At 51.2% G+C, this 218609-nt stretch overlaps 4 protein-coding genes, 2 long non-coding RNA genes and 2 other non-coding genes across 10 annotated transcripts; 6 read left to right on the top strand and 2 right to left on the bottom strand.

Annotated features, from left to right (window-relative positions):
• Positions 1-7432: 7432 nt before the first annotated feature.
• Positions 7433-101899, bottom strand: RAB7A (RAB7A, member RAS oncogene family). Of its 3 annotated transcripts, XM_060023160.1 has the most exons (7): positions 66727-66949; positions 46285-46389; positions 23501-23561; positions 20702-20828; positions 13060-13278; positions 11454-11582; positions 7433-8819 (listed from the first exon to the last, which is right to left on the bottom strand). In XM_060023160.1, the coding sequence occupies exons 3-7, from the start codon at positions 23551-23553 to the stop codon at positions 8724-8726; spliced, it is 624 nt and encodes a 207-aa protein (XP_059879143.1). In that variant the 5' UTR covers positions 23554-23561; positions 46285-46389; positions 66727-66949; the 3' UTR covers positions 7433-8723. The 3 variants fall into 3 exon arrangements, with proteins under 3 accessions (XP_059879143.1, XP_059879144.1, XP_059879142.1); XM_060023161.1 differs by lacking the exons at positions 46285-46389; positions 66727-66949 and adding an exon at positions 101780-101899; XM_060023159.1 differs by lacking the exon at positions 46285-46389 and having other exon boundaries at positions 66727-66947.
• On the top strand, positions 42205-42277 carry TRNAG-CCC (transfer RNA glycine (anticodon CCC)). Its single transcript has one exon. It is a non-coding gene; the product is annotated as a tRNA-Gly (tRNA).
• Positions 52120-52226, top strand: LOC132433033 (U6 spliceosomal RNA). The gene has a single exon (XR_009521073.1). It is a non-coding gene; the product is annotated as a U6 spliceosomal RNA (small nuclear RNA).
• Positions 101900-102090: 191 nt separating the features above from the next.
• LOC132432565 (uncharacterized) lies at positions 102091-105214 on the top strand. The gene is made up of 3 exons (XR_009520939.1): positions 102091-102323; positions 102422-102511; positions 104150-105214. It is a non-coding gene; the product is annotated as an uncharacterized lncRNA (long non-coding RNA).
• A 275-nt stretch (positions 105215-105489) lies between these two features.
• RPN1 (ribophorin I) lies at positions 105490-122995 on the top strand. Its single transcript, XM_060023157.1, has 10 exons — positions 105490-105820; positions 108672-108736; positions 110218-110524; positions 113953-114162; positions 115189-115381; positions 116479-116578; positions 117367-117505; positions 117746-117865; positions 121072-121317; positions 122429-122995. Exons 1-10 carry the CDS (start codon positions 105524-105526, stop codon positions 122609-122611), a joined length of 1860 nt encoding a protein of 619 aa, XP_059879140.1. The 5' UTR covers positions 105490-105523; the 3' UTR covers positions 122612-122995.
• A 66028-nt stretch (positions 122996-189023) lies between these two features.
• GATA2 (GATA binding protein 2) lies at positions 189024-196074 on the top strand. The gene is made up of 6 exons (XM_060021520.1): positions 189024-189198; positions 189862-190138; positions 190555-191196; positions 192802-192947; positions 194756-194881; positions 195312-196074. Exons 2-6 carry the CDS (start codon positions 189910-189912, stop codon positions 195609-195611), a joined length of 1443 nt encoding a protein of 480 aa, XP_059877503.1. The 5' UTR covers positions 189024-189198; positions 189862-189909; the 3' UTR covers positions 195612-196074.
• On the bottom strand, positions 196058-201640 carry LOC132431752 (uncharacterized). The gene is made up of 4 exons (XR_009520792.1): positions 201530-201640; positions 200563-200693; positions 199698-199848; positions 196058-196189 (listed from the first exon to the last, which is right to left on the bottom strand). It is a non-coding gene; the product is annotated as an uncharacterized lncRNA (long non-coding RNA).
• An 11455-nt stretch (positions 201641-213095) lies between these two features.
• DNAJB8 (DnaJ heat shock protein family (Hsp40) member B8) lies at positions 213096-213788 on the top strand. Its single transcript, XM_060021521.1, has one exon. It carries the CDS (start codon positions 213096-213098, stop codon positions 213786-213788), a length of 693 nt encoding a protein of 230 aa, XP_059877504.1.
• The last annotated feature ends 4821 nt before the right edge of the window (positions 213789-218609 follow it).

The raw sequence follows: 218609 nt of genomic DNA on the forward strand, positions 1-218609 counted from the left end.
AGCCGTCTTTCGAGTTGTGTTTTCACTTCCTTCAGATAAATACTGAGCAGTGGAATTGCTGGATGGGTTGATAGTTCTATTTTTTTAATTTACTTGTTTGTTTTACTTTTTCACAAACCCCTGTGTCGAGGGCCGATTTTCAGTAGATCGCGGCGAGGGAGCCGCTCTGCTGCGTTCGAGGCCCGACCCAGAAGCAGCTCGTCTACAGACTGTTCAGCTCCAGGTTCCCCACAAACGTGCGGTGCATGATTCTGTTATTAATTTTTGAGGAACCTGCATACTCTCTTCCACTCCCACCAACAGTGCACAAGGGTTCCCTTTTCTCCACATCATCAGCAACACGTGTTATTTCTTGTCTTTGATAAATAGTCATTCTGACAGGTGTGAGGTGGTATCTCATCGTGGTCTTGCCTCGTTTCCCCGATGTAGTGACGTTGAGCATCTTTTCAGGTACCCGTTGGCCATCTGTGTGTGTCCTCTGGAAAAATGTCTCTTCAGATCCTTTGCCTGTTTTTATTTTTATTTTTTGCGGTACGCGGGCCTCTCACTCTTGTGGCCTCTCCCGTTGCAGAGCACAGGCTCCAGACGCACAGGCTCAGTGGCCATGGCTCATAGGCCCAGCCGCACCGCGGCATGTGGGATCGTCCCGGACCGGGGCACGAACCCGTGTCCCCTGCATCGGCAGGCGGACTCTCAACCACTGCGCCACCAGGGAAGCCCCTTTGACCATTTTAAAATTGGATTGTTTGTTCTTTTGCTTTTGAATTGTATGAGTTTTTAAATATATTTTGGATATTAAGCGCTTATCAGCTGTATGATTTGCAAATATTTTATCCCATTCAGTAGGCTGTCTTTTCATTGTGTTCATGGCTTCCTTTGCAGAAACTTTCTAGTTGAATTTTTTCAAATGCTTTTTCTGCATCAGTTGAGATCATGTTTTTTTGTCTTCATCCTGTAAATGTCGTGTATCGATAGACTTGAGTATGTTGAATCATCCTTGAATTCTAGGCATAAATTCCACTTGGACATAGCGTATAATCCTTTTCATATGCTTCAGCAGTTTCCGTTTTTACAGCGAGAATAGCCAGAGAATCAGTGACCTGCCAGGATTCTCATGATCCCCAGGGTAACCTGAGTTGATCTCAGAGTTGGAGGATCCTATCCCAGCGCCAGAAATGGGGGATGGCAGGCAGTTTCCCTGTCCTTCCACAACCCCTGGACAAGACAGCCCCCAAACAGTCCTTTCCAGGCGTGGAGGGCTGACTGGAGAGAGAACCAGGGTCTTTTTTTTTTTTTTTTTTTGATGTGGACCATTTTTTAAAAGTCTTTGTTGAATCTGGTACAATACTGCTTCTGTTTCATGTTTTGGTTTTGTGGCTGTGTGGCATGTGGGATCTTAGCTCCCCCAACCAGGGATCGAACCTACACCCCCTGCATTGGAAGAGGAAGTCTTAACCACTGGACTGCCAGGGAAGGCCCCAGCGTGCTTCTCTGAACTAACAGCCATGCTGGCTTCTCCAAGGAGAAGCAACAGATACAGATACACGTGCAGACCCCAGTTCAGCCAGTTGGCTTTCCTCCTCTAAAGCGAGGGGTTTATTACAGCCCTTACCCTTCCTCCCCTCTGGCCTAAAGTAGGGACTCAAGGTTCACCCATGAGCTAGACTAGACCCTAAGTGGTAATGTACTTCCAGCGCTGGCTCCTTTCCCTGGAGCTCCGGCAAAATGGCGAGTGCCCAGCGACAGGGGCGGTTCTAGCCCTGCAGTGCCAACTGAGGCAGGACTCCCGCCAGCGAGCTCGCTTCTCCCCAGACGTCAGGAAACTCGGGAGACTGAGCCCGCCTGGTGGAGCAGCGCCTCCATCGCCTCGTTTTGTCACACACCAGGGCTCCGGCAGCACCAGGTGGCAGTCACACGCTTCTTGGCCAGCACGTGCAAGTGACACGCACAGGGAGAAGGCAAGTGTGCAACGCGGTGGGTCCTCCAGGGCATGAGGGATCTTCCCAGACCAGGGCTCGAACCCATGTCCCCTGCATTGGCAGGCGGATTCTTAACCACTGAGCCACCAGTGAAGTCCCATCAGAGAATGTTTTGTGTATGATCTCTCCTAGGAGTTTTATGGTGTCATGTCTTAAGTCTTTAAGCCATCTTGAGTTTATTTTTGTGTGTAGTGTGAGGGAGTGGTCTAACTTAATTGATTTACATGCAGCTGTCCAACTTTCCCAACTCCACTTGCTGAAGAGACTGTCGTTTTTCCATTGTATATTCTTGTCTCCTTTGTCAGAGATTAATTGAGCATAGGTGTGTGGGTTTATTTCTGGCCTCTCTTTTCTGTTCCATTGATCTGTATGTCTGTTTTTGTACCCATAAAACTTTTTTTTTTTTTTTTTTTTTGCGGTACGCGGGCCTCTCACTGTTGTGGCCTCTCCCGTTGGGGAGCACAGGCTCTGGACGCACAGGCTCAGCGGCCATGGCTCACGGGCCCAGCTGCTCCGCGGCATGTGGGATCTTCCCCGCCGGGGCACGAACCCGTGTCCCCTGCATCGGCAGGTGGACTCTCAACCACTGCGCCACCAGGGAAGCCCCACAACACTGTTTTGATTACTGTAGCTCTCTAGTATTGTTTGAAGTATAGGAGAGTTATGCCTCCTGCTTTGTTTTTTCCCTCAGGATTGGTTTGGCAATTCCGGGTCTTCTATGGTTTCATATAAAGTTTTGGATTATTTATTCTATTTCTGTGAAAAGTATCTTGGGAATTTTGAGAGGGATGGCGTTCGATCTGTAGATTACTTTCGGTAGTATCGCCATCTTAGCAATATTCTTCCAATCTAAGCGCATGGGATATCTTTCCATTTCTTTGAATCCTTTTTAATTTCCTTTATTAATGTTTCATAGTTCTCAGGGTGTAAGCCTTTCACCTCCTTGGTCAGGTTTATTCCTAGGATTTTGGTTCTATTTTAGAAGTTACTTGTTTTTTCCATTCCCTTTCTGATATTTCATTGTTAGTGTAAAGAAATGCAACCGATTTTTTTGTCTTGTTTTGTTTGGCCTCACCTCGTGGCATGCATAACTTCCCCAATCAAGGATGGAACCCATGGCCCCTGCAGTCGAAGGGTTGAGTCTTAACCACTGGACCACCAGGAAGGTCCTTGCAACTGATTTTGGAATATTAATCTTGTATCCTGCTACTTTGCTGAATTCATTTACTAGATCTAGTAATTTTTGTGTGGAGTTTTCAGGGTTTTCTATATATAGTATCATAGCATCTGTATATAATGAGCTTTACCTCTTCCCTTCCAGTTTGCATCACCTTTCTTTTCCTTGTCTGACTGCTGTGGCTAGGACTTCCAAGACTATGTTGAATTGAAGTGGTGAGAGTGAGCATCCTTGTCTTGTTTCAGATTTTAGCGGGAAGGCTTTCAGGTTTTCACATTATATTGGCTGTGGGTTTGTCATAAATGGCTTTTATGATGTTGAGATGTGTTCCCTCTATTCTAATTTGGTAAGAGGTTTTATCATGAATGGATGCTGAATTTTGGTTTTGCTTTTTCTGCATCTATTGGGATGATCATTTGGTTTTTGAGTTTTCTTTTGTTAATGTGGTATGTATCACATTGATTTTGCAGACGTTGAGAACCCTCCTTGTGAACTTGGGTTAAGTCCCACTTGGATTCAGACTTGGGATTGTGGTGTACGATGGTTTTTTATGTGTTATTGGATTCGGCTTGCTAATGTTTTGTTTGGAATTTTTGCACCTGTATTCAAAGACCTGGCCCGTAATGTTCTTTTTTATGGCTGAGTAGTACTCCAGTGTATTTAGGTACCACGCCTTCTTTATCTATTTATCTGTCGACGGACATTTAGGTTGTTTCCATGTCTTGGCTATTGTAAACAGTGCTGCAGTGAACACTGGGGTGCGTGTGTCTTTTTGAATTAGAGTTTTCTCTGGACATACACCCATGAGTGGGACTGCCAGCTCATATGGTAGTTCGATTTTTAGTTTTCTGAGGAACCTCCATACTGTTCTTCATAGTGGCTGCACCAACTTACATTCCCACGAACAGTGCAGGAGGGTCCCCTTTTCTCTGCACCCTCTCCAGCATTTGTTACCTGTAGACTTTTGTGTGTGTGTGTGTGTTTTTTGCGGTACGCGGGCCTCTCACCGCTGTGGCCTGTCCCGCCGCGGAGCACAGGCTCCGGACGCACAGGCTCAGCAGCCATGGCTCACGGGCCCAGCTGCTCTGTGGCATGCGGGATCCTCACGGACCGGGGCACGAACTCGTGTCCCCCGCATTGGCAGGCAGACTCTCAACCACTGCGCCACCAGGGAGGGAAGCCCTAGACTTTTTTTTTTTTTTTAAGAACAGCTCTTTTTTTTTTTTTTTTGCCCCCACACATGCAGGATCTTAGTTCCCCGACCAGGGATTGAACCCCCGTTCCCCTTGCAGTTGAAGCATGCCGTCCTAACCACTGGACCACCAGGGAATTCCTGTGGACTTCTTAATGATGGCCATTCTGACTGGTATGAGTAGTTTTAATTTGCATTTCTCTAATAATTAGTGATATTGAGCATCTTTTCATGTGCTTGCAGGCCATCTGTATGTCTTCTTTGGAGAAATGTCTATTAAGGTCTCTGCCCATTTTTCTACTCGGTTTTTTTTGTTGTTGAGTTGTACAGGGCCACTTTCAAATGTGAGGTCAAGTTCTTGCTTATGTGAAATTCAAGGAGGATTGAGGCCAGGTGATTTTCAGTGCACAGGTTCAAGGTGAAGTTCAGGATCAAGCTGAAGAGCGAGGCGCAGAACACTGGACCGAGGTCAGGTTCCAGGTTAGTTTGAAGCTTACCCAAGGCTGCTTCACGGGGATTACGGTCAGGAGCATCCCGGTGTGAAGGACAAGACTGGAGTGGAGAAGTTCAAGGTTAAAGTCAGTTTCTCAGTGTGAGACACTGGCAGCATGATCTGGACCAGGAGTGAGGGTCAGTTTCAGGGTCAACTTCAAGATGATCAAATTCAAGGACCAGTTCAGCACTGACTTTGGTTAACGTGCAGCATCAGGAGGGTCATTCCAAGGTTGTAACGTAAGTGTGACACAGGGTCAAGTTCAGGACAAGGTAAAAATCAGGGCAATTCACAAGGAACACATATCCATAGGGTGAGAGACTGGATCAGGGTCAGGCTCAGGGTCAGTTTCAAGGTAAACATCTGGTGTGAGGTGAAGCAGGAAGTCACCTAAAATTAGGACATCATGTGGTCAGGTCATTCGGAAGGCAAAGATGCGGCAACACCAGTGTGAGGTCCAGGAAGATCTTTAGGGTCGTGACAAGGCAAGAGGTTCAACCTGAGTGTATCTGGCTGAGAAGCAGGGTCTGGGTCAGGATTAATGAAACAAGGTGAATATACTCAGCAGTATACTTTCACCCCAACAGCAAGCTCTTGCTGAGAGCCTGAGCCAATTAGGATGAGTGTAATTAGTGTAATGGGGAGAATCCGTATTACTGTAAGCAGCTTAGTCTCAACCACTGCAGGTCAGCATAAACCGTGATGGACCTACGTTCAGCTCTAACTAGTGCTACTAGACATGTGCAGACAAGCTCGGCCTCAGGCATTCTTCTCAAAGATAAAACCGTATTGCTGGTTAGTGTTATCTAACATGAACGGAAGCAATGCAACACACCTTCATCTAAAGGCACTTTCTTACTGCGAGGTAGGAGGAATTAGGACCAATCTGAAGAGAGGTTTTGATAAGAACTCCCATCAGTGCAACGACGTCAGTCCCAGACTCCTTACAGCTTGTTGGAGTGAAGTGAACGCAAGCGCAGCGATGCACAGTCACAGGGTGACTGGGTTTGCATCAAGCTGAGGAGTACTACTGAGATGAATTTGTATCCGTGCAACAAATCATTCCCATTCTTCTCAAAAGTAACTTCCTCTTGTTAGAACAAACTGAGATGAATGTAGACACAGCAGCACACATTCGTCTCCATTCACATTCTTCCCGGGAGGCACAGCAAATTCAAACGAACTCAACTGCGTTACTGGAAAGAATTTGCGTTAGTGCAAACACTCCAAATCCCATTCTCCTCAAAAGCAAACCTTACTGCTCGCTGGAGCTAACCTGCTTCTCTCAAAAGCACGTGCTGATGCTGACTCTTAGTAGGAGTGTGGGAAAAGATGCTGTATTAGTGCAGAGTTCAGTCTCAGCCTTACTTCTTACTGTGGAGAAACCCAATCTAGGTAAGTGTAGCTGTGCGTACAGAGTTTAGGTAGATAAGGTGAGACCAAGGTCGGCCAGCCATTGACGGGACGTGGTGTGGACTAGTCTCAGGCTGGAGAGGAAGGCTGTCATGGGAGGTAGGGTTCAGTGTTAACTTCAAAGTCTGAATATGACAGGGTCAGGAGGAGGGTCAGATTCAAGGTCATTTCAAGGGGGACCATGTTTAGGATGATTGTCAGTGACAAGACGAAGCTGAGCACAGAGTCAAGGTCGGTTAAAAGTCAAATTTCGAATCAGCTAGCTACGGCTGGGATCAGGGCCACAAGGTTATGTTCGGGCTCATTTCAAAAATAAAGCAGGTCAGTGTAAGGATGGTCACCAGTTTTAGGGCATGGCTGAGGTCAGAGGTCAAAGTCCATTTCCACGTCATGTTCAGGGTTAGGGCGAGAGGGACCCGCTCTGTCTGAGAACGGCAGCCTGGTCCACACAGCACGGCCCAGCACGAGGCCGCCAGCTGGGAAGGACTCTGCTCCTCTTGAGGCCAAACAGCATACCCCCAAGCCCAGCCCAGGGTGCGGGGCCGCAGCAGGGGTAAGCCCCGCTGGCCGCGGCGGCGCTGTGGCTGTGAGCTCCTGAGGACGCTACTTTAACACGTGAAGTCCGGGCCAAGAGCAGCGGGGGAAAGACACGACTGAGGGGCTTGAGAAGTGGACCCAAGTAGAATCCAAAGGCTACGTCTGCAAAACCTACACTGTCCTGCTGCGGGAAACACGACTAGTTCGTACAGTTGGCTCTGGGCGGCATCTACTCAGTCCCGGCTGTTGCTTATCTATGTTGGAACATGGGGCTGGTGCTGCCAGGTCTTCCTGTCCTGATCCAGAACTATGTGACGGTCGACCATCACAGCATTAAAAACAAGGCAGCACGAAGACCGAGTGACACTCCCAGGCTGTGCGTGGTGGTCCATGGGTCCCCAGCAGCTCGTGGTTGCTCCTCTAAAGGGACAATGCTCTCTCCATGCAGGGTCCCCCCCCAATACTGTGATTAAAAATGCAAAAGACAAAAGCCAGGGGCAGGTATGCAGGGCTGGAGAGGAGAAGGCCTTTCTGCCTCAGAGTCCTGCGGGCCCAGAAAAAGCAACGGCAGTGATTAGCTAACAGGGTCTCTCCTGAGCCCGAGTCTGGAAGAGGGAAAAAAGACAGGGCGAAGACAGATGGTCTTTGTTCTTGTTACATTTTATTGGCATCACGTTCATCTCTTTACAGAAGAACTTGGCCCACACCCTAGAATGCAGGCCTCTGGAGAGAGGGAGGTGCTCTGAGAAGCAAGCTACAATGCAGGGCAGGTCCTGGGGCACAGCTGCCTGGCTCCACACCCAGGACACGGGGAAGGCATGGCGGGTTGTACTGGGAAGAAGGAGAGAAGGTCTGCTCACCTAAGGATGCCACAGCCCCGAAAGGAGCACCTTCCAGAACAAAGGTAAAGCCCCTAGGACAGGTCTGGTAGGATTTTCCTTTTCCTTTCTCTCTTGTACGTGGATGCTGATCTAATAAGGGAGTTTCAAAGTGTGGAGCAGAGAAGAAAAAGAAAAATGAGAGTTTTATATTTCTGAAACAGCCGTTTCTCCATTGCACACACCATGGTATTATGCAAATCAACCTCTTGGAAAAATTTAGATACAGAAGGGAACTAGACAGTTTTCCCCCTGGAGAGATGAAAAGCTTTTTGGCTCCTAAGTCTTTGATTAAAAGGTGTACATGATTCTCGTGTCTACTGTACAGAATACTGCCTCCAGCTGGATTTCTGAAATCTGAGTGGCTAAACACTCTGCGATCCAGACAGGCTTCACCCTCCATCTCTACGCCTGCATCTCAGGACTTAAACACGTAATCCAAGAATTTCTTACACTAATTTATACATTTTTAATTGGTTGCATATATTAACATGTACTATAAGATTCTTTTCTAAGAAGCATTACATAATAAATGGATACTGTAAAAAGATCTGATTAGTTAAAAGTAACAAGCATTAACAGATACATACAAAACTCAGCCTGATCAGACTGGGTGTGAGCCTGTAATGAAGCGCAGGGCACCCGCCTTCCCAAGTGGTAGCCTTCACGGGGGTGGGGGGGTAAAAAGACCACAAGACAAGTTAAAAAAACCAGAACTAATTAGACACAGGTTGACTGTAAACAGTTCTCTCTCTCCAGTGGACAAAAAGAAGTCGTCTCCGAGGCCGACTCCAAACCGGAACGATTTCTACAGCCGGCCCGTCCTGCTGCCATCTGAGGGCTGACGCAGGGACCCCGATGGAGCCGGCACAGGCCTGGGCTGTGGAGTGAGTCTGTGTCGGGTGTGTGTGTGCAGGGGAGACTGTGTCTGGGGGTTCTTTTGGCAGCTGGATGTGAGAGATGACTGACTGTGGAGAGGAGAGGGGCTCGTGGTGGAAGGCCTACTTGTGTTCTTGGTGCGCGAAGGGCTCTGTGCTCTGCTCGCTCTGCCGCTTCAGCAGCTACAGCTTTCTGCCGAGGCCTTGGCCCGGTCGTTCTTGTCCAGTTTGATGGGCTCGGGGAATTCATTGTACAGCTCCACCTCCGTTTCCTGGGCAGGGAGAGAGAGACAGGCTGGTTAGTCCAGGCTCGGGGAGACTCCCGAGCTCAGCCCGGGCAGATGGGGGCATGGGCACGGAGCAGGCCCAGCAGTGCAGTGAGGGCCCTGGCAGAAGGTGCTCGAAGCCAAGTGAGCGGAAGATGGGGCAAGGTGACACTGAGTAGGCAGGCAGGACATGGCCAACGCGCCCTCCGTGTGACGTCAGCCTGGGGGCCGCCGCCTGCTCCGAGGCTTCTACCAACGTCTGACAAGAAGGTAGACGCTCCCGTGGCCTGGATTTGGCCGCTCTGAGCCAGCATGTCCTCAAGGTTCCTGGGCGCTCTTCCTGGGCGCTCCTCCGGCCCCCTACCTGCTCTCATCTTTCTGGACTCAGGGTCTAGCTTCCTTTTTGTATCTCCAGATCTGCACACGCAGAGCCCAGCCGAGGACGGATCCCTTTGTCTGGTGGGGATACAGACTGGGGTCAGTTCAGCGGGCCTTGCGCTGATGAGCATGTCTCCAGGGAGGAGCAGCCTTCTACTTCCTGATGTAGAGAAGTAATTTGTCACTTAAACACTGAGCACCTGTGCAGCAGGAACTGTTCAAGGATTCGGGAAAGCAGGGACTGGTTCTATCCATCAGAAGTTCTCTAGGAAAAATCATTCCATTCACAATTGCTATAAAAGTAACAACCTCTAGGACTACATATTTTAAAAAAAGCTCTGCTGAACACAGCAGTGTGCGTGTGCCGTGTTGTTGGGTATATTCAAAAGTTGCCAGCCGCCACCACGCCGTGATTCCAGGACACTTCTGTCATCCCCAAAAGAAAGTGTGCGCCATGGGCGGCCACCCCGGACCCTATCTGATGCCCTCAGCCCTTCCCACACACTTAGCTACTTCCTGTCGTAACAGAGTCCTCACCGGAGATCGGATCTGCTGGCACCCTGATTATGGGCTTCTGCCTCCAGAGCTGAGAGAAAATAAAAGTCTATTGCTTTAGCCACCCAGTCTGTGGTATTTGTTAAGGCACCCAGAGAGACTAATACAACGGCTGTAATGCATTTCCAATCAGAATCTCAATAAGGTCTTATTTGGAGGGAGGGTGAAGAAAGAAAAAATGAACCAAAAAGATAAAATTAGTGAGGGGAGGCCTGCCTGATCAGGGGTCAGACGCAGAGGCAGTGAAATCAAGATGGTCCAGGCAAGGAGCAGGGAGACGGCCAGGACAGACCCCAACGTATGTGAATACTGCATACTCAACTAAAAAATTCTCTATGGCCAAAGGAATTGAAAAAATCCACTGCAGTAACAGGTGAAGTGAGGTTCAATTCAAAAGCGCTCCTGAGCACTGCGGGGTCCCGCGGGAGGGCTGCCTACGGGCTCTGCCGTGGGGAGTGTCAGCGGAGCTCCAGGGGGAGGCCCACAGCGCGCTGGCAGGAACTGAAGGATTACTACTGTCCCTGGGAAGCCAGGTGGCGCTTGCCCGCAAAAATACACACACCTTGCAGTCTAACAATCTCACTCCCAAGATGCCAGCTCGCCACTGTAATGAGGCTCTAGGGACAGCAATATTCAGAGAGGAAAACTCCAACAGTGATGCCAGCCAACAGGGAACTGGTGAAAAACGACTCCTGTACAGCCCGCAGGCCAGGTGCCCCGACTGCTGAGAAGCACGCCTTCTGTAAACCCGCTCCCACCCTGCCCTCTGCAGCTGCCACGGGCCCTTTGCCTCCGACCGCACCCCTCACCTGCCCACTACAGACAACTGACAATGCTGGGACCTGCCTCAACGCACTGGCCCCAACACAGCTGCTGAGTCACAAAGTCTTCAACTGGCCCTTGCCAACAAGAAGCCACTGTTATTTCGGGGGAACAACTGAATAAATAAAGAAAAAATGTAGGAAAACTTTATCCAAGGAACACAATTCCTAGAGCCCGCAATCTCTTACAGCTCAGATATGATTAAAAAAACCAAACAGGACTTCCCTGGGGGTGCAGTGGTTGGGAATCCGCCTGCCAATGCAGCAGACACGGGTTCGAGCCTAGTCCGGGAAGATCCCACACACCGCGGTGCAGCTAAGTCCGTGTGCCACAACTACTGAGCCTGCACTCTAGAGCCCGCACTCCGCAACAGAAGCTACTGCAGTGAGGAGCTCACGCACCAGGGCAAAGAGTGGCCCCCACTTGCTGCAGTTAGACAGGGCCCGAGCGCAGCAGCAGAGACCCAACACAACCGTACATACATACATAAATAATTATACATTTAATTTGTTTAAAAAAACTGGATCCAATGATGGGTTTCAAATTCCCGTTTATCCCCTCCTCAAACAGAAATGGACCAGTCTGACCAGGGCCATCTAGTGGCCTGGCCACCTGACAGCTGCAGAAGGAAAGAACAATGCAGCTGGTCAGACCAGGGAGACCTCGGCTGAGGTCTTTGCTGCCCCGCACGGTTGAGGTTATTCACAAGTGAGCGGAATTTCTGGAAGCCTTAGCAGACTGTGCCATTACCTTCCTGGATAAACACAGGGGTTTCTGGCTACATGGAAAAGAGTCAGCGAGGAAAGGTTAAGGACAAGGCAGCCAGGCCGGGGCTGGCTCAGCGGCCCATCACCAGAGGTAGCCAGACCACCACTGGACACCCACCTGCTTCAGCGCGTTCCGGGCAATCGTCTGGAAGGCCTGCTCCACGTTGATGGCCTCCTTGGCACTGGTCTCGAAGTAGGGAATGTTGTTTTTGCTGTAGCACCAGGCCTGTGCCCGCTTTGTGGCCACCTGGAAGAAGAGGCAGGGCATGTGTGTGCAGGGAACAGCGGGAATCCCACCAGGGAAGGACTGGCCCCCCCGCCGCCCCGGTCACCCCTACACACAGTAGAGCCAGGAGCCAAAGCACCCCGCCTACCACCCACACCTTCGGACCCTCAGCCGCACTAAGATTAGAAGCAGCTTCTGAAGGGAGTAAGACGCCAGCCCAGGAAGAAGTAACCGTCCCTCCTGGGACCTCAGAGGCAGCCCTCAGCACAGGACAGGCCTGGCAGCTTGGTCTTCAGCTCTGCAGCCCCTTCTGTGACTGCTCACGGCACCTCACCTGACCACACACCTAGGCGCCAGAGCCCCGAGGCCCTCACCCTGCCTCGCATGTCCTGACCTCTCCCCACCCTAGCCCATTTTCAGGCATGAGAAGGACCAGGCCACTCAGGAAAGGGAGAAAGAGAGATGAGTGGTCAGAAATACACCTAGCTACACTTAAGAGCCTACGTTCCCCAGACAAGTGCTATTTGAAAGGAACCTAGAGCAATTTTGCTCAAAGCCCAAAGCATCTCCTGTACACACGAGGATCAAGGGAGGCCCCTGAGGCGCTGAGAGAGCACTTGAGAAGGTCACACTCGAATCCCCTCCTTCCCAGCACAGAAAGGGAACGGGAACGAGGCTCAGAGGCAAAGGTAATAATGACCCTAAGTCACAGCTGCAGGGGCAGCATGGGGATGTGAACTGGCCTCCTGGGCCCTGGTCCCCAAAGGCAGCTGGCCAGGAGGTAGTGCACCCCCAGAGTCGGTCTGGCCTCAGCACAGAACCCTCCAAATTCACGCAGTACCCCAGAAGCAGGGGGCTCTCACAGGAGAGGAAAATGCTAGAAAGCTCCTCCTGGGCACCACAGCCCCAGACACACCGTCATCTGGCATCTGAGTGTCCTCGTCAGATGAACACAGCATCAGACTCAGGAAGCATCCCCGATCTAAGAGTGCATGAGCCAGACGAAGTGCAAGTCTGCCTTTGCGTCCCAAAGACCAAATATCACCCGGCCTCAAGGGAAATCCCGTCACCGGGGCCGAGAGAGCTGCCGGTGCAGGCAGCCCCACTCGGCGGGCTTCCTGCTTTGTTGCCGTAATTCCCAAGGGAATACCAACCTCTGCAGAGTTCCGCTGCCCGTCTGTCCACGGGGAGGCCAGGATGGTAGGTCTTTACAGGTTAGGGAGCAAGGCCCCATTCCAAGGGCTGGGCAGGTGGCTAGTTAGTTGTCTCCCGCATCCACCCCCGCATGGGGCACACACAGCCAGAGACATGGGGTGTAGATCCCTGCGGCATATAGTTTCTTACCAGTCAAATCTAAAAACAGCACCTGTCATCCAAAACTTAGCTGCCCCTTTACAAGAAGGCCCTTCCTGTGACTCGGTAGCCCTTACCCAAGCGAGGGCAGGTTCTCAGGTTCTCAAGCCCCGTAGTGATGACCCCCGGCATCGCTGGCACTTACTTGTCTGTTTTCGAGGTCGATCTTGTTTCCCAGAACAACGAAGGGGAAGTTCTCAGGATCCCGGGGACTGGCCTGGATGAGGAATTCGTCTCTCCAGCTGTCGAGGGTTTTGAACGTGTTGGGGGCAGTCACGTCAAACACCAGGACGCAGCAGTCTGCGCCTCTGTAGAAGGCCACACCCAGAGACTGGAACCTCTCCTGTCCGGCCGTGTCCCAGATCTGCGAGAGACAAAACGGTCGCTCCTTGGGGCGGAGTGCCAGGAGTGGGGTGTGTGGAGGACGCCAGGGGCCCCCCAGAGACAATCACTTCAGGACTCATCAGGAACAGAATTCAGCACCCGAGTGTCCAGAGCACACCGACAGACAGCAGTGTAAGTGGACGTGTCCCATGCGTCTGGAGGGCGCTAGAGAAACGTTAGTCTTGATCGAGGTGGTGGCCACGCGGGTAGGATTTATGGAACCCTGAATGTAACGTGAGGTTTCTGTGCCCTGGGGGCTCCCGGGGCGATGGAGGCTGGGGAGGCGGTCGTTCATCGGGCTGTACATTCAGTTTTACTTTTGGCCGTGCCGCGCGGCTTGCGGGATCTCAGTTCCTCAACCAGGGACTGAACGCGGGCCACGGCAGTGTGAAAGCACTGAGTCCTAACCACGGCACCACCAGGGAACTCCCAAACGGTACATTTACATGGATGCATTTTACTGTATATATAAAGTTGACCTAAAAAAACCCCAGTATGTTTTAGTTATATTATACCTTAATTAAGAGACAAAGGAAACAAAAGTACCAGAAAAGGGGGAGGGGTGGGAAGGAGACAGGGGGAGAGGAATAAAGGGACAAGCAATGTGAGAATACACCAAGGAAGACAGATCGAAGTCGCTTCTCATCAATGGACCACCAGGCGCTCAGCTCAAAGAACTTCCCACCATTCACTGCCACACCAGGTCCAAGAGCAAGGATGCAGTTCCTCAACGCCCCAGATCCCAACAGGGCCCCCGGTTTGCCTGGAGAGGACTAGTGTTCCCCAGAATGGCCGCACACCCGCGGCGAGCCACGGTGCCGGGCTCCAAAGCGGTTCGCAGTTACTTCCAGCTGACAGGAGTCTTCACCTCTTGGCTCCACTGTCTGCAGGAAACCACTTAGCTTCAGAGCAACATGAGAATCTGGAAAATCCTCATAACCCCCAAAAATTTCAACCTTATGTCCAAACCACCAGCCAGTGAACCGAAGGCCTGCGACTTAGACCAACACGGAGTGTGGACTGAGCCACGACAGTTTCATCTCCAGAAGCGGCTTCTGCAGAAGCAGGGCTGAGCTCCTCCCCGAAGCTCCTCCCAGGCAGCCCACAGCACTCGGGGACACGCCAACTCCAGCGCTGCCACAGACAGCTTCCAGTTCAGGTAGGAAGAGCCTCACTGCACAGGAAGCGCACAGGATGCTTGCGCAGTGAGTGAATACACAGAAGGATGACGCAGCAGAACAGGGCAGTATCATGGGATTTGCATTTCTTTAATACTACCCAACTCATGATGTTCTAAACCCCACAGAACCGCCGAGAATGTTCTCCAAAAGGAGCCCTGAAACGTAACATGCAAATGCTGAAGGCTGGTTTTCCCTTGGGGACGGGCTCAAACAACATCATGGCAGACAGGAGCAGGGCCAGGACTTAAATACTGTCTGGAAATATCTACAGCTGGAAACGGCAGCATTAGAACCCCTTAAAGAAGTTCCCATAAAGCAGTGCAACTACACAGGCTAAACTCTGGCTCACAGACGGGCCAAGGACAGTGCACGCGGAAGGGGGCTGTTGTGGTCGCCCATCAGTGCGGGGCAAAGAGTGCCCACCCCAGCCCAGAGGTTACCCTCCAGGGAAGGCAGCTCTGCAGGGCCCACGCAGCCCTCTCTTCCGACGTATGGGGCCCTCCACAACCAGCACACAGACTCCGGGTCACAGCTCTGGCCACAAGGGGCCCGACCACGGCAGCCTACCCCTGCCCACCCCCCACCCCCCGGGAACCTCGAGCCCACGCGTGCTCCAAGCACTCTGGGAAGAACCTTCCTGAAAAGGACACGTCCTAGTGGCCACGGGGGTTCAGCGTGCCTGCAGGCGTGGAGTCAGGAGGCTGTGGTAATGTCCACGCGGGGCCTAGCAGTGCTCACACTACGTGGAAGGAAGCAGCCACTGGGAACCAGAAGAAGTGATGGTAAGGCTGAAGGGCAATGAAAGAAACAAAGCCGAAGACTGTGGCTGCTCTCAGTGGGCAGGGAAGGGCACCACCCCGCCCCACGTGAGCAGCAGAGCACACGTGCGGACAAACGGTCTCTGTGGACAGCGCGGCAGCAGCCGGACCCTGTGAGGGTCACCTCTGTGCTCTCCTGCTGTCCGACGTCCTACCCTGAATGCGTGTCCCTGAGTGGAGAAAAGAGCCTTTTCCCATAAAAGAAGACCAAGGTGGAGGGAGAATCGAGAACTCTGTCACAGCAGGTAAAAACTGACAACTACTTCTATAAAGAGAAACACAGGAAAAAAAAAATTATAAACAAATATAGGCTTGGACAACAACAACAAAATTCCCATTAGAGAAGTAACATTGTCACTATGTAAATATCTGGATAAGTAAAGCAAAAGCCAAAAAATGCCCCGAAACTCTTGGTGTCCTCCCACCCAGAGGTCTTCACGAGCACACATCTTTCTCTAGGTGCCCGCGTTGCAGGGTCACTCACGCAGCTGGAATCTCAGTGCACAGGCCACTCCTCTCCGCCCCACAAAACACACAGCACCCTCCCCGGCGAGAGCGCACATCCTTACTCTGGCCAACACTCAGCAAACCACTTCACTCATTTTAAAAAAATATTGCTTAAAAAAATATATTGCTGCCAATTTCCCATAAGTAACTCAGTAATTAATGAGCTTTAACACAGAGAGTCTTTCCTGTGTTTCAGATTGCTTCTTTAGGACAGGATCCCAAGAGCAGAATTACACAGGAACTTTATGACTCTTGGTGGAACCAAATGGGTATTTGGAACTCAGATACTGAGAAGGCAAAGTAAGGAATTAAAAAGAAAAGTTGAAAAACTGGGGGTTATTCTCAGCAAGTTTCCAAAATTAATTTAACTTAACACTTACAAAAGTACAGTCTTGTGGCTATGATCTTTCAAAATTTGTAATATTTTAACTGAAATACTTTATTTTCTACCTTCAAAATACACCCAATATATCTATCTACCCAGAACTCCAAGGTGACAACTATCAACACTGCTGTTTCTACATCAGTTCTTCAGGAAGAGAGTCAGCCCTTCCTCACAGCCTTCCTTCCATTCCCTTCCCCCCTTAGAAGTAAGCGGCCCGAGACCTGTGTCACACGGACAGTGTCCGTAACATAATTCCATATATCATGTGCAAGATCCTCTGCATCTTGTTTTTTCCTCCAGATGCTAACAGCTGTGCAGTATCCCGGTGCCTTAAACCACCACCGCTGACCCCCTGGGCCTCTACATTAGCCGTAGCTTTTCGTGACTGCACAGAGGCTGCAGTGAGCATTCTTCCTCACTTGTCGTCGGGCCCCCAGTTTCCTAGGCTCTGAACCCAGATGCAGACTGGCTGCTTGTCAGGGATGTGTGTGTGTGACGTTGGAGAGCCAACAAAAGTCTCCATTTGAAAGGCTGCACGGATATGTTCCCACCATCGGTTTGAGAATATTCTATCTACTTGTAGCCAAAACTCGATTTTGTCAGCCTTTTAAGTTTGCAATTCCCTGACGTCAGGCCACAGGACGTGGTTTCTCCTGAGAGTTGCCTGTTACCCACTAGGTCATTCTGCCGAATGGATACTATTAGGCATTATTAACAGTTTCTCCCAGTCTGTAGTTTGTTATTTAGAATCTTGTTATTCAGATGTTTACTGTGGTCTACTATCAATCTTTAACCTTTTATGATTTGTGCTTTCTCTATTTTAAATGCCTAAAGTTAAGAAAACCCAAAAGAACCTGTATTTTCATTTTACAGGTTTTCATTTCGTGCTTTTTCCATTCAGGTCTTGAACACTCTGGCTACTCCTCAGCAAATGGAAAGCCGCCGGCCCAGAGGCCTGTTTACAGTACGACTTGTCCTCTGACTTGTCCTTTCCCCATTCTGCAAAGCCTCCTCTGCCTACCCAGTGTCAGCTAGGTGTGCCTGTTTCTGTGCCCTCCGTCCCCTTGATCTGTGGATCTCTGTGACAATGTCATACTGTTTACATTACTATGGCTTCGTAAGTTACCTTTAGGTTTTTCACGCACACTTGACTCCATCTAATGTTTAATACCGATTGATTTCTAGCTTCTTCCTGAGCAACGTAAGAAGTTTTAAAAATGCACACGGTCACTCATCTTTCCCCACACATTAAGTTACACAGTTCCAATCCCGGTTTCCCTGTGCTGGTTTGAAGCTGCATACTCTTACTATTAGGGTCACAATTCTACAAACAGATGCATGCAATACAATTAAGTTTATCTTATCTCAGACCTTTCCACTTCCGCCTGAAGTGCGTCTCTTAGGATTTCTGCCCGAGCCTAAGGAGGCGCTCGCTTTCCTTCTTGGAGGCGGGCATTTCCAGGGCTCAGAACACCCTGCCGACAGCCCCGGCTCACATGCCACAGCCTGCCAGTCCCACTGGCAGCCTCACTGCTCCTCCAGGTCGTTCTGTTTCCTCTGGCTGCCTTCAAGTTTGTCTTAAAGGAATTTTTTCCATATGGTTCCTCTAGACTTCTGTGTTCCTCCTGAATCTGTGGATCTGGTGCCACATCAGTTCTGAGAAATCCTCAGCAAATAACTTTCACCTATTCGCTCGGCTGAGACTAATTAAAATTAAGTGCGAGCGACCTACTCACTGAATCCTGTTTTTACCTCTTTTCCCCATTTCCCACCATTTTTCTTCCTTTCAGCCCTCTTGTGGTGTATCCTATCTGTTGCTAAAAACACTCCCTGTATTTCCAAACTGTGGTTATTGCATTTCATTTTTAGAAGTTCTACTGACCTACACCACCTGCTTAGTTTCTTCTCCACAGATACACAAGATTGCCTGGTTTCTTTAAATACAAAGACCACTCTGAATGGCCAGGGGGGTTTCCACTGGTTCTTGCCTTGCTGTCTTAATCTGAATTATCTATTTTTGCAAGTGCTGAAGGCCCGTGAAAAACAGGGGAGGATTCCTCAAGATCCAACATGATGACGCCTTTGTCCGGAGACGACGGTTTTCATTTAATTCTAGTCTTTTAAACTGGCTGCAGGAGCATAAGGGCCAGCCTTTTGTTTCAACCTGAGGACCATGTTCTTTCCTCCCACCCTTTCCAGACTCTGCTTTGGTGCCCTGGGTTCTCCAGATGGGGTCGACTCCGGGAAACTCCAAGATCTGAGCTCGTGGGACCTGTGGGGCTCTATCAGAATGGCCCCTGAGCCAGGAGGGACAGAGTCTCGCTTCTCATCAGCCCACCCGGCTGTCAGAACCACAGCGTGGCTCTCCATCTGCTTCTCCTGCTACGCGACACGGGAAATCTTCAGGTGGCGTTTGACCCGGCACCCTGAAGACATCCCATTTCCCTTCTGCTTTCTGTTGCAGCCGAGAACTTATCTAACTGCTGTTCCTTTATCTGTAAGCTGTCTTCTCTCTCCAGTTGCTTTTAGGATTCTGATTTTTGGCACTCCAGTTCCGAGTTTACTCTTGAGGTAATTTGCTCAGCTTAATCTTGAAGTTTACTGTTTTCTTCAGCTATGTTTAATCTGAGGTTTAACTGCTCAGTTGATTTCAGTGACTGTTTTTTCACTTCTTGAAGTTCTAAGCTTCCCATATCCTCGTTTTTTATAGTGCCCCTTTTCATTTATGGTTTCCATTCCAAGAAATCTCTAGTCACTGTGAGCATTTTCTGCAGGCCATTATTCCCCCTTGAGCTCATCCTCTGTCCCTATAGGGTGGTCTTATCTTTGTATTTGCCAGGAGTGACAGAGGGTTAATGTCAGATCCTCCAGACTAAACTCTCTGTGCCTGGCAGAGCAGAAACTGAGAATCCACACACGGGCACAGTGGGACTGGGAGTCTGCAACCAGGAAGCAAGTAGCAAAGCCCCAGCCTGCACCGCACATGCCAGCTTTGCCACTTGCGTGGGCTGAGGTTTTGGGTCCTGTTTTCCCATCTTTCCAAGGTCCTAATGAGTGTGTGTCTATGTGTGCAGGGGGGTTCTGGGCCCGCATCTTGTGCAGTTCACGCCTCTTGTCCTTGATGACAGACAGAACTCAAGTCCCCGTTATAAATTCACAGATCACCATGGCAGGAGCCCCTGAGCTTATGATGAGCTTTCAGTTCTCTCTTCTTTCCTGTTATCTGGTAATTTCCTTTTCTCTCAAGCTTGGCCTATTCAAACTTTAGTTTTATACACACACACACTTACTATTAAAGTATAACTGATGTACAGTATTATATTAGTTTCAGGTGTACGGACACTGTGATTTTTTTTTTATTTTTGTAAGTTACAAAAGGACCACCACGATGTCTAGCTACCATCTGTCATCACACAGAGTTATTACGATCCTGCCGACGATACATTACCTCCCCAGGACTTATTTATTGTATGACTGGATGTTTGTACCGCTTAATCCCCTTGACCTATCTCGCCCACCTCCAGCTGTACACTGAGCACCTCTGTGTGTATGCTTGCGGTATGGGGGAGCCACATTAGCCCCATCCTGGAGGTCTGAGTTCCCCTGGGAGCATGTGACAGCTTGAGGTCAACACATGTAAAAACTATCTGCAACCTGTACCATCCAAACATTTCAGCGAGCCCGGTGCTCGCTAGGACCCCCATGTCTCAGTCTCCCCAGGACATCATTTAGCAGAGAAAGTAAGGAACAACTGGTGTGGAGGTGGGAGCTTCCAAAGACAACATCTGGGCTGAAAGTTGGCGACTTCAGGATGGGTGCAGCTGTGACCAAAGGGCCTAGCAAGCAGAGACACGTTCAACCACAGCTTTGTAAGAGCAGCACATGATTCGGAAGGACTGGCAGGAGATGAAAAAGTGAAGAATAGTTTGTAGCCAGAATGTGAAGGCTTTTAAAGAGCCATGTGAAGGAATCTGTTTTTATCCTAACTGTTGAAAGGGAAGCCCTTGAAATCAGATTAAGCTGATACGTGAAAAACCAGATTGGCTTAATAGAAACACAACTTTAAGGGCTACAGATAGGACAGATTATAAGAAGCCAGAAAAACAGGAAAACTAATTTAACAGCTGCTGTAAGAACCTAGGAGAGACACGACGATTTTTTTGGCCTGAAGAACTAGGCGAGGGTATTAGGAAAGAGACAAGTTACACATTTTGGAGACATAAGACAAGAACCTGTAGGTTACCAAATTTACAGCAAAAAGACAATGAAAACCAGGAAGTCCAGTTAAATTTGAACTCTGGAAAAAAATGAAAAATTTTTAGTACGTCTCACACAGTACTTGGGACATACTTGATGTCTTGCATTTTATATGGCAATCCTATCTATAAGCCAATTATCCAGGAATATAATAGTGAGATCTAAAGAACAGGGAGGGGAAGATGCCTGGGCATGAAAGACGGGTGAAGACGGAATGACCAAGGCTTGGCTGGCCAAGGTGAGGCGTGCGCTTACCTGCATCGTAACTAGTCTGTCATCCACCATCACCTCCTTTGTCAGGAAGTCTGCTCCTATTGTGGCTTTGTACTGATTACTGAATTTCTTGTTCACATACTGGTTCATGAGTGATGTCTTACCGACTCTGAAATTGGAGAAAAACCACAAGTGTAAGTCAACTAGGAAGGCACTGAAAACTGACTCTGACACCTGCAGCTCGGAAGGAACCTGCCCACCCCCATCAGAGGAGGAAAACTTCCCAGTTCACTCGCCTGACGACATGCTTTCTCCTGGGACAAAAACACAGGGTACAGACGCAGGCCAGATCTGGAAAAGCTGCTTCGAGGTTCTGGTGTAGTTGGTAGAGCCTAGTGTTATTTCTCTCCTTCTAAAAGAAGCCCCAGCAATAAGATCGCTCCACTAGTCCAAAAATATCTCTGCCGCCTTGGGTGTGTCTCCATTTAGTGGTTGCTGTTCAGTCCAAGCAAACAGCCAGAGGAAGCCACTGGCTCCGAGCAGACATTTACGCCAGTTAACCAATCTGCCGCTTCCAAGTTTAAAATCTGAAGCGGAAAAAAGCACCAGTATTCCACCAAACCAGAATCCACCTCAAAGTATGCTCCTCCAGAGGTATTTTCCAGTAAGAAAACTCAGCAAGAGACAACGTGTGATTTTTTTTTTGGTGATGAGGTAGTTAGGACAGGCCAAAGACAACGCAAGCCTTCCTCACAGCCAGTAATACCTTCCTTTTCACAAAGGAACACATGCATTTCACATGCAGAGGGGACCTGGAAATACAAACAGCCCAAGGCAGTGTTCACCTGGTCACGTGCACCAGAATTTCCAGGGGGAAAAGACAGGAAATGTGTAATCAGGCAAGTTTGGGTAACACAGGCTAAAAGCAGTACTTTCAATCCTGACAGCATACCAGAGGCACCAGGAGAATGTATGTGAGCGGAAGCGGGGACAGGGAGAGAGGAGGGGGGACAGATGAGTGCGCGTCTATTTAAGCACTGCCAACCAGGTCCTACCCACTGGTCTGGGCAAATGCTAATTGTTAAAAGGCTCCTCGGGTGATTAAAAAAGCCAGCCACGGTAGAAAAATCACTGCCTTTTGAAAAGAACTTTGGAAGAAGGACGTGCACCTGCAATTTATTATCATATTGTTTTTAAAAACATGTAGCCTCTGGTCTAAGTTTTCATGGGTCACTTCAGATGCCAAGTCTGAAAAGCTCCCCCCGTAACCCCCTGAATCTTCACAGTGATGAAAGAACTAGCTAGTTACGCAGTAGCGGCAGATCTAAGACCCGAACACAGTTCTCCAGTCCCAGGCTCTACTGACTCAGGCACAGCAGGAGGAGGATGCAGGCATACCCCACTTGAATGCGCTCTGTGCAAACTACGCTTCTCACAGACTGAAGGTCTGTGGCAGCCCTGTGTCAAGCTAGTCTATCAGTGCCATTTTTCCAATGGCATTTGCTCACTTCATGTCTGTGTCACATTTTGTTAGTTCTCGCAATAGTTCAAACTTCTTCATTAGTATATTTGTTATGACGATCAGTGATTTTGATGTTACTACTGCAAAAATATTACGACTCCCTGAAGGCTAAGATGATGGTTGGCATTTTCTAGCCATAAAAGCATTTAAATTGAGGTTTGTACACTGTTTTTAGACATAAGGCTATTGTACACTTAATTGTACAGTATAGTTCAAACATTAACTTTTAGATGCCCTGAGAAACCAAAAAGTTCACGTGACTCCCTTCACTTCGATATGCACTTCGTCGCAGCAGTCCAGAACCAAGCCCGCAGTGTCTCGGGGGTCTGCGTGTGCTGCACAGTGCACCCCAAACCTCCATCTCGTGGACACGGCGCCAACGGCAACAAGCCTACATAAACAGCGCTCCCTAGTCTAACCAGCTTGGGAAAGGGATTCCATGAATTTTTTAAAAATATATTTTCTTTCTTTGTTTTTGGCTGTGTTGGGTCTTCTTTGCTGCACGCAGGCTTTCTCTAGTTGCGGTGAGCAGAGGCTACTCTTCGTTGCAGCGCGCGGGCTTCTCATTGCAGTGGCTTCTCTTGCTGTGGAGCATGGGCTCTAGGCACATGGGCTTCAGTAGTTGTGGCTCGCGGGCTCTAGAACGCAGGCTCAGTAGTTGTGACACACGGGCTTAGTTGCTCCACGGCATGTGGGATCCTCCCAGACCAGGGATCGAACCCGTGGTCCCATACGTTGGCAAGCGGATTCTTTTTTTTTAAGTAAATTTGTTTGTTTGCTTGTTTATTTATGGCCACGTTGGGCCTTCACTGCTGCACGCAGGCTTTCTCTAGTTGTGGCAAGTGGGGGCTACTCTTCCTCATGGTGCACAGGCTTCTCATTGCAGTGGCTTCTCTTGTTGCGGAGCACAGGCTCTAGGCACGCAGGCTTCAGCAGTTGTGGCTCGTGGGCTTAGTTGCTCCGCGGCATGTGGGATCTTCCCGGAGCCACAGGGAGGGCTCGAACCCGTGTCCCCTACACTGGCAGGCGGGCTCTTAACCACTGCGCCACCAGGGAAGCCCCCATGAAACTATCATTAATTGAGTTCAAACAGCCACCCTTTTCCCTAAATCATGCCCCAAATTGGGGAACAAAGGACTACCTGACTAGGGGTCATTCCGATTTTTGCTGTGCTCCCAAGAGCACGGAAACGTAGGGCCCTAATGCCACGGCTATTAGAGACGGAAGCAGCAAATGTCAGCACAGAGGGCATGAGCTCCAAGCGGGTGAAATTTAAACCCAGGTCAGTGTGCTGGCTCAAATTTAGGAGGGACACTTACCCAGAATCTCCCAGGATGATAACCTTCAGTAGCACTTTCTTCCTCGAGGTCATCCTTCAAGCTGGAAGAGAGGAGAACGCACGTTAAGTAGGATGGGAACACCCAGGGGGACCACCTCCCTGGGCACAAAACTCCTCGGCAGCCCCAAGAGCACTGCGCCTGAGCTCTTCTGCAAGTGGCTCCCCGCCGTCCAGGGCCTTCGACGGAACACAGTATCAGTACTGGAACTCTGGACCCAAGAGCTCGGCCACATGGTGTGTCAGGGCCATCCCGCCCCTGGGAGGAGTCTGAAGGAATGATTCTCCCACTTGGATGCTGGATCAATGCTCCATTTACTCAACAGCTGGGTCCTGCTTCAGGCAGGTCTCTGCTCAAACATCACTCCTCGGAGGCAACCACTTGATCTGAAGGAAAGCGGAACATCCTCTCCCCGTTTGCCGTCTATCCTTTACTCTGCCTTATTTTTCCTTCAGAGTACTTACCACTACAGTTGACTCTTGAACATCTCAAGGGTTAGGGGCACTGACCCTCCACTCAGTTGGAAATCGCTTATAACTTAACAGTCGGCCCTCCGCATCCGCGGCGCCGCATCCGCGGTCCTGCAGCCACAGTATCAACCGAGCAGGGTCGCGTCATTCGTGCTGTTCGAGGATAAACTGTACTTGACATTTTAATGTATTATATTCATTTCTCTTCTCCCTTTCCTAATAATTTCTGTGAAAACAGTTTTATTCCCCACGGTTTTATTCTCCAGTGCCAAGTAGAGAATTATCAAATATCGGGTTAGTGCACAAATTAATATTTGACTTCGCAGCTCTTGAGACCACCTTTCCCCAGAAAGCCTTTCGGGTAGCCTTCCACAGCCTCGACCAGACAATACGATCTGTGCTCAACTCTCTGCCACCACGTGACCGCGTGGTCAATTTACTTATTGAGACCGACCTCCTGTCTTAATTGCCCCTCAGTCCTCAGGGCCTGAGCCAGTAACTTTCAGAAGATGAACAACTTTCAAGAAAGCAGGAGTCCTAAATTCTGGCCTCCGATGTCCGTGACTTAACTGAAACTACCAGAGGAGCACTCCTCAGGCAGCTGATCCCCAGGAGAGCTGCAACCGCCTCTAGAATCAGGAATTTATGATTGCACGTGAGCCTCAGAAATGACACCCATGCCTTCTGAGAACCTCTAGCCTTGGCCATTGTCCTCGGGAGACGCTGAAACAGCCACGGCAGGAGACTACCACTAACAGTCACGGGGCAATATCCGACTCCTACCTTCACTGGAGCTGGGGGAAATTAAGTGTTTATACTTAAGCAAAGTAGGTAAGGATGTGGGTTAAATAAAGCCTGTTATTTTTCCATAGTTTGGGAAGACAAGACAATCAAGACTGGGTCTGAAAAAAGCTACCTTTAGTTTCACCTTTATCCACCTGGCTTCCTGAAGGTGAGGATGACCGCACTGCCTACCTACGGTGACTTAAGCATGCAAATCCCGATCCCATGCTCCTCTGGCGTTGCCACTTTCCAGCTGTGTAACCCGGGGCAAGTCATTTAACCTGTTGGCATACATCCCATGGGTGATGTGAGGCCTGGATGAGAAAAATGCTCAGGACACTGACTAGGATATAGTAAGTGGTTAGTAAATGTTGGTGCTATGATTTTCATGTGTGCCAAATACCGAGATGAATAAACAGCAGAACAGAGTCCAGAAGGCAGCAAGAGAAGCAGTAAGTCGCAGGCCCAGGCGAGAGAAGCAGTAAGTCGCAGAGCCCAGGCGGTAACTCAGCTCCACGCCTCGGCTTCCAGATGCCTGGCTGTCAACTGTTCCCTTTCAGCTGGTGGCATCACAAGGAAACTGAAGGAAAGTATCAGAACGGAGCTAGTGCCCACAGGGCAGGATTAGGTGGCGAGCCCTACGCGCCTGAAAGTGGTGTCTTCCACAGCTTCAGAAATGGTGTGGGGACGAGAGTCAAAGCAGAGGCAGTTAGCAGGCACCACGACCTAGCCTGGGGCAAGCTGTCTCAGCCCAAAGCCTCGTGTCTGTGCAGTCTCTGGAGACACAGACATAGCTTCTGTCTATGAGGCGCCCACCAGTGCTAGCTGGGGGCGGCATAAGACAAGCCCGAGTTCTGCCTGTTTCCTGTAGTCATCCATCAGATCTAGGGTTGGTGTTGGTTTTTTCTCTCTGCAGTTAGAGGTACACACCCCCAATCACTCATGATCACCCACGAGACCCACAGCCCTACCTTCCTCCCTAGGGACTACCTTGACCAAAGTTTAACCTAAGAGTCTCACCCCAAGGTCTGGTACCATATTTTGGGCTAGAGATCAGATTATGACAGTTGGGACAAGTTTCAAATCCAAAGGGCAAATTAAGGAAAGGTATGAAAAGAAGGTGAGCTTTGCAAAGAAATTCTTAAAGAATGTTTAAGTCACTGATTTTGAGAATGGGAAAAGGATTTCCACGACCTGGTTTAGTAAGGCTCACGGTGCATCCAGTATTATTTCATAATATTAGAAGGAAGTAAGAAACACACTTCACCCATCCTGTTCCCACCCGACAGACCTCACGTTTGTGTCCTCTCAGGCTTCTGCTCACAGCGGTGGCAGGTGGGCCCATGCGGCCACCTTGACCCTCCTGGGCAGCAGAGCACGACGCCTGAGCGTCTTTCCTCACCTGCACACCCAGTCACAGAACCCCCAGAACACAGCGGAGGGCACAGCCAGGAAGTCCCAAGTCCCCATCAGAGCTCACCCAGCCCCACACACAACCCGGTATTCTGTCTCTCCCATGTTACTATTTAGCCTTGTTTTCCAGTACTTGCTTCCATGAGTCTCAGTGTCTAATATTTCTTTGAGTGAATTAAGCATTTAAAAAGCCATTCCTACCTTTTGTTTAATATATCAAAAATCTGGGAAAAACAACGCCATAAGAAACAGCTCTGAACTTCCATTTGCGGGGTCATTTTCCTGGGCCGCAGCAATGCCCCTGGGGAGGTCTCTTAGGCTCAAACTCACGTGACTATCACAGGCCACGCCGGCCCTGAGGAACACGGATCGCTGGCTGTCCTCGCGACAGCCCACACCGCAGACAGCTCAGGCATAGGGAGGCGGCCTGGACTCACCACCCTGACTCTGAGCCCTCATTCCTGGGGGGCTCCCCACGAGGGACACGTCCAGCGCGAGAGCCACTGTGCTCCAGTGGGCCTGGGGCCCATCAGGTACTCACAGCCACTCCCCATCTGTCAGATGCAATCACCAACCAGGAGACATTTTATCACAAACCGCGCTGCCTTTAGTGGGGTTCCCAGGGAAACAGCTAGAAAGTTAAACAAAGGGCAAATTCTCACTCACGGGAAAGGGTTTTGTCCACCTTAACCCACGGGTACTGTTTAGGAATGGGGTAACTGAGTCAAAAGTATAAACACTTCCATAACTTTTGCTAATTCACTTTCCTGAAGGATTTTCCAAATTTACACTGCAACCACTGTTGCAGTGATTAACAGCATATAGCATCTAAATGAGAAAAATGACAATTTTACTGAGACAAAGAAAATCTGAATAAATGAAGAGATACCTCCAATAGGAAGCCTTAATGTAAAGATACGAATTCTTCCCTATTTAAACAATTCCAAGGGGTTTTTTTTGGAATTTGATGAAGTAATTATAACTTTATTCATAAAAATAAATGCACAAGAGTCCCTCCCATTCCTCTCAAAAAAAGAATAATGACAGGGATTTGCCTAACAGTCTTGGAAAGTATGTTACAAAAATACAGTATGAACACCATGGGCTGGAATAAACGGAAGAGGGTCCAGAAAGGAACAATTTCGGCAGGTCCAGCGTTACAAAATTTAGCAGCAAAAGGATGAACAATTTACCAAGTGGTGAGAGCCAGAATTAACATCCTTAAACCTCATCTTCCACAACAGATTCCCACAGGAGTAAAGATGTAAGTGTAAGAATGGCTACGTATGAAGCTGAAAGGAATACATACAAGATTGGCAGGTTTTTCCTGGGTGGTGGGATTCCAAATGATTTCGTTTTCTTTATATTCATGTGAAGAGCGCATTTCTTTTAAACTCAAAAAGCTATTTCCATTTTGGAGGACAATGTTCACCTGTTGATTTTTCAGGTAAATTTTCTGCTTGCAAGAATATTCCTGTTCGCCATGAGGTGCACCTAAAGGCAGACTTTCCTCTTCGCCCGGTGCCTGTGAACAGTCGGGCTTTTGCAAACAGGGCGCCAGCCCGGAGGAAACCCCCGGCTGGCTTCACCAGGACGCTGACGGCTTCAAACTGGCAGAAGCTAAGAGCTATGTTTTTGTACTTAATGTTCTCCAGGACCAAGAATGGGGCACTTGTTTCTAGAAAAGAGCTAAGAAAAAAATAAAACCAAACGAAACCTTGAACACAACTTTTGCCACAAGAAGCAGTGGCTTTAGAACCTTCACTGGCAGTCTCTGCTTTCTGTTATCCATTTCCACCACCATCTTCATGAATTTTTGAAGACTGAAATTACTTTTAAAAATCCTACCAAGTTAGAAATTTCTAAGTGGAAAACCATTCTTCAACGCACAGACCACTTCCCTTTTACACTTTTACAGGAGAAAGGGAAGCAGGCAGAGAGAACAGAAGGAGCTATATGAGGTCCCTAACCCCTGTTGCCTGGAAATGAACATTTTAGATAGCATCCATTAATCCAGGAAGCTCTCTAAAAGCCTTTCTAGAATAAGATATATTCCGAACACACTTCCTTCCTTCTGCTATCAAACCAAACTTGATCAGTGTGCTCTGGGGTGCATTCTTCCTTGGAAGAACAAGCATTTTTTTAGAACACGAACTATTCCATACGCTGAATCGATTCTTTCCCTCGTACAGTGTTTCCCGTGTAATGAATCAAAAGCCAGAACTTCCCCCCATCAGCTGGAGCTGCCGCCTTCCTCACTGCTGAAGCACAGCAGCCAGCTGGCCATAAAGGCAGACAAAACAAGGAAGCCCCAAGCAGGTAAAAACATCAGGAAAATACCGTCCCCAGCTCTGGGCTAGGCAGGGTCAGTGAGGACAGAAAGGGACTGACGAAGAGGGGTCAGCGGAGGGCAACGAGGATAAAGGGCTGGAGAGGGGAAGAGAGGAAGCTGGGGGTCAGCAGGCCACCACAAAGTCTGAGTTCGTGGAGGTGGAACGACTTTGCCTGGTGATCAGAAACACGCTGACTATGCTCGAGTGGAGGTGAGGCTCTGTAGGGAGATGCAGGGCCAAGGAGGTGAGAGCAAAGTGTCTGCAAAGCCGTCAAGACAACAGTGTAAAACGCAGGGGATGAAACTGAACGAGGTGTCATCACGTCCAAGGTCACACAGCAATCAAGTGGCAGAGCTGGAGTTAACAGGTGTGTAAGCCCAGACCCAACACCTGACTGCCCTGCCACTCAGCAATACCAGCTTTCCCCTGGTTCTCCAGGAAGTAGGCATTTAAAAAAGCTCCCTCTGGGGACTGAGGCGCACACACAAGGTTTGGAAAACCAGTGACGTGAGGTCAAAAACTGCTGTTCTGGTTTGCATGTGTGTCTGATACAAAACTAACGATGGCACGAAATATCTGAACAAGTGCTAAAGGTTCAACAAAGCTGGGACAGTTAAACCAATTGATTTTCTATAGTCCATTAACATTTTTACTTGGTGTGTGTTTCCAAGCTGCCTGCCTTTAACAGCTACAGCCTAACCAGACAGTTGACTTTTCTGCCCCCATTAAAGTACTGAACTGTACAACATTCAGAAAAGTACAAAAGAATGAAGCAAAGACAAAGGCCAAACACAGTTCCATCTCTTAGAAGCAATCACTATTAGCATCAGGGTATATAAGTCTTGCCAGTTTTCCTTCGAACGGCTGAGATCATGCTGTTCATAACTTTGCATCCCATTTTGTTCTACATTAAATATCTTCCCACGTTATTAAGGCTGGTAATACATCAGCATATGGATAATCCCACTCCTTTGTTATTAATTGGTTGCTTTTAGTTATAATGAGATGAACCCATGTATACAATCTGATCAGACTCACAAATGAGTTATTACTCAGCTAAATAGTATAAGTATTTGAAAGGCCCTTGAAATACGCTGACAAATTAGTTTCCAGAATAACCGTTTCCACCCGTGCCAGCAATGAACTAGCATTTCAATTTCGCCACCCCCAGCTATCACTGGCACAAATCACTGTTAATCAGATAGACAGCCACAAATGAGGGTCAGCGGGTTCTATTTGTACTCCTTACATTAGGAGAGTCAAACATTGCCACCATGTACTTCTCAGTTGTCTGATGGTCTCTGCCTATTTTACCTACTAGAATGTGATTTACTGCACACATGGTCTAAATATAACATCGCGAAGGAAGCAACACTGGGACACAGACTTCGCAAGCTGTAGGCTTCTGAGCAGAAAAGAAGTACCATTCTAAACTTTACCCAGCATCCCACTGCCTCCGAGAGCCTGGGCTCTGTTCCTGACCATTAGAGAAACCCAGCCGTCTTCTCGCTCTCCAAACTGATGGACTTCAAGGCTCGAGAGAGGGAGGCAAGCGATGTCTGCTGATAAAGTTTTGAAGAAGGTTACGTGGAGAGACAGGGAAGGCATCTGAACTCACATAATATTACCGTGTTTGGTCGTCAAGCTGAACAGTAGCGTCTGTTGTAGGCAGACTCTTTTTTTTAACTTTCCAAACTAAGGAAGCAGACTAGGACCTAAAGAGTGGAAGGGCACAGCTCATGGAACAGCAAGAAGCAAATTCCAGCTAGTGAACTGCACCCCAGGCCTCCGTGAGGTCGTCTACTTAATCCTCAGGACAAGCCCATAGGGTTGAATTCCCAGTTAACAGATGAGGACACAGAAGCTCATAAGTGATCACTGCATTTCTAAAAATATCCAGACAGAAGATTGGAGCCCAGGACTGATTACAAAGGCCTTCATCTCAGCCACTACACTGGGTTGATCACCAAGATCGTAACGGCATTTCATGCTTCAAATAACCTACAGGGTGAGACCACGTGCACAGCCAAAGACGGGGTGAGATGGTAACTGAGGCTGAGTCACTGGTGGGAGGCAGGGAGGTTCATAACACCTGAGATTTCCTGTAGTAAAAACTGTAAATGCAATTCACACTTTTAATACACAGGAATATCTGGAAGAGGTATCAAGACTTTATACATTCGTTTTCATTGACAAAAGCATTTGACAAACTTTTCTGGCAGATGTATCCCAGATTAAGGCTTGGTAATCCTCTCTGGCCATCTGTGATCATCAGCCTCTGGCTGCGGGGCAAGCAGGAGTGTTACTTTTGCCACCGCAGACGCCTGAGGTTAGAAATGTCTAGCAAAAAATTATGTTAGGGTTTTGGTAAGAACAGGTAACTTTTTTTTTTAAGATTTATTATTTATTTATTTTATTCATTTTTGGCTGCACTGGGTCTTAGTGGTGGCACACAGGATCTTCTGCTGTGGCACGTGGGCTCTTCGTTGTGGTGTGTGGCCTTCTCTCTAGTTGTGTCATGCAGGTTTTCTCTTCTCTCGTTGTGGTGCGCGGGTTTTCTTTCTCTCGTTGTGGGGCGATGGTTTTCTCTTCTCTCGTGGTGCGCGGGTTTTCTCTTCTCTTGTGGTGCACGGGCTCTGTAGTTTGCAGCACGCGGGCTCTAGTTAGGCACAGGAGCTCAGTAGTTGTGGTGCGCAGGCTTAGCTGCCCCAGGGCATGTGGGATCTTATTTCCCTGACCAGGGATCGAATCTGTGTCCCCTGCATTGTAAGGCAGATTCTTTACCACTGGGCCACCAGGGAAGTCCCACAGGTAACTTCTTTTAATAACAGTTTGAGAGAGAAAAAGGTGACACAAATATGAATTTGGATTCCGATCCCAGAGGAGCTTAAGAAGGAAAGAGAAAAGTCAGAATGAGATCAGAATTTTCAGCCAATAATACCACCAAGACAACTTCATTCCAGTGGCTAAAAGGCACTGTGCAAGGGTTCTGAAGTATCAGGAAACAGCCATAAAATGTTTGTAAGGTGAATAAAAAATGTTTCTCGTGAAGAACCTAGGGGTAAGACAGGAATAAAGACACAGTCCTACTGGAGAATGGACTTGAGGCTATGGGGAGGGGGAAGGGTGAGCTGTGACAAAGCGAGAGAGAGGCATGGACATATATACACTACAAAACGTAAGGTAGATAGCTAGTGGGAAGCAGCCGCATAGCACAGGGAGATCAGCTCAGTGCTTTGTGACCGACCGCCTGGAGGGGTGGGATAGGGAGGGTGGGAGGGAGGAAGATACAAGAGGGAAGAGATATGGGAACATATGTACAGGTATAACTGATTCACTTTGTTATAAAGCAGAAACTAACACACCATTGTAAAGCAATTATACCCCAATAAAGATGTTAAAATAAATAAATAAAAATTTTAAAAAAAACGTCTCTCAACAGCACCTCCCAGCCAGGAGGTGGAACGAAGGAAGGAAGTCATGCTGGGTACAGAAGGGAGGTCTGCCTGACGGGCCTGGGGAACACAGGTCACGAATGCGTGAAGGAGGACTAGTTACCCAGAGGCCTGAGCTCAAACAGACCATTTTGATGTATGTAGTAAGCTCTCATCACCAACTGCTTCCCTTGCAAGCTCACTACTGACTGTCTCCAGGCTAATAAGCATTTTAACCGCTCATCTCACCTGGGGAAGCAGGAAGGTTGAGACAACTTAGTGTTGTTAAGGGTGGCCAGCATGTCCTTGGGGATGGGAGTTGAAGCGTGGCCACTTTAACGACCCAAGGGTTATTAGCAAATCTAGGAAATATTCTACTACAAGAAAGAGGAAAAAGGACGGGGTGTGACAGACTGGCTTGGGTTAAAAATGAAAATGGCTTCCAAGTTCTAAGCCCAGGGGAGAGGCAAAAGAAAGCATCACTGAGTAACGTTTTAAAAGCTACAGAACTAAAACTGAAGTCGTAACTTCAAACAGTAGCAAAAATGTCCCACCAACAAAGAAAGATGGAAACTGGAGATGTTTTGAAACTCCACGATCAGGTGGTACAGGGACCAAAAGCAGGTACAAGGAAGTGAAGGAGAGAAAAATGTAGGAGGCCAAAAGCCATTTCTGTGGAATCATCCAGTCATTTCCAGGGCACTCAGGACAGTGCTGGTGTTCTAGGAATGCAGACGTGATTAGACTGGAACACAGAACTTAGCAACTGGGCACGACAATCAGTGCCTCTGAATGTACAACAGGCATCTAGGCAGTTAGGCCTCCTTTCGACTTGTGACCGGCCTTTGCCTTGTTTGCACTATTCTCCTCTCCCCTGAGTCATCAGCCTGGCCTAGCACACCTTCTGTGCCCTTCCACTGTCCAGTTCCCAATTTCCCTTCATTCAACACAACTGTTTCAGAATAACCTTAAACCCTTAAATCTTGGTTATAAACTCCGAGGGCACCAGGTTTTGTCTGTGGTGAGCTGTTCCTCACTCCCTTAAGGTCAAATGCCACCTTCACTGAGAAGCTCCCTCTGACCTCCCCAGAGCCCAGGACCGACTCACGCCTCCCTACACTGTGTCCGCTACACTCTCCCGCACTGCCAGGGGAGGACGGGGCTCTACAGGGCCCTCTGGGTGGAAGAGGTCAACCTTCAGGGCATGGCTCTCTGACCATGTGGAAGGCTGCGGGCAGTGCAGGACACGACGACAGTCACCTGCAAGACCATCTTCACCTCTGCCGCCGTCCTCGAAAGGCTCTCCGCCCTGGACTGCGGTCCTCTAACCGAGCGCCGCTGCCATCCATGCAGGGGTGCCGTTTGTTGTGAGATACTGGGGTTATACAGCTTGAAATACGTGGCCTGCAGATAATGCATAACCTGTACGCTCCAAGTAAGACTTACTACTGTAATGATACTAGCAAATAGGCTGCTGGTCTGATGTTCCATTTAGAACCACCACCTCCACGTGGGAACTCAGCAGGAAGATGTTACTAGAAGCCTTCAAAAGGACAGTTTGAGGGCCCAAGGGGTAGGGATAGACACTCTTTCATTACGTAGCACATTAAGGAGGTGCCCAACTACTTTAAAAGACTACCGTGATCGAGACATATTAAATTAATTTTAAGGGTAATTACCTTAGCTGGGAGAGTCAGGGAAGGATTCCTCCAGGAAGATCTGACTGAATCTGGATCTGAAGGTGGAAAAGCACGCCAAAATTTCCCTGGCAGGAAAACCAGCGCATGCAGCATGCAAACGCCTTGTTGCAGGGAGAAACGAACACCTGGGGGTTGACGGCCAGACCACAGGGGACCTAGCAGGCCACGGCGGGGCCCTGAAACCAGAGCACTGAGAAGCCCACCGTTTGCGATTCTTACACAGTAGTGTTCATACTGTGAAGCATCAACCTGTCTGCCGCGGGGGGAGGGGCAAGTGTTCAGCAGCAGGAGAGCCTACAGCAGACGTGAAGAGGCTGCTGTAACCTCCAGGCAAGGGGACTGCACCAGAGCCACGGTGAGACTGAGGGGAACGGAGGTGCTCCCAGGGCCAAGAAAAGCGGGGCAGCACCAAGCAGTGAACTGGACTCAGAAGAGGCAGGGCACGAGGGGCGTGCCACGAAGCGCCCAGGTTCATATGCAATGCAACCAAAAGCATCCTCGGACAGGGAACCCTGAAAAAGAGCCAGGTGTTTTCTGGAAGGGAATTATGTTTGATTTAGACATGCTAAGTTTGAAGTGACCCTGACATAAAGAAGAGAAGGGGGCTTCCCTGGTGGCGCAGTGGTTGAGAGTCCGCCTGCTAATGCAGGGGACACGGGTTCATGCCCCGGTCGGGGAAGATCCCACATGCCGCGGAGCGGCTGGTCCCGTGAGCCATGGCCGCTGAGCCTGCGCGTCCGGAGCCTGTGCTCCGCAATGGGAGAGGCCACAACAGTGAGAGGCCCGCGTACCGCAAAAAAAAAAAAAAAAAAAAGTCTTCACTCAATTAAGCATATGGTTTGCTTGGTTAATGCTCAAAATATCTTTAAGTGGCAAATATATTAACTGAGTGGAGGACAGACATGGATCAAAATACAGATGTGATAAAGAATCTGAGTAATAGTTACCTTTCACTGTAGGAAAACCCCACTAAAAGCAGAGATACTGCCAGTATCTCTGACCAACCCAGAATGGAATATGCCCGAAGAGGGTGCCCACACAAGGGTCGTAAATGGCTGGGGGCAGTGCGCAGGACGTGTGGAATTTCCTGCCTTGCTGAATCAGTTTGTACTCTGCAAAGTTCAAGAGCCACTGCTTTAACTGACTCAAGGATCTGGTAAGGAACAGGTATGCTGAGATTCACATTCACCTACTTCCGTGTTATAGTTCACAGAGATTTCCAAGACTATGAAAAACATGAACTCAGTTGAATTTTATCATATTCCCCTCTCCTCCAATACTAGAGGGCCTGGGGTAATCTTGCAATCAAATCTATTTTTAAAAGATATGGTTGTACTTAGTTACATCTTAAGTTTCAGTGTTAACTGTGCTGGATTTATGACTTCAGTCTGCACCGCTGTGCGAACACGGGAACAGCAACACTCCCTGGATGAGAGTGCGAAGGACGATGCTGGTGGGCCTTGCCTCCTAGAGGCTGCTGCCTGGTGGCAAGAAGACAAACAATACGCAGGGCAGGACAAATATGGACTTCTAGACAAGACTGGTGTAGAAGAGAGAACCCAACCGGCAGAAACACCGAACATTTTCCAAAGCAAGGCTAAACAGCTGCACAGCGAGGCCTCAGAAGGAGCGTTCAGCGTGTCCAAACTGTCAGGACGCTGCAGTGTTGTCAACTCCTCATAAGCTTCAGAGACAGTCCCAGGAAGCCCAGGGGAAAGTGCTAGAGGACTGAGATGAGAAAGCAGGACCGTGGAGCGTCAGGCCTGGGGGGCCAAGACAGGCGGGACACAGGAGTACAACGTCACCAAGGTGGGAGGCCTGAGCTGCACACAAAGCCCAAGACAGCCACCTCGCTGCTCCAGGCAACCTTTCGGGGGAGCCGCCTCGTCTCATCTGGCAACACTGCTCCCAACAGGCCTCATCTCCCCGCAAATGCTCCGTCTCAGGTGCACCTGCCACTCCCCACGGGGCCCCGCACGTGAGGGCTTGGGGACAACTCCCACGGGGCCCCACACGGGCCTGGAGAGCACAGCCTTCCCTGGTGGAGACACGGGTCCAGGGGCTGCCCCCGCGAGCGCCTTCTGCTAGGTTCGGCCCACACGGATGATGCCAAGCTTCCGAGCACAAGGCTAGCACTTATTCACATGAAGACTTCAAGCCTCCTGCCCATCACTCAGCAGGAAAAGCCTGGCTGACCATTCTCACCAGGGCACATTCTCTGGATCCGCCACAGTATTAACTGTCGTCTGTGCTCTCGCTTAAAAGGTGGAGACATTACTTTCTTGTGTGCAGTGATCTGTGATCCTTCAGCAGTAAAGGTTTAAGGGAGTAGGCAAAAATCTAGACGGATTACACAAGACATAAAGAAATGCCTTGGCAGCTCCGTTTCCTCCCCAGGCCTGGATCATTTTCTTTTAAAAAATATTTTTTATGGCTACACCAGCTCTTAGTTTCAGAATGCTCAATCTTCGTTGTGGCATGCAGGATGTTGTTTGTTTGTTTTTTTTTTTTAGTTGCAGCATGCAGACTCTTACTTGCGGCATGCGGGCTTCTTAGCTGCGGCACACAGGATCTACCTCCACGACCAGGGATCGAACCTGGGCCCCCTGCACTGGAAACGCTGAGTCTTACCTCCTGGACCACCAGGCAAGTCCCAGGCCTGGATCATTTTCGCGGCTAGCCCCGCCCCTCACTAAGGTCTGCCTGGGCCAAGAGGGGACTCGGTGGCCACTCGCGCACAGCGCTGCTCCGTTAGAGGCCTCCGCAGCCTTCGGTGCTGCTCCTCAGCTCTAACCCAGGTAGATTATGTCCAACCATCAGGCAGGTGAAAGGAGGAGGCACACAGCAAGCGTCCCCACCCCTTGGGCACCAGCCTCTGCCACAGGGAGAACTGTCCTGGCATTTGCAATGTTTTTCCATTCAGCTCGGGCTCAAATGGCAGCCTCTCCCTAGAACTCAAAACGTACACACACAGAAAAGTAAGGTAACTTGTCCAAGGCCACACGGCTAGTCATCTTGGAGCCAGGATTTTTTTTTTATATTTATTTATCTATGTTAAATAACATAGTTGTGGCACGCAGGATCTTCGTTGCGGCATGAGGGATCTTTCGTTGTGGTGCACAGGCTCTAGAGCACAAGAGCTCAGCAGTTGCGGTGCATGGGCTTAGTTGCTCCGTGGCATGCGGGATCTCAGTTCCCCGACCAGGGATCAAACCCACGTCCCCTGCATTGGAAGGCGGATTCTTAACCACTGGACCACTAGGGAAAGTCCCTGGAGCCAGGATTTGAAATGAGGCAGTCCAGCTCCAGAGTTCTTCCAACAAGAATCACTGGCTTCTCCAACATTGAAATTTTCACGGGGTATTTAAGTGCAAGGCACCAGGCCAGGTTCTATTTTATAGTTCTGCTCTGACTGTCCCATTCCAGTTTGCTTAAGGAACCTGCGATCACAGACCCACTGAATGATAGTCAGAAGCGGGCGCTCCCAAACTCTCAGGGAGACAGATAAATGGTTGAACTGAACACCAGGGAGAGAAGGACGGCTAGAAACTGACCAAGCAAGGCAATTTAAAGGCCACCCCTCCACAGGGGAGGTGCAACGGCCATGCAAAGACTATGGGCTTTGGATCACAACCATGGGATGAAATCCCATCTCGCACATCCAGCTGTGTGAACTTAAATGTGCTTTCACGTGAAAAACGAGCATCCCCTACAAGTGAGATAATGCAGAGAAAGCTCTATCTGGCTCATTAAATCTACTCAATAAGTGGCTATTATGACATGAGGGCTTTTCTAACAGTGAATAAAAACGTGTACCTAGTCAACTAGCATTACTTCACTTTCCAAATCTCATCACTACAGCCTCTCATACTACCTGTTTGACTTTTGCTATATTTGCATGTTAACCCACATAAATGTGTCTGAGGTCCTAGTTATTCATCTAAGACAAATCGCACCTTCACTTACGTGCTTCCTAAAACCACACTGTACACCAGCACTGAGGCCCTGTGCCGTACAGCAGCAAACACTGCAGTGGAGTCATATCTGGCATGAGACCTGTCACTGGAGGAAGATCCATGGCCAATGCCATGGAAGAAAAAGCAGAACTGAGAAATGGGCACTGGGTCACTAAGCGACTTACAGTTTGAATTCCTGCCTCTGTTCTACTGTTGTGCATTCACTGTATAGGCATGTGCGCCCTAGGAGGGTGGCTCCCAAGATCCTGACCCACGTCGATCAGACGACCTCAGACTAAAACATCCCATGTCCTGCGATCCGTCCTCCATGCTTCAGACTTAAACATGTCCAATCATGTATCCCCATTTTTTTCAGTAACAGTGGTCACTAACCATGACCTAGGGGTAAGAACACATAGTTCAGTTCAAACACCTGCTGAGGGTCCAGTAGGTGTCAGTTACTGGGTTGGAGGCTGGGGTTTACCTACAGAAAACTACAAACACTTCTTATTTCAAAAGGAGGCCATCATAATTCTCTGTAAGCTGAACAAAGCATTCTGTTTTGTAGCTTTCAAGTGTTAAACTGGAAACTTCAGTGGCCACATTCAGCTGGCTATTTCACAACTCCCTGCTGGACAAGGGGTTCTGTGTGATTCTAAAAACAGTGAGGGGGCTTCCCTGGTGGCGCAGTGGTTAAGAATCCACCTGCCAATGCATGAGACACGGGTTCGAGCCCTGGTCCGGGAAGATCCCACATGCCGCAGAGCAACTGAGCCCGTGTGCCACAACTACTGAAGCCTGCATGCCTAGAGCCCGCGAGCCACAACTACTAAAGCCTGCGCCTAGAGCCCATGCTCCACAACAAGAGAAGCCACTGCAATGAGAAGCCCGTGCACTGCAATGAAGAGGAGCCCCTGCTCACCACAACTAGAGAAAGCCCATGCATAGCAATGAAGACCCAATGCAGCCAAAAGTAAATTAATTAATTTAAAAAAATACCATAAATTAGAAATTACCCAAATATCAGTTGGGAAACAGTTGTATATAAAGTACATCCATACTCATCAATGCATGGAATAATATGAAGTGCATGGGGTTTTTTTGAAGAAGTAGATGTATGTGTATGGATATGAAAAAATGTCCATGGGACTTCCCGGGTGGTGCAGTGGTTAGGAATCTGCCTGCCAATGCAGGGGACATGGGTCCGAGCCATGGTCCGGGAAGATCCCACATGCCACGGAGCAACTAAGCCTGTGCACCACAACTACTGAAGCCTGCGCGTCTAGGGCCTATGCTCTGCAACAAGAGAAGCCACTGTAAGGAGAAGCCCACGCACCGCAACGAAGAGTAGCCCCACTCACCGCAACTAGAGAAAGCCCCCACGCAGCAACGAAGACCCAACGCAGCCATAAATAAATAAATAGATAGGGAAAAAAAAACCAGTGAGGCCAAGGGTAGAACAAAGCCAAATCACCTTAAACTCAGCCATAATGGGTCCTTAGAAGTCATTTTATCCTGAGCTTTTATTAGCAGAGACACTTCTTCCGTGGCACCGACACCTTGCCCAGTTCCTGCCTGCACACTCACAGTGACCATGAAGTACCTCCTGTGCAGTGTTCCACTGTCAAAGGCTGCAGAGGGATTTAGAGACACTCAGACACTCCATCACCAGTGCCAACATCTTTTCTCAACTCCTGTCCACGCAACGTGGCTTCCAGATCACTCAACTTCCTGGTTGCTTACCCTGACTAGATCAGATTCACTGTACTTCTTAAAATGCCTGCCTCTTTGTAAAAGTACCGTCCATCACTAACACATGGTGATGCCATAAGGATGTGGAGAATTTTACAAACCTCTAAAAACTCACTCAGCTTTGATGTTCTTAATTGCACTCACAGGTACCACCAGCCTTAGCAGTCATTCTAACTGTTCAGGAAGCGTACTGCCATCGGGCTAAGCTTCTCGACAATGCCAACCCTTGCTTAGTCCAGGCCATGCATTCCCAGCAGGGATGTTATTAACAATGGTTTGTGGCCCTCTAGAAGCTGCAATATAAAAACAGATAGACACAGTACATGCATGGTATTAAAACTTTACTGGGGTAGGGGAGACAATTAGGGGAAAAAAATCTAAAAAGCCCTGCGGAGCAGAAGGGAGGTGCAATAATCAAAAATGGTTGACAGGGCTTCCCTGGTGGCGCAGTGGTTGAGGGTCTGTCTGCCGATGCAGGGGACGCGGGTTCGTGCCCCGGTCCGGGAAGATCCCACATGCCGCGGAGCGGCTGGGCCCGTGGGCCACGGCCGCTGGGCCTGCGCGTCCTGAGCCTGTGCTCTGCAACGGAGGAGGCCACAACGGTGAGAGGCCCGCGTACCGCAAAAAAAAAAAAAGAAGGTTGAGAAAGGCTGGTCTAGGCCTGTGCTGTCCTACACAGCAGTCACTAGCCATTTAAATGAAATCAAATACAGCTCCTCAGCCACACCAGCCACACTAGGTGCTCACAAGCCACACAGCTAGCACCCACCGCACTGGCCAGCACAGAGAACATTTCCATCATCACCGGAAGTTTTATGGTATGGTGTTGGTCTAAACAACCCTGGAGGATTTTACTAGCATTAGTAGACAGTCCTCAAACATCTCATATCTCGATTTATGGCCATTAATTACCGATTATCTAGCTCATCTTCTTTCACTCTTGAAAACACAGTAAAGATACTAGCTCCTCAAGAGCAAACTTTAGAAAGTATTAGTTAACATGCGAGTTTTTCGTTACAATATTACAGCAAGATATTGGCTGCATCATAACCACTTCAAAATATTTGGAGCCACTGGTCCTAGCAGCCTAGGAGTGTCCAAACACTACCCTAGGTCCTTTGTAACCCACTGAGACTGAGGTCCAGTTAACTGTTTGAAAGCAAACCATACTGTGAACCACACAAGGAGCATCAAGGACCAGACACAGGTCACGCTGACCAATCTGCCTGCGTAAGGTCAAAGTACGAAAACGTCAACCAAATCTTGAAATCCTCCTTTGATTAGGTGTGAAAGTCTTCTCCTGACAGTGTAGAGAGTTTCATTACATCCTCTTAGGAGCTGGATGCGATGGCAGAAGGTGGTCACACGTATTTTGTTCTCAAGAACCCTTGGAAGAACCATGGTGACTGAGGTGTCTCACACAGCTAGACCTACATTTCAAAACAATTTCTTCCTGGCCACTTCCTAATCAAGAAGCCAAAATAAAACACAAAAATCCAGTCAGGTAAGTGATAATCTGTCTCCACAGCTCCAAAACAAGTACAGCAAACATTGCAGAATGTAATACGCCTGGTCATGTTAGGCGCCAACAAGTTAACGCCACTGCTCACGGGTCCATGTTCTAGAATCTCAGGCAGGGAAGCCCAGGTCACGTGACACAACATGCCACCAAGACAGAGGGAAAGAAGTCAGAGAGGCAGGCTGAGCTCTATCAGATGAGAAGCAAATGTGTCCTTTACCCTCCTAAGAGAGGAAAGGTGGAAACCAATGGAAGACAGATTCAAGCAGAGTCCCCAGGAGGGCAAGGTGGAGAGCATCATTAAGCCAGCAGCCTTCCTCCCCAAGTCAACACAAGCTGTGGCCAAAGGCCAGGCTACAAATGTGAAGGTTGCATTAGTGCTGCCTCTCCTCCCCCGCGCTCCTGCTATTCTCCAGTCAACAGACCCCCAAAGAGGACTCCCCCTGCAGGGCAGCCCACCCTCCTCACGTTTAACCGAAGACATAAGGACTCTCAATGGCCGCTGGCTGTCCAGGGATGCAAGAGCCCTTTAGTTCCAAAGACTGGTTTGCTTCTTCCAAACGGTGAACTTCAATTTCAACTTCTGCACTGTCACAACACCCAAACCCCTCCACCTCTCCAAAGAATAAGATCAAAGGAATACAAAACCGTGGCTACACAGCATTCACCTCTCCGACACTGAAGCGCACAGGTGGAGTTACCCCCAGGGGAAATGCTAGTTACAGCAGCAAACTCTTGCCCAAAGTTTAAGGGTCTACAGGCTCGAAACCTTGGGTATTGCTTCCAAGTCAGATACTAGGAATATAGGAGTACCAGGAGTCCCATACCTTGTCACAAGGGTCATCATTCTCAGAACAGATACTTGAAGAAGAAAATGTTCCCAAATACATCAGCTTTAAAATAAAGACCATATTTCATATCATGTCATCAAAGTACATTAAATCTAGTATGTAACCACTGGGGCTTCAATTCACAAAGCCTCCCCAACAAAAACATTTTTAAAACAAGTGTTTAAAAATTTTTAATATGAAAGGAAAGAAGTAGAGAGAGTAGCATTATCAACTCATATGCTGTAAGGAAACTTGCAATTAAAAAGAGTATGGGGGGGCTCCCTGGTGGCGCAGTGGTTGAGAGTCCGCCTGCCGATGCAGGGGGCACTGGTTCGTGCCCCGGTCTGGGAGGATCCCACGTGCCTCGGAGCGGCTGGGCCCGTGAGCCATGGCCGCTGAGCCTGCGCGTCCGGAGCCTGTGCTCCGCAACGGAAGAGGCCACAACAGTGAGAGGCCCAAGTACTGGAGGAAAAAAAAAAAAAGAGTATAGGGGACTTCCCTGGTGGTCCAGTGGTTAAGACTCTGCGCTCCCAATGCAGGGGGCCCAGGTTCAATCCCTGGTCAGGGAACTAGATCCCGCATGCCGCAACTAAAGATCCTGCATGCTGCAACTAAGACCCAGCACAGCCAAAAAAAAAAAAAAGTATGGGATGCCTCCAATGGGAAATGATGCACTACTTAGACTCTGGGGTCTCACTGCCCTTACCAACTGTAGGTTGTAGTAATGATGGTAGAACAAATGGCTCTTGTCTACACAAATGAATTCTATCTGGACAAATTTCCACCATGGAAAAGACAGTTTTGTGTCCAACTGCAGGTTCCCTGCAACATTACCAACTTCCATGTATGTCTGTTCTTTGTTCATTTCATATTTAAATGACAGTCATGATCTTACATTTTCTTGAAAATTATCTTTGAACAGTACCCATCACCTAGGGGCTTCCATGGTGGTCCAGTGTTTAAGACTCCGTGCTTCCACTGCAGCGGGCGCAGGTTTGATCCCTGGTTGGGAAACTAATATCCTGCATTCCGCTCGCCCCCCCCCGCCCCCCCAAACCAAAAACAACAACCAAAAACCCAACAACTAGACTTAAACAGCCAACATTTCCAAAAAAGTTTTAAGCATTTTGGTTCATCTTCAGAGGCAAAAACGCAATACTCTGAAGAGAACACGAAGAGCGACAAGATTCCTACTGGTCTACAGCTGGTCACACAAGGCTGGTCAGCAGGCTATGGCTCCAGGGGCATTCCCAATTCCTTTCCCCCAGAGGGGCTCAGATCTGCTCCTCACTCACATGCAAGAGGAACTTGGGGGATGAGAGACCAACCAAGGGCTTGGGACCTGAAGGCTCTGGTTCAAATCTGGGCTCTGAAACTTACGAGCTGTGCAAGTTGAGGTAAGTAATTTCCTCTCCTTGGGCCTTCACTGAATTCCTAACTCTGTAAAAGGTGGGTGTGTTCCTGAGAAGATATGAGAATGAAGAGGCAGAGGAGCCAGAGACCAACATGTCTCTACTTCTCAAATTCCTGGAGCTACAACCGGGTCCTGGTGACATTAATCCAGTACAACGTTCTCCAACTCAGTGCGCTGTGGGGCTCCTTGTCCTGTGACAGCTCAATTACAGAACCTATTTTAGTCTCTACCCTTCTTCCTGAGATGAGCCCCATGACTGAGGGAATCTTCCACCAAATACAAAACTTAAAATTAAGATATATTCTTTCTTAACATTTAAAGATACAAGGAACAGCAGCAAGAGTCTAATCAAGAACTAAGCACCTGCTACAAACACACACAGCCCTCAGGGACACCAGTGAGCCCCAGCCAGTCCACCTGTGCTGAAGTACAACTCCAGAACACACATCCCAACGGGCATCAACCAATGAACACAGAACAAACTACACGTAAGCAAAATAATCTGGGCCCCCAGGATTAAAAAGTCAAAAACGGAGAAGAGAGGTGAAATCACGGGATGTCTCACCGTCACCACGCTGGGCGGGACGTGGATTCCCAGGTTCTCCTGGGAGGGTGCCAGGAACCCTCCACCCAGTCCACGGCAACCAGGAGCAGTGCAGTGATGGCCCTGACCACACACCAGGCTCCTGCCCACAGCTTCCCACTTCTCCAGATCCAGTCCCTTTCCAGCGCCCTCAACTCATCTACCTCGGACTCTGCCGTGACATGTTTTTAACTGGAATGACCTTCCTGCCCCTCCTCACCGTCACTGCTTCTCACACCTACTCACCTATCCTGCCTAACCCAACCCAAATAACACCGGAACACCTTCTAATGTGAAGAAATCTCTAGGTTCTCAGCTGGCCCCTCTACCTATACAGACACAAACGCAAAAACGTCACATGAACTCTGATGTGCTCCACTGAAAAAAGGCACTCAAACAGTGGCAGCCTCAATACACAAGAAACGTGTGCCCAACTGCATTACTCCAGAGGACAGGATCCGGACCAGTGGTTTAACAAATGAGTTTTGAATCAGGGAAACGGAATAACCACCAGTTGCTGAATAAAGCAGGATATACCAAGAAGCACTGGGAAAACACTGTCATGGTAAGCAGAAGACAGGACACTCATCAGGAGAGCAAGTGTAAGACTGAACTAAATGTACCATATGATTCCTTTCTGCAGTCATGACTTTATAATCAGCTACCAAAAATGTTACAAAGTGTAAATTCTGATGAAGATTATTTCATATAATAATTCCTCACTCTGAAAGCCCATGATTAGAGAAAAACAATTAGTGTATCCTGCCTTTTCAATAGGAATCGTAGGACTTCCCTGGCGGCACAGTGGTTAAGAATCCGCCTGCCAATGCAGGGGACACGGGTTTGGGCCCTGGTCCAGGAAGATCCCACATGCTGTGGAGCAACTAAGCCCGTGCGTCACAACTACTGAGCCTGCACTCTAGCGCCTGACAGCCACAAATACTGAGCTCACGCACCTAGAGCCCGTGCTCCACAACGAGAAGCCACCGCAACGAGAAGCCTGTGCACCACAATGAAGAGCAGCCCCCGATCGCCACCAACTAGAGACAGCCCACGCACGGCAACGAAGACCCAACGCAGACAAAAAAAAATAAATAAAATAAATAAATTTATGGGGGGAAAAAAAAGGAACTGTACAAGTGGAGAAAAATTTGCCAGTTGACAAGTGGGAAAAAATTTTTAACACATGAATGCCAGTAGAAGGAATACATGATAAAAAAATAAGGACCTACTGTATAGTACAGGGAACTATATTCAGTACCTTGTAATAACCTATAATGGAAAAGAATCTGAAATAGAATAGATATATATCTGTATCATTTTGCTGTACACGTGAAACTAATACAACATTGTAAATCAACTACTTTAATTTAAAAAAGAGAGTAGAAGGAATACAGAAGGAATGAATGAAATAGAATTTTAAAAAATCATTTTGGGGCTTCCGTGGTGGCGCAGTGGTTAAGAATCCGCCTGCCAATGCAGGGGACACGTGTTCGAGCCCCGGTCCGGGAAGATCCCACATGCCGCAGAGAGGCTGGGCCCGTGAACCACGGCCGCTGAGCCTGCGCTCCGCAACGGGAGAGGCCACAACAGTGAGAGGCCCGTGTACGGCAAAAAAAAAAAAAAGCCTGTTGGCTTGGCGACTGCAATGACCTTTTTGCCAGTCAGAGTACATCTGGCCATTCTCAAATCAGACTAGTTCCCTGAATTGTAAGAAGTACTTGTGAAGCAGAGGTATGGAAAAGATCAGCATAATGATGCTCTGGGGCCTGTCTCTAGGAAGAGTAACTCTATTAACGCCAGATGTACTAGTTAGGGTTCTCCAGAGAAACAGAACCATTAGGATGAAGGAACAGAGCCTAATGGTTCTGTTGACACCATATATAAGCCCACGTTTTACCAGTTACGTTTAAGTGATATTTAAAATCTGTTGTTAAAAATAAACTTCATTAAGTCAGAAAAAGATAAACAAATACCGTATGCTAACACATATATGTGGAAACTTAAAAAAAAAAAAAGGTTCTGAAGAACGTAAAGGCAGGACAGGAATAAAGACACAGACATAGAGAATGGATTTGAGGACACGGGGAGGGGGAAGGGTAAGCTGGGACGAAGTGAGAGAGTGGCACTGACATATATATACTACCAAATGTAAAATAGATAGCTAGTGGGAAGCAGCTGCATAGCACAGGGAGATCAGCTCGGTGCTTTGTGCCCACCTAGAGGGGTGGGATAGGGAGGGTAGGAGGGAGACACAAGAGGGAGGGGATGTGGGGATATATGTGTACGTACAGCTGATTCACTTTGTTATACAGCAGAAACTAACAACACTGTAAAGCAATTATACTCCAAGAGAGATGTTAAAAAAAAAGAAAAAGAATGTATACATAAATGTACCACTGTCACTTTGCTGTACAGCAGAAATTTACACAAAATTCAACTACAATAGAATTTTTTTGTTTGTAAAAAAAAACAAAATAAACTTCATATATATGAGATTTATGTTTATGTAACACTGTATGAGATTATATAATACATACATGAGATTTAGTACTTAGATTTAGTAAGGAAGTTCTCACGTGATTATGGAGGCCGAGATGTCCCACGATCTGCAGTTTGAAGGCCTGAGAACCAGGCGAGCTGGTGGTGTCAGATCCAGTCTGAGATGGAAGACAGGAGAAAACCTGCAGACAAAGTGAATTCTCTTCCTCAGCCTTTCTTTCTAGTTGGGCCTCCCAGGATTGGATGAGGGCAGTCTGCTTTGCTCAGTCCACACATTCAACTGTGAATCTCATCCAGAAACACGGCAAAGACACCCCCAGAATGATGCTTCAGGCAAATACCTGGGCATCCCTTGCCCGGTCAGGTTGACACACAAAATTAACCATCACACCAGGTAGATGTGAAAACCCGGCAGACTGCAGGGCTCAGGCAAAAGTCCAGCTCCTTAGGCTGAGGAGGAAGTGCTAAAGAACAGGATGTCAGAAGTTTCCAAACACTCTGCTTCCATTTCAAAGGTTACTATCCACAGGTTATTACTGAAGTATAGGTTTAAAGGGACTCAAACTGTGCTGGCAAGATTCTGGCAAAATAAAGATCCACATGCCTCAGAAGATCACCAATGCACAGCTTGCCTCGGATAACATTTAGGAATATCACTGCCAAACACTAACTCAAGGTGGAAACACACCAGTACCACGCTGCAAAGGCAAAGGGCCGAACAGTCTGTAACTAGGTCAGGTTTGCGTGCTCTCGCACAGGTCCACGCAGCACTGCTGAGCACACTGCAAGGTGGTGATGCGTGGTCGACTTAGGACAGCAGCTTTAGAATAGAGGTTCTCAGTTTCCCTACTGCTGTTTACCAACCTTGATGTAACTACAAAATCACATTTCAAGGTCAGAGATCTGTCAGTTAAGATGCTGTTTGGCTATTATTTGGGAGAAAGAACTTGTTTGAAGAGAAGATACTGATCTTAATTTCTGCGTGTGTTAAGAACATCACCCTGTGGTGCAACCATCACAACTACCTATTTCCAGAACTTTTTCATCAGGGCAAACAGAAACTCTATGCAGATTAAGCAATAACCCCATTTCCTGCTCCCCCTGCAGGGGAGAGGTAATCTCTGTTCTACCTTCTGTCTCTGAATTGGCCTTATCTAAATAGCTTTTGTAAGCAGGATCATACAATATTTCTCCTTTCCTGTAATGGCTTATCTCACTTGGCATGCTTTCATTTCAAGATTCGTCCACATTGCAGCCCACACCAGAACTTCATTCCTTTATATGGTGAATAATACACCGCTGTATCTAGATACCATATTTGACTTATCCATTTACCACTTGATGAGCACACAGGTACTCTCTACCTGTTGACTGTTGTGAATAATTCTGCTGTGAACAACAGTGTACGAGTATCTGTTTGAGATCCTGATTTCAAATCTTGTGGGTATATACACCTAAGTGCCAGGACATATAGTACTTTTGTTTAATCTTCTAAGGAAACACCACACTGCTTTCCACAACTCCAGCACCATATTACATTCCTACCAGCAATACACGAGGGTCCCCATTTCTCTACATCCTCACCAACACAAATTTTTTGCATTTTTAAAAACAAGAGCCATCATAATCCGTGTGAAGTAGTATATCACTGTTTTGAATTTCCTATGGACTAGTGATGCTGTGTATTTTTTGTGTGTGGATCAGCCATTTCTATATCTTCTTTGGAGAAATGTCTATTTGGGTCCTGAACCCATTTTTAATCAAACTGCTTGTTTGTTGTTGACTTGCAGGAGCTTTAAATATGTATTCTGAATATTAAGCCTCATCAGGTGTATGATTTATAAACATCTTCTCCCATTCTGTAGGCTGACTTTTTACTCTCCTAATGCTGTCCTTGGAAACACAAAAGTTTTTAATTGTGATAAAGTCTAATTTACCTTTTTTTTCTAGTGTTGCCTGTGCCTTTGGTATCATATCTACAAAATCACTGCTGAATCCATCTCTTGAAATACCCCCGATTTCAACTTTTTTTTTTTTTGGCTGCACCACGTGGCATGTGGGATCTTAGTTCCCCAACCAGGCATCAAACCCACGCCCCATGCAGTGGAAGTACGGAGTCTTAACACCACTGGACCACCACAGAAGTCCCTCAAAGTTTTAACTCTTTAGATTTAGGTCACAAGACGTGACACCATAAAACTCCTAAAAGAGAACATAGGCAAAACATTCTCTGATGTAAATCATACCAATGTTTTCTTAGGTCAGTGTCCCAAAGCAGCAGAAATAAACCCAAAAATAAACAGATGGGACCTAATCAAACTTACAAGCTTTTGTACAGCAAAGGAAACCATAAACAAAACGAAAAGACAACCTATGGACTGGGAGAAAATATTTGCAAACAATGCAACTGACAAAGGTTTAATTGCCAAAATATACAAACAGCTCACACTACTCAATAACAAAAAAACCACCCAATCAAAAAATGTACAAAAGACCTAAACAGACATTCCCCCCAAGAAATACAGGTGGCCAACGGGCACATAAAAAGAGGCTCAACATAGCTAATTATCAGAGAAATGCAAATCAAAATTACAAGGAGGGGGATTTCCCTGGTGGTCCAGTGGCTAAGAGTCTGCACTCTCAATGCAGGAGGCCTGGGTCTGATCCTGGTCAGGGAACTAGATCCTACATGCTGCAACTAAAGGATCCTGCATGCCGCAACTAAAGATCCCACATGCTGCAACTAAAGATCTCACGTGCCACAACTAACACCTGGTGCAGCCAAATTAAAAAATGAAATAAAATACAATGAGGTACCACCTCACACAGGTCAGAATGGCCATCATTAAAAAGTCTACAAGGGGGGGGGGCTTCCCTGGTGGCACAGTGGTTGAGAGTTCACCTGCCAATGCAGGGGACACGGGTTCGTGCCCCAGACTGGGAAGATCCCACAGGCGGTGGAGCAGCTGGGCCCGTGAGCCATGGCCGCTGAGCCTGCGCGTCCGGAGTTGTGCTCCGCAACGGGAGAGGCCACAACAGTGAGAGGCCCGCGTACCGCAAAAAAAAAGAAAAAAAAAAGAAAAAAGAAAAGTCTACAAGGGGAGGGAGCCTGTGCTCTAGAGCCTGTGAGCCACAACTACTGAGCCCATGCGCCACAACTACTGAAGCCCATATGCTCTAGGGCCCACGTGCCGCCAACTCCTGAGCCCGTGGTGCTGCAACTACTGAAGCCCGCGTGCTTACAGCCTGTGCTCTGCAACAAGAGAAGCCTGCACACACCTCAACGAAGACCCAGAGCAGCCAAAAAAAAAAAAAAAAAAAAAATGGCTACAAGGGACTCCCTGGTGATCCAGTAGTTAAGAATCCGCCTTCCAATGCAGGGGATGTAGGGTCAATCCCCAGTCGGGAAACTAAGATCCCATGTGCCGTGGGGCAACTAAGCCCACATGCCACAACTACTGAGCCTGAGCACTCTGGAGCACACATGCCACAACTAAGATCCTACATGCCACAACTAAGACCCGACGCATCCATGTAAGTTTTTTAAAGTGTACAAATAATAAATATTGCAGAGGGTGTGGAGAAAAGGGAACCCTCCTAAACTGTTGGTGGGAATGTAAATTGGTGCAACCATTATGGAAAACAGTATGGAGGTTCCTCAGAAAACTAAAAATAGAATTACCATATGATCCAGCAATCCCACTGCTGGGCACATAGCCAGACAGAACTTTAATTCAAAAAGATACATTCCCCTATGTTCATTGCAGCATTATTTACAATAGCCAAGATATGGAAACAACCTAAATGTCCATTGACAGATGAATGGATAAAGAAGATGTGGGGTGTGTGCATGTATATACATGTATATGTGTGTACACACACACACACACACACACACACACGCTCTGTAATATTACTCAGCCATAAAAAGGAAAGAAATAATGCCATTTGCAGCAACACAGATGGACCTAGAGATTACCATACTAAGCAAAGTCAGTCAGAAAGATAAATACCATATGATATCACTTACATGTGGAATCTAAAATACAACACAAATGAACATATCTATGAAACAGAAACAGACTCACACACATAGAGAACAGATGTGTGGTTGCCAGGGGGGAGAGGGGTGGGGTAGGGATGGATTGGGAGTTTGGGATCAGCAGATGCAAACTAGTATATATAGAATGGATAAACAAGGTCTTACTGTACAGCACAAGGAACTATATTCAATATTCTGTGATATGCCATAATGGAAAAGAATATGAAAAAGAATATGCATAACGAAGTCACTTTGCTGTATGGCAGAAATTAACACAACACGGTACATCAACTATACTTCAATAAAATTTTTTAAAAAAAGATTTAGGTCTGGGCTTCCCTGGTGGCACAGTGGTTAAGAATCCGCCTGCCAGTGCAGGGGACACGGGTTCAAGCCCTGGTCCAGGAAGATCCCACATGCCACGGAGCAACTAAGCCCGTGCTCCACAACTACTGAGCCTGCGCTCTAGAGCCCATGTGCCACAACTACTGGGCCTGTGCGCTACAACTACTGAAGCCCGCACACCTAGAGCCCGTGCTCCACAACAAGAGAAGCCACCGCAATGAGAAGCCTGCGCACTACAACAAAGAGTAGTCCCCACTCACCGCAACTAGAGAAAGTCCACGTGCAGCAACAAAGACCCAACACAGCCAAAAATTAATAAAATAAATTTTAAAAAGAAAAAAATATTTAGGTCTTTGATTGGTTTTATTTTTTTTATTTTTTTTGCAGTACGTGGGCCTCTCACTGTTGTAGCCTCTCCCATTGCGGAGCACAGGCTCCGGACGCGCAGGCTCAGCGGCCATGGCTCAGGGGCCTAGCCGCTCCGCGGCATGTGGGATCTTCCCGGACTGGGGCACAAACCCGTGTCCCCTGCATCAGCAGGCGGACTCTCAACCACTGCGCCATGAGGGAAGCCCGGTTTTAATTTTTTTATATGATGATAGGCCCGGGTCCAAATCATTCTGCAGGTAGATGTTTTCTCAGCACCATTATGATTTGTTGAAGGCACTGTGCTTTCACCGCTGAATGGACTTGGAATCTTTGTCAAAATTCAATCCACCATGAATGTGAAGATTAATTTCTGGGATTTCTATTCTGTTCCACTGGTTTACATGTGTATCCTTATCCTGGTACCACACTGTTTTGATTACTATAGTTTATTTATTTATTTAGCTGTGCTGGGTCTTAGTTGTGGCACGCAGGATCTCCGTTGCTGCGTGCAGGATCTTCGTTGTGGCATGCGGAGTCTTTTAGTTGAGGCATGAGGAACCTTTTAGTTGCAGCATGTGGAGTCTTTAGTTGAGGCGTGCAGGGTCTTTAGTTGTGGCATGTGGAATCTAGTTCCTTGACTAGGGATCGAACGTGGGCCCCCTGCATTGGGAGCGTGGAGTATTAGCCACTGGACCATCAGGGAAGTCCCCTGTAGTAAGTTTTAAAATCAGGAAGTGAGAGACCTCCAACTTTGAGCTTTCAAACTTGTTTGACTATTGAGGGTCCCATGATTTTCTACATGAATTTTAGGATAAGTTTTTCTATTTCTGCAAAAAACGTCACTGGGATTTTGATAAGGATTGCGTTGAATCTGTAGATGGTTTCCCAAGAATATTAATTTTTCTAATCCATGAATGTGAGATGTCTTTCCACTTATTTACATCTTTAACTCCTCTCAGCAATGTTTATAGTTTTTACTTTACAAGTCTTTCTCACCTACCGAGTTAAATTTATTTGTAGGTATTTTATTCTCTTTGATACTCCTGTACGTGGAATTGTTTCCTTCATTTCCTCTTTGGATTGTTCATTTTTAGTCTATAGAAATGCAGTTGATGGGAACTCCCCTGGTGGTGCAGTGGTTAAGAATCCTCCTGCCGTGCTCGCTTCGGCAGCACATATACTAAAATTGGAACAATACAGAGAAGATAAGCATGGCCCTTGAGCAAGGATGACACGCAAATTCGCAAAGCATTCCATGTTTTTATTAATAAGGCAATTATATTAAAATATCTCACTAAAAAAAAAAAAAAGAATCCGCCTGCCAATGCAGGGGACACAGGTTTGAGCCCTGGTCCGGGAAGATCCCACATGCCATGGAGCAACTAAGCCTGTGCGCCACAACTACTGAGCCTGCACTCTAGAGCCCACAAGCCACAACTACAGAAGCCCGCGCGCCCAGAGCCCGTGCTCTGCAACAAGAGAAGCCAGAGCAATGAGAAGCCCATGCACCGGGACGAAGAGTAGACCCTGCTCGCCATAACTAGAGAAAGCCTGCACACAGCAACGAAGACCCAATGCAGCCCAAAATTAATAAATTATAAAAGAAAAAAAAAGAAAAAGAAATGCAGCTGATTTTTGTGTGTTCACTTTGTATCCTGAAACTTTGTTGAACTAGTTTATTAGCTCTTAGCAGGTTTTAGTTTTTTAATTTTTTGGTATGAAATCTTTAAGGTACTCCACGTATAAGACCATGTATCTCTTTGCTTTCCAATTTGGATGTTTTATTTCTTTTTCTTGCCAAACTGCTCTGGCTCGAACTTCCAGTAGTGTTTGGAATAGAAGGGGTAAAAGTGGGCATCCTTGCCTCGTTCCTGATTTTAGAAGACAAAGTATTAGTCTTTCACCACTGAGTATAACGTTCACTGTGGGTTTTTCATACATGGCTTTTATTATGTTGAAATAATTTCCTTCTATTCCCAGTGTTTCGTTTTCATTGTGAAATGGTGTTGAATTTGTCAAAGGCCTTTTCTGCATCAACTGAGATGACATGGTTTTTTTCCCTTTCATTCTGTTAACGGGGTGTATTCATGATCGCTGTTTGGTTGTGGAACCATCCTAGCATTCCAGGAATAAATCCCACTTGGTCACGGTATATAATCCTTTTAATATGCTGCTGAATTTGATTTGCTGGTATTTTGTTAAGGGCTTTTGCATCACTGTTCATAAGAGATACTACTCTGTGGTTTTCTTTTTTTTGTAGTGTTTGTCTGGCTTTCATATCAGAGCAATGCTGGTCTCACAGAATGAGCTAAGAAATCTTCCCCCCTCTTCAATGTTCGGGAAGAATCTGAGAAGAACTGGTGCTGTCTTTAAATGTCTGTTAGAATTCACCAGTGGAGCCATTAGACCCAGGGCTTTTCCCTGTCAGGAGGTTTATGATAACGGATTCAGTCTCCCAGCTTGACCCAGGGCTTTTCCCTGTCAGAAGGTCTATGATAACGGACTCAATCTCCCAGCTTGACCCAGGGCTTTACCCTGTCAGAAGGTCTATGATAACGGACTCAATCTCCCAGCTTGACCCAGGGCTTTTCCCTGTCAGAAGGTCTATGATAACGGACTCAATCTCGCAGCTTGACCCAGGGCTTTTCCCTGTCAGGAGGTCTATGATAGCGGACTCAATCTCCTAGCTTGACCCAGCGGCACTGTCCCAGAAACAAAGAATGGAACAGAAGCATTCACAAAAGACACATGTAGATGGGAAATCAGTGTGTGTGATAAAAAAAAATTTCTAGTCAGTGAGGAAAAGATGACAATACAATGAAATACTAAGGCAACTATGCATTTGGAAAAAAAGAGTCTGACATCACATCATACAGAAGAATTCCAAACGTGCTAAGTACTAGGAAAAAAATAACCATTGTTTTTATTGTCCTAGGAAAGGAGAAGGCCTAAGTATAATATGAAACCCAGAAAACAAAACAAATTGACAGACATGACTACAGAAAAGTTTTTATACTACAAAAACACAGCATCAACCAAACCAAGCCAAAAGAAACAAGCCAGGAACACTGCGACATGAAAAAGCGTTGATATTCTTCCTATATAAAAAATATTCTTACTATATAAGAAATAGTCTTGATACATATATATGTTTTTTGGGGATTTTTTTGCGGTATGTGGGCCTCTCACTGTTGTGGCCTCTCTCGTTGCGGAGCACAGGCTCCGGACGCGCAGGCTCAGCGGCCACGGCTCACGGGCCCAGCCGTTCCGCGGCATGTGGGATCTTCCCGGACCGGGGCACGAACCCGTGTCCCCTATATCGGCAGGCGGACTCTCAACCACTGCGCCACCAGGGAAGCCCAGTATAATCGTTTTAATATGCTGCTGATAACAGTTTGCTCTGAGGAAAAAAGACGCATTACCTTCAAAGCAACAGCCGTCAGACTGACAGTTAACTTCTTCTTTTTTTTTTTTTTTTTTGGCAGTACGCGGGCCTCTCACTGTTGTGGCCTCTCCTGTTGCAGAGCACAGGCTCCGGATGCGCAGGCTCAGCGGCCACAGCTCACGGGCCCAGCCGCTCCGCGGCACGTGGGATCCTCCCAGACCGGGGCACGAACCCGTGTCCCCCGCATCGGCAGGCGGACTCTCAACCACTGCGCCACCAGGGAAGCCCCGCTATACAGTTTTTTAAAAACCCTCACCTGAGCTTTCAAGAACAAAAGCCAATTCACAAAAGAAAAATAAATGGCTAATCTTTTTTTTAAAGTTTAATCCACTTATCAAAGAAATGGAAATGTTAAACAATGAGGCACCATTTAAATTTTCCCCACTAGTTAAACTGGCAAACACTAAGAGAATTGACAATTGGCAACTATATAAATAGAATTCTCCAACTACAAATATTAAGTACACAACCTTCCTAGGGGTACTATAGTAATGAGTAGCAAATTTTACATAGGTATGACCACTATATCTCAGGGAAACTACCAGGTAAGTGGACAAAGATAAACAGTAAATGATTTTGTGACAGAGAAAAGGTAGAAGTCCCTGAAGTGTTCATTGAGAGGACCGTTAGCCTACGCCAGCAGCAGCAGCGCACAGCCACGAGCGACAGCAGGCACTGACACGGACGGGTGCTGAGTGAAGTCTTTAACAAGCAAGAGACACAGAGTGTGCACTGTATGACCCCCTTTAAACAGAAAAATGTAAGTCTGGAAGTACGGTCACCAACTATCGGAAGGATGACAGAGAACCATTGACTTTAAGACTTCTACACTGCTTCTGTAATTTAGAAACAAGTCATTCTAGGAAAAATCTAGCCACCTAGCAGTGAGGTCCCCCCTGCTCCTCTAAAGAAGTGAATGAGCAGGGCTCCACATAGGTGACAGCTTCTCCGGGGCTGAAAGGGTCCTTTACGTTTCCATGACGTCATCTTGCCAATTAGGATACTGCAAACGCCACTGCAGTATGAGCAAGAGCCAAAGAAAATTAAAATAGGCAGGATCCTGTGGGCACTTAGTCCCCCCTGATCCATGGGAGATACGGGCAAACCCCAGTGGATGCCTGAAACCACACACAGCACCCAACCCTGTTCACTGTGTTCTTCCTATACATACACACCTATGATAAAGTTTAACTTTCAGTCAGGCAAGCAAAGAGATTTACAGCAATAACTAATAACAAAACAGAACAATTATAACAATATACTGTAATAAAATATGAATGTGGTTTCTCTCAAAATATCTTCCTGTACTGTACTCACCCCACCTCTTCTTGTGACGTGAGAGGATAAAATGGCGTTGTGCCACTGCTGGCCTTCTGACTATACATCTAAAGGCGGACCATCGCTTGCAGCGATCCCAGATGGTGGGGCCATGGCAGTGTCAAGGCCTGGACGTCTGGAGCGGAGAATGTGGACAGTTGGGGATTCCAGGTGGGAAGGAGGGAGATTTCATCATGCTACTCAGAACAGCACGCAATTGAAAATTACGAATTGTTTACTTCTGGAATTCTCCATTTAATATTTTTGGACCACGGTTGACCGCAGGTAACCGAAACTGCAGAAAGCGAAACTGGGGATAAGGGGGGACCAGTGTACTCTCATTTTCCAGCAGTGGAAACTGAAGCTTAGCAACTCCATTGAGATCCATCCCATGGCCCTGCTTAAGGAAGCCTCTACAATCCTCCAGCTTCTGGTCCACCAATTTCAAACAAGGTGAGGAATTTTCAGCAGGGAGCACAACAGATGTGTGTGTGTATGTATCTATCAAAAGCCACTCGGGGAACGTATTTTTAGTTCTTTCTTTCATACGGTTACCTTTGGAGGGAAAACATAAATTAGTCTAGGATCTGGGAGTTCCCTGGTTGCCTCGTGGTTAGGATTCAGGGCTTTCACTGCCGTGGCCCAGGTTCAATCCCTGGTCCGGGAACTGAGATCCTGCAAGCTGCACAGTGCCCGCCCACCGCAAAAGGCTTATTGGTTTAAATAAATAAGTCTGGGTTTTACCCTAAGAACCTCTCCTAGAGCAGGTAGAACATCTATAACACGTGTTTAAGACACACATATACAGGTCCCAGGGATTCAGTGAAAGGTGGGAATATGATGGGAATAACTTAGGAAATGAAGCTGGTGGTGCCTGAGCAAGGCAGGACGCCAACAGACAGAACACAGAGATGAAGGGGAGTGGTAGGAACCGAACTGTAGGAAGCAGGGAACAAAGTGTGGTCAGGAAAAGGTTAAATACAGCAAGTCAGGGCAACACAGGGTCTGCATCAAAAGGACAAAGCCAGGAAGACCAGCTGGAGACAGTTTGTGTAGAAAAACATAGGGTTCTGCACCAGGGAAGGAATGGGACCTAAGGACCACTTCAAGACTATCCAGTAGCACTTCACAAGAAGGATGCGGTGGGGGGGAGCTGGGCGAGGGTACTGAAAATGTAGACGGCAAGGGAGGGCTCACACTCAAACGTTCCTTTCACGCCTACTTCGGGCAAATCGAATTGAGATTATCCCACTTATCATTTAAAAGAAATAAATTTCTTACGATAGGAAGCTGATTTGTGAGAGAAGATTTATGGGCAACTTGGCATTCTTTTTTGCATTTAAATTACTAGCTAATGGAACAAGAATCTACAAATGAGGCACCTTCCCCCAACAGCTATTACCCACGGAAGCCAGCCACTGTAAAGCTAGCACCATTTCTCCAATATTTCCAACTCTGTGCTTTCCAAGTCAAGCGCCTCTTGATCCCTTGTGCAGTGTGACTCACTCTAACCAGTGAGCTGTGAGCAGAAGTGACGTGTCATCTCTGGGCTGGAACACTTAATCACGGGAGCAAGACCCTCCAACAGTTCTCCTTTACTTTGCCAAGACAGCCAACAGCGTCCCACACTGTTGTGGCTGCTTCTTCAGCTGGAGTAAGGATGACACAGAGCCCCCGGAAAATCCATACTGGACACGCTGGCCTTTTTTTTTTTTTTTTTTTTTGCTGTACGCGGGCCTCTCACCTCTCACTGCCGTGGCCTCTCCCGTTGCGGAGCACAGGCTCCGGACGTGCAGGCTCAGCGGCCATGCCTCATGGGCCCAGTCGCTCCGTGGCATGTGGGATCTTCCCGAACCAGGGCACGAACCCGCGTCCCCTGTATCAGCAGACAGACTCTCAACCACTGCGCCACCAGGGAAGCCCCCACGCTGGCCATTTTGAGATTATTTGTTACTACAGAAAAACCCAGCCAATTCAGTCAGATGCTGCTGGAAAACTCACTACCTGGAAATTTACATTTCAAAAGAAACAGAATAGTCAAAGCATCCCTCTTTTCAAAAACACTTTAAAAGAGCACTTAAAAAAGATCACTAAAGTTTACAAAGGCTATTCTCTTCCGTAAGGTGCTATTCTGGGCTTCCCTGGTGGCGCAGGGGTTAAGAACCTGCCTGCCAATGCAGGGGACACGAGTTCGAGCCCTGGTCCGGGAAGATCCCACAGGCCGCGGAGCAACTAAGCCCGTGTGCCACTACTACTGAGCCTGCGCTCTAGAGCCCGTGAGCCACAACTACTGAAGCTCGTGCGCCTAGAGCCCGTGCTCCGCAGGAGAAGCCCCGGCAATGAGAAGCCCGCACACGGCGACGAAGAGTAGTCCCCGCTCACCGCAACTAGAGAAGGCCGGCGCACAGCACCAAAGACCCAACACAGCTAAAAATAAATTAATTTTAAAAAAAAAGTACTTATCTTTAAAAAAAAAAAAAAAAGAGGGCTTCCCTGGTGGCGCACTGGTTGAGAGTCCGCCTGCCGATACAGGGAACACGGGTTTGTGCCCTGGTCCGGGAGGATCCCACATACCGCGGAGCGGCTGGGCCCGTGAGCCATGGCCGCTGAGCCTGCACATCCGGAGCCTGTGCTCCAAAACGGGAGAGGCCACAACAGTGAGAGGTGAGAGGCCCGTGTACCGCAAAAAAAAAAAAGGAAAAGAAAAGAAAAAAGAAAATAAGAAGGTGCTATTCTTCTCAGCATTCTTGGGGTTAAAGACACATCTGCCTGGATCCACTAACCTGGAATATGGAGCGCTAGTCGGGATACTGAGCATGTTCTTTCAGGCTGCTCTTGCTTCTGAAAAAAGATTCTGACAAGGCAAATGCTGCTGCTTAGTTTGAACTTGGAAGTGAAGCATCAAACAAGGTAACCATTAAGCTCTACAAAAAGTAAAGAGATTATTTGTCTGTGTGTATATATATACTCTGTTCAAAGTATCAGATTCATGTGTGGGGAGGGGGAAAACTAAGCCCACCTTCTCAAAGAATCAAGTTCCTTGGAAAGCGATTCTTGTTACGAGGACTTTGCAGCCCCTGGATCAACAGATTCTTGACTATGATGCTCCCACTGTTCTAAATGCAGGTGCCAAACCAAGAGCTAAGAGTCTGTATTAACAGACCACGACGACAGTGCCTTTTTTTTTATTTGTTGGTAAGACAAAATGGAAAACGAGAGTTACACACAACTATTTTTCAATAGTTTGAACGTTTGATATGAACCCTAGATTATCTCAGGCATTTAGCCAATAAAACATTGCCCATAAACTGGTAAGAAGTGTCCACATGGGCTGACCGGCTCAAGAAGAAAACCAAGCTAACTGCTCTCTTTCTCCAGCCCATCCCCCCCAAACCAGCTCTTACTTTTAACCTGTGTTAAACGCATTTCTGAGCAAGTACCTCTCTGAAGGTTTAAGCATGCCACCTGTATTTCAGTCCTAGCCCCACTCATCCCTTAATGTGTGTTTCTTTAGGTAAACTATAAATCCATAACTGGGACAGCATCAGTCTTACCCAATAGGATTGTGACATCAAGTGAAAGGATTACGCCCTATCCTAGCACCACCCAGTGAAGTACCACTTTGTTAAACATAAATCCTTCAACATGGCACTGGAGTTCGTCCCCTCCCCACCCCCGTCTGGCCCCCATACATACTGCCATTCCCCAATTTGAGGTACCATAGTCCCTCCATCTGCCCTACGTTCCCCCACCTCCATTCGTTTGCTATGCCATTCCCTCCAACTACAATGGCTTTCCCGAGTCTCCCCTCCATATCAATTCATCCAAAATCTACTCAGCACCACCTAACCCAGTCACTGAACACTTCCAGCATTTTTGTGACTCTCACCTGTCTTGTTTTTACAATTATTCCTAAACCTCCAGTGTTTTTTATTTGATACTCCCCACAGCTGTCAGCAGTATTTTCTTACAGTAGACAATAAAACTGTGTCAAATGAACACAGAACACATAATTTATCATTCAGGAAGGCTATCCATATTAATCAGTGGCCCAGAAGCAAAACTTACATGCTACAGATAGTAAAGCAGTGTCCAAAGTGAGAACTGGAAAAATATTTTTAAGTTTACTGAGTAATATTTCAAGATCCATGCTAGAATAATGATTCATCCCTGCCCTCAAGGAGATTCGAGTGGGGGAAGGGCAAGGGCATGTACTATTATTCCAATCAAACCGAGGCCTACAGTGGATGCACAAAGCTCAAGATCACGCAGCCAGAAGGCGGCTGGTCAAACACCAACTAATACCTAAATGGTCAGTCAGAACATGCAGAACAGACCTAGTCCTAGCACGTGTATGAGGGAATCCAAGTGTCAGACGGAAAAAGAACTTCAGTGAAAGCACTCTCTACCATGGCTAGATTTATACCCTGCAGGTGACACTTTGAAGCCAATTCCATCCCCAGGAATCAGTCCAGATTATAAATGCAAAAACTAACCCATAAGGGCAACTAAGGGGGGCTAACTGCTCACTAGACTGAAGTCATTCTGCTTTTCTATCCCCAACGGGTTTAAAAAGCATTTACAAGAGGCAGTCTCAAGTTATGACACATATGGCTCCAGAAACAACCTCCCCACCCCCTCAAGGATTCCCCATGCTGGTACTGGAGGGAGATACGATGCTAGCACCACAAGGGCAAAATGAAAATAAGCGTCAGCAAAGATGTGGAATACCTGGAACTCTCACGTACCGCTGATGGGAGTGTAAAGCAGGATACAGCCTTGGAAAGCTGGCAGTGTCTACCGAAGTGCAGCACATACCGTTACGGACTGAATTTTGTCCCCCACCCCACCCCCCCAAGAATTTATGAAGTCCTACCCTCTGGTACCTCAAAATGTCAAAATATGACTGTATTTGGAGACGGAGCTCTCAAAGGGGTGATTAAAGTTAAACGAGGTCATGAGGGTGGGCCCTCATCAGACTGGTGTCCTTGTAAGAGGAGGTTAGGACACGGACCCCTATAGAGAAAAGACCATATGCGGTCACAAGGAGAAGATGCTCACCTACAAGCCAAGGAAAGAGGCCTCTGAAGAAACCAACCCGGCCAACACCTCGATCTCGGACTTCTAGGCTCCAGAATCATGAGAAGGTAAATTTCTGTTGTTTAAGCCACCCAGTCTGTGGTATTTGTTATAGCAGCCCTAGCAATATACAGATACACACGCTAAAACTTTCCACTCCTCAGCATTAACTTATGGAAATGTGTGCATACAGTCATCAAAAGACAAACCAAGAATATTCATACAGCATTTTTTTTTTTGGCCGCACCGCGTGGCATGTGAGACTTCCCTGACCAGGGGTTGAACCCGTGCCCCCTGCAGTGGAATCGTGGAATCTTAACCACTGAACCACCAGGGAAGTCCCGATACAGCATTATTTTTACCAGCCACAAACTACAAGCTACCCAAATGCCCATCAATAAGTTAATAAAAACACTACGGTGTATCATATAATCAAATACTACTGAGCAATGAAAATGGAGTTACCACTGCACCCAACAGAAAATCTCACAGGCAACAATGACTCAAAGAAAGGGATACAAAAGGATACACAGTGTATGATTTACACAAAGTCGAGTCAGACAAAATTAAACTACAGTGTTAAAAATCAGCAGGAGGAGGGACTTCCCTGGTGGTACAGTGGGTAAGACTCCAAGTTCCCGATGCAGGGATCCAGGGGTCGATCCCTGGTTGGGGAACTAGATCCTGCATGCATACCATGACTAAGAGCCCGCATGCCACAACTAAGACTGAGTGCAGCCTAAATAAATAAATGAATATTAAAAAAAAAGGTAAATGGAAAACTAGAACATTTTTTTAAAAAGCAGCAGGAGGGGATGACAATGACCTGAAGGAGGCACAAGGGGGCTTATTTCTGAGTTTATGAAAACTCTCGAAGTTGTTCATTTATCTGTACGCTTTTCATATGCCCTACTGCAAATTCACAGTTCACTAAAATGTAGAAATGACAAGTTGCAACAACTTACTGATCCATTGTCACCACGGCAAAAAAACCTCATTATGGTACTGAATGCATCAGGTTCTTCACCTGTTACCACTAAACATTTGAAAAATACAGCTAGTCTCCGGATCCCAGCTTCCCACCACTGAGTGTTTATCTAGAGGGGTCCCACAAGTCAAAGGATCCAAAGAATATCCAGGGCCCTCCAAAGTTAATCTCTCATACCATACTTTAAAAATTGAATCTCATTAAAGTATACATTCATAAGAATTAAATAACCAGTTAACACTCCAGTCTGCCTCAGAGTAGTGAATTGAATTTTTCTTCTTTTTACTTCTGAATTTTCCTACCTTTTTTTTTAAAAGAAATGACTTATTTAATAATCAGCAAAAGAGAAATGTCATTTTAAATAAAAAACAGTGGAAGAAAGATACGTTTTTATAAGGAGTCAAATGCTGAGTGCGTTACAGCAATCATGAATAATCAAAAAGCCAGGCTGGTGCATCAGAAAGAGCCTCAGCTGTGTTTCAGGAGACCCAGACTAGCATTAGAGTAGCCGGGCCACCTGAGCACCCAGGCTCAGCCACCCTCTTAAGCCTGCAGGGCTGCTGTGAACACCAGCTGAAATCCTATGTGAACTGTTAAGCACTAGGCAAACATTAAAAAACACTGAAAGACAAATACCATGTAGGAAAAGTTTCTACAAAACATGAATGTAGACTTCCCTGGTGGCGCAGTGGTTAAGAATCCGCCTGCCAATACAGGGGACACGGGTTCGAGCCCTGGTCCGGGAAGATCCCACATGCCGCGGAGCAACTAAGCCCATGCGCCACAACTACTGAAGTCTGAATGCTTAGAGCCCGTGCTCCGCAACAAGAGAAGCCACCGCAATGAGAAGCCCGTGCACGGCAACAAAGAGTAGCCCGAGCTCACCACAACTAGAGAAAGCCCGCACACAGCAATGAAGAACCAATGCAGCCTAAAATAAATAAATAATTCATTAAAAAAAAAAAAAGAACGTTCTTTAACAACCATCAACTGAACAGGACAGGCTGGAGGACTTTAACGTGGCTCTTAACCTGTGGGCTGCCCAAACGACCCAGATTTATTTCTGGGTCCCCTGGCCTGTAAGTACACAGAGAACTGTCGGTAGCCTGACTGAATAGCACATGTAAGAAGGCATTATTTTTCATAAAGTCTGTGCTGTTACAATCAGGTTTTTTAAAGGTTAATTCATAGTAGCTTTGTTGTGTACTCTCAAAACAACTCAAATGGTAATAAATTTTTAAAATTAAAACTGCATACCAAGATTGGAAACCAATGATGTAACTTTTTACTTCACAATGGAAATTTTAAAGTATTCCCTAGCTGAGCTGAGCTTAAGTCCAGGAAAGGCCGTAGTAAGAGCAAGCCCTCTGGCTGTGAGAGGGTGGGGAGACCAGAGAAGGCGCTTCCCTGCACCTGGGGACGGGCACGCACGCAAGGCCACTTGAGAGCCAAGCAAGGTCCCTGACTCCCTTGATGGGCTTCCTCAAACGTGCTCTGTGCGGACAGCAAGCAGTCCTAGACAACCAGGATATGGACAACAGAATCAGTGAGACTGATCTCCGCGGCAGTGACGACATCACCAAAACAGAGAGCCCCGGGCAAGGCCTGAGATCCCCTGCATTAAGCCCTGCATCTTCAGGGAGATGAACAAGGCCAATACTGCATGTCACCACTGGAACCAACTCCCAAGCTCTCTTCCTCCCCCATGGAGACATTCTGCAAGTAGCTATTCTTAAATTGTTTCTGAAATCACAGCCTGGAGTACTAAAATTGAAACTAGTCGGAGACAGTGCTAAAAAGCCTGTTCTGATTTCCCGCACCGCATCACTTTTACTTTTGATTCACAAATCACACTAACCACAGCCGCCATTAACAAGTTTTAAAATATAAGTGCAAACTATTTTTCTGTGTTTAATGCCATATGCGGGAAGGAAAAAGCAGAAAATACAAGGAACGTGCGAGAGCAAATAACTGAAGAGATCAACACATCGCAGCAAACTGCAGACAGAAGCACACAGCTCTAGCAGACGGCAGTCACAGACGCAGGTGTGATCACGCAGAGGAACAAATGCCGGGAATACAACCGCCACCTTACAGGGGAGACAGGAAGCAGCAGAAAGCCAGGAGCAGCGAAGTGGGGGGAGCTAACTTCCCCAGCTCCAGCCTCCTTCAGGCATGACATCAGTGCCAGGTGAACCACCGTCTGGGCCTCATGCAGGAGGACTCCTCCAGACTTCCCCGGAACACCCGGACTCTAACTCCCAGACCAATAGCCTGGTGAGTTCTCCTTAGCCATATGTGAATTACGTAGATGGAGAGCCAGACAACTCATGACAGTAATAATGGTAAATATCTACGTCAAATCTCAGAGAGAAATAGTGCATAAAAGGGCTCTCCCACGTGTGTGGTCTGGGTTTGCTACACGTTTGCATAGAAAGACTAACGCCAAACCGAAGGGCAAGGATGTTCTCAGGGCAGGTCCCTTTGGAAATTTATTATAAGCTAATCAAACAACCAAAACGTTCTGCTTCGCTTGGTGGTGGGGTCAGGAACTGGATTCAAAGCCACACTGTACTATAAAGCAATGCTCTTTGTTTATGGGGTTTGGGGCAGGGGTTAGGCCTGGTTGGCACCAAGAAATATTTTTGCTCCATGAGGTTGCTAACAATTACCTGAAAAAATGTCCAAATAAAGCTGTTTTAGAGTATCTTCTATATTCCACTCCCCCTTCTGTTTGGCTACTCCTGAAATTCTACCACAAATGCAAAACTCACGTCCCCTCTTAAAGAAGGGGAACCAGAGGACTTGTGGGACGTGGGGTGGCGGAGGGTTTTATCTAGGATGATACTGGTACTGAGACTGGGAGGTGGCACATGAAACTTTCACTGTCGGCTAAAGCAGCAGCCCCAGCCTGCCAAGTGCACCTCTGCTCAGACAGCCCCCGAAGCTGACATTCGCACTGTAAGATGACAGTGACACCAACCCCCTCTTCAGTGAACAACAAAAAATGCTGGAGAGCAAAAGGTAAAACAAGTTTAGAGATGAAAATTACCCTTCAAAAAACACGACCGATTTAGAAACTGTGATATTATCTTCTATGAACTCTCTTCAAAAGCAAACCAAATCAAATGCTGTTGTTAAAATGAACAAGGCTTTCAAGTTACCCAGAACACCGTGCTGCCTGGATTACTCTGAATGCACTTGCTGAGATGAAAAATAACTCCTTTTACAAAAAAATCTCAAATTCTACCGCCAAGCCATTCCACAAGAGAATTCCTGGCCGTGATCACTCACCATCTTTAAATTCCTTGAGGATAGGAACCAGGTCTATCTCCCTGAGTCAACAGGCAATGCCTGATACATGGTAGATACTCAAAACAGCTGATGAATGGATGAAACGCTACTCATCGTTACACTCCTCTAAATGCAAACAATACTTAAGGCTACCACACTTAATACCCACTTAAGTATATCAGGCTGGGTAACAAAGTTTAAAAACAAAAGAAAAGAAATCAGACTACAACAGGGCTTGGACAGGATCTTCAGGAGAAGTACTCACAACTCACTTTCCAGTTCTTAGACTCAAATCTGAACAAACTCTCCTAAGTCTGGAGAGAGAAGCACACCAAAAGAAGACTTTATCAATCCATGGATGAGAAGTCATGCGGGTAATCAGCTGCTTCAGTCACAAGGAAGAGACAAGAGCCTGTTCTTTTGGAATCCAAAGAGAAGATACAGTATTTTCAACAGGAAAGAACCACATGGCAGGACTGCCAGCCCAACTCATTTGACAGAAGACGTAGGTAACAAAAACTTTCAAACCTCAATTGAGTACTCTGCTATGATGCTAGAGCTCCCAGTTTACTGGCACTACACTACTTGAAAACAAAAAACTGTGTTAAAACTCACAACTGCAAATGGAATATGTTATGGTTTTAAGGCAGAACTAATGGCACCAGAAAAGGCTTCCAAAATGACATCACTAGAAAGAAAGGAGGCGGAGAGAGACAGATACCAGGTGGCAAAAGATACTTCACAAGCTTCAGGGGCATCAGAAAGCAGTACAATCCGGAGGCCGAGCACAGTGCTCTGGAGTCTGGGCGCCTGGACTCAAATCTCCGCTCCATAACTTATTACTTCTGCGACCTTGGGCAAATGACTTAACCTCTCCGATCTTCCATTTCCCTATCTATAAGTGGGCCCAGTAATGGTACTTGAGAAATCTATTCTGAGAATTAAATACAATAATCGGTGCAGAAATATCGCCACGCTGCCTAACATGCAGTAACCGCTCCAATGTTTGCTACTGTTATTTTCAATTTTCCCAGTTTTGCGAACCATTCCTTTCGGGGAAGCCCGAACTGAACGCCCTAAGCGGGCCCCGCCGCGGTCCGAACCAAACACAGCTCTGCACCCAGCCACCGTCTCTCCCCCAGCAAGTTTGGAAACTTCTTCCACGCCTCACCGTAACGTCTTTGTGATAAAAAGCTCCCAGTCGCGGGAGCCCGAGGCGCCCGAGGGAGCCCGGGACACGTGACCCGGGTCTCCGTGGACTCGCAGCGTCGGGGACCCTCATCCGCATCGGTAGGACCGGACGGCGGGCACGCGGCTCTGCCTGGCACCGGAGCAGGGTGGGCGGCGCCCCCGCCGCTGGACGGCCGGCCCCCGCCCTCGGCCGCCGCCCCAGTGCCGGGCCGCCCAGGCTAGGTCGCCCTGGCCGTCTCGGGCCGGACGCCCCGGGAAACAGGCGTGCGCGCCGCCAGCCGGGGTCACACCCGGCGACCTCTGACACCCCCGCGGACGCTCGGCCGGCCTGACGCCGGGCCCGAAGACACGGAGCTCCCCAAGAGGCCGGGCCGGGCCTGCCCAAGACGCGAACGGCGCGCACCGGCGACCTAGGGCTGGGAGGGGGATGGGGCCGGGCCGCCACTTACCGCGGCCGCTCCGCTAGGCTCCGGGCCGGGCGCGTCGCGAGGGCTCCGCCGAGGAGGAGACGAGGGGTCGACAGGAGCGAAGGAAAGTCCAAGCTCCGATTCCGGCGGGCTCCTCGGCCTGTCCAAGCTTCCAACGCCGCCGCCGCCGCCGCCGCCTCGGGCTTTATGGCCAAGACTCCGGCTCCGCTCCCACTTCCGCCACCGCCGCCGCCCCGAGCGGAAGTACCTGTCACGAGACGCTCGACGCCAGGGCTGCGGGGGAGGAGCCCCGCCTCTACCGTGCGTCAAGTTCAGCCGCCTCGGGCCTGGGCCTGGGTCACGTGGCCCAAACATGTCTGCCCCCAGTGGCTGCGGCCATCTTTGAGGCCCGGCCGGGAGCAGGGTGGCGCCATGCTGGACCCACCCACCGATGCCTCAGCCCCTGAACTTAGCACCAAAAGAGAAGCAAAGAAATTGAACCCACTAGAGCTCTGCGAAGGACGGGGCACCCTACCCAGCTCCAGCTCCACCTGCACACATTAGAATCTACTCAGAAGTTTGGCTCCATCTTCAAAAACATGCTCCTCTCATAGCCTTTTCTTACTGGTTCATGCAAACTTCATTCTTTTGGTTGCTGGGTACAAAAACTTTGGAATCATTCTTGATCCCCGTAGTGGGTTGAATAGTGACCCCCCCTACACATCCTGGAACCCGTGGGTGTGACCTGATTTGGAAAAAGGGTATTTGAAGGTGTAATTAAGGATCTGGAGAGAGATCATCCTCGATTACCATGGGGGGGCCCTAAATCCAATGACAAGTGTCCTTATAAGAGACACAGAGAAGAGAAGGCCACGTGGAGATGGAGTCAGCGGCTGGAGTGAGTAGCCACAACCCAAAGAATGCCAGCAGCAAGAGCGGGGAGAAACGGTGTTGAGTTTAGACTTTTGTATTTGAGAGAACGTATTTCTGTTTTTTTTGGTTTTTGCGTTTTTTTGCGGTACGCGGGCCTCTCACTGTTGTGGCCTCTCCCGTTGCGGAGCACAGGCTCCGGACGCGCAGGCTCCGGACGCGCAGGCTCCGGACGCGCAGGCTCGGCGGCCATGGCTCACGGGCCCAGCCGCTCCGCGGCATGTGGGATCTTCCCGGACCGGGGCACGAATCCGCGTCCCCTGCATCGGCAGGAGGACTCCCAACCACTGCACCACCAGGGAAGCCCATTTCTGTTGTTTTAACTACCAAACTTGTGATGATTTGTGACAGCAGTTCTAGGAAACTAACTCAACTCCCCTTCTCTCGGACCCCTCATCCACAAGCTTCAAAAGATATCCGGAATGTGACTCCCCCTTTTCTGAACCGCCATCATTTCTCACCTGGATTATGGCAACAACCTTGGTTTCCTGCTCCCACCTCATTCCCTATCCAGTCTTAACACAGTAGCCAGAGTAATTCTATAAAAATGTCAAACTATGTCATTCTCCTGCTCAAACTATTCCCATAGGTCAGAATAAAAACTAAAGGCTTTACAAACAAAAGGTCCTATCCTGGGAATTCTCTGGCAGTCCAGTGGTTAGGACTCTGCGCTTTCATTGCCAAGGGCCCATGTTGGATCCCTGGTTGGGGAATTAAGATCCTGCAAGCCGCCAAAAAAAAAAAAAAAAAAAAAGTCCTGACCCCTTAGATACTTCTCGGACCTCATCTCCTTCTAACATCCCCTCTGATCAGTCTGCTCAGACTACACTAGTTTAAGAAAAGAGAAGGCACACGTGTAACTAAAGCCTTTGCAGTTGTATTTCTTTCGATCCGGACAGTTCTTCCCTCAGATATCTGTATGGCCACTCCCTCACTTTCTTCATGTTTTGACTTAAATGTCATCTTCTCAGTGAGAATGGCCTTCCCTAAATAAAACTGAAGTTCCTCTTCCTATCACACTAGACATAAAACATCCACTTGCTATCTCCCTTCCTGCTTTCTTGTTTCTTCATATTGCTTTCTTGTTTGCTTACTGTCCCTCTCCCCCACTAGAATGGCAGTTCCGTAAGGGTAGGGATTTTGTCTGTTTCATTCATTGCCATATCCCTGATTAGAACAGTGCTGGGGCACAGTAGATGCTCAGTGAGTACCATTTATAGAGTATTCAGGGCAATGCAAGTTGGAAATGGACTCCGAAGCCAAGAATTATGGTAATTCCACCCCACTCTGCAGCCATTCAAAATGCTAGGCTTAAAGAAACAACTAGAGAACACAGAAAAAGGCAGAGCACAAAAATAAAGAGACCTGTGAACCCCCAGCTTTCTAAGAAGCAGACCAAGATGGCTATTCAAATGCAAACATGGCTATTTCTCATGAAAAAGAAAGGACTACTCCGAAGAAACCCATCAGCCAAGAAGGTGGAGTCGGGAGCTGCAGAGAATTATTCCCAAGGAGCAGGATTGGACCCTTATCAGAAAACTGACAACATGTGCCTAACTGGATTTCAAAATTGCTGTGACCCAGTCGTAGCTATGTCACTCCTGTTTTTCCCCTTTTGAAGAGAAGGGTCTGCTCCGGTTGTCATGTGCTTGTCAACTCTGTTTGTTGGCTCTGTGCTGTGGAGAGTAGAAAACATGCCCGTAGCTCACAGGTCTTCAGATCAAGAGAAACATATTCAAGAAACTGTTCTTGAGGAATCACAGGAACTTCATCTTCTGAGGAGCCTCATTTGCACCAGGACCTGATTTACACAAGATCCACTATGAGCCAGTGATGTACTGGGATGAGATTTTTAGGGCCTCTGGGAGGAGGTGAGCATATCTGGCACACAGGAGAACTAGACAAAATCTGTATCCTGAAGGTAGACCACGATAGATTTAAAAAAGTGGTAAATTCTTTGTTCCTCCTTCCTTTGAGTTGTGGAATCTACTTCCCTTCCTTTTGCATTTGGGTTGGCCTTACTTTTTTTTTCCTAATAAATTTATTTTTGGCTGCGTTGGGTCTTCGTTGCTTTGCGCAGGCTTTCTCTAGTTGTGGTGAGCGGGAGCTACTCTTCGTTGCGGTGTGCAGGCTTCTCATTGCGGTGGCTTCTCTTGTTGCGGAGCACGGGCTCTAGAGCGCAGGCTCAGTAGTTGTGGCTCACGGGCTTACTTGCTCCACAGCATGTGGGATCTTCCCGGACCAGGGCTCGAACCCATATCCCCTGCATTGGCAGGCGGATTCTTAACCACTGCACCACCAGGGAAGTCCCTATATTATCTTTAAGTTTTAACTATGGGACTGTATTAACTACCAAATATTTAAATTAGGGACTTCCCTGGTGGTCCAGTGGTTAAGACTCTGCGCTCCCAATGCAGGGAGCCCACATTCGATCGATCCCTGGTCAGGGGACTAGATCCCCGCACGCCGCAACTGAAGATCCTGCACACGGCAACGAAGATGCCGCGTGCCGCAACTAAGACCCGGTGCAGCCAAATAAATATATAAATTTTTTCTAATTAAAAAATATTTAGATTAAAAAAAGAAATCCACAGAGTGATAAATGGGATGCAGGCGATAAGATGGGCTTCTCGGACAGTGAGGGAAGTTGGAGGAGAGGTGACATTCGACACAGGTGGTGAGAAAGGCTCCCTAAGGAGGTGACATTTGAGCAGAGAGACCTGTTGACAAGATGGAGCGACCCTGCTGAGATTACCTGAGCAGAAGGTGTTACGGGACAAGGGAACAGCAGAGGCAATAGCTTTGTGCAGAGACAAGGTGTCCTGTTCAAGTGTGGTTGGGCAGAATGAGGAAGGGAGAGAGGGAAGAGAGGGGGTGGGGAGACGGGCAGAGCTGGCTCACGCAGAATCTCATGGGTGGTGGGAAGGCCTTTGACATGTGTGTGCGTGTGAGGAGAAGTCCGGGGAGGGTCTGAAGCAGAGCGTGTGCGTGTCTATGTGTGAGGTGTGTCTCCCTTCACAGGCTGCTTCACTGCGGCCCTTCCCCTGTTCCCACGGCAACCCATGGCCCGTCCAGGCCCGCCGCAGCCCCAGGATACTGCTTGCTTGATGTCTGCTGATTCATTCCCTCCTCGTCCAGCCTGGGGACCAGCACCTGCCCTGGCCTGCCTCAATGGCCCAGCACCCGCTGGGTACATGTCTGACCAATTCAACGCAGGGTCAAATGTTGAATTTTTCTGTGTGGTGCAGCTTTGCATGATTGATAAAGTTCTCTGAGATTTTCTATTCAAACACAGATGGTTTGGCTCAAGGGTTCCACCCCTGGCAGTTTTCACTAGCCCAGGAGTTAGGCTGGGTGGTCCTCCACCCTGAGCCCAGCACTCAGCCGGAGCCCTGTGCCTTTGAGGTACTCTTCTGAGCTCCCTGGGCCCCAGTGTCCTCGTTCTGAAATGGTGTTGATGAGCCCGCCTCTCTGGGTCACTGGGGACTCACACGTGAATGTGACTTCCAAGGTGCTCCATCACATGTGGGGGAGACCAGAGTTACATGTCGGTTTCTGGGTGGTGGCTTCAGGCACTTTTCTTTAAGATGTGATCACTCATCCATTCATTCAAAAGTAATTAGGGACTGCCACAACTACTGAGCCTGTGCTCTAGAGCCCGAGAGCCACAGCTACTGAAGCCCGCGTGCCTAGAGCCAGTGCTCTGCAACAAGAGAAGCCACCGCAATGAGAAGCCTGCGCACCACAATGAAGAGTAGCCCCCGCTCCCTGCAACTAGAGAAAACCCATGCGCAGCAACACAGCCAAAAATAAATATATATATTTTTAAAAATGTAATTAGGGACTTCCCTGGAGGTCCAGTGATTAGGACTCTGCACTTCCACTGCAGGGGGTGTGGGTTCGATCCCTGGTCACGGTACTAAAATCCCACATGCCGCACAGCACAGCTTCCAGGTTGACCACAGGGACACAGAGATGAACCAGCCCAAGTCCCTGAGCTCCAGGAGGTGCCAGTGGGCTGTGTGTGTGTGTGGAACGCCCACAAAAAGACAACCACACATCACCCTAGACCCTGCTCCTCCGACAACTAGCCACAGGCTGCTTTCCAGAGCCTTCCTGCCCACAAGGCTGCACTGCAGCCCTCTGCCCACGGTGACCCTTTCACGGACGGGCACTCGAGCAGCTCCAGAGCATCACAGTCTTTTTTGGGGGGTGGAGGGAGCAGACCTGTTGGGAGAAGGAAGACTTTTTTCCCAGGAGAAAGAGTCAGCCATGCCTAGACTTGCTGGGGGCTTCCTGTCACCTGGAGAGCAGAGCCCGCGTGCGGCAGAGCTAAAGTGGGGCGGCAGGGACGCGTCAGAGGGACACAACCAGGGACACTTCATCCAGAGATGCCCGAGTCCTCCCTGCCCCCCAGCCTCTGCCACGTGCTTACTGGGGAGCCCCAGCCGCTCTGGGGCTGGTCTCCATGGAGCCGAGCAGCTGCAGGGCCCAGGTCCTACCTGCCTGGAAGCTCAGAGGCCTCGGCTCCCCTAGTAACCGCAGCCCAGAAACGTAGGTCGTGGACATCCCCACCGGGAAACTGGCCAACAGGACGGACGCCGGAAGTGGGGAGCTGAGAGGAGAGTCTGCTGTCACCTTCCCACCTTCCCCAGTGGCTGTTCCTAACGGCCTTCCTGGGGACGGCGTGTGCGAATAAGTTTGTCAGAATTAGCAAATAAAAATACTGGTAGTAAAACATCGTTCGTGTTCATCGGAATTCCCACGTGGCGGCGTCCTGTGTCAACCTGGCGGCGGTCCTTGCTGAGCATCACGCCAGCATAACACTCACCTCGCACTTCCCTCCCGCTCCCCGCCTGGTTTGCCAGGTCCTGAACCCGGCATAAAGCAGCAGCACGTGAAGCCGGGCCTCAGGCTCTGTTTTCCGGGGAGCTGAGGTAAGACGAGGCAGTTCAAGTAGATGTTTGTCACTTGCATCCAAAAGAGCCCTGGTGACAACTCAGCCTCAGTTTCCTCTTCTGTGGCACGAGGATGACAACTTCCGCCCCACTCACGGCCCAGGATGGACGAGCACGTCAACGACCCTAGGAGGGGCGAGGTGGCCAGGCCAGAGGCAAGGGGTCAGTGCAGCCACTGCTGGAGAGCTGCCCCACTACCCCAAGTCAACGGGCTGGGAGGCAGGCGCTGCGCCCTCAGCAGCTGTGGCCCTCCCACGTTCTCTCCCATGGACCGCGTCTCTGCGGGTGCCCCTTCTCGGGGTCACTGCGCCTGACTCTTTCAGACTCTGTGCTTCAGATTAACAAGCACTGTGGGGACGGGGGGCGCCCGCCTCCACCCGTCGTTCTTCCTATGCTGTGCACTGAAGCCCTCCTGCGGCTCCATCCTGACAAGCTGTGGGTGTCTCGTCCTGCCTTCCCTGACCAACACGGGCCCCCCGTGTGCACCTTCCATCCCCCCGGAACGGCCTTCAAGGCCCTACATCATCTGGCCTTTGTATCTTTCATCTATTTATTCATTCAACAAACGTAGCTTGAGCACTTACTGCGTGGCGGGCACTGGAGAGACAGCAGAGAACAAAACAGACAAAAATCCCTGCCTTCATGTAACCTATATTCTAGTGGCAGACACAGAATTTCACCATGTAAATAAGCGAAATATATAGTATATTAGGCACTTCCCTGGTGGTCCAGTGGCTAAGACTCTGTGCTCCCAATGCAGGGGGCCCAAGTTCGATCCCTGGTCAGGGAACTAGATCCCACATGCATGGCACAACTAAGAGTTCGCATGCCACAACTAAGGAGCCCGCTGGCCGCAACTAAGAACCGGCTCAACCAAATAAAGAAATAAAATATTATGGTATATTACATGGTGATAAGTGTGGGGAACAGAAACAAAGCAGGGCAGTGGGTGGCGAGTGACCCCGGCCCCCGGCCTCCCTGTCTCCTGGCATCAGGCCGCTCCTGCCGCACCAGCTTCTTCCGGCTCCCAGATACACTGAGCTTGCCCCTGCCACTGCCCATCCAGCTCCCCTGGCCCAGACAGTCCCCCTGCCCCCGTTTCCAAGATCTTCTCCGGGTTGGATCCTTCTTACCACTGAACTCAAATGACACTACAGGGAGGCCCTCACGGGCCAATATAACCTTGTTACGTTGTTACATTGTCTCCAAAGCACCTCAATGAGCAAGGATCCCCTGTAATTATTCGTTTCCTTGTTTTATGGGGAAATTCTCCCTCCTCCTAGAATTCCCCCTTCCTGAGAGCAGGGACCTTGTCTACCTGGTTTGATGCTGTGATTTCAACGCCTGGAACAGTGCCTGGGACATGACAGATACTCAGCGAATATTCACTGAACGACTGACAAATTCATTGCTCTCCCATCCCCCTACTCCTCTCCTTTCACATAAAGAATTCCCCCCTTTCCTTTAAGGCTAGTTCATCAAGAATATATTAGTAGGGACTTCCCTGGTGGTGCAGTGGTTAAGCATCCGCCTGCCAACGCAGGGGACACGGGTTTGAGCCCCGGTCCGGGAAGATCCCACACGCCGTGGAGCAACTAAGCCCATGCACCACAACTACTGAGCCTGCGCTCTAGAGCCCACGAGCCACAACTGCTGAGCCTGCGTGTCACAACTACTGAAGTCCGCGCGCCTAGAGCCCGTGCTCCGCAACAAGAGAAGCCACTGCAATGAGAAGCCCTCGTACTGCAACAAAGAGTAGCCCTGGCTCTCTGCAACTAGAGAAAGCCCGCACGCAGCAATGAAGACCCAACGCAGCCAAAGATAAATAAATAAATAAGATTTTTTAAAAAAAGAATATATTGGTAAACACACCGTCACGGTACTGTGTTACAGAAGGCAACCCTACCTGCTATAACAAATAGGCCTCCAAATGAGTCAGATCTCAAACAAAACAGAAGCAGGTGGCTTTCCTCCACACACTGACGTGGGGACTGGGCTCATTCTCCCCTGTGGCCACACCATTCCCAAGGGGCTCGCCATCGTCTAGATAGAGCTAGTAGCAGGGGTAGAACTTCGTGGAGATGGTACATCTTCTTCTTGATGCCTGGGTGTGCAAGGGACACATGCCACCTCTGCTCGTGTTACTTTGGTAAGAGCTAGTCATGCTGCACACCTGGATGCATGAGGACCTACGGAACAGGGGCGCAGGTGAGGCAACAGCTGTGCACTCCAGAAGAGGGAGAGCAAACCTCGCTGGGGAGCTGTCTGCCTCTGCCACTGATACAGCGTGGTGATCGCTGGGTACAGGAAGTGAAGGAGCGAGGGCGGCCCAGGAGAAACACCTGAGGTAGCCTGGGAGACAGAGTAGTCAAGGAGGGCTTCCCAGAGCCGGAGGTGCTGCGGTGACTCATGAAGGATGATTAAGAACTTGCTGGGCCAAGAGGAAGGCGACTGCTTGGGAGGGACAGCTGGGTGCGAACGTTTAGAGAAAAGAGAGCACATGACATAACTCATTCCAGAAATTGCTGACGGCTTAGTGTTCCTGGAGAACAGAGTTCAAGGGAAGGAAGCAGGAGCAGTAAGGAAACTCACGCACAAAGACTGGGTCATGGTGGGTCGTGAATGCCTTTGATCCAGATGTCAACAGGGCCTTTTCCTGTTTTCCTCGTATTGACAGCCAAGATCCAAAATTGAGGGCAAAGAGCATGGAGGATCTGACACTTCGGATGACTAGGACATCGGCTGAGACGGGGGCGCACAGGCACAGAGAAGCGGCAGGACTGGCCCCGCCACGACGGCTCCCCTCCTCCCCTACCCACACAAGCAGCAGCAGCAGAATCGTGGGCAGAGGGGACAGAGGGAATTCTTGCAGTCACAGGGCTGCTGAGCCCAGAGTACTGGGCTCCCCTCCCCCGCCGTTGCCAAGGTGAGGTGTAAAGCTGGGGTGGGGGAAGCAGGACGGACTGGCATCTCATTCCCCAAGGGAACCTCTGCGTCGTGGGCAGCAGGTGTGTGGATCCTGTCCTCTGCCTTCCCGGCAGGGACAGGAGAGGGGCTCAAAGAGGAGGCTGCAGGGCGGCTGCCTGCAAACCTGCGTGGGTAAAGCCACTAGGCAGGCCTTTCCGAGTCAAGGGGTTGGTCCGAAGGGCAGCAGGCTTGAGCCTCTGTATCAGCAATCTACTACGACAAAACTAAACACTCCCGAACCTGAGGGCCATAAACTTGGGGTCATTTCTTATCTCATGATCCCTGTGGGCCAGGAGGTCAGACTGAAGGTCACGTGCATGACTTATCTCTACTCCGTGCTGTCTGGGGCCTCAGCTGAGAGCCGTGAAGGATGATCTGAAGGCCTGCCTGGGGCTCGCTCACACGCTGGCCGACCGGTGCTGACCAATAAGCTTATTTCCATAGGGCTGTTTGTGTCCACACAACACGGCAGCTGGCTTCCCCCTGAGAAAACGATCTGAAGAACTGAGGTAGACGCTGGAACGTCGGATAGGACCGAGCCTCTGAAGTCCTGTGTCATCACCTCCACAGAACTCAGCTGGTCACACAGGTCAGCTCCCATTCGGTGGGAGAGGGGACCACGGAAGGACATGAACCCCGGCGGGAAGAATCACGGGGGCCAACGTGGAGGCCGGAGACCACAGCTCCCTCCCTGGCTCCGCAGCCAGGAGGGCTGGCCAGGGACGGGGCACCTGAAGAGGATGAGCCAGAGGGGCAGGAAGAGTTCAAACCTGAGTCAGCCCTCCCTCATCACGGACCTGAGCTGTGGGACGGCCCCAAAGGGCTCTGCGGAAAACTCACACACGGCCTGTGCGGGATGCAGGCCCAACAGAGATGGCAGTGCTCACGGAGCAGCTGGGACCTGAAAGATCTGTTCACAAGATGGCCCATTCCCCACTGCTCTCCAGTGTCACCTTTGGCATAAATCGGATGACTGGGTATTTACGGGTCTATTTCTAGACTGTCCTGTTCCATGATCTGTTTACCCATCTTTATGCCAGTACCACACTAATCACTATACTTACATTATAGATCCTGATATCTGGCGGTGAGAGAGCCCTCCAACTTCCTTCCTCCTCTCCTGGATGGCCTTGGCTATTGTTGGCCTTTTGCATTTCCATGTAAACTTTAGAATCAACTTGTCAATTTCCACCCCAAAAAATTCTGCTAGAATATAGACTGGAATTGCATGGCATTTATACTCCACTTGGGGAGAATTTTACTGAGTTATACACTTACTTATTATTTGAATGCTTTTTCCTATGTATGTTACACTTCAAAATTTTTAATGTCATTAAGAAATCTGCTACCCAGAGCATATTTCATATTTATATTATAAGACATTGAGATTCTGCAACCAATTAACACTAATTTTTTTTTTTAATTTTACATTTTTTTCCCAGGGGGTCTGTGTTCCCTCAAATTCCATTGTTTGCAAACCATCTTCCCATGCCATCAACACTGCTATTTATGGAAAGGGAGTTGACTTAGAAATTTTTTTAACTTTTTTTAAGAAAAACTTTATATCACCATCATAAGGGGATAACGAGTCTCTCTTGATATATATAGAAGATAACTGGCAAAAGAAGCATAATGAAAATAAGCATTATTGAATTATAACTAGATATTGTCTGCTGAAGGAAGCCTGCTCTTCCTTTGTTCAAAATGTGCATTTGCAAGTGTCAGAGAAATGCAACATACGCACTGCTATCACACTTAGAATTTCTCCTTGAGGTATTCAGAAAGATTGGAAAATAACCGGAAAAGGAATAATTTTGTCACTTTTCTCTTTTGGAGCTAATTGTGGATCCACATGTAGGTGTAAGAAATAATGCAGAGAGACGGCTTGAGCACTTTACTGAATGTCCCCCAAGGGTGACATTTTTGCAAAGCTATAGCTCTTCAGCGGACGACACGGACATTGGTCGTACTCAGAGCTCCTCAGTCTTGTACTCCTTTCTGCACGTGTGTGTGTGCGCGCACGCCCATGCGCGTGCATGCTATGTGCTACGTAACTGAATCCCCTGCGTAGGTCTGTGTATCCACCACCAGACTGTTTTTTAATTTCGTCCTCACTCAGGAACCCGGGCCGATGGCGCCAGCCTCCACCACTGCAGACCAGCCGCTGCTGTGTTTGTTCCAGCGCGCAAACGTGGAAACTCCTGCTCTGCCTCTTCAAGGCCCCTGCCCGCATGTAAAACATGATGCCTCCATTCATGTTTCCTTAGACAAAGCCTGTCACCTGGTCACAACAACTTCCATGAGGCAGAGAAGCATGATCTTACTATGACCCTGAAAGGAGGATAATCTGAGTATTAATGAACAGCATTGAATATCTGGACAGTATTTGAATATTAATGACCACTATCACACCGTTTAGACATTCCTCTCCCACTGACTGCACTAGTGAGCAACTTAAAAGGCCAGGACCGTATTCCATTCTTGGAAGAAACAAGGCAAACAGAACACAAACTGTTACGTCAAGCTTTCAAAATAACCTAACGCAGGTATTCCCCACTTTTTGGAAGTTCGCTTTATGCCACTTCGCTTTCACGAAAGACCTACGTTACTACCTGTTTTCACTAACCAGAAGCTCTCTAAAGAGGATTTTCACTTTTACGATCAAAGGCGAAAAGCAGAAGTAGTGTTCATCGTGTGTTCTGCCGCAAGCTGTCACAGAGGCAGCGCACGCGCTCAGCAGCAGCAGGAGCGGCCCCGCCAAGCCCCTTCCCCCAGGAGCCACACTCAGCAGCTCAGCGTCAAGCCACAAGCTTTAAACTGTGTCTGCAAGCATCTTATCCAGATTTATTCTGTGCATCTGTGAGCAAGATGTGTCCTAAGGTAACTGCTCCTTCGCTTTACGCCATTTGGCTCATGAAAGGTTTCTTAGGAACGCTTTACTTTCGGATAGTGGGGGAAGGCTGTTATTAATAATGCTGAGAGTAACCTCATTTCCCTTCTCCGTGCTCTCTGGAGGTATCTCAAGTGTGGGACAGTTATCTGGATCATCTCTCTCTCTGCCCTTTCATTAAACCAGGCACCAGGATCCACCCATCTGGTGTCCTATTCCTCTCCTGGGTTCATCCTTTGTTCCATTCCAACGCCTGACCTTGCATCCCATACAGCACGCACCACGATTCCACCCTCCTACTGGGGCCTGGCCTCCACTCTGCCTCAGGGATCTTTCTTTACTTTCAATGTTTCCGCTGAATGGAACTCAATAATTAAACATCGTGATAACAATTAATTTGATACTCAAAACAGAGACTCCAAAGAACTAACTGTTTTGAGTTTTCTTTTCCAGGCTTTGTCCAGATGCAGATGGAATTTTTATGCAATAATATCAGTATACAGACTTTTTTTTTTTTTTGGCTGCACCGCATCTTCTGAGATTTTAGTTCCCCGACCAGGGATGGAACCCAGGCCGTTGGCAATGAGAGCACGGAGTTCTAACCACTGGACCGCCAGGAAATTCCCTATGGACCATTTTTATACTGCCTATTCTACCTAATGTTATACCAAAGGCACTTATGTCACCAAATGCTTCCTAAGCATCCTGAAATCAGCTATCCCTTTCACTTTCTCTCTGATTATGTAAACAACATATGTTCATTAATGAACATTTTAGAAAAATCAGGCATCTGTGAATAGGAAAATGAGGCACCAACAATCATTCCACCTAGAGACAACTGGTAAAACAATATGTGGTATACGTCATTTGTGTCTTTTGTCTATGTTTGATATAACACACTGCAGTAGTTACCTTCAGAAAATATCCAAATCACCTTAAAACTTAGCAGCTGAAAACGACAAGCCTTTATTATCTCATGGTTTCGAGGGTCGGGAATCCAGGGGTAACGTGGCTGCAGTTGACGTGCTGGCTGAAGTCACCTCGAGGCTTGACGGGGGAAGGACCCACCTGGATGCTGACTCTTGCGGCTGTTGGCAGGCGTAGGTCTGCAATGGCTTGTCTGAGACAGCAGTTCCTCCCCACCCGGGAGCTCCACAGAGCTGCTCGGGGCCTGGAGCCACTTCCCCAGAGCGAGGGATGCGTGTGAGAGGAAGGGTGATGGACAGGCTCCATCTTTTTAGAACTTTTTAGAATGTCAAAAGCAACATTCCACCACTTCTGCTGTGTTGTTTGCTATGAGTCCCTAAATCTGGCCCGCACCAAAGACCAAGGGAGACACAAGGGGATGAAAATCACTGGGGGTCATTTTAGAGGCTGCCTTCCTACCACTTAGATGAAACATTATTTTGTAACCTACTTGTTGTTTATTTGAGATATAGTTCATATTCCACAAACCTTACCATTTACCAATTTTAAAGTGTACAACTCAGTGGGTTTTAGTATATCCACAGGGTGTGGAAATAGCACCACTTACTCCAGGGCATTTTCACCCCGTAAAGAAACTCCATGCCATTCGTAGCCACTCCCCATTCCCTCCTTCCCAGCCCCGGAGGCCAGTGACCTACTGTCTGTCTCTATGGATTTGCCTATTCTGAACACTGCACATAAATGCATATATGCAGTATGTGGATATTACATATACGGATACACATGAGTTGCATATATATGCGATCTTGTGTTTTGGCTTCTGAGCACTAACGTTTTCAAGGTTCTTCCGTGTTGTAGTGTGTCGTCAGTGCTCATTCCTCTCTATGGCCAAGAAAGATTCCACTGTATGGAGAGACACGTTTTGTTTATCCATTCATCAGCTGATGGACATTTGTTCTCTTTTTTGGCTACTAGGAATCATGCTGCTATTAATACTCACGTACACATTTTTGTGAACCTATGTTTTCAACTCTCTTGGGTATAAACCTGGCTGGTCATACGGTAACTCTACGTATCACTTTTTGAGGAACTGCCAAAGTACTTTCCAATCATTTTACATTCCCACCGGCAGTGGGTGAGAGTTCTGATTTCCTGATATCCTGGACAACGCTTGTCATTGCCCATTTTTCTCTTCCTGTACTCATCCTAGTGGGTGTGAAGTGGTTTCTCATTGTGGATTCGATTTGCGTTTTCCTACTGACTAATGAAGTTTGTATATTTTCATGTGCTTGTTGAACTTTTGTATACCTTCTCTGGAGAAACGTCCATTCAAATCCTTTGTCCATTTTTCAATTGGGTTGTCTTCTTATTGTGTTTTTTATATATTCTGGGTAATACATCCTCAGCAGATATATGATTTGCAAATATTTTCTTCCATTCTGTGGATTTTTTCACTTTCTTGACAGTGTTCTTTGACACATGAAAGTTTTAAAATTTGAAGTCCCATTAATTTTTTTCCTTGGCTGCTTGCGGTTTAGATGTCATAGCTAAGAAACCATTGTGTGCTCTAAGGTCGTAAATATTTACATCTACGTTTTCTTGTTTTCTTGGCCACGAAGCTTGCAGGATCCCAGCCACCCGACCAGGGACTGAACCTGGGCCCTCAGCAGTGAAAGCGTGGAGTCCCAACCACTGGACTGCCAGGGAATTCCCACATTTTCTTCTAAAAGTTTTACAGTTTTAGCGGTTACATTTGGGCCTTTGATCAATTTGAATTAACTTCTGTATATGGTATCGTTAGGGATCCAACTTCATTCTCTTGCAGTGGTCCCAGTACCATTTGTTGAAAAGAATATTCTGATCCCATTAAATGAGCTTGTCACCCTAACTGGAATCAATTGCCTGTAGATGTATGGGTGTATTTCTGGACTCTCTGATCGGTTCCGTTAATCCACGTCTATCCTGATGCCAGTACCACGTTGTCTGGATTACTGTTACTATGCAGTCGTTCTGAAATTGGGGAGTGTGAGGTCCTCCAACTTTGTCCTTATTTTCCAAGGTTGTTTTGACTTTTCTGGGTCCCTTGCATTTCCAAGAGATTAGGATCAGCTTGTCAGTGTCTGCCAAAAAAAAAAAAAAAAAAAGGCAGTTAAGTTTTGATACAAACTGCATTGTATCTATACATCAGTTTGGAGTGGATTATCATCTTAATATTATGTCTTCCAATCTATGAATGCAAGGTGTGTTTCCATTTATTTAGATCTTTATTTCTTTCAACAATGTCTTGAACTTTTCAGTGTATAAATCTTGCATTTTTGTTAAACTTATTCCTAAGTATTTTATCCTTTTCGATCTATTACAAATGGAATTTTAATTTCATTTTCTTCATTGCTAGTGCACAGATATAGAACTTTTTTGTATATTTATCTTGTATCTAGTAACCTTGCTAAGCTTGTTTATTAGCACTGTGTGTTGTGTACTTATTCCTTAAGAGTTTCTATATGTAAGATCATGTCATCTTTCGTTCCAATCTGAATGCCTTTTATGTCATTTTCTTGCCTAAATGCCCTGGCAAGAACTTCCAGAACAATGCTGAAAGGAAGTAATGAAAGCAGACATCCTTGTCTTATTCCTAATCTCAGGGAAAACTTCTTATTCTTTCACCGTTAAATATGATGGTAGCCATGGATTTTTCTTAGATGCCCTTTATCCATTTGAGGAAGTTCTCTTCTGTTCTTATTTTGTTAAGTGGTTTTTAAAAATCATATAGAGTATTGGATTTTGTCAAATGCTTTTTCTACATCTACTGAGATGCTCATGTGTTTTTTTTTTCCATTTTGTTCAATTAATATGGTATATTACATTAATTGATTTTCATATGTTCAACCAGCTTTGCATCCTGAGATAAATCCCAGCTGGTCATGGTGTATCCTTTTTAGATGCTACTGGATTCAGTTTGCTAGTATTTTGTTCAGGACTTCTGTATCTACGATCACAAAACATACTGGCCGGTAGTTTTCTTCTCTTGTGATGTCTTTGTGTGGTTTTGGTGTCAGGGTAATTCTGACTTCAGAAAATGAGTTGGGAAGTGTTCTCATAATTTTTGGTAAAAACTGGACATTTTAAATAACTGAATGTACAGCTCTAGAAATATGATTTTCTCCGTCCCCAAGGTCTGTTGTCATTACTGCTTGTCGTAGTAGTTAAGTAACTACCCTGAGCTAATTCTATAGTGTCTGTATTCTTTGTCACATAAGGTCACTGAAGTTTCTATTCAGTTAATGGTCAGCTAATGATAGGACAGAGATTTCTTTAAATGCCTGGAACAAATAAATCTCCCATTCTTTGCCAAGGGGCTGTAAGTGTGGCTAGGACAGGCTTTCAGGGTGCAGACAGGCAGTTTACAACTCCACCTTAGACTTCATTTCCTGAGTGGGCAATGCTTCAAGGTCAACAAAGGTGAGAGCTTAGGGTTTTCTCAGTTCTTTTCTGAGCAAGTGCACATCCCTGGGCACACAGACCCACATGTGTGCACGACCATCCAGACTTCCTGGAATGCGTCAAAGCTTCCAAAGCCCTTATGGAACTCTATTCCCTAAACTTTAAAGTTTTTTTTTTTTCAGGTCTACTGTTTGACCCAACTCTTATCTGTTGCCTCTAACAATCACATAGTTAAAAAACTTGCCTGTAATTGTTCTTTTAAAAATGTCCTCTAGAGAGAAGACTTTTCACACTGAGTGAGCTCCAAGGTAGCCTTGCAACTGAGGGCTTCCAGGGAACCACCAGACTGATCAAATAATGGCATCCATTTTAGAACGTGTCTTTAATGAGTTCTAGCTCCACTCCTCTTCCTCTGGTAGCTGCCATGTGGCACCAGAAATGCAGGCTGTTATTTCTAAAGGCTACTGTGGACCTGGAGAACAGAGGATGACTCTAGGGCCAGTTAAAATGTCATAACACTCACTGCTCACCCTTTTTTTTTTTTTGAATTTTATTTATTTTTTCATACAGCAGGTTCTTATTAGTTACCCATTTTATACATATCAGTGTAAACATGTCAATCCCAATCTCCCAATTCATCCCACCACCACCTGCCCGCCACTTTCCCCCTGGGTGTCCATACGTTTGTTCTCTACATCTGTGCCTCTATTTCTGTCCTGCAAACCAGTTCATCTGTATCATTTTTCTAGGTTCCACATATAAGCGTTAATATATGATATTTCTTTTTCTCTTTCTGACTTACTTCACTCTGTATGACAGATCTAGATCCATCCAAGTCTCTAAAAATGACCCAATTTTGTTCTTTTTTATGGCTGCATATATGTACCACATCTTCTTTAACCATTCGTCTGTCGATGGGCATTTAGGTTGCTTCTGTGACCGGGCTATTTATTGTAAATAGTGCTGCAATGAACATTGGGGTGCATGTGTCTTTTTTTTTTAATTTCAGTATGTTGTATTTTTTTCTTAATTTTTATTTATTTTTGGCTGTGTTGAGTCTTCGTTTCTGTGCGAGGGCTTTCTCCAGTTGCGGCGAGCGGGGGCCACTCTTCATCACGGTGTGCGGGCCTCTCACTGTCGTGGCCTCTCGTTGCGGAGCACAAGCTCCAGACACGCAGGCTCAGTAGTTGTGGCGCACGGGCTTAGTTGCTCCACGGCATGTGGGATCTTCCCAGACCGGGGCTCGAACCCGTCCCCTGCATTGGCAGGCAGGTTCTCAACCACTGTGCCAACAGGGAAGCCCCATGTGTCTTTTTGAATTATGGTTTTCTCTGGGTATATGCCCAGTAGTGGGATTGCTGGGTCATATGGTAATTCTATTTTTAGTTTTTTAAGGAACCTACATACGGTTCTCCATAGTGGCTGTATCAATTTACATTGCCACCAACAGTGCAAGAGGGTTCCCTTTTCTCCACACCCTCTCCAGCATTTGTTGTTTGTAGATTTTCTGATGATGCCCATTCTAACTGGTGTGAGGTGATACACCTCATTGTAGTTTTGATTTGCATTTCTCTAATAATTAGTGATGTTGAGCAGCTTTTCATGTGCTTCTTGGCCATCTGTATGTCTTCTTTGGAGAAATGTCTACTCAGGTCTTCTGCCCATTTTTTGTTTCGGTTATTTTTTTTTTTAAGATTGAGCTGCATGAGCTGTTTATATATTTTGGAGATTAATCCTTTGTCCGTTGATTCGTTTGCAAATATTTTCTCCCATTCTGAGGGTTGTCTTTTCGTCTTGTTTGTAGTTTCCTTTGCTGTGCAAAAGCTTTTAAGTTTCATTAGGTCTCATTTTTGTTTTTATTTCCATTAATCTAGGAGGTGGATCAAAAAACATCTTGCTGTCATTTATGTCATAGAGTGTTTTTCCTGTTTTCCTCTAAGAGTTTTATGGTGTCCAGTCTTACATTTAGGTCTCTAAGCACTATGAGTTTATTTTTGTATATGGTGTTAGGGAGTGTTCTAATTTCATTCTTTTACATGTAGCTGTCCAGCTTTCCCAGCACCACTTATTGAAGAGACTGTCTTTTCTCCATTGTATACCCTTGCCTCCTTTGTCATAGATTAGTTGACCATAGGTGCGTGGGTTTATCTCTGAGCTTTCTATCCTGTTCCACTGATCTATATTTCTGTTTTTGAGGCAGGACCATATTGTCTTGATTACTGTAGCTTTGTAGTATAGTCGGAAGTCAGGGAGTCTGACTCTTCCAGCACCATTTTTTTCCCTCAAGACTGCTTTGGCTATTCGGGGTCTTTTGTGTCTCCATACAAATTTTAAGATTTTTTTTTCTAGTTCTGTAAAAAATGCCATTGGTAATTTGAAAGGCATTGCACTGAATCTGTAGTGTTCACCTTTATTCTTGAATAAGTGCTCTCCAGCTTGTTTCAAGAACTTGGCTAGTTTCCACACTTCTCAAAAAGTTGATTCTGACAATTTTTGCCAACCTTCTGGTTGACTTTATGGAGGAAGCAATTTTTGTAATCCTCACACTGCCATTTTCACTCACACCATCATTTTCACTCACAGCTGCTTGTGTTGAAACTTGAAACTAAACCTTGACATTTTTCAAATATGACTAATTATTCCAAAGTATGATCTTCTCATGACTGATTAGTATTCCATTCTATGAATATGTTATTGTTTATTTAACAGCCATCTCCTGACTGGTAGACATTAGGTGGTGGAAGGCTCCAGGGACATGCAGGAACCAGCTTGTGCTGACTCTGAAGAGCCACTTGTGTACATCTCTTCCCAATTCCCTCCTTCAGTAAAGTTCCATTGGTAGCTTGAAATCAGCCACGGTGGAAACGCTTACACCACAGAAACTGGCAAAATTACAAAATATTTTCCCCCACCCACAAATGACAGGCAGCTTTTAAGAATTTAACTGCATATCACTGGGTGCAGGTATCATAACACAGAGCCGTAATAGGACCATATGTTTTTTTTGTTTTGGCTGCGTGGCATGTGGGATCTTATGGCACTTACGGCATGTGGGATCAGTTCCCTGATCGGGGACTGAACTTGTGCCCTGCAGTGGAAGTGCAGAGTCTTAACCACTGGACCACTAAGGAAGCCTAGGACCATGTTTTATTAATTTGTGTATCCTTAAGACTCAGCAGGAGGCCTAGCACACAGTAGGTGATCAGGACTTTTTTGTTCTTTTTGTGTACACACTTCCTGACACAGGTGGATTCCCAGTTTGAACCTTATTTTATAATCTTCTTTGATTCAGCATAACTTCAAAGCATATTATACTTGACACATAATTGTCATTATTTTAATGCCTACAATTTTCCTTTGACTAAATGAATATTTCTTTAATCCCTCCCATGTCGATTTATTATTACTTCATTTCCAGTATTTCACAGTGATGAACATCTCCATGAAATGAGCTTTCTATATCTTGCTGAAACTCCTTTAAAGCTGGGAACAGGCTACCTTGCCAAAAGAACACCTGAGACAGAGTAAAAAACACATATGACCTCCTAGATGATTAATTGTTTTACACAGTAAATGTCTTTTCTGGGCCCAACTCCCTATTGCAGGGACTCAGGAAGAACACACCTGCACCACACATTCACAAACAGGTGCTACATTTAGGATTTTAATGCTGTGTACACTGTGTACAGATTAAGTCATATCTGCAAGACAGCGGTGCTCATCATATAACTGCATAGTTGCAAACCAGGAATAATCAGGATGTACTTTCAGCTGCTCAAATAGAACCAGAACACTTGTGTACTTGACAGGTTTCTTTCTCATCTATTAATAGCCCAGCTTTGCAGTATCAAGGAGCCAGGCTTCAAATATACATACTGTTGCTCAACTGTCCCTGGGGTGCCCAGGTCTGCATGGCCCAATGTGGCTGACTGCCTATTGGAAAAGGCCTCTTCCCTTTCAGGGGACCTGAAGTGCACAGAGCACTTGGTCCCACACCCCATAGCCCAGGCTTAATCATATGGCTCACATAGCTGCAAGGGAATCTGGGAAATGTAGCATTTGATCTGGCTGACCATATATCCAGCTAAAAATTGAGGGTCATGATAACATGAAAAGTAGAGAACTGATTTGGGGCAAAATCAGCATTCTCTCCTACAGTTTCCAATACCTTTTAAAAATGAATTAATACTTTTTACGTTCTACAGATTTATCTATTTAATTTTTTTCTGTACTTTTTTTTTTTTTTTTTGCAGTACGCGGGCCTCTCACTGTTGTGGCCTCTCCTGTTGCGGAGCACAGGCTCCGGACGCGCAGGCTCAGTGGCCATGGCTCACGGGCCCAGCCACTCCGCGGCATGTGGGATTTTCCTGGACCAGGGCACGAACCCGTGTCCCCCGCATCGGCAGGTGGACTCTCAACCACTGCGCCACCTGGGAAGCCCTTTTCTGTACTTATTTTAAAAATGCCCCAGTTATACTGCATCATCATTTTTATATTAAAAGCATTAGGTTGGTAAACTGAAACCTTTACACTGTACCAGAAAACGTACTACCCTGTTTCAGTCTTCTTCTTTTTATATGCCAGGAGCTAAAAGGAATTGGCCCAGACCTTGCTCAGCTGTTTTAACAAAGACAGGTGAGACCTAGTCTCTGCCTACCAGGTCTGGTGTGGGAGACAAACATGTAAATAAATCATTACAGAAGGAAAACACAAAATGCTATAGAAGCTGAGAACCAAACTTCTCCCAGGAGGAAAGAGAAAGCTGCTAAGAAGAGGAAGTCCAAATTCATCCAGAAGAAAACAAGAAAGAGCCTTCCTGACAATGGGAAAATCTTGAGCAAAGGCACTGAACGTTGGAGGCACCCCAGCAACTCAACTGAACACAGGGTGGATGGTGGCTAGAGATGATGCTGGGCCCAGGTCTTGGAGGGGAAGGCACATCACTTGTCCGACTGTGGTGGTATGTGAACTGGTTCTCATCATCCATTTCAACTTCCTTGTGTGCCTTCACAGGCTGAGGCCAGAAACCTGAAAACTACATTTCCCCGTCTTCCTTGCAGCTAGAATTCTGGATGAATTAGCTCCACCAGTTAAGTGCACTGACGCAGCTAGGAGTGAGGTCATGGCTATCTTTTCGCTTCTCCAGTTGCTACTGCTGGCTAGCACAGCCAGGGAAACACTGTGTTTCAGCAGCAATTCAGCTTTTTAAAAAAAATAAATTTATTTTATTCATTTTATTTTTAGCTGTGTTGGGTCTTTGTTGCTGCACGTGGGCTTCCTCTAGTTGTGGTGAGCGGGGGCTACTCTTTGTTGCAGTGCATGGGCTTCTCATTGCAGTGGCTTCTCATGTTGCAGAGCATGGGCTCTAGGCACGCAGGCTTCAGTAGTTGTGGCACACAGGCTCAGTAGTTGTGGCTGGCGGGCTCTAGAGCACAGGCTCAGTAGTTGTGGCGCATGGGCTTCGTTGCTCTGTGGCATGTGGGATCTTCCCAGACCAGGGCTCGAACCTGTGTCCCCTGCACTGGCAGGTGGGTTCTTAGCCACTGCACCACCAGGGAAGCCCAGCAATTCAGCTTTGTGTGAACTAAGAGACTGAGAGAGTTGCAGCCATGGCAGAGGCTCCCTTATATCTGGAACATAGCTCCAGTGATGCCCCCTTTTCCTGACTGTGGGAGAGGCTGCAGCTCCCCTGGTAGGCCAGTTCTGCTGTGTTGTTCTGGCTGCATTCTTGAAGGCCCACTCAGAGACATTCCTTGAGGCCCTCCAATGACTTTGTAAGCATCTAACGCCCTGGATTAAATCCCTTTCTGATTAAAATTGGTAGAATGGCTTGTTTCCTCTAACTGAACTCTGATCAATGCAGAGGCTTGCCGTTAAAACTGACTATTCGGGCTTCCCTAGTGGCGCAGTGGCTGAAAGTCTGCCTGCCAATGCAGGGGATACGGGTTCGTGCCCCGGTCCGGGAAGATCCCACATGCTGCGGAGCGGCTAGGCCCGTGAGCCATGGCCGCTGAGCCTGCGCGTCCAGAGCCTGTGCTCTGCAACGGGAGAGGCCACAACAGTGAGAGGCCCGCGTACCGCAAAACAAAAACAAAAACAAACAAACAAAAAAAACCTGACTATTCAACCACATTCCACCTAAAATGTGGCTCAAGTCCAGGCTCTGGCTTACATTCTGGACAGCCTATTGTTGTTATGCCCAAAAAGCAGCATGGACACCACCACCACCACCAAAAAGCTCCCCTGACCTGGCCTGCCTCAGTGGAGAACAGACCACTTCTGAGAGCAGCTGAGGGCAAGCACAGACACAGCCTTCGCTACAGGGATCCTGCTTCTGACAGATCTGTCCTCCTTCCACACCCAAAGGTAAGGGCTGTACAACCCTAGCCACTGCTCAGGCCAATTGAGTGTCTGCAACAACACAGGGAAGGAGTTAAAATACCTATCGTCACAGAGATTTGGGTTCTCCTTCACTTCCCTACAAACAAAGCCATGAAGTTAAATGGGAGACTCTGGGAAGAGGGTGGGGGAGGGGGACTGCTGGTGGTTCGTTAGCAGAGAGCAGGGCCATCACTCTGCATCCATTACCCGACTGTGGTACACACAGGAACGTTTTAAATTTTAATCATTGTCTACTTATTTTAAGGTAGAGTAGGAAAACATAACATGTGAAACAAACCCAATTTCATGAGCAGTATCTCTTCAGGACATGTTTAAAAGGCAAACCAACTGGGGGGATAATTAGGTAAGTAATAGTAAAACTGGCATGAAGATATGGCCAAAATCATGCAGGTGGCATGCCAGTTCTAAGATTTGGAAACCCCACTGCAAGATGACATTTGGTCCCTGTGACAACAGTAGGAGTTGCTTAATTTTTGCCCCCACTTTAGAATGGAGAGTGAGGATCAGAACACTGAAATGACCTGTCAGTGTCACATGGCTACTAGCGGTCAGTAACAAAGCTGGATTCATTCCTGGCTGGTATGGTCTTCACCCCACTCCCACCCCCACCTTATACAGACTCCGAAAGCCACCAGTAAGCATAACTTTGGAGAAGTGAAGAACTCTTCCAGTCCACTTCCTCCTGGCGGCTGTGGTCATCCACCACGTTCCCAGCTCCCCTCTGATGGGGCTGGTGTGCTGCAGGGACAGCTCAGGAAGTGTGGCCTGGACATCCGAGCAGGCTGCCTCCTCCAGGGTGCAGGCTGGAAGGAAGCAGCCGCCTTCAGGTTCAGGGCAGAGGGGAGGGGGGGCCCTTGCTGGGGCTCTCATGCTTCTTCTTGGCCTCCTCTCTGGGCTGCAGTCGATATCCCAGGAAAACAAACGAGAAAGTACAGCTGGCATGGTGTGGGGGGTTGGGATGCTGCCTGGGCACAGGCTGAGAGTCCCTTCTCAAAAGCCGATGACTCGTGTGGCCCAGGTCTCAGGGTCAGAGCTGTTCTAGCCAGCCCTCCCGAGGGGCCAGTGGCCATCGGTGTGCCTCCTGTGCCCGAGGCTCCAACGCTGTCCCAGGGCGCCAGCTGAGGGCCTCAGAAGCCAACCAGCAAGGAAGGCGAAGGTCTTCTGGGCACGGCTGCAGCTCACTGCTCTTCTGTAACCCAAACAACTTCCATTTCATCTGTTTTACATTCTAAAAACAGTTTGAGGGGGAATTCCCTGGTGGTCCAGTGGTTAGGACTCTGTGCTTCCACTGCAGGGGGCCCGGCTTCGATCCCTAGTGGGGGAACTAAGATCCCGCAAGCCGCATGCTGTGGCCCAGAAACAAACGACAACAGTTTGAGAACCGCTGCCTTAGCATCTCCTAGGCCTCAGGTTTGAAGAACTGTGCACAGGGCCCGCACTGCCTCTGAAGATATCCAGGGCAGAAATGGATGGGATAGAGGAGTGATGGCAAGTGATGACCGAGGGGCCTGGGGAACCAGATGAGCAGGAAGGACAGCGGGTTCCAGACGCTGGCCTTTACCAAACCCTCTTCTAAAGTGCTTCCTTGTCATTTCTGCCTAGCTTAAAAATACACGTTGGGAGAACGCCTGGGTAGCTCAGTCGGTAGAGCATCAGACTTTTTTTTTATTGGCCAGCCATGTGGCTTGTGCGATCTTAGTTCCCCCACCAGGGACTTAATCTGGGGCCATGGCGGTGAAAGCACCGAGTCCTAACCACTGGACCACCAGGGAACTCCCCTAGAGCATCAGACTTTTTTTTTTTGAATATTTATTTATTTGGATGCACTGGGTCTTAGTTGCAGCACGTGGGATCTTTGTTGCTACGTGTGGGATCTTCTTTTTTAGTTGTGGCATGTGAACTCTTAGTTTCAGTATGTGGGATCTAGTTCCCTGAAAAGGGATTGAACCCGGGCCCCCTGCGTCGGGAGCATGAAGTCTTAGCCACTGGACCACCAGGGAAGTCTCCTAGAGCATCAGACTTTTAATCTGAGGGCCCAGTGTTCAAGTCCCTGTCCAGGTGCAAAAAAATAAAATAAATAAAATTTTAAAAATAAATAACCAATTAAAAAAATAAAATTTATAAACAACCTAAATGCCCAATGACAGATGAATGAATAAAGATGTGGTCGGGACTTCCCTGGCAGTCCAGTGGTTAAGACTCTGCACTTCCACTGCAGGGGGCACGGGTTCAATCCCTGGTGGGGGAACTAAGATCTCACATGCCACGCAGCACAGCCAAATAAATAAATAAATGATGTGGTACATACAGACAATGGAATGCTACTCAGCCATCAAAAAGTACAGAATAATGCCATTTGTAGCAACATGGATGCAACTAGAGATTATCATACTAGATGAAGTAAGTCAGAAAGAGAAAGACTGGTGGACTGCCACTGTAACCAAATGATCTCACTTAACATTGGCAACATGGGCATAAAGCAACACCATGGACCTCTTGACAAGATGAACGGAGATGGACCCAACATCACATATAGTATTTCTGTCAAAAATGCAAAGCCTGGATGTAATAAGAAGGAAACATCAGGCAGACCCAAACTGAGGGACAGTCTACAAAATAACTGGCCTCTGCTCTTAAAAAACCTCAAGGTCGAAAAAGACAAAGAAAGGCTAAGAAACTGTTCCAGATCAAGAGACTTAAGGAACATGAAAACAAAATGCAATGCCTGGAATGGATCTTACACCAGGAAAACACCACCACCTCCACCACCATAAAGAGGACATTATTGGCCGCCTGCTGATGCAGGGGACGCGGGTTCGTGCCCCGGTCTGGGAGGATCCCACATGCCGCGGAGCAGCTGGGCCCGTGAGCCATGGCCGCTGAGCCTGCACATCTGGAGCCTGTGCTCCGCAACGGGAGAGGCCCCAACAGTGAGAGGCCTGCGTACCGCAAAAAAAAAAAAAAAAAAAAGAGAACATTATTGGGACAATGGAAGAACCTGAATACGGGCTGTAAATTAGATAACAGGACTGTATCAATGCTGAATTTCCAGATTTTGATAGTTGCACTCTGGTTTTCTACCAGAACGCCTCTGAATTTAGGAAATAAACCCTGAATTTAGAGGTTAAACACAAAGATGTTTTCAATTCACTCTCAAGTGGTTTAGAGAGAGAGAGAATGATAAAGGCAAAACATTTACCTAAATAATCCATGGTCAAGTCAGACAACAGATCGTGGAGGACAGGTGAAGGTTTCTCCCACACCCTTTGCTGCCACCTCCCAGACACAAGCACGATCCTTCACATATTTCTCTGGGCTCAGATAATCATCTATACACAGATGCATGGTTTGCTGGGGTTTAGTTTCTTTTTAAAAACAGGGTCATAGATTACATGTTACCCTACAATTTGATTTTTAAAATAGTTTTTAAGGTTTTTTTTTTAATCAAAGCAATATATGCATATGGTTAAACATTACTAGTACTGAAGGGCTTAAATAAAAGCCAACTGCTCCACCCCTTCCTGACCCCAAGGCTGCCCCTCAGAGCAGTCACTCTCAACTGTTTGTTTTGCTGGTGCTTACCCCTATAGCTCTAAATAACACGCTGATCCTATTTCTGGGTATATGAAAGGTACGCTGACTTCCTGCTTTGCGTGAGGATTTAATTCACTTACACCCTCCTCCACTGTTCCCAAGGGTTTTCATTACTGTCTGTAGCTCTTCTTTAATTTCCGCGCCGGCCGTACCTGAGCTCCAGCTCTCTACCTTTTCCTTCCCTCACCCTGCCACCTGTCTACTTCCGTTAACTATAACTTTACACTGCCAAGCTGATAATGTGTTATGTTGTTCTGTAACCATAATTGTCTTGCTTGCTGAGTTGACAGGTGGACTCTCTCAATAAATACTGCTCATATGATTAGCACGATAGAAATATTATTACCTGCACAACCAAGCAGTGTACTACGGTTACATCTCCTTTCTTGGGCAGCCTTTGATTTTCCTTGCATTCAACTTCTTTCACTTAACAGTATGTCAAAGTTCTTCCAATTTTTTAAATAACCATATGGTAATTTGAGTAGGTAGATTTAAATTTTAAAAATTAAGCTAAATTTTTATAGTGGTAAAATATACATAAAAAGGCCATCTTAACCATTTCTAAGTGCACAGGTCAGTGATATTAAGTACGTTCTCACTGTCGTGCGACCACTGCCACTATCCGTTGCGTAACTTCTTCATCATCCTGCACTGAAACTGTCCCCATTAAACACAAACTCCTCAATCCCCGCCCCCACCCCCAGCCCCCGGGGCCACTGCTCTACTTCCATCTCTAAGGCTACTCTATAGAGATCTCATAAAAAATGGCATCACACAATATTTGACTTTTGTCCTTTTGGCTTACTTCACTTAACGTAATTTCCTCAAAGTTCACCTATGCTGTAGGGTATGTCAGGATTTCCTTGCTTTTCACAGATGAATAATATTCAATTGTATGTATGGAGAGGCAGCATTTTGTTTTCTAGTCATTGTCCACTGAAGGATATTTGCGGTGTTTCCACCTTTTGGCTACTGTGAAGAATACTGCTGTGTGGGGCTTCCCTGGTGGAGCAGTGGTTAGAATCCTCCTGCCAATGCAGGGGACATGGGTTCGAGCCCTGGTCCGGGAAGATCCCACATGCCGCGGAGCAACTGAGCCCGTGCGCCACAACTACTGAGCCTGCGCTCTAGAGCCCACGAGCCACAACTACTGAAGCCCGTGCACCTAGAGCCTGTGCTCCACAACAAGAGAAACCACCACAATGAGAAGCCCGCGCACCACAATGAAGAGTAGCCCCCGCTCGCCGCCACTAGAGAAAGCCCGCGCGCAGCAACGAAGACCCAACACAACCAAAAAGAAAAATAAATTTATATTAAAAAAATATCGTTGTGAACATTGTTGTACAAATACCTCTTTGAGTACCTGCTTCCAGTTCTTTTGGGAATATGCCCAGAAATGGAATTGCGGGATCATATGGACATTCTATGTGTTGTTTTTTTTAAGGAACCTCCATACTGTTTTCCACAGCAGCCACACCATTTTACATTCCCACTAGAAGTGTATAAGGGTTCCAATTTCTGCTTTTTTGATGATTCCTAATGGGTGTGAAGCGTTATCTTATTGTGGTTTTGATTTCTATTCCTTAATGATCAGTGATGTTGAGCATCTTTTCATGTGTTTATTGGCCATTTGGATAACTCCTCTGGTGAAATATCTTTTCAAGTCCTTTGGGCATTCTATTTAAAATTCATTTTTTAAATTGTGGTCGAATTTTCATAACAAAATTAACTATTTTTCAGTGTACCAGTGGCATTAAATACATTCATATTTTTGTGCAACTCTTACCCAGTTTTGAATTGGGTTGTTTGGTACTGCTGAATTTTAGTAGTTCTTCATATTTTCTGGGTATTAATTCCTTACCACATATGTGATTTGCAAATATTTTTTCCCACTCTATACATTGCCTTTTTACTCTGTTGATTACATTCTTTGATGCACAAACATCTTAAATTTTGATGAAGTCCGATTTATTTTTTCTGTCATTGCCTGTGTCTTTGGTGTCACATCCACAGAATCACTGCCAAGCCCCATGTCATGAAGCTTTTGCCCTATAATTTGTTCTAAGAGTTTTACGGTTTTAGCTCTTACGTTTAGGTCTTTGATCCACAGTATGCAGAGTTCGTAGCTTGTTAAATCAAAGCGGTCTTTAAAATGTAAGTGCCATCCTGCCTGCTCACACATCTGCAGAGGTTTTCATCTCACTCAAATTAAGAATGATTACCTTATCCTAGCCTACGAGGCTCCACCTGACGTGATTTACACTCCTCTGATTTCACACGACTCTAGGTGCATGGCCACACCGTGCTGCCCCTTCCATGTGCCGAGCACATTACCACTGCAGGGCATCTGTGCTTGCTGGTCCCTCTTCCAGGAGATCCCTGATCGCACGACTCCTCCTCAGTGAGGTTGTTCCCGACCACCTTCATCTCTACCCCAACCCCGAGTTTGTTTTCTTATCAGCACGTATCACTGCTATCATTGTTCCTTGTGTTCCCCAGGAGACTATAAACTCTAGGAAGGCAAAGGTCAAGAACACACGGATGCTCAGAGTAAAGCTTTAAGTGGTGGTCAGTGGATGAGAGCTTTCTACATAAGATCCTTAAAATCAGGGTGCACCCCCTTTATCCCTCCCTCCTTCCACCGGCTGGAACCAAATGTGTGGCAACAAGTTTTAGACTATTTAGGTGATGGCAACTCCTTAGAGATGACCAAGCAACAAGACAGGTGGCACTTGGGTGCCTGGTGATTTTGGGAAATGGTGCTGTTGAGAAAGCTTGGACTTCTTTTTTCCTTTTGAGGAAGAGCACACTTCATTGGAAAGAGAGCACTGAATGTGACCAACAGATGAAGGCAGCTCGATAGGCATCCTGACCACCATGCTCGAGAAGACACACAGGGTGCTTTGCTGAAAAAGATCAGTGGGAACGTGGACTCCTCTGGGCAACCTCCCCAACCTTTTCCCTCCCAGGAGGACTCCCAGCCATTTCCTCGAAGGCAACCATGGTTCACTAGAGAGAGAGCCCTCAGGGGTGCCTTCTTGTTTATGTTATTTTATTTTTTTTAAGTTTTTTTTTTTAATGTGGACCATTTTTTAAAAAGCCTTTATTGAATTTGTGACAATTTTTGTTTTATGTTTTGGTTTTTTGGCCATGAGGCATGTGGGATCTTAGCTCCCCAACCAGGGATCGAACCTGCACCCCCTGCACTGCAAGGCGAAGTCTTAACCACTGGTCTGCCAGGGACGTCCCAGCCTTATCTATCTATCTATCTATCTATCTACCTACCTATCTATCTATCTATGTTTGGCCGAGTTGGGTCTTCGTTGCTGTGCACGGGCTTTCTCTAGTTGCAGTGAGCAAGGGCTACTCTTCATTGCAGTACGTGGGCTTCTCATTGTCGTGGCTTCTCTTGTTGCGGAGCACGGGCTCTAGGCACGCAGGCTTCAGTAGTTGTGGCATGTGGGCTCAGTAGTTGTGGCTCGTGGGCTCTAGAGTGCAGGCTCAGTAGTTGTGGCACACAGTCTTAGTTGCTCCGCAGCATGTGGGATCTTCCCAGGCCAGGGCTCAAACCCGTGTTCCTTGCATTGGCAGGCAGATTCTTAACCACTGTGCCACCAGGGAGGTCCCAAGGAAGCTTTATTGTGACAGACACCACTGCTCACATGTCCAGTCTCCCCTTGGTTCCTAGAATGTAAGCCTGATTTGTTCAGGGCAACAATGGGCCCAGCTAAAGAACTCTGTTTCTCAGCAGACCCTACAGCTAGAGGTGGCCAGGTGACAGGACTCCAGGCAACGAGGGGGAAGCTGCTGGGTGGGGCTTCCTGAGCAGCTCAGAACAAGAAAGCTGACTGAGCCGGGCAAACTTGCCGTCTTCCCTTTCCCTTCATCCTGCCTGCAGTCATCTTGTGACCCTGAGGTGACAAGCATGAGGATGAAAACCACAGGGTAAGGATGAGTGAGCAAAAGGACAAAAGTAGCTTCGGCCTCTGATGGCTTCATGGGTCGACAGTACTTCTCAGAACTTCTTGCTCCATGAGAAAAGGGAAATCTATGTTCAGCTAAGGCACTATGGGTTGGGTTTTCCATCAAAAGATAGGAGTCTGGGTCCTTGATGGTCCCATGGGGCAGCCACTCTAGCAGAAATCTAAACTTCTTTTACAAAAGAGAAAAATGAAGCCCTAATTTGTTCATCACTTGTAGCAGAGACAAGTAACATGCATTACTCTTGCGTCCTGGGTGAGAAAGGAGAGAATAGTCACGCTTTGGAGATGTTGAGTATGAGGTGCCGGTGGGATAGACAAACACAGAGAACCAGGAGAGAGCAGGAGGTGTGGGTCTGGAGCTTGGGGAAAAGAGCTGGGTTAGAAAAGGACAGGTCAGGGACTTCCCTGGTGGCGCAGTGGTTGAGAATCCGCCTGTCAATGCAGGCGACACAGGTTCGAGCCCTGGCTTGGGAAGATCCCACATGCCGCAGAGCAACTAAGTCCGTGCATCACAACTACTGAGCCCGCACTCTAGAGCCTGTGCTCCACAACAGGAGAAGCCACCGCAATGAGAAGCCTGCACACCTCCACGAAGAGTAGCCCCTGCTCGCCACAACTAGAGAAAGCCCAAGCACAGCAACGAAGACCCAACACAGCCAAAAGTAAATAAATAAATGATAAATAAACTTTAAAGAAAAAAGAAAAGACAGGTCATAAGACTTCAGGGTGGACACTTCAGAGTCCCTCACTGCTGGTCTTGGGTGGGGCACAAACACATCCTGACCATGTCTGAGGAACAGAGCAGGGGTCAGATTTGGACTACAAATAAGGAAGACTGTCACAGTCAGAGCTGTCCAAGAAAGGAACAGGCCCCCTAGTCAGGGAGCACTCTGCTCCTTGAGCAGTGCAAGCAGAGACTGGGTGCTGGAGAAGAGGGAGAGAGGTCCAGAGCAGCGGGAAGTGGAGTCCATGACTGTTAAGGATCTTTCAGGCCTTGAGCTGCTGACATTCCAAGCTGACATTCTAAGCATTGGGTCCTGAAGTGTGGTGTTATCAACCTTGGAAAAAGGACCCACCCAACAGTGAGACCAGAGGTCGCAGGGCCCCCATCCTTGCCCTGATGCTATGGTCTTTCACAGAAGCCAGGGGCCAGCTGCATGGCACTCAATTGCATGCAAGGTCTCAGACGTTTCTACTGACAAGTATTAGATAACTACTAGACCCCAGAGTTTTATTTAACTACGTACTAATGGTTTTTTCTCCATAGTTATTAAACTGATACACGCACAAAACAACAGTAACAGTGACAACAACAAAAAAACCTTGTAAATTCAAGAAAACACCAAGGGAGGGGGAAATATGTAATTCTACCACCCAGAGATAACCACGATTAAAAATTTTAACATAAAAATGTCATGTCTTTTTTGCGCACATAAAGTTTCCCTCAAAGTTGTGTTTTACTTTACATGCTATTGCGATGCCTTCGTTTTTTTCAACTTATTTTGATATAAACTTACAAAAAAGTTGCAAGGATAGTAAAAAGAACCCCTGTGAATCCCTGTGTACCCTTCACCCAGATATACTGCTTCCTTTTAATGGCCAGGTGAGCCCTTCATCCACGTGACTCTACTGTCCCCAAAACATCCCCTGAGATGAATACTTATCCACACCTCACACATGAATACATTAGGCCTTAGTCAGGGGCTTCGGATATTTCACTTCACAATCCTTAAAGGTCTTTGATTCCTATCTTTGTGCACCTATTCCTTAGGGTTTCGAGGCCATCTCTAAATAAGATTATCCACAAAATCCCCCAAACCCACTGGCAGGGCAGAAGGGAATCCACGATCATCACAGTACCTTACACCTGTGTCCCATCACCAGGCCACGTCATGGCCCATGATGCACAGTGACTAACTACATCTTTTAATCTTCTAATGACCTTGTAAACAGCTTAATAGTGCATTTTTTATGATTCAGAATTACTTCGTCAAGTGCAACTATATAAAACACACTCTACTCTCTATAATCCTATTAGATATTACTTCATGTTAAAATACGTACGCACCCGTGTTCATAGCAGCATTATTCACGACAGCCAAAAGGTGGACACAACCCAGGTGTCCACTGACAGATGAAGAAACAAAATGTGGTGTCAGGGTGGAAAAATTTTCTTTCCACCCTTCTAGGTTCTTTGGCTGGTCTAATGGTTAAGCTGACATCAGACAGATTAACAGGAGAAAAACAGATCTAATTTCATATGTATGGGAGTCCCATAAAAATGAGACCCAAAGGCAGTCAGGCAATTGAGACTTACCTGCATCCCTGAACTAGGAAAGGGATAGAAGCTGGGGCTGCAGAGGGGAGGAGGGCCATTCACAGCAGCTGAGAAGAGCGGACGCCTGCCCTGCCATGCAGGTTAAGTCTTTAACATAAATAAGTCATCTCTGCTAATTGCTTTCTTTAGGGGCTGGCCCCCTATTGCAATTCTTTTAGGCTGATAAAGAAGAGGTAAAAATTTTTCCTGAAACTGCTGGGTCTTGACAGCCTTTAGCTCAAAATAATTCACATGAACAAGGTGACACATTTGGGGTGGCATATTCTGCTCCCCTTCAGTGCTATACACACACAAGAGAATATTAATCTGCCTTTAAAGGGAAGGAAATCCTGACACACGCTACAGTGGGTGAACCTTGAGGACATTATGCTCAGTGAAATAAGCCACTCACAAAATATACTCTATGACTCCTCTTATATGAGGTCCCTGGAGCAGTCAACTTCACAGAGACAGAAAGTAGAATGGTGGCTGCCAGGGACCCAGGGGAGGGGAAAATGGAGAGGTATTGTTTAATGGGTACAGAGTTCCATCTTTTTGTAAAATGAAGACTTCCGGAGATTGCTTACACAACAGTGTGAACGTACTTAACGCCACTGAAATATTAACGCCACTTAAAAATATTAAGATGCTGAGTTCTACATTACCATTATTAAACTAAAAGAAAAATTTTACACATACGTGGTACGTGTTTCATATTAAATGAGCAATGAAATATGAGCAATGAGCCGCAGAAAGGGAGGCTGATGCCTCTGAAAGGCCCTGGAAGACGCTCCGAAGAGGTGCCTGTGAGCTGAACAGTGCAGGTGGCTGTGAGCAAGGAGGCATCTCCGCAAACGGCCTGCAGACCATATCCGCATTCTCCCACTGGAGACGGGAAGCCGGGGGCCCTGAAGCCGGCAGACCTGCTGGCCCCCACTTCTCCTTGCAGGCTTCCTGTGTTAACTGTCACCCTGTGGCCACCTGCTCCTTACCCTCCGGAGAAATTCTGCCTCTGAGTGCGGTATTAGTTCCTTAACCCTGAGGTTGAAATACTGCAGAACTAGAGACCACTACTGAACGCCTGCTGTGTGCCCTGCACAAGGTGCTTTACATACATTGTCTCTAATCATTTCCACGGCGACCCTATGAAAGAGGTTTTGTGATTCTCGTCTTACTCATGAGAAGATTGAAGTCTGCGAAGGTTAGGTAACTTACTCAACGATACACAATAAGGAGCTAAATTCTTTGCATTATATGGCCTCTAAGATGATAAAAATAAAAGTAAGATCCATAGGGCAACTAGCATATTTTTGAAGCCCCTATAAGGTCCCAGAGGCAAAAATGTATCAAGCAACTCAGGGTTGCCCCCAAATAGTAAATGCTCTTTCCTGAGCACTTAGCACAGCTTAGGAACTTGACTAACTCTATCTAGTTCCATCACCAGAGCTACGGCATTATGTGTATACCACAGGCCCGAGTGGTACGTGCAAGGGTGTCCACTTGTGGTCAGTTGCTTCAGGAAGGAGGACGTTGCTCTCATGTTCAAATATGTGATTCCCAAAACCAATACCACTTCTGAAATTGCTACTACTTTATTTTTTAAACATTAAGAAGACATTTCAGGATGATTTTAAGGCAGAAATTGCTTCAGTTCCTAAGTCAATGCTGCCATTGTGTTCCATGGTACTAACCCTAAAAACACAGAAGATATACCAGCAACTGAACCTACTGAAAATATGAGTGCTTGTAGCAAAAAGGCATTTATTCATTCATTCATTCAACAAACCGGTCTTGAGCGCCTTCTGTTTGCCCGGCTCCTCCTCCCCCCCCGCAAAAACAAAAGCAAAAAGAAAAAAATCTCGCTTTCAAGACTCAGGTCGTCTCATCGGTTCGAAACCTTTGCAGCAAGTATTGATACTACAGTACTGACCTCTAAAATTTTATCCTCACAAATTCAATCTCATGAATCTATTAACCACCGTGGCTCCAGCTGAAAAAACCTACTTTTTTTAAACGTTGCCTTCTCGCTTTATGATGTGATAACCTCATAAAAAGACCTGGTGTATTTAGATCACACACTCAAATATCCCCAAACTTATTTCCCCCGCCCCTGTCCCCGTCCTCCCATCTCTGCTGCCTTCCTCACCGCCCGTTTCGGCCCTTCGGCTGGGACTCTGCCTGTGCGAGCTCGTGGGCATCTCTATCCTCGTGGATCTTTTTAAAAAACACCCAAAACCCGCCAACAATGCACATCCTCACACGTTTTTCCGCGCTTTGCTTTTTTCACTTAGTGTTTGCTGGGGTTGGGTCCACATTACTGTAGGAACCGTCTTGTGGTTTCTAGCGACAGCAGGTCACTCCTCTGAGAGGACAGACTAACTCATGTCACCTGGTTAATCCTGGTTTCGTGGTCAAGACATGAAGGTCAGCCTTCGTGTCCACGCGAGGCAGCTGAGGGCACCGGCGCCCCTCCCTAAACGGCCGAGAGGGAACCCCTAACGTGGCCGCGGGGCACTGACGGCCCAAAGCCGAGCCCGGGAAGGGCCAGGAGCCCCAAAGGCCGCCCCACCGCGGCAGAGCACGAGCGTCCTGCGCCAGCGGCCGGACCACGGGCCACGCCGCACACTCGCCTCCACTTCCGGCCACGCAGAGTGGGGGCCGCCATCTCTCACTTTCGGCCACCTACCCGACGACAAAGACATCGGGAAACTCCGCGGGAGCCGTCTTTCGCGAGGAGCCTGCTACAATCCCCGCGTGTCCCAGAAACAGGCCAGCCTCTCAGCGTGCCGTACCGCCACACAGGAAGCCGCCATGTTGTACATCTTGTACGGCAAAGCCCTCCATTTCCGGGACCGGCCGCTGACTTGACCCGTGAGGCGCGAGCCAACAAAGGTGGCGTGAGCGCCCTCTGGCGGCGGCGCCGGAGTAGCGCCGCCAGCTTTGACCTGCGGGGAATTCTGCTTCCGGGTCTCCTGGGGGTGGGGCATTGACGTGAGCTCAGAGCTGGGTCGCGGGTGGGGTGGCACCCGAGCGTGCGCAACGGCGATGGCGCGGGGCTGCGGGCTGGGATCGCGTGGGTTGAGGGTCTGCGTGGTCTGTTACCTCGCCCCCTCCTGGGAGGCCCGTGCTGTTATTACCATGTACGGGTGAGAACACGCGCCCTCCTTGCCCACTCTGCTAAACCCCGGTGAAGATGACCTGGAGATCCGTCCCCCCTTTATTTTTGTAAAGTGGGTAACATTACTTAATCGGGGGGTTATTGCGAGGATTGAGTTTTCGGATGACAGTACCTGGTTCTTAACGTCCGTTTCTTCTCCATCGGTCGTAGTGATAACAACCCCGTGCGGATGGCCCCTGGGCTGCCCTGGGTCTGCACAGGTCTCCTGGAGGATCCTCCTGGGCAGGGAGCGTTGAAGTGGTAAAGGACAGTGGGGCAGCGTGGTGCATGGGGTGGGGACATTAATGACGGGAGCTGAGGAAGCTTCTGCAGAGGGCCTCCCGCGGAGCAGACGAGGCATGAACATACCTGCTTATTTGAACGAGGCCAGCGACACGTTAGAGTGTGTCCAGGGGGTCCGTGAAGCAGACGGCAGTGGTTATGGAGACGGCCCAGGGAAGCACCATCCCCAGGCCCACCCAGAAGTTGTCCCTTATCTGTGGCTGGTGATGGGTCCCCACGGGCTGGTGTTCTGGTAGACCTGGCTATCAGCTCTCTCAGCCCTCAGGGACCTGACTGGTTGGGCAGTGCCCCGGAGGCAGCCCTGGCTCTGTCCTGGCAGCCTGGCCTCCCTTGTAGGGCTCCTGCTTGTCCTCCTTCATAGACGTCTTTGGGATTCACACTTCCAAGATGCGTAGCACTTATATTCTATGTCATAAGTGCAAATACAGTGATTTGAGGACTTTTTAGATAACTACCTGCTCTACCTGCTTCAATCCACCAATCAGACCACCTCCCATTCCATCAGGGTAGCTTCCTGTTTGGATGCATTCCAGAGCTTCAGGAGACCTCTCTTTAAAGTGCAAAAATAACCTTTGTATCTGGTATCAGTTCCCACATAGGTGATGAGTTAGCACCTTAATGGCAGCACGTGTAGTTAAGGGCAAGTCTGAGAGTTTTCATCCTGATCGTCATCACACTCCTGGGCGAGAGCCCAGGACCCAGGGAAGATGCCGTTTCTGTCCTTGGGAAATAGACAAGATTTGTGAAGCCAGGTGCGCAAATGCACAGGTATTATTGCCTTGTCGTGGAAGAAATGAAGGAAGGAAACCGCATCGTATTTTTCTGTTGAACACTGAAATTGTCAAATATCGTCCTTAATGAGTGAAATTCATGCTGGACAACACAAACCAAAGCGAACAGGAACATCAGGCCTTTGCACTTGTATCTACATAATGTGTATAATTAATGATTTATGTAGTCTTTTTTTTTTTTTTTTTTTGGCTGTGCCCCTCAGCTTGTGGGATCCTAGTTTCCTAACCAGGGATCAAACCTGGGCCCCGCAGTGAAAGCACTGAGTCCTAACCACTGGACCGCCAGGGAATTCCCTATGCAGTTGTCTTTTAAATCAGAATTTAAAAGAAAGAAAGAAAGAAAGAAAAAAAAGCCTACAAACAAAAAGTACTTTATATTGTCTTTTATATTTACCGACGTAGTTACCTTGATTGGTACTCTCCCCCCCCCCCACCCCCGCCGTTTGGAATTGAGTTACTGTCTAGTGTCATTTCATTTTAGCCTGAAAGATTCCCTTTATTATTTCTTGGAATGCAGGTCTGCTAGCAACAAATTCTCTCAATTTTTGTTTATCTGGGAATCTTCATTTCTCTTTCATTTTTATTTTATTATTATAGTGTATTACTTTAATTGACTTTTGGATGTTACACCAAGCTCCTATTCTTGGGAAAGCCCACTTGATCATGGTATATAATTCTTTTTATATGTTGCTGGATTTGGTTTGCTAATATGTTGTTGAGAATATTTGCACATATATTCGTAAAAGACATTGGTCTGGGGGCTTCCCTGGTGGCACAGTGGTTAAGAATCCGCCTACCAATGCAGGGGACACGGGTTCGAGCCCTGGTCTGGGGAAGATCCCTGCATGCCGCAAAGCAACTAAGCCCGTGTGCCAGAACTACAGAGCCTGCGCTCTAGAGCCCGTGAGCCACAACTACTGAGCCCGCGTGCCACAACTACTGAAGCCCGTGTGCCTACAGCCCATGCTCAGCAACAAGAGAAGCCACCGCAATGAGAAGCCCGCGCACCACAACAAACAGTAGCCCCCGCTAGCCGCAACTAGAGAAAGCCCGCGTGCAGCAACGAAGACCCAACGCAGCCAAAAATAAATAAAATCAATTTATCGAAAAAAACAAAAAAACCCACATTGGTCTGTAGTTTATTTTCACTGGTGATGTCTTTGGTTTTGAAATCAGGGTAATGATGGCCTCGTGGAATGAGTTCCTTCCTCCTTTTTTTTTTTTTTTTGCGGTACGCAGGCCTCTCACTGTTGTGGCCTCTCCCGCTGCGGAGCACAGGCTCCAGACACACAGGCTCAGCGGCCATGGCTCACGGCACAAGCCGCTCCGCGGTATGTGGGATCTTCCCGGACCGGGGCACGAACCCGTGTCCCCTGCATCGGCAGGCGGACTCTCAACCACTGCGCCACCAGGGAAGCCCCCTCCTCTATTTTTGAGAAGAGCCTGTGCTTCCAGAGTGGGAGGCGTTGAAGAAGCAGACACGGAGAAGCTGGGGATCAGAGCGGGACCCTGGCCAGCTCTGCAGACCGCCCAGCGCACATGAATCAGTTCTGCAGTTTTCAGGTGTAGTTGCTGCCTTCAGATTCCAGCTTCTGGGAGAGCGAGTAGTCTGGCCTAGATTGGGTCTCGTTCCCCCAGACGGAACTAATGCAAGTTCCTCAAAAGGATTGTGGAGTTCTGTGGCCCAGACTGCTCACCGTCTACAAGACATCTTCCCTCTCATTCTTCCACATCAAAAGTATGTTCCCTGTTAAAAGGATGTCTTACTGCCTCTCTTTCGGATGGGTATGCAACTTAAAGCTCAATAAATGTTTCTTGAGGGAGTGAAAGGATGAATTAATAAAGAGAATGAAAATGGCTTCATGTTTAACGGAGAATTTGGGGGCAGTACTTTTTAAGCTAAAAAGTAACATACCGTTTACTCATCATCAGCACTTCTTGTGGACAGACGCAGTCTGTGCTCCTCCTTTATCTTTGTCAGTGTTACCTCTGTGGGAGAGCGGTGGGGAGACCAGGGCGCCTTCCAGGGACCTGAGACCGGCCAGTGCACGCAAGCAGGCGCCCGGCGGGCCGCCCGTTACCATGGAGACGGGGTCCTCGCCCCTGGGCGCCGCCATCTTGGGGCGCCAGCGGGCCCAATGGGCGGCTGCGCCGTGGCGGACACGGGGTACGCGCGCGGATGGGCCACCCGCGGCCTAGCTCAGTCACGGCCATGGAGGCGCCCGCAGCTCGCCTGCTGCCGCTGCTGCTGCTGATCTGGGCCTGGGCTCCGGCGCCGGGCCGCGCCTCCACGGAGGCGCCGCCGCTGATCAACGAGGACGTGAAGCGCACTGTGGACCTGAGCAGCCACTTGGCCAAGGTGACGGCCGAGGTGGTCCTGGCGCACGCGGGCGGTAGCTCCTCGCCCCGCGTCGCCTCCTTCCTACTGGCTCTGGAGCCCGAGCTGGAGGCGCGGCTGGCGTACCTCGGCGTGCAGGTGAGCTGGGCCCGGGGACACGGGCCGGCCGGGAGGACCGGCGCCCGTCCCCGCCCCGGACACGTCAGCCCCGGCCGGCGGCGCAGGCGGCTGGGCCCGTGGCCTGCGGGGGCGCCGCGCGGTGGTGCGGCCGGAGCGCGGATTCGCCAGGGAGCTGGGCTCCGTCCAGTGCGATCGCAAATGGAGCAGCTCCCCTGCTTCCAAGTTTGGAATCGTTTGAAACCGTTGTTAATATAACGCACTTCTTACGGTTGCGAACGGCGGCTTCAAAAAATTTCCTTTTCCTTAAAGTTAGTTTAAAAACTCGTGCAAGTAATACAGTACAGAAAGGGAAAGTCCAGTTCTCTCCCTCGCCCCGACCGGTTCTCATTCTTACAGTAACGCAGTAAATGCCTCCCAACTTTGCTTCTGTTCTTCCATGCATTTCAGTGGTCATTTTTATGCCTCTCAAGGAAGCAGTGTTGGCTTTGGGAATAGAGGGAATATACGTATACAGAGGTTTGCCTTCTATTACTGTTTTCCTTAAACAGCATCCATTAAGTGATTACCCAGTTATTGGTTTGGAGAATAGTCATTCAAGTGTCGTATTTCTTCTTAGCGTACCTGACTGCTGAATTTGGAGCTATAAAGTTACCTTTATGGAGATCATGCTTCCGAAATGACTCCTGTTCCCTTATCATGCTTTGTCCATGATGAAACACGCAGTTTTACTTAAAGGTTTGTGGAAGGATGGATTAAAACTTCATTTGAATGTTCTGAATGTTAAATCCCATTCTCTTATAAAAGCAAGTTGTCATTTAGTGAGGTTGCCACAGTATAACAAGACGACAGCAGAAGCTATCTGGCCATCATGCCGGAGAGCGCTTAACTGGTGTCCTAACTGAGAATTTACCTTGTGTCGGGTATTGTGGTAGGTATTTTAAGTACATTCTCATTTAACTCTCATAAGAGCCCTTCAAGGTGTACTGTTACTGCTGGTGAGGACTGCAGTCTGGGAGGTTAAGTTGTTTAACCTACATGATGTCTTAGAATAAAGAGTCAGGTTAGTTTCTTTCACGCTTTGTGTGTGTGTGTGTGTGTTCTTCAGTGTACGACATTGCCTCTTGTGGCCTAGATGGTGTGAGGTAGGGTTCTGTTGGGGTATAAAACCTGTAGTCCCATCACCAGGTTTATTCAGAACCATTTTTTGATTTGTGGTCCAAGAGCGAGATGAGTCAAAACGGGTGTATGTGCTCCCTTGTACCCCTATCCCAATGGGAAACGTAACTGGATGATAAACTTAACCAAGAGATGTGTATTTTCCAACAACTGACTGGGAGGCTTTGGTGAGGTTGCTAGAAACTGTTTCAGTGAATTATCTTCAACGCTACATGTAGAAGTTTAGGAACTGGTAGAGGAGGCGGGGATGATTATCGACTAGGAGCCAGTGGTTCCTTGTCTTTTTACTACCAAAGACTTATCTTACTATTTTTGCTTTCATTTGGATCCTATATTTGAAATATTTTGTTTCTCTAACCTTTTATTAGATTACACATTGAATCTAGTAAATATTTAGAAGTGATAATAAATATTTCTTAAGACAAATCAACATATAACTGAACAATGAGAGTTCCTGATAAGCACAAGTATACTAGAATGTTCCCACTGTGATAGGATTCTAGTAAAAGTAGTGAAATTTGTTGTTTTTATTAGGCTGTACACCTTTGTTGAGGATGATTGTATGATAACTTTTAGGCTTTTTGAAATATGACAAATAGCTTTCTCATTATAGCTTTGTATACCCGATTGGGAATCACTGGTCCAGTCTTAAAAGGTGGTCTTAAATTTTTTTTCTTTTGGTGGAGGTTGGGTTGGCAAAGAGATCAGTGCTGTGTGTGTAAGTTTTTCCCTTAGAATCTGTTCCACAGTCTCATTCAAGATGCCTGCTCTTTCTCAGAAAGACCCTGCAGCCTGCCGGAGTTGGCATCCTTTTCCTGGTTGCACAGCTGGTTGCAATGAAGGATAAGAATAAAAGAGTGTGCCACACAGTAGCCATTGCTTTTGCCGCTGTTAACTTCTTTTGCGCAACTAAAATCAGTTTTGGTTATGCATGAGACTTTTCTTCTACAACAGTAAATAGGGACTTCCCTGGTAGTGCAGTGGTTAAGAATCCACCTGCCAGTGCAGGGGACACGGGTTCAAGCCCTGGTCCAGGAATATCCCACATGTTGCAGAGCAACTAAGCTCGTGTGCCACAACTACTGAGCCTGCGCTCTACAGTCCTTGAGCCACAACTACTGAGCCCATGCACCGCAACTACTGAAGCCCGCACCGCACACTCTGGGGCCTGTGTGCCGCAGCAAGAGAAGCCACTGCAATGAGAAGCCCGCACGCTGCAACGAAGAGTAGCCCCTGCTCGCCACAACTAGAGAAAGCCCTTGCGCAGCAATGAAGAGCCAACGCAGCCAAAATAAAAAATGAAAAAATAAAAGTAATAAACAATACTGGGACTTTTTCTATGCATAGCCATATTGGAATGTAAATGAAGAAGAAAACGTCCAGAAAGAAACCTTTCTGGCCTTTCTATTTGGAAGTGTAAACTGTGTTTGGAAGCGTAATTTTAATTTGTATGTGTGTATTTGATCATTCAGGAAAATATGATTTTCTAGAGCATATCATACAGCTTATTCAGTGCAAAAGTAGGTCTTTTGACAGTGTTCTTGTATTTCACTTGAAAAATTGTTACTGAAACCAGCAAAGTTCTGGTGGTTTGAATGTTTTAATGTGGACTTCTGCGGCAGTTAGTTAATTGTTGACTCAAAATTCAGAGACTAAAAGACAAAAAAGAATAACTTCCTTTGTCCTTTTACAGGTGAAGGGAGAGGATGAGGAAGAGAACAATCTGGAAGTACGAGAAACCAAAATTAAGGGTAAAAGGTAAGGTAACGGTCAGCATATCTGTGTCTGTCTTGCCTTGTCTGGTTGTAGGTTATCACATCAGGGCTGGAATCATAACTAGGAGAGTCGCTTAGAATGGGCCCAGCATGTTAGAGGCTGTCTCAGTTAGTAGAGTGGGTGGTAGCAGGCGACAGGCTCCCTGCATTCTGGACCCGTTTATGATGTCTTTTCTGACTCCTCGTGCTGAAACTGGACTCCCCTGAGAGTGGCAGTGTGTTTCACAACAGGAAAGTAGTTACTTCCATGCCACATCAGGTCTCTAATCTATGGGGGTAGGGATCCCCAGCCAACAGATGGGAAACCGGTGGGTGGGACCTGCGGGCTGTTTGCCTCAGCAGACACCTTCCCATCGCTGCTTGGCTACCGTCCTGTTTCCAAGGGGTAGACAGCCTTACCACACCTCCTCGCCAGCCTTCACGGCGCTGAAAGTGATGCCTTTTATTTTATTTTATTATTATTTTTTTATTTTTAAAAAATTTTGGCTGCGTTGGGTCTTTGTTGCTGCGCGGGCTTTCTCTAGTTGCGGTAAGCGGGAGCTGCTCTTCGTTGTGGTGCGCGGGCTTCTCATTGCGGTGGCTTCCCTTGTTGCGGAGCGCAGGCTCTAGGGTGCACGGGCTTCAGTAGTTGTGGCACGCGGGCTCTAGAGCGCAGGCTGAGTAGTTGTGGCACACAGGCTTAGTTACTCCGCGGCATGTGGGATCTTCCCGGACCAGGGCTCGAACCCGTGTCTCTTGTGTTGGCAGGCGGACTCTCAACCACTGTGCCACCAGGGAAACCCAACAGTGATGCTTTTTCACAGGAGGTAGACTGAGCTCTTTGAACATGAAGCCTGGGTTTGAACTTGCCGCCTTCTCTGCTCTAACCTCAGTACCTAGCAGGGGGCCTGGCACTTGTTTTTTATTTTAAAACACTTTACTAAGGATAGTTTTCAAACACACGTTAAAAAGCAGGAAGGGACTTCCCTGGTGGCGCAGCAGTTAAGAATCCGCCTGCCAATGCAGGGGACACCAGGGTTCAAGCCCTGGTCCGGGAAGATACCACATGCTGTGGAGCAACTAAGCCCGTGCGCCACAACTACTGAGCCCGCAAGCCACAACTACTGAGCCCGTGCACCACAACTACTGAAGCCCGCGCGCCTAGAGCCCGTGCTCCGCAACAAGAGAAGCCACTGCAATGAGAAGCCTGCACACCGCAACGAAGAGTAGCCCCCGCTCGCTGCAACTAGAGAAAGCCCGCGTGCAGCAACAAAGACCCAACCCAGCCAAACATAAAATAAATAAAATAAATAAATAAACGCCAAATAAATAAATTTTTAAAAAGGCTTAAATTAATAGGTTGAAGGTGATCTCTTAGAAGTAACTGCTTTTATCTTGGTACAAAATTTTGCTGTGATTTTAAGCTGCTGTACTCTTTTCAGTTTCTTGGTCTCTCTTAATTGTTTCTCCTCATCCTTGCTGCAGCGGGAGATTCTTCACCGTCAAGCTCCCAGTCGCTCTTGATCCCGGGGCCAAGGTTTCAGTCATTGTGGAAGCCGTTTATACCCATGTGCTTCAGCCATATCCAACCCAGATCACCCAGTCGGAGAAACAGTTTGTGGTGTTTGAGGGGAACCATTATTTCTACTCTCCCTACCCGACCAAGACACAAACCATGCGTGTGAAACTCGCCTCCCGAAACGTGGAGAGCTACACCAAGTTGGGGAACCCCACGCGCTCCGAGGACCTCCTGGATTACGGACCTTTCCGCGATGTCCCTGCCTATAGTCAGGTGGGCCCTTGTGGAGTCCAGGCCACCCCTGTCTGCTTCAGGGACATATCTCCTGCGGGGGTGACTACGTGTTGAGGGGCTTGGGTGGGAATCCAAAGCACCATGTCAGATCATCCCCAGAGTTTTAACCTGCCGAGAAGTGACTCCATGGGGCTCACTGTCCTCATTCTGGGAGTTCAGATAGAGGCTGGGGCTTGAGGAGGGCTTTCTAAAGGAGGTGGGAGTTGGGGGAGCAGGAAACCAGGCATTCTGGGCAGAGGCGATGGAGGGACAAAGGCGCGGGGGTGGGAAAACCTGAGCTGTGCTGGCCCTGGTGGCTGGGGTTAGCTGCTGGTGGTGTTGCTGAGCCTAGGGCGTGAGCCTTAAAGGCAGAGGGAGTGATGAAGGCGTAAAAAAGATGTTGTTATTATGGGACGTTTCAAACACACGGAAGTATGGAGTATCGTAAACGGACAGCCATCTGTCGCTGAGATTCAGTGGTTGTCAGGCTATTGCTACAATGCTTCAGCCGTCCTTTCTCTATCTTTTCTTTGCTCTGTACTCTCAGGATAGAGTTTTTGAAGTACAAGTTTTCAAATCAAAGCATATAAACATTTAAAAATCTCTTGCTGTACTGCCAAATGCTTTTTCAGAAAATTTAGCCAGTGTATTACGGCACCAGCACTATGGAACTGCCAGTTTCCCCATAGCCGTGCCGGTATTGGCATTAAATGCTGTTAACTACAATTATAATAAAATAGCAAAACAAAATAACCTTATCTTGTCTACTTCTTGGACTTTTGGGAAAGAAAGATGTTTTTCTGGTTCTTTTGGCCTTTAACTTTTTCTTTTTCTTCCATTTTTAAGGAGATTAAATTGACATACAGCCCTGAGTAAGTTCAAGGTGTACAGCGTCGTGATTTGACTTATATCATGAAGTGATGATCGCAGGAGCTAGTGCACGTGCATCATCTCATACAGATACAAAATTAAAGAAATAGACACTGTTCAGGCCTCGGCTCCAGTTTTGGGTGCTTCATATATAAATTATATGGAACGAGGGGCCGTGAAATTAAAATAAAAAAAAATTAAGGAAATAGAAAAAAAATTTTTCCTGTGATAAGAACTCTTAGGATTTACTCTCTTAGCTTTCATATGGAATGTACAGCAGTGCTAATTATATTTATCACGTTGTATGTCACTTCCCTAGTGCTTATTTATGTTACAGCTGGAAGTTTGGACCTTTTGACCACCTTCCTCCAATTCTCCCTCCGTCCCGCCTCTGCCTCTCGGGGCCACAAATCTGATCTCTTTCTCTATGAGTTTGTTTGTTTGGTTTTTGGTTTTCGAAGTGTAATTGACCTACAACACTATGTTAGTTCCTGTTATACAATATATTGATTCAGTATTTCTGTACATTTCAAAACGATCGCCACCATAAGTGCAGTTAGGATATGTCACCATACAAAGATATTACGTAGTTATTGACTTCGCCACACTGTACATTTCATACTTGTCTCATTTATTTTGCAACTGGAAGGTTGTACCTCTTAATGTGCCTCACCTATTTCTCTCCCTCCCTGACCCCCCTCTCCCCTCTGGCAACCACCTGTTTGTTCTCTATATCTATAACTCTGTTTCTATTTTGTTCATTTGTTTTCTAGATTCCACATATAAGTGAAATCATACAGTATTTGTCTTTTTCTGATTTACTTCATTTAGCATAGTACCCTCTAGATCCATCCATGTTGTCACAAATGGCAAGATTCCATTCTTTTTTATGACTGAGTAGTGTTCCACTGTGTGTGTGTGTGTGTGTGTGTGTGTGTGTGTGTGTGTGTGTGTGTGTGTGTATCTCACATCTTCTTTATCCATTCATCTATTGATGGGCACTTAGGTTGCTTCTGTATCTTGGCTGTTGTAAATGATGCTGCTATGAACTTTGAGGTGCATATAACTTTTCTAATGAGTGTTTTTCATTTTGTTTGGATAAATACCCAGGAGTAGAATTGCTGGGTCATATGGTAGTTGTTTTTTTAATTTTTTAAGGAATCTCCATACTGTTTTCTGTTGTGGCTGCCCCAGTTTACATTCCCAGCAACAGTGCATGAGGTTTCCTTTTTCTCTACATCCTCACTAACACTTGTTATTTATTATCTTTTGATGATAGCCGTTCTGACAGACGTGAAGTGATAGTACCTCATTGTGGTTTTGATTTGCCTTTGCCTGATGATGCGTGATGTTGAGCATCTTCTCATTTGTCTGTTGGCTCTCTGAATATCTTCCTTGGAAAAATGTCTGTTCAGATCCTCTGCCCATTTGTAAATTGGGTCCTTTGTTTTTTGACGTCAGGTTGTAGGAGTTCTTTGTACAGTTTGGATGTTAATCCCCTATTGGCTGTATCATTTGCAAATATCTTCTTCCATTCAGTAGGCAACCTTTTCGTTTTGTTGGTAGTTTCCTTAGCTGTACAAAAGCTTTTTAATTTGATGTTTTTCTGGTCTTTTTGTAATTTTACTTTTAAAAAATTTTGTTATTCAGTTTATTTAAATTAAAAAGAAACAAAACAGTTCACCCATTTCTCCCACCCATGCCTCTGGCAACCACCAATCTGTATCTGTGACCAGAAAGATTTCTTAATACTAACTGCTGGGCCTCTGGGTTTTTTATTTGTAAAATTGGGGATAAGTAGTAATTACTTCGTTGTGATGTTTTGAGGATTAAATGAAATTATGTGCTTATTCAGAGCTCATAAAGAGTGCCTGATACATACATACATGTCAACTCCATAAACGTTATCTTAAAAAGTCTCTTCTGTGAACTTTTCTAGATGACTTTTCTTCAGGTTAGAACAATCCAGTAATGCTACGTGTCTCCCTCAGTTATGAGTTATTTGTTAGCTCACTGGTGAGAGGTTATGTCTTCTCTGTTAGAGCTTATATTTATTTCCTAGTTACAGTTTTTCTTTATTTACAGCTTAAGATTTTATTTTATTTTAAAACTGTAAAAATTGCTTTAAAAAATCAATTTAAAAAGCTCATTTGCAGAAATTTGGAAAATAAAAACTACAAGGAGAAAGTAGAAATAATCTGTAATTCTGTTTCCTATCTGTGTTGAGATTCTCATGTATCTCAGTTCAGGTTCTGTTCTCTTTTTCTCACATAGTCGCTATAAAATAATAAGTATAGACAATTTTGTTTGTAAAACAAATGATGTTTATGTTGGAACCTAAAACAGCTTTGTGTATTCTATCTTTCCAATTAATAATATATCGTGAATATTTCCATGTCATTACGCTAGAGACAGCACAATTTAACCATTCTGTTGCATACATTAGATGTGTCACAGTTTAACCGTCCTGGTACTGATTGTTTCCAATCAATTTGCTTTAAGCTAGTGTTGATTCCTCTGTCACCAAACTTTGAGCTGCTTGTTTCCTTCCTCTCCAGGACACTTTTAAAGTACATTCTGAGAACAACAGCCCTTTCCTGACCATCACCAGCATGACCCGAGTCATCGAGGTCTCCCACTGGGGTAACATTGCTGTGGAGGAAAACGTGGACCTGAAGCACACAGGGGCTGTGCTGAAGGGGCCTTTTTCGCGCTATGATTACCAGAGACAGCCAGATAGTGGAGTCTCCTCCATCCGTTCTTTTAAGGTATGGACTGTTGGACTTGGACATTGGGGAAAGTATGACTATCACATCTGTCCTTTCTTTTGCTTTTTGAAAGTAGCTAATTATGGACAGTCGTTGGGATTGACTGGTGTTCAGGTAGTTGAGTGACGGTGTTAGAACCAACAGAATGTTAAAAAAAAAAATTGCCTCCAGGAGTTCCCTGTCGGCCCAGTGGTTAGAACTTGGCATTTTCACTGCTGTGGCCCAGGTTCAATCCCTGGTTGGGGAACTAGCATCAAGGCCAAAAAAAAAAGCCCCCATTTATATAAGTAGGTCATGTTTTTTAAAGAAAATTTGAATAATGGAAAAAGGAAAAACAAACCCAGGCACTAGTTTTTCTGACACACTTTTATATATTTCCTTTTTCTTTTATAATGCTGTTTTTAAAAAACATTTGATCGTATTGCATATACTGTTTGCATATACAGTTTTGTATCTTTTTCTGTCTTATAAATGAAATCCTAGAAGCATTTTCACGTACTTAAGTATTACAGAAGCGCTCACTGTGCAAACAGAGGCATTACATTTTCCTCTCAATTATCAAAATTTGCTTACAGATTTGGAAATAAATAATTAAAAATAAGTAAAGATTTTAAAAAATTAGTTAAAAATATTAGGTGGAGAAACCCCTTTCATAAGTAAACCATAAACCACCTAGCGATTTCATGTGATTTCCTCCGTCTTTAGTTTGCTCGCCTGCAAAATAACTTAGATTATTTTTACCTTTGTATTAAGTCTTTAGCATCTGCAAAGGTATTTATGAGTCTGTTACTTACTGTTTAGAAGAGTTTGGCTATTTACTGACGTTGATTGAGAAGCAGATGAGGTATCTAGATATTCTGGAGCCTTTGGGGGGAAGTTAGACTTTGCTCAGGTTGTTCACAGTTTGGAGACTATTAAGCAGTGATGTGGTGAAGAGCTTGGTGCAGGAAGTCTCTTCTGGACTTAGGATCGCTTCCTCTGCGTCGGTTTCTGGAGTCTTCAGAAGGCATGCTCACTCTCTTGCAGACCATCCTTCCTGCTGCTGCACAGGATGTTTATTATCGGGATGAGATTGGCAATGTTTCCACGAGCCACCTTCTTATTTTGGATGACTCCGTAGAGATGGAAATCCGGCCTCGCTTTCCTCTTTTCGGCGGGTGGAAGACCCATTACATCGTCGGCTACAACCTCCCAAGCTATGAGTACCTCTATAATTTGGGTCAGTTTTCAATTGTTGGGGAGTTGAAAAGGGAAAGACTGTCTTTTTCTTTAATTTCCTGTGGGTTTGTTTTGTGTTGTGTCATATGTGTGTGTGTGTGTGTGTGTGTGTGTGTGTGTGTGTGTGTGTGTGTGTGTGATAATTGCCAGTCCTTTTAGATGGGGAGAGGGTATTCTCTTGTCATTCTTAGGAAGGCTGGGATATCAGCAACAACTTTTCATGGGTGAATAAAAATTACTGTTGTAAAAGTGATACCTGTGTATGGTAATCAATTCACATAGGACAGTAAAAAGCTGCTTCTTACCCCCAGTTCTAGCATAAGAAGGAACTGCTTAAATTCTTTAAATTTGAAATATTTAAAAAATAAAAAATTCAGAGAATAATAAACATTTTTACACAAGCACCCAGAACTATTGATCATAAACATTTTGTCATATTTCCAAGTCTTTCTTTTTAAAACCTTTTTAATGCAAAATAAAATCTAGTAAATCATACAAATGTAAAGTTCAGTAAATTATAAGAGGAGCACCTTGTAACCATCACTCAGGTCAAGAAAGTGAAATTGGCCAGCCACTCAGAAGGCCCTCATGTACCTCCTCTTTTCCCCACAACAGCGATCACCGTCCTGGCTTTTGGGAGACACTCTCTTGAATTTCTTCATCGTTCTATCACCCACTTGTATGTCTCTAGATACTCCAGTTCTGCGTTTTTCAAAAAAGTTGATTTGTCTTGTCAACCTCTAGTAATCCACAGTTTCCTCCTCCATCTGTTTTCCTCATGGTTTAGCTGTTGAAGAAGTTGACCTTATTTGTAGTGTAGCCCATGGTCTGGATTTTGCTGATTGCGGGCCAGAGTGCAGGGCAGCACATTGCTCTGTCTTCCGTATTTCTAGCCCATTAACAGCTGTCTCTGGAGCCTGATCAGACTCAGGTCGATCCTTTCAGCAAGACTCAGCTGATGTGTTCTTTCATTGAAGGCACACAGTCGGTGGTGGCTGGTGTCTCCTTTTGTGACGTTCAGGGCCTAGATTCTAGTACTTTACTTAGGAGAAAGACACGCACAAAACCAGTCACAGCTATGTCTGCTTGACCCTCCAGGAGACCAGTATGCATTGAAGATGAGGCTTGTGGACCACGTGTTTGATGAACAAGTGATAGACTCTCTGACTGTGAAAATCATCCTGCCAGAAGGGGCCAAGTGAGTCTGACCTCCCTTCCTGTCTCCCTTCCTGGTGGTGCCCTCTTGGCACCTCAGTGGGACGTTGGGTTCTAGGGCGCAGAGGAGGGGCTTCTGGTGGAGTTTAAACTGAGACATTTGACTCAGTGAGGGCACAAGATGCACTTATGAGCTATCCCAACACAGCCCTTTCTGTGACAGAGGCAGGATTCATAGCAGGCCAGAGTGATGGCCTGAGTCCGATGAGGTGACTGGCAAAAGGAAAGAACTGCAAAGTTGAGGCAGCTGGGTGGCCTTGGGCTGTGCTCCTAGGAAGGGGAGGGATAGTGGAGAGGGCTTTGTCTTGTCCTGGGCGTGTCACACCAGGTTCAGAAGGTGGGGGGGAGGGTGGTCTCAGATGGTATATCAGGTTCCATGGTTATAAACAGAGGGAGCTGTCTTTGGCCAGTTTAAGCAGAAAGGAAGGAATCTGGAAGGGTAAGGGATCTCATCAAATGTTGGCCTAAGGTGAAGAACCAGGCTTGGGAAAGGACAGAGCCACAGCGTCTCTAGGGTCTACTTGGCAGAAACCAGCTGACACTCATAGGGCCCCCTGCCCTTGGCATGGGCGACAAAACATTCTCATGCTCAGGGCTTTCTGACAGTGGGTCCGCGGTCTCAGGGGGTTGGGTGTTCCCTGTGATGGGAGGGGAGGAGAGTGGAGTAGAACTCGTGACCCTGGAAGACCCCTTGGGCCTTGGATCCTCACTGTGAACCTAGTTGGTCAGTGCAGTTTGTGTGAGGCTCAGTTTCCTCCCATTGGCATCTAGAAACATCCAAGTGGACAGTCCCTATGAGATCAGCCGAGCCCCTGATGAGCTGCACTACACCTACCTGGACACGTTTGGCCGCCCCGTGATCGTGGCCCACAAGAAAAACCTGGTGGAGCAGCACATTCAGGACATGGTGGTATGCGCTCCACAGCCCTGCCCCCCAGGCCTCCTCCCTGGACAGTGGCTGCAGGGTCAGGGACTTGCCATCCTCTCCTCCTTGCCCGGAGTGGTTTGGGCACAGCCGCCTCTGGGGGCGGGGGTGGGGCACATGGCGGGGGCAGCCCGGACAGTTGTAGGCCTGGCGAGGCCCCTTCGCCCCCAGGTTTCCGAGTCCGGGTGGACCCGTGTGTCAGCGTGTGTTCCTGGCTCCCCCCAGGTGCACTACACCTTCAACAAGGTGCTCATGCTGCAGGAGCCCCTGCTGGTGGTGGCTGCCTTCTACGTCCTGTTCTTCACCGTCATCGTCTACGTCAGGCTGGACTTCTCCATCACAAAGGTACCCAACTCGGCCGCCTGCAGTGCGTGCTTGACTCGCTTTCCCAGCGCCCGGCCGCGCGACATACACCTCTGCCTGCTCGTGGCCTCAGCTGACTGTTACCCTAGAGACCCCTCCTTTTGTTGCTGTGGTCACGGACATGCACTGTTGAAGGAGACAGGTTGCTGCTGGCGGCCAGTTCCGTGGGGAGAGGCGGTGGGCAGAGCGTGTGCCCAGAAAGGCTCGCGGGGAAGTGACTGGCAGAAGAGGTGGGGCGGGGCCTTTGCCTCAGGGAGCAGCTTGTGGGACAGCATGGCAGGCTTTTGCTGGGGCCTGTGGGTGGCAGTTGGTACGAATGAGCAAGGACGTTGGTCTGGCTGGTTCCGTAGACCAGCGAGGCTGCCCTGGGGTAGGGGTGCCACCAGGGCAGCTGCTCACCTTGTCACGCAGAAGGGCTGAGTCTAGGTTTTACTGTGACATATCCCCATTTCCTAAGCTATATTAATTTTAAAAATCCCGAGTTTTAAAATATTTCTGCATTTAGACATTTTACAAGAATAGTAAAACGAACTCTTGTGCACTCTTCACCTGGACGGAGTGGTTAACATTTGGCCTGTCGTATGTACTCTTCCTGAGCCGTTTAAGTTGCCCGCCTCCCTTGAATACTTAGGCGTGTGCACAGCCTGACCCCAAGGGCCCCGTTTCATAGAGCCAGAGCACGATGCTCGAAGTCCGGAATGTGACGTTGCTCTAATAACAACCAGCACCCAGTCCAGGCTCAAATTTTGCTGATCGCCCCAAGGGTAACTTCTATAGCCATTCTTTTTCATACTTCAGAATTCAGTTGATGATGCATTGCATTTAGTTGTCATATTTCCTTAGTCTGCTTTAATCTGGGACATTCCTCGGCCTTGTGTGTACGTTAGGTTTCTTATGTTTCTCCTTGAAAATGCAGATTATGCATTTTTGGCAAGAACATTATGAAGTGGTGCTGTGTCTGCAGTGCATCACGTCGGGAGGTACCTGATGTCATTTGGTCCGGGGTTGGTGATACTGACTCTCCTTGGTTGAGTTGGTGCCTTTCTTGGTTTATTCACTGTAACGTTACTATTTTTCTTTGCAATTAATACATAATCTGTTTGGGGCTATATAAATATCATATATATTCACCCATTAGTTACAGTATTTATTACTAATTCTTATCTGAATCTGATAGTTGTGGTGGCTGAAAAACTATGGTGCCTTTTACCTTACTAGGTGGTTTTCTACTATAAGGAAAAGCTTTTCTTGTTGGTTGGTTGGTTCATTATTCGTTTGGATTCATGTGTTATTTTACTGGATTACTGTCCACTGTGCCGTTCCTTTTGATGCTCAAGTGTCCCAGGTTTGACTGTCTTTCCGTCTACATCGTATTTTTGTGCACTTCCTTATTGTAGCGTGCAGCAGTACGTTTCCGGCATATCTTGTACTTTCTCCGAGGAGCTCCGGTTCCTTTCAGTGCAGAATGGTACCTGGAGACCATGATCTGGGAGCTGGTTGTGATCACTGCTCTTGGAGCATCTCTGCTCCTCAGCCCTTTCAGCAGACAGAGCCGGGAGATAAATACATGTGGTATTTGAAATATGAGTTATTCCAGTCTAACCCCGCAGGGTTCTTTGCCTGGATCCCAACATCAGTGTGTTTGTTTATTTGCTGAAGTCTATAAACAAAACAAAACAGTTCCACAGTTGCTGCACTCATACCACTACAAACACCAAACCTGCCAGTAGAGCGCCAGGTTTCTTGGCAGTTCTTTTTGTCTTTATTTTTTAAAATAAATTTATTTATTTATTTATTTTTGGCTGCATTGGTTCTTCGTTGCTGCGTCCAGGCTTTCTCTAGTTGCGGCGAGTGGGGGCTACTCTTCGTTGCGGTGCGTGGGCTTCTCGTTGCGGTGGTTTCTCTTGTTGTGGAGCACGGGCTCGAGGCTCCTGGGCTTCAGTAGTTGTGGCACACGGGATCAGTCGTTGTGGCTCGCAGGCTCTAGAGTGTGGGCTCAGTAGTTGTGGTGCACGGGCTTAGTTGCTCCGTGGCATGCGGGATCTTCCGGTATCGGGGATCGAACCCATGTCCCCTGCATTGGCAGGCGGATTCTCAACCACTGTGCCACTAGGGAAGCCCTCTTTTTGTCTTTAGATTGAGACCATAGTGTCAGAGTCTGTGATCCCAAGGTAGTTGCTCTGTTCTTCTTTCCCTGGTTACTCATTTGAAAGGTATTAGGTTCATTGATGCTTGAATTTTATTCTGGTTTCTTCCTCCATCATTGGTAATATTTAATGTTGGTTGTGATACCGTAAAACACTAACAAAGTTCTAAATTGAGAACTTGAAAATGGTGTGGTTTCCTCCACCCTGTCCCACCCTGCCTTGTAGGGAACAATTTCATCAGTCCCCTAGGTAGCCTTTCTGATTTGTTTATTTTGCAAAAATAGGCAGATATTTAATTCTTATTTTCTTCTTTTGTACACAAAAGGTAGCAACAGCATATCTATTTTTCACTGCTTTTTTCACTTAACTAACGTATCCTGAAAATCACTCGTATCAGTTCATAGAGAGCTTTCTTCCTTGTTATTTTTTTATAGCTGCAGAGGACTCTCTTGCATGGATAAGTCATAGTTTATTCAACTGATTTCCTGTGTATACATCTCTACTTTAAAGCTTTGATAATTTACTGAGGAAAAAAAAACTAATTGTGGGCCAAATCGACCTTCTGCAGGCCAGAGTCAGCCTTTGAGCATGCCCGGTTAGGGCTTCTGCAGTAGCCCACTGGTTAGGGATTCTGGAGAGTACATGGGGCTGCGTCTGAAGGGCCTTGGCTGGCTAAGGAGCTTGGGCTTCATCCTTTAGGTCCTGGAAACACGTCCTGGAAGTCTTCCCCGGCCTGAGATGGAATTTCTCCTCCCTCAGCACCTCATACCCCTCTCACGGTGCACCCTGGCATTCGTATCCCTTTTATACCAGTGTGTCTGTCCTGCTGGACTTGGATGTGAACGTCTGCTTCATCTTCCTGTCCCCTGTCCTGCCCATTGCTGAACCGTTCCAGGGTCAGTGTCGGCAAGAGTGTGATTCTCTGACTTTCCAAGATGGTGGCTTTTCTCGTTTGTGTGCTAGTGGTGGGTGCTCCTTGGGAGGAGAAGGTCGCAGTGGGCTCAGGGCTGGATGTCATCACACACGGTGTCTCTCCCCCAGGATCCGGCTGCAGAAGCCAGGATGAAGGTGGCCTGCATCACAGAGCAGGTCTTGACCCTGGTCAACAAGAGACTAGGTCTCTACCGTCACTTTGATGAGACAGTCAATAGGTACAAACAGTCCCGGGACGTGTCCACCCTCAACAGTGGCAAGAAGAGCCTGGAAACGGAGCACAAGGCCTTGGCCTCTGAGGTGGCGCTGCTGCAGTCCAGGCTGAAGACGGAGGGCTCCGACCTGTGCGACAGAGTAAGTGCCTGCCATCGCCGTGTCACCCGGCTCCTTCCTGCCTCGCCCAGCGTGGCCTTGCTCGCCGCTGGCCTGTGGGGTGGGTGCGCCCAGTTATGGCCGCGTCGCGTGGTGCCGACCCTTGGGGTGGAACGAGATTTGGGCTCTTGGTTGTGAGCTGGATTTGGAGGAAGTGCTGCTGGCCTCCACAGCACTGGTGTTGAGAGCAGCTGCTTCCTCTCCTGGAGGCCAGACTGGACAAGGCTCCAGATTGCTCGGGCTGCAGGGAGAAGCACCCAGACTTAGAATTGTGGGTTTGACTCCAGGCTCTGATTCAGACTTTCTGAACCTGAGCAGGTTACCTAACTTGTGTGCCTCAGTTTCCTCATCTCTAAAATGGGGGAGCTGTTAATCCTTACTGAGCTCACAGCGGTCATGTGAAATGAGCTAGTGCATGTGAAGCGCTGGGAACCCTGCCTAGGATGTGCTGCATGAGTTCTTGGTGCCTGTAAATGAGGCTGAAAGCCCCCGGGGTGCCCCTCTCCACACGCCCCCACCCACTCCTGCTCCGTCTCTGCACCCCTCTGTGAAACCACATATCCGTGTGCTTAAGTATTTATCGTGCGTCAGCTCCTGAGGGTGCGATGCCTCATCTGTCGTCACTGCTGTTTTCCAGTGTAGCGTCGTGCCTGGCTTCATGGCTCACAAGTGTTTGTTGAGTGTTGAATCAATGTGGCTATAAAAGGCCTCAGCCTGACACCCAGTTGGTGATAACAGGAGTCGCCCGCCCGCGGCCGTTGGCCCTCTGCCCGACCAAATCCCTGGCCAAGTTTGGCCGTGGGAGGGAAGAGAACGAACGTTCACTGAGTGCCTGCATGTGTCCAGCACTGTGCCGGGGGGTGTCGGTGTTTCCACACTTGGTCCGTACAGTCTCTCCGCATCTGGGGCCGGGGGTGGTGAAGGGACTGGCTCACAGGGGCCAGAGCTTGTGGGAACAGGCCTTACAGGGGGTGAAGCTGGCCTCTCCCTCCACAGCAGCCCTTCTGCCCTGGGCGGCGGGGGTGGGGGGGGGTGTCTGTGGGGCGGGGCCGCGGAGGACACTCGAGCCCTGCCCTGCTCTTGCCTCGGCCAGGTGAGCGAAATGCAGAAACTGGACGCGCAGGTCAAGGAGCTGGTACTGAAGTCGGCAGTGGAGGCCGAGCGGCTGGTGGCTGGCAAGCTCAAGAAAGACACGTACATCGAGAACGAGAAGCTCATCTCGGGAAAGCGACAGGAGCTGGTCACCAAGATCGACCACATCCTGGATGCCCTGTAGCCCTGCACTTCCAGAGGGCAGGGGGGGAGTGGTGAACATCAAGGCCAGCAAATGCTGGCTTCTGTATTTTGCAAAAGGCCTTCAAGGAAGAAAGAAGCCAGGCTCTGCCTCAGGCAATACAAGAAGTTTTTGTCCCTAAAATGTTCCTTTAAAAAAAAAACAAAAAAACTTAAATGTTTTTAAAAACAAAATATTTTTGTGTTTTGAACAAAGAAATTTTTGAGTTGGTTTTGTTTGTTCTGAAGCCTAGGATATTCTTTCCACCTGTAAGCCCCTTGTTTTATGCCCTTCTAATTCCTGATGTTTGGGTATTTTACAGGCGTGTGTGTATGTTTTTTAAAGCATGTGTGACCAAATGAAAATAAAGCTGGAACGGTGAACATCTGTTCTGTTCTGTTGAACGCCTCTCATAACTTATTTCTTAACTTTGGGGATAGTACTTTTATCAAGTGCTTTTTATCCATTAAATAATGGATTCGCTCCTGAGAGCAAGTCTGCATGGCAAGTACTGGTTACATTTTACATGTTAGAACACTGACGCCACAAAGGTAAAGTGGCCTAGGTAAGGTCCCAGAACAGAGTGGTGGGGTGTCACAGTGCTTGTGTCATGGGCTCTTCTGGGCACTAAGGAAACAATGAGCAGGGCAGAGATGGCTCTTGTGGAGAACAGTCACGTGATCAACACAGACTCATAGTCACAAACTGATAGAACCCTGTAAGGAAGAGGGACAGGGTCCTCTGATGGTAAATACAGAAGAGCACTGGATGGGGAAAGTTTCCCTGAGAAAGTGGCATAGCATGTGCCAAGGCCCTGGGGCTTGAGGACCTGAAGGGAGTCCAGAGAGTGGGGTACAAAGTGTATGACACAGGGCTGCAGAGCTGGAAGAGCCCAGACAAGACAGGGCTTTACAGGTCGGCCCAGGCTTTTGGCTTGACCCTAAAGTCAAGGGAAGACCGAGCCGTGTATGAGAGACACGCTTAGCTTTGATTTTGGCTGAGAACGAACTGAAGGCTATAAGTAGATGTGGGAGAAGGCCTGCCAGCCTGCTGTAACCCAGGCAGAAGATGAAGGCGTGGGCCAGGGTGGTGATGTAGGGACACGGATGGACTGGAGAGACTTATGTGGGGGAATCGGCTGCTGAGTGATCAACTCCCTCCACTCCACTCTCCTCCCCGCCTAGGGTGGACGCCTTAGCCTCACCTAGTGAAGTCCTGCTCGTTCTTCAGGAAACAGCTTAGGTACTGCCCCCGGGAAGCCTTCCACGCCCTCTGGGACCCATCCTGTCGTGCTCTCTTGTGGTACCCTGTAGCCGTCCTCCACATCTTCCAGCGCTGTCGGAACGCGCGTGATCACTGGACCAGCCCTGATGAGGCAGAGGTCTCGCCTGATACGCTCACCCTCGTGTTATCAGCTAGATGTTCAAATCAGCGTGTGATACCCAGCTGGTGCCTTCCATCTTGGTGGGGAGGGTGGCAGGATGGCTGTGCCATTCACCTAATGTGGGGAAGTCTGCACGAGGCCAGTTTTGAGGAAGACGATGATGAATTCTGTTTCAGACCTGGTGAGGGGGTGTGTGTGCCTGAGCCGCCCGGTGGGACCGTCCGTGGGAGCTGGATATTCGGCGTGGAGACGGCTGCGGAAACGGCGAGCTGGAGGCTGCGGGTCCACTGCCGGGGAAAGGTGTGGGGTGGTGGAGACCCAGGACTGAGTATTAGGGCCCCAGGGTGCCGCGGCCGCCTGGAGCACGACGCTGCGCGGGTGCGGCAAGGGAGCGCAGGACCGCGTGGACTCGGGCAGTGTGTGTCTCGGGTCTACCAAGAGGAGGCTGTGGGGTTTCGGAGCGGGTCGTTGAGGTGGTGACTGCAGAACTGCGTGGCTGGGCGGTGGGGACGGGCGCGGGACCGCGGGGAGGCTTCCCGGTGCAACTGACAGGTTGAGGATGGACGGGTTCAGGTGTGTTAACTGCCGTCGCGGAGTGTCCGGTGGGAGTGGGAGGCTGAAGAGGAAATGATGGAGGACAGTGTAAGGGCTTGAGGCGGGGGGCGGGGGGCGGGGAGGGTACGGAAGACGCTCGCTCCAGAGCGGGGCTGCACGACTCCAGGTCCCACCGGCACTGTGGTGTCGGGGAGCCTGGGAGACCGACGGGCGGTGTTCGGTTAGCCCTCGGGAGGGAACAGGTGACGGTACCTCGCGGCCGCTCCCTCGGCCTTAATGCTGGCTCCTCCGAAGAGCTTCTGGCCGCGCCGGGTCCTCGGGTTCCGCTCTCGAGGCCGCAGGCGGGGCTGCGCTCGGCCGCGGCCCCGGGCTGCAGGGCGGGCTCCCCTGGGGCGGGGGCCGCCTCGGCCGGCTGTTAGGCAGCTTCTCCTCCAGCCTCCCCGCCCGCCTAGTTCGGGTAAATCCCTCACTTCGGAGCAGGGAAGGGAAGAACCGCGGTTAGAAACCGAGGGTCGTGCCGGCGGGCGCCCTCTGCTGGGCCGGCGGGCCGCGCGCAAGCCGGGGAGCAAGCTGCGTGGCGCCCTCGCGACTCCCGGAAACCCGCCGACACTACACGGGCTGCGCCGGGTGCGCAGGCGCGGAGGGCCCGCCGCGGAGACGCGGCTAGGGGAGCCGCGCATGCGCAAGGCCGCACCCCTGGTGAAGCCGAGGGCTCTAGCGGTGGTGCCACCTAGGGGCGGGAGCCGGGAGTCGCTGCCCGGCCTGGACCAGACTTGCGCTGGGCCGGCAGGAGCCCGGGCCTCGTCCATCACCCCAGTGGGACCCGGGCTAGGCCTGCGCGCCCGCTGCCCCAGCTCCGCGCATCCCCAGCTCTGGGGCGCGGGCCCCCCTGTTCCTACCTGGTCCTGGATTCCCTAGTGGCCAGCGGGGCCTGGTTCCCCCTCCTAAGCCCCGGGGCGAGGGTGGACTGGCCTGGCCCGTGGTGCACGGCGAGGTGCCCCAGACACAGACACGTTCACTGGTCGAGGACCAGCCTCCTCCCTGGGCCCACAGTGGGGAGTGGGCGCTCCTGGGCCACGTGCGGTCTAGGCACCCAGGCCAGCCTGCTATCCAGCCCATCACCCGACCCCACCGTCCAGCCCATCACCCGACCCCGCCGTCCAGCCCATCATCCGACCCCGCTGTCCACCTCGTTTTCCAGCCCCGCTGTCCAGCCCCATCGTCCAGCCTGCCTCCTCCACGGATGGGCCTCGAGCTGCCCACGGCCGCGGGGGGTCAGAGGGAGGAAAAGGTGGCTGAAGAAGAGGGCCGTGTGTCAGTCTCCCTCTCCATTTGTCTTGGAGGCTGACATGGAGAAACCCCAGAGGGCCAAGTGCGCCCTCACAGTTTCACCACAAGTATCCTGGCCGGGCGTCTGGCGCCGAGCTGATAGTGCAGCCCGGCCGCAGCCCCGCCGGAAGCGCTGCCAGCGGTTGGGGCCGCGGCCCAGACAGGAAAGGCCCCCGCGCCCGGCCCGCGGCCTCACTACGCCGGCTGCTTCCCCGACGGCGGGGCCAGACCGGAGCCCAGTGGCCGGGGACCGGGACCCGGACCTGGGGACCCACCTGTCACCTGCCTGGAGGTGACACGGAGGGAAGATGGAGCCTGCAGCCTGGGCCTGACCTAAGCCAGTGGAAGGGCGTCCTCTCCCTCCCATGGCCGAGCCCTCCTGGTGCCCCCCACCCAGCTGTTTACATTCCCATCGTCCCTGCCGTCGCTGGTTCCATGGTCACTGTGACAGGCCCAGAACCAACTGCAGGGAAACAGAAGTGAACAGAAGGCCACGGTATTGGCCGTGGGGAAGAGCAGGCCGAATGGGACACAGTTAAGAGGAGTGGTCAGAGGGCCTGGAGGAGTTGCAGGTGGGGATGGTGGGGAGGGAGGAGCCCAGACTCCAGCCCCCTTTTTGCCTTTCCTTCAGGAGGTGAAATCCAGAAAGGTATGTTTTAAGATGAGAAAGACAGGAGCCCCTTTCAATGCTGGAGGGAAGGAAGGAGGTCATGGGGAGGGAAAGGTCGCAGATCCAGGAGAGAAGGCGCTGGTCAAGAGAAGGAGTCCCGGACAGCAGGACTGGACGGGATTGAGGGCTGAACGGGGATTTCAAGGGAGATCTCTGAGCAGTTGGCCGTGCCTCCCCCCAGCTCCGTGGAGGAAAGCGGCGGAGACCCCGCCCAGCTTTGCCTCCCAGGTGACCTTCCCGACTCCCCAGGTGGCTGGGAGGCCCCTACCTTACACCAACCGGCACTGCTCTCTGAGGTGCAGCGACTGCTTCCTGCCCCAGCCCAGGAGCTCGCTCTCTGCGGGGCCGAAGAGGCAGCATGTCGAGGCTGCAAATGATGCATTTCACAAATATCTTTACTCTGTCTCAGGCACAGTTTTAGACACTGGGGATACAGCAAGGAGGCAAAGTGCTGTGCGACTTTCAGGAGGACGAGAAACTAGAAAATAAATCACTGCGGGCAGTGCTATTGAGGAAATAAAATAGGGTGATGTGATCAGTGGGGTTAGCCTGCAGGCTTGGGGAGGCTCGCTGGGAGAAGGAAGCAGGCATGGAGAAGGCGGCGGCAGGGTTGACGCTAGGGCTCAGCGAGCTCCCCGAGTCCTGCTGCGTTCTGCAGGCGTCTGCTGTGCTCCACCCAGCCAGGCCCTGGTGGCGGCAGAACCTCCTGCCTCCAAGTCTTCTCTCGGGGTGCCCCCCGCTGCCTCTCCTTGGGCAAGCGCCTTCCCCTCCCCGGCCTGAAGTCTTCCCGCACAAGCCCCTGTCTGAGGGTCCTTCTGCCCTGACTCTGGGATGGATGCTGGCCCAGCCTCTGTTGAGGAGGGAGGAGACATGGGGCTTTGTTTGTTTTGCCAAATTGTGGGCAGCAGCGGGGCCAGTTGGAAGGGGGAGCCTCAGACCTGCCTGGGCTTGAGTCTTGGTTCTGCAAGTCACTTGGGTCCTTTGCACACACTTCCTGACTCAGGCTACAGACCACATAATACCTGCGTTACGAGGGTGAAAAGTGTGCAAGCAGGCGTCTTGACAGGGCAGTTGTGACTTATTTGTGTGTGTGTGTGTGTCGGGGGAGGGTGTCGGGGCCCTTTCCAGGCTTGTGACTTGCAGGTCCTGGCAGAGCTGGTCTCGAAGGCCCGTCCCAGGGTGGCCGTCCTTTGGTTCTAGGTGCGCAGCCCACCTGTTACTCAGGTCTCAGAGCCACCGCCTGTGGACCTGGCACAGACAGCAGCCCTGCCGCAGGGCTCTGATCTGACAGACGTGGACACAGGTACCCGGAGACATGGCCTTACCCAGGGCCCACGGTGCAGGCGCGCGTGCACCCTGGTGAGGTATGTGGCGTGTCTCCGCGCGTGTGTGTCCACTTGGCTCTAGAGCTCACTGTGTTTCTTGCTGGTCTCATTTGTGTCAGGTTTTTGGGTCGATTCACGTTGCCGTGTGTACATCTGGGATGTCCTGTCCCGGAGTATCTTGCTGTGTGTCCTCTGCCTCTTGACCACCCAGCCTGCAGTGATGTGCCGCCGCTCTGCAGGCTGGGTCCATCTTCCGTCTGCCCACAGGAGGCTGCAGGGGGACGGGGAGCTCACAGGCTCTGCCAGCATGGCCACGGTGTGCCCCCTTCTCAGCCGCGTCCCCCCTGCTCTGTGCAGTTTGTATCTGCTGAGTCCCTACAACAGACCTGGGGGGGGTGTAACTCATTTCCATTTCCGGTGAGAACAGGACCCCAGGGAGGAGAGGCGGATCTTCTGGGGTCACACGACCATCAGGCAGGTCAGGCGCCAGGCTGGCAGCAGGGACTTGCAAGATGACCGGTACGTGCTGCCGCCCGCCCAGCGCTGGGAGCTGCGCCTTGCCTGACCCAAGACGGGGGCGCTGCTGCCAAGTTCCTGGCTGCTCTGAGGTATCGGGGTCCCCAGAGAGCAGCCATGCCTGCTGTTGGGAAAGAGAGTCTGGTGGTGCAGCGCCCGAGTGACATGAAGAAACCCTGGGGCAGTGTGAGTCTCACACCTGGCAACACAGTATCTCTTTACAGTGACTTTTTATTTAGGCAAGTGAAACTGGCTTTCCACTAGGGTAGGGATGCAAACTTTCATTTGAAACCGAATTAGGCTAGAGACCCACCAGAGTAAGGAGGGTGCGATAGGCAGAGAGCTCCAGGCGGGCTGCTGGGGTGGATTGCTGGCTTTGCCACCACTTAGCTGCGTGACCAAGGACAAGGAGCTCAACTGCCCTGTGCCTCGATTTCCCCACCCGTAAAACGGGGTCATATTCATTCCTAACTCTGAGACTCATTGTCGCTATAAGGCTCACAGGAGTTGACAGGCTGGGCGGTGGCCAATAGTAAGTGCCGGGTGGGGCCTGTTGTTTATGGGAACGTTTAGACTGGGGGGTGGGAGCATCTGGCACCGCTGTGAAGGGGGAGTTGACTGCTGACCAAATACCCTCTAACTTAGCTGCCATTGCGGAGGGGAACTGAGTCCCTTTTGTCGTGTGGCACACTCCCCTGCACCCCGGGGACACAGGGGCAGCTGAGAGGCGGTCCTCTGGGAGCCTGGCCTCGGAGCCTTGGGTCTCAAACATAGGATGGGATACTCCCAGGATTGCTGTGGGTGCGACAGGGACCCTCTCCTTGACCAGATTCCAGTCGGGGTCCTCTGAACCCTCTTCTCACCTAGGCCCCGACTTTCGGGCTTCTGTGTCCCTCTCTGCACTGTCCCATTTTAGCAAGAATCCTGCTAGGTCAGTTTAGCTGGAATTCCCCCACCCTGGATATCTGATCGGTTCCTCACCCCTCACCTGGTGTCTGATCACCTGGCCCACCTTCAGCCAGAATCCTGTGAGGTTGGTTTAGCCAGAAACCCGGTCCCCCGGTGTTTCCTCTTGGTCATTTTCTATCCACTGCCCCCACCTGCTCCTTGGCGGTAAATTCCCTTTTCCTTGTTGTGTTCAGGGTTAGGCCCCATCACTCTCCCACTGCAAGACCCCATTGTAGGGCCCTGTTGATAACAGTCTTCCTTACTGTCTTTAACAAGGGCCTTGAATAATCTTTTCCTTGGTAGGGGTAATGGGAGACCATAGTTGTAGAGCATACAGTGGGCTCTCAATAAATGCTGGAGTCTCACTTCGCCCCCCAGGCCGGCCGCTGGACACCCGTCTGGCTTCCTGTCGTCCTTCCAGGGGTGTGTTCTGTGGCTCTGGACAGAGTTACTGCTCGGTGTTCAGGGCCTGGGTTTCCCCTTTGCAAAGTGGGGCAGCTGGACCCCGACCCCTGAGTGGTGAGCGAGGTTCAGGTAAGGGCTGGACTCGCCTCTCTTTGCTCCAAAGACCCTCCGAGGCTGGCGGGGACTGTGACCTCATTGCCTCCAGAGGGCGCCCCTGCCCAGGAAATCCACGCTTGTGCCCAGAGGAGGGCCGAGCAGCCCAGGGCACAGGGGCCACACGTTTTGTGCCGCCTGCGGGGGCTGTGCCCCGAGGAGCGCTGTTGGGGGCGCCGGATTCTACTTTGGAGGGTGAAGCAGCATGGTGCCTGCCGACGGGTGAGGCGGCGACCGCCGGGTCCTCTCGCACACTCACCAGCTGTGTGCAGCCCTCTCTGCCTTGGTTCCCCACCTGTCACCTAGGATTGTCACTGGAGCTGCCTCACAGGCCTCTGTGCAGATGGAACGAGCCGATGGTGGTGGAGCTCTTAGAGGGGTGGGCGCTGGGTACGTATCAGCAGTTATTACTGGGCGCCTGTTCCAGGCGAGGTCCTGCGGTGGGAACTCGGATCCTCATACCCCTGGGTCCTCACGGCTGCCCCACGGGTGGAGGGTCCTACCTGGCATCTAGAGGTTAGGGAAAGTCAGCTCAGGGTCCCGCCTGGTGAGTATGGGTCCCATTGGGATTCGGGCCCAGTGACCGGCTCCCAGTTGGGGGCTGGTCATGCCACATTGCTCAGGCCTTTGCAACAACCAATGCTGCCGACCCAGGCTCCCCTGAGAGCCCGGGACACGCCTGTGGGCAGAGTGCCCGAGGCGGCCTCCTGGACTCTGGGTGGCAGCTCTGGGCCAGGTCCTGTGGGGACCTGGGGACGTCCTCAGGCTGTGTTCCCTGCTCTGGAACTGCCCTGTGGTAGCTTGGAGGCTATGGCTCGGTGCTGGAATAGGTGGTCTGGGAGATGGCCTTCCTGGAGCCCAGCTAGAGCCCACAGCCCCTGACATGTGCCAGGCTCATTCCTCCCTCTGTGTCCATGCTTGATCTGTGCCCACCACGTTGACCCCTCTCATTCAAATCCTCCGTATCCGTCAAGATCCCACCGAAGCACCCCCCTCCATAAACTCCATGAACCTTATCTGGTGGCTGATAGCCACTGATTTCCTTGGCCTGCAAGGAAGCTTCCCTCCTTGTCTGCCTGGAAAAACTCCTATTCATTCTCTAAAACCCAGCGGCCAGCATTGCCCCTGGGAAGGCTTAATGCCACTCTCCTCCCCTCTTCTATATGGAGACAGTTACTGCCTCGCTGGGCTTTCTGTACATTTGAGTTACAGTGTCATAACAGTATCGCTGCGTTGGTTTGCATTCAGATTCATCAAAAAACGTATACTGTACTTTAAAAATTGTAAAAGTAATACCTGCTCGTGGTAAACATTTAAGCAGATCAGGAGTGTCGAAAGGAAAAGTGAAAGCTCCCACCTTCTTACCAGCCCCCAGGGGCCAACCTCCCTTCCAGGGGAAAACTTGGTTAGCAATTCCTTGTAAATTCCCCAGGAAACTCTGCACGTCTGCAAAAGAATGTGCGCGCTGTTTCACTGCTCTTTAATGATCTGTCTCTGTCCACCATTCCATGGCTACCTCCCGAGGCCTGGGATGGGGGCTGCCTTACGTGGGTGCCCAGGGCTGCTCAGAAGATGCTCAGAAGATGTTGCTAGGGCTGGTTTTGCGTCCTCATGACACCGATTGGCTGCGTGTAGCCTGGGATCTGGTGAATCACCTTGTTGCTGGACGCAGATGTGCTTTTCTTGCAGAATGTTATTATCACTATGGGAAGCTGAGTTCGTCATCCACATTTAAAAGTCAGGAGATATTCCCTAAAAGTTTGAGGTGGGGCCTGGGCTCAGAGCTTCCAAAACAAAGCTGGAAATATAACTTCAGAGTGGACTCAGAGATTTAAAGACGGAAACCCAGTTACCCACAGAGCAAACTAAACATACCAGTGGGCCTTCGGTTTGCCGTGTCTGATGGCTAGCACCATCTTTTCTTCTGAGAAAAGGTTTTATTCTCTTTTTTCCCTAAAGAGAGGGATACTCCTAATCTCAGAGGACAGGGAGACCCGTTGCATGAATGTGTTTTGCTTTACGGAAAACCCACTGGGCTGCCCTCAGGCTTCTGGTTTTCCGGAGAGGAGAGGAGGTGTCATCGGCCCGAACCCGTCGACCGCTGTGAAGGGGAGCCCTGACCATGGTGACCCCGGAGCCACTCCGGGCCTGCCCTGCTCCTGTCAAGTCCGGGCCTGGGGTCGCTGCCCAGCCGCTGAGGTAGAGGGCTGCTCTGCAGCACTGGCAGGGGGACCCAGCCAAGCAGACGCCCCCATCCCCTCCCCTTCCAGCACATTGGCCGAGGAGCTGGCAGGGCCTGGTGGAGCCCCGGTCGGCCTGAGGCCCCCGTGCTGGGCACGGAGGCTCAGGCGTCAACCCAGCTGTGGGAAGCTTCCAGGCCGAGGGGGTGTCTGCCGGCTCCCACCCCTCCCCATGCGCAGCGAGGGCCAGCTGGGCAGCGAACCGGGGCTGCCGTGCTGCTCACCCGGCCCCGCACCTTGGCCTCGTCCCACTCGGGGTGCCAGGGCTGCTGCTGCAGGCCGGGTAGCCAGGCCGAGGCTGAGGCGTGGTGCAGGCTGGGCCGCCCTCCTGCCTGCTCTGGCCGAGGCCCCGTCTGGCTTTCCTCTCCCGGCGTGCCCCCCACCTGCCCCTGCTCCCCTGTGGGGGCAGCGGGAGGCTGTTGGCAATTTGAGCATTAATCTCTCTGCCTGGGGCCTCCTGGTCAGGTGGTGCTTATCAGGGCTCTGCTCCTGTCAGATGGGCCTTCCGGAGCCCGTGGGCGAAGGGGGGGCGGCGGGAGCCCCTACTGCAGGGCCTGGAGGCTGCCTCGCCATCCTTGGCCTTCACATCCCCTCCCCCCCGCCGCGGGCCGCCTTCTTTACCACATCAGGATACAGAACATTGCATGAATTCCGGTCTCAATGGAATTATTTCAGAATTCTGGTCAACCGCAAACTCGGGGTATTTCACAAACTATCTATCACTGCTGTGTGGTGGGCAGAGCCTGGGCCCGGGGGCCGTAACGGATGCAGGGAGGCCCGGTCCACTGCCTGCAGGGGCGGCGAGTCCCTGCCCATCTTACTGTTCCCCCGCCCAGTGGCGCCCGAGGTCCTGCGGGCAGATGTCCCCCGTGTCTGCAGGGGGCTCAGGCCCAGGGCAGGGGCTCAGGAGAGGCAGCCGGGGCCAGGCCCTGGGATGGGAAGGGTGGACGGGGGAGAGGCGGTGGGGGAAGCAGCCAGGTTTGGGGTCCACTCTGCGATCCACCCCCTGCTGCAGTGGGACCCCGGCACGTGCTCTGTGAGTCTCCGTTGCCGCAGCTGGAAGTGGGTTTATGATGCTCACTCCTCAGTTCGATGGCTCCTCGGAGACAGTAAGACTCCAGCCCTCGTTGATTCCCTTAACACTTGTAGGACTGTTACGGGGACGCACCTGTAAAGCGCCTGCCTCGGAGTACTGCTCAGCGAGCTATAGTGACAGCTATAGTGCGAGTGATGATAGTAGCAGTAACGATACTCGCCATAGTGACAGGAGTCACCGTAGCAGTAATTCTGCTAAAGTCCCCCCCCCCCCCGCCCCGCCGACTTGAGGTCATGCTTACAACTTGGGGAAATGGAGAGACCCCGCTCTGGGGATGGAAATGCATGGTCTGTACATTCCCAGTTTCCCATTCCATGTCGTGCAGACGGGGCCCACAGATCAGCCCCGCACGCTTTCCTTCAAGCCCGGACGGTGCCTCAGCGCCCTCCTCTCAGTGCCCCGCCAGCACTGTCAACCCACCAGTCTGCGCCCTTGAGAAGAAGCTTCTTTGTTATTCTGGCCCCAACTGATGGGAGTGAAGAGTGGCTGGGCAAGGGGTCCCCATTCTGCTTCCTGCTCCCCCGAATCCTCCGATAGGTCTTGGCCCCTCTGCCAGTAGGGGGTCCTGAACAGGGCAGGGATTGGAGGGCCAGTCACATCTCCTCTGCAGGCTTCCCGCCAACCACGAGTGAAGAGGCCTGGTCTGGGTGGGATGCGATAGAGAGGCCCAGGCTTGGCTGGCACAGGACGTGCTCCCCACAGCGTCCAGGATTCGGGGCCATTTGCTCAGCAAGGCGCTCCCAGGCAGCACCGCCCAGACTGAGCTGGAGCACCGGGGGTGATGCAAAGGTCCAGTGCCAGGCCCAGGGCCAGCGCTTCCCTCCTGCGTGGGCCAGAGGGGAGGACAGGGCCTGCGGGGGCCACGTGGCCGCATGCCCAAGCTGTGGCAACGCAGTTGGCAAGGCCCGGCTTGGGGTCCCAGCCGGCCACGTCGGGGGCACTGGCAAGAGTGACAGAGGCAGCGTTTGAAGTCAGGAGGGTCCCAGCAGACCCAGGTCCCGTCCTTGTGGCAAGTCCCCAGGGCTCACTAGGCCGGGGCCCACCCCCTTTTCTATTTTCTTGTTGGGATGACCGCCCCACGCCCACTGCTGTCCTCTGAGTGCTTGCCTGGCTGGTCTGCACATCTTGGGCGCAGATCCATGGCTGTGGGTCTTCCCCCAAATAACAGAGTGTGTGCACCACACAGCCGGCAGCGTCTGACTCCTTCCCTCTGTTTTGGAGAAAATGGGAATGTCAGTTATATATATGTATTTTTTCCAAAACAAACAGCTTTTTCTTGAAGTATAGTTGTTTTACAATGTTGTATTAGTTTCAGGTATACAGCGAAGTGATTCAGTTATATATATTCTTCTTCAGATTCTTTTCCATTACAGGTTATCATAAGGTACTGAATATAGTTCCCTGTGCTATACAGTAGGTCCTTGTTGCTTATCTATTTTGTATATAGTGGTGTGTATCTGTTAATCCCAAACTCCTAACTTATCCCTTCCCTGCTTTCTCCTTTGGTAACTATAAGTTTGTTTTCTATGTCTGTGAGTCTGTTTCTGTTTTGCAAGTAAGTTCATTCGTATCATATTCTAGATTCCACATATAAGTGGTATCATATGGTATTTGTCTTTCTCTGTGTGACTTACTTCCCTTAGTATGACAACCTCTAGGTCCATGGACATTTAGGTTGCTTCCATGTCTTGGTTATTGTGAATAGTGCTGCTGTGAACATAGGTCATGAGGTTGGGGACAGGCTGAGGAAGAGGACGCTCTGAACGGGGTGGGGGCGCCGGTCGAAGGCAGGGCGTGGGGAGGTGAGGCGGTGGTGCAGGGAGTGGGGAGAGGGCAAAGGGCCCTGCAGGGGGCGACAGGGGGTGCAGGGCGGCCCTGTGGCACCGGGTCTTCCCTCCTGGGCGGTCACCTGGAGCTGGCGGCCAGTGCTTCGGGCGTTCCGTGGGAGAGTTGTGTTTGGGCCACCCTGGGGCCGGAGGATGCCCAGGCTGGCGCTGGGGAGTGACGGGGTTTGGGCAGAGCCGGTGGGTTGGGAACGATAGCATTGTTATAGCTCCCATTGTTATCACCGCTAATAGCAACTGAGAAGGACTTATTTAGCGCTGGTGCCTTCACCTTTATTAACGCATTGGCTGCTAGCAGCAACCTTACAAGGTAGGTACTGTTATTGTCCCCATCTGAAAATGAGGAAACCGAGCCAAAGAGATGTCAGAGACCTTCTGGAGACACTCGGCCCAGGAGCGGAGGAGCCGCCAGGGGCCTAGGCCGTCCAGCTCCGGAGTCCTGCCCTTGGGGACCGTGGGTAGCCTGGAGTCCTTAAGACACATCAGGTTCTAGGGTTGCATCGATTTAGTCTGAATTATCAAACTAACATACCACTGCAGAACGTTTTCAAAGTAACAGGAACAAAATGAATAAGCAAAATCTTTGCCCTCACAACTACGTGCCCTCCATGACCATTGGACGTGTTTTTGCCCAACGGACGTTTTCATGAATGTAACTTTCCCTCCCTCCCTCTCTCCTCTTTTTCTTTCTTTTTATGCCTTTCTGAGGCTAGATTTCCAGACATAGGTGAACAAGGCAAGGGGGATAAGTTAAAAAAGTTTTCCAAATGGTTCCCGGCAGCTCTCATGCGAAGCCCAGCCTTAAACAAGGGAATTCCCGTTTGTGGAGACTGCATGTGGGGTGTCACAGATCAGAAGCTTATCTTAGATCACTTTTCAGAAGTTGATGGGAAATGCCGAGGTCCCAGGCGTCATTATCGCTATGGTCATCTGCACTGTGTTATCTGAGGCCATTGCAGGAAGCGCGAGGGCCCAGTAGAGACCGACATGGCCAGACTCAGCCTTGCCTTGGGATTTCTCTTGAGACAGATGCACACCACGGAGGGCGAGTGTAGACCACACAGAGGGACAGTCCTAAGCACATGACTGGGGACGGGGGCTGGGGCCTGGACCTCTGCCGTGTCAGCTGTGCAGGTGGTGGGCTCCAGGAGCTGCCCTCTGGGCACACTGTACTGGACGGGGCCCTGGAATGAGCAGTGCACAACCTTGACAACCTGATGAGGCAGCTCTGGCCGAGCGGGTAATGCACGTGGTGAGCAGGAACAGGACGGTGTGTGCAGGTTGACTCCACGTGCATCTTCTTCGTGTCCGTAAAGTAACACCCATGGTACTTTCTATTTTCCAATTTTTGATGGAGCTGTGGTACCACGAACCATGTCTCCACCATAGGAAGAGCAACTGTGTAAAGGCCTTTAGAGACGAAAGCAGTATCTCAGCTTCAGTGTCAGGGTGCAACAGGGAGTGGTGGGGACTGTGGCATTGGTGAGCACAGGTACACATGGAGGGTGTGTGGGCCAGGAAGTGTTCTTTAGGGTTAGGAACTGCGGCCCCAGTGAGGCCTCTACTGTAAAGGGACGTGCTGGTGATGTTCTTAGGTGAACAGTTTTGTCTTTCTGGGTGTTTCCTCCTTAAAGGGAAGGGGCTCTAGGAAATGGTGGGAGGGACGCCCTCAAAGACTACAGAATCCTGCTCCATCAATCTGATTTTCCGAAAGGAAGGAAAATCTGTGAATATTCTTTTTTTTTTTTTTTTAAAACACAGGTTGTTGCACCCTGGACACCCTGTTAACAGCTTTCATTTAATCATTAATCTGTATCACTCTCAACGTCTTTCCATGGAGCTCTTTTCCATTCCCTTCCTTTTAAAATCCAAATATGTTTTAAAGGGTGACACATTCATGTGATCTAAGATCCAAAAGGTACAAAAGCCCCCTCCCCCCACTGTCCCCAGTTACAGTCCGTAGAGACAGCCAGCATCACTGGCCCCTGGTGAGTTCCAGAGACAGCTCTCCTAGCTAGGAACAAGCGTATGTGTCTATAGATACTCTTTTTATTTTTTTAATAAATTTGTTTGTTTATTTATTTTTGGCTGCATTGGGTCTTCATTGCTGTGCACGGGCTTTCTCTAGTTGCAGCAAGCAGGCACTACTCTTCCTTGCGGTGTACGGGCTTCTCTTGTTGCGGAGCACGGGCTCTAGGCACGTGGGCTTTGGTAGTTGTGGCACACGGGCTCAGTAGTTGTGGCTCATGGGCTCTAGAGCGCAGGCTCAGCAGTTGTGATGCACGGGCTTAGCTGCTCTGTAGCATGTGGGATCTTCCTGGAGCAGGGCTCGAACCCGTATCCCCTACATTGGCAGGTGGATTCTTAACCACAGCGCCACCAGGGAAGTCCCCTAGATCATCTCTTTAAATTGAGATGTAATTGACATGCAACATTATATTCATTTCAGGTGTGCAACATAATGATTCAATATATGTATATCTTACGAAATGATCGCTGCACTAAGGCTAGTTGACACCTATCCCCACACATAGTTACAGATTTTTTTTCTTGGGATCTTTCTTTAAGTTCTACTCTCATAGCAGCTTTCAAATATGCAGCCCAGTATTACTAACTATAGTCACCATGTTCTACATTATATTCCTAGGACTTATTTATCTTATAACTGGGAGTTTGTCCCTTTTGACCCCCTTCACCCATTTTGCCCACCCTCCCATCCCTTGCCTCTGGCAACCACCAATCTCTGTTGCTAGGAGTTCAGGTTTTCTGTTTGTTTGTTTGTTTGTTTTGAACATTTTACATATACGTGAGATCATACAGTCTTTGTCTTTCTCTGGCTTATCTCACTTATCATAACGCCCTCGAGGTCCATCCGTGTTGTTGCAAATGGCAGGGTTTCCTTCTTTTTTACGGCTGAAGAGTACTTCTGTCTCCCCGCTTCTTACACCAGGCTTCTGCACCTTGATTTTTTTCCCTGAACGATGTCTCTTGGAGACCCACCAGTAATGAGTTTTTCCCTCTCTTTTACAGCTGTGTCACGTTCCGTTGTGATGTAGGCATCGTCACTTGTTTGAGCCATCTCTTATTTGTGTCTGTGTAGGCGGACTCCTGTGTCTCTGGGTGCGTCCCAGAGAAGATCAGAGCCTTCAGTGGTGGGATGCTGGGCACAGGACAGGCACCGAGAAAGCACTGGGGGCGGGGCTCCGGGGGCTGCTGGGGGCACACGTCCCCACAGAGGTCAGGTGCCTGGAGGCCCAGGGGTCTCTGCCCAGTTGTCCGGGGGCGGGGGGGGGGGGGCAGGTATCAGCGTGCTTCCTGCCCGTGACATCTGCAGGTTGGTGACTCAGATGCTCTTCAGTGTTTATCTTACTTCCTTTTTGCGCTTCACTTTTTCCAGCTTCTCCTTCTTACATCCTCCCACCCGGTGATCAGGACCAAACCTGAGGCCCTGTGAGCACCTCCAGGGGCTAATGATTAGAAAAAGTCATCCTGAACCAGGACTGTCAGAATCGAGGTTCCTTATTGGGCTTATTTCTCGGGACCTGGGAGCTGAGGAAATTTGGCTAAGCTTTCCGATTTGCGATCTTATGATCAGGGCCTGGTGACGACTTCTGCGCTTCCTGGGGAGGTGGAGATAGAGCCACAGTTCTGCTTTGACAGTTGATGAATTTGTGTGAAATTGGCAACGGCTCAGGCCTGCGGAGGCCAGCTGGGCTCCAGCCTGGCGTTACGTTTACCTCTTTGATTATTTTTGGTGATACGGGTTTTGAGAAGGGAAATCAAATGCCAGTAGTTTCGTGGACATCCTTAAAGCGGCCTGTGTTGTCGAGTCAGGGAATATTTCTGTGAAGCTGGAGTGCTACCCTCCAGCTCAGGCCCCGGGAATGGTTTGAATTTGGATTCTGGTTTATGCCCAGCATGCGTGGCAGGGGTGAACATAGCAAAATCTGACCCTTGCGTTTGGTTATGGGCCCTTTTAGGGTCTGACCTTTGAAAGTACCAGGGATGGCCTCTCCACTCGGTCTCAGCTGACAAGGGCACCTCGACAAGGTTTCAGAGCAGCTCACTAGGGCCCCCTAGTGACAGCATAGGACCCTGGCTCCAGGGTCCTCCCGGCCTGGCAGAGGAAAGTCCGTGTGGATCTGTCTCCAGGACTCCAGCCTCCGGGACAGAAGCCTCAGGTGGACTCTGCTTCCCACCCGGCCTCCCTGCCCATCCCAAGCGTCCCCTCATCCCGCCCCCCCTTCCTTCCCCTTCCTCACACTTAGCTTTTCCTCCAGGCCCAACTCTCCCCCACAAGGGAGGAATCTCTGTGCCTCCCTGTGAGGACTAATCTTTCCTCACAGGCCCCTCCCCTCCCCTCAGGGACCACGGGGGCATGAGGAGGGCGGGGATCCCACTGATACTGCATGCGGGTGGGTCTCAAACGCAGACTTTCAACATTTTCCCTGAAAGAGGTCAAATACCAAGAGGGTGAGAAGACGGGCCACGGACTGAGGAAACCTTTGCAAAAGGTTTACATCTGGTAAAGGGCTGTTGTCCAACATACACAGAGGGCTCAGTAAGAGCCGTCTTCTTCTCACTAAGAAGGCAAACAAGCCAATTTAAAAACGGGCAAGAGGCCTGAACAGGCACCTCACCAAACAAGACCTGCGGATGGCAGGTAAGCACGTGGAAAGATGCTGCACCTGATGTGTCATCGGGGAAAGGCAAATTAAAGCAACAATGAGGCACCACTGCACACCTGTCAGGATGGTCCAGATCCAGAGCACTGACATCGCCAAGTGCTGGCGAGGACGTGGAGCAACAGGAACTCTCCTTCGTTGCTGGTGGGGAGGCAGGAGGGTGCAGCCACTCTGGAGAACGGTTTGCAGGTTCTCACAAAACTATACATACTCTTGCCACACTATCCAGCAACCATGCTCCCTGGTATTTACCCGAAGGAGTTGAAACTTTATGTCCACAAAAACCCTGCATGTGTATGTTTATAGCAGCTGTATTTATAATTATAGAGGCCACCAAGACGTCCTTCGGCAGGTGAATGAATATGTAAACTGTGGTCCATTTCACTACAACAGAGTGGACTGTTTGTTACAATCAGTGAACCTACACCTCTTTAGTGAAACAAGCCAATCAGAAAAGACTGCAGACTGTGTGATGTCAACTATACCTCATTCTGGAAAATGGAAAACTGTCGAGGCAGTGAAAAGATCAGGAGCCGCCAGCGGCTGCAGGGAGGGAAGGGTGAGCAGGTGGGGCCCAGAGGAGCTTAGGGCAGTGAAACTATTCCGTGTGATACTGTCATGGGGAATATGTGTCCTTATACATGTATCAAAACCCAGAGGATGTACGTCACCAAGAATGAACCTGCATGTACGCTGTGGACCCTGGGTGCTTATGATGTGTTAATGTGGGTTCATCAATTGTAACACATGTACCACGTTACAATTCTGTACTTTCCACTCAATTTTGCTATGCCTCTAAAACGGCTCAGAAAATAAAGCCGTTTAAAAATTAAAAACAAACAAAAACGAGGTTGAACACAATTGCAGAAACCCACTGACAGGGCTGAAAGAAGACGCTGTTCCTCACTCAGCGTTTCCACTGATTCGTGTTCCACAGTTGCACTCACTCCTTAGAGCGACTCCAGGTTAATATACACGTACTTCAGGACTTCCCTGGTGGCGCAGTGGTTAAGAATCCGCCTGCCAATGCAGGGGACACGGGTTCGAGCCCTGGTCAGGGAAGATCCCACGTGCCGCAGAGCAACGAAGCCCGTGCGCCACAACTACTGAGCCTGCGCTCTAGAGCCCGCGAGCCACAACTACTGAAGCCCATGTGCCTAGAGCCCGTGCTCCTCAACAAGAGAAGCCACTGCAATGAGAAGCCCGCACGCTGCAACGAAGACCCAACCCAGCCAAAAATAAATTAATTAAAAATTAAAAAAATATGTATATGTATACAAATATTTCTGTAAATCTTCTCATCACCCTGTGTGAGCATAATCACGGGGTGGCATATTTTAATTTTTTCCATAACAGCTGTAGTGAGGTGAAGGGGCCCTGCTCAATCCCTTTCACAGCCCAGTGTGTCCGGCCCTCGGGCCCTTCTTCCCCTGTCTCCCGTCGGCCAGCTTCCCCTGCCCCGGAAATGCCTGGCCGCCCGTGTTTGTCCTCTTGGGGGCAGCCACCGCTCAGGGAAGGGACGGCCCAGCCCCGGTGCAGCTGCTGGCGCCCTGGGCCCCATCTTCTACATCCAGGGACGGCCTGGTGGCCTTTGAAGGGACAGTGGCTTGGGGATGAGCCTCCCCCCAAAAGGAGAATTCGGTATGACTACACGGGCTCGTGTCTCTCGCGGCTCTCTGGGGGGTTGTCTGGTGGCTCCGGGCCTGGCCTCAGGGACACAGCATTAAGTCCCGACGGTCCCCTGTGTACAAGCAGCAAGTGTCCTCTGGGAACGCTGGGAGCTGTGTCCCAAGGCCGCTCCCTCCAGGAGCGAGGGACCTTCTAGAACACTAACCGTGAAGACAAGACAGAGCAGCGTGTGACGAATTGTGTAAATAACAAAGATTAACGCCCCAGCAAAAAGGCTTCTGTAGGTGGAACCTAATTTGGAGGTAATATAAAAGAAGTCTAAACTCGAGGCCCTTTGTGAAAGCCAAGGCTTCGATAAAAAGGACCCCTGACCTCACGGCCCTGCCCGCTGGGTTCCCACAAGAGCTCTTGTCAGGGGCTCGCGCTGGACGCTGGACACTGGACATCCTGCAGGCCTCCCCCCAGGTCCTTCCCTGTACCTGGGATCACCGCAGGGCTGGAGTGGGAGGGAGGAAACCAAGGAAGAAGGATGGCTTCTTGGAGCCTCCTGAGGACGAGGGTCTTGGCCTCCCGGCCTCTCCGCCAGGCATCACGGCTGGAGGACGATGGACGCAAAGCCACCATCTTCAGACGCCTCTTTCTTCCGCCAGCAAGGAGTGCCTTGGAACCCGGCTTGGCAAAGGGTTTAGCTCTTGCTAAACCACAGGGATTGAGAATATATACTTTTAGTTACAAAAGTAATACACACTCAGTGTAAAAAATCAAAATATACCCAAGTGCCTATGATAAAAATTGCAAGTCCCCCAGCCCCCTTCTCCCACTAAATCCCGACTCGGCAGAGGCAGCCCCAGGCCACGGTTCGGGGAGAAGCCCCCACATGCCTTCCATCCACGTGCACACACAGGGCTGCCTCAGTCTGAGGGTCCCCAGAGGGGTCCCCTGTTGGGCTCTAGTTCCTCTATGAATGGACCCTGAGAGGGTCAGTTTTTCACTCCAGTATTGTTTGTAGCCTCATTGCCGCCTTCTCCCAAGAAAAAAGAAACCACTGTCGTTGTCCCCATCGGTGGACATTTAGTGGTGGCTACTGTGTGCAGGACCTTGTGCTTTGAACGGGGACATGAAGCAGGATGCAACAGGACCCTTGCTGTGAGGGCTCGGCTGGGTGGACGGGGTCACACCTGAGCCCCACCTGGTGCTGTCCGGGGAGGAGGGAGCGAGGAGGTGGGGTGGTTGACCGCGGTGGTCCTTGGGAAGCAGGAGGGGAGGGGTCACCGGGGCTGGTCGGCAAGTTTGGGCCGGGGGTGGGGAGGGCGCCAGGGTGGGCGGGCCCAACCCTGACCGTGACAGTCCCAGCAGGGGCAGAACGGAGGTGGCGCGCTTGTTATCTGGCCTTCCGCAGGGCTGCAGGCTCATCCCTGCATCGTGGTGGTATTTTTCGTTCTTTCTCTGGCGCTCTTTTTTTTTTTTTTTTTTTTTTAATAAAAATAACTATGGAGGGCTCAAGACGCCTTTCTTTCACGACATCCCAGCACTTAGGTCCCAGCAGCGCCTCGGTGGGAAAGAATGTCCCCTGTCACCGTGGCTGCTTGCCTTTATTTGAAGTGTCTGGCTGAGCTATCTCCCCGTGACATGCTTCTTTCAGAGCGAATTATTCATGCGCCTCGGCCCCCCTCCCGCGCCCCCAGCCGGCTCCATCCTCCCGCAGGTGTGAAGACAGGCCTGGCCTTTGTGCTGAGGGGTGCGCCCCCCTCGCGCTCCCTCCTGGATCCCCTCCAGGCCTGTCAAGGCTCCCTCGCTCCAGGCTGCGTGGCGTGTAGGGCTGACGGCCCCTGTCATCCGGGAGGGCTGCGCGGCCCCCTCACCCGCCCCTAATCTCCCCCTCCACAAAGGGCAGCCCGTCACTCAGGGGAGCGGGCGGGCCTGGGGCCGGGCCCGCCGTGGTGCACCCACCCTGCCTCGGGCTGGGGGAGGCCAGGCCAGGGGCAGGGGCCCTGGGCACAGAGCGGGAGCCTGGGGCCATCTCGGGCCACTGGAGTCAGGGAGCTGAGCTTCTGCTGGGCCAGTCCTGGTGGTCCCAGCCGGCGGTCAGGGTGCGCTCTGGGTGCTGGTCTCAGGGCCAGTCCCAGGAACAGGAAAATGACCTACGGAGACAGGTCGGCGTCCCCATCCTCCGCCGGACCCCTAAACTCTTCCCCCGTTTCTAGATGGACGTGATGTCAGTATGATCAGGCAGGAATGCAGTAAGCAAACCGGGACTGGCTGGGTGCCCGCGGTCAGCTGGTTCGCCTCTTTGGCCTCAGTCTCCTTGTCTGTCCGATAGGGAACCAGCTGCGGGGGGGCATGGAGGACCGAGGGACCACTATGCCTACAGTAGGTGCACGCTGCTGTCACTGGTACGGCGCACAGGCTTACTCTGACCCACCCAGTGTTTAGTGCCCGTTACTAACGTGGGAACGTGGAGATTCCACATAGAAATCTGGCCACACAGGCTTACCTTGCTTCAGGGTCGCAGCAGGCTCTCCTCACCCACTGCCCCGTACTTGCCTGCGGCCAGCACCTCCCCGTGGGGTGCTTTGCCTGGACCCTGGAGGCATCTGAGTTTGCAAGAGAACCCAGGGCCCCGGACAGACTTGCGCTCGAACCCCAGCACTTCCGTTTACGACCTGGGTAGTGGCCTGTCTGAGCCTCAGTTTCTTCGTCTGTAAAATGGGACCCACACTCCCCATCAAAAGGGGAGGAGCGTGTGTGCGTCACCTAGCCGCTCCAGGCACGGGAGTGGGTCCTCCACAGAAGGGAGGACATGGTCTGTGAAGTTTGGTGGTCCTTGTTCATTACTGGGCCAGTGTGGCATGTACCCCAGGCGGCTGAACTGCCCCCCGTGGACGGGGGCTCAACGGCAGCCTGAGCCGCAGCCCACAGGCCAGCGTGGCAGAGAGGGCAGCCGGGGGCGTCTGGGGAGGCTGTATCTGTGCAGAGGGGGCCCCCTCCTGAAGGCCCCCAGGTCCGGAAGTGGGCCTCTCGGTGGGAAAGCAGGTGCTGGCACGCTGACCCCGCGCTCCCACTGTAAATTACCCACCCGAGCAATCGGGAACGGAAAGTGCTTCCTGTCCCAGCCACGACAGTGGACAATAAAGGCAGCCAGCCCGCTGGGCCCTGGCCCCTGACCTCAGAGGCTTCAGGAAGGAGTTTCCAGCACACACACACCTGCACCGTGTTGAGCGCTCGGCATTGTTCTAAGCCCGAAGCTGAGCTGGGCCCCTTTCTCTCAGGAGCCTCCAGCTCGATCTGGAGCGGAGCCCAAGGAGCCTTCCCTCCACCCGACATGCCATTTCCCGGGGAAGGAGAGCCTGGATGGCACGTGTTGAATAAGCTCCCTCTGGCTCAGGTTCACCTGATGTGCGCTCAGAAAGCCCCTACTGTGCGCAGGACCTGGACCCGTGCCAGCAGATCACCAGGTGTTTCTCCTACGCGCTGTTGCCGATGCAGAGCAGAGCTCGGCGTGCGCGCGCCCCTCCCCGGGCACCTAGGTGTAGGCAGGCCCCCAGGTGATACAGCCACGGGCAGGTTCCAACATTCTCACCTCTCTGGGAAGCTTAAAGGTGGGTACAGTCTGACATCACCAGCAAGGAAGGGCAAGTCATTCATTACAGGAATTTCTGACCCCAGAGAGACTCATTTCGTAAGCATGACTCTGGCCTGCATCGTTTCCTTGGGCCACGCCAGCCCCGGAGGAGGCCAGCTCCTTGAAGTGAAGTGAAGGCTGAGGTTCCCGTAGGCTCGAGCCGTGCCAGGCACCCCTGTCACTTCCCAGGCTGTTACCCAGGCCTGTAGTTTGACTTTAATAGACAGTTAACTTTGGGAGCACAGGTCTGAGTGCAGCCACGAAGCTAAACGCCATTCTGCCCTGCTGGGCAGGCACACACTTGGTCTTTTCCGGAAAAATGGCCCGGTGCCATCTTAGAGAAGGGGGGGAAGACGGCCCGCATCCAGCCAGAGGGAGCTGGGAGGTCAGTTCCGAAAGGTTTGGGCAGGAATCGGGCCTGAGGAACTCTCCCGTTTTTCCTGCAGAAAATCTGAGCTGCGGGTGAGGCCCTGGGGGCTGCCCCGAGCCCCAGGACGAGGCAGTGGGTGGACTGGCCTCCTGGCCCCGGGTCAGCCCTGCGGCCATCCAGCTCCAGGGTGAGCAGTGCTCTGAGACGAGTATGTCCTGGAAGTTCCTCCTTAAACAAGAAGCCCGTAGCTGCTGTGGAGTGCAGGTGGGGGCCAGTGAAGCCGGGGGCTCCGTTCCTCTCTCCAGGTGGCGGTCTCACAGCTGGGCTTCTTCCGCTGTCGGCCCTCGGGGGTCCCGCGTGAAAGACCGTCCTTCCTGTCCTCCCCGTGACCACTGATGAACCACTCTCTCTCTCTCTTTCCTTTCACCGATTGGCCGTTGGAATCAAAGAGCCCTCTGGTGACTCAGGCGTTTCCCATTGCCCTATTCGAGCATCCTCTACTCTTAGCACTGAGAGTTTTTCACGTCCTATTTGGAACTGATAGGAAACCCTTTCATTGTTTCACTACATGGATATTAGCGCTGATGAAGGAAGCGTTCCATCAGATAATCGGCCACTGCAGGGAGCTGGTTTCCAGCGTGAGTCCCCCTGCATCAGTGCGTCCCCGCCACCCGGTGACCCCGACTCACAGCCCCCAGGGCACCCTCGGCCAGCTGAGAGACACAGGGCTCCAGGGCTGAGTCTGCGCTGGCACCCAGCACCCCTGCCCCCACTACCATCTGAAGTGCTGCCCTCTTCTCCCCTAGAGAGAGAGCGATGACAACGCTGGTCCCCGAGTGCCGCCCGGGCCAGGACCCCTCGGCCACCTGCAGACACTTCCTCCCCTCCCCTCCAGCACAGTTGCCAGCCGTGCTCCTCGAAGCCCTGGGGTCCTGGACATACCCGCCCCCGGAGCCCTCCAAGCTGCTTTCCTCTGATCTATTTTCCATGCCCACTTTCTGTGTAAGACCTTATTTGAACAAAGGGTTCTGCTGCTAAAACGTTGTTGGAAGAACCTTTGCCTAACCACGACTTTCGAAGCTAGGTATCTGGTTTTGAAATTAGATGTTTGCAGATGGTTTGACTAAAGCCTGGCTCTTCCACTGGACGGTCCACCGTGAGGATGAGGCTGTGTCTACCGTGTTCACTGTGGTCTCACCCGCTCCGACCACCGCCGCCTCCGCCGCACCCTGGTGGTTGCTCAGTAAAAATCCCCTGAATGAATGAATGGTTGTCACCTTCCTCCCCATAGTAAGAGATGAGGATCTCAGACTCAGAGAGGGTGAGTGATTTGCTCAAAACACACAGCAGGCTCTGAACCCCTGCTGGTGAGCACCCTTGTCTTCCTGGGAGAGGGTGCATCAGGGGTGAGCTTCAGGCAGAGCCAGGTGGCGGGGGGTTTTCCCCAGCTCTAGTCTCATCGCTGGTAAGAAGGGATTTCCCCTTGACAACCTCCGTCCCATTTTTCAGAGCTAAAGTGACAAGCCATGTCCAGTCCCTGCTGAAAGGTGCGCCCCCTCCAGGAAGCACCTGTGCGCTTCGGGTGGAGCCGTCTGGGAAGGAGCTGCACCAGGAAAACGGCTGCCCTCTCGGCCGCTCTCGGCTGTCTGTCCGTTTCGTGCCGGCCGGGGCGGCCTCTCCCAGCTCCCGACTCCACACCCCAAGTACCAGTTACTGAGCGTGTGTGTGCCCGGCCCCGTGCCGGCACCTTACAGACATTATTGCCAATTCTCAGGATTAGACCTACACACACAAGCATGTCTGTGCCCAGCGCAGAGATGGGAAACTGAGGCCCAGGGAGGCTGGGTGACCCGCTGGAGTCACGCAGACCTGCTGACTGCAAACCTGGGTTCTCCCAGCCGCCCAGTCACCAGACACCCCCGCAGGCCAGGTGTCAGAAGGGCTTGGGGAGCAAGTGAGAACTGCCCCCAGGAAGGTGTGTGGTGACCCCACTTTCCACGCAGGACCCTCGAGATGGCAGGAAGTTTGCCCAGGGCCACACGTGCAGGAGGTGGCAATGCCCGGCCGGCCGACTCTTCTGAGACCCCACACCATGCCCACCACCAGGGGCCAGCCTTTGGGTCCAGTTCCCAGCATGGCCGTCCGGGCCTCTCACTGGTGGCTCTGGGGCTGGTTCCCGGCGTGGAAGGTCGGCCGTGCTCCCAGGCCGGCGCTTCGTCATGCAGCCGCGTTGAAGACGAACAAACGTCTTCCCCCGCCCCCCCACGACGTCCGCTTTCCCTGCATTGTTTAATGGCTGCGACTGTAACCGGCGGGGTCTGTTCTGCCCCCGCAGATGCCTGGTGGTCCATCGGGCGGGGTGGGTCAGCCAGGCTTCGGGGGCCTCCTTGGGCGCCCACAGCCATTTAGAACTTGTTTATGTGGGAAAGCGGTTCTGCCCTCCAAACAACAGCCATAGGAAAGAATTTTAGGAACACAATTAGTTCATAAATTGGGAACTTCCTGTCTTTGTTGGGGTGGGGGGTTGGGCACAATAGCTGGTTTTCAGCACTAAAGTGAGATAATACATTCAAAGGCCTGGAGCACGGTGATTAGCGCACCAGACCGACTCAAAAAATTGTCGCCCTTATATTATTATTATTACTGTTATCGTTGTTTCGCATGGAGGCAAAGGCTGTGTGGCTCAGGATGGCAGAGCCGGGATCGGGGAGCTGTAGGTGGTACATTTCTCCTGACGAAAACGCTTCCTTATCCATCAAGGCTTCAAAACTGGAACGCCCGGCAGTGAGCTCCCCGTCACCGAGGGTGTTCAAGCAGAGGCTGTTGAAGGAGGGAACGCACAGCAGCCACTGAGAGAAATACCTGGCCCGGGGTAGGCCCCTGACCCGTGCTGATTCCGGGTGTGACCAAATCCTTCCCACGCGGCGTTACACCTCCCTCGACTTTCCTCTTCTGCCAGCACAGCTACCATGCCCTGAGCACTCACTGTGAGCCAGGCACGGCTTCAAGCGATTGACACACAATAACCCGTGGATGGGTGTTGTTACCATGTCCACGGCACAGAGGGCGAAGGAAGGATCGGAGGGGTGGAGCCACCCACCCAGAGTCGCACAGCGAGTTAAATGCGGAACCAGGCTGCTGTTTGCCCGGAAGGGTCTTGCTCAGGAGGGAGTCAGTACGTAGACTCGCACGTTGCTTGGCTGCCGGGTGCCTGAAGTCCAGCTGCGTCCCCTCCGTGGCGCTGGCGGGTGGCAAGGGAGGCCAGGCTGAGGGCTGGCGGGAGCGTAAGGCCCTCACCAGTTCCGGGGTGGGGGGGGTCTCCTTTGCTCTCACCACACCGTCTTCTGTCTCAGCGGACCCTACTGAAATAGCCCTGGGAAGTCAGTTCCCCAGCCCGGCGCCCACCGGCCCGGTCCCCGAGCCTTGGGCTGGTGGGAAGTGTTGTGACTGAGGCCACATGAACAGCGACGGGAGGCCAGGCAGCAGCTCCCCCTGTGACTTTGTGGCTGTGACTTTGGGCAGGTCGGTCAGGCTTTCTGAATTTCCCCTTCCTCCTTTCCTTTTTTTTTTTTTTGTTGGCGGTACGCGGGCCTCTCACTGTTGTGGCCTCTCCCGTCGTGGAGCACAGGCTCCGGATGCACAGGCTCAGCGGCCATGGCTCACGGGCCCAGCCGCTCCGCGGCATGTGGGATCTTCCCGGACCGGGGCACGAACCCGTGTCCCCTGCATCGGCAGGCGGACTCTCAACCACTGCGCCACAAGAGAAGCCCCTTTCCTCCTTTCTTAACATGAAGGGTCACTAGAGATTTCCCAGTAGCAGTTCCAACACCAAGTTTCTCTGGCTGTTAGGACAAGAACTAGAAGTGGTATTTTTATCAGTGGGAAAGTGGGTTAGGACGGTGCCGTCATGAAGAGAGATCTTGAATGAGGCTGAATGTAAGGAAGAGGCTGAAGTATCCACCAAGATTTCTCCTGAGATCCTAGAGCTTCAGGTGTGAATACAGCCCTCCCTTTGGTGAGAGCTAAGGGGTGAGGACTGTGTGGGGCTGAGCTGGCTGCGGGGGAGGGGAGGTGCTGGCCTGGGGCCGTGCTGAGTCTCTCTTCTCCAGGATCTGTCTTCTACATCATCCCTTCCCTGTCATGTTTTGAGGCAGGGGCTTGGCTGTCAAACCTCCTGTAGTGATGTTGTCTTAACCTGTGATTTGATTTTGGACCTTTGGTTCCCATTTAGGTATATTTCCTGTAGTTAGGACATGCTGTCACCAAGTGGCTGTGCTATTTCCATCTTGCCTAATTGCTCCGGGGTTTAATGGTAGCTGAGGTTTGCAGAAATTGAAGAAATTAGCTTAACAATTTGTGTGTGGAAACAGAATTCTGCATTTAGCATTTTGGCTGGTAGTTGCCAATTGTGCTCTTAATACTGTCTGCCTTTAAGGGTCCTTACTAGCAAACCTCTTCCCTCCAATTTTCATCAGTGGAGATACTCATCATGGAAGAGAACTCTTTGGGAATGAAAATAAGGTACTCCTTCTGGGGGATAGGAAGCCATGACTCTTTCCTTTGAAAAATGAGGCAAGAGTTTTGCTTCTTTTGTAAAGATGACTGAGTGATTGGTACCAACCTTTCCACTGAAGGCGATTAGAAAAACCAGGCAAAAGAAAACGAAACAAAACAAAGCAAAATGCCTGCTTGAAGGCACTGGAGAGCTAACAACATCGTGAGGAATTACTGGGCCAAGAACCTAGTATAAAGTAAAAATTCCAAAAATGTGGGTTCAGCATTTGGGATCACCTTCTCCTTGAGGCTGTTTGCTGATTTCGGCAGAGGGTGCAGGAGCTGAGCAGTGCTTTTGTCAGTGGGGGAATGAGGAAGGGAAGAGCTAGTGAAGCTGGTTCAGAGCCTTGAAGCAGCACCTCCGGGACCGAGGGCGACCTGCAGGCAGACCTCCACCAGCCCTGCAGGAGCTGCTGCTCAGTCTCACATAATCTCAAACCCCAAGACTAGATTCAGAGTTTAGGGTCTAAGGCGCCAGAAAAACCCTTCTTTAAAAAAACCCTTTACATACCTCTCTGAAGGAAGATAACAGAGTTTAGGGTCTAAGGCGCCAGAAAAACCCTTCTTTAAAAAAACCCTTTACATACCTCTCTGAAGGAAGATAACAGCATTCGAGGCCTCAAATAATTTCTCCCAACAATGTTTAAAATTTTAATATCAAGCACACGACGAAAGGAACCAGGCCAGACAGAGAAAAGACCACACGAACAGAAACTAGGAGGAACAACAGACAACAGAAAACAGACAAGGAGAAATGGCTAAAGCCAGAGCTATAGTGGGAGGTATTAATGCACCTCTTACCTCTCTCAGTAACGTGTTGAACAAGCAGAAGAAACTCAGTAAGGATATAAAAGATTCAGATAACAGGATCAGCGAACTTGACCTGCTGGACCTGTGTGGTACATTGGACACACAACTGCTTTAGAAAACACTCTTTTCAAGCACACGTTGGAAGTTTACCAAAAATGTACTCATACCGGGAGGCAAGTCTCAAAAAGTTTCAAGGAATTGGAATATTACAGGATGTGTTCTCTGAGCACAATAAAATTAAGTTAGAAATAATGATTTAAAAGAAAACTAAAAAAATCCTTTTTTTAAGAAAAATGAAATGTTACCCATTACATAGACAGTCGTTTAATTGAAATGTTATTAATGCTTACAGTAGAAAAGTTCAAAGCTTTTGCAGTAATAAAACAGTACGTCCTAAAACAATCTAAAGATTATGGAGAAGTATTTGAGTGTGTCTCTTTATTTTTTATTATTTTAATAAATTTATTTATTTATCTATTTTTGGCTGCATTGGGTCTTCGTTGCTGTGCATAGTCTTTCTGTAGTTGCGGAGACTGGGGGCTACTCTTCGTTACGGTGCACGGGCTTCTCATTGCAGTGGCTTCTCTGGTTGCGGAGCACGGGCTCTAGGCATGCGGGCTTCAGTAGTTGTGGCTCACAGGCTCAGCAGTTGTGGCTCACGGGCTTCAGTAGCTGTGGCTCATGGGCTCTAGAGCGCAGGTTCAGTAGTTGTGGTGCACGGGCTTAGTTGCTTCGTGGCGTGTGGGATCTTCCCAGACCAGGGATTGAACCCATGTCCCCTGCATTGGCAGGTGGATTCTAAACCACTGCACCGCCAGGGAAGTCCCGAGTGTGTCACTTTAAATCTGACTAAAATTTCCAGATGTTAACTAAGCACAAGATATGAGGAGTAATTCCATCAAAAAGAAAGAAACTGAAGAAAAAAGTGGACCCAGGTAAAAATGAATCAGCCTGGGGTCAAACCATTGTTTCTTTGAATACTTCCTCTTCCTGTCTCTGAATTTAAGAATATTAAGTGATTTTTGCTTAAAAAATTAAGCAAAACAACAACAAAAACCAAACCCCAAACCATAAGAGCCAAAGAAAAAACACTATGGCAATAAAAAATATATCCTGAGAGAATGATATATAAAATACCAAACATAAAAATGTGTGGAATGCAGTTAAAGCCATGCTTAGAGGGAAAATTATAGCCTTAATACATATATTAGAAAAAAGGGGAAAGGTTGGAAATAAAGGAGCTAAGCGGTTATTTCTCTTCCTTTCTGTTTTTTTTTTTTTTTTTTTTTTTTTTTTTTTTTTGCGGTACGCAGGCCTCTCACTATTGTGACCTCTCCCGTTGTGGAGCACAGGCTCCAGACGCACAGGCTCAGCAGCCATGGCTCACGGGCCCAGCCGCTCCGCGGCATGTGGGATCTTCCCGGACCGGGGCATGAACCCATGTCCCCTGCATCGGCAGGCGGACTCTCAACCACTGCGCCACCAGGGAAGCCCCCTTTCTCTGGTTTTTAAGTCACATTGGGAGAACTTGACTTTACAAACGGGGTGTGAGGTCATGCTATTTTTGCATCTTGCCGGAATGAGGTTTAGCATTTTTGTATGACAAAATGTTATATACATCACTGCAGAAGTCCTCGTCTAATTTGACATGTCAACAGCATTTAATATGAGGATCACTCTTCCGTTCTTCTAATTCTTTCTTGTGACTCTTTCTTCACTTGGTTTCCAGGCAGTGCTGAGCAGGAGCCAGCTCGTATCAGCTTGCAGGTGTTGACTGTGTGCCAACAACCTGTTCAGTGACACCACAATGGTAGCTTGAAATGAACCATGGTGGGAGTGCTTCACCATAGAAATTGGAAAACACTACAAGTCAGTACATCTGTCTATGGATCTATCTATCATCCATCCATCTATCTATCTCTCTATCTATCCATCTATTATCTATCTATCTATCATCTATCCATTATCTATTATCTATCATTTATCCATCTATTATCTATCATCTATCTACTATCATCTATCCATCTATTATCTATCTATGTATATATCTATCATCTATCATGTATCTATCTATCATCTATCATTCATCTATCTATCTATCTATCTGTCTACTATCTATCATCTATCATCTATCTATCATCTATCTGTCATCTATCAACTATCTATCATCTATCTGTCATCTATCATCTATCTATCAGTCATCTCTCATCTATCTGTTATCTATCATCTATCTATCATCTGTCTATCTTCTGTCTGTCATCTATCTGTCTGTTACCTCCGCAGCGGGCAGGCTCACCAGCTCTGGAAGTGCACTCTCTCCTGCCTCTCCTGGCCTTTGCTGGCTGCTCTGAGTCAGGCCCCGAGGCTGGCTCCTCCTGGTTTTGGAATGCTAAACTTCAGCCCCAGGACTCAGTCCTTAGGCCTCTCCTCCGTCTTACTCACCCTCTAGGAAACTCACTCAGTCTCAGGTCTTTAAACACCTGTACACCCTGGTGACTTCCAGATGAATCATCTCCAGCCCTGATATCTCCCCTGACTCCAGACTCCTATATCCCACTGCGGACTCCACGCTTTGGGGCAGGCGAGATTTGCGGGGCCCATCAGACATCCAGGTGGGCGTGGGTGACTCCCCTGAGCAATGGGGAAGATGGAGTTGCTGTCAGCCAGGATGGGAGTTCCGAGGGAGGAGCAGGTCAGAAGGTAGGAGAGAGGCAGCTGCCACATGGAGCTGTTAGGATACCCGGAGGAGGACGGAGCTTCAAGTCACATGATTTAACGTTGAAGGTGTGAGACGGGTACCTCGGGGTGAGGGAGAGCGTTTAGGACGTGGATGTTTGTTTAAGTGTGTCTTAGTGTAAGACTTAAAAAGTGATAGTGACATAAAGGCTTTCTTTTAAAATACTTGCATTTTTAAAAGCAAGCCAGTGGAAAGGATAAATAGTAAGTTATGATAGTACAGGTAGGTGCTGGACGAATGCAGCAACAGTGTGAAGGTGGTGTGACAGTGACCGAGGTTTGGGAGCCCCGGGATGCAGGCACCAGATAAAGGACATTAGGGAAAAACTAGGGAAATCTGAAAAAGTATGGATTTGAGTTAATAATTAACAATAATATAATTAGTTAATGATAATAATAACGTCAGTGTTGCGTGGCAAATTGTAACACAGGTGCTGTAGTAATGTAAGATATTACTAACGGGGGACAGGGTGAGGGGTACAAGAGAGCTCTCTGTGCTGGCTTTGTGATTTCACTGGAAGATAAAGAGTTCTGGGGAGGAAGACAACAGAGGTCAGGGGCCTTCTCACCATGTCACATCAAGGGTGCCTGCTGTCACCATGTTGAATCACCGTCGGTGTTGACCTTGACCACGTGGCAAGGCCGTGTTGTCAGGTGTCTCTTCCTCCTTTCCACGCCCAGCGCTTGGGAAGGATGTCACAGCCCATGCGCTCCCTCCTTTAGTGTGGGACAGCTTGAGCCCTTATTTGAAATTCTTCTGCTCTTAGTAATGTACTCAATCATTTGCTGATACCAGTGTGGGTATTTATTTTATGTTTGGGCTACTTGACCTTGTTTTATTGCGATAAAATACATGTAACATAAAATTTCCCACCTTAGCCATGTTTACGTGCCCACTTCAGAGCATTAAGAACATTCACGCTGTTGTGCGACCATCCCATCATCTACAGAACTCACCTTCCCAAACTGAAGCGCTGTCCCCGTTAAACACCACGTCCCCCTCCCCCTCCCCCAGCTCCTGCAACCCCCAGTCCATTTTCTGGGTGCTTGGCTTTTTAATTATGTGAATACATTAGTGGACGTCTTCTTGTTGTTCTTGGTCTTCCCAGAAAACAGGATCTGGGAGGGCATTTGTGCGCAGGACGTGTCTGGGAGTGTTCTTAGGGGTGTGAGAGGGGCAGGGTGTGGATGGCAGAATGGCCAACCCAGGAAGCCGGTGGGATGGCTGGGCAGGGTGGCCGGTCAGAGCAGCGGCCTGTTGGCCAGGATGGGCACTCAAGGCAGGAGGCCACACCGGGAGAAGGCTGGTGGGAGCTGGAGGGTCTCTTAGACACAGGGCTGGACTTCTTTGGGTGTCAGAGGCCAAGGCAGATGGACGGTCTAGGGGCCTGATACCCCAGAGACCATGGCAAAGGGACTGTCAAGGGGCCTGATACCCCAGAGACCAAGGCAGATGGACTGTCAAGGGGCATGATACGCCACCGACTGGCTCCACACTGGGACAGACAAGGAGTTGTCTTGTGACTCTCACCAGAAGTTTGAAGACAATTTTCTTGCCTTGAGCTGGAAGAAATCTCCTGGTGTCGTTGTGGGCTGAGTTCTCTCTGGTTCCAGGACGGGGCACACAGTTTGTGGGTGGCTAGAGGCTCACCACCGTGGAGCCAGGTGGGCGGGGCCCAGGCTGCCCAGTACCCATCCCCAACCTTCTGCTCCCTTGGAGCCTTCCACTTTGGAGGCGAGAAAACAAAAGACTTCCACAGACTCCACTGTAACCAGAGGTGGTAGTTTTGGCCCATGATATGTTAGCAGCTATCTGCTGGGGGCGGCTTTGAGGAAAGTCTTTCTTTCCTGATAAAAAGAGATGAACTCAACTGGTCCAGCCCTTCCTCTTTCCTCCTTCTCCTTGCCTTGAACATGGATCTATTGGCTGGCGCTACAGCAGTCATCTTGTGACCCTGAGGAAAGAGAATCCCAGAGATTTCAGTCCAAGCATGCTTCAGCCATTGAACATTTTGGATTTCTCATTATGTGAGAAAAATCAATCCCTATCTGTTTAAGTTGCTGAGATATTTTTTGTGCCTGAGCACAACCCAGGCTGTACCCCAGCCTGTCACTGGCTCAGCCCCCATCACGGTCTTCCTACAACAGGCATGACTGTGCCCCTCTTCTGCTGGAAATCTGCCCCTTGGGAGATGCCGTTTTCCTCTATCAGATGAACAAGGACGAAGAAAGTAGAGAAGGCTCCAGGCCTGTGGAAGGTGCAGGGGAGACGGGTCTGAGCGTCCTCAGCTGGCGGGACCGTTCATCGGTGCAATGCCTGGGACAGTAATTGACAATGGCTTTCCCAAGTAAAGATGCTTATAAACCCCTTGCCAGCAATCCCACGGGGTCAACAGAGCCCTGTTCCCCGGCCCCGGCCAGGGACGCGCTCGTGCCGGCTGGTGAGGCCGGGCACGCAGGCTGCGAGGTCCGGCCCAGCTGAGGCCTGCGCTGTCGTGACCGCTGCCTGCGGCTTCCACCCAGCTGGACGGGGCTGCAGCTGGGCCCGCCTGACGGTAATGAAGATCACGGCCACCTCGCTCGCCTGCCACAAGCTGGCGGCAGGAAACATTCCAAGAGCACCTGTTTCCTGAGGACCCTGTCAGGGGCTCCCGGGCACCATCTGGGCGCTGCCCCACATGTTGTTTGCATTAGGAGTTTAGAAAAACAATTCAGTTTTGACTAATCGCTCTTTAATTTTTTCAGGCGCATCTCAAAGTCTCACTCCCGCCCCCCCCTCTTTCTTTGCCAGCTCTTCTCAGGAGTCTTTAGGCTGCCACACATGCACACACACACCCAACCTCCTCTACACGCTCACACCCACCCACACGTCCTCTCAAACACACACACACGAACACACAATGCATTCACAGTTCACTCACACACGCTCACTTTCACATTTACGCACGGTTACAACTCACACTCAACGCACACTCGTGCACATTCACATACACTCAGACAATACACACACACCTACACATCCTCAAACACACACTCACAGGCATACACACACGCACACACGCCTCCCCCTTACACAATTCTGGAGAACGACTTCTTGAAGTGGGGACCTTAGCCCTTGACGCGGGCAGGGGCAGGTCAGCCTAGGGTGTGTGCGGTCCTCGGGACCCGGCATGCAGAGCAGTGTTTATGAGCCAGACCCTGGAGCCAGATGCCAGGGTTGAATCCCAGTTCTGCAGCCTTCCACCTCCGGGCAGCCTGTCCACCTGTCCACGCTTCGGTCTCCTCCTCTGTGAAACGGTGAGGTGTGGCCACTGCTGGCGCCTCCGTACAGGCGAAGTGTGGAGAGCAGCGCCCAGAGCAAAGTGCCATGCGTGTTTGTTTAAAAACATTCTGACAAATCCAAGTAACATCAGAACACGGTGCTGAAGTCGGCATTTTCCTCTGGACTTTTCTGATTGCGTAACTGTGAAGCAGTTCCCTGAGGTTGAATGTTTGTCCCCTCATGGAGCCTGGGGCCTCCCGTAAAGCAGAGGAAGCTGGAGCACAGAGAGGTTAAGTTGCTTTCCTGATGTTGCACAGTGCGCTGGAGACCAGCGCAGGTCTGCCGAGTTTCCACTGTGAGCCACCCAGGGCAGGTCTCCAGCACGGCGCCCAGGAGGTTACCATGGCAGGGCGGGGGCGGGGGGAGGAAGGGGGTGGTGGTTATGGCCGGGGTGGGGGACCTAGCGAGGACAGGGGAAGCAGGACATGTGGTCTCCGTTTTAGGCAGTGGGCATGGCTGCAGGAAACAGGGGTGGCCTCAGCAGATCCCACCAGCTGGAATTACACAGCCTGTCCAGCTGGACGGGGCCCAGTTTCCAGGCGGCTCCAGGGAGGGGTTGCCGGGAGGGGGTCCCAGGAGGGGCGGTGGCGCCGGTGGGGTGGAGGGTGCCTGATGGTGGGTGGGCGGGCATCGTGGGGCAGTGCCCAGCCCGTGGCCGGCCGAGGGCTTCCTGGGCCTTGCTCTGGCCGGCCACCCGGACACGGCACAGGCCTCACGGCCGTAGCAGGGCTGCCGTCTGAGAACAAAGCGTCCTGCAGGAATTCCGGCCCCCGCCCCATTCCCGCCCCAGCGGGCCTGTTCCCAGTTTGGGGGCTTGGAAGTCACCATCAGCATGTAAGATGGCGAGGACCCCCTTCCTCGGCCGACCGGCCCCCGGATTCCACAGCTGCTTTGATGCTCACCTCACCTCTTCCCTTCCTGGCCTCAAAACTGTTTGCCTCTGACCCGAAGGCGGGGGAGGGGTGCTTCCTGGCTGGGCCGGACTGCTGGGCCCAGCCGAGACTCCCAGACTGTTAGAGCGGCGAAGATTTCCTTCCTGAAAAACACACTAGCCTCTGCTTTCTGTCCCTCATGTTTCTCTCCAGAGAGAAACGCCCCCCGCTCACCCCTGGCTGTGGGCCCAGCCCCGCCCTGGACTCCTGGCCACGGGCGAGGGGGCAGTTCGCAGTAGCCTGTGGGCCAGCGGGCCGTCCTCGGTGGGCCAGCCGGCGGGACCTGGCCTCTTGCAGACAGGCATGGCACCACCTGCTAACTAGAACCAGGAAGCCCCTCCTGTGGGTGCCACCATGCCAGACAGGTGCCGTGACTGCACACAGCCCGCCGTGGTGACTCACAGCCCACAGCAAGTTTCTTACGAGCGCGTGCCCCACTTTTCTCAGCTGCATGTGATTATCTCTTTCCCTCCCCCTCATCCAGTTCATCTGTAGGTCCTGCCGGTTCACCTTCCCCAGACGCAGCCCCCTCGCCGGACCCCTGCCGCCACCCAGTCTCGGCCCTCCCTGGGCCCCCACCTCCCTCCTCGGCCCCCTTTGTCCCAACCACAGCCTCTTCTCCACCTGGCAGACAGCCTCAGGTGGCAGGATCCTGTTCAAACCAACGTCTCCTCTATGCTCCAAACCCTCGGAGGCGCCCGTGTTGTTCAGGGGGAGGGCCTTCCCTCGCCGGCCCTCCCCGGCCCTCCCCTCTGACCTCAGCCCCCGCCCCAGCCACAGGGGCCTTTCCTGCTCCCCACACCCACAGCAAGGGGCTCAGAGATGGGCATGACCCAAAGTCGACCAGAGACATTCCCGTTTCCTGAAGTAAGGGCTGGAGCTGCTGCAGCCATCTCTACCGGGAGGAGAGTAAAGTCATCGGAGGAGGTGAGCTAAGCTGACAGGTGGGAAGAAGCCGAGCGGGGCAACAGTGATGGTGTCTGGAGCCCTCTTACCTGGGCCTAACCCACCTCTGGGTTTTCCAGGTACTTACGTCAGTGGTGCCCATTTTAATTAAGCCAGTTCAGGTTGGGTCGCTGTCACTTGCCACAGAAAAGTCCTGCTTCATCTAGAATCTGACCTGGAACCCTCTGGAAGTTCTCTCCCTCACCCCCCTCCGTGCCCTCCCCTCCCTATTGTCCGAGAGGCCCGTTTTGGCCCCTCGGTCTGGCGTTTGGCAACCAGCGGTTCCTGTCTTTGAGTCTGGTCTCCTCCCCGGCTATTTGTCTGGCCCCTGGTGCCAGGTGTGTTTGGTTCCTGCCCTCGTGGGGAACCAGAATTTAGAAGGCCTGAATTTTAACACATTATTCGCTCATTTGTCAAATTAATGGCAAGAGCCTCGTTAGCGAACGTGGCAGGTGGAGGCTGCGTCTGGTTAATCACGGGTTCTGGTTGTGAGAGTTTCCACGCCCCCTCCAGCCCTCCCCTGGGACCCGTCGCCTCCCCCTCCCCCTTCTTGCTCCGTCCCGGCCGTCCCGCCTCTGTGCGCTCCCTGGACTGTCCTTCCGTCACACCCTCCCGTGGCTGTGTCCGCATCCTTCAGTTCCCAGCTCGGTTGTCAGTTAGAAGAGCCACGGCCCCGGCGGCTCTGGCAGGTGGATCTCGGTCTGGAGGTGGTGTGACGAGGGCGGGATTCAAGCCGGCAGCCCGCCCACCGAGGCTTTGCCCTCGCACCGTCCTCTCACCCATCAGGCCTGGGCGTCCTCGGTGCCCTATCTGGACAGCCGCCCGCTTGGAGCGCAGGCGGCAGCAAACCAGCCTCCGCGAACATTCCCGCCAGGGCAGCCCTTGCTCCCTGGGGCTCAGACACCAGAGGAGACAGGCCTTCTGCGACTCGTGGGCCCCTTTCCTTCTCTGTCGGGTCCTCTCGGTGCAGTTTTCCGTGGTGTGACGAATGGCCCACCCTGTCATCCCCCACCCCGGGCCCGCATTCTCATGGGTTCGCGTCCTTGGCCTGTGCTGCCTGCCTGAGTCCTGGAGCCGCCCTGAGTGGACTGGCTGGACTGGCCTCTCTACCCTGAACCGGTTGCTGTGTACGCAGAGGACCAGCCTGGAGCACAGGGTCCGGAGGGGCAGGACCCCGACTGCAGGCTGGGGCTCGGAGGTTTTCACTGACTGTTGGCCCAGTGGGTGAGCGGACTCAGGGCTGAACCTCAGGTGCCCAGAGGAGACAGATGGCGGAGGCCAAAGTCAGGTCCTCGTGCTCAGGCTGGGGTGCGGGGACCCGGGCTGGGGGACAAGAGGCCATAGGCCATACTGGGGCTGCAGGGGAGCTGGACCGTTTGCCTTCCTGTCATGACGACCCCTAAGCTGGCTTCCCCTCAGTGTTTGGCAGGGGTCTTGTTTGGAGGGACAAGTTGCCTTGTGTGTGGGCTCGCGTGTTGGGGGTGCGTGACAGACGCTGTCAGCCGCCCCACAGCTGCTCTGCTATTTCTGGGTGGTAAGAGCTGCAGCGAAGCAGGGGACCACCCTCTGAGGGATGTTACAGCCTATGTCCCTTCGGGTGGGCATGGCCGCGGGCAGCTTCTGGGCTGTCTCCTGTCCCCCTTCTGAACGGGGGCTGGGCAGCGACCTCGCGGGGCCGGGGAGCCGCAGGCAGAGAGAACCATGTCTCTGACACATGGTGCCGCCCTGTCAGCCCCGGAAGGCTTCTGCCCAGGCTAGTCCTGAGAGAGAAACGACCTCTATATTGTTCGCACCTCCCTCACTCTGGATTTCTCTCCTATATCTTATCTAACTAACATAGGCAGGAGGCACCGCCGGGCCTAAGTGTCATGGGGCACAGAGTGGAGATGGGGCCCTCGGGGAGCAGGACCTGCTCACCCGTCAGTGGATTTTTCCAACCTGACCCCTGCGCCTGACCAAGCAAAGCCCCTGTGGCCCCCTCTCCATCCCTTCCTATGTCAGGTCCCTCCTGGCTGGAAGTGCAGCTCCTCGGACAGGATAACTTGCTGGGTGGGGTGGGTGGGGAAGGCTCAGAGCGAGGGCCAGGTGCCCCCAGTCACAGTCCCGTGAGCCCTCCCACCTTCTCCTCTCTGTCCACGGCCACACCTGCTGGAGGCCTGCTGAGGAGCGGCCCACCATCCCCGTCCTGTCCTCGGGCCCAGAACCTCCTTCCCTCCCTCCCTCATCCCTGGCATGTGCCAGGAAGTGCCAAGGATTCCCCATCTCTGAAAGAAGCCAGCTGCACTGTGTGGTGAGGCCCAGGGCTGCCCGGCCTGGCCTCTCCAGACTGCCCTTCCAGAAACTCCCAGCCCCTTCCTGCCTGGCTTCCTGCCCAAGCCCTTCCTGGAAACTGGGCCCACCCTGCCCCCAGCCCAGGGCGCCAATATTTCCATGGGGTGAATCAGCCAACCTCCCCCTGGCAGGGCCCCTCCTTTTACTCACAATATAGGAAAGCAACTTGCGGGTAGGGGCAAGGAGAGCCCAGGCCGTGGCCCCAACCCCACCTGCATCCCATCGCACCCATACCCTCGGCCGAGGTCTCCAAAGCAGACGTAAAAGACAAGGGAAGAGAATCAGAGAATTTCTATTTAAGCCTTCGTCTAAAAAGAGGAATTAGTGAAGCCTTAGTGATACAGGAAATGCAGGTAGTGTTGCCAAGTATATAAGGCGTGAATAAATATATGGGTGTTGAGCTGCTCTTACTGACAGGCGCGTAATCCACGTTTGGTGATGGTCCACACGAGCCCCACACCTGAGCCTGTGTCCCTCTGTGGAAGGACCTGGGCCTCCATGGAGGGGAATAGACGGTGGGGGGGAGGCAGATACGAAATTATATAAAGTAATAACTGTAGTAACATGGTGTCGGGTCAAGGAGGAACAGGGAGTATGATGTAGGACTCATGTTCCTATATCTCACTGGAATTAAGTTAGTGTACATCTGAAGCTGTTGGAAATACCTCAAAAAGATACAGGGAAAGTATCATTAAAGAAATTTAAATGCCACCTTCACTTAATGCAGACGAAAGCAGTAAAGAAGGAATGGAGGAACTAAAGGACAGGATACACACAGAACATATATAATTAGAAAAACAACAGAGACAATCAAAAGCTGGTGCTTTGAAAAGTATCAAGAAAATTAGTAGACTTTCAGCTCGATTGACCAAGAGAAAATGACAGGAAATTCAAATGACTAGAATCAGAAATGAAAGAGACATTACTACTGACCTTACAGAAATAAAAAGGATTCTAAAGGCATCCCATAAGCAATTGCATGCTAATAAATTAGATAACTCAGATGACATGAACAAATTCCTAGAAAGACACAGAATACCATAACTGACTCAAGAATGAATGCACAATTTGAATAGGCCTATATAGTAAGTGAAGAGATTAAATTATAATAATTTTTTAAAAACTTCCCACAAAGAAAGACAGCCCAAGGCCAGATGGCTTCATTGGTGAATTCCACCAAACATTTAAAGAATAATTGATACCTATTCCTCACAAGTGCTTCCAAAACATAGAAGAGAAGGGAACACTTCCCAACTCATTCTATGAGGCCATCTTCACCCTGATCCCCAAAGCAGACAGAGACATCACATGAAAAGAAAACTACAGACCTATATCTCTTGCGAATGTGGATGCAAAAGTCCTAAAAGAAAAATGCTAGCAAACCGAATCCAGCGACATATATAAAAGAATTATACACCATGACCAAGCGGGATTCATCCCAAGAGTGTAAATTTGGTTTAACATCTGAAAATCGATCAATGGAATGAAGGACAAAATACACGTGATCATCTCAATAGATGCCGAAAGCATTTGATAAAAGGCAACACCCTTTCGAGATAAAAGCACAAAAAAACTTGGAATAGAAGGGAACTGCCTCAAGCCGATAAAGGGCATCTACCAAAAAACACACATCACTGACCTTATAGTTAATGGTGAAACACTGGAAACTTTCCCTTTAACTACAGGAACAAGACAAGAATGTTCACTCCTGCCGCTTCTGTTCAGCATTGTTCCAGAGGTTCTATCCAGGGCGATTAGACAGTTGAATGAAATAAAATTGCATCCCTATTAGAAAGGAAGAAGTAACATTATTTCTATGCACAGATGAAATGATATTGTATATAGAAAATCCTTAGGAAACCACTCAAAGACTATTAGAGCTGATAAACAAATTCAGCAAGGTTGCAGGATACAAGGTTAATATACAAAAATCAATTGTATTTCTCTACACTTGGAAAGAACAATCTGAAGATGAAACTGAGAAAACAATTCAGTCAACAATAGCACCAAAAGGAATGAAAGACTCAGCAATAAATTTAACAAAACAAGTGCAAAATGTAGAGTCTGCAAACTACAAAACATTGTCGAAAGAAACTAAATAAAGTCTCGATAAATGGAAAGACGTTCCATATTCATGGATCGGAAAACTTAATACTGTTTAGGTGACAATACCGTCTAAACTGATCTACAGACTCAACGCAGTCTTCATCAGGATCACAGGTGGCTTCTTTGTAAAAATCGAAAAACTGATTCCAGATTTCACATGGAACTGCAAGGGACCAAAAAGTGGCCGAAACAATCCTGAAGAAGACACTGTAGGAGGACTCACGCTTTTTGCTTTCGAAAGTTTTTGAGTGAAAAAAGCAAGGAGCAGAATAATATGCAAAGTATAATAAACAGCTACTTAGCAATCCCCTCTTCCGTGGGAGTGCACACATGGAAGTTTCGCACAAACTTATAGAGCTCTTAACTTACAGAGCTTCAGTCATAGCTAGCCTTCCCTAAGAAAAAGGCAAAGGCACCTGAAAGTCTCCAAGGATGCTTTCCCACCTGGTGTCAATTTAAGCCACTTTTGGAGGTGGTGAGCCGGAAGTGTGAGGTTTCAGTCTAAGGGTTTAATGTGGTCGGCTGGTGAGATTGAAATAAGTAAAAAATTAAACCAACTTTCCTTTTCTTGAGAACTAACTGTGTGCCTGGGGTCCCATGTTCTTCAGCTCATGTAATCCTCAGAGGAGAGGCCTTAGGCTCAGAGAAGGTAAATGGCTTCCCGGGGTCACACAGAGGGGAAGTAGCAGAGCTGGTCCAGGTGCGCTTGATTTCAAAGCCCATCCTGGGTCCACTCCCCGCCGGTGGACGGGATGTGGAAGCTCAGGGAAGCTGGCGGGGTCTACTGCTCACCTGGCTTCTCAGGGATGGCCTGTGCGGGTGAGTGGCCCCAGCACACACTGCTAGGATGACCTCTCTGATGCCCAGCAGGGAGACGTGTGTGGTGGACACTTTCCTTAGTCATCCCATCCCACCCGTGAGAGCTCTGAACAGGATGTTCATTGACGTAGGGCTGGGATCTGCCTCCCTGGGACTTCCCCACCTGTCCCCCGAATGCCACAGGCTTCCGCCACCTTGGGACAGGCCTGAAGAGACCTAGAGGGTTGGTGCCTGGACCTTCTCCAGGCCGAGCCACTTCTGATCCTTACAGGAGGCGTCCCCAGCCTCCTCCGCATTCCAGCTGTCCCCTCCAGCCCCCCTGCCCAGGTTGGCCCCGTCCCTCTCTAAGGTGGGACCTCCTGTCTTGGCGTCTGGGGGTCTGAGGGGTCTGTCTTCTGGAGCTTGTAGAGTGTGAAGGAGAGAGGAGCCCCGGGGTCCCTCAGGGGAGGAGATGCCAGCGTCATGGGGTCCTGTGGTCACGTGTACCCAGGGCGACTTCAGGGAAGATCCGTCACAGTTCCTGATACCCCAGTCTGGGCCCCTCTGGATGGCCAGCGCGGACCCCGAGCCTGAGGCTGGCGTGGCGCGGCCAGGCTCCTCTCCTCCCAGGAGCGCCTCGCGGTGGTTTCCGTAAGTTGGTGGCGATTGCATAACTCTTTCGCCAACTGCCATGCCGGATATATGTTGCAACCCAGCCCGCTGTGCCACACGTGTCGGCTGGCACTGCCAGGCCCCCCGCAGAGGCCGGAGGAAGTCTGAGAGTGAAGCACACTGACAGCGCTGCCCGGGACCTGTCAGCCGCAGGACCTGCTCCTCTCCGTCCTCAGGGGCGCTCCCAGGGCCCCACTGTCCTCCGGCCAGAACGGGGAGCTGTCAAGTCCACGGAGCAGTCCCAGCAGGTGTGGCCTTCTGAGGAGACACTGGCGCCTGCCAACAGCTCTTCTTGGTGTTCAAGGGAAGATAGGCCCAGAGTCACACTGAGGGAGACCTGCGCACGTCACCCCGAGGGCAGCATCCTGCGGGCGTTGCTGGGAGAGGCCCCGCGGCGCACGAGGTGCAGCACGGCAGAGCGAATTCTGAGGAAGGGTCGTTCTAAGAGCGGGGAGACGGGCGTCCGCCGGCTGACGGAGCAAGAGACAGGAAGTCCACCAGGCTGTGCGCCGCTGGCCAAGGACAGCTGCGAGGGCGGACCAGGGCCTTGCGGCTGGCCTCTGCCCACCGCTCTAGGTGCGCCGACGCTCCAGGGGTTGGCAGGTGACCCTGACGGATTCGTGATGCTCCCAGAGCAAAAGCCTGCGATCTCTGGGAAAACGGAGCCGAGTGCGGAGCGAGGACACGGACACTCCCTCTTCCTGAAAAGTTTCTCGGCAGAGTCAGGAAGCACAGTGGACACTGCTGGCTGTCGATGGCTCCCAGCTGAGACCGTCACTTGCAGCTAAAGAGAGCCGTCTCTCCCAAGGCCAGACCCCTTCTTGGGGGCAGCCTGCATCCGACGGCTGGCTAGTGCAGGGGTCTAAAGGCCCAGCCCCCCACTCCCACTTGGACAGCCCTGAGGACCACCCTGGCTCCAGCTCCCCCGGCAAGTCGGCTGAGCCTCTGTGGTGACTGCATGGCAGCCCAGCTTCGCTCTGCTTCCCTGCTGCCCTCACGAGATGCTGATTCTCAGGGCTCCCCAGCGAACCTCTTGGGGACCCAACCTAGGGAAGTCCCCTGATTGCCTTTTAATTCCCACAGCAGAGGTTACCGCTGACTGCACCGGCTCCAGGCAGAGCAAATCCAGGACTCGCCATCTGCAGCCCCATCCAGCAGGAATGACTTCATACACGTGTACGGGGCTGACCCACTTACCAAGTGCCCTTCTGTGATTCATCGGAGGAGTTGGGGATCCCACACCTTCCTAAGAAAAAAGAAGGAGGAGGAGGAGATACTGCTCCACGTAACTGAAAAATCTAAGCACGGTCTTTAGGTATGGCTTCATGCAGGGCTTAAATTATGTCATCAAAACCCTGTTGGTTTTCTCTCTGAGGCTCTGCTCTCAGGCAGGCTTTTGTCTCAGGTGGCAAGTTAGCGGCAACGGTTCTGGACGAACACCTCCAAGTTGAAAAGTTCCGTGGGAAAGTGAATCTTATTTCCAGATGCTTAAACAGAAGTCCTGGGATTCATGTCGCTTGGCCTGACTGACTTGGTTTTAGCCATCTCTGTTTCCCAAAGTGACATACCATTTTGCGTCCCCATCGGCAAGGTATGAGAATTCTAGTTGCTCTGTATCACCTTCCACATTTGGTACTGTCAGTCTTCTTAACTTCAGTCACTTTAGTGGGTATATACTGCCTTTAATCTGCATTTCCTTGATGACAAGTGATGTTGAGCATCTTGTCATATTCTTATTGGCCGTGTTATGAAGTGGCTGTTCAAATTGTTCACTTTAAAAAATCAGGTAGGTTGTCTTATTCTTGAGTTGCAGGAGTTGCCCTAAAAAATAAATTTTGGTTACAAACCCTTACCAGATATATACATTTTTCTCAGTCTGGGGCTTGATCTAAGCTCCAACTTTAAGAGATTAGAGAAAGAAAAACAAATTAAACCCAAAATGTTGATAAAAGGAAATAAAAAAGAGAAGAAATCAATGAAGTGGAAAATTAAAGAAACAATAGATAAAATCAGTGACAGCAAAAGCTGGTTCTTTGAAATGATGAGTAAAATTGATACAGGCCTACGATGAACTTGACCAAGAAAAAAGAGAAGAGATACCAATTACCAATATCAAGAATGAAAGAGGGACTTCCCTGGCAGTCCGGTTGTTACAACTCGGTGCTTCCAATGCAAGGGGCGTGGGTTTGATCCCTGGTCGGAGAACTAAAATCCCGCATGTCACATGGTGCGGCCAAAAACTAAAAAAAAAAAAAAAAAGAAAAAGAAAAAGAAAAAAGAATGAAAGAGGAGACACCACTATAGATCTTACAGATATATTAAGGATTATAAGGAAATATTATGAACAAGTTTGTGCCAATAAATTTGACAGCCTTGATAAAGCGGACAATTTCCTTGAAAGACACAAATTACCAAAATTGATCCAAGAAGAAATAGAAATTTAGAATAAATCTATATAAATTAAAGAAATTAAATTTGTCATTAAAAACCTTCCCACATGGGCTTCCCTGGTGGCGCAGTGGTTGGGAGTCCGCCTGCCGATGCAGGGGATGCGGGTTCGTGCACCGGTCCGGGAAGATCCCACATGCCGCGGAGCGGCTGGGCCCGTGAGCCATGGCCGCTGAGCCTGCGCGTCCGGAGCCTCTGCTCCACGGCGGGAGAGGCCACAACGGTGAGAGGCCCGTGTACCGCAAAACAAAAGAAAAAAACCAAAAAACCTTCCCACAAAGAAAACATTTTAAAAAGATAATATAAATGCTACACAAACTGTTTCAGAAAATAGAAGTGGAAGAAACATTTCTCAACTAATTTTATGATGCCATAAAACAGACAGAAACATCATGAGGAAAGAGGACTATGGACCGAAATCCCTTATGAGCATAGATGCAAAAGTCTTTAACAGAATTTTAAAAAATCAAATATAGAAATGTACAAAAAGGATAATACATCATTACCACAAGGAGCTTATCCCAGGAATGCAAAGTTGATTTCAAGTCCAAAATCAATTAATGCAATCCTCCACGTTAGTAGAATAGGAAGGGAAAACCATATGATCATTTGTCATATAAAGCATTTGACAAAATTTAACACAAGTTCACAACTAAAATTCTTAGCAAACTAAGAATGGAAGAGAACCGCCTCAGTCTGTTGAAGTATGTCTGTGAAGAACCTATGGCTAACATACTCAGTGGTGAAAGATTCAATGCTAAGATTAGGAACAAGGCACAGATGTCTGCTCTCACAACTTCTGGTCAACATTTACACTGAAGATCCTAGCTCGTGTAACGAGGCAAGAAAAAGAGACAAATGGCACAAAGATAGAAATGAAAGCTGTCTCTATTTGCAGGCAACACGATTGTATACCCAGAAAACCCTAAGGAATTGTTTTTTAAAAAGATGTTAGAACTAAAAAGTGAATATAGCGAGTTTTCAGGATAAAAATCAATATACAAAAATGCACTGTATGGGCTTCCCTGGTGGCGCAGTGGTTGAGAGTCTGCCTGCCAATGCAGGGGACAGGGTTCGTGCCCCGGTCCGGGAAGATCCCACATGCTGTGGAGCGGCTGCGCCCGTGAGCCACAACTACTGAGCCTGCGCGTCTGGAGCTTGTGCTCCGCAACAAGAGAGGCCGTGGCAGTGAGAGGCCCGCGCACCGCGATGAAGAGTGGCCCCCGCTCGCCGCAACTAGAGAAAGCCCACGCACAGAAAAGAAGACCCAGCACAGCCAAAAATAAATAAATAAATGAAATTTAAAAAAAAAATGCACTGTATTTCTATATACTAGCAATGAACAATTAAAATGGAATTTTAAAATTAATTCAGTTTACAGCATCATCAAAGACAAAATATGTAGAGATAAGTTTAACAAAATATGTGTAAGGCCTGTCCACTCAAAACTTCAAAACCTTTATAAAGCAATGTTACCGCGATTTAAAAAAATCTAAAATAAAACTACAAAACCTTATAAACGGAAATTAGAGGTGATCTAACTAAGTGGAGATACATATCATATTCATAAATCAGAAGACCCAATAGTGTTAAGGTGTCAATTATCCTTAAATTGATCTATATATTCAATACGATCCAAATCAAAATCTTATAGGCTTGGGGCTTCCCTGGTGGCGCAGTGGTTGGGAGTCCACCTGCCGATGCAGGGGACACGAGTTCGTGCCCCGGTCTGGGAGGATCCCACATGCCGCGGAGCGGCTGGGCCCGTGAGCCATGGCCGCTGAGCCTGCGCGTCCAGAGCCTGCGCGTCCAGAGCCTGTGTTCCGCAACGGGAGAGGCCACAACAGTGAGAGGCCCGCGTACCGCAAAAAAAAAAAATCTTGTAGGCTTTATTAAGAGAGAAATCGACAACCGAATTTTAAAATTTATATGGAAAAGCAAAGGACCTAGAAGAGCCAAAATAATCTTGAAAAAAAGAAAGAGTGGAGTCAGAAGATTTACACAGTCTGATTTCGAGACTTTCTATAAAGCTATAGCAATGAAGACAGTGTGATATTGGTGTAAGGATAAACCTATAGATTGATGAAAAAGAAGAGTCCAAAAATAGACCCACACTTATACGGTCAATTGATTTTAAAAAATGTTTTCATTAGAGTATGGTTGATTTACAATGTTGGGTTAGTTTCAGGTGTACAGCAAAGTGAATCAGTTATACACACACATACATCCACTCTTTTTTAGATTCTTTTCCCATATAGGCCATTACAGAGTACTGAGTAGAGTTCCCTGTGCTATACTGTAGGTCCTTATTAGTTATCTTTTATATATAGTAGTATATATATGTCAATCCCAATCTCCCAATTTATCTCCCCCAGTTGAGAGGCTTTTTTTTTTTTTTTTTTTACAAACGTACGGAAGTAATTCAATGGGGGAAAATACTGCTTTTTAAACATATGGTGGTTGAACAATTGAATATCTTTATGGAAAAAAATGAGTGCCAACCCTTGCACCATACTCAAAAACAATCCAAAAGGGATCAGAGATCTAAACCTAAGAGCTAAAACTTATAAAAGTCTAGGAGGGACTTCCCTGGTGGCGCAGTGGTTAAGAATGTGCCTGCCAATGCAGGGAACATGGGTTCGAGCCCTGGTCCGGGAAGATCCCACATGCCACAGAGCAACTGAGCCTGTGTGCCACAACTACTGAGCCCGTGAGCCACAACTACTGAGCCCGCGCACCTAGAGCCCATGATCCGCAACAAGAGAAGCCACTGCAATGAGAAGCCAGCACACTGCAAGGAAGAGTAGCCCCCGCTCGCTGCAAATGCAGAAAGCCCGTGCGCAGCAACAAAGACTCAACACAGCCATAAATTAATTAACTAATTAATTAAAAGAAAAAAAAGTCTAGGAAAAAACATTTAAAAAAACCTTTGTGACGCTGAGTTAGGCAAAGATTTCTTAAATAGAACACAAAAGGCACAATCTATGAAAGCAAAATAATAAAATAGACCTCGTCTTTATTATTTTTAAGTCAGATACTTAGTACACATTCTTTATTAGGTTTTTAAAAGTTCTTTCTTGTTTTTGGATTACAAAAGAAATACATTTGTTATTACAAATCAAACAACGCTGCTCACAGAGAACCTTAAGGAATGCATACACGATTATCATATAGGGTTTTTAAAAATACGAATGGGATTATAAGATATGTATTATTCTAGAACTTGGTTTTCCCCCACTTGAAATACATTGTGGACAGCGTTCCCCATCAGCACATGCATAGCTAACTCATCCATTTAAAAAGCTACCTAACAAGCCGAGTAATGGCTGTATCAAAATCTGCTTAACCAGTTCATACTTATGGGTGTTAAGCTGTTTGCAGTATTTTTGCTTTACAAATGATGTTGGTACATCTATTTTCTCACGTGCTAGTATTTCTGCATGATCTGTTACTGAGTGTGTGGTTGTGGGTATGTACACTTTACATTTAGCTGGCTTCCAGCTAATTGCTCTTGCAGAAAGGCTGTATCAATTTATATCCCACCAATAGTGGAGGAGGGTGCTTACCTTCCCATGGGCTCGCAGTCAGTGGATGTTATCACTCTTGTTGCTTGTGTAATTGTTTGTCTGAGTGGCCAGTCTGTTAAATGAACAATGGTATCTCGTTGTTGTTTTTAATTTTCATTTATTTGATTGCAAGTGAGGGCATGCTTTCTTTTCATATGTTTATTGACAATGATATTTCTTCTTGAGTGAATGGAGTGTTTTTCTATTGAGTTATTTGCCTTTTTCTTATTGATTTTTAGGAACACTTTGCATATTACAGATATTGACTGTTACTTCCTTATATGCATTGCAAATACTCTCTCCCAGTCTATTGTTTTTCTTTTAAGTTTGTTTATAGCACCTTTAACTATACAGAAGTTGAAACTTTTTTTGTAGTCCAATGAATCAATCTTTTATATTTTCTGCTTTCTGCATGATGCTTAGAAAAACCCTCGCTACCTCAGAGTTACAAAAAAAAGTTGTTCCTTTTCTTCAAGTATGTAGTGAATTCTTGTGTTTCAACTGTATTGGTGGTGTTTTAACACTTCAGCTAGGTGTTGGTTACACAGGTATTTTTTATATTATTCAGGTACTTCTGTGTACCCGAAGTATTTCACAATATGTTTTTATAAAGAAATAAAGAGAGGGGAAAACCAAATAAATATTTGATGGGGTTGCACTGCCAGAAAAAACTCCGAGCCTGGTGAAAACAAACTCACAAAAACAAACAAACAAAACAAGACTACGGGACGTTATCTCTAAGCCTAAACGATCTTTAATGTCTGGAATCGGCACCGTCAGGAGCTGGTTACTTACTAAAGAGATGAAGAGCTCCAATGCCCACCGCAGACATGGCCATGGCAGGGCGGGCAGGGAGCAGCCTCCCAGGGAGCAGAACCGGGGCAATTGAATTGGCCGCCCAAGAAACTCACGGAGAAGTTTCAAACGTGCCACCACTTGGATGGACCTTAACGACATCATGCTAAGTGAAAGAAACCAGTCACAGAAGACAGAGTGTGTGGTTCCACGTACATGGAACGTCCATAGCAGAGACAGAAGGCAGATTAGTGGTTGCCAGGGGCTGGGAGGACAGAGAAAGGAGAGTGCTGCTGGATACAGCATTTCTGGGGTGATGCAAATCTTCTAAACTTAGATTGTGGTAACGATTGCACAACTCTGTGAACAGACTAAAAGCCACTTACCACTAATCTGCTTTTCCATGTTTTAGCATGTATCAGGCCTTCATTCCTTTTTATGGCCAAGTAATATGCCATCGTATCTCCAGACCACAGTTTGTTGATCCATTCCTCAGCTGATGGGCTGGCATTTGGGTTGTCTCCACTTTGGGGCCATCATGAACATGAGCGTACACATTTGTGTGTGGACGTGTTTTCCTGCGCCTTGGGTGCATACTTAGGAGTTGCGTCGCTCCAATGGCGTAAAGCAGGGGTCCCCAACCCCCGGCCGCGAACCGATACTGGTCCACGGCCTGTTAGGACCCGGGCCGCACAGCAGGAGGTGAGTGGTGGGCAAGTGAGCAAAGCTTCATCTGCCGCTCCCCATTGCTCCCATTACCACCTGAACCAGCCCCCACCCCCGGCCCGGTCCGTGGAAAAATGGTCTTCCGTGAAACTGGTCCCTGGTGCCAAAAAGGTTGGGGACTGCTAGTGCAAAGAATACGGTGATTCTGTCTCACGTTTCCCGGGGTTCTTGCTAGCAAGCCTTGAGATGTGCTGGGGGTCGTGTGCACTGCGTGGTCACCTCCTCTCCCCTTGCCAGGGTTTGGAAGTCCCGATTACTAATAAGTAGCAGCCGTGTTCTCCCCCAGCCTTGCCTTGTTATGTGGTACTGCAGGCCGCTGTGCCCATAGTGAGAGTGGACAGAGGGCAGTGGAGGCAGAAACCAGCCCCGTTTCCATGGCTGTTTCTCGCTCTCCCTGTCTCTCTGTCTTGCAGTCTCTGTCTCTCTCTCTCTGGAAAGCCTGTAAGGACCCATCTGCACCCTGGCTGTCACCCACAGCTGGCTTGGCCCCCACCAGGAAGTGGTCTAGGGAGTGTCTCAGGGAGTATGTGAAGAAGCCACGTGGACATCTGGGCAAAAGCAACAGCAGGTGCAAATGTCCTGGGGTGGATGTGTGCCAGGTGTGTTTGAGAAGCAGCCAAGAAGCCAGATGGGCTAGATGTGAGCAAGCCAACAGGATGAGATCCAAGGGGTAACGAGGGTCCAGGTGGTGTGGGCTCCTCCGAGCCAGGAAGACCAGGCTCACATTTTCACAGGGTCCCTCTGCTGCGGTGGTCTGAGTGGACGGTAGGGAATCTGTAGGCTTCCATCAAGAAAGCTAGTGCAGGGCTTCCCTGGGGGCGCAGTGGTTGAGAGTCCGCCTGCCGATGCAGGGGACGCGGATTCGTGCCCCGGTCCAGGAAGATCCCACATGCCGCGGAGCGGCTGGGCCCGTGAGCCATGGCCGCTGAGCCTGCGCGTCGGAAGCCTGTGCTCCGCGAGGGGAGAGGCCACACAGTGAGAGGCCCGCATACCGCAAAAAAAAAAAAAAAAAAAAGGAAGCTAGTGCAGTAATCCAGGTAAGATGTTGGCAGCTTGGACCAGGGCAGTAGCTGTGTTGACGCTGGGAAATGGCCAGATTTTGGAATAACAGACTGAAGGCGGGTGTGCATGTGTGTGGGGGGGACGTCCCCGTGACCTTGGCTCACAAGGTGGCAGAATGACTTCCAAAATGCAAGTGTAACGCACCCACCAAGGTAATTCCAGTCCGGTTTTTCCATCTTAATAGTCAATACATTTGTTTCCACGTGATTCCGAAAATATATAACTAGCCCATTGAACCCATCATTTTGTCAGTGATATAAAATTATCTTTTAGTAACAATTTAATTTATAAAGACATGAATTGATTTAAAGAAAATGATCACCGAACAGCACAGGAGGTGAAGAGGTGTGGCAGAAAGCCCTGAAGATGGCAGTGGACGTGACCGTGCTTTGGGGAAGCTCTGGGCACACCTGGGCCTCTCCCTGCACAGCCACATGGGACAGTGCCTTTTCCAGGAGTGTCTGAGCTCGTCCACCCTCTGGCCTTTGCACTTCCTCTGTCCAGGTCTCATGTGTCGCCTCCGAGATTTTTTTGCAAGATTGCTAGTCATTTATTTTTTACATTTACATTTTTAATCCATCTGGAATTCGTTTGGATATATCTAAGCGGGGTCCAGTTTCATTTTCTGCCAGATGGAGGTTCACTTGTGCCAGCACCATTTATTTCACAATCTACCCTCTTCCCACCGAACTGAAATACTACCTTTGTCGTATATTATGTTCTCATGTACACTGGAATCTATTTTTGGATTCTCTGTTCTTTTCCATTGTCTGTTCCTCTGCCAATGCCACATTGATTTGATTATAGTGGCTTTATAGTATGTTCTTATTTCCGGTAAGGCAAAAACCCCATGTTACTCTTTTTCCAATTTTCCGTGGTTATTCTTAGGCATTTATTCTGCCACATAATCTCTGAGGTCATTTTATCCAGTTTTTAAAAATTCACCCTGTTGGTATTCTAATTTGAATTATGTTAAATTTGTGCAGAACATTTGGGAGAATTGACATTTTTATGGTATTAAGTTTTCCCATCCGAGAACATGGCCTGGCTTGCTCTCTTCCAGATCTTTTTTTTTTTTTTAATAAATTTATTTATTTTATTTTTGGCTGCGTTGGGTCTTTGTTGCTGTGCATGGGCTTTCTCTAGTTGCGGTGAGCAGGGGACTACTCTTTGTTGCGGTGTGTGGGCTTCTCATTGTGGTGGCTTCTCTTGTTGCGGAGCACGGGCTCTAGGTGTGCAGGCTTCAGTAGTTGTGGCACACGGGCTCAGTAGTTGTGGCACACAGGCTTAGTTGCTCTGCGGCATGTGGGATCTTCCCAGACCAGGGCTCGAGCCTGTGTCCCCTGCATTGGCAGGTGGATTCTTAACCACTGTGCCACCAGGGAAGTTCCCAGATCTTATTTTGAAATCTTCCAGAAGATTTAATCCCATTTGTGTCTCTATACTTCTACTTCATGTGCTTCATTTCCATAAAGAATATACAGTTCTGTTTTGTGTTTAAAATTCTGCCAGTTCTTCCTCTGACTGAAGCATTGTGCTTCATATCCATTCACACAACGTCACCACTGCACAGCGTTCCATCCAAAGAAGGTCCCACTCTTGGTTAGTCCATTAGCTCGCATCCAGAGTTTCTGTATAAATTTTTTTTTTTTAACTAATAGTGCCTCATGAATATCCTTGTCCACATCTCTTCTGCTCATGTGGGAGGGTTTCTCAAATGCCTAGAAGAGGAATTTCTGGGTCATGTGCATTTATATCTTCAACTTTACTAGATACAACCAAAGTGCTCTGCAAAATACTTGTACCAATTTACATTCCAGCCAAGAGGGCCAGAGAATTCTTGTTTCCCTGTGTTCCAGCCAGTGATGGAATTTTCTCCTCCACTTACCTTCTTGGCAAACGTCTGTGCCTCTCCATCTTTATTTTTTTGTTTTTGAATTTTATTTTATGTATTTTTTTATACAGCAGGTTCTCCATCTTTATTTTTCCATCAAAAAAATTTTTTTTGTTTTTTAATCTTTATTTTTTATATAGGATATATATATGTATGTGTGTATATCTATCCCTATCTCAATCTCCATCTAACTATCATCTGTGTAATTTCAACAGTGATCAAAGCTTACACGGTAGTCTTTCTCCTCTCTCTATTCCCAGCCCCACAAACCTAGATCCTTTTGTCGGTGCAACCATTGTTAACAGTTTCTTCTGCTTTCCATCCAGAGAAATTCTATAAATATGTACACAAATCTGTATGTATCTTCTCTCCTTATCCCCATTTTTAATCACACCAAACTTAGGCTTCTGCACCGTTCCACTAATTCTCTCTTGGGATCATTTGATATCCATTACAGAAAGAGCTGCCTTTTTCTTTTCTTTTCTTGCCTTCCTTCTTTCCTTCCCCCTTGCTTCCTTCCTTTCTTACTTTCCTTCCTTCCTTTTCTTCTCCCTTTCTCCCCTTCTCTCGTTCCCTCCTTCTGTTTCTTCCTTTCTCTTTCTTTTCTTTTCTTTCTTTCTTTATCTTTCTTTCTCCCTTTCTCCCCTTCTCTCCTTCCCTCTATCCCTCCTTCTGTTTCTTCCTTTCTTCCTTCCTTTTTCTTCCTTCCTTCCTTCTGTCCTTTCTTTCTTCCTTCCTTCCTTCCCCCTTCCTTCCTTCCTTTCTTACTTTCCTTCCTTCCTTTTCTTCTCCCTTTCTCCCCTTCTCTCATTCCCTCCTTCTCTGTTTCTTCCTTTCTCTTTCTCTTTCTTTTCTTTTCTCTTTCTTTCTTTTCTTTCTTTCTTTCTTTCTTTTTCTTTCTTTCTCCCTTTCTCCCCTTCCCTCCATCCCTCCTTCTCTCTGTTCCTTCCTTCCTTCCTTCCTTCCTTCCGTCCTCTCTTTCTTCCTTCCTTCCTTTCTCCTTCCTTCCTTCTTTCCTCCCTTTCTTTCTTTCTTTCTTCCGTCTTTCTCTTCCTTCTTTCTTTCTTTCTCTCTCTCTTCAGGAGCATAACACTCCACTGTTTGGCTGTATATTTTTAAGAGTCTGTTCCACGTGAGCATCTTTTGTTTCCAATTGTGCCATAATGTACAAGGCTGCAATGAATTTCCTCACAAATTTCACAAGTGTAAGAGCCTATCTATCAGATAAAGGCCTATAAATGGAATTCCTGGCTCAAAGTGTAAGTGCATTTGTAAATTTGATAGTGTCACATTTCCCACGCCACCCTGAGTGCATCAGTTGACACCCGCCAGCTTGTCTCCCCCACCCCCTCAGGAACATAATATGTAACCAGAAGTTTTGATACTTGCTAATACTGATAGGTATAAAATGTTATCTCAAAGTGGTTTTTAATTTATTTATTTTTAAGCAATTGTGGTATAATCTACACACCATAAAGTTAACTTAAGCGTACATTTCAATGAGTTTTAGTAAGTTTATGGAGTCACAACCATCACCACAATCTAATTTTAGAACATTTCTCTCATCCCAAATCTGTCAACGTATTTTTTTAATAAATTTATTTATTTATTTATTTATTTATTGGCTGTGTTGGGTGTTTGTTGCTGCACACGGGCTTTCTCTAGTTGCGTGCAGCGGGGGCTACTCTTCGTTGCGGTGCGCGGGCTTCTCATTGCGGTGGCTTCTCTTGTTGCGGATCATGGGCTCTAGGCACGCGAGCTTCAGTAGTTGTAGCACGTGGGCTCAGTAGTTGTGGCTCATGGGCTGTAGACTGCAGGCTCAGTAGTTGTGGCACACGGGCTCAGTTGCTCTGAGGCATGTGCGATCTTCCCGGACCAGGACTCGAACCCGTGTGCCCTGCATTGGTAGGCAGATTCTTAACCACTGGGCCACCAGGGAAGTCCCTGTCAGTGTATTTAAAATTTTCATTTCTCTGACTGAGATTAAGCATGTTTTCATTAAGAGACCTTTCTATTTCCTTTTCTATGAATTTTCTGTTCATACCTTTGCCCATTTAAAAAAAATTATTTATTTAGTTGGCTGCGCTGGGTCTTAGTTGTGGCGTGCAGGATCTTTAGTTATGGAGGGTTCTTATTTGCAGCATGAGGGATCTAGTTCCCTGACCAGGGATTGAACCTGGGTCCCCTGCATTGGGAGCATGGAATCTTAACCACTGCACCACGAGGGAAGTCCCTGCCCATTTTTTAATTGTATTTTTTTCTTATTGATTTGCAGACACTCTTTATATATTATGTTCCCAGACTGGGTTAAGTGCCTTTCGTCAAGCAGGCACCTGGGATTCCAATCCCCGTAGACGAGAATGAGCAGAATCTCTTGATGTGCCTGCCTCTCCACCACCCTGTGAGCTGCCTGCACAGAGTGACCATACCTGGTCTCAGTCCACATCCCTGACCTCTCAGCAGAGGACCTGGCCCAGAGTAGGTCTCTGCAGAAAAGCCTGGGTTCAATATTTGTACATCTGTGGTCTTTCCCCGTTACAGTTCCTATCACAGTTTGTGACAATGTATTAATTGATGTCAAGTCGGCTTGCCTCCTGAGGCAATCCATGGATGGGTACCACAGCCATTGTTTTCAACACTGTATACCCAGGGTCAAAAACAGTGTGGCTTAGCACACCATTTTAAAGTGCTGATTGGACTTATTAACTAACCAATTACTAAGTGGTTTACAGTACCTGGAGGGAGAAAGATATTGGAAATACCCCCAAAGTGTGCAGAGAAGGAAGGCTGAAAGCAACACAGCCACAGCACCCAGTATTTCTATGAGGGACATGTCCCTGACCCAGGGGCCTGAATTGGGTGGATGGGGACCCTGGGGCCACCAGGGCAGGCGATACCAAGTCCCTTATGGCATCACTGTGCAGAATGTGGGCCCAGGGTAGCCAGTTTTTCAAGAGAAGCTGGAAATGAGTCTCTTTATGTGAAATCTCCCACTTCAGAATATTGTTAACAATTAGTTGTTGCATGAGCCCCTGAGACTTGGGCTGCCAATTTTCAAAGGCTGGGCTACAAAACTCTTTTTAAACACATGCTCATGAGTAATTCTCGTAACAACCCCGGGGGCCAACCTGAGGCTCCGAGTAGGAAAGCGACTTGCCTAAGGCCACCCAGCCAGGAGGGGTAGTGTGCAGTGTGTGTTGGGGAAGTCCTGGCCCTAGATCCTGAGCTACTTACTTCCAGGAGAGAATGGGGGCATTCCTGAGGAGTAGGGAGCTAATTCTCAGAGCCCTGGGTGGGGTGGGCCTGGCCTGGTGCCCGATTAGCCCCTGCAGAGGGAGATGGGCAGGTCGAGCTCCACCTGGAAGCCCATTCGGGCTGTGGCCTTCTCTTGGCTCTAGACACCGTGCTGTGCGAGCCCACGCGCAGCAATAAATCATTGTCGCCTCTTGACAACGCTGGTATAATTACCTTGTATTATGAGTGAAGTCTCGGGGGCTTAGGCCTGGGGAGAGAGGCCGGGCACCCTGAGGACGGGGCTGTCGGTGCCCTCACAGGCACAGTGGGCGCACATGCTGGAGGTCTCCGCGGTGCTCTCTCCTCAAGCCCCCGACCCCAGACTTGCAGGCTGCGGCAGGTCAGTGGAGCCAGGCACCCCGGGGCCAGGGCGTGGGTGGTGGGATGGTATAACGGTGAAGAGAAGGCGCCGGGTCCGGCCCATCTGCCCTCATTCCCTGGTCCCCAAAGGATTCCAGCCGCTGGGCTGTGGTGAGGAACAAGACAGACCCCCTCCCCCCAGGGAGCAAGCAGACAAGCCGCTTTCACATTGTGCTAAGTACTCACTATAAAAGAAATACATAGAATAGACCGAGAAAAGTGAGGCAGAGGAGGGCAACACTTCCTTTCGGTTGGGGGGGGGGGTGACATCTGGGTAGAGGTCCTGGGCTGGGAAAGTTCTGGTCCCAAAGAACAGGAAGGAGGCAAGAGAAAGGGACCGGGTCTGAGGGGTCAGCAAGCCCTGTTATGTATGTTCCAAAGGAGTTTGGCTTTTACTCTAAGTTCAGAGGGTACTTCTAATAAGTGATTTCTTGCTGCCAACTAAGCTGTGTGACGTTGACAGTTGGCACGTCTATAATTTCCTGCTGGCCCATCCATCCTTCAACAAAAGGTTATGGGGCATCTACTGAGGGCCAGCCTGGCCCTGGGGGCACAGCAGTGACAGAACAAAGCCCCCGCTCTGCAGAGCCCAGCTCCTGGAGGAAGAGACCCCGTTCCACCTCTCCAACCTGGCAGCTCGCACCCCGGCGGCAGTCTCCCCAGACCCCGGTCGGAGACCCGCGGCCGCCAGGTGGCGCTCTGCGCCTGCGCACCGGCCGCCGCTCCGGGGTCGCCGGGCCGAGACCAACCCGCGCGGGGGAGAGGCGGCGGGGGGCGGGGGCGGGGGCGGGGCCCGCGCCGCAGGTTATGTGACTTTGGGTTTGACCTGCCTGGAGAAGAGCTAATCCCGCCTTATAATAGACTCCGGGGAGATAGGGAAAATGGCTGCGGCGCTATCTGCGTCGCCATGGGGATCATCGCACGCGCTCTCGAGCGCGTACGCGGGCGGGGCGCGAGCCCGGAAAAATACAGCCTTTGTCGGCGGCGCGTGTCACTCACGGCGCGGGGACCTCTGGCGGCTGGGCTCTGGTCTGTCTTACCCCAGGTGCAGAGCGACGAGGCTCTGGGGCCCCTGGCAGGGCGTCCCACTGAGACGGGTTGGGACCCCTGGGTGTTGCCAAACTCTTCGGAAGACCCCTCTCCCTCACACACCCACACACCCCCACACCCCGTTTGGGTCACAAGCACTCCTGTTACACAGCACAAACCACTCCTTCCACTGTGGCGTCTGTCACACCCGCACGCACCATTCTGTCCTGGCGGTGGTCAGCTCGTGTGTCCCGCCCCCAGCCCCAAGCAGGCACAGGGACAGGCCCCTGCCCCCTTGCCCCGCTAGCAGCGCCCCGTAGCACACATGACAGATACACAAGGACACAACCACCCTCACGCAGATCTGTGCACACCCCAAGCCCCACGCTGGGTGCACACTCCTGGTAGTCACAGGCATGTGAGGATGCACATGCCTAAGAGGATGCGTGGCCCCGAGCCCCGTAACACACCCATGCCTGAAGGTACACATACACCCCCGCCCTGGTGGCAGGCGACACCACCTCCTGTGTGCACCCATAGACGGCCCTGCGGAGGGCAGACTCATGAAGGCACTCACAGTGCCGCCCGCCACACACACCAGTGCCCACGCGCTTGCACAGCTGCTCTTTCACACACGTGTCTACTCACCCTGAGGGACATGAATGCCCACACGGTCACGTGCAACACCCCTTCCTCAAGCAGCCTCACCTGGGCCATCCCCAAACAGCGTGAGCGCTCCACTTGTTCGAAGCGCCCGCGTGCACACTAACGCCCTTGCTTGTTCAGTGCCCACTCACTGGCACACCCGCCTGCCCATCCAAACACGCCAGGCACACCCGGGGGCTCACACTCAGGTGCCGCTGGCAGGCAGGCAGGCAGGCAGGCAGGCGGCACGGCACCAGGCGCCCGAGTGCCCCCCGCAGACGGCTATCTGCCTGCCCATCAACGCGCGGATCTGCGGTGGTAAATGATGCATTCGATGGCGGGCGCATTTGTTGTGCGCGCTCTGAAAGGGCTCCGATAATCTGGAAGGCAGAGATAAGGAACACCATTTATTCCGCGGCACTTTGGAAACAATTCCCAGCCCTGTACAACCCCATTCTCGGGCAGCCTCCGGGAGCCGGGCAGATAACGATTGGCTATTCATTATCTTCGCCGGGAACAAAGATTAGCCGGCCGAGATGAAAAATTACCCCGGACAGTGGCGCAGCCTCGCGCAGACCCCCCTGCCCGCTGCTGCTGCCCCGCGCCTTGGTGCCCCGCCCGGCCCGCGGGCTCTGCGCTCACGCCCTCCCGGCCCGCCCGACGCCCTGAGTGATCTCGTGGGCTCTCCGCGCGGGGCCCCTGGCTGTCCCTCCGTCTCAGTCTGTCCACCCCGCCCAGCCCATCTTTCGTGTCCCCACTTTCCCCTCCTTCTCTCTGGGGCCCTTTCTCCTCCCTCCCTCCACCCACCAAGGTCTCCGAGCCTCTCTGGGTTCTCTCTTCTCATCTCTATTTTTGTCCTTTCGTGCTCTCTCCTCTCTGTATCCTCTCTGTTATCTCTCTCTTGTCTCTCTGTCCGTGTCTCTCTCTGGTTAACACTTTGCCTGCTTTTCTTCCCATCCCTCTGACCCTTTCTGCCACTTTTTAGTTGTTTCTCTCTGTCCCTGTGTGTCCCCAACCCACCCCTCCACCCCTCACCAGTCCCTCTATCACTGTTACTTTTTAAAATCTGTCCTTGTGTCCCCCGTTTCGTCCCCGTTACCTATCTCTCTGAGCCTTTCTATCACAGACTCTCCATGTCTCTCCATCCACCCCAGAGGGCCCCACGTCTCCTGTCCTCTCAAGCCGTGTTCCTGACCGCTGACCAGAGGCTGGGAGGCTGCAGCCAGCTCTCACTGGCCCAGCCCAGCCGGGAGATGGCAGCTGGGCTGGGGAGTGTGAGACCTGGAACCCCCTCCAAGGAAACAGGGCAGAACTAGGAAAGGCCCTGTAGACACAGCCCCTGCTGGGTTCATGGGGGTGTGCTCCTGTGCCCCAGGACTGGCTCCCCTCCCCCTCCCCCCTCCCCCAAAGAGCTGGGGTTTTGGGAGCGGGTGGTCCCAGAGAGGCCACCTCATTAGAGCAGTTATTCAGCATGGCGCTGGTGTAGGCAGATAAGCCTTATCAGCTCATCTCCCCCTCCCACAGACAGACAGAAAGTACCCTCACAAATGGCACCCCGGAGCTCCTCTGGCTGCCTGCCCTGCTGGTTAGGGAAAGTGTGGCTATGGCAGGCCATCTGGGAAGACACACATACAGTGTCACCCAGGGACACGCTCCTCCACAGACCACAGACACAGAGTAACACTAGGTAGGGGAACCTACATCGTTCAAAGATAGATTCATACACACAGACGCCCACACCCCACATACACAGATACAGACACCCCACCCAACACACATCAATTCCACATGGAGCTATACACAGATATGCAGACACATTTGAATACACTCTCCACCCTCCCACCGTCAGTTCTAACATAAAATGATACACACCCGTGCCTGTGCTGTTCAAGACAGACACAGACCGCGATTCATAGACGCAGGATACCCAGCGACACACTGCTACTGACCCACACAGGGACAGACGCCAATTTATAGACAAACACTTGGAAATACCCACTTCCCATCACAAGGTCCATGGACACAGTGATCTCACAGATACATACATCCAGTGCCACAGATACTCCCTCCCAAGTGCACTTTCGGGGTCACGTTCTGAAACGCCCACACACAATACACAAACTCTCTGGGACCCACGGTATAGAGACCCTCAATACACGAACTGTCTGGGACCCACAAGAAGAAACGGACATACTAATAGACTCAGTTTTGCAGACTTCCCTTCCCATGTGCTCACACATGTACACACACACGGGCACGCAGCCCAGAGCACATGCACGGGCAGTACAGTCACCGCCAGCTTCAAAGAAAAACCCACACACAGCAGATGCCCCCAGAGATGGCAGGCTGGACACACCTCCTGTCTGGGCGCACCTGGGCAGGGACTTCCCAGTCTCTCCAAGGCAAAGCACTTTCTCTTTGGGCCAAAGGTCCCCACAGCACTTTCACTCTCCCTGGGCAGCTGGGATGGGACTTCAGCTGCCGTGTCGAATCTCCTGGTAGGAACTTTGGAAGTTCAAGAACTAGACTTCCTAGCTCCCAAACCCAGGAGTTTCTTGGGGTGAAGCCTTCCATACCCCAACTCCTCCACCCAGCCTTCCAAGGACAAGCCCTCTACTCCCTCCCTCCTCCCCCTGGAGGGTTGCTTTGGGACGGGCCAGGGAGATGCCTCAAACTCCACTTCTACAATGCTCTGGTGTCTGGAGTTGGGGAGTTGGGGGGGGTGCAGGTGGGGCAGGGAGAGGGGCTTTGTCTGCACTTAGCCAAGTCAGCCTGGAAGTGAGGCAGTTGTGTGTGTGCCAGATGTGTGTGTGTGTCAAGCTACATTTGAGTGTGTGCATGTGTTCATGTCCGTGTGGCCCAGACCTCCTGCCTGAGGATGTCCACGCGGCCACAGCTGTGTGTGCTAACGCGTGTGCACGGATATGTGTGTGGCTGTGTGAGCACTCCTGAAGGCGGGTTAGAGGAGGAGGCGCAGGCGTCTGTGTGCTTGCGTGTGTGAGCGCCTGTGCCCAGGGCTCTGGAGGTCCCCGGTGAGAGAGTCTCGGAAGAGAGACGGCCGGCCTTTCTGAGCGCGCATCCCGGAGAGCAGGGGTGCGCCTGTGTGTGCGCCCCTGCGAGGGCGGGAGTGGTCTGGAGTAGTGGCGAGTAGGGTGTGTGCGCCCTGAGTGCCTACCGCCCCTCGGCCCGGCGGCTGGACCAGGGAGACAGGGCACAGAACCCCGGGCACCCTCCTGCCCCCCTGCAGCGCTCCCGCCCGCCCCCCCCCCCAAAGTGCTGTCGAAATAAAAGCAGAGGCGCTGCGGCCGAGGGAGGGAGAAGCAGCAGGAGCGAGAGGGAGGCGGCGGGGCCAGCGCCGCCGGGGCACGCCGCTCAAGTCTATCTCTCGGCTGCCGTCGCCCCCACCCCAGCCGGCCCCCGTCATCCACCCGGCGAACAAAAGCGGCCCGACGCGCACCATGCGGCCGTTCGCCGCGCCGCCCGGGCCCCCCTGGTAACGCCGTCAGCCTGCGCGGGATCCTTTGGGCCCCGCTCGCTACGCACCGCGCTGTGCGCCCCGCTCCGCCCCGGCCCCGTCCGCCCGGGGGCGCCGCCCGCCACATCTCGCTCGGTAAGTCGCCCCTTCTCCGCCTGGCCAGGGCCCTTCCAGCCCCCAGGCTCGGCCCAGCTGGCACCCTAATCGCGCGGTCTGCCTGGCCCAGTGGCCCCTTAAGTGTGGCCTTCGGGGCTCGCCCTGGCTATACCAGCGCCTGGAACCCCAGGTCATAGGGGCCTAAACCTGAGGGAGCGTTTGGAGAGTTGTGGACAGCAGGCCCGCCTGGGGCCTGCCGCCTTCCCATTTCTCGGACGGAGCCGTAGGCCTCGAGGCCCGGTTATTCCGAGAGCCGCAAAGCCCCGCCCCGCCCAGCCCCAGTGCTGGGCCCTTTGTCTGGGCCGCCCCCCACCTCCGGGCCGCGGCGGCGATGCGCCCGAGCCGGGCCGCCGTTCGCCGGCTGCACCTGCCGGCTGGTCCCGTGCGCCGGCTTTGCGCGGCTTAACCCGGCGCGCTCCTGCGTGCGCCCCCGGGCGCCGCGCCCCGCGGCCCTTTATCCTGCGTGGCTGGGGTGCGGGTGGGGGAGAGCACGGGGTCTGGAAGTCTCCCCCCTGCCCTGAGCCGGAGTCGGAATCCTTTTAGTGGGATTTCAATAAGAATGGGGCCGCCGCGGTCTCGGGATCTGCCTCCGGGAGGCGGGAGGCGTAGACGGCGGCGGTCTGGTCTGTCTGGACCCAGGGCATTTAGAATCCTTCGGCGGAGGCCAGGCTTGAACTCCAGGTTGCCTCGGCAGCGAGGGGAGAGCTCTGGCGTTCAGGGCCCCCGGATGTGGCGGCCGCTCCTTTCCCGGAAAACACGGAAGGAAATTCGTTGTTTTGGAAAAAGCCACGTCTCCCGGGGTCGGGAACATTTGGCAGTGAGCTCTGGGTCTACGCAGGCACCTCGCGCTGGGATTCGTTCATGAGCAGGCAGGATTCGAGAAGCAGGTAGGGCCAGTGCGGCTGCCCAGGCGTCTGGGGAGCGTTTCCCAGACGGGTTGACAAATTGCAAACAAATTGCGTCTAACGAAACGGATTTACCAGTTGTCCTGCTGCTGGGCTGCGGGGCTGCCCGGCCTCCGAGCACACCGTGGCAGTTCATGGAGGAGGGAGAAACGCGGCTCGATTGTCTGCAGGTCTCAGCAGGGCCCCTTGCTGTCGGGCTTGGAGGTGGCGGTTAGAACCTCGTAAAGAGATCCAGGGTCTCCGAGGAGCCTGCACCCAGGGTGCGGACACGAGTAGGACGTTGGACCCTGGTCTTTACAATTCAAAAAGGCCCGGAAAACGGTTGGGGTGGGAGAATTAGCATGGTGGCGGGAGGAGAGGGAGACTTCAGATTTTGGGGGCTGGAAGTGAACCTCAAAGAGCAGGAGGGGCTGTTGGATCCCTGGTCGCCTCACTGGGGAGCCCCTCTGGAGGATGGCTGAGGCCCGAGAAGACCTGAGGCCTTGCCTTAGAGGGGACATCTGAACCCCTCTGGCTAGAGCGGCCCCCACTTCCTCCTCAGTACCCCTCGAGGCACATCGCCAGTGAGGCCGCTGTGCTGCAAATTAAATATCCCTAAGAAAGGCAGCCCCTAAGCAGACGGATTTCTTTAAACGCGCCGTCCACTGCCGGCCAATTAGATGCCCATAGGAAAAGGTGAGAATTAGGTTGCAGAGAGAGGGCAAACTTATGGTCCCAGAGGGGCCGCCTCAGGTGAGCCAAATTGAAACAAAGGGCAGGGAGGGGAGGGTCGCACAGGATGGGGAACACCTGGGCAGCTGAGTGCCGGGGCCGAGGCCTTGAGGGTCTCTAGAACCGGGCATCGGATCTCTGCACCCGGGAGGCTCCGAGCCGCGTTCTGCTAGGGAATCTCCGGTCATTTGGAAAAGGTCGTTAGAAAATTCAGTTTTGCCGCTGCCCTTCCCCAGTCCTTTATAAAATCTTGTTCCCATGTAAGGAAAGTGACAGCTTTAGTGCGACCAAAGGGCAACGGCCCGCATTTGCAACAATACTTGGGAGTGAACAAAAAAAAAAAAAAAAAAAGAAGGAAAAAAGGAACGTGTCCCTCTAAACGTGTTCTGGAGACCCCAAAGTCCGAGGCCGTAAACCGAAATAAATCCGCCCTCCGAAGCCCCGAGGATGCCCACCCCAGTCCATCCTGGGAGCTGACCTGACCCTCCCTGGAGGTTTTTTCCATCCGAAGTGATGAGATGGTCTCGCTGCCCGGTGGGCAAGGCGCCTGGTTATGTCCATCGGTCTGTCTGGCAGGCACACTCAACCAGCGGGACCCCCCCCATTATGGGCCAGCTAGGGGCCCTGGGGCCTGGTGCCCCGCTTTTCTCTCCCAGACGGGTTAGTTCCTGCTGGAGAACGCAGCAGTCCCGCGTCCAACGCAGGAGCTCCAGCCAACGTGGAGGCCTCAGACAAGCCGGCTGCCTGCCTGCCTTTTGCAGGGAGGCAACCCCACGGCCTCGAGAGACCCTGGTAGGGTTCCCCTTTCCCTTTTTTTCTCTAGGCCCGGATTGCGGGAAGGGAGGCTGGTGCCGATCTCCCGAGGCCCCTGCTCGAGCATTGCTTAACTGCCCAGCTAAGCTCCTCTTCGCGGCGATTTTCTGAGCCGCCGATCGGGGTAATTAAATCCCCGCCCGCGCTCCGTGCTGCGCCAGGCCGGCGGGCAGAGAAGGGCTGCCGTTCGGGCAGGGGCCCACCCGGGCGGGTCACCTCCATCCCGGCAGTGGGCAGGACGCTGCCCCGGAGGGGCTTCAGGCTGCCCCGGAGGAGCTTGAAGCCGAGCTCGCGGTGATGAAACTGCAGACCCACCCAGAACCGGAGATAATTTGAACCGCGCCTTTGGGGGGAAAAAGGCGATTACCTGCTTTCCTGAGGGCTGGGAACGACCACCTCCCTGCGAGCCGAGGCTCCGATCGCGGCCCCGCGGTAAGCTTCCGCTCGGCTCCGGCGTTCACCGCCTCGCGGCCGGCCTGAGGCTCGGGGGCCTCCCGCGCTCGGTCCTGGGGTTTGAGCTCCTGTGGGGCAGCCTTGCCGGACACGGGGTATTGTCCCCGAGGCCATGTTGTCTTTGAGAAGCTCCTGCTGGGCTCCGAGGCGACGAAACAGGCTGGGAGGCTTCGCGGCGATCGCGTTTTAGGCGTTGATGAATCGCAAGCTAAAGGCGGGGAGGAGAAACAGACGTACGGAAAGACAGCGGGTCTGGGCCAGACCGCACGCGTTTCGGGGCGCGCGAACAGGGAGGCACGGAGGCCGCTCACCTGCCTGGTCCGGCTGCCGAGGCCCGGCGCCCGCGGCCTCGAGCTCCTGCTCCCGGCCCTGGCGCGCCTTACTCGGCGGGCGCCGGCCTCCTCTCCCGCAGACCGGAGTTTGGAGAAGCCCGGGCCCCGCGCGCCTTGGAGTGGAGCGGAGCGGGAGGCGCGCGGGCGGCCAGGGCAGACGGGCCCCAAGGGCCGGAGACGCGTGGGTTCCCAGCGGGATGGGGCTCTGCACCCCTGTCCCCGCGCCTTTACCTGCGCCAGGGCCTCGGACAGACGAACGGACAGCCGGACGCAGAGGCAGGAGGAGGCCCCCAGCCCGAGCCCGCGCCCCCTTGGCGCTGCCCAGAGCTGGCCTGGGAGAGGGTGACGGGGGCGCGCCGGCGGAGCCGGGCCTGGCTTGGTGCCCCCCGAGCCGAGGGGACCGAGGGCTTTCCTCCCTCCTCAGATTATTAAAAAGTTCATTTCCTGGCGAATCGGGTGACGTCAGGGGCCCGGCGTCGCGGTGGCGGGGCTGCCCGGCCGGAGAAGCCGCCTCCAGTTACCCAATTACCGACTGTCAATCCCGCCGCCCCTCCCCCCACCCTCCCGGGGGTGGCCGGGGCCCCGGCCCTCCCCCCTGCTGCGGACCCACCTAGCATCCCTCTGGGCTTCTACCCCCGAGAGCTGTGGAACAGCGAGGGGAGGGGGCTGAGGATGTCGATTACTCCCCATTACCCCCGCACCTGTCTCTTCATCCCCCCCCCATTTTTTTTTGTTCCCGACCCCCCTCCTGGGCCGTAGGCTCCCTTCAAGCCTTGGTCTCCTCCGTCTATACAATGGGAGAGAGCAAAGAGATTTGTGCACCCGGCCCACTTCACCCACAGAGCCGGATCTCTGGACTGGAGGCTTGTGGAGAGCAGTTCCAGGTGACTTAGGGGACGGAGTTCTCAGACCACCATCTCCCTCTCCCCAGGGGCCGCCTTAGGGACCCCCCCCCTTCCCGAGGAAAAAAATGCCTCCTCCTGCCCGGAGGCGTCTCCTTCGAGCCGGCGCCGGCGCCAGTCCGGGTCTGCACGGCCTCGCCCCAGGCAGTTCGGCCCGTTGGTCTGCGAAGGCCACGCCCGGGAAGGGGACGCCCCCTCCCCCTCTCCGGAGCCGCCAGCCAGGCCACCTCCACCAGGTCAGGCCGTCCTAAGCGGCCTCTTGTCCGAGGCCCAGGTGCCCACGGGGGCCCTGTAGTTCCTGCCCCTCACCGATCCTGCTGTCCCGCAGCAGTCCTCCCACCCCACCCCCCACCCCCCGCTTAGCCAGAGCCCCAATTGGGGCAGGGAACGGTGTCGGTAGGTAGTTGGACTCCCATGGCCACGTTCAGTGGTAAAGGAGGTGGGATCCGAGAGAGTGGTAGGGCTGGGGTCCCGGGGAGAGGACACCCAAACACCCAGAGGGTGCGCGGCCCAGGCTCCCGGGGAGGGGGCCCAGTTGGAGGTTAGTTACTGGGAAGAGGGCCCGGAGGTTAGGGGAACCAAGAGTGTCCGCAAGAGGGGGCGCACAGTCGGCCCGCGGGGTGCGGGTCCTGGGGTGAACGTCGGCAGCAGGGGCCGCCGGGAGGGCGCGGGGAGGAGGCGGGCAGGCGCAGGGGGGCAGGCCCGCGGGTCCGTCCGGGAGTCCAGGGGACCGGGAGTTGCGGGCGCAGCCAATGGGGGGCGGAGGCTGGGCGGCGCGCGGCGCTGATTGGCTGGCGCGGGCTTCTTAGGCGTGCGCGGCCCCCGCTTCATGTCTGTGCAGGAGTCGCGAGCTGGCGCCAGGGCGGCCGGAGGATGCCGAGGGGCCGGAGCCGGGCGGGCCGGAGGCCGAGGCGCGCGCTGACCCCCGCTCCCACCCCGTGAGCCCCGCCATCCGCCCGACGCGCCGTCCCTGAGCCCGCCGCCCCCCGGGCTCCCGCCCGTGCTGCCCGCTCCGAGGCCGCGCCCCCCTCCCGCGGCGCTGCGTGTGTAAGTTTGGGCTTCGAGAGCGGGCCGGGGGCCTGGGGCGCGCCGGGCTCTGAGAGGTCACTGCGGGGGCCTGGGCCCTGCGGGCCAGGCTGCGGGTGACTGCTTTGGTGTGCCTCGGTGAGAGGTCCTGCTCGTGTCGCCGGGGAGTGCGCGCGGGGGGTGGGGGTGGGCTGGCTCTGGGCTCGTGGGGCAGCGTGTGTGTTTGGGGAGGCGAGGTCAGTCCGTGTCAGCGCCAACTGTAGTTCTGTGCGTGTCGCTAGCATCGTGTGCCGCCGTGGGTGCTCGGGCGCCTGTCTTCAACTTCCAGTCGGTGTTTATGTGTTTGTGTACAGGGCTGGTGCGAGGGTGGGGGGGGGGCGGTGAGCGTCTGGCTGAAGTGCGACTCTGCGCGTTTGTTGGGGCCGCTGGTGTCGGTGCTTGGCCCCGCGTGTGACCCCGTGCGCACAGGTGCGTGGCTCCGGGACCCGGGTCACCGTGGGAGCGTGCGTGGCTGAGCCGGCTCCCCCACTCTCCTTTCGTTTTGAGCTTTGGGCTTTCCTCCCAGCCGGGACCGGTCTGCGGCTGAACTCGGCTGGGGCGCAGCGGCGCGCGGGACACCGTGTGGCGGGGCTTTGGGGGTGTCGGGCCGTGGTGGCGCCCCTCACGCCCCCTTCCGTCGTGCAGGGACGCCGCCACCGCCTCCGCCCAGGTCCCGGGCCTCCGCCGCCGGCCATGGAGGCGGCTCCGGAACAGCCGCGCTGGATGGCGCACCCCGCCGTGCTGAACGCTCAGCACCCAGACCCGCACCACCCGGGCCTGGCGCACAGCTACATGGAGCCCGCGCAGCTGCTGCCTCCCGACGAGGTGGACGTCTTCTTCAACCACCTCGACTCGCAGGGCAACCCGTACTACGCCAACCCGGCCCACGCGCGGGCGCGCGTCTCCTACAGCCCCGCGCATGGTGAGCCGGGGCCCGCGGGTGACTGGGAGCCCAGACGCCGAGCGCCCGGCGCGGGAGGGGACGAGGCCCGGCTGCCTGCTTCCCGGATGTGGGATCCGCAGGAATCGGAGCAGCTGAGAAATCGGGCCGGGAAAGGAGCGGGGCAGCGGCCTCTTGGGGAGGGTCTGGGCCCCGTAGGGCTTCTGCCCGTCTCCAGCTGGCCTGTGAGGGTTTCCTCCAGGCTTGTTCGGGGGTCCTTGTGTGCCACTGGTCCTTCCCCTCCGGACGGACATTCCTGACTATTGCCGGTTGGGGTGTTACATTTCTGGTTTTCTTTGGGGAGGGGTCACTTGGTTGTGGGGAGTTGTGGCCCTGTGTGTCCGTGTCCCGGCTCGGCGCAGCCTCGTGCACCCTGACCCCTCTCCCTCCCCCCGCAGCCCGGCTGACCGGAGGCCAGATGTGCCGCCCACACTTGTTGCACAGCCCGGGGCTGCCCTGGCTGGACGGGGGCAAAGCAGCCCTCTCCGCGGCTGCAGCACATCACCACAACCCCTGGACCGTGAGCCCCTTCTCCAAGACGCCGCTGCACCCCGCGGCTGCCGGAGGCCCCGGAGGCCCCCTCTCTGTGTACCCGGGGGCAGGGGGTGGGAGCGGGGGAGGCACTGGCAGCTCTGTGGCCTCCCTCCCCCCCACTGCAGCCCACTCGGGCTCCCACCTCTTCGGCTTCCCACCCACGCCACCCAAAGAAGTGTCTCCCGACCCCAGCACCACTGGGGCTGCCTCCCCAGCCTCCTCCTCCGCAGGGGGGGCTGCGGCCCGGGGGGAGGACAAGGACGGCGTCAAATACCAGGTGTCACTGACGGAGAGCATGAAGATGGAAAGTGGCAGTCCCCTGCGCCCAGGCCTGGCTGCCATGGGCACCCAGCCTGCCACACACCACCCAATCCCGACCTACCCCTCCTATGTGCCGGCCACCGCCCACGACTACAGCAGCGGGCTCTTCCACCCCGGAGGCTTCCTGGGTGGCCCGGCCTCCAGCTTCACCCCTAAGCAGCGGAGCAAGGCGCGCTCGTGCTCAGGTAAAGGCAGGGCCAGGGACCTAGTGGACGTGGGGACGGTTTGTGCTTTGCGGGGGAGGGGGCCGTGATATGGGAGATGGGGCAGTGTCGGTGTCCTGGATCCGGGATGGGTGACGTCCCTCTCTAATGGCCCCCAGCAGACCTTTGAGACCCCAGAACGGGGGACAAGGGACCCTAGAACTTTTGCCCTTAAGTGTTCCTGGTGGCCCCAAAGTTTATTGCCCATCCCCACTCCTCACCCTCCCCTCCGAGGTTGGCCACTGCCCGACCAGAACACACAACGGGAATCCCCCCTTCCCCTCCCTGCGTCTTAAGCGAAAATTCGAGCAGCCTCATGACTTAGCATGTGAGAGAATGCAATATGCAGGTGAGAGCAGTGAGGCGGTGCTGTGGGTGCACTCAGCCCTTCCCAGAGGCTCCAGACCCTTAAGGAATCTGGATCTCCGACTTCATCAGTCCGGGTCTTGGGATTTCGATGGCTCCCAATCTTCTCGGGAGATTTCACCGCCACCCCCCAGGCAAAGTTCCCGGGACCCGATGCCGCTCCCTGCCCCCTGGCACGTCCTTCACGCTCCCTCCCTGAGGGCTGGAGTGAGGGGCAGGAGCTGTAGGTGCCTCTGCCCCTCTGCTTCGGGAACTGGCTGGGACCGGGCTGGGTTGTCCAGGAATGCGGCTGCAGAGCGGACGCCGCTGTGGCTGGTGTGGGGCTCCTGCTGTCCACACCTCCTTCCAGTCCCTTTGAGACGGGGAAGAGGAAGATTTTTAAAACTTTTGCTGCTGAGTCCAGAAACCGCCTTTTCTTGCCCGTATGGACTGACAGCTTAAACTAAATGGGGAGAAATGTCCGGGGTAACAGCAGCTGTGTGGCTCCACCCTGCCGCCGCCAGTGCCCACTCCCGTCCCACCTCGGGGCCCTGTTTTGCTCAGACCAGCTCGCTTGCCTTTAATTAGTTCTTTCTCCCAAATTTGTTTTACATTCTATCTGAATTCCAGATGGCCCTTGAACAACAACAAAACAAAATACCACCACCACCAGACCAAGGTCACTTAGCCTACTCAGCCTCAAAAAACGAAAGGGCTTATTATTTATTTCATTTTAAAGGACAGCAACTTCCACCCCGGTCCAGGGCCTCGGCGGAAGGCAGGGAGGTGGGGGATTGAGAAGGAAGTGACCGTGGACGGACGGACGGAGAACAGAAAGACGGGGCTGAGGACACAGGACAGGGAGCGGGGACGCCGCTGGGGGGAAAGGACAGGGACAGAAGAGGAGAGGGACTAGGAAGGGGGCCGAATCCTCCCGGCCCAGCCGGCTTGAGCTGGCGACTCGTGCCCCCACCCTTGCTGCCCGTCGGCGAAGTTTGCTGTAAATACCCTCTCCCGGGCCGGCAGTGCTGAAGATCCCTGGGGCCCTGGCCACGCTCCTCCCTCCCGCCCCATTCCCCTGCCTTAAGCTACTCTCCGAATCCCACCTCCCACCTCCGGGGTCCCTCCTCCCACCAGGCTGGAGCTAAAAGTCCCACCCTGAAGCAGCCTGGCTGGCCCGCCGGCCCCCTCCTGTGACTTTGTCGGTTGAACAGGCTGGTGTCTCCCCCTGTCCCCTTTCAGAAGGCCGGGAGTGTGTCAACTGCGGGGCCACGGCTACCCCTCTCTGGCGGCGGGACGGCACCGGGCACTACCTGTGCAACGCCTGCGGCCTCTACCACAAGATGAACGGGCAGAACCGGCCCCTCATCAAGCCCAAACGGAGACTGGTAAGAGCAGGGCAGCCTGGGCTGGGGGCGTCGGCCTGGGCGGGAGCTGACAGTTAATGACAAAAAGAGCAAACCTTCAAATACAGGTGCTCTGGCGCCTGAACTCGTCATTAAAATCACTTGGGTGTCAGTTGGGGTTGCCCGGCTTTTAGGCGAGATTTCTTTCAGGCCAGATTTCCCCTCTGCAGCCCACCTGGTACCTTCAGGGATCCCCCAAAGTTGAGCTTCCAGGGGCTCAAGTCCAGTCCCCTGGCCTCTGTTAAACTCCTTTTAAAAATAGGGCCGTGAAGTAATTTTCCTTGTAGCCCAGGCTGCTCTCCCTGGCTTCCCCACACAGTCTCCTCACGCTTATTTAAATAAAACACACACACCAACCACCAAAAAAAACCTGCCCTTTATTATTTTTCCATGGAGTCACCTATACTGTGTATTTTCATTTGAGTGATTTTAAAAAAATGCCCTTTCGGATCTCCTGCCGGAGTTTCCTATCCGGACATCTGCAGCCCAAAGATAAGGAAACTTCGCGTATCTGTTTCCGGACTCCGCCAGTTTTCAGTCTCTCCTCGGCTCAGTCCTGCCTCTCGCTGGGCTGTTTTGAAACTTCTAATACCCTCCACTCTGCAAATAATGCGTAAAATGCTAAGGATAATAAATATATTTTTTCAGGGCGAAGTGATTTATGAGGCTTAAATCGCTTGCTGCTTCGGGGGCCCCCTTTTTTTTTTTCCCCTGGAGCGAGGGCGGGGTGAGGGCCCGGGTGGTGGAGGATGCGGGCTTGGTCCCTGAGTCAGAATTCCAGCTTCAGGCTGCTTACTCACCCTCACCCCTCCCCACCCCCGTGGCTGCAGGCCGGCCCCTCTGGACCAGGCTGGGGCCTGGGGCCACTCCCCGCCTCCCACCCCCACCCCTGCTGCCCGCGGTTCCCTGGGAAGTGCTCTTGTGGGTTTGCAGAGGGCGTTCTGCTTTCTGGGGTAAAGACTCTCTTGCCTCTTCTCTTGGGAGCCTTCAGCTCCCTTCTCCAGAAACCAGACGTTTCCAGGTCACCTCTGCCCTGCATTTCCTGAGGGGCTAGGGGGCAGTTAGAACTCCGAGGATTGGGGTATGGGGTGCTGGACACATAGACTGGTATTGTCCAATAAAAGCTGTGAAGATGGACACTTTGTACGTCTGCCCCGTCCACTGTGGTTGCCTCTAGCTCGTGTTGGGACTAGTGATCCTTTGAAATGTGGCTGGTGCAGTTGAAGCAACTGAATTAAATTCTAGTTCAGTTTAACTTAAATGGCCACAGGGCTAGTGGCTACTGCATTGGACACTGCAGCTCGACTCCCTGAGCATTTCACATCCCTGCCCTGGGCAGCTGCAGGGCCCCCTCCTCTGGCCTCAGGGGTTCAGGCACGCCCAGGATTATGGGTTTTCTGGGAGTGCGGCTCCAGACCCAGGTGCTCCAGGGGGCCCAGCTAGCCTTCTCAACCAGAAGACCCCTTCTCAGAGCCTCAGTTTCCCCATCTGTAGCGTTAGATTGTTTGGTGATGGGGGAGGTGGCTACGTGTTCCTTCCAGCTCTTGCAACCCCTTTGATTCTGAGATGAGGCTTCAGAGAGTCCTTTATTCTAAAGTTCTGTGACGGTTTAGGTCTCCGATTCTAGAATTCCACGGCTCTGAGATGCCTTGATTCCCCTGTGAGATTTGCTGCTCCTGGGCTAAGCTGGCGGGGGCCGGGGTGGCGCGAGGGTCTGGGAGAAGGTGGGGGGGGGGCCGTGGGAGCCCAGCCTGCTGACGCCACGCCTCCCCTCCCCCCTTCCCTTCCAGTCGGCCGCCAGGAGAGCGGGCACCTGTTGTGCAAATTGTCAGACGACAACCACCACCTTATGGCGCCGCAACGCCAACGGGGACCCTGTGTGCAACGCCTGTGGCCTCTACTACAAGCTGCACAATGTAGGTCCGCCCGCCTGGCCCGCCCCGCCTCCCGGGGGAACGCTGCGCTTCGCGCGGCAGCCTCCAGCGTGGCTTGGCTTGGGAAGCCGCCCCGAGCGCCAGAAGGGCTTCCCACGAGGGGGGCGAGCTGGCTGGCTGGGAGGATGGGAGGGGCAGGGGCCGGTGGGTCGAGGACAGCGGTATCTCGGCTTTGGGGTGGGGTTTGGGGGGCGGCGCTGGCACCTCGTGGGCCGAACGCCCTGCAGGCTGCCGGGCAGCCCCACGCAGTGAAAGGCGCCTTTCTCAAGATGGCAGCGGTGCTGGCGGGAAGACGGTGGTGGGCGGTGGGCCTTTGGAAGTGGGCCCCCTCCCCGCCCCGTGCGAGCTGGGGGTGGGCTTCTTGCTCTGGGAAGGGAGCTCCACCCCCTGAAAGCTCCGTGGTCGCCCCCAGGTGAACAGGCCGCTGACCATGAAGAAGGAAGGCATCCAGACTCGGAACCGGAAGATGTCCAACAAGTCCAAGAAGAACAAGAAGGGGGCCGAGTGCTTCGAGGAGCTGTCCAAGTGCATGCAGGAGAAGGCCTCCCCCTTCAGCGCGGCTGCCCTGGCCGGACACATGGCGCCTGTGGGCCACCTCCCGCCCTTCAGCCACTCGGGACACATCTTGCCCACCCCGACGCCCATCCACCCCTCCTCCAGCCTGTCCTTCGGCCACCCCCACCCATCCAGCATGGTGACCGCCATGGGCTAGGGACCGCCCCCCACGGACCGACAGACAGATGCCGGGGAAGGCGCTCCCGGGACGGGGGGCAGGGACCAGACCCTCGGCTGCCCGTCCCTCCCCGGAGACTGACGCTGCCCTGCCAACCCAGCTGGAGCCCCGCGCTGCCTCACCTGTGGGCCCGTCGGCCGTCACTGTGAAGATGCTCCCTGGGCTGGGAGGCTGCCTCGGCCTCCCAGGTGGGGCCTCCACCACGGATAACTGTTTGGCGAGCAGAAAGGACAACTTTACGAAGACTGGGGGCAAGGGACCCACGCAGGAAACCGCGTCGTGGAAGGAGGAGGGAGTAGAGGCAAAAGTAATTTATTTGCTCTTGTTTCTCACGAGGACTGGGAGACTTGGGCGGTCTGAGCTGCCCCAAGTTCGCGGGGCTTCCTCGGCGCCAAGGGCCACTTGACCGTTCCCCGTGCCCGGCTCCGGGGGCAGGTCTTCGGGGACCTCGGCCTGCACCCTCTCCACTGGCTCCCTCTCTGAAAGCGCTGAACCCAGGCCGGGCGCAGAGGGCAGAGACAATCACGGGCGGTCCCGCGCAGATTCCCAGGCCGGGGCTGGGTCACAGGAAGGAAACGTTTTCTTGAGAGGGGAAGCGTCTCTCCGATTGCTCCCCTGGCCTCTGAGGCTGAGGCTGGGGTGACCCGTGCGCCCTAGACGGGTCTGAGCTACAGCCACCTCCTCTGCTCGGCGGACCCCTGTACATACATCCTCCTTCTGCTAACCCCTAAACCCCCTCCTCTCCGACTCTGAGACAAAAGAAGAAAATGTTTAAAAAAAAAAAAAACAAAAAAAACCTACATAAGCTTAACTCGCCGATGAGTTAGTTGTTTTATTTTTAAACTCTTTTTGGGTCCAGTCAATTGTACGTTGCCACGAAAGCCCTTGCTATGGAAAGGAATAAAACCTACAAACCAAGGCTGTAGCTTCGCAGTTATTTTTGGAAAAGTTCTCAGATCCCACGGCCCTAGGACGGGGAGCCAGGGGCCAGGGGTGGGGCCTCGGCTGCTCCTGGCTTCCAGGGGGCTGACCTGGCAGGTGGCGAAGGCAGGAGCTGGGGGTGGGTCAGAGCCAGGACCGAGCGAGAGGCCACGACCCTGCTGGGTCCTGGGAGGTGCCAGGGTTCTGCTCTGCCTTGCTGTGGCTGTCTGGATCCTTCCCAAGGTACAGCTGTACATAACTGTGTCCGAGCTTAGATTCTGTATGCGGCAGTGGCGGGGTGCGGTGGCCAGCAAGGACCCGGCCCAGGAAGAGGGTTGTGCTGATATAGTCCAAGTGCAATATGGGGGGCACCACAGCCAGAAGTAACTTATTTTGTACTAGTATCCGCATAAGAAAAAGAATCGGCAGTATTTTCTGGTCTTATGTTTTATTTGGCCTGTTTTATTTTGGATTAGTGAACTAAGTTATTGTTAATTATGTACAACATTTATATATTGTCTGTAAAAATTGTATGCTATCTTCCTATTCCTTCAAAGTGAAAACTGTTAAGAGTAATAAAATACTTTTTGTGAATGCCTCTGGCCTGTCTTGTGGGCTCCTGGGGCTCCTGGGTCCCAGCTGCTGAGGTCATTAAGACCGAATCAGTCCTGCAGCCGGTGATTTGGATGGAAGGGCCCCTGGAACAGGAGAGGGGCCCTGTCTGGCCGGGGTCTGAGGTCCTGACCCTCCTCCCCTGAAAACTGCTCCCGTCTGAATTCTGGTCCTGGCTGGGTGGATACCGGGGAGGCTCAGGAAGGCTACGGGTTCTGCAGCCTTTAGCCCACGTTCTGACCCTTTTCCTAAGGGCTCACAGAACCCAGCAAGGACTGATCCCCCTCCCCATGCCGTCCTCTTCCTTCCACGTTCATTGACAAACCTGGTCACTAGTGTCTTTGATCACTCATGTCATTGACGGCTGTTCTCTTTAATCAGTGATACTGGTTATTGGAGACAGTCATCATGACTGATATTCCTGATCAATGACATGTCTGATCACTGGAGCCTGTGACCACAGACATCTGATTACTAACAATTGATCGCCAACATGTGATCACCAATAGTTCATCGATGCCCTCTGATCAGTGATGTGTCTGATCACTGACATCCACAAGATGTGATCACCGATGTCTCCAGAGACTGACCGTGCTCACCAATAATAGGTCTGATCATGAATATCTCTTACCACCAACGTTCCACACCTCGTCACCAGTATTTCTATCCAGTGTGTCTGGTTGCTAACATCCGATAACCGCCACGTCTGTGATCGCCGGGACCTCTCATCACCCATGTTTCCTGATGACCAGCGTGCTGATCGCCACTGCACCCTGTCTCTAACGTCCTAGGTCATCAACAAGTATGATCACCGGTGTCACTGATCACTATTTTTCTCATCAATGACAGATCTGATCACTCATATGGGATCAGCATCTCCAAGCACACAATTTCTCATCACTGATGTCTTCTTAGCAATGTCCTTGGCCACTTTTCTCCAATCACCAACATCTCTAGCCAACCATGTACGTGATGGCCAATGCCCCTGATCGTGGACTCTTACCGTCAAGTTTTCTGACTACCAACATGGTCACCGTCACACTGGTTACTAATAACCCTGACTGCTCAGCGCTCATCATCGTGTCCTACTTCGGTGGCTGCTGGGTCTTCTCACCTTCCAAGTCCCCGACGACCAATGTCCCTTATACCCCGATCGCCAACCTCCCTGGTCGTGGGTATCACCAGTCACCTGTGTCTCTGATCACTTGATTCTCTAAGCATCAATGCCTTTGATCCCTAGAAGATCACACACCACCAAGATCTCTGGGGGGCTCATCACTGACTCTGACCACCAATATCTCCTCTACCCTTGGTTATCGAATACATGACACCAATGCTCCCATCACATCCTCACTCCCCCCATGTTCCTGGTGTATGGTTAATGATATCGCCAACCAGAGATCACTCTGATCACCAAGATCTCTGTGCCACGTTTGAATGACACCGTCTCCCCATGACGTGTGCCACCGTCCCTGACCCTTATTATCATAATTTCTGCTCCCTGCGTCCCTGATGGTATTTGATGGTCACTCCCCGCAGCCCTCAAGTCCCCTGTCCAGGAGGCTCCCCTTCCATCCTCCTCACCCCCAGACCGTGTGCCGGCAGGGGTCACTCGGGGCCGGGGGAGAGACGGGGGAGCGATGGGGGAGCATCCCTGGGACTCTGCCTCAGGACGCCTCTGCCCCTGCTGTGCCACTGCTACCCTGCCCGTGTCCTTTCTGTGGAGAAGCAGAGCAAGCAGGAACAGCTCCGGTGTGTAGCTGGGGGGCACTGCCGGCCCATCTCAAAGCGCAGGGGCCCCGGGCCCTCTCAGGCCCCCTCAGCAGCTCCCCTTCCAGCCCTTCCCCAGCTCATGGCGCCCTCGCCTCCCCTCCTGGCAGCCGTGGCCACAGCGAGGGCAGGGCTGGTCCTGCTGGCCTGCGCCCCGGCTCCTGACTGCAAGTGAGAGCGTCTATCAGATCGTGCACCCAAGTGCACACACGCGCGTGCCCGATGAACGCTGAGACGCCAGGCACTGCTCTGGGGGTGGGGACCACACGGCACACGAGACAAGCAAGAGTCTCTGCGCTCGGACAGCTTACATCCTAGGCCGTGAGCACCGCGGCAGCCCAGCGGGGCCTCTGGCAAACGGGCCTAGCCGCCGGGCCCGAATCCAGAGCCCGGGCCAGAACCTGGAGTCCAGAGCTTAGAGACCCAGACAGTCTGCACCCCAGAACTCAGGAGCCAGAGGCCAAACACAGAGCACTGAGCGTCGCCCCCAAACCCAGAACCTGGGGCGAGGACTCTGAGCCTGGGGCCCGGAACCTGGACCTCGGAATCCAGAGCTCAGAACAGACAGCCCGGAACCTGGGCCTTGGAGGCGGACCCGAAAGCCACAGCCTAGGGCGTGGAGCTCAGAACCCAGAACTGAGTACTGACGACGTGGACCCCCGAGTCTAGACCGTGGCTCCGGACCTCCAGCCAGAATCCAGAGCCCAGAAGGACCACACTGACAGCGGCCTCCCCTCGCGTCTCTATCACTCCCAGTCTTACTTCTTTCCTTCTGCGGGCCAGCGTTACCGGAGGAGCCCCGGCCAGGCATCGCGCAAGGTGCTCAGGTTCCGAAGAGCAGGGTGGCGACCGTCCCGTCCCTCTCCCGTCCCCGTGGTCATTCATGGGTTGGCGGTAGGTGCTTCCCAAACATCTGTTGAATGAGATCCACTCATTTATCCCACGAATGTTTACTGACCCCATTTGTGCTTGGCATTCGGGTGGGGGATGAAACATACAAAGATCCTTGCTGGGGCCCTGGTTGGGGGGGAGGCGGTGGGGGTCGGGGGGATGCCGCTGAGGAGCACGGGCGGCCTCCGGGAGCGGGGGACGCACACTGGCCCTGGAGGCCCAGGTTCAAGGCCCAGCAAGTCACTGCTGAGCAGTACAACCAGGGTCAGGGCTCCTGCAGCTTCTGTGCCCACCCCAGTGGCGATGAGTCCCGCAGCCCAGAGTCATTGTGCTGGCAACGGTTTCGATTCCGTGGCCTCAGAGCCCCCAGGTAGGGCGGGCGGGAGGCAGGCAGGCCTCTCAGGGCGATGGTGCCCTTCTGGCTCTGCGGGCGGCGCCAGGGTGCCCGGGCTGGGTTGGCCTTTGCTCCGTCTGTTTGCACCCAGTGGGGCTGGCGGCCCAGGGCCCTTCCTCCCTTCCTGCTTCCCGGGCTGCTTCTTCCCATGTTCAGTAGAAGAACCCAACCCCCTGCTGTAATTCTTACAGACCAGCTCTGTCCCCCACAAAGGCCCTCCTGCCTCCTGCTGACCCACTGCTGGGAACAGGGAAGGGAAAAAGCCTTCCAGTCCCCAAGGCCACAGAATGGACCCCACCCCAGGGGAACCGGGTTTGGGAGGAATGCCTGCATCCACCTCACCTGGGATGAAGGGAAGACGACACCACAGCGCTGTCCTGTGCTGACAGGACGGCCGGCACATCACAAGGCCACTGGGTTTGTTTTGCTTCTAGGCAAAATGACGAAACGATTCCAAACTTTATCTGGAAAAACTAACAAGACCAGCAGAACAAGTCAGAAAATTAGGGAAAATAGAGCGAGGGCTGTGTGTGTGTGTGTGTGTGTGTGTGTGTGTGTGTGTGTGTGTGTGTGTGTGTGTGTGTGTGTGTGTGTGTGTGTGTGTGTGTGTGTGTGTGTGTGTGTGTGTGTGACGCTTTCTAATATTAAACAAGATTCTATGATCACAATTGTTCAAACCTTGTGGTTGTGCCGTCAGAATAAGTAGATCAATGGCTCAGGCTCGGGTAAGCCCGAAAGAGCCCCTATTATTTATAAGATAATGGATGATAAAGGAGGTATCCTGATCAATGCAGTGGGAAGGGTTATTCAAGCCAGCGGTGTTGGAACACCCGGCGGAACAGCACCTCCCTGGGCGAAGACCTGCTCTGATCTAGGACCAGCAGCCTGAGGTCTGACAAAAATATGAATGAATGGCAAATGATTTTAAATTAGGAGATCCAGGGAGTTCCCTGGCAGTCCAGTGGCTAGGATTCCAGGCTTTCACAGCCATGGCCCAGGTTCAATCCCTCGTTGGGGAACTGAGATCCCATAAGCCGCACAGTGCGGCCAAAAAAAAAAAAAAAAAAAAAATTAGGAAATTCACTTAAAAATAGGTAGAAGATCTGGCCCGGAAGGGACTGTGTGTCTGCAGGGCCATTTCTGCATCTCTCCCCTCAGGAAGCCCTGTCTCTGTCTCTACCTGGCCCCTCTTGCCCAGGCCTGTCTGGGTCTCAGGGACACTGGGTTTGAGTCCTCAGGTCACATGTATTCTATTCCACATTCCAGATTTCTTAAGGAGTTAGTTTCGAAACAATCCACTGCAACCTACCAGCTGGATCACCCAGGTTGGTTCCCCAACAGATAAAATGGCAAAGGAACACTGCAAACCTCAAGGTTAAGTTTGTCCTTTCTAGGAACCAAAGAGAAAAAAGGAAAAATTGTTGAACACACAAGATGCCAAAGCTTCTGGAGCAGGGAGGGAGTGGTGGGATAATGGCTGGGATCACGCGTTTGAAATGAACTCTGAGATCACGATTCCAATTCCAAGACTTGAATGCTGAGTAATCTTCCAGATACCTTTAACAAGAAACTCTGACATAGAGATGTTCAGGACATCATTATTTACAAAACGGAGAGACTGGATACAACCTAAATACTCAGAAAAAGGGCATGATGAGAGTACATTCACAGAAGACCTAAAGCAGGGACTTGAGCAGGCATCTGCACCTCTGTTCACAGCAGCCAAAAGGTGGAAGCGACCCAAGTGTCCATCAACAGATGAACAGATAAAGAAGATGTGGTCCATCCATACGATGGAATATTACTCAGCTTTAAAAAGAAAGGAAATTCTGACACCTGCTACAACATGGATGAACCTTAAGGACATTATGCTCAGTGAAACGACTCTGACAAAAAGACAAATACTGTGTGATCCCACTTATTTGAGGTCCCAAGAGCAGTCAGATTCATAGAGACAGGGAGAGGGGGAGGGGGAGCTAGTGTTTGATGGGGACAGAGTTTCAGTTTGGGAAGATGAGAAGGTTCTGGAGGTGATGGAGGTGATGGCTACACAACAGTGTGACTGTACTTAAGGCCACTGAACTGTGCACTTTAAAATGGTTAAAATAGTAAAATTTACGTTATGTGTATTTTACCACAATAAAAAAAGCAGACAGGTGAGGGAACTATAGGACATCCACGAGAAAGCCTTTAAAATGCCTCCCGAAGGTTACCCTCTTAGAGCCGAGTCACGGGCTACAAGCGTCTAACACGATGACAAGAGTCATTGCAGCATGTGGGAAAAGAACTGTCACCAAATGCTAACAAATGGTGACAGCTCTGTGATAGATGATTTCTCCTTTTCCTCCCCATTTTCCAAGTTTTCTGTAACGAGGGTTAATAGCATTAATGATAAAAAGTAATATTTAAAGATAATCCTTGCAAAATGGGAGATAATTTTGCAATTATGCAAACATGCAAAAACTCAAAATACAAAAATGCAGTACATAATAAAAAGACCCCCCACACACACACACAGTCAAGAAGAAGAGAAAACCAGGCAAAGGATACAGACAGGTCCTTCCTAATAGACATGTAAATAAACACTTGATAAACATTTGGACAGGAGCTCAACCTCAGAAAGAATCAAGTACATGCACATTTCGCAAGGAGGTACCACTTTTTACCTCTCCTCTCAGAAAAATGGAAAAGGCCCGCCATAGTAGAAACAGCTGCTAGCATGTGCCATATGTGGGAATGCTGATCGAAATTCCAAGCTCTCCTCAGGTGCACTTCACAGAAACACTAGAAATAAAAGCTAAACTGCAGGGTTCTTTGGGGGGATAAAAAGCAAACTGCAGAACAATATATAATGTATGATTTTTTGTTTTAAAAATGTTTGTGTATGGGGCTTCCCTGGTGGCGCAGTGATGGCCGCTGAGCCTGCGCGTCCCGAGCCTGTGCTCCGCAACGAAAAGGCCACAACAGTGAGAGGCCCGCGTACCACAAAAAAAAAAAAAAAATGTTTGTGTACATATAGAAAAAAACCCGGGAAGACATATGCCTAATGAATAACAGTGGTTACTTCCGGGAAGTATGAGAGACCGGGGTGGTGAGAGGGTACTTTTCACTTTATAAACTTGGGCTAATATTTTAAGGTGTTATGTGCCACTTTTGTAATGTAGGAAATAATCATTCACAAAACCTTTTTTCTTTTCTCTGCCTTGTTCCTGGTTGGTCTCTCTCCCTGGGATGTTCTCCCCTTCAGATTTGCCGGGAGAACTTCTCTTCATCCTTCAAAACCCCAGCCAAAGATATGAGAGGAAGCCTTATCTGAAGTCTCCCTCCCCTCAGCCCCTCAGAGCTCCCTAGTTCCTAACCAATGTCACCAAAGGACAAGGCCTGACTGTGGGGCATACAGAGCTGCCTCTCTCTTGCTGTGCAGCCTTGAGCAAGTGGCTTAGCCTCTCTGAATCCTGACTCCTCACCAGTAAAACAAGACCACACTTTGCAGGGTTGTTACAAGGATAATATGGGGAAGGCAAAGGTTCCTCAGTCCTTGGAGAGCTCACCCAACAAGGAGGTCGCCTTCTAATGCCATTTCAGTCAGTGGGCTTCAGACTGAGCCCTGATGCCCGTCTCCACTCCTAGAAGCCCAGGGTGTTTGGGGACCTCTTTGTTCTTCCTTCCCCACAGCACCTAAGGCTGCCAGGGATGGGAGGGCCGAAGGGACGGCCCTGGCTGTTCAGCAGGTGCTTTCAGCATTTCCTCCCATCCGGCCCCCAAGTGGGCAGGGTGCCCTCAGATCATCCTCCTGTATAGCTGCGGACACTGAGTACAGGCAGGGCTGGGGCTCCCACTCCCTGGGATGGCTCCCCCTGGCATGCAGGCTGGAGTGGGGGCGGGGGTCTTCTCCCAGGAGACGGACGTGGTGGACCCAGCCCAGCGGCCTCCTCCTACCACTCCATCTGTCCCCCCAGCCCACACTGCAGGGCTCCCTAGGGGACCCTGGGAAAATGCCGTCCTTATTCCTTCTCCCTGCTCCTCCCCCCAGATTGGGCTGTGCTGACCTGGGGGGAGGGCTGTGATCCAGGTTTCCCAGGCGTGGCGGGGACGCTGGGACGGCCCCTCCCCTTCCTCAGAATTTAGGGATGCAGGGGACGTTTCTACACATTCCCTGAGCCCCCTTACACTGCCCAGCTCCACCCTCACCCACACAGCAGCACGCTGGCCTCCTCGTGACCCCCCCGGCCTCCAGCTCGTGCTCTGCGATCTGTCTCTTCAGCCATTGGGATCTTTCATAACCTTTTAATTTAAATTATGAAATATTTCAGATAGCCAAATATATAACTAACAATACAACAGCCCCCCTCCCTGACCCCGTACTGATTTTCTATTCTGTGTAAGAAATCCCCACAGGGACTTCTGGTGGCGCAGTGGTTAAGAATCCGCCTGCCAATGCAGGGGACATGGGTCCGAGCCCTGGTCCGGGAAGATCCCACATGCCGCAGAGCAACCAAGCCTGTGCGCCACAACTACTGAGCCTGCATGCCACAAATACTGAGCCCACGTGCCACAACTACTGAAGCGCATGCGCCTAGAGCCCATGCTCTGTAGCAAGAGAAGCCACCACAATGAGAAACCCACGCACGCAACAAAGAGTAGCCACCGCTCGCCGCAACTAGAGAAAACCCGCATAGCAGTGAAGACCCAATGCAGCCAAAAATGAATAAATACATAAATAAATAAAAATATATATATATAAAAGAAAAAAGAAATCCCAACGAACTCAGCAGCTTAGAAGCACACAGGTTTCTGTCTCACGGTCTGTGGGTCAGGAGCCTAGGCGCGGTGTAGCTACGGTCCCACGCGGCTACCAGCAAGATGGAGACCAGGGCTGGGTTCTCATCAGACGCTGGACCAGGGAAACACTGATCGGCTGTCACGGCGGCTTCCTGCTTCAAAGCCAGTCAGAGAAAAGACTCTGCAAGAGGGACCAACATGACAGCTTATACAATGTCCTGTAGTCCCGGAATGACACCAGGCCCCGCTTCTCCCGGGGTGGGGGCGGGGTAAGCCTAGAACTGGAACTACTGAGTCAAGGGACTCAGCACCCTCACACTGACAGGACAAGGCCAAGACTTTCCAAACTTCTTGTCCCAATTAACTTTCCCACCAGCAGGCTTCGGGAATTTCGCATCCTCACCACCACTTGGTCATTCATGTCAGCCTTTTACATTTTTACCAGTTTGTTGGGTATGAAGTAGTCTCGTTGTGGAGAGATCTTTCTGGAACATGCAACTGATCACGTCCCTCTCCCTCCCCCCACTTCAAATCTTCCCAAGGGCTCCCCACCCTGGGACACATCCAAGCTCTTGGGCCTGGCATCTGAGCCTCTGCAGCCCTCGTCCCCTCAGGCCCAGGCAACCGCTCGATGTTTCGAGGTTCTGACTTGATGAATTTATTAGGAAATAAACAGCCAAACAGGTCAGCCTTATGTTTTCAATGTTCACATGAAGGAAGCGAATGCCTTTGGCACACAGAAAGCATGGATGCAGCATAACTGCACATCAAGTGATGATTCTGGGGTGTAGCCCAGGGTTCCTGGCCTTGCTCTGCTGACACCTGGCCTGTCGTGTGACTGCAGGAGTTTGGCAGCGTCCCTGGCCTCGCCCCACAAGATGCCACGAGCACCCCCTCCAAGTCATGACAATTCGAAATGCCTCCAGGGCTTCCCTGGTGGCGCAGTGGTTAAGAACCCGCCTGCCAATGCAGGGGACATGGGTTCGAGCCCTGGTCCGGGAAGATCCCACATGCTGCAGAGCAACTAAGCCTGCGCGCCACAACTACTGAGCCCACGTGCCACAACTACTGAGCCCGCACGCCTAGAGCCTGTGCTCCACAACAAGAGAAGCCACTGCAATGAGAAGGCCACGCACCGTGACAGAGTAGCCCCTGCTCGCCACAACCAGAGAAAAGCCCAGGCGCAGGAACGAAGACCCAACGCAGCCAAATAAATACATAAATAATAAAAATAAATAACATCAAATAATAAAATAAATTTATATAAAAAAAAGTGTCTCCAGTCATTGCAAATGGCCCCTGGGGAGGGAGCACCGCCCCTGTTGGCACCAGCGGTTTAGAAAAAGATGAATTCCTACTGCACCCAGGACAGTGCAGACTGAGAACGCAGACGTGTTTACAATTGCACGAGGAACACCTTCCCCCCTGGAAATATTATGTTTCCCATGACTGAGGGCTTTGCGTCATTTGGAAAGACATCCGCTGTCTAAATCCAGGGCCCTTCATGTGAGTGAGGCTGAGACCAGTTGACCGCCCCATCTGAAAGGGCAGCCCTCTTTCTGCTTCTTCCTCACGGCAGCTCTCACTGCCTGACGTTAGATGAAACCTTCACTTGTCATCAGTTTCTTGTATCTTTCCACTAGAGTCAGCTCCGTAAGGGCAAGGCTCCATCTAGTGTGTTCACTGGCACATACACCTGCGGCACCTAGAAGAGTGTCTGGACCACAGCACAGGTGTGACAGGAGCACAGGAAACATGTGGGGTGGGTGGGTGGGTGGAAGATGGCATGAATGTGTGCATACGTGTGCCGGCCCTCGCTCTGAAAGACGCTTCAGCTTCTTCGTTCTATACTTTTTCCAGGAAGACGTAGGAAGCCCCGCAACTCAAGCTGCAGAGGCCTGTGGGTGTTGGGGGAGCCCCTGGGGGTCGAATTCTCCTGGATGCTTAGGACCAGCTGTTGGAATTGGGATCAGAGCCCTTCCCAGGGCTGTTCCCGGCAGTGCTGGGCTGGGGTCTATGGCACTGTTGGCGGGTAGGTGAGAGCTGCTGCCCTGCAGGCTGGCACACGTTGGACCTTGGCGGTGGGGAGGGTGGTCCCACAAACGATGGCTTCTCTCAGGCAGTGAATGCCATCTGAGGCTAAATATGACCTCCAGAGACCATGTGGCCCACCCGCAGCGGGTGTGACCTGGGTGGGGCTGGAGGGTAAGGATGCAGGGGACCCACTGGGCACCTGTCCACTGGCTGGGGGTGTTGGGCTGGAAGTTCTCCTGGAGGTCCTGGGGAGGAGAGGCAGGTCTGAGCCATGTCTGTGTTGGGACCTGAGCTGAGATCGTCCTGTTGCGTTTGGAGAAGACAGGCTGCCCCCCACTCCCCTCGCCTGTCTGGCGACCCCACCACCTGCCCGGTTCCCACCAGCCCACTAGCATGTATGTTCCTCTACCCTTTTCCCATTCTTCCTCGGACCATCTGTCTACCAGTCCTCCCTTCACTCATCTGTCAGTCTGTCCTTCCACCCATCCGTCTAGCACCCCCCGCCCCCCGTTATCCACACTGCTGTAGTTAATTTACACCAGCAAGCTTCTCCTCCTTTCTAAGCTGTCCTCACAGCAACCCTATGAGGAAAATACTATGATTACCCCTATTTTACAGATGAGATGCGGAGACCGAGGCACAGAGAGGTTAGGTGACTTCCCCAAGAACACAGAGCTAGGAAACAGCCGTGCCGCCTGACCTGACAGGCCGAGCTCTCAACCTCCCAGTCTGTCCGTCTGTCCATCCACCTACCCCTGTAGCTGTCTATCACTCAGTCCCTTCACTCACCGGTCACTGGCCATCCAGCGGCCCATCCATCGCTGTCACCCATCCATCCTGAAGGTAATGCGGTTAGAGAACCAGGGGCCCTGAGGGGAGAGAAGGCCTGAACCGCCCATCTGGCTGGGCTGGGGTTGTCTGGGGGGTGGGGTGGGCTGCCCCAGGCTGGGCAGGGCTGCACAGGGCTGGGGGGAATTAGCCAAGTGACTGCCAGGATCATCTAATTAGGAACGCTAGTGATAAGCAGATAGGATCAGGGGTGATTAGAATCCTTTTAAAAAGCCACTCCATTAATTACAGAGACAGAGAGGGGCCTCTGGCTGCTCAGAATACCAAGTGGCTGCCTAATCGGCTGCCATCAGCTCACCCTGGGGAGAGCTCCTGGGACCACTGTGTGACCTTGGGTGTGCCCTGCCCTCTCTGGGCCTCCCTGTGCATCAGCTCAGGCTCTGCCTACCATCCCCTGCTCATCCAGGTCCTCTTTCTCTTCCCAGGCCGGGGCTTCAGGGTGGGCCAGGGAGGCTAGGCTGGCTGCCCAGAGGGGAGAAGCCCCCCCTCCCCGCCGTGGCAAATGAGGGCAGAGAGGCTCAGAGAGCGAAAGTGATGGACGGCCAGCAAGCTGAGAGCGGGATGGGGCGGGGGGGGGGGGCTGAGCGAAGGTCGCGTCAGCTCAGCCCTGTTCCTCTGGGCGGGCCCTGAGGAGGGACCCCAGAGGCCCCTGCCACTCCCACCGGTCTCTGTCGACACTTTCGCTGTAGGGCCTCAGAGGACACTAGTCCAAACCCCTTGCAGGAGGGGACGTCACCTCGGCATGCAGCCCCCGAACTCCACAGCACCCTTTATGGGGCGCTTCCCTTCCCCTCGGTAATGGGGAGGCTCTCCCCCCTCGGGGCCCCGTGGCAGTGAGGAGCTGGGGTCTGCCCCTCCCCGTGAGTCCTACTGGGTGGCCCCCCAGCCCGTCTCCATCCCAGCTGCCTCCTGCTGCCCACCCGAGAGGCCTCAGGCTGAGCACAGGACCTGCGGGCAGAGCAGGGCAGGGAACCTGCTGAGGGGCTCCGGAAGCATCGGCGGGGCGGCCAGAGGAAGTCCTTCTGAGGGAGGCCAGTGGAGGTCAGCATGAGCCTCAGGCAGGGCGGGGGGAGGCCGCGTGGGTCAGGGGGAAGCCTCTGTGGGGTGCTCAGGCACCTCAACACCCTGGATCCCGTGTCTCAGCTTGTTGTAACCACCCACGCACCATCCTGATTACATTGTCGTCACCAATATCACATCCCCCCATTACTACCATCACCACAGCATCCAGCATCCCTGCATCCACCCTCATCCCCCCACGGTTACCCTCATCGCCACCACCACCACCACTGCCATCAGCACCACCACGACGGTCCCCACCTGAACCAGCATCACCATCACATCACTATCGTCACACCACCACTTCCACCACCACCACCACCACATCCCAACTCTGACATCACCTCCATCACCTCAACCAGCATCACCGTTACCGTGGCCACCATTATGCCCATCGTTACCAGCACCATCACCGTCACCACCACTTCCATCCGCACTGCCACCATCCCACCTCTGACATCACCTCCATCACCACCTCCTTCCCCACCACCATCATCACCATCACCACTAACTGCCTCATTCTATCCCTGTCGTCACCGTCACACCGCCATCTCCACCACAGCCAGGGTCTGTATTACCATGACCACCAGCATCCTCATCCTTTCCATCCCCACCATCACCGCTGCCACCTTAACCTCAACAAATGTCCCAGTTAGCACGACCACCGTTTCTACATCATGACCAAACCATTATTATCACCACCACCTGCATCACCCCCGTTTCCACGGCAACCACCTCATCACCTTCCTCATCATCGCCACCATCATCTCCTCTATCACCACCACCACCACCCCCTCCAACATCATGCTGACATCACACCATCACCACTGCCTGTGTCGTCACCACCATCACCATGCCCACCTCCACCACTACTACCAACTTCATCTGAGCCACTGTCACCATGACCATGTGTACGGTTACTGACTGTCTAACAGGTACAAGGACATTTAACACAAGTTTCCACAACCACTGGGTGACCTGAGGGCATAAAGATCAGGGAAGCAAGTCGTCACTGATGGTCTCGGTCTTCGGCTCCAAAGTGGTGGATCTCAAGAGCTTGCCTGGAAGCTGCTAGAATCTCATGATATTCTGGGGCGCTCCCTCTGAATATCTCAGCCTGCAGCCCTGAAGCAGGGGTTCTCAGAGGGTCACCTAGAAGGCGCTGCAAACCTCTGGGTTTTCATCTGCCTGCAACTGCCTCTTTCTTTTCCACTTTCCAAATCTCATGTCTCTGCAGACTAAGCCGGAGCCACATGGGTAAGGGATCCTCCAGGGTGTGGAGGAGACCACAGCAGAGGGCGGCGGTGATTCTGAGTTAGCAAGAGACCATCGAGAACGCCACGTCTGCGGTGCCGTCACCACCACCCTCGGCACTCTTGCTCCGGCTCGGCGTCACTCCTGCCCCATGTCACTCCCACTAACACCAGCACCCCAACCGTCCGCACCATCACCACTCCCACCAGGAGCAACGCCACCCCCGCTTCCACCAGGGCCACCGCTGCCACCACGCCGTACTCAACCCGCAGCACACCGTAGCTGCCCATTCTCTCTTCCAAGAGGACTGTGCCTCTCTGGGTGTTGTCCGGGATGTGCAGAACCTTCCTGAAGGAGTGCCATCCCCATTCCACCGACACTGGCCTTGACCACGTGGTGTAAGGCAGAGCGACGTTCGTTACGTCCCAAGAGAAGTTCTAAGAGGCATCCCACACGTCTACCAGCTCTTACAGGCAGCCTCTCCGCCACGAGAGCTGCTCCCGAAGCCTGGGATCCGGGAGGGGAAGACGCGCCTGGGAGCCCTGGAGCCGCCCCAGCGGTGCTGACAAGTGAAGTGGGCGAGAACTGAGTGTCGGTCCCAAGCCTCTGAGCTGTGGCAGGGGTCCCGACCAGCACCACCACTGCCACAGCACAACAAGAGCTCCCCTAGCAGCCATTTCCATCCCTTCCCGTCACCTCCGCCATCTCCGTCAACAGCACCTCTACGGTCTCCGGTCCCTCCGTTACGTCGCCTCCTTTGTGGTCATAACCACCACCTCCACGAGTGGCTGTCTCCGCCGCAAGCAGGGCTACTGTCCCCACCAACACCCTCACCACCAGGGTCGCCGCCACCTCCACCAGCACCATCCCAGGTTCCGTCCTGCCGTCACCACGGCTCCACACCCCTCCGTTGCCCCCATCACCCCTGCTGCCGTACGGACGCCTCATCAGTCACCGCGGACGCCCCACCTCGTCACTCTCCCCTCGGCTGCCACAGTCAACCAGAGCACCGCTGCCGCGGAGAACCGCGTGTGTGGCCATCTTTCCTCAGCACCAGTGGACGAGCCTGGCGAGACCAGGTTCTAGCTATAGTGAGAGAAACATAGTTACAAACACACAGAACTATTTCCACCTGCAGCCGCGCCCAGTGGAGTGATTCTGCCGTTCCTTTCCTCTACCAAGCGATGTGTGAGGTGTGTCAGCACGCGTGGGCGGATGGACTGGGGACGGAGGGCAAATCGCGCTTTTGGCCAGGGCTGTGCGGGTGACAGCATTTGTCATCTAGGACAAAGCGTCTCCAGAGTCTGCTTCGTACCTCCCAGCACGTGGGGTTGGTTAGAACACGCTGTCCCCTGCTCGGTGCCTGGAGCCCAGCAGCCATGAGTGCTGACGGAAAAGAAAAAGAGGGAGAATAACAGAAACGGATGAAGACGAGAAAAAGGAGAAAGAGGAAGGGAGGAAGGAGGGGGAGAAGCGAGAGGAAAGCTATCTCAGTTAAGACGCTAAGTGCCTCACCGCAGGGCAGCGTGTTTTCCATCTCACCTGGGGGGGGGGGATGAGGTGAAAGGAGGAACAGGTGTTAGTCAGGCTTGTTAATTGCTGTTTCTAAATATACTCCAACAACAGAACAAGAATTAAAGACACAGGAACACCTGGGTACAGCTGGGTACCTCGCACACACTGCTAGTTTTCTAGGGCTGCCACGGCGAACTGCCACAAACTGGGCCACTTGAAACAACAGAAATCCATCCCTGCACAGTTCTGGAGGCCGGGGGCCCCCAGTCAAGGTACCATCAGGGCTGCACTCCCTCCGGAGGCCCCGGGGGAGGCCCTGCCCCCCCGGTGTCGGGTGGGGGGCGGCTTCTGCGTTCCCGGCGCTGCTTGCCTCCGGTCTCTGCCTCCCACTTCATGCCCCAGCTCTGGTCTCTGCCTCCCACTCCATGCCCCCGCTCCCAGTGCGTGTCTGTCTCTTCTAAGGACTACTTGCCATTGGATCTAGGACCCACCCAGATCATCCAGGGCCAGCTCATCTCGAGATCCCTACTTTAACTGTACCAGTAGAGACCATGTTTCCTGATAAGAGCACATTCACAAGTTCTATGATTTGGGCAGGGACCTGTCTTCTGGGGGCCACCACTATACTCATTACCAACGCCGCCTATTTTTGTCACCAGGCTTGAGTGGAATGCCTCTTCCAATGTGCTGCCCACCTTGGCCTCAGACAGCCCTGGGTTTGCATCTCCCTCTCTCTCACTGACTTGCTGTGTGACCTTGAGTCTGATGCCGCATGTCTCTGAGCCTTATTCATTCAACAAACGTGTACTGATTGCCAAGCACCGTCCTAGACACTGAGGAACACCCCTGCCTCTGTGGGGCTCATCTCAGAGGATCTGATGGGATCACGGGGCACAAGCAGAATGAACTGAGGCCCCGAGCCCACCCCGCCCGGTCCCCCACTTCAGGCCCCTCACTCCGCGCCAACCACCCAGCCGTTGGGCTAAGTGGACACACCCCAGGAGCCCTCACTCCCCTCCCTGCCCCCTGGCCCGTGGCCCACCTCGCCCAGCTCCTGCGGCTGGTCCTGCCTCTGCCCCCAGGGCTCAGCCGCCAGCTGAGGCTCGGCCTCCTGGGCAGGGAAATGCCCCGCCCAGGGCTGATGTCACAAAGGGCCAGCCAGCTCTGCCTCTGCGGGGCCTGGTGGCCGGGTCCCAGCGGCAGTGCCCTCCCCTCCCCCTGCCCCTCTAGCGGAGGTGCTGGTACTATGAAACGGTAACCTGCCCTGGAGCCAGCAGACTCCAGCCAGGCCCCCGTCGAGGGACCCAGGCCGCCGTTGCCGCCCGCGCCCACCGGCCGCCCGGGCCCCAGGCCCGCGTCTCCTCACCGCCCCGGCCCTCGGCATGCCTAACTACTACGAGGTGCTGGGGGTGCAGGCTAGCGCCTCCCAGGAGGACATCAGGAAGGCCTACCGCAAGCTGGCCTTGTGCTGGCACCCCGACAAGAACCCTGACAACGAGGAGGAGGCCGAGAAGAAGTTCAAGCAGGTGTCCGAGGCCTACGAGGTCCTGTCCGACTCCAAGAAGCGCTTGGTGTACGACCGCGCGGGCTGCGACAGCTGGCGGGCCGGCACCCGCTACAGCAGCCCCTTCGACAGCGGCTACAGCTTTCGCAACCCCCAGGACATCTTCCGCGAGTTCTTCGGAGGCCTGGACCCCTTCTCCTTCGGCTTCTGGGACAGCCGGCTCGGCAGCGAGCACGCGGGCCGGGGCCACGGGCTGCGCGGCGCCCTCTCGGCCGGCTTCGGCGAGTTCCCGGCCTTCGTGGAGGCTTTCTCAGCCTTGAACACCCTGGGCCGCAGCGGGGGCGGCGCCAGCCGTGCCACCTTCTCGTCTGCATCCTTCGCCGGCTCTGGCTCGGGCAGCTCGGGCTTCAAGTCGGTGATGTCGTCCACCAAGATGGTCAACGGACACAAGGTCACCACCAAGCGCATCGTGGAGAACGGGCAGGAGCGCGTGGAGGTGGAGGAGGACGGGCGGCTCAAGTCCGTGACCGTCAATGGCAAGGAGCAGCTCAAACGGCCGGACAGCAAGTAGACTCCGCCCACTGCCTGTGCCCACCGCCTGGGCGATGCTTAATAAACATGCCGAGCGGGTTCACGGAGACAGCTGCCCGCTTGGTGGGGGGCGGGCAGCCCGGGCGCACCCGCGAGGCCCGGGGACGTGCCCAGCGCCTGGCGCAGACTGACTTTGCGAGGACGCCGTTCAGGCTCGGGGGTTAGGAGCTCCCTGCGCCTGCGCCTGCGTCCTCGGGTCGTGAGAGTCCTGACCAGCGCCTGGCCCACTCAGCCCGCGGCTCCACGCCCACCAGCCCGCGAGGGTGCTCCGCCCACCGCCACGCCTGGCTTCAGGGGCTCCCGCGGCTCTGAGCATAGACCTCAGGCTTTGTCCTCACCACCGGGCGCCGGGGGCCTGGCCACTGCCCACCCTCCCGGACCCTCATCCCCTGAGCCCGGCCACACCGGCCTCCCCTCCGGTCCTCCCCGGCACCAAATGCCTTGTGGCCTCTGGGCCTTTGCATGGCCGTGCTCCCTGGTGAAGGCCTCATGTCTCCCTTCCCAAGGAGGCCTTCCCAGAACCACCAGCTCGGCTTTCTCACGGCCCCTCCCTGCGTCTCCCTGCCCTTCCGCCTCGTCTGCGTGACTACCTGAGAGCCGTGTGCCTCCGCAGCCCTAACTGCAGGTCCCGGGAGCAGGGCCTGTGCCCGCCTCGTTCTTTGCTGTGTCCCAGGGTCTAGAGCAGTGCCTGGCAGTGAGGGGCAGGGCACAGATTTGTTGGAGGAAAGAATGCTCTTGCGTGTGGTGTGTGTATGTGTGTGTGAAGCGTCGGCAGGCTGGCAAGTCCCCGTTCCTTGGGGGCTGGAGCGGAGCCAGAAAAGGAGGTGATTCCAGGTTTGGGGGTTCCAGGCTGATTAGTCACGGCGTCCCTGGTTCCCAGGAAGAAAGGAGTGTGGGCCTGGCCAGGAAAGGTGCCGGGAATGCCACCTGGGCTGGCACATGCTCTGACTCTGTTCACCTATGCATCTCAGCTCCGAGCCCAGTGGCTGGCGTGGAGTAGGTGTCTAATAAATGATGTGACATGAAAGAAGGTGGGAGCGCACTGTTTCAGGGAATAGCAAGAACCTGGGGGCATGCTCAGAGGACAAAGCCTGGGAGCTCATGACGGGAGGAGACACTGGGAGGCCGTGAACCTCGCGGGGAGGGTGTGGCCTGGTCACGGACAGACCCGGGGAGGCGGTCATCCCCATTTCCAGATGCAGAGCCGGATGACCAGCAGCCGTGGTGGGGGCCGAAAGCCTAGAGGTGGGCCTGGGTGCTGTTCTCCAACGGAAGCCTCCACAGGAAGGCACGGGGCATCTCCCTAAGGTCTCTAGGGGTTTGCAAGGCCACGTGGGTGCTGCAGGTGCCCTGGCCAGGAGGACACAGCGGACGACCTGCTGCACCTCCAGGCTCAGGCCCCCTGGGTCCGGCCTCCCGGAGCCCCTGGGACAGGCCGGCAGCTGGATGTCCCTTAACCGTGTTACGAGGGGGGCAGGAGAGCCCCGTGGCGTACAGAAGGTGGAGCCCCAGCTCCCAGTCCTGCGGTGGGACTAACTTCATCAAAGCCCCCACCACAGCATTAACCACCTGACCTCTGCCCCTGCCGACCTGCTAATTTCCCCAATTACTGGCCAAGCACGGCTGCGTCAAGTGGGCCTGCTTAGCCCCGACAGCTGCTGGGCAAATCCAATTATGGTCCAGCAGCCCGGGCGGTCGCACGGTCCCGGGGCTGGTGTGCAACAGAGATCTGGGTGCTTGCAAGGCACGGGTGTTCATGGACACCCCAAGGACCCCAGGACCGGGCTCACCTTCGGCCCCTGCCCCTTCTCCAAGCTTCGCACCTGAAGGCGGTGTCTTCCCCCTGAGGCACAGGCCGATCGTGGCATTCCCCTGCTCCGGTCCCCCGTGTCGACCGAGCGTGGCAGCTGCCGGGCCCGGCTAAGCGGGCGACATGGCCCTCTCTGCATCCTTGTCTCGACCCTTAGCCCCATTTGACAGATGAAGAAACTGAAGCCCAGACAGTTGAGGTGCAGCTAGGGGCACACACCCCAGATGAAGTCCTGCTTCCTAGCTGGCATCTGAGGCCCCTGCCATCCTTCCAGCCCCACACCTTGCCCACGCCACCGGCATGGCCCGCACCAGACTCTTAGCGGCCGTCTCCTAGGCATGCTGTTCCCCCTGCCCGGGCTACCCTTCCCATCTCCTTTTGGCCTGTTAAATTCATCCTTGGAGGCCCCGCCCCTGGTCAGCACCTTGGGGAGGCCTCAGCAAGCTGCCCTGGGGCAGGACATTCTGGCCAAAGAACTTCACGGAGCCCCTTCTGGGCCTGACTGTGTGCGGGCGCCGGGGCTGTGGCAGTGAGGAAGCCAGGGCGCCACCCAGAGCCCCGACGATCCAGAACGGACGCCCTGGCTTGGGACTGGCTGCGCGGGTCCAGCTCAGGCCCACTTCCCAAGCAAGAGGGCCCTAAGGATGGGGCTGCATTGAGGCCCCTGGGCCACCGGCCCAGCCCCAGAACGGACCCTGCTCATGAGGGGCGAGGCCCCACCTTCCGCACGTAGGTCCCCACCTCCACTGCTGCCACCAGCTCCTCGGCCGCTCATCGCTCACCTGGACAGTGCACCAGCCTCCCCGCTTCCCCTCCTTCACCCTGTTCTCACCCCAGCAGCCACAAGGATCTTGTGAAAACCTGAGAGTTCTGTGAGACACTCAAAGGGAAAGCCAACTCCTCCCAGTGGCCCGTGAGGCCCCCAAACCTCCCCGGCTTCCCTGACACTCACTCTGCCCCAGCCCCACGGGCCTCCTCCCTGTCCTGCATACACACTGGGCACGCTTCTGCCTCAGGACCTTTGCACTGGCCGGGCCACTGCCTGGAACCCTCCTCCCAGATCTTCCTCCCTCAGTCCCCTCTCTCCCTGCCTCCCTTGGGTCTCTGCCCATCTCCCCACCCTCGCCTCACTGTGCTGTGGCGCCCCTCCCCCACTCCTCCTTCCCAAAGTGGGACTTTTGCACAGACTGGCTGGGTCCTGAAACACCCCTCTGCGCCCATGCCCACCCACTCCTGCCACCACATCCTCAGGCAGACCCGTTACTACCCCTTCCCCTCACCCCTCCTGGGTCCCCACATCCCTCCAGGGCCCCTGACTGTCTGAAGGGACCCAAATCCTGTGGTCTCTCCGTCGCCAGGTGGACACGATGGCATCCCAGCACGTCCCTCGGGCAGGAGGATTTGGTGACACTGGAGCCTTTTATGAACGAGGGCAACAAAGCCCTGGGGGGGGGTGTGTGTGTGCCGTGGCTCACAGAGCAGGTCTGTGGCCTCCAACTGTGCGTGGTCTGAGTGGCCGCTGCGACCCCAAGGCCTGGCCAGGGGTTTCCACCAGGGCTCCGGCTTCTCCATGGATGGGGGCAGTTCTCAGCCCTACTGAGCCCTCTCCAGGGCTTCTCCTGCACACTCTCCCCAGAGACTCGCACCGACCCCCAAAACAGGGAGGGCTATTTGCCCCCATTTTACAGATGGGGAAACTGAGGCTCGGAGGCTTACAGACTTGGACAAGGTCGCACAGCCGCACTGGAAGCCCGTCTGCCCTCCTCCTCCTCCTCTCCCCCTGCGCCGGGGCCTGGGGTGGGGTGGGTGGGGCCCAGGCAGCCTCCTGCCTGCCCCCCCACTACCCTGGCCAGTCGATGTTATCGCAGCTGATTTAATTTCAAAGACGGATTGAGCTGTGGCGGGAGGGAGAGCGGCTAATCGCAGCCGACATCTGCCCCGTTGTCATGGGGATGGGCTCCCAGCAATAGTGCAGGGGCTGGACCCAGATAAGGGCACTGGAGTGGGCTGGAGGGGACTGCAGTGGGCGGGGCGGGGATGGGCAGGAAGATGGGGGGCAAGGAGAGACCCAGAGACCCAAGAGTGGAAGAGGCACAGAGCCACGAGGCAGACAGTTTGAGGGTACCGAGGTGAGGAGAGATGGGGAGGTACCAGGGGGCAGCTGCGGAACTGATACTGAGCACGGGGCGGGGGCAAGGCTGGTGCGGGCGACAACGGGCGCCTTGCCCCCATTGCCCCTTCCAGAGCCCCGCTGTGGCCTCCACAGTAGCGCTCCCCCAAGGCAGGGTGCGGGGCATGTTCAGACCTCCCCAGTCCGCCCCCTTTGCCACAAAAGAGCCGCAGACCCCAGGGTCCCTCCCTGGCCAGGCAGGGTCCCAAGCTCAGCCCAGAGTTGGGAACCAGCTGTTTCCACCAAGCTCCGTTGGTCTGGCCTTTAGGACAATCACATCGTCGCAACTTGCCAAGTCAAGAGTGGCTTCTTGAGGCTGCAGCGGGTCCTGAGCACTTACTGCGCGCTCTGCCCATCGCACAGCACGCGCGCTTCCCAACAGCCCTGCCCTTTTGCAGCACGGCAACTTGCAAAGAGCTCCCACTGTAGCTTAGGCAACAAATACTGACCTACCTCCCCTGGGTTCCAGGCCTTGGAAGGCGCAGGGACAAGACGCCTGGGCTCTGCTGCCTGCCCCGATGCCCCAACCGTCCTGGCTGAGGGCCGGCCTGCCTTAGATCCAAGGCCCCCCGGTGCTCCATCACGGCCGAGGCCTAGCACGTCCCACCCTTGGTCTCTGCGCCTTCCCAGGTGCTGCCCCTTCCCTGGGAACTCGCCCCTGCCTGATGGGGGAGGGAGCCCCGGCCCTCAGCCACCTGCATGGGCCCCACTGCCCTCCCCACGCTGTCCGCCTCTGCCTCAGGACTTCAGATCTGCCCACCCACTGGGTGCTGGATGCCTCCGGCGGCCCCCAGGCATCTTGCGAGGACCCGGGGAGCTCC

This window comes from Delphinus delphis, chromosome 10 (genome assembly GCF_949987515.2).
Source record: "Delphinus delphis chromosome 10, mDelDel1.2, whole genome shotgun sequence".
Classification (NCBI taxonomy): domain Eukaryota; kingdom Metazoa; phylum Chordata; class Mammalia; order Artiodactyla; family Delphinidae; genus Delphinus; species Delphinus delphis.

Coding starts and splice junctions, on each gene's coding strand:
- GATA2 (XM_060021520.1), top strand. CDS start 189,910: ATGGAGGCGGCTCCGGAACAGCCGCGCTGGATGGCGCACCCCGCCGTG. Junction 191,197..192,801: donor CAAGGCGCGCTCGTGCTCAG/GTAAAGGCAGGG, acceptor GTCCCCTTTCAG/AAGGCCGGGAGTGTGTCAAC. Junction 194,882..195,311: donor TCTACTACAAGCTGCACAAT/GTAGGTCCGCCC, acceptor GGTCGCCCCCAG/GTGAACAGGCCGCTGACCAT.
- RPN1 (XM_060023157.1), top strand. CDS start 105,524: ATGGGCCACCCGCGGCCTAGCTCAGTCACGGCCATGGAGGCGCCCGCA. Junction 108,737..110,217: donor ACCAAAATTAAGGGTAAAAG/GTAAGGTAACGG, acceptor TCCTTGCTGCAG/CGGGAGATTCTTCACCGTCA. Junction 114,163..115,188: donor CCTCCATCCGTTCTTTTAAG/GTATGGACTGTT, acceptor ACTCTCTTGCAG/ACCATCCTTCCTGCTGCTGC.
- RAB7A (XM_060023161.1), bottom strand. CDS start 23,553: ATGACCTCGAGGAAGAAAGTGCTACTGAAGGTTATCATCCTGGGAGAT. Junction 20,829..23,500: donor ATCATCCTGGGAGATTCTGG/GTAAGTGTCCCT, acceptor CTCCAATTTCAG/AGTCGGTAAGACATCACTCA. Junction 11,583..13,059: donor TCGACCTCGAAAACAGACAA/GTAAGTGCCAGC, acceptor CTCTTCTTCCAG/GTGGCCACAAAGCGGGCACA.
- DNAJB8 (XM_060021521.1), top strand. CDS start 213,096: ATGCCTAACTACTACGAGGTGCTGGGGGTGCAGGCTAGCGCCTCCCAG.